This window comes from Ictidomys tridecemlineatus, chromosome 5, assembly GCF_052094955.1.
Source record: "Ictidomys tridecemlineatus isolate mIctTri1 chromosome 5, mIctTri1.hap1, whole genome shotgun sequence".
Taxonomy (NCBI): domain Eukaryota; kingdom Metazoa; phylum Chordata; class Mammalia; order Rodentia; family Sciuridae; genus Ictidomys; species Ictidomys tridecemlineatus.
The window spans coordinates 185,821,734-186,028,404 of NC_135481.1; the positions used below are offsets into that span (position 1 = coordinate 185,821,734).

Sequence of the window (206,671 nt, forward strand, 5' to 3'; positions counted from 1 at the left end):
CAAAGAAACTACTTTTGGTTTTATTGATTTTTCTCTATAGTTTTCTATTCTCTAATTTATTTCTACTCTAATATTTATTATTTTCTTCCTTCCTATTTTGTGTGCAGTTTACTCTTATTTTTTTAGTTTCTTGAGGTTGATATTTACACTGACTTGAAATCTTTTAGTTTGTTCATATAAGAGTTTAAAGTTGTAAATTTCCCTCTAAACATTCCTTTAGTTGCATCATGTAAGTTTTGTGCACAGTGTTTTTGTGAAAGCATTTCTATATCTTTGAGATTTTTTCTTTGAACCATTGGTCATTTAGGAGCGAATTGTTTAATATTCACATTTTTGTTAATTTCCCCAATTTTCTTCCATGTCAATTACTAATTTTATAACATTGTGGTGAGAGGATATACTTTGTCTGATTTCTAGCACTTTTCATTTATTAAGACTTATTTCATAGCTTATAGTTTATTCTCGAGAATGTTTGGTGTGCACCTGAGAAGAACATGTATTCTGATGGTGTTGAGTGGGATGTTCTGTAGATGTTAGATCATGTTGTTTATGGTATTGTTCAGATTTATATTTTCTTACTGGTCTTTTGCACAGTTTCTCCATCCATTATTGAAAGTGGGTTATTGAAATCTCTAACTGTTATCATTTAATTATTTATTTCATCCTTCAATTCTGTCAGTTTTGGCTTTATGTATTTTGAGGCCCTGTTATTAGGTTCATACCTATTTATAATTGTAATATTTTATCATTATAAAATATCCTTCCTTGTTTCTTAAAAATCGTTGTCTTACAGTCTGATATAAGTATAGCCACTCCAGCTCTCTTCTGGCTACTGTTTTCATAGTATAGCTTTTTAATTTTATGATTATTTCATTTTTATTGATACATAATAATTATGCATATTTATGGGGGTATAGTGTGATGTTTCAATACATGTATACAACATAGAATAATGACCACATCAGGGTAGTTGGTATAACTAGCATCTCAAACATTTTATCATTTTGTTGTTTAGAGAGCACTCAGTATCCTCTTAACTAGCTATATTGAAATATACAATTAATCATTACAACTATGGTTAATCTACTACGCTATAAAACAAGAGTTGTTCCTCCTATATAGCTGCATCCCTATATCAATAACCATCTGCTCGTCAACCACTGTTTGTCCCTTGTCCTTCCCAGCCTCTAGTAACCACTATTGTATTTTCTACTTCCATGAGGTCAACCTTTTTAGGTTCTCCTACAAACGAGAACATGGGGTTTTATCTTTCTGTGCCTACCTTATTTTTCTTGACATAATGTCCTCTAGTTTATTCATGTTGCCATGAAATGAAAGGATTTCATTCCTTTCTAAATCACTAAATAATGTTCCTCTGGGTAAATATAATACAGTTTCTTTCTTTCACTGCCAATAAATAGGTGGGTTGATTCCATATCTTGGCTATTATGAAAAGGGTTGAAAAAAACATAGGAATGCAAACATCCCTTTGATTAAGGTAGATTTTTTTCTACTTTCATCTTATTTTTATTTTTGATTATCAAGTGTGTCTCTCATAGATAACACATAGTCAGATCATGTTTTCAAATCTGTCCTGCCTGTATCTGCCTTTTGTTGGATACTAAATTTGTATTTATTGTGATCAACGATAAAATAGGATTTACATTTGTCATTTGCTATTTGTTTTCTCCATATCTTAGATCTTTTTGTTTCTCTATTTCTCCATTATTCCTTCTTTTTGTATTAAGCGGGCATTTTCAAGTATACAATTTTGATTGATTTGTCATTTCCTTTATTGTGTGTTTTTTTTTTGCAGTGAATTTCTTAGTGGTTGTCCTAGGGATTATAATTAATACCTCAGTTTATAACAATGTAGTTCAGATTAATATCCACTCAAGTTTGATAGTATTCAAAAACTTGGATCTATCTGTATTCCCTTTCTCCTACTCTGTGCTGCTTTATCATACAAACGATATCTTTATATATTATATGCCTATCAACACAGTTTTGCCATTATTGCTTTTTTAAATTTTTTTTTAGTTGTAGATGGACACAATACCTTTTTATTTTATTTACTTATTTTTATGTGGTGCTGAGGATCGAACCCAGTGCTTCACACATACAAGGAGAACGCTCTATCACTGAGCCACAACCCCAGTCCTGCCATTACTGCTTTTTGAAGTTGTTTTTAAAAAAAAAAAAAAATAGGAGAAAAAAGTTACAAGCTTTACCTTCCAGTGTTTCAAATACATCTTCACATTGATTTTGACCTTCATAGTTTCTAATAAGCTGTTACCCTTATTGAGAATTCTTTAAAATGTGATTAATTATTTTTCTCTTAGTGCTCTCAAGCTTTCTTATTGTCTTTGGATTTGGCCACTTAATTATGGTGCTTCTAGTCATGAATATTTGAGTTTATCCTACTTGAAGTTCATTGAGCTTCTTGCGTGTGCAGATTAATGTCTGTCATCAAATTTTGGTAGTTCCTATTCTTTATTCAATATTCTCTCTATCCTTCCTTCTTCACTCCTCTCCTTCTGGGACTTCCATTGTGCATACATCAGTACACTTGATGGTGTCTTACAAGTCCTTAAAGCTCTGTACATTTTCTTAATTATTTTCTCTCTGCTCCTCAGACTGGATAATCTCAAATATCTTAAAATTGGCTTTATTTTTATTTTCCACCTGCTCAAATCTCTTGAAGCGGATTTTCATTCCATATGAACTTTTCATTTCAGTCATTATGCTTTTCAGTTCTAGGATTTCCATTGGTTCTTTATTGATATTTTATATCTGATGAAACACCTTAAACTTTCCTTTAGTTCTTTAGACATGGTTTCATTCTTTTTTTTTGAAAAATATATTTCAAAAGAATTGGTTTTGAGGTTTTGCCTAGGAAGCCCGATGTCTGTGCTTCTTCAGATACTTCCTCAGTTTTGATTGACTGCTCCCTATCCCATCTATGGGTTCTAGTTCCCTGTTTCCTCACATGTCTTATTTTTTTTTTCATAAAATAGTGAGCAATCTAAATAACAATGGATTCTCCCTTCTTCCTAGGCCTATTGTTTTTGTGGTTTGTTGTTATAATTTTTATTGTTTGTGTAGTGACTTTCCCAGACTAATTCTGTATTGGTGCTATTTTTTGTTGTATGTGACCACTGAAGTCTCTATTTGGGTTAGTTTAGTGCCAGCCATTGATTAGATGGAAATTTTCTGAAACCCCTGGATTCCCCAAGTCTTCCAGTCTTTCTTACAGGGCTCCTTATGCACGTTGAGGTGTGTCTTTAGTATTCAACTTAGCGGTTTGCAACTCTGACTGAGGCTTCACCTCATGCTTGCAGGGAGCCTCATGATTAGCCAGAGGTGGGTGTTTAGGATCTTCTCATGTCTCTCCTCATCATGTTCAGCCCCCACTCATGTGTGTGGTCTTCTTTTTAAAAACCCCTTTGCAATTTCTTTCTCCAGCTTTTTAAAGGGCTTTTTATTTATTTTTTTAATTGGATAGTTGCTTGCCCAACTGTTATCTCCCCTCAGGCCACTACAGTGTTAAATAATTCTGCTTATTGTTTTTGACAAATGTCCCCCAAGAGGAAAAACAATGCCTATTCACAATGGCAAACTCTGAGCCACTTCAAATAAAGGTGTGCCTTGCCAGCGGGACTTTCCAGGGGACTGCCAGACAGGTCAAATCGTGACAATTCCCCGAGCATGGAACTTTGAAAGAGCTCCAACTCTGTTCCAACTTCTCCAGTGACTTCTAGGCTGCTGGTTCTCCCTATGTCTATGGATACTGCTAGTTTTCAAGGTTAAGGTGGGCTGAAGAGCAGGGGCTGGGGCTAGGACAAGTTAAAATGCCACACATCTCACTGTTCTTATCAAGAGTCTGCTTTTTTAAAAAAAAAATTTTTTCCCCCAGATTGCTGCAAGCTTTTGGTTAATTTTTCAAGTTTTGAACTAATTAATTCTGGCAATTTTTGCAAGCGTTCTCATTGCTTTTATGAAGGAAGATATTTGCAGGGGAGGGGAGGTTATGCTGCCAGTTATTATTATATTTTTTTTGATGATGTCACTTCCATGTAGACAGACTTCAGCATGTTCTTCTTGGTGACATCTCTCATGGTCTTTGTGCTACTGTAAATATTCTCCAGCCAAATGTCACTGTGAATGGATCTTTAATTGCACAAAGCTGGGTGTCTTGGCTCCTTGTGATGGGAGACCCCACCGCCTGGGGAAGCAGGAAACACCACTTGGGAGGCATTGAGAAGGAAAGATTCCAGGAGCTGGGCTTTCTTTGAGGAGGTTGGAAGAAAGCAGGACTTTTCTCTGAACTGGATGCTCCCTGGTAGTGGAAGCGACTCTGTGGTTGAATGTGTGTGCAGATCTCAAGGATCTATTCAATTGTGGGGGCGATGAAGTGAGATTAAAGTTATAACTGGTAAAGAAATAGCAAGTACCCTCATTAGCTAGGATGGGGAGTGTAGCCGGGTGAGTGATAACTGCCACAGAAATCAGATCCGACTCCCTGGAGACTGTGAAGGGGACCTTACAAGGAAAAATAGCCTTTGCAAACCTGATGAAATGAAGGATCTCAAGATTAGGGAGATTATCTAGGATCATCCAGGTGGGGCCTGAATACCACCATCTCAAGTGTGCTGATAAGAGAGAGAGAGAGAGAGAGAGAGAGAGAGAGAGAAGGACATTTCAGGCACCTGCATACCATCTCTCTGCCTTCTCTCCCAGGAGAAGGTGGGGGTGAAGACAGAGCTGAGCGGGATTTGAAGATGCTGACCTTGAAGACTGGAGAAATGTGATCACAAACCAAGGTATGCAGAGGCTGCAAAGGGCTGGATTTCTCCCTGGAGTCCCTGCAGACACCTTGATTAGCACCTGGTGACCCTGAACTCAGGTGCTGGCCTTCAGAACTGTGAGAGGGTAAGTTTCTATTGCTCTAAGCCACCCATTGTGTGATGACTTGATAGAGCTACCGGTAACTAATATAGGGATATCTAGTCGTTGTTTGGTTTGGCCATTGCCCTTATTTTCATTCCAAGTTTGTGAAGGAGGGGTTGAACTGTACTTCCTGCCCCCTAAATCCTTATGTTGAAGTCTTAGCCCCCAGTACTTATGTGACCTTATCTGGAAATGCACTTGTCTCAGATGTAGTTAGCTGAGATGAGGTCAGTAGAGTTGGAACCCTGATCCAATATGACTGGTCTCCTTTAAAAGCGGGGAGTCTGGACATGGAGACCAGCAGATAGGGAACACGTGGTGACCACTGAAGGTAAAGCTGAGGAGCCAGGTCTGGGGCAGACCCTTGCCTGCCACTCAGAGGAAGCTGGCCCTGCAGAACCTGAGCTCAGACTTCCAGCCTCCAAAGCGGAGGCAGGAAGTTAAATTCCTGTTACATAAGGTGCTCGGTGTGTGGTCATTTGTTACAGCATTAGAGCAGACCAGTGCAGCTCAGATGGGACCATGGCGAGGTCTAGCTTTCGTCTTCCTCAAACACGGTCCAAGGGGGCCTGTCTGATGGGAGCGCGCTCGCCTAGCATGCATGAAGCACTGGGTTCGATTCTCAGAAAAATAAAATAAAGATATTGATGTTCGTGTCCTATGAAATTCTGTGTTCAGCAGGAAAACACCAGGGCTCAGCTGTGAGTGCCAGGCAAACCCCCAACGTCAGGGCTGCTGCTTCTCTTTCTCATAATAAAGTCCTTCCTTACTCATCTGATCTTGAACATCTGATAGATGTACTCCTTTTTAGTAATCGATGGATCTTTATTTAATTTATTTATATGTGGTGCTGAGGATCAAACCCAGTGCCTCACACATGCTAGGCAAGCATTCCACCCCTGAGCTACAACCCCAGCCCTCATTTTAAAGATTCTAACTAATTCTTCTTGGAACATTTACAACCTCAGTCCACTTGGTATTCATTTGGGCATGGGGGACGGCTGACAGGCTATGATCTCAGGTAGAGGGCAGGGGGATAGAAGTGATTACACGGGTCTTCCCAGATCTTTATTGTGGACCTCTTTGGTTACTATGGTCTGAATATATATGCTCTCCCAAGAGTCCTACGTGAAATCCTTACCCCCTGGGGATGTTTGCAGGAGGTGATTAGACACGGGGCAGGAGCCCTTATAAAAGACGCCTAGGAGACCCCTTGCCCTTCCCACCAAGTGAGGGTGCGCTCTGTGAACTAGGAAGTGGGTGCTCAATGGACACCCAATCTGCCAGCGTCTCCATCTTGAACTTCCCCGTTTCCCCAAGTGTAAGAGAGAAATTTCTGTTCTCATCGGCCATCTCCTTTACCATGGGTTGTCATGGCAGCCCAAAGGGACACAGGGAACAGGCTGCCTCAGACTGACCACTGCTAGTTCCCCTCGGGCTGGTTCGTCCATAGAAATCACGCAGAGCCATCACCCAGGGCACCGGGGGCTCGGTCCCTTCCCTGGTCTCCTCTTGGAGGCAGGAGGCGTGCCAGCTCTCGGGGACCCTGCTCCTCCTGTGCCCGCGCCTCAAGTCCGCCCAGAGCCCCACCCGAAACCCGCTCTCGGGGGTCCATTTGGGTAAGTGCAGCGCGGGATCAATTATGGATGAGGCTCTACGGGAGGCGAGTCAGTGGGCTGTTGTCTACTTTGAAAAATTAATGGAGCTGGTTAATACGGAGCGCGGCCCCGTCCTCCACGTGGGGAGGCTCCGCTCTCCGCCGAGGCTTGTCGCCTGGTGCTGGGTGACCTGGGGTCCGACTCCCAGACGGGGCTTTGGGGTCCCTGCCCCTTAGACAGACAAGGATGCAGAGGTCCATCAAGGGTAAACCATGGGCCCAAACAGGAAGGAAAGAATGATCGATTATTATTACAGTTTGATTCTAAAACTTCTTCATCTGGAAAATCAAAAACATTTGCCTACATTGAGAGAGAGCTGTGTGGCTCCTGTTTTCAAACATTTCGGCCTCGGGCATGTTTTCTACCCTTGAATACTTAGTGAGTTTTTTCTTAAGTGAGATGATACCAGTGTCATCTATTGAGATTTCCTATATCAGACATTAAAACTCAGACCCTTGAACATGTTTATTTATGAACTCATTTAAAAGTAACAATGATCCCCTTGCACATCAACACGAACAACTTGGTTGTTTTTGACAGTTTTTTAAAAATTATTTTTTAGTTCTTTTTTTTTTTAAAGTGGACACATATCTTTATTTTATTTTTATGTGGTGCTGACGATCAAATCCAGTGCCCCATGCATGCTAGGCGAGCACCCTACCACTCTACCACTGAGCCACGACCTCATCCATCCATCCATCAAGATTAAGCAATTTACCAAAATTCGAAGGAAAGACTGATCAATTATTACTAAAGTTTGATTTAAAAACTTTTTCATCTGGAAAATTAAGCAATTTGCCCCAACAGGAAGGAAAGACTACCATAAAGTTTATCATTTTAACCATTTTTCCTATATTTTTAAATTGGTGCATTGTAATTGTACCTAATGGTGGGACTAATGGTTGTGACATATTTGTGCATGCACACGATCTAACAGTATAACGTGGCCAATATCATTGCCCAGTGTTTTCTTTTCCCCCCTCTTCCTCCCTCCCCCTGGCCTTTTTATTTCACTCTGCTGGTCTCCCTTTGGTCTTCATGAGATCCACCCCCAAAGATGAGAGAAGGCATATGACCCTTGACCTTCTGAGTTTGGCTTATTTTACTTAACAACGTGTTCTCAACTTCTGTTCATTTTCTTTTATTTCCTTTCTCCTTGGCCATTAAGATTACACATAACCGTGGGATTTGTTCCATCCATTTTCCTGCAAATAACAAGTCCAGCTCCACTGGGTACGAGAGCCACATTTTCTTTATCCACATGTCCTTAAGCCGAAGTCGCTAAGTACTTCCACATTGTTGTACCTCGTTGTCAGCCCTGTGTCCCTTAGAGGACATGTCCCCACCTGTCCCTCCCCCTGGCCTTTGTGACTTCCTCTGTCTCCATGATTTTTCTCTACTCAGAGTATGTCATAGAAGCAGAATAATACATATGGATTTCCAGTTTTCAGCACCATTTGTGGAAGAGGCTGCCTTTTCTCCAGTGAATGTTTTTGGCACCCTTGTCTAGTATGAGATAACTGTTATCTATGTGGGTTTGTCTCTGGGTCCTCTATTCTGTACCATTGGTCTACAAGTCTATTTTGGTGCCAATACCATGCAATTTTTGTTCCTATAGCTTAAGGTCTGGTATTGGGCTGCCTCCTGCTTCACTCTTCTTGCTAAGGATGGCTTTGGCTACTCTGGGTTTCTTATTTTTCCAAATAAATTTCATGACTGCTTTTTCTATTTCTATGAAGAATGTCATTGGGATTTTAATAGGAATTGCTTTGAATTTGTATAATGCTTTTGGTCGTATGGCCATTTTGACAATATTAATTCTGCCTATTCAGGAGCATGGAAGATCTTTCCATCTTCTGAGGTTTTCTTTAATTTCTTTCTTTAGTGTTCTGTTATTTTCATTGTAGAGGTATTTCATATCTTTTGTGAGATTGATTCCCAGTTATTTTATTTTATTTTTTTGAGGCTATTGTGAATGGGATACTTTTCCTAATTCTCTTTCAGTGGATTCATCACTGATGTATAGGAATGCATTTGATTTATGAGTGATGATTTTATATCCTGCTACTTTGCTGAATTCATTTAATTTTGCTACTAATAATAAATACTACTACTAATAAACTGCTATCTCTCACCCTGCACAAAAGTCAACTCAAAGTGGATCAAAGACTTAGGCACTAGAACAGAGACCTTTGTTTTACTTATATTTTTATGTAATAAGTAAAAGGATCTGAGGAGGCAAGCAAAGCGCTTGTCTTGCACATGGGAGGCACTGAGGATCGAGCTCAGCACTTCACATGTGTGAGGCAAGCACTTTGCCACTGAGATACAACCCCAGACCTTAAATAAATTTTTAATAAAGAATAAATATTTTTCCAAACAAAAAAAAATAAAGCGAGAAAAGGGGCATTGCTTTAGCTTTTGTGAAGCTCTAACGTGTGGCTCAGGAGGCAGCGGGGTCCTTGCATCTGCTGCTGGCTTTACTCTGTCCTGGTCTCGCAGGCCACGTGGCCTCTGGAAAACTCCACAGTACCCAGGAGAGAAGGCGAGGGACAGCGGCTCACGGTGACTTAATATCAGGAAAACAGTGGTTGCCATCCTGGGCTCTGGGGGTCGACCCGGGGCAGCCTCACTCGTGGTCTCCCTTCTCCTCCACCCCTCCCAGGTGTCCTGGAGCGAACCCTGACCGCAGTGTGGGCGGTTGCTGCAGGTGGACAGTGCTCTCCCGTGTCTTCTGCTTTATTGGTAGAAGCAGTGTCTGGTTTGTTCGTGTGAGGGAGCTGGGCCTTGGGGACATGAGGAGGTTCCCCTGAGTTGGTGCACTGGAGCCCAAGGGCACAGGGGGGTGCCCAGTGGGCTTCATGACGCAGCCTCCTCAGTTTGGCTTGGAGCTTCTAGGGCTGCTGCCGGCCTGTGTCTTTGCCCCACGGGAGCTCGGGAAAGACCCTTGACCTCTTCTGCCTTTCACCTGGGTGTTCTTCCCGGTACCCCTCTGGGCCCAGCCTGTTCAGGCCACCAGACCAAGAACCAACCAGCAGACGCTGCTTCGGGAGCACTTCTGATGGTCACTTTGTGCCAGAAGACTTTCTTCTCCCCATCTTGGGAGGAAGACCGCTGAAGGCCTGGGCCTCCCCCGTTGGCCCTGGAAGGAGTCGGGGACACCTTCCCGTTATTATAGACCCGTGGGGTTCACGGAAGACAGGCCCCCAAGGCATCGCATCTTCAATGCCTGCCCAGAAGCCCTCCCCCAGATGCTCCACCCAGCCGTGTCCTGAGTCCTGGTGCTCCTCCATGACAGGGACCACGGCCGGGCGCTCATTGTTAAGGGCTCCACTGACCTTGACTGATTTTCAGGGAACCACCTGGATTTCTACAGCGATGGGGAGAACCCTGGCCGGGAGACGAGGCTCAAGGGGTGACACGAAGGGAGCAGTGCTGGCGCCCGCCCTCCGGGGTTTCCATCTCCTCTTGCAGGACAGCGACTTCTTGTTGCTCCCTCACATCTGCTCCATCCACCCCTGTGACGCCGCCCCACCCTGACACGGGCTGCCCTTTGACTTTGCTATTTCTCCGTCAACTTTCAAAAGATGGGACGTGGGGACATGGGGACGTGGGGATGTTGGGGAGAAAGGTGACGGAGGCTGGAGGGAGAGCCGGGGCTCAGGCTGCCTTTTTGGTTGGGAAAGGGTGTGGAGGTGGCTGATCTGGCCCTGGCCTGAGAGTCATTGGGGCTGGCGGGCTGGACCGCCCGTTTCCATGGCGACCGTCGTGACTGGTAACTGAATCAGCATCTCGGAGCACAGCAGCTGGGCGCTGAGGGTTTTCCTTTCTGGCCGAGAGTGAGGGAAGCCAGGCTCCTGGCTGACTGATGCGAGGAGCCCGCTCCTTGCCTCCTTTTGGGATCTTCCCTGGACATGGGGAAGCTAGAGCCACCTCTCTTTCCCCGCTGACCTCTGCCCCCACCTTGGGGGTGGGACAGACTGACTCAGGGTCTCTTTTCCAGCTTTCTCAGGGAAATTCGCTCAGGGACAGCCAGCCGTAAGAGGTAGACCTTGGATCCCAACCTGTCTGGCTCCGAAACCCGTGCCTGTGACCCGGTGGATGTCCTGCCTCCCTCCTGCACCTCAGGGGTCCCAGGGAAGCCTGTCAGCCCTCCCCCGTGACACCACCCGTAGGTCTGATCACTTCTGGGGACAGGTGGCGCCTGGCAGCGACTCACGGTCCACACAGGCCATCTTGGCGGTGTCTCCCTGGATGGTCCTGAGGCGGGTAGGCCTGCCCCCAGCCATGGCCTCAGGCCCACTGCTCCCTCGCCCGCCGTTCCTGCCCCTCAGAGTGGACTGACCACTCCTGCGGGGGCCGGGCCGTGGAGTCACCCCTGCCCGCCTGCTCTTTGACTTCCCTTGTTTTCCACAACGTTCCAGCCCATCTCCACGCTCCGGTTTTCCTGGATGAAGTTTAAAATAGATTTTATCAGGACTCGGAGCCCAGCAGCTGGGACCGAGGGGTCTGCGCAGGCCCTGCCCCCTGGAAGCCAGGAGGGATCCGGCCCTCGGCCATCGTGTCCGGCTCCTTGGGTCCCCTGAAGAAGGACCCTCATCTTGAGCTCTCGGTGGCCTCTGGGGGACCCAGCTGCTGCTCCATCCTGAAGGCACCCAGCCCGCGGCTCCTGGGCCCCACCTCTGGGTGTGCCTCTGTCTCTCTGGCTGTGCCTCAGACCTCTGCAGGTCACTGTGGCCCGAGGCATCACCCTAGGTGACGGTGACGTCATCTGCCTCCCAGGGCTCCTCAGGCACTCAGGGATGGCTGCAGCGGACACCTCTCTTCCCAGCTCTCTGTTTCTCAGGGACACTCTTCCCCTCCTGGATGTCCCCAGGGCCTCTCAGAGTCCTTCAGGACCAAACGCGCTCTCCCCCCTGCCATAGCGGGTCTTGATGTCCCCAGCAGCCTCATGTTAATGGCTTGGTCCCCTGGGGGGGTGCCACTGGGAGACAGTGGAGCAGGTGGGGCCTGGTGGGAGGCCCCTGGGTCCTGAGGGAAGTGACCCTGAAAGGGGTATTGGGCCCTTTTCTTCCCCCGTTTCCTTCTCGGCCAGGAGGTGGGTGGCTTTGCTCAGTGTGGGCCTCTGCCATCCTGAGCCACCCCGCCTCAGGCCCAAAGAGTGGGACCCCCTCAGGGACCGGACCCTGCCAAGCAGCGAGCCGCAGTGACCCTTTCCTCATTGTTGACGACCTTTATTTACTTATTTCCATGAACCCAGAGCCTCACGGGTGTTAGGCAAGCGCCCGGCCACTGAGCGCTGGCCCCAGCCTCCTCCAGGAGCTTCCTGACAGGAGGCTGACCACGCGCTCATCCACGTGCTCATCCACATGCTCATCCACGTGCTCATCCACGCGCTCATCCCAGCCTGTCTCTCCCCAGCCGCGTCTCCTGTCTCGGGGGACAGCCCTGGAGGCAGGAGCGGGCAGCACTCTTGACACAGCCTCTCCCCAAGTCCTGTTACTGCCATCTCCCACAGCGTCTCCGGAACCTTCCTCCTTCCCGTGTCCGCCTGCCCTCTGCCGGATGATCTCTCCCCTCCCCTAGTCAGAAGGCCTTGAATAGAAACCAGCTCTCCGGCTTCCCGGCCTCCATCCTGCCCGCGGGATGGACGCTGCTGGACCCACCCAGGCGCACACTCTGGTCTCTGCCCTGCAGCTCGGCGGTTCCTCCACCCTGGCAGAAAGGGTCCGCCAGACTCCCGAGGCCAAAGGCCACTCAGAGGCTCTCCTGTCTGATGGGATGGGGTCCTTGACCCCTGAGTTCCACACAAGACGTCTGGTCACCATGGGCAACTGGCCGTGAAGGAGCCCAAGCCACAGGGGAGCCTGCAGCCGGGCTTTGATTGACAGGCACAGCTGAGCCCACCCTGTGAGCCAGAGTCGTGAGTGTGGGTGAAGAAGCCCTGGTGTCTCCAAGCCTCCTGCCCCAGCCTTCGAGTCCCTCCCGGTCATCCATGTCCTCCCAGCACAGCCCTGGACACATGGAGACGCAGGGCAGGCCCACCCTGTTGTCCCCTGTCTGAAGTCCTGACTCACAGACAGGGTGGACGTGTGAGGGGGCGGTCACTCCGGGGCTTGGTCGGCAGAGCAGGTACCTAGACAGAAATCCAAATCTGGCCGATGGCCTTCGGGCACCTTCCGCCCGGACACCCCTCCATCCTCTCATCTCAGCGCCTTTGGACTTGTTCCCCTGGGTCTGGAACATTCTTCCTTCCGCGGCTGGCCCCCACGGACTCCCCTTTCAATCTCAACCGTCCCTTCCTACAGGCCCTGGAGTCCAGGTCAGGCCCCTCGTGGGTTTCCGTCACCTGCCAGACTCCAGGTGTGACCCTGGTGACCTTTGAACCTCGAGTCTTGATCTTTCCCGCTGGACTGTCAGGTCCTCGGGGCCAGGGCCCTCAGCTGGTCCCAGCTCCTGGCCTGCTGTCTGCCTGGCACACCAAGCAGAGAGCGTCGAACGAATGGGAGAATGGAGGAAGGTTCTGCTCCGTGACGTTCTCTGGGAAGCTCCTGCTCTTTGGTGTAGATTGCACAGGGCCCCCCTGATTGAACTTCCTGCTGTGAGCAGGGAGCAGGCAGGAAGGAAAGGTGCTGGCCTGTGTGGGTTTCAGGTACGGTGTTATCCAGGAGGGAGAAGCGTCTCCCTGGAGAAGGGGTGTGGCAACTGTGCCTTGGAAGCCCCTCCTCCTGTCCCAGGGAAGGAAAGGGTGGGGCAGGTCAGGCGGGGTGAGCCCCTCCTGAGCGGGCACATGCCCATGCAGAATCAGCCATGGGGGGGGGGGGCGGGCCATCCCTGGCTTGCTGGGGAGCGTGGCTAGGGCTCCCTCTCCCTCTCTGGGCTCTGCTTTTACCCAGATGTGAAGCCAGCACCAGCAAGTGTTCCACAGCCCTGTGGGTCGGTGAGTCAAGACAGCCTGGGGATCAGGCCAAGTGGCTCACAGCGGTCCTACCATCAGAGTCGGCAGGGAAGGCTGCAATGTGTAATTAAAAGAAAATTAACAAATTACATCCTCGGTGCACCCAGCTCCTGATCCCCTTGAAAGGATCTTTAAGCATCTAATTGACATATTTTAAGAGACATATTGGCTAGTCAGACATCAATTGACATCCTTATTAAATATCAATTAACACGTTCCCTAACTTGATATTTAATTAGCCGGCTAGAGCTATTCTTTTAAAAGTCAATTAAATGCTTGGAATATTCTTATGAGCTGACTCCTCTGGCAGCAATTGTGTATGAATTCCCATCGTAAGTCATTTCCAGTGGACTGCAGGGCAAGCCGAATCCGAATATGTATCAGCCCTCTCTATAAGAATCCTAAAATCAATCATTAGATATCTAAGGACGCCTCTTCTCATTGACGATCGCGACTAGGAGGCACGCCTGGCTTTTGGTAGCGGTTTGTGATGTTTCTGTGATTGTAGAAATTCCGAGTCGAACATCCAGGTCGAGTCCTGCTTCATTTTTTAAAAACTGAGGTCAAGTCCACATAATATAAAATTGACCGTTTGACCCTTTTTAAAAATGTGTGGTTCAGTTCAATACATTCCTATCATTGTACAACTGATCTCCTGAACACTTCTTACCTTACAAAACCGAAACTCTGTACCCGTGAAATAGTGATCCCCCAATCTCCATGCCCCACGGTCCCTGGAGACCACCTATCTACCATCTGTCAGTATTGTAGCATGTGTCGGGATTTCCTTCCTTTTCAAGGCTGAATACTATTTCACTGAATGTACCTACCGTAATTCATTTATGCATTCATCTGTGCCAGGGCACCTAGATGGCTTCTACCTCTTGGCTATTGTAAGGCTCCTGTGAAGGTGGATGAACCAATATCTCTGGGAGATCTTTTAATGCTTTTGATCATATACTCCAGAGTGCAATTGCTGGACCATAGAATAATCCTATTTTTAATTTTTTGAGGACATACTTCATTTTTGTCAAAGGAGAAAGAAAAGATTGCCATGCCCTGGGCTGCATTAAAGAGGTATAATGCTCAAAATAAAGGAGGTGAGAGCCCTGCTCCTTACAGTGAGGTCAGACCTCATTAGTCATGTCCCTGCAGTGTCAGAAACCCTTGGGATCACTGGAATAGGTGCCATCATCAGTAGGTAGGACGGCCTGCGGGTCCTGGTCTCTCCGTCAAGGAGGCAGCCCACCTCGGCGTCATTTGCCCAAGGGTGTCCTGTGCACTCGCTGAGAATGACGTGGGTGGCCTGAAGACCATCACAGGGACCAGTGGACACGATGGGGTTCATAGGAGAATGACATTTGCCCTGTCAGGATCCTCAGGAATGAGGGGGCAGTCACTAGAGGCAGGGAGTTCGCTGTCCTTACCTGGGCCCTCGGGAGGGCGGGAGCCAGGGGCTTCGGGTTCCCAGCTGCTCAGGCCCAGGCCTCTGCAGGCCGCTCCTCCTGCCTGGAAGGCGCTCGCGCTCGGCCTTCTCACCCTGGCCCCCTCAGGGAGCCCCTTGGCCGCTCTCTGAAGGTGGGTCCCCCCTGCACTCCCATCAGCCTTTGTTTCAGAGGCCAACTGGATCATGTTCACCATTTGTAGCCATTTAGTTTGTTTTACTTGTGTGATGTGTGTGGTGAGTATCCTTGGAAGACTGCAGGTGCAGGAGGGTAGAGACCGGGTTGCTACGTTGACTGTCCCCAGTGCCCAGCACATAGTAGGTCCTTAATAAATACTCCTTGGATAGATGGATGGATGGATGGATGGATGGAGAGATGGATGATGGATGAATGCATAGATGGACAAATGGGTGGATGAGTGCGTGGATGGTGAGTGCATGGGTGGTGGGTGGAAGGATGGGTGGGTGGATGGGTGGGTGGGGGGATGGGGGATGGAAGGATGGGGGGATGGATGGGTGGGTGGGGGGATGGGGGATGGAAGGATGGGGGGATGGATGGGTGGATGGATGGGTGGATGGATGAATAGATGGGTAGATGGAAAGATAGGCATAATGGATGGGTGGGTGGGTGGGTGGGTTGAAGGATGGATGGATGGATAGAAGCATGGATGGATGGTGGAAGGATGGATGGTTGGAAGAATGGATGGGTGGGTGGAAGGATGGATGGATGGATGGATGGATGGATGGGTGGGTGGGTAGGTGGATGGGTGAAAAGATGGAGAGATGAGTGAAGGACCAATGTGTAGATGGGTGGTGAGTGGATGGATAGAGAGAGGGATGAATGGATGGATGGATAGGTGGATGGAGGGATGGGTGGGTGGGTGGAGGCATGGATGGATGGATGGATGGATGGGTGGGTGGGTAGATGGATTAATGGGTGAAGAGATGGAGAGACGGGTGAAGGACCAATGTGTAGATGGATAGGTGGGTGGGTGAGTGGATGGATAGAGAGATGGATGGATGACCTCAGCCCCCGTTTTTCGGGTGCCAGCTTCTCCCCTTGCTCCCCTGCAGAGCACCCAGCTGTGCTGTTTTGTCTCCAGGTCCCATGGATGAGGATTGTGACTTCTCCCCAGGAAGTCACCGTAGTGAGCTGATTAGGAGCTAATTACAAGAGGAAATTTTTATGTTTCAACCTCAGAATTAACCACATGAACTCTGAGAAGAGGAATACCAAGGAGTAGGTCAATTCATAGGGTTTAATATGCCCCTTCAGCATGTGAACAGATAATAAAGTGGGTATTTTTCATGGCCACTGAAGGGTCCTCTGTGGATGTCACAGGTCTCAGCTTTCTTTGGAGTATGGTCCAGCAGCTCATGGGACAGTTCATGAGCTTTGTTAAAATGTAGGTATCAGGGGCCACCCAGCCCCACTGAATGAGAACCTTAGAAGTGGGGCGCAGGATGGGACATTTCTAAATTCTCTTGTCACAGTTTAGGCATCCGAGAAACCGTCTAATACAGACTTCAACTGATGATGAGACTGAGGTCAGAGGGGGACAGCAACATGCTCAAGGTCACACAGCATGAACACAGGAGAGCTCAGATTAGAAGCTTCTCTTTCTGCTGCTGGATCGTGATGATGGTGCGAGAGAATGGGATTTCGTAAGAGAATCATCCTAGTGCTCCCAACCCTAAGCTTATATTTAACAGTCCCGATTTTCTACAAATAGTGTCCATTAAATAATTAATGTTCCTGAAAATAGTCTGGGCCCCCTTATGCCTTTTTTTATTCCTGGAACATCAAACCCTTTCAAATCATAATTAATTAAGACTCTCTGTGTCCCAGAGAGGTAGCCACACACCCACAGAAACTTGGTAATTGGTTCTGAGTATTGAGGCTCCTGGTCTGCATTCCAGAACTCCCTGATTGAACAAGGAGGGAGTGGGACCAGAGTGAGAGGAACGTGGGTCCCCAGGGCTGCCAGGCACCGGCGTGTGCACCGCTCTCCCCGTCCGTTCTCACGTGCCGGCTGCACAGCTCGAGTGGGTGGGATCACTGCCATTTTACAAATCTGGGCACCAGCATCTCCAGTCCCAGCCACCTCCTCAGCACGGTGGCATGTGGGTGGGTGGAGAATCTGGGTCACAGAGTCATCTCAGTCCCACAAACTGGGGTTGGGTAGTGACTCTTTGGGGGCTGTTGGCTCCTGGCTCAGCCAGACCCTGAGCAGCTTGGTGGGGAGGTGGAGCCCATGTGTCTGGGAGGGGCCAGGAGGGGAGCAGTGTCTGCAGAGCTGGGGTCTGGGGTGGCCAAGTCCAGAGGCCCTCCTCTGGTGACTGGGCCCTGGTGAGTCTACTTGGTGCCTTTATAAGTAACTGGCCGACTCCTCCATTAAGATTTTCATGGGGGAAGATGCAGACCACCCCCAGCTGTTCATTCATTCACTCAGCAAATATTCACTGAGCACCTACTATGTGCCGGCCCTGTCTCAGGCCCTGGGAACAACAGGGACCCTGGGGGTGATGAGACAGGAAATCGGCAAACAAGTTAATCAACTAACGACCTCCCGTGACCCTTGGGTAGGAGGTCACACCGGTGGCTGTGCCCTGGGGTGTGGGGCACTTTAGACAGGTGGTCAGGGAAGGCCTTTGTGAGGGACGGGCGTTAGGGATGGAGAGCTGAAGGACGGGGAGAGCAGAGGAGGGTGCTAAGGCTCAGGGGAGAGATGACGCTCACTGGCCGTGGCACTAACGGGAACAGGAGGTCCTGGGGAGTGGGACGGAGCACGGGGCCCGGGGGTCGGCAGCCGTGGGAGGGAAAAGGATGCTTTAGCTCCAGGTAAAGCGACAGGGTCAGAAGGGAAGACCCAAGGCGGAGCGGGCTGACCCCAGGAACCGAGGGGCGGGGCGCTGGCCCTCCCTCCGTCTAGGGGAGGCCGGGCGGAGGCAGGCTCCCCCTGGGCCATCTCTTAGTGGACGCTGTGGCCTCCGGGAACCACCTGCCGAGTTCTCTGCACCACCTGCAGCTCTGACCAGGGTCTGCTCACCCCTGTGGCCTGGCAGCCCGGGGGACCATCCCTGGGGACCCTCCCTGGGGAGCAGAGAGCCCAGCTCAGGGGACGCCCAGCTCAGGGGACGCCCAGCCCAGCAGGCCTGAGGCCCAACAGCCTCCACTGACAGCGGAGCCCTCCCCGGGCTGCACTGAGGGGCCTCCTGAGAGGCAGGGGCTGGACCCAGTATCTGGAGGAGACCACGGCCTCATGGGGCTGGGGACAGAGGTCCCATCATGGCAGGTCCCCAAACCACACTCAGCCAGAGCTGAGGACAGATGGGCTCCGATGGGGACAGGTGTCAGGGAACCCTAGGACCACAGGTGTGGCCAGCGGGGGTGGGAGGTGCCAGGCGGTGGCAGGGACCCCCAGGTGGGAGGTGGGGCAGGGGTACGTGGGGATGGAGGGAGGACCCCGTCCAGGCTGGGGGCAGGAAGCAGGCCGGGGCTCTGATCCGTTCCTGGATGACCAGCTGCGTGAAGGGACCCCTGCCGTGTCCTCCCCCCGCTGAGCGGGAGCCACCCTGGGAGGGGACGCCCGTGTAAACAAGGTCGCGGCCTCTGAACCTCGGTGGCCGTATCCCACTTCTTTCCCAGGGTCTGTGTCAGAACCGAGGAAGAAATGCGGCTCACTTATTCTGAATTGATGTTGTCACACTTCGCACGGCCTGTGACAAGGACGTCTTCGAGTGACAATATGGTGTGTGGCATGTGAAAACCCGGGCCACTGTCCATACGGAGAGTCGCTGCCTCCGGGCTCCTGGCAGGATTTCCCATTTCCTCCCCCAAACCAAGCCTCTGCTCACTGCTTCATTCTGGGCTTCTGTTTCAGATCAACTCTAAACAGGAGAGAAGGCTCCAGCCGGGTGGGCCTCCCCCCCACCGGTGCCAGGCCGCCTGGCTGGGTGAGCCTGTGCTTCCTGGGTCTAACTGAGGGTCGGGGCTGGAGGCACATGGTGAGCTTTTTAAGGACTCTGGTCAGATGGCAAAGGTACCACGAGGGACACAGCCAATCATCATCCTTTTGACGATGCTCGTTATCTTGTGTTTTATCCTCACGGTCCTCGGGCTTCCTGTCCTAACCAGAACTCTGACGTGGACGGAAAGCAGACGGCGCCAACGACTCCAGGGTCCCGGGCCCGTGTTCTACGGATAGGAGCAGAATTGCAGCCGGGGCCAGGCTCCAAGGCTTCTTTTCACTCTGCCTGGACCACAGCAGGTGCCAGGGTAGGTGAAGCAGGCCGCGATTAACGCTGCGAAGGAGAAGCAGGCGGTGCTGAGTGGATGTGAAACCACCCAGAGAGAGCGGGCTCCGCAGCGGAACTGCTGTGTGATCATAAACAAACTGCTTACCCTTTCTGTGCTTCACTTTCTTCATCTTAAGGTGCTTTCCCCAGACGTTTGTTATGAGGTTTAATTGAAGTGTTATCATGCTTGGAGCCTTTGAGGCACAAGGTGAGGGCTCCTGAATGTTACTTTAAAAAAGCACCCAGGGCTGGGGACTTGGCTCGGGGGTACGGTGCTTGCCTCCCACTGGTGGGACTCAGATTCAGTCCCCAGGATTGAAACCCACCCCCCGAGAATTGAAAAAGCAAAAATCTGGGTGCAGTGTCACACGCCTCTAATCCCAGTGACTCTGGAAGCTGAGGTAGGAGGATTGCAAATTTGAGACCAGCCTCAGCAAGGTAGGGAGACCCTGTCTCCAAAAGGGTCAGTGATTAGGCACCCTGGGCTTCAATCCCCAGTACTGAAAAAAGAAAAAAAAAAAAAAGAAAAAATCAGCATCATTTTATCCCGTCATCATGGTTACTGTCATGATGAGTCACCGGAGGCTTCCCAGAGGAGTGACTATGAAAGACAGTCAGCAGTCGCCAGGCAACAGTGGGAGGGACAAGCATTCCAGGCTGAAGGAACAGCATGTGCAGAAGTCCTGTGGTGAGAAGGATCATGCCACATTTGGGGAACTGATCAAGGCTGGTGGGACTGGAGCAAGAAGTCAAGGGGAACATCATGGGAATTGAGGGCAGAGAGACATGCTGGGGTTCCAGGACCTGGGACCTGGAGCCTTTATTAGGGCTGTGGTCTTTGTCCCGAGAGCAAAAAGTACCCATGAGCATCTGATTGGCAATTTGAAAATCTCCCTCTAGTGGCTTTGGGGAGGAGGAGTAGGGATGGCTCCTGGCTGCCAGGGGGTGGGGGGCGCTGGTAGGGACAGAGAGAAGGTGGACCCACAGGGGCTGGCCTTTGGCGGATGTAAAGGGAGGGGGAGGAGGGAGGCAGGGACGGCGCCTCTTAGATTTGCATTAGGATGGGGCGGATTGTGGGGGGCAGGCTCACTTCGCCCTCTGAGCCTCGGTTTCCCCATTTGCACGCTCAGACTTCCCCGAGCTACCCTCTCCCCCTGGGCTCACCCCTCGGGAGCTGCCTTTTGCTCTGTGGACGGGGTCACCTGTGCCTAAGTCCCGGGTCTCATTTTCCTCATCTGCCAAAAGGGGCCCAGAGCCCTGCCCACGGGCTTCTGTGAGACCCTGGAAGGTGACAGAAGTGGGGAGTTCTCTGCCGGTGGAGGGCCACCCATGGGGTCAGGGCAAACAAGCCAGGTCCACCAGAGGCTGGTGGGAAGAGTCCCACCTCCACACACTCGGGGGTCTCCGGGCAGCGCCCGCTGACCCTCAAAACGACAGAGTGACCACAGGGGTGATCCCGCAGTTCCTGTGGCCGTATTAAAAGTACCAAGAAAAATGAAATTCACGTTCATACCATATTTTATTTAGCCCGGTACATCCCAAATATCATCATCTTTCCACGGGTGATCAGAGAGACATTTGTTCACGAGGTATTTTATGTCCTTGTCGTTTTGGTGCCAAGGGTCATAAGTCTGGTGTGCGTTTTCCCCTGACAAGACCAGCCACGTTCCAGGTGCTCAGAAGCCACAGGCACCTGGCGGCCACCCGAGTAGACAGCACCCCTGGGGATCATTTCCTCTGACCTGCCATTCAACAGGTGGGGAAACTGAGGCCCGGCGGGGGCAGGACAGCTCTGGGACTGTGTAGGCATCCAGGTCCCCGTTTTCCAGGGGGACCCAGCCCAGCCCCCGTGCGGGTCAGGTCTGCCGCAGCCCCTGACCTCCTGGCAGCGGGAGTGCTGGCCACTGCCCCGTCCCTCCCTCCCCCGTCCTGGTATCTGCAGTGGGACCACTGGAAGCGGGGCCAGGCCCAAGGACGGTAACATCCCGGCTCAGGCCTGCCCTGACTGGGACCTCAGCTGCAGAGTTCCCCGTTCATGAGCTCTGAGCAGTGACCCTGATCCCACCCGGCCCCCTGCGGACACTTCCCTGCCCGCCAGCTGCCAGCGGCCCGCGTCTTCAAAGCTGAATCTGAGTTCCTGAGTCTGCTGGGACACGGGTCACCTGGGGCCCAAAGCCGGCTCTCAGTGGGTCCCCGATGTGGCAGAGCTGGCTCGTGAGACTCTGAGAGGCGAGGACTCTGGGAAGACCGAGGGGACTTGGAGGTGAACTGCAGCCCCCGGGCCAGCTTCCTGGGTCTGCAGCCCACCCTGTCACCTGGCCCCTGGAAAGAGGACAGGTGTGTCCTGCACATGGTCAGTGCTCTCCATATTATCTCAATTAATCCTCTAAATGAGCCCCGGGGGAGGCCGCACAGTGACCGTCCATGTTGTAGGTGAGGAAACAGCTCAGCGAGGAGAAAGAACCTGCTCAAAGTCTCAGGAATGGGAGAAGCCGGGTTCAAACCCCCACCTGTGGAGTCGGGCTGGAGGTGGAGGGGCAAGTTTTGTTTTCGTTGACCATTTAGGCCAGGCTCCTCTGCACAGTGAGATCTCTGAGCTCTTGTCCCAGCAAGCCAGCTGCCCTGCAGTCTCCCTTGCAGGTCAAACACAGCACCCTCAAGCCCAGCTCCCTGACCTGCCCTGCCCCATCCTCTCCTTGGAGACAGAGGGCTGGGGGGGTGGGTGTGGGGCAGGGGGCAGTTTAGACTCCTGGGAGTTATTCAGCTCTCTTGCCTCCTCTTTCGTCCCACCCTCAGTGATTCATTCAACAGACGTTTATTGAGGACTTACTACATGCCAGGCACTGTTCTAAGCTCAAATGAAAAGCGGGGGTCATAGAACAACTTTTTCTGCAAACTAATCATGGCATACGCTGTTGTGAGCCACAATATTAATTCAACAAAACGCCCCGTTCTGTAGCTCCACATTCTCTGAGCGCTTACTAGAGGCCACGCCCTGGGCTCGGAGATTGTTGCTGGGATTTTGGCACCAATCCTTTCCCCAGAGGGGAGGTGGGTGACAAGGGCAGCCCCTTCACCCTTTGCCTGTCCCATCCCCAGGGAGCAGCTAGAATGATCTGTCCATATACGTGATGGTGACGCAGAACTGTGTCATTTAAAAAGTGACATTATTTCAATCCTGTCTCTCTATAACTACCCCCGGCCCAGGAAGTAACCTATGCATGTCCTTCCGTGTCATTATTGAAAGATCCGTGTCATGTCCCCACCGCTTTAGGAAAATACAAAAAGAGAGACGTGAGACCATCTCACCCTACTGACGGGCAACTGTCGAGACCGTCTCTGGGCACACTTCTGGGTTTGCCAGGTCTTGGACCTATAGTCCCTTGGGTGCATCTTTGTAAACGGGCTGGGGCCCTCCAGCCCTCAGACCCTCTCCTTTAGCCACGCCCTGCGGGTCCCCTTGGCCCCTCCCCTCCTCCGCAGAAGCCCAGGAGCAGGAAGGAGCCTGGTGGGGAGGGTGGGCTGGGTGAGGTGTGTTCCCACTTCTCCTGCAGGACACAGAATTCCTGCTTCAATACCAGCCTCCCTCTGGCTCCTCCCACTTGGCAGGCCCTGGGGGAGCACCCACGGGAGGGTGCGGCTCTGCTCATCCGAGGCAGGGCTAAGTGGGACTCCGTGGTCAGCAGGCCCAGGGGTGCTCCGCTTCTCTCCTGGGGAGAGATCGTAGGTGGTTCAGACGACATCCTGGGATAAGTGCCTTTGTACCCCAAGCTTTTATTGGTCTAGGTAAATTCCTGGAGGTCTGAAGTTGCTGGGCCAAGGGTGAGAGCATTTAAGATTCTCACAGATGCTGCTGCCACACTCAGAAGTATTCTGAGCCTGGCACCGTGGTTCACGCCTGTAATTCCAGAGTCTGGGGAGGATGGCAAGTTCAAGGCCAGCCTGGGCAAAAAATAAAAAGGACTGGGGATGTGGTTCAGCGGTAGAGCAAGCTGGGTTCCATCCCCAGTGCCACAAAAATAAATAAATGAAAACTTAAAAGCATTTTATATCAACAGAGAGTGCTCTAGTGTGATTGCAGCAAGTCACAGTCCCACCCCATGTGGGTGGACACGTGGCGGTGGTCCAGGGGCAGGGAAGTGGGTGAAGAGGAAGGAACAGGGCTGCTTGGGAGGAACGGGATGCGTTCAGCTTGGCAGGAAGAATTCTGGGGCTGGAGTAAGTTGAGTCGGGGCAGCGGAGAGGACAGTGCCTCTCCCACGCCCACGTAGACGGGGTTCCCATTCTTTTTTCTCCTGTGGGCCTCCTTCGTCCCTGGATAAGAGGGGACATCCAGGGCGAGGCCAGCATGCACCTTGTTCCTGACCTGGTAAGACCACTCCCCCTTGCAGAGGAGGGAACTCAGGCTTGGGCAGTGCCCTGATCACCCGAGATTCCACGGCAGGTCTGCAGGGATCTGAATCGGGGTCCCCTCCCCAGGGACCCCTTGGAGTGTGAAGGAGGCCGAGGCAGGCTGATGTGCTCCGGGGAGAGCACAGTGGGAGCCGGAGGTGGGGGATTCCGGAAGGTGTCAAGACTTAATGATGTGATCCTGGCTCTCTGCATTTCAGGCCACCTTAGGGCATCTGTGGAGTGGGTGGGTAGATTTAGATGAGGGGTCACGAAAGAAGTGCCTACCAGGGGCCCAGGAGACATGCAGGGAGACCTGGCTAGTTCATGAATCTGACCTTCCATGAACAAACAGGGCCTGTAGCCCTCGGTGGGGCATGGCAGAGTCTTCCAGATCAAAGATTCCTAACCTTTCTGAGCTGTGGACATCTTCTCTGAGCAAATCTTTTAAACATACACACACAAAATAAAATACCGTATATTATAAAGGATTCCAATTATATGGAATATAGTTATCAAAATCTGAGAGCTCTAGGTCTGATGGAGTAATGGGCCTTTTATTAACATTGTAAATAACAAGAGCTGGGGACAGCTCTCATTAGTATCATCATTTTGAATCGGTGAGGAGGGTCCATGATCTTTCGAGATGGCCTCCGTGATTGATATGAAAATATCTGTGATTTCTTGACAAAGCCAAGGGCCCCGCCAAGGTGACTGTGGTTTGAGGTGACATTCACAAGAGAAGGAAATGCTGAATCTCTGCCAGAAGTTCCCAAAGGGACAAATCTAATGTTTTTCCTTCCTTCAAGTTTTACCAACCTCCCCTGCGAAGACCCCTTGTCTCAGGTGAGCGGGGGACCCCAGGATGTTTCAGAAAAGGAAGGTCCCGTGACCCGTGCACCCTCCATGGCTGAACCCGGGGCAGTGGTAGCTAGTCCCCGACACAGGCCCTGGCCAGAGCATCCGACCTGAGGCCCCAGGAGGGCCTGCCCCTTCCCCCCTGCGGCCTGGTGAGTCACAAACCGTCCTTTCTCAGGAAGACCAAATATAAACAGTGGGGATTATCTCCAGAACAAGATGTTTGTTTACTTTGTAAAACTGCAGACACCGGCAAAGCGCTGTGGCTACAACTGCAATTAATAATAATTTAGGTCAATTTTTCCCCAAGGCGAAGCTGCGATCTTTTCCTTGTTTTGTGTTCGGGTAACATTACATTGATTATTTCCTCTTAGTCATAGATATTTTTTATTGCTTTTCTCCTCCCGGAGTACACAGGCAATCCATGTTGTAAACAACTCCCCCCATTTCAATTTATTCCCCAAAGAGAACCCCTAAGGGATTAGGCTGAACCTGGCCCCTTGCACCTAAGAGGTCAAAAATGCTACTCGTCTATGCATCTGTCTCCTCAGCCAGGATTGAGTATTGTGCTTTATTCATCTTCATACACCCCATGCTTACCCAGTAATGGATTCATAACAGGATTCCATATGGACGTTTGCTGAACTAAGTAAATGAATACGTGAATTTATTTTCAAAGACATATCATAAACGCCTGGGTATATCCACACTTCATTGTTGCAGGTCACTGAGAACTAAGTTGTAGCGATGTGACGAACTTCTTCAATAACCACGAACAGGGACTTGGTTGTTTCTAGTTTCCAAGTTTATTTCCATTTTGCACCAATCAGCTTTGTAAAACACATGTCTTTGCATACCTCTTTGGGTATCTTTTAGACTCAGAGAAAGACGTTGCCAAATGACCCTTTCTATATGGGTTGTGCCAAATTGCAACCTTCGGCCAAATTACCATCTAGCACCACAATTTTTGTGTGTATGCTCTCTCACTAGCATCGAGCATTTATTTGGCAAATGTAAGCACACTCTATGCAACAAAAAAATTAAATTTGTTTAGTATATACCAAAAGTGCTTCTACAATTCCACTAAGACTTCTGATAGGATTCTTGTTCTTTCGAATATTTTAAAAGATAGTATATTTCAAAATAAATCTGGGCTTACAGAAAAAGTTGCTAGAACCATATGAAGAACTTTCATATGTCCACACTCAGATTGTTTATTTGTTATCACATTTCTATGTGCGTGTTCTGTTTCTCCATTCTTCTTCTTCTGATTCTTGGGAGGGCAAGTGGCAGACATAACATCCCATCATCTCTAAACACTGCATGTGCATTTCTCCAAGCCAAGTCCCTTCTCTACGTAAACCCCGGCAACCCTCCTAATGAAGAACTCAACATCAGTGCAAACACCACCAGCCAATCCCCGGGCCCCTTCAATTGTCCCAACAATGGGTCTAGAGTCTTCTCCAAGAATGTGCATTACATTCAGTTCTTAACCGTTTTCGGTTTCTTCCGTTCCCACCTCTTCTCCGTCCTCGACAGTCCTGAAGGGTGTGGGCTGTGCATTCCCCAGCAAGACTCTCCACCCGGGTCCTGGCCATGTTTCCTCCTGTCCTGCTTCCTGGGTGGAGGACCCTGGGAACAATGCTCTTTTCCTTCAGTGCATCATCCAGGAGGTTCAGCAAGGTGACCCAGCCTACCCAAGATGTTAACCCCGATCATCTGGTCGTGTGGTGTCTGCCAGGTCTCCCTGCCTTAGACTCACTGGTCCCCTTTTGTAATCCATTGACATGTTACAGGCAGGTTTTTGGAGATGATATGATGTCCTCTTATTCTTATTAAGGCTCCTCCAGGGGTGGCTCCTGCTGGAGAAACCCCCTTTGTGATGGTCTCCAAATGGCAAATTTCTACTCCCATTATCCCTTCCACATTTAGTAGTTAATATTTTATTCAAGGAAAAGCTTTTCCTTTATGTGTGTGTGTGTGTGTTTGCATGTACACCTCTATCAGCAGGAGTTGGTGGATGCCTACTTTAGAATCCCTTTCTACCGGTTTCTGTTTTGATGCTGGGGTTTTCCCAGATTTGGCAGGTGGGTACCTCTCCAAGAACACAGAGCTCCTGTGTCCTCTGACATGACCCCATCCCTCCTCGATCATGTCCTTCTTTTCTGGCACAATGATATATTGTAGGTTCATCTTCTCATCCTGGATTTTCTGCCTTGACGTAGAAATTAGTCATTGCTTCCATGAACTTGGCTCATCTTTATGGACCATGATATTGAAAACCAATATGCTCATCGCACCTGGGGTGTTATTGCTTCTAGGTATTGTGCGTATGTGCATGTGCGTGCATGTGTATACAGCTGTCCTCACCCATTCATCTATAAATTATTTCTATATCTAAATCTATATCTTTCTATATATTATGGAACCATGAGTTTATACCAATGCCTCCGATGCCAGTCCAGCATCTCAGAGTTTGTATATATGTGCGCACGCGTGCACACACACACACACACACATATTTTCATATAAGTGTATGAACTCTCTCTACATATATTTGTACATATCTTCTTAGGCAGCAGAAATCTGAGCTCTCATTACCGCCAGTATATTAACTTACTTGCTCCATTGATTTGCTAATTTGCTCTACCCAGCCCATCCCCCAAGCTGGCCTGTGGCCTTATCACCCACTCAGCCTCCTCTTGCCACTGGAGGGCAACTTTTGCGCCAGTGACTGTGCCATACCCCCATGCAGCCCTCGAACTCTCCTCACCACCCAGTTCCCTCCATCATCAGGCCCACAGGCCCTGTACTATTGATCATTTATTTCTAGAATTTTCCATTTAATATTTTTGGATTACAGTTGGAAGCATACGTAATGAATTCTTTACTCGATTGTGAGGATGAGAATCTCTTTGTGTTATTTCTTCTCATCCAGTAGGTTGTTCACTTATTTGGCCTATTTTTCTAAGGAGTTCAGTCATTTTCTTATCTATAGGAAAGGGCCCTTTGTACAGGAGAGGCCTTGGATCTTGGTCACATGCCACAGTTGGCCTTTTGATTGTGCCTACAATGTTCATTCCATTTAAAAAGTTGACCGGTACCTGGGGGTGTAGCTCAGTGGCAGAGCTCCTGCTTAGCATATGAGAGGCCTGGATTTGATATCCAGCCCTCCAAAAAATTACACAATAAAATAAAACTTTTTTTTTTTTAGGGTTTCACATTCCCCAATTTTTATTAAAAATCCTTCCCTAGCATTTAATCATTGAAAATATGTAAGCCATTAAGCTCTCTAGAATGTATTGTCGTATTAAATGGAAATTTGAGATTTCTTCCCTCCCCCAAATGGCTAGACAGTTATCCCAATATATTTTTTTTGTATAATCCATAATGCTCTAATTCAAACTGTTACCTTTATTATAAATTAAGCTTTGATACATATTTGGATCTAATTTGGATCCTCCATTCCATTTCACTCCTTGTCGGACTCCTTGGGCAATATTCTGAGGTGTTGATTAGTCTGGTTTTATAACATATCTGGATACCTGGTGGAGAAAATTCCCCTACACTTTTATTTTTAAAGCATTTTTACAGGTCTATACATTTATTTTTTCTTGGCAGAATTTAGAATTATTTCACTGAGATCCGCCCCCTACCTCCAAATAGTTTTGAGGCTTTAATTTGGGATCGCATGAAATTTTAGATTATTTTAAGGAAAATTTATATTTTTATATTAGATGTACACAGAAGATATCACTATTCATGCAAGATTTTTTTTGTTGTTATATTTTACATCCTTAAGTGGTATTTTATATTTCTCCGGACTGTAGGCTCTGCACATTTCCTGTTTAGCTTGTTCCTAAGTATTTATTTGTTTTGGTTGCTATTGGAAATTCTGAGTCTTTTCCCATTATATTTCCTAATGAGCTATTTATTAATTGTCCATGTAGAAGTGTCCTGGGAGGAGGTGCATGCTGGTGGTTAAACCTATGAGCTTTGGGATAGGACGACCTGTCATTCACAAGCTGTTTGACAATGGCTAGGTAGGTGACTTCACTTCTCTGAGCCCTAGTCTCCTCATTTTTCATATAAAGATAAAAATAGTACCTCTTTCATGGAAATGTCCCAACTACATGGTAAACCCTTAACAAATATTAACTATAGTTTAAAATTCATTAGTAGGACGGGAACCAGAAAGTCATAGTAATTTGGATCCTGAAATAAATTTGTGGTCACAGACTTTTGGAGAGAGAATATATCAGCTCACAGTTATTCAGGCGACAACTGTTTAAGTCTACGAATTTTCCTCTGAATACAGCTTTAGCTATTTAAGCTGATTTCTTCTTTGAGCCCAGGAGTCAGGAAGGAGAACGTGTTTCAATTTCTATTTTTTGGTTTGCCTTTATCATTAATTTAGGTTTTTATTGTATCAAGGTCAGAGTTTGTGAACAATGAAACGTCCTTGTTCGTGATGTACAGAGTTTAATATACCCGACACATATCCAATCAATCAATTACACTATTTAAATTATTTTTGAACTTCATTATTACACTGTTGAAAACAGAGAAGGGAGGTTAAGTTTCTACTCTTGACTTTTTACTGATTTCACATTGTGTTTCTTTGGAGATTTTGCTTCATGTATTTTGAAGCTACATTATCTAGAACATAAAGTGTCATGACAATTATTGTGTTTTATGTCCTTTATCGTGATGGTTGATACTTTGTTTCACTTACAAATTTTTGGTTTCAAGTCAACCTTGCTCACTGTTAATATTGTGGATCTGGATCTTTTAGTTTGAATACAGATTTTATTTTCAATCCCTTTTCAGTCCTTTTCCTTCCCTCCCTCTCCCTCTTGCCCCAATACCATCGACAAGTGATTTTCTAAAAAGACATGTTTAAATCTTTCTTGATTTGTCGGCTCAAGAAACAAAACAGCGTCTGACAGAACACAGCAGCGACTAAGAGAAGTCACAGAATCTGTGGGTTCATACTTCTTCTCTATCCTGATTTTGTTATGATCCAAGATTTTCATCCTTGTCCACCGTACGTATTTTACTGTTTCTTTTTTACATAATGTAGATTTTCTTTTAGGAATTATAATTTCGAGTCAAACTTGAGCTTCACAGTTATCGAGGATTATTTTTACATTGAGAAGGATTTAAGACTCACTTTTGAAATAGTCTCTCGGTTCCCTCTTTGTTTTGAACTATCTTTTGGTTATCTGAGTTTCACAATAAATTAAAAACAAAACAAAACAAAACACTTTTAAAAAAGAACCGACGGATTCCACAGTCCTGAATGCATGTGAAGGCAGATTTCATTGGTGCCAAGGGAAGTCACCCCTTGATTCCCGCGAGCCTGGCGGATATTCCTCAGGTCTTTGACAGCACATGTCAATGTGGAAAATGAACACGGGCAGCGAAACGCTCTGTCTGTGGCTGGTGACTCGGGTTCCTGGGCAGGAGCTTTTCTAATTCCTTCTCAAGTCCATTAAGCTGAACCTCTTTGTCAAATTATATCTGAGTTTCATCTTTCTCTGATAGTTTTTGAATGCCATTTACTCTTGAACTGTTCATATTTGGCTTTTTCCTCTATTTTATGCTGTGTTATTTTGTATGATGAATTATTTTTAAGATATTCCTTCATTTGAATCAAATGTATGAAATATGATATGTCAAGAGCTTTGTAATGTTTTGAACAACTAATAATAATAATAATAATAATAATAATAAAAGATATTCCTCTCCTTTGGGGTTGTGGCTCCTCTCAGTATCTCATGGTCTGTCACCCATAACAATTACCTGTAAATTGTCTCTACTCTGACTCTTCCCTTTCTGTTTTCCCATACCCTGTTTTTGGCGCTCCCAGTTTGTCTGCCACAGGCTCTGCAGAACCTCACTGGTTCCCATCTGTTGGATGGGCTCATGGTGCTAATTCTCCAGTCCATAAATTCTTACGTTGGCTCTGGCTCTCCTGTAATCTCTTGTTGAGCTGCCATCTCTTCTTTAGTTTTTTTGAGATAATCATGCATTTATGGTCTGTTTTTTCCTGTTTCCTGAGCCAGAGCTTTTCCAAAAATGGACTCTTTTTTTTTTTCCCCCCTTTCTTTCTTTTTCATGATGGACTCTGTCTTCAGCATGATCTCTTCCTTCCTTCCCTCCCAGGTTTTGTTTGAAAATTTCTGCAGCCTCGATGTGATTTTGCTGTAGCTGTTTTTATCTCTGCCACGGGGTGATTTTATTGAGTCTATAGTTTGCTCAACACAGAACTCTGGAGTCCCCCATCCCCTTGCCTGTCCCCCCCCCTTCTCTGCGCCCCTACGGCCTTGGGTGGCAAGGCTGCTTTTCTGGGGCTCTGAAGGCGTTGTGTGGGGGGATGCGCTGCAGCCCCAGGCAGTGGCGGTGTGAAACTTATGACCTGCAGCCCTGCGGGGGAGCTGGGGTGCAGCAGGGGTGGTGCGAGGAGGGACACTCAGTTTCGGGTGGTCCCAGCTTCAGAAAGAGACACCTTCTGAGGGTGCGGTTTTGCTGTAAGAACAATGGTTCAGGCCATCAGCAGCCGGGTCTGCTCCTCAGGAAATGGGATTTCAGGGGGTGAGGGAGGGGCCAGGGCTTATTCTCACACTCACATCTTACCCCATCCCCCAAAAGGTTCTGTTTTCCAGCCTCCTGCGGCGGCTTTGTTTGCTGTCTGTTTTCTTGGTGTTTAGACCCTTGAAAGAGTTCTGCCTCTGTCTCAGATACAGACAGGTACTGTGGGTCTTCAGGGTTTGGCTTCTTCTTAGAGTGAGGGAGGGTCATCTGGGGCCATTGGCAAAAGCTAGAGACATCTCCAGTTGGCACAGTCGGGAAAGGCTACTCCTGGCCCCCCTGAGCGGAAGCTGGGGTGCTGTTGAACATTCCACACTGCGCAGGACAGGCCCCGGCAACAGAGACTTCTCTGGTCCAAAGTGTTAACAGTGCAGAAGCCCTGATCCAGGTCGCCGTTCCCTACCCTCTCTTTTGCACGGGGCAATCTCCCTGTCTCTGCCCACCAAATGGAGTGAGGTCCATTTGAATTCCATCCTGAGGTCCTTCTGAATTTCATTCACGCCACATGTTACCATCATAGAAATGATCCATAACCAATTAGCAGAGCCCCCTTTCAATTTGATCCAAACTTTCCTTTTTTTCAGGAAGATACTTTGCAAACTTTGACCCATGTAGTTGGGCCCTGCCTAAGTCTGTTTTTGCTGCTATAACAAAACACCTGAGACTGCAGAGTTTATAAAGAACAAATATTTATTTCTTACAACTCTGGAGACTGTGCAGTCGAAGACAAAGGCATGGGCGTTTAATATCTGGTGAGGGACTTCTTGCTGCATCCTCAGGTGGAAAGGACAAGAGGATATAAGGGAGGAGCTCAGTGAAGGGCTGGAGGGCACAAGGAACCAGTGGCCAGTTCCTCAGGTCCTGTTATCGGGGTCCTTCCCATTCTAAGGGGGAGCCCTCTGACTTAATTAGCAACAAAGGCTCTGTCTCCTAACACTGTCACCCGAATGGTTAATTCCAGCACGTGAACTTTGGAGGCACACATTCCAAGCGTAGGGAGCTCATCCCTAGTTTTAAGTCTGTTCTCCTAATTCTTGGTTATTTTAAACTTATTTTTATTTATTATTGTCATTCTATTCAGTGTGGGGAGAAGGACATTAGGGAAGCTTGTATCTGCCTTGCCATCCGCCATTGGAGGTTTCAGATCATTTTAAAGAAAATTGCACCTAATAATTCAGTCATTTCAATTTCTCATTTCAGAAGTGGCTGTCATTCCTATCTGGGGCACATTTGCCAATCAGCCTTTCCTGTGCATTATCTCATTTAATTCGCTGGCAGTGGTGAATAGGTATTATTAGGCCCATCTCGTGGTGACTTTCACTCACCTGTGGCGGCTGAGCTGGTGCAGTTTAGATCTGTTCAACTCTCTATTTTGTGTCTTTTCGACTGTACGGCTCTCCTTTCCAGCCAATGAAATAATAACCTCCTTCTATCCTGGAGAGTGTATTTGTCAGAGAAATTAGATTCTGCAAGACGTGGCTCATCGTATCTACTCTACCTAAGGGCATATTTAATTGGACTTAATTGCAACAACTACCCAGGGTTTTAAATTGTTATTATTATTTTTTTTCTATCTCACTGTTAAGTAACTGCAAAATCTCAACATCATTATTAAAAGCAGGTGTTAATAGAAGTGCAGTTACAAATGAATTGGTTTTCTGCTCTGTTTATTAGAAATGAAAGAAATCTAACCATGCTATTGATTTCTCACAGTTTGGTTTTTCAGCTTTTACCTGTTTTCGGTTCTTCTGTGGGATGGACCTCTTCATTCTAGTTGCGCAGAGGACAGAACGCTGTGATCCTCAGCTTGGCTGCGTGACCCATAGCAAGTCACTTAACTTCCCCGGGCTTCACCTCTCTGCTTGGAATGGAAAGAATAGAGTCATAGACTCTTCCTGCCTTCAAGTTTGCAAGTTCAAATTGACCCCAGGCCATAGCTGTAGCCTCCAGAGCTTCTATACTGTTGGATGACCCGGTGCAAGTTTCTCAATTTGCAAGTAACCTTGTTACATAAACACGGTGGTTTTCAAACTGTCTTCCAAGGAACTCTAGGAACTGTCAAGGAGGAAACAGAAAGACCAAGCATGTGCTTGACACAGCAGACCTCTGGGGAAGGGTTGTCTTTGCAAAACATGTTCCATTGGTAACAAACAAGAAAAAAAAATTGTTCTGAGATATTCCTTCCCATTCAGCCTCCCCTGGGTGAACCTTCTTAGAAATGAAAACTTACTCCTTTAAGAATCATTTTGGTTCGATATTGAGTGGAAGTCCACAGGGTTAGATGTCCTGCCTTATTTAATTTTACTGGTGCAAAGGATCATCATTATGAATATAAGCGTGATTGAGGGATACGATACCAGGTGTTACAGATGCATATATAGATTCTGTATATCCTTAAAGAGTTCTAATATGATTCTGAAGCTACCTGTGCATAAGGGTAGGGTGTGGAGTACTAACCATGCTTATCTGAGACAACTACAAGTTCTAAATAATGCTATTCAAAGATGGAGAGAGAGAGAGAGAGAGAGAGAGAGAGAGAGAGATGAAAACTTTGCAATAAAGAGGAGAAAATGAACACAGCTGCATGGAGAGATGAAGAATATGTTTTTGAAAATGGGACCCATAAGACAGATGAAATTTTTGGACAAATTTACATTCTACTTTTGGTAGAATGAGAAGAGACATTTTAAAAAGATGAAGAAAGAGATCCCAGCGCAACCACCTCTGGTAAGGTGGGCGTCAGGACGCTCCCTGGCTCTGAGCCCTGAGCCCATCACCGGGTGGACTTCCCAGAGGGATTCCTGCACGTGAGCTTGAGGATGTTCAGTGCAGCGCTGATATTATTAGGAATGAAACAGGAAGCAGCCTAAATGCCTATCAGCAGGGGATTGGACAAGTAAATTTGAAAATTTCTTACACTAGAACACTCTACTTAAGCAAATGAACTAGATCTACTTGGAAGAGGTAAACAGATCTTAAAAGCTCATGTTGAGTTAAGCTATGTTGCAAAAAGACACATGGACTAGGCATCATCTTATGCAAATATCAAGAGCCTTACCCAGCAACGCTGCGTTATTTGTGATCATCCAAAATGCAGTAAAAGTTTTAGACCATGGGTGAGGCCCGTCACCCCTCAAACATGGCAGTGACAGTGGTCACCCGTGGGGATTGGGATGAGCATGGCTCCAGTTATAGCCCCTATGTTTAGTCTCTTTAAAAGAATTTTGTTCCTCTATGGGGAGGAAGAGAGTAAGAAATGAGGACACACTGAAGCCCATGTGGCCAAAATGTAACATTTGCTGGATCCTGATGTTAGAGTTGTCAGAATTGTTTTGCAATGTTAATCTCTGATTTTTTCCAGGTGGCTATAATATTTCTGGACCTAAAATATAAATTATTGAGGGGATGGAAATGTTCTTCACCTTGATGGTGGTGATACAGGAATATGAACTTCAGCCACCTTCAACCAACTGGATACTTGAAATGGATGCCATTTATCAGATGTAAATGGTAGCAAAGTTGCTTCTAAAAGAGAGAACTCAGCGAGATGCTGGTCAGCATCAGTGTTAGCATCTCCTCCACCTGGTTCTGGATGAAGGGAGGGGAGAGCTGCCACAGACCATGGGTCAGGCTTGGGGATCTGGGCTGCCCAGACCCTTAGGGCGAAAGAGTCCCCCTTTGCTCTGGGGGGAGAGCAGACCTAGCCCTCCTCTCGGGCAGTACAGAGTCTTGATTTCAGAGCCTGGGGATGGGGAAGGGCTGACTGACTCTGCAGAGTTCATCGTGTTCCCTGGCACCTCAGTGTTCTCTCCATTTAATTTTTCAAAAGCACCAACAAATCAGAAAAGACGTCTGCCCTGAAACTGCTATTTGGATGAACGTGACATTTGTAGGCCAGGGACAAAAGCTGGAGGAACCCATGTCTTTACAGTGCACAGCCCTGGCTCACCGTCCCCCCACCCCACCCGTTCCCAAATGATGTGCTCACTCCTAGGAGGGGAGCGGTTGCCTGGGTGGAAAAATACAGCTCCCCAGCCAGCCTCTCGCCCAGCCCAGGCGAGGGAGGAGGAGGGAGGGAGGGAGGACGACAGGCATCCAGGTCAACCTATCACGTGCCTGCTCTGTGCCAGCCCACCGTCTCCCCCCATCCCCAAAACACAAATTGTCACCCCCAATTTAGAGATGAGGAAATGGGCTCAGAAAGGGAATGTGTTACTTTGCCAAGGACACAAAGCTGAGAAGTAGCAAAGTTGGATTTGATCCGATCTGTTTGTTATCAAATTTGTGATTTTTTAGGCAAAGAGAAGGAGCTCAGTGAATGTTTCCTTATTCTTAGCTTTCTGTCCCTTTATTTTTTATTTATTTATTTATTTATTTTTTCCTTCCTGAAGCCCAGAGAGACCAGGGGATGTGTTAAAATGTATCGAGCTGTTTGGGGGCAGAGCCAGGACTAGCCAGGGTACTCAGTGGGCGGTGATGCTGGAGAAGGTGGGAGAATCCAGGATGCGCAGCAGGTGTCCTGGGTGTCTGAACAGGGACGAGGGGAACCTCATGGGAGAAGGAGCTGTCTCTGGGATGGGGAGGGAGGCTGCTGCACCTGAGATGGCTTTGCAACAACCCCTGAGAGAACTTGGTGTCTGGCTCTAGACTCGCAGAGAGCAGCAGACTAGAAAGATGGGGATCCCTCGAAAAGTGAGTCTAGTTGGGATTGAAGTTTCTTCTCAGAGTTTAGGATGAGCCCTTAGTGCGCGGAGGAGCGAGGACATCAGACAGGGGGCAAGTGGAGAGCGTGTGTGTGTGTGTGTGTGTGTGTGTGTGTGTGTGTGTTGTGTGTGTGTGTGTGTGTGTGTGTGTGTCTTAGAGAAAGATCTGGAAGGCTACAAAACCATCCGAAAATATTGGTTACTTCAAGGTGGGGCTGGAAGGTAAGAGAGACTATCACCTTTCTATTTTAAAACACTTTGAACAGGTAAAAAATGTATAAGTGACTAAATGCCCATGTTAAATAATACTTGACCTTGCTGATGGCCAGTGGAATGGAAATTAAGTCACAACGAGACACTATTTCTTGCATGTCCGACTGGAAAAGATTTCTATTTATAACGTCTCCTATTGTAAGGGTGTCGGGAAAGATGCACTCTTTCATGAATCTTTTTAGAAGGTAACTCGAAGACTGGATCTCGCAATTTCAAATAGCATTCTGGGCAGAAACGAGTGTGGACAACAGAGGTTAGTTAGTCTTTGTGTATTTTGTTTTCACTAAAGAAATATTTCTAACACTTTCAAGATCACTGATGAACAAAGCCAAGATGAGACTTTATTTTGCATTAGGATTGCCTTCACTTTTTCTGCCCTCTTATGTTTTGCCTAAAATGGCTGATTTCTCCACTGCCTTATCAAGAGCTAGACTTGACCAAGTATATCAGCATTATAATATAAACACACAGAGCCTGGGGCTTCAAGTTCCTGTCAAGGTGACCTCATAGCCTATGTCGATGGCTCTCATCCCAACTTCTTCTCTGGAAAAAAAAAAAAACCAGAAATGGGAGGAAACATGAATATAAAGAATCAAGAACTGTTAGAAATCCCTGGGGAGTTTGAGGTGGAGGGTGTGAGTGTGTGTGTGTGTGTGTGTGTGTGTGTGTGTGTGTGTGTTCACACGCATGCGCATACTCATGCATGCTGGAGGGTAAGGAATGGGGTGACCAAAGGCCATGGTGGGGAGGTAGGTTACAGCAGTGACTCTCAGTCCTGCTGCATATTAAAATCTCTGGAAGCTTTTAAAAATATTCACACCAGATAAAATAATGTGTGGGAGAATGTCCTTGTTCCCAGGACATTCATGTTCAAGTACTAGATGTCTGCAACTTACTTTCAAATGCTTCAGCAAAACAAACACCCCCAAACAGACAGAGATAGAGAGACAGACAGACAGACAGACAGACAACTTTACAAAGAAAACAAGCAACTTATGGTGCGTAAGAGTGACAACTATAGAAGTGTTTATTGCACTATTTTTTGGTCTGTTTTGCATGTTTTTTTCTTCTTTCTTCTTTTTTTTCCCCCCAAAACACAATGTGGAGAAACTTGATACTCACCTCCCGGCCTCAACCCATGTATTGTGATTCTCTTGGTCTGCGGTGGAGCGGCCTTCTAAAAGTGCTGCATGTGTAATTTTAATGCAGAATCAGGATTAAACCCCACTGTGTCGGTGGGAGGTTAAAAGTTCTGCTCTAACTGCTCCTCCTGAAATGACTTGATTCCATCTTTGATTTCCACTTCAACATAGAAATTCTAAGAGCGAGCCCAGGTCTCCAGTGTTGGTAGAGTACACACAAGAGAGCTCGGGACTCTGCTGGGCGAAGATTTGATGAACCAGAAATACCAATGACAGGTTGGTTACCGGGCAGAGGAGAGGAGCGGGGACCTTGTTCTGTGGAGTGTGAGCTTCTCAGCCCAGAAGCTCCTCCCTCTACTTAACTGATGCACAGATGGGAACCTGGCCCTTGGAATTTCACACACGCATGTCCCCAGACAAAGCCGCTGATATCTTTCTGGGAACATGAACTCACAGGCTAAACTAAGTACCTCACCTGCAAAGAAGGACAAGACGCTTAACATATCCAACCTGAGGCAGAGATATGAAGAGGTGGAGCCATAATTTAAAAGAAGCATTGTAAAAATAAGGAAATAAGGAAGAAATTTTAAGCATTGACAAGAACTAAGTGGAAATATTAACTGTAAAAGCATAATAGTTGAGGTAAAGAACACAAGGAGCGGACGAGCCAAAGAACAAATGAATGAAAGGGAGGACCAGGCTGAGGGATTCTGCCAAGAGGCAGCAGGAAAGGACGGAGAGGGAGAAAAATGTCTGTTTTTAAAATACTCTGAAATATGGAGGATAGACATAGAAGTACCAATATTCAGAAAATAAGACCCCAGGACAAGAGGAAAATGGAGAAGATGAAATATTTGAAGAAACAGTGAAGACTCAATTTTCTTTTTTTTAAAGGATTCATAATTTTTTTATACATTTATATTATTTGTTGATTTTTAGGTGGTGCTGAGGATCAAACCCAGGGCCTCGCACGTGCTAGGCGAGTGCTCTACCGCTGAGCCACTACCCCAGCCCCAGAAGACTCAAATTTCTTAAAAGAGTCTGACTTGTAAAGGCTTACAGAACACCAAACAAGAATAAGGAAAACCCCAAAACTACGTTAAAGTAAAACAAAAACATCGAAGGCAAATTCTAAATATTTTTGGAGATGAAGCAGATGGCCATGAAAGAAGAATCATTAATGTCAAGAAGATGCTACAAGTAATATGGAGAACAAGGGGTACTAGATATAAAAATTGTCAAGTCCAAGAAATAATTAAGGGTCAGTAAACTTGCACCTGGGTTCTTAAATTAGTGGCAACCAACACAAGAACAAATATGTAACTTTTAAACCAGCAAAAGAAAATTCTCTCTATCCAAAGGAAAGAGGGAAAGGGGAGAGAAAAATAAAACAGCAAGAAGTCCCTCAAGTGTATATTGTGAGATCCATTCCAATAGAACAAGAATCGCAATCAAAGCAAACGAGATAGACTCAATCATTAAGACACTACCCATTCAAGTTTTAAAAGAGTCAATATGATTTTTTAAAAATGAGACTTAAACAATACAGAAAAGCAAAGAACGTTGGAAAAACCAAAGACTAGATTCCATACAAACATCAGTGTAATGGTGCCTGTGATCCCAGCTGAGACAGGAGGATTGCAAGTTTGAGGCCAGCCTGGGCAAATTAGTGAGACCCTGCCTCAAGATAAAAAATAAAAGGAGATGAGGGTGTAGCTCAGTGCTGGAGCCCTTGCCCAGTGCGCAAGAGGCCCTGGATTCAATCCCCAGTATCTAAAAGACAGCGGGGAACAGAGATCCCTAGGCTGGCAATTTTGACATTCAACAAAATACCAGTTAATGTAAAAATAGCATCATGAATGCAGCAAAAAGTCGTATAGGAATGAAAGGAAGACTACAGCAAGAAAATATAGTCATCACAAACTTATATGCACCTAAAATATGCTAAAAATGTGGGAAGCAACAATAGGCAGATGCACAGAAAGCCCTTGGTAAGTGGAAGCTCCTTTGGGCGGCTGCTTCTGGGTCTTTCTCTAGTTTTCTTTTCACACCTGTTTTGCAGCTCTTTGTCTTTTGCTGATTTCTGGGAGCCTTCCTCTTCTCTATCTTCCAAGCCTGTTGCTGACTTTTAAGCATTTCTCCTACCATATTTTTAACTTTAAGAGCACGTTTTTGGTCGCAGAATATTGCTTTTCCTGAAATAGAATCCTGTTCCTATTTCGTGTTTGCAATAATACTTCATCCCTTTGAGGAAACTAATACTTTTTTTAAAAAGACATTCTCCTCTCCCGGAGTCCTGGAGCCTTAACACCCGAGTCTGGTTCTCATTACTGCTGTAAAATACAAATGTAACACAAATGTGTTAGCTTCCAGTTCTGGAGGTTGGAAGTTGGATGTGGTACCCAGAGCTGTGGTCGTGGTGTGGAGGGACCCTCTCCTTCTGCAGTCTCTCCCTTGCCTTTCCAGTCTGTAGAGACCATCTGCAGTCCCTGCCTCAGGGCCCTTTCCCTCCACCTTCAAAGCCAGAACCTCACATCTCTGACTCTGCTACAGTCGCCACCTCTCCCCGAGTCTGAGTCCCTGGCAAAGGAAAGTTCTTGTCATCTAAGTAGGTACATATTAGCTGAAGATCACCCGGATAATCCTGGGTAATCTCACTTCAAAATCAGCTCATTAGCGACTTCAATTGCTTTTCCAACTCTAAACCTGCAAAAGTGCGGTGGTACTTGGGATTAAGACCTGGACATTTGGGGCGGGGGAGCGGTGGGGAGGTGGGTTCTGCCTACTATTTTCTTTTCTGATTTTCATGTGAGGTTTCCCTCCCATGCGTGTCCGCGTTACTCATCCACACACCTGTGAGAAGGCAGAACTTTAAAAAGGGTGTTGGAAGCCCTGAACAGTGCGGAGCTAATCCACAGGCTCCAGGGGGGACTGTGACTGACTTTTTCCTTGGGCGACCCCATGTCAGTACTTTGGGGTCCTTCCTGTTGTGCTGGAACATTCTTCAGAGAAGACTCTTCAGTCTCTAGCCTAGAGGCAAAAGGTCTGACCCTAGCCGTGTGGGCTGAGCAGGGGAGGGGCTTAGGGAGTTCAGGATCCAGGGTGCGCCTCTTGATTCTCCTGCGTCCCTCACCTCTGCCTGCTGTCCCTTGTTCCGCCTGCTGCCTGGGTGGGAAGACCTGGGGAGGAAGGGATGAGGCAGGGTTGCCTAAACAGATTTCCAACAAATCCCTGAGTGTTCAGTGGAATCCCCGCGGAGGTTTCCAGAAACACTGGATAACAATTGGAGCGTTATTTGGGGAATCTTCAGTGTGAATTCAGTGGGTTCTTGGATTGATCCTCTTCGGGGTTAGAAATCAGCTTCCTTTGTTCTCAGCTGTCACTGTGTGCTTACCAGCTTCCAAATTTTTATTGTGACTTCTTTCTCCTGTTGGTCTGTGATTGTGCCTTCTGTATGGTTCATTTCTTTGCTGTTGCTTTAATGGGGCTTCTAAAGGGCACTTCCCCCCCAGATTCATTGAGGCCGCTGTGCAAAACAGAGCTGAGAAAGGGCCCTGTTCCGCCCTTTCTGATTCGCAATTTTCTATTTTTGGGGTGCACCAACCATATCAGAGACACTAAGCTAAGGGAAAAGTTTGGAACCATAGACTGTTTTGAAGGCCACTAGGGTCCCCCCCCCTCCCCCGCAATTAGGTTGGAGGAGGTTGTTCTGAAGCTGTGGAAAATAGTTCCAGAATGATCTCTCCCAGCTGGGATTCTTGCTCAGCCTCAGGACAACTGTGTGCACACGTGTACACCCAGGCATGCACACACACGTTCCTCCTCCTTTGAAGTGACCCCCAGCAGCACAGGGGTCTAGATGAGCCACCCAGGACATAGGCACCTCCGTCTGTTCTCCAACTGAGGACGCATTCCAAAATTTTGACCAATTTAAACAAAACAAACTTTAGGGCATCGTTGAAATAGATGTTTGCTTATACATTTTATTGGATTAAGTTTATTACACATAAATAACATATCTTAAAAACCTAATTTATGGCTGTTTTCCCACTCCTATTTCAACGCATGATTTCATTCACCCCCTAGTTGCATCTTGGACGTCAGTGTCTTCCTTTCCATTCTCGGCCTCAAGGTACATTTTGTGTTTGAATCTATACTTTGGCCATCACAGACATTTTGATTCCAAGCCACGGGACCCACGCTGTCAGGACAGGGTTTGGGTGTTGGATTTGTCCTGGCAGAGCGTGTACGTGATATTTAGACAACCATTTCCTGTATCGATCTTAAAGGGAGCTTTAAAAGGCTTGTTTACAAAGACATCTGACACTTGCTATGGTGGGGCGATACCTTCAGCAATAATTACCAAATCTGTGTCAAATTTCTTTGCCTTCTTTGTTTACTGGCTCTGTCAGGTGACATCTCTAATCATCACAAACCAGCATTGATTGAGGTCATTTCAGCCTGAGGTTTCTTCTCCAAACAAGAGTTTTGCCCGAAATAAAGAAATCCAGGGTGCATTCTCATAGTGGGAGAGATTTTTATTAAGGACTCAAATTCAGGGCAGTTTTTTTTTATTTCCCCCAAAATTAAGATTTTAGAAATATATTCGATCTGGGGTAAGTTCCACAAAAGCTGATTTTATTGCTCATTGTCTGTCCCTTTTTGTCATGATTTTTCTATGTGTTTTTGATACTGGGGACTGAACCCAGGGGCGCTTTACCCCAGTCCTTTGTATTTTTTGAGACAGGGTCTTACTAAGTTGCTGAGGCTATCTGTGAACTTCCAATCCTCCTGCCTCAGCCTCCCCAGTGGCGGGGATCACAGGCCTGCACTGCCAAGCCCGGCTCATCACGGTCTTCTCATGTCCGGGTCCAGCACTTCTCTCTGGCAGCCGGTGGGCTCTGCAAACATCACTCACCTGCTGCTGCCTCTTGGTTTTCTACCTCAGGCCTTGACATCTGCGTGGATCTTCAGTTCATACGTGTGTCTGGCGTCTCAACACCTCAGGTGGACCAACTGACGTGGAATACAGGAGAGTGGATTGACACCCCCAGCCTCTTCCGGCCTCACTTGACCCCACCTCAGCTACCTGCTCAGCTGTTCATCTTGCTGCTCAGGCCAAGACCCCTGAGAGCCATTCCAGATTCTAGAGTCTTCTCTTTCCCTCATCAATTCCCACCCCTGATTCATTCCATGTTCCTTTAACCCTTCTTTCAAAATTTGCCATTCATTTGATCCTCTGCCACTCTCCGCTGGTCCAGCTAGGAATCTCTTCCTCTCTCCCCCTCCCCCTCCCCCTCTCCCCCTCTGTCTCTCTCTGTTGGTAAAAGCTGCATGCACAGCTTATCTCCCTGTGTTCCCTCTGGACTCCACACAGCCTGTTCTTTAAACAACAGCCAGGGGGATCCTTTTAAGACCTAAATCCTCAGCTCAAATCTGTCCAGTGGATTCTCTTTGCATGTAGAATAAAATCCAAAGCCCTCAGGTGGCCCACAGCAGGGCCTCTCAGGCCAATGTGACCACCAGGAGATTTGTTGAATGCTGCTTCCGAATGTTCACAGAGGGGCCTGTGACTTTTGCAGGAGCACCAGGTGACACGGGTGCTGCTGGCCCACAGAGTGCACTTAGAACAGTGATGACCTTTGAGGCCGGTCAGTCTGACCCGTGCCTCTCTGATTTCACTCCTACCACACTGTCCCTCCTCCTCAACTCACACTGGCCACTTGGCTTGCTCCTTCCTTGAAAATGCCAAGCTTACTTTCTTGGGAAAGCATTAGTCCCTCTTTCTGGAACATTCTCCCCGCAGATACCCCCAGGACGCTCCATCACTGGATTTAGGTATCTTCTTCTGAGCTCCAAGTCCCCAACACACACGCCAGGTTCTCTGTGGCCCTCGTTCCGGGCTCTTCCCCACAGCACTTGCCATCCGAGACAGCGTCTTGGTGCAATGTCTATGTTTATTACTTACATGGTCCTTACCTGTCCCTTGTCTTCGCGCCCTCCAGAGCGTGTGGCTCCAAGGCAGAAAGCGGGCTGGGTTCGCACTTGATGCTCAGCACCCCGTGCCGAGCCTGGGTTGCAGACACAGTGGTTGCACGCCTTCCCTGGAAACCCCGTCCTCCATATGGGGGATGGCGTGTTGGGGTCTCCACACCAGCCTCCCCTCTCGTCTTGTCATCCTTTTGTCACTGTGTCCCTGACACCTCAACACTGACGATTTGATGGGCTCTTTTCTCACTTCGGTACTTTGTTACTTCTGGCTGTTTCATTTTTTCATGTCTAAAGTCATGAATTTCTCACAGGAAGAACAAATCTCAACTGGGCTTCTGTTCATCTCATGATACTGCATTATCATTTCTCACTTCAGAGGTTCCTCACTAATTTTTTTTTTAATTTGGGCCTTAATTTAACTTTTAGTAAACTTTTTTTTTTGCCTCAGAAGATTTTTTTTTTTTTTTTGATGTGACAGTGTTGAACTTGGGTCCACATGGAGCCCCAAGGCAAAGGGTCAGAGAATTATTGGTCCGGGGCATTTAAGGAACCCTGTCCCATCATTAGTGGCTGCGCTAACCAAACAGAAACTTCGGCGATGACGTGTAACAAAGACTAGATTTCACAGAATGGCAGAGTCGGAATGTGTCCTCCAGATTGGAAACGTAATCCACAGATTCATATGTTGATGCTATTCGAAGCTGGAGCCTTTGGGAGGAAACTAGGATTAGACAAGGTCTGAGGGTGAGGGCTCTAGGAGGATTAGTGGTTTATAAGGAGAGGAACAGAGGCCTGAGCTATATGTCCCTGTCTTGAATATGCTCACCTGACCTTCCCATGTATGTCACACGTGAAGACCTTGCCAGCTGCCAGTACCACGCTCTTAGATTTCTCAGACTCCAGAACTGCAAGGAATAAATCTCTGAACTTTATAAATTACTGGTTCTGTGGTATTGTGATATAGTAACAGCAAACAGTAATTTAGAAAAGACCCTAAACAAACATCAATAGCAACAAGCTCTGAAGGGGCAAGAAAAAAAATCTGATTTCCAGAATTGCCACATCAATATTTTTAAAGGTTCACTTTTTAAATGATAATGACAAAAACACAAGGCATACAAAGAGACTGGAAAATAGGGCCCATAAATAGAAAAAACAAAACAAAACAAAAAAGTAATCCGTAGAAACTTCTCTGAAAAAGCCCAGATGGTGGACTTATTAGACAAAGACTTTAATGTATACTCAGAAAACCAAGGGAGTCATATCTGAGGAACTAAAAATATGAGAATACTGCCTCACCAAACACAGAATACCAATAAGGAGAATTTATAAAACAGAACCACAGGAAATTCTGGAGTTGAAGGAATAATTCCTGAAACAAGATATTCACTCAGAGAAGCTCACCAGAAAGTTCCAACAAGCAGAAGAAGGAAGAATCAGTAATATTGATGATAGACCAAAGGAGACAGTCTGGGGAACAGAAAGAAAAAAAAATGAAGAAAAATGAACAGAGACCTAAGAGTCACTATCAAGAATATGAAGATATGTATAACGGGAGTCCTAGCAGTTGGTTGGAGGGAGAAGGGAGGAGAGAATATAGAGTAAAATGGTGGCCCAAACTTCCCAAACTTGATGCAAAGCGTTCATCTACACATCCAAGAAGCTCAACTTATTGCAAGCAGGATAAACTTGAAAAGATCCACACCCAGACACATCCTAGCCACACTGTTGAAAGGCAAAGTCAGAAAGAGAGGAATGACTCATCACATAAAAGGGATCTGCAAGGGGCCGAATAGCTGACTTTTCACCAGAAATCAGGAAGAGCAGAAGGCAGTGGGGAGGCCCATTCAGAGCCCTGAAAAACAGGCTGTCAGCCAAGAATTCTATACCCAGCAAAACTGTCTTTAAAATGAAGGAGACATGAAGACATTTCCAGACAAACAAAACCTGAGACAATTTGTTCCTAGAAGGTTTGCTCGACACCAAGAAGTATTAAAAGACGTTCACTTCTGCAGGCTGAAGTGATAGGACACTAGATAGAAACTCAAATTCACATAAAGAAATACAAAGTACCAATATATATAACCACATAGGTAAATAGGAAGGGCAAGATACATTAATTTTTCCTTATGACTCTTTTTTCCCCTAATTTGTTTTAAAATACAACAGCATGAAGCAAAATTGTAAATCTATGTTGATGGTCATACAGTGTGTAAAGATATAATTGTCTGACAAAAAATAGTACAGAGATGGGGGTGAATGTAGGAGAAAAGCTTTTGCATACAACTGAAGTGGAAATGGAATTAATCCATTCTAAGATGACTGTAAACTAAGAAGCTAACTATAATCCTCAGGGCAACCACTAAGAAAATAACTAATACATATCTAATCTAATAACAAGGAAATATTAGAAAATATACGTTTATCACAAAAGAAGTAAAAAATAAGGAACAGGAGATTATGAAGCTGTGTGTGGTAGCCCACACCTCTAATCCCAGCAACCTGGGACACTGAGACAGGAGGATTGCAAGTTCAAAGCCAATCTCCGCTGGGGGTGAAGCTCAGTGGTAGAGCATCTCTGGATTCAATCTGCAGCATCACAAATTTTTTTTTAAAAGATATGATACATATGAAAAACAAACGGAGGAATGGCAGATATAAATTCTACCCTTTTAGTAATTACATGGGATTCTAGAGTCTAAACAAAAAACGTCTCTGCTTCAATAGTCATCATCAAGAAAGTGAAAGACAATGGGGCTGGGGATGTGGCTCAGGCGGTAGCGCGCTCGCCTGGCATGCGTGCGGCCTGGATTCGATCCTCAGCACCACATACCAACAAAGATGTTGTGTCTGCCGAGAACTAAAAAATAAACATTAAAAACTCTCTCTCTCTCTCTCTGTCTCTCTCTCTCTCTCTCCTCACTCTCTAAAAAAAAAAAAAAAAAAGTGAAAGACAAGGCATAAAATGAGGAGAAAAGCTTGCAAATCCTACATCTGAAGAGGAACTTATATTTAGAGTATATAAAGATCACCTAGGGTTCAACCATTATAAGGCAAATCACCCAATTTAAAAATTTTTTCAAAAGATTTGATTAGACATTTCTCTAAAGGAGATCAATGAATGGCAATGAGAACCTAAAAAAGACCCTCAACATCATTAGCCGTTGGGGAAATGCAAATCAAAACAATAATGAGGTGGTATTTCAGATTTATTAGGATGATTATTTATAAAATTAATAGACAATAATAAGAGTTGGTGAGGATTTGGGAAAACTGGGACAATTACACACTTCTGGTAGGATTTTAAAATGGTGTAGCTCCTTTGAAAAACAGTCTGACAGTTCCTAACACAGTTGCCATAGGATTCAGCAATTCCATTCCTAGGCACGTACCTGTCCATGTACCTGTCCCCGCCCCCCACAAAACCTTGTACATGAATGTTTACAGCAACATTTATAGTAGTCAAAAATGATACCCAAGTATCTATTAGCTGATGGATGGATAAACAATGATGCCTACTACAACATGGAAGAAACTTGAAAACATTATACTAAATGAGAGAATCCAGACACAAATCATGTGTTGCATGATTCCGTTTGTGTGCAAGATCTGGAAAGGTCCCTTTATTAGGGTTCTCTTGAGAAACAGACCCATTGGATATTTTTTTAATATTTATTTTTTAGTTGTAGTTGGACACAATACCTTTATTTTATTTATTTATTTCTATGTGATGCTGAGGATCAAACCCAGGGCCTTGCACGTGCTAGGCGAGCACTCTCTGATGAGCCACAACCCCAGGCCCCCCACTGGATATTGATATGGATGTGGATAAAGAGGGGAATAGACTTATAGATACAGAGAGAGGCCAGCCCTTCACCCCACCTGCCCCTTTTTATGCCCTTTGGGGTCTCTAATCTTTACCCTCCACACACTAGTTAGGATCTCGTGTTAACAGCTTTCTGTCGCTGTAACAAATACTTGAGGAAACTTAGAAGAGGAAAGAGTATTCAGGCTCAGAGTTCAGAGTTTCAGTGAGTTGGCTGCATTGCTTTGGGCTGGAGGTGAGGCAGAACATCACGGATGGTGTGGCAGAGCCAAGGTGCTTAGCCCTTGGCATCCAGGAAGCCTGGGGTGGGGGGAGGACAGGATAGAGTCCCTAAGGGCACATCTCCAGTGACCTGCTTCCTCCAACCACGCCCTGCCTGCTGCAGTTCCCACCCCACCCCCCCAGCAGTCCACTCAGCTACAGTGGATTAACCCAGTGATGGGGTCAGAGCCTCATGAGCCAATCATTCCCCCCAATCCCACTTCTGAACACGGTTGCATTGGTGACCACGTCTACGAGTCCTGGGGGACACTTCATATCCAAACCTTAACAGATCCCACAACAAGCATCAGCAGCCCTAATTCCTCCCAGTTGAGAGGAATTAGAGAGAGAGTATGTATAAAGCCATTGAGCTCAGAACCTGGCCAGTCTAGGACAGAGGACGTCCAGGGAACGTGACGGGCAGACAGCGGCTGAGATGGAGAAGCTGAGAAGCCAAGGTCTGTGAGCAGCTGTGACCTGAGAACCTTGTCCCTCTCCACTCCGACGGCACCTGCCCAGCTCATTAAAGACCATAGAAAAGTCTGATATTACACCTCTGCTCCAAGGCCTTCATTGATTCCCCGTTGCATTCTGAACAAGAGCCTGTGTCTTAGTCTAGCATTTAGGTCATTCTAGAGTACAGTCCCAACTTACCTGTCCAGTCTTCTAAGCAGTATTCCACGGCTCTTCTGTCCCTTCTCTGATGTTAGTGTCCTCTAGATTGGACCCTCCAGTAAACCTGGACTACCTCTTCATGTATCCAACGTGCCACTCAGCAGGGCACAGCTGATGGCATGGTCTGGGGATGCTGGGAGACCTGGCCAGGAAGTCCAGCTCTGCCACTGACTAGCTGGTGACTTTGGGAAAGTCACTTCAACTTCCCGAGTCTTGGTTTCCTTATGTGTCACAATGAGGAATGAGCCCATCTGTCTCACATTTCATGTGATTTTCTTGCTTCACAAAATGGTTTTCCTTTGAATTTTTTTTTTTCTGCTTCAATCATTTGAAGGTGTATAGACAGAGGCAAGTGGTGGGAACAGGAGGTGAAGGGACTCATTCTATAAAATGGGCCCACTGTGCTGACCCCCACGTGCTTCCTTTTCCAGAAAAGCAATCGACCTACAGCCCTGCCTGGCTTGAGTGGACAGGGTATGTCCCATTCCTCAGCAAACTGTTATCTGCAGGAGAAATGCTGGCCCCAAATAATGTTGATAAAAGGCGCCCAAAATGTCCTTCAGGGGGAGACTTTTGTGATTCTTTTCTCAGACCAGATCCTGAAACTCGGGGAGATAAGGATAGTTCCTCCTAACCATAAAATCTGTAAGAATTTATGATTAAGAATCCAGTTAGAACTGTTGAGCATGGGCCAAGGTGACCTAGAGTTGTCATGGCAATGGGGACTTGAAAATCTGATGTCATCCTGCTGTCGGTCAAAAGTTAAGACATGGACCTGGGTGGGACTCTGGAAACTTCTCTGGGACTCTCAATAAAACTGGAGTGTAGGAGAGGACCGTTGTCCTTCTCCTCTCTGAAAGACCCACTCTCTACCTGGAGAACATCCCCTTTTGCCTTTCCTCTCCCCTCAATAAACTCAAGCCTGTTACTCTGAGTGACGTTTCGGAAATCTTCCTGACGGGATCACAAGAATCGGGGGCTGAAGGAGGGGGTCTTCGGGCTGCCTCAGTTTCCCAGACAGCTCCGGCCCCGCGTAACAGCCATGAGATTTGGACAGAGCGTGGGATGAGCTTTGGAGAGCTCATTTCTGCTTGGCCCAGCATTCCCTTCTTGGGGGAAGGGATTCCTTTCCTGTTTCCCACTTTTCATTCTGCAGGCTGTCAATCATGGAGGTCTTCTTTCCTGGACACACAGGTGGTGACACAGGTGGGAACTTTCAAAGAGGGGTTAAAGGAAGAAGGGTAGCCTCTTTCAGATGGAAGAGCCTGGAAGAGGTGTGGCAGAGAGTTGGTGGTGTCCATGTGACACGGAAAGACAGTGTGTAAGAAGGAAGCCTGGACGTGGAGCCCTTTGATTTCCGATGATTTCTGCAACCAGCTGCAGCCCCACCCACAGGAAGCAAGCCCACCCATTGGTTTCCCTTTTTGCCAGAGATGGATTCAGGTAGGTTTCTGACCCTCACGTGAAGTCACCAGATTACCCCAGGGGTGGGAGTTCGGGGAACCCCAGGTAAGATTATTTTTCTCTCTTATTCTTTCCCACCTCATACCAGATTTGTCGTTCATTTTCTGTGTGTGGTTCTTACCATCCCTGCCAGGTCCCGGGATCTGTGGCACAGGGAAGTAATCATCCTCCTCCGTCCCCTGCCAAGCTGGTTTGGGGCTCAGTCCGTGTTCAAGGACGTGTTGATTGACTCACAGGGCTCAGGCAACGACCACAGGGCCTGGAGAGCCTGTGCCTGAGCCAGGCTCCCCGGGAGCCAAGGTACTTAGGAAATGTCAGCATGCTTGCTGGGACTTCCACCAGCTTCTAGAGGGCTGAATTTGAACGTCTCTGAAATACAGTGGCTAAATACGCCTTCATTTCCACTCATAAAACACCGAATCAAAGTTTCTGAAAGTAGAGCCCGAGAATCTGCATGTTTTAAAAATATCCAGCTGATACCAATGTGGCCAAATTGGGAGAATCTCCAGGCCCGAGTCTCTTCTTCGGATGCCCTGAGTTAATGGTTTTCCTTTTCCAGGCGCCTGAGCCGAGCCGTGTGGGGAAAGTTAGGACCAAAACAAGCCAGTGAGCTTCGTTTCTTATGATAATGGTCACAAAGGTCTCATAATTACAGGACAACACAAGTGTCCCCTAATTAGTGTCTGCTGTTCTGTTCCCGGGGGTCAATTGTTCTGCAACAATGGCCCTGCTGAGCCCTGGACCACCAGCATCCCCGCTCAGCTCACCCCCTCCACATTCCAATCTCATGAGAAAAGTGCCCCAAGTTCTCAGAGCTTTAACCCTCTCCTGCCTGGGCCCCAAGACCAGCGCTCAGATAGTGGGTTGGGCAGCACAGGATCCGAGGCCAGGCATCCAGGGCAAGTGGGAAAAGGAATTATGGAGTGAATGAATATTTGGGGCAGCTTGCACTTTGCGCTTAAGACTGTATTTCTTGCTCAGACCTAACCAAGCATAATTTATGGGGTGGAAGCTCAGCCATCCTCCTGGGGATTCTGATTGTACTAGGATTGGAGAGGCACTGACCGATCCTTACCTCTTTCAGGCCCAAGAGCTGGCTAAAAGGGCAAGGGACTTTTCCCTGACAGTATCTGTCACTCAGCCTATCACAATAACTTTCTGCCTTCTCAGTGGGATTATGAGTGACCCAGCTCTGGAGGCAGCATGGTGTGATGACCATGCATTTGGCCCTAAAACCTGTATCAGATCCTGGCTGCCCGTCACTAGTGATGTGATCCTAGGATCTTTTCGTATCTGGGCTGCAGATTCCCCGTCTATGAAACGTGAGGATAAGAATACCCATCCATACTATTTGACAATTCAGATTTTTCCATTTTTTTTCTCTTATAATATTCTTAGCTCTGAGAGTTTAGAATTCAGTTTTGACTGATGACTCATGCCTAGGAGGGACATGAAAATCACCTTGGGGGCTTTGGCATAATAGAGACCTAAAGCCATTGAGCTGGCGTCCAGGAGGGCACAACTGAGGAACGCGGTATTTGCAGAAAGATCTCCAAGTCTTCCTCCTGTGCACTGTTTATTCAAACCCGTTTGAGAGAGGCCTGGGAGAACTGGAACATGTTTTTTAAAATGTGTGATTTTGTAGAAGCACCAATTTAAATTGTACCCACAGATACGTTGGAGGGAGGGAGTTAGCAGGAAGTGAGCCTAGATAAGAACCCAGGACATGGACATATATGTCTGTCTCCTTTCCAAGGTTTGGAAGTGTTACCGCTTTTGAGGAGTCCTTGCTTCCCCAATGTTGAAGAATAACACCAGAGAAGCACGCCGAGGCAAGGTCAGAGTGGAAAATTAGAAGTTTATTAAAGGACAGCAGAAAAGACTTCTCCCGGAGGAAGAAGGGGACCCTCTTCTTCCAGAGATGGAATCCGTGGAAGCGCGGTTGTCTCCCCTTTTTATAGTTTTCGGTAATGGAATGTAGGTGGGAAGGCCCAAAGGGTTGGGACACAGGTGGGCCAAAGAAGTAATCTGGGCATCTTCAAGTTTGCTGTTCATTAACATTTCTTTGGGATGGACTTTGGCCTTGGGCTGTTTCCTGGGCTTCATTAACATTCCAGGAGAGTTGCTCAGCTTTTCCGGAAATTCATTCTCAACATGGCCTCCATTTTAGATTTCACTCGATATTAGATCCCATTTACCTAACTACACTGACTACCTAATTTTAAATCTGGCTTCAAAGTGTATTATCTTATTTAATCCTAAATTTTTTTTTAAGAGAGAGAGAGAGAGAGAATTTTAATATTTATTATTTTTTAGTTATTGGCGGACACAACATCTTTGTTGGTATGTGGTGCTGAGGATCGAAACCGGGCCGCATGCATGCCAGGCGAGCGCGCTACCACTTGAGCCACATCCCCAGCCCCTTAATCCTAAATTTGTATTGCTGGTCTGGGCCCCTCTGCTGACCATAGCTGCAGGATCTTTCTCTGCTTGGACAGGGACAGACAGCCAGTTGGGCCAGTGTCACTAGTCCCAGTTGAACTCTCGATCTCTTCCTACAACTGCTCCATCCAAAACCTTAATTCCAACCTCCTTAATGGCAATTCAGGGCCTTAAAGTTTCCTGGGTAGTTTGAAGATATCCTTAACTGTTCTCTTTCTGGCACTGCACCCCCTATATCCTATTCATGAGCAAACACCATTGACTCTACTCTTGCAAGATGCCCAGAATCCAAAAATTTCTTACCATACTATGGCTGCCATTCTGTCTGAAGTCACTGCGATCTCTCTCCTGAATAATTGCCATGGTATCTAAACGATGCCTCTACTTCCACCAGTGACCTATGATTGTAGTCAAATGTCAGCATCCCAAGAGTCCTTCCTGGATGCTCCACTTTGATGCCACCCTCTTACTCATTCCATTTCCACTTTTTTTCTTTTCAGCACGTGCTATTAGGTCTTATAATTTTTCCTCTTACTTATCTATCTATCTATCTATCTATCTATCTATCTATCTATCTATCTATCTATCTATGTCATTTGTCTTATCCTGGAGTGGAGAATCATGTAAGGCATGGTTTTTGTCTGTTTTAACAGTGCAGACTCCCCATGTTTAAAAAATAGTGCCAATTTATGACAGTTTTATATATATATATCATACATATGTGTGTGTGCACGCGCATATATGTATATATACACACACATGTGCATATATATGTATATATGAATAGTTTTTAAATGGTATATACATCTACATACACATACATATACAAATAATACACACATCTTCACGACATCTCAGTATCATTTTCTTCATTTTACAGATAGGAAAATAGGACTAAGACACCCCCCCACCACACACACACACACACACACACACACACACACACACATCAACCCAGGCCTGAAACACTCCAGAGGTCATTTTCCTGCATGTGGAGGAGGGGCTGTTTGCAATCTACCACAATGTCCTGCTCTAGGTCACTTGCATTCCAAATCTAGACTGCTCTACTCGTTGGTCAATGTGGGGGCTCAACTTTATGGTATTTTAAGAGATGGGGATCTAGGGGCTGGGGGTGTAGCTCACTGGTAGAGCATTGACTTAGCACGCTAGGAAAAAAGATCAGGAAATGGTCTTTAGGAAGAAACAGTGAATCTTGATGGAAGGAAATAAAATAGGACTTTTAATAAGTGTAGGCCTATCTTGGATAGGAAGATTTAGCGTAGTAAGCATGCCCATTCTTCTTAGTCTTTAATTCAATGTAATTCTTTTAAAACACTCCACCAGAATCAATGGAACTTAACAAAATTATCATAAATCCTAAACAATGGAATGGATATGAAAGAAAATAATGGAACTTCCTGAAAAACAACCACGAGTATTTGCCCAACCAATTTACCAAAATACATTGTAAAGTATTGTAAGGGTCTGGCTGGCCGAAGCATCGGAGAAAGAGACCACCAAGAGACTGACTTATGCAAATACAGAAGGGGATTTATTGAGGATCCAATTCAGCGCTCTGAGGCTCCAGGCTCACTCAAGAAGAGAGAGCAGCCCAGAGCCCAGAGCAGAGGTTAAGCAGTGCTTAAGTACACTTTTTGGGGAGGGCAGGGGCTTTGTATACATCAGAACAAATCAGCATGAGGCGGGGGAAAATTGAACAACAACTCTCATACATGATTAGCACATTCATTGGTGGGAACAGGTCGGGCGGGGTGACTGGTCACTCCTAAGCGGGGTACACATTCAAACTGATTGGTTGGGCCCTGTATGCTTAGGTGACAAACTGCACAGGGCCCTAGGCTAAATGGCCAGTAGGGCATTGTCTTAACTATCTCAGGAATTTCAGGTTCTGGGTGTAGCAGAGGAACTTAACAATACCTGGTCTTTCACTTTTTAATTCAGGCTTTGCAGCTTAGAAACTTTACCCTTTCAGTATGAAACCAAGTGGAGGGGGCCCAATGGGCAAAAGTGGCCTCAGAATGTAAACACAAACCCCAAGTTACAACACCATGTGGTATTTCATATTCGAGGAGGAAATGATAATTTATTCATTAAATTGTATCTGAATTGGCTGGCCATTTGGATCAAAGATGAGGCTAGAAAATGTCCAGTCTTTCTCCAAAATACACTCCAGATAGATCAAGATGAAAAGAAAAAGGAAAAAAAAAAAAGGTGATCCATCTAATATAGAAGAAAACAAAATAATATTTTAGAAATCTTTAAAAAAGTGAAAGGAAAAGATGGACCAATTTTGTTGTACAAAAAGAGAAAAGTTCTATGGAGAAAAGAAACCATAAAGTTAAAAGATGCTTACTATCACGGAAGAAAAAAATTTAAATACATATGAAAGGTTAAATGTCATTATTATTATTATTATTATTATTTGGTTCCAAGGATTGAACCCAAGGATACTTAACCACAGAGCCACACCCCCAGTCCTTTTTATTTTTATTATTTTTTTTTTAAAGAGAGAGAGAGAGAATCTTTTTTTTTTTTTTTTTTTTTTTTGGTAGATAGACACAACACAATGCCTTTATTTTTTTTATGTGGTCCCGCCGGTGCTAGGCAAGCGCTCTACAGCTGAGCCACAATCCCAGCCCTTTTTTTTTTTTTTTTTTTGAGACAGAGTTTCACTAAATTGTTTAAGGGCTCCCTAAGTTGCTGAGGCTGGTTTTGAACTTGCAATCCTCCTGCCTCAGTCTCCCAAGCCAGTGGATGACAAGCATGTAGCAGTGTACCCAGATTCACTAATATTAATTTTGGGGTAGCGATAAAGACCAGGCCAAGTGAATACTTTGGTGGAGAGGAAGACTTAGCCTTGTCCCCTCCCCGAGTCCCCAGCTACCCTCCTCCCTGACCCCCACACCCACTAGGCCAGGCTGGCTTCCTCAGTACCAGGAACTAAACCCCCCACCATTCCTCCTGCAGATGGCCCACCCCGACCCCCCCATCCCCTCCTCTGCACCAGTCAGGAGAAGCCATGGTAGGGCCCTTCCCCCTGAGGACAAACCAGGAATCCTGAGGCCACGCTGGGCTTCCGAGCAGGAAGCAGGAGCTAGGACTGGTGGGGGAGGTGGGGGGGGCAGGTCAGAGGATGGAAGGCAGATCCTAAGGTTAAGAGCAGAAGGAGAGGTGAGGAGGGGAGAAGGAGGAGGGGTCACAGGCAGCTAGAATGCAGGGCCAGGGCAGAGGCGCAGCAGCCGAGGGGTGTCTCCCTCCTGGTCCCAGAGTCGCTGCCTCCCTCTTGTCCGCGTTTTCAGCAAGTAACGTGATGTGCTGCGTGAAAGTGCACCTTGACTTATCTGGTGCGTTCCATCCCTGGGCACTGGGAATGCTGGGAACACTGTCCACACATGCAGGTTTGCAAGTTTTAAGGCATCGTGAGAAAGCTTTGGTTTAAAATGGGAAACCACAAATAACAGCTTTCCCTGCCAACTCTAATCCACTGCTTTTCAGCAAGGTCAGAGAAACCCAGGGTGTGGGTTTCCTACATTTACTGAGCTTGCCTTGGACCAGGCACCATGCCAGGTGCCTGGGTACCGGGCTGACAATGGCATGCATTCATTTAGCTAATATGAGGCCCGCACCCCGGGGGCAGAGAGCTTCCAAAATGAAATTACCTTCAAACCAACACAGCCTATATAGAAGCTGCTGAAATCTGTTGCCTTTTTGGCGTTTGATTTTTGGTTCTGTGCCAGAAAAGGGTGTGTGTGGTGGTGGTGGTGGTGGTGGGTGTCTTATCATAAATGCAGCTATTTAATCTGCTGTCCTTTTGTAAGAATCCCAATGCTTTTTTTTTTTTTTTTTTTTTTTATGGAAAAGATGCTTTTTGTCTGGGCCCAGCTTCAGGACAAAGGGAAATGTAACAAATAGAGCAGAGTTGATAGTGTTTATAAATATGTTAACAGATCTATACTTTGTAACAGAGTTGCTGAGCAATAATGGAAGAATCCCTGACACAGCAGCAGGGCCAGCCAGACCAAGCCCCGCCCCTAGGGCCTGGGCAATAAAAGCCCCTCCCCTGGGCTGTCATGGAAAGAATGGCCCAGCCTGGTGGCCACGTGCCATTCTCCGTGCTTGGGAACAAAATTGTGATGTGCCTTGCTGCACTGGTTTTCTGGAAGCGCACAGAAATCCCTTTGGTATTCTGGAGCATCATTTAAGTCCCTGGGATGAAATGAGCCATCCCAAGACCAGGAACCCAGGTCCTGGTTCTAGGTCTGCCTTCGTCCTGTGTGACCTCACCCAGGGCTCCCTGTCTTTGAACCTGTTTGCTCACCTGGAAAAGCAGACTAATGAACTCCACTTCCCAACTCTCCATGAGGATCGAGTGCAGCCATCAGTGGGGGACACTGTCACTCATGCCTTTGGCACTCTCCCCAGCTCCTACCCCCACAAACACAAGTTGTCTCCATGTTCAGGTTAGGAACTCAGGCAAAGCCAAGAGCTGAATTCAGAGGCAACTGGTGGCTGTGCATGTCCTGGCATTGCCACAGGTGTGTGCCTTGAGACCCCATCTTTCTCCTTCCTGTCACCTCCTATGTTGGTGCACCAAGAATCTGTGCTGACCCTTAAATGGTGCAGTCATTTTGAGAAGCTGTCTTCCAGCCTGGGACTACATTTCCCAGGCTGCCTTGCATTTAATTCGCCATATGACTAGTTTTCAGCAGGGATGCATCACACTCCTGGGCTAGGTTTATGTGAAGCAGCTCAGGCTTCTCAACTCTCCTGGCCTTTACCTGCCAGTTGGATGCAGAGGACTACAAGGCCCAGAAGGACATTAGAGCCTGATAGAAGAGGCTTGGATCCCCGAATCATCACATGGAGGAAAGCTGTCAATCAACAAGGCACAACCTAGATTGGTCTCTTCAGTGAACAGGAAAAGACTTCTATTTTGAAGGTAAGTCACTGTAACGTGAGGTTTATTTGTTATAGCAGCTAATGTTACCCTAACAGATATACACTGTCCATGTACTCAAAGACCTACCTTCCCTGGCACAAGTGCCCATGCGTCCATCCTTACTAAGCTCTCACAGATGATGCCCACATAGATCTGGGGAAACTGGATCAATGATTTATCAATTTAGTCATTGACTGAACGAATATTTAGAGCTCATCTACTATGTGCAAAGAGCCGGGCTAGGCACCCCCAACGCACCACATATTCCACCATATCTTTCCTGGAGGAGGTGATGGTCCGGTTGTGTCCTCAATCTAGCTGCTGGGCTGAGACATGAGGCTCTCACTCTGCCACCTGGGGATCCAGCCCACCCTGGCTTCCTGTCCTGGACCTCCTCTTCTCCAAAGACCAGCCCCTGCTCACTGTGGAGTACACACCCTAGAGATTGTCACCCTAAGGACTACCCCTCCCCCATCTTTAATGACCTTCAAGTCCAACTTGAAGGCCCCCATCATGCATCTTCAGCTTCTTACCTGGGGACCTGGGTCTCTATGGAGACTTCCCAAACCAGAACTTCCTCTCTTTAACCATCTGCCCCCCACACCCCACCTCCCTGCCCTCCCTTCTCTCTCAACCTAGAACACCCTGAAGTCTGTGGGTTTCTGTTGCTCCTTTGCAGAGGCCCCACCCTTTGGTGCAGAAGAGGACCTGGTGAATGGCAGGTGTGTGTGCAGACATCCCTGGAAACTCCTAATGGGCCTACTTACTTATCCTGATTCTTGCCTGGCCTCTCTTTGAACTTGGCAACACACACACACACACACACACACACACACACACACACACACTGCCATAAGCTCGGACTGAGTACACTACTGTACCAGGGAATAGACATATGGGTTACTGATGCCTTTGGAAGTGTACCTTGCTTTCTATTTAACTAGAAAGATTCAGGGCTTGGCCACCAGACCACAGGCTGGATTTCAGTTCTACTCACTGCTTTGGTGCAGTAAACAACCTATACAACCATGCATGGTTGGCTTGGCTTTGAGTTCCTAAGCCTAGTTTATGGGATCCTTCTCTGACTTGCCTCCCCAGCTACATGCAAGGCCATCTCTACTTCCTTCTCTATCCCCTCCTTTAATAGACAGCGTTATGGGGAGCCCTGCATATAGCAGGCCACTTCATTCCATCCTGCCTTTGCTCTTGCGGGGTCACTAGATGAAGCCCTCTTCTCCACTCAGCCATCTCCTGGTCATTCCTGTGACTCTGTTACCAGTGTCCTGACCTTGGAAGTCCTTCTGGGTGCCTGCCTTCTTGCCTGCTATAGTCCCCTGGATACCCCCATGGACACTCCCTGCCCTCCATGATAGCATCTGTCTAAACATTGGTCTGAACACAGCCCTTCTCAGCAGGACCCCTCTGCCACGTTGGTAGCCTGCCTCAGATCTGGACCCACAAACAGGACAGGAGGAAATGGGGCAAAAGAGGAAACCACTCAATCTCCGATTGCCTGGTGGGATACAGAGTCCCTCCTGAGAAACATGCTCCCTCACGATGCACGGGGTCACAGGCACTTTCTGATACGTAGGCGGTGCCCAGTGCTGTGCTGGGCACAGTGAGCAAGACAGACACTGTTTCTGGCCATTGGAGCTCCCTGTCTTAGCTTCCACATCCATCATGGTTCAGAAAGAGGAAAAGGGAAATGACGATTCTGGTGGGAGAAGTGACGCAGGAGAGGGCTACGGGAGCCTAAATGGACCTAACCTGGCAGGTGTTGGGGTGGAGGCCCATGAGTCTGGGGGCTGAAGGGAGGCCACGGCTGCAGTCAAGGCCCGAGGGCAGTGCCCCACTCACCTGAGGCCTGGAGAACTAGGCACAGAGATCAGGCTGGTGGACCCCTGGCCTGTGCTCAGGGGACGAGCTCCCACAACTTGGGCAAGTCCCTTCAACTTGGGAGAAAGAGGCCCAAGGCTTAATGAAACTGAGGATGGAGGAACCTGCCCTTAGCACAAACCCTTTACCCTTGGGTACAGAAAACACTATAGAGCCCGGGGTAGCCAAGACCTCTTTCCAGATCAGGGCTTGGTCTTGATTGCTAATTTTTTTTAATTTTTTATTTTTTTTGTATCAGGGATTGAACCGATGTATAATCTCTGAGCCACACCTCCAGCCGTTTTCATTTTTTAATTTTTTGAGACAGGGTCTTGCTAAGTTGCTTAGGGCCTCGCTAAGTTGTGGAGGCTGGCTTTGAACCTGTGATCCTCCTGCATCAGCCTCCTGAGCTGCTGGGATTTCAGGTGTGCGCCACCGTGCCTGGCTTGATTGCTAAAATTTGAAGAATTCATCTGCTCACCCAGGGCCGCTAGAGTTGCCATTTTAATAACAGAGTTTAGGAGATTCGATTAAGATTGGGAGCCTCATCTCTCTTCCAGGGAGGCCTCACAGTCGGTGTTTTTCTTTGCAAGAGAGTGAGTGGGGCCCCGTTCAGGGGTTTTTGTACAGCAAGTAGCAGAGAGAGAAGAAAAAAAACAACTTTGGTTCAAAGATGCCAATAATAGGGGGCTCCTTTTCCCAGTCTCCCCGTGGAAGGTTGTCCACAGGACAGGAATAATCGGGCCAGCAACTGGCCTGCTCAGGCAGAGGGACGTGTGCGCCTTTGTTACAATGGGGTGAATAGGATGTCCCTGTACCCAGACCTGGCCTCCCAGTGAACAAAGGGCCCCTTTGTCACCCTGGGCAAAGAGTGCTGCCGAGGTTGCCACAGCAACTCAGGGACACAGACTTAACGTGCAAGTGACATTTCAGATGGGAAATGGGCATTCAAAAATTCACGTTTCTTTATGTAGAGTGGTTTCCTTCTCCGGATGTTTTAAGGGACCCGCGTAGCAAACGAAAGAAAAAATAAATAAGCCAACAATGCACCCATAGCCACGCCAGCCAACGGCCTTGCATTTTAACTCGCTGGTCCCTCTTCTCTGCATGAGAAAGTCGGGGGGACAGCCTTGGAGGAGGGGACATTGCAGGCCGTGGGTGAGTAGCAGTAATTTAGGATAAATTACTCTTATCCTAAAGGTAATTGGATATCATGAAATAGAAAAAAAAATCATCTGGAATTTCACCCTCTGGACACAGGATACTTTTCCCGAGGCTCTGTCTGTGTCGGCCAGTAATGCTGCTGCCTGTGGCCCCCCGCACAAAGGGCCCGGGGCTGGGGGGGGGGGCACCAAAGGCATCGGGTTCTCGCTGTCCAGGGTGGAGGGTGTCCTGGCTCCCCTCTCTGCTTCACTCTACAGGGCCTTGGGCTAAGGCATGGGCAGTTGCCCCTGAGAGGCAGTGACCATCCTGCACAGAGGCAGGGAGGTGAGCAGGCCTGAGGGAGGAGGGGAGGGTGGGACCTGGGATCTGCGGCCAGCCCAGCCTCGGTGCTTTGCTGCTTCTTGCTATTTGAAATGCGGGAGGAAGGGAGGGAAGGAAGGGAAGGAGGGAAGACAGGGTGGACGGGCTATCTCCGCATTCTTTTAAAGGGGAAAGCATGGTCATCGGCAAGGTGCATGTCAAAGTGGCAGGAACACATACAGTTACACAATCGCCACCGTCCCACACGATGTTGTCCCTTCACCACAGCTTAATAAACAGTGTTGAAAGAATGTTGCAGCGAACACTTGTCTGCCCGCCACCCGGACTCCAGCCTTGGGATATGTCCCCTGCGGATATGGCACCTACGTCCCCACCTAGCCCCGTTCTCTATCCAGCCACGGGAGGGTACATTTCAAATTTCAGACACCTTTTTCTTCCCCTGGAGATATATCAGTGTGGTTGTCAGAGTTCTTCCATTTTCCTTTGGATGAGAAATCTACATCCAGCAAAATTTTAACTGTGCCTTTGCTGAATCTTGACAAATGGAACCACCTGTTCTGACCCAAACCTTCCTCAAGACGTAAAATGTTAAGATCACCCCCAGAAAGTTCCTCCTGGTGCTCCTTTCCAATCGGTCCCACCCCCGATCATGCACCTTGACAAATTCACTTTTCTGTTTTCTCCCTCAATTTGTTCTTCAGTCACCAGCGTCTCTACCGTCGTCCCAGGCACCGGGCTTGTGAACCCACAAGAGAAGGTGTGTAAGTTCCCTGGGGCCACATGGTCTGGTTTGAATCTTACTAAATACAGTAGAGTTTTTAAATTCATAAAATAAGCCAAGTGTAGTGGCATACTTAGGACCAGCATTTTCTTGGGAGAGTCACCTAAGTTCTCTAAGCTGCTCTTTCCTGCCTATGGACTGGGGACAGTGACATTAGCACCAAACTCACAGGTCTGTGGTTGGGTGCTGTGCAACAATACATGCCGAACTCCTAGTAAACAGTAAGTGCTCCATAAATGTTTGTCCCAAGGGAGGCCACAGCTGAATGGCTGCTGTCAACACTCCCTTGTCTTCCTCTGAGTCATTAACTGCTGCCTCTTGACCATTAAAAGCCCACTCCTCTGAATGTTTTTGGATTGGGACATACAGGCAGTTACAGAATGGTTTGCCGAGGTCCAGAGGTGACTTGGAATGAACGGAGAGTTGTACACCTTTCATTTTTGTGTTCTGGTCCCGGTGTCCCCACTAAGGTGTGCCTGTTTGCAAAACCTCCAGCCCTTGGAGGTTGATCATTATGCGTGGGGCCAGCCAAGAAGTAGCAGCCAGCTGTACCTTTATTCTCCTTTGCCTAAGCCTGGGCATCATTGAGGTCCCTGCAGGTGACAGAGAACATGGGGCCAGGGGGGTGTCTGAGAACAAAGTGGACTGTCTTTATCCTTAGAAGGGGAAATGTCGCAGACAGCCTCAGGGGAGGAGAAGGAGACTTAGATCACTGAATTCTGAGTCTAGGCTGCCTGCCCCTGCTCAGAGCTGAGCCAGCCAGTGACCAGCCGCAGGGCAGGGCCAAGCGCCCCCATCTGCTTCCCCTGCCTAACTCCTACTCATCCCACAGCACTACCATCCCCAGGAAGCCCTCCTCTGCGTTTCCATTCTGCCCTGTACTCACCTTTGTCATGTTTATCGGTTTATTGTGTTTATTTTAGTTGACTATTTACCCACCTGCCTGCTACTCAGCTGTGAGCACAAATTGTGTCTCTGTCACAGCTGAATGTCACGTTCCTAACATATGCTCCAAAACATTTTTCATATCTTAATTGAACAAATATTGGCCAAACACTTTCTAAGTCCAGGTAAGTGATACACATTATCTTTTTTTTTTTTTTTTAAAGCATTCATTTCTAAAATGCTTTTAGAGTAGGAAACATGGAGAGAATATAAAAAAATGAAAATATAGAATAAAATATGGCCTAATGACATAGAGAAATTTTGAATATGATTGGTTAAGGAAATAAAAATAACCAGAGATAATAAATACAGTAGAGTTTTTAAATTCATAAAATAAGCCAAGTATAGTGGCATACTCTTGTAACCCAAGCTATTTGGGAGGCTAAATCAAAAGAATTGGGAGTTCAAAGCCACCTGGGCAACTATGAGACTCTGCCTCAAAAAAAAAATAAGTTTAAGAGGTTGTGGATGTAGCTCAGTGGTAGAGTGCTTGCCTAGCATGAGCAAAGCCCTGTGTTCCATCCCCAGTAATCCACCCTCCCACCCCAAAAATTACAAGGTAATATTAAAAAACCTTTACACCAATACATTTGAAAAGTTAAGGGAAATTTAAAAATTTGATACAAGTATAATTTCCCAAAATTACTTAATAAAAATCTAAGACATATTGATTAAATCATAATTTAAGAAGTTAAATTAGTTACCAAAATTCTTCAACTCGTGAGACAAAATCAGTATAATATACTTTTTTGGTATGGCTTTTTAAAATTTTGTTTATTTTTTATTTTGGTATTTTACAGAGCTGGGGATCAGATTTAGAGCCTTGCACATGGTAATTAAGGGCTCTATCACTGAGCCACATTCTTAGCCTTTAAAACCAGTGTAATCTTGATATAGGATTCAGTTTGTCAATAGCAGCACAAAAAAATGTTAGATCAATTTCAGACATTATTATAGATGCCCATGAAATGTAGAAGTGTATTTAAAAATAAATTATGATCAAATAGAAGTCTCAGGAGTTATCTCAGAAACTCATGAATTCAAGGATGGCTCAATGTACTATTAGTGTACTGCGTAATATTAATAGGTTAAAAGTTAAAACCCAGATTATTTAAAAAAATTTTTTTTGTGTGTGATCAATGGACTTTATTTATATGTGGTGCTGAGATTTGAACCCAGTGCCTCATACATGCTAGGCAAGCACTCTACCACTGAGCCACAACCCAGGAAACAGAAAACAATGCCAATATCACCAGTACTATTTAACATTGATTCTAGGGATGCTGAACAATGTAATAAGACAAGATAAATATTAATAATGATGCATTTTAGGCTTGAAGTTTGCGAAGAGAGTAAATCTGAAATGTTTTCACTACAAAAAAAAGTGATAATAATGAGATATGCTAATTAGTTTAGCTCAATGTAATCATTTCACAATTTATACATATATCAAAATATCACATTGTACACTGTAAGTATATACTTTTTTTGGATCAATTTTATCTTAATGAAGCTGGGAATGGAGGAAGAAAAGACAAAGAAGTGACAAGATGGTTAGAGGGAAGAGTGCAATTTCTGTCTGTCTCTCTTTCTGGCAGTAACATGATCATCGCTACAGAAAATAAAAGAGGATCTACCAAAAAAAAAAAAAGTATTAGGACAAATACTAGACCTTGGTAAGTTTTCTGGATACAAGATAAACATCTAACACTTTAATACTATTCTTATACATTAAAATATGTTTTTCATTAAAGATTTTAATTCTCCCAACTTAATTTAATAATTTAATATAATTCCAATCAAAACACTAGCAAGGCTTTCTTTTTGTCTTAAGTGAACCTGAAATTTATATGAAAGATCAGAGATGCAGTGAGGTCAAGTGGCTATGAATAGAGATCTTGCAGCCAAACTGATAGTTGCAAATCCCATTACTCCATGTATTAACTTTACTCCTGCCTCCACGGTGTACTAACTATAAGTAAGTTACTTGGCTGCTCTGTGCCTTGGTTTCTCCATTTGGAAAATAGGTATAATAGTAGTGTCTATTTCATTAATCCCATTGTCAAGATTGAAAGAGGGGGGCTGGGGATGTGGCTCAAGTGGTAGCGAGCTCGCCTGGTATGCATGCGGTCCGGGTTCGATCCTTAGCACCACATACCAACAAAGATGTTGTGTCCACCGAGAACTAAAAAAGAAATATTAAAAAAAAATTCTCTCTCTCTCTCTCTCTCTCTCTCTCTCTCTCACTCTCTCTCTAAAAAGAAGAAGAAAAAAAAAGATTGAAAGAGGGAGTAGATGACCAGTGCTTAGCAGAGTACCTCACACACATCTGGCATTCAATAATGCTTAGTTGTTATTAGTGCTTCTTTTTGTTTCCCTGTAGATAGCAACACATTGTAATTCCTATTTCTTTTTAGAGTATAGTTCATTCATATTTAACTTTGAAAATTTCTCTCCCTGTATAAATAGCACTTAGGAATACACAGGTAGGCAGCATCACCCAGCTTTGCAGAAACAGAAACAGGCTCAAAGAAGTACGGCGACTTGGTTGAGGTTAAATAGGGAGTTAAGCAGAGCTCGGGACTTGAATCCAGAGTTACTTAGTGTTCTCCTGTTCAGGGCGTGAACATATCATCTCATGACAAAGTCACTGCCCCATACATTGGCTAATTTGACCTGTCCAGCAGACACTGTGAGTGGAAGTTACTGGCTAACTTGGTGACCAGCTGGGTTAATGCTTGCTGCTGCTGGCATGCTCAGGGAGCCCAGTGGCTGATGCTGCTCACCCCCTGTGCCTCTGCACTCTGGCAGACATCCTTCCCCAGGTGTGGGTCGAGCTGGTGGGTGGGACTCCCCAGGGAGCGGTCCAGGAGAGAGTCCCAGGCTTGGCTAGCATCCTGGCTCTGCTCTTAACTCTGGGTGTCGAACATTTCTCACCGGCCCCTTTCTTCCCATCTGTAAAGTGGTCACCGGAGCCTTATTTTCTGACCCAGAGGGTCTTTTTGAAGACCAACCTCCCCAACCTGCAACAGAGGTATCTACAAAAAACAAAACAAAAGCCCCAAACAAAATGAAACAAAAACAAAAAAGCACTATGATTAACGATGCGAGATTATTCCTTCTGAGATCAGGTAAGGGACAAAGATGGCCCTTATTACTCTTTCCACATTACACTGTGATACTAGTCAGTGAAACAAGGCAAGAAAAAGAAGTGAAATGTATAAGGATGAAATGAGGTAGAAAATGGTATATATATATATATATATATATATATAAAGTCAGAAAATCTACAGATAAATTGTTAGAATTAATAAGTTTAGTGATATTGCTCGGTACAAGGGCATTCTGTAAAAATCTATTTCTACTAAATTCCAGATCTATATTGATGAGTAACTCCAAAAATTCGTGGCTTAAAATAACAGGAAGCACTTATTATCTCTCATGGTTTCTGTACATTTTGGATTGAAGAAGGGCTAAGTTGTACATTTCAGATTTTTTTCATGTGGTTGCAGCGAAGCAATGGCCAGAATTGGAACAGCAGGGGACAGCTAAGAGATCAACTAGGCAACTTCCCCTCTTCATTTAGTTTGAAGATCTCTGCTTATGGTTTGTCTATGTGGGTTAATTTGGAATGCTTTAAAGCTTGGCAGCCTAAGACCTCCTATATAGTGGCCTAGATCTCTGAAGACAAAGATCATAAGACAGGGAGGTCAGCAGAGGCTATATCAGCTTCTACGCCTGGACTCTGAAGTCACACACCATCACTTCTGCCACACTTGGTAAAAACCATTTACTAAAACCAATACTTTTCAAGGGCAAGGTTAGATGCCACCCCTTGCGAGTGGTGTCAAGGATCTGTGGGCTTGTACAACCATGACATTGCACTGGCCACAAACAAAACATAAAATAAAGAAATTATTTATAATAGCACCCAAACCATAAAATATCTAGGTCTAAATCTAACAAAAGATGTGCAAGATCTCTACATACAAAACCCACAAAACATAGCTGAGAGAACTTTTTTAAGAAAAAAATTCCTTTAATAAATGGTGCAACATACCATGTTCATGAATAAGAAACATTCATATAAAAAATGTCAGTTTTATCCAAATTGATTTCTAGATTCAATGTGATATCAATCAAAATCCTGGTAATATTGTGTGTGTGTAAAAAATAAGCTGGTTTTAACATTTCTATAAAGGTGCGAAGGTTAATAACCAACAGTCTGAAAGAACAAAGTGGGCGGACTTAATTCTGTGGGACATTAAGACATTACAAAGATGCAGTAATCTAGACAGTGTGATGTTGGCACAAAGAAAAATAGGCTAATTGAACAAGATAGAGAGTTCTGGAGTAGTCTCATGCATATGTGGACTATTTGATTTATGACAAAGCACTGCAGAGAAGAGAGAGTGTGTGGGTTCAACAAGTAGTCCTGGATCAGTCTGGTAACCAGATGGAATAAAAAGAGAGGGGCTAGTGGGAAATTCCTTTTGATAAGGTGTGGCACCGTATTTCTAGAAACAATGACTGCTGAAATTAATTTAAAAATTCTTTCCTTTCTGAGCTGTAATTTCCCTCTGTTGTTCCCAAACCTTTAGTGAAAAGCTGTTTCCCACACCTATCTTGTGTTCCTGGGTTTTTATGGTCACAAATAGTGAAGTCCAAGCAGCAGTTGGGAAATAAGTTTCAAGCTGGCTCTTGGGTGGTCAAGAGGCTCAAGCAGCATTCGTTCTACCACCACAGGAGAATCCACTTCTGCCTCCTGCTCCTCCTGGCCTTTCCCAGGCAGAGATCATGGGAGGGTAGGGATCATGGGAGGGCAGAGGTGGGAGATACTGAGAGGGCAGTGTGTGGAGTGGGAGGCGAGGGAGTAGACCCCAGGCGTAGACAATTCTCCAGTGAAAAAGGGAGATGCAACAGTTTCGCAGATCTAAAGTGTTGTGAGAAATTATCACTTTTTATCACTTTTCTTTCTTTCTTTCTTTCTTTTTTTTTAGAGGGAGGGACCCGTTTCACAGTCACCTCTGTTGCATTTCCTTCCCTTTCTCACCCCAGGAGAACGTGAGTGGGGTAGACTCCAGACCCTGACTCAGAGCTTGGAACTCTAGGCCATTCCTCTAGCCCTTCTCCTCCCTATTATCAAAGGGCGCAGGGTTCCTGCGCTTTCTCCAAGTGTTTTCAGTTCTGGATCCTTTGGGGTCAGTGAAGCCCACCGGGCCGGTGCTCCGTTACTGATGCCGAAAGTCCGTGCCTCAGTCTCCCCACACGTAAAATTAAAGTTTAAGGCCACTGATTTCCCCCGGGGGGGGGGGTGCCCTCGCGGTAACTCAGGTCAGCGGGACCAGGAGGGAGGACTTCCTAAGATCAGCCTCCCGCGCTGGGCCGCGTCCCCAGATAGAGCGGCCCTCATCTCTGAGTTCCCGTCACTGCCTTCCTCCCCTGTCCCCTACGCCGCCTCGGGGTTGGCGCCGCTCCAGATATTTAGGGCGGAGATTGTCCCGCTTCTGGAGAGGGGTGTCGTGCGGGCTTCTCCTTCCCTACACCCTTGGTGGCAAAAGGCGGGACGGGAAAGGGCCGTTTGGACAGGCGCACAACCCTACAGACCCTCAGGGGCCGAGGGCCCGGCCGGGAACCAGCGGAAGCCCATCCCGGAGGAGGGACCTCGCGGCCTGGGCCCGGGCCCCCTGCCCCCGGCGGCGCCCGAGGCCGGAACAATAGCGCGTGCGGGCGGGGCGGGGCGGGGGCGGGGCGCTCCGCCGGGCGCCGCCCCCGGCCCGCCCCCGCGCTCGCACACCCGCTCGCACCCGTCTCCCACCGCCGCCCGCCCAGGCACTGCCCGCGGGAGCCGCCGCCGCCGCCGCCGCGCCCGCCATGGACGTCCGCCTGTACCCCTCCGCGCCCGCGGTGGGCGCGCGGCCCGGGGCCGAGCCGGCCGGCCTGGCGCACCTGGACTACTACCACTGCGGCAAGGTAGGCGGGGGTGGGGTGCGCGGCCAGGCGGGCGCGGCCTGCCCGCGCCTTCGGACCCGGCCCGGGCCCGAGCGCCCCGGGCCCGAGCGGTGGCGGGAGTCACCTGGTGATTCGCGACGTGGGCACTTTGGGGTGCACACGGGGGGACACATACACTTCGACCCCGCAGAGGGGCACGTGCCGCTCACATCGATACCCTCGCGGTCACACACACGCCCTGAGTGGTGCGGATCACCGCCGAAGTCACCCCGACAGCCGTCCGCACGACGACACAGGGTCTCTCACTCATCACCCGACAGCAGTACATTAATTCACAAGCAGACACACAGTGACCCACTGTCACAGACAGCCACGAACGGCTCGCACTGGCATACCGTCCCGCACAAGTCACCCTGACAAGTCATTTATACACAACAACACTCAGTCACTCGCCCACGTACATTGTCATGCCGCCACATAAGGTCACCCATCCACGCACACTACATGCCACACACACCCCGTTACGTGCCCCCATCCGCTGTCACACCCAGTCACAACTAGGGACAGTCACACAAAGAAGTCGCTTCGACAGTCAACAAGCTCATACTAAGACTCACACAAGCGCACACTTGTCACACACAGCCACCCCCGGACGGTGAACCTCAGACACAGATCACACTGACGTCCACACAGTCACACGCGGTCACACCTAGGAACAGCCACAGGCTCCGCACTGCCCTTAACTCCCACCCCACACCTTGGTCATCTACACTCTCACGCCGGGGTTTAACTTCACCGCGCCACCGCGCGTTAATTGGGCCATTTACTAATTGGCCATCGCTGCCTGGCGGGGCCTCAGATTCCGAGTTGCAATGGCCAATCAAGGCCTATACCCTCTCGGGGACCGAGAGCAGGGTCCCTGCAGGCGGGCGCTGCAGTAGGGGGCAACCCTCTCCCAGTTTTTCAAAATCGCCGCCCCCACCCCCAGCCAGATATTTTCTGCGCGGCGCCAGAGCGCGCCCCTGCGCTAAGGAAGCTCGCTTGTCCCGAACCACCAGCCCCAGAAAGAAGCTTCGGATCCCCGCTTCCCCTCTGAGCTCAGCCCGGATGGTTAGGGGCAGCTGCGCGGTCCACATCCTCCTCCCTTGCGGTGGAGGGAACTTTCAAACTTAGTTGGGAAGCCAGACCATCGTGCGTCCGCGGGTCGGTGCATTGGTCCAGGGCCGCCTGGAGCCGAGCGAGGCTTTTCGTCATTCGGAGCCCGGATTGAACAGCGCGCGTGGGTTCTCCCGTGCCCCGGCGCAGACGCGCGGGCTCGGCGGCTCTGCCTGGTGAGTGCGCGTGGAGTGGCTGGATCTGCCGCTTGGGATCTCTCCCCTTCCCCACAGGCTTTTCGCCCAGCCCCTGGCCATGGGGATGTTGCGGGTAGAGGGCGTCCAGCGTGGATCGCTGGGCCTCCTGGGCTGGGCCTTTCCAAGTGCGTCCTCAGGCCCTAGGGGAACCGCTTCTGGCACAGCCCTCAGTATTCGTCCCGGGCAGCGGGCTGGGGGCTGGCTGGGAAGGATCTGGGACTGCACTGGGACCTGGGACGTCATGGGGCGGTGGTGGGCGGCAAGCGAGCTCTTGGGAAGAGTAGGGATGATTATCTTTTGTCCAGTGACCCGGGAAGTTAGCAAGCAGAGAGGGGGATGGTGTCCTGAAGATAAAGCAGGTTCACGAGCTGCTTTCAGTCTGATGGAGGGAAAACATTAGAAGTAGCAAGTGGAGTTTTCTGGGAGAGGAAGATTGGATGTGGGGGCAGCTGGTCTGTCTTCTGCCCTTGGCTTTGTTATTTTAAAACATAAAGTGGGCAAGGTAGATTCCTTCTTCGCTTTGGGGGGATGAGTGGAGATTAGGGATTTGTATGCTCAAGTCTGGGTGAGTTGGTGGGCGGGGTCTTAGACCATCTGCCTTTGGGGGTGGTGTTTTCTGTAAGCCCTGCCAGACTGGGGTGGCCCCGATTCTGGGCCTTTGGGAGGCGGGACTCTGCCGAGGCCCCTGATTTATCCGGAGGCTCTCTAAACCTCTGACTCAGCACCAGGACCCATGTGAAACTGGCGCAGAGGGTCGGGGATGGGGGTGGAGGTGCGGGTGAGTGGTGACAAGTGGGTGATTCTGATTTCTATCTGGAATCTAGGGCCCCTGGCCCACAGCTAAGGATGTGTCCAGAGTGGAGGGTCCAGCTGGGCCACTCAGGATGTGTGAAAGGAAGGTCTGTGCTTGTGCTTGGACGTGAGATATGCTGCTCAGTTCTCCGGACTAAGGCTGGGGCTGGCGCTTGGCTCAGCAGGGTCTCAGCATTGGTAGCTGACCCCTGCTGGGCTGTGGCCTTAAGTGTGGTAGTTGGGAGGATGGGGTACCACTGTGGCCAGAAGCGCTCCTTTTTTGGCACTGGAAGCTGACAGTGAGGGGTCGGGGAGAGAAATGCCCAGGCTCCACTCTTATGACTGGTCACTATCAGAGCTGGAGGGGAAACTGAGGCCTGAGGTGCAGCAGTAATGGCACTTTGCGCCTACAGGCTGTGCTGCAGAGCCAGGACACAGCCCACACTGTGGCTTGTTCCTCAGGGGACCCAGGCCTTAGGAACACAAGGACAGGCATTTGCCCAAGTGATGCCAGACAATCATGGGGCAGATGACCTGGAAGGGCCCTTGGCGACCGTCCCCTTGGAGACCATCCCCTTGGTGACTGTCCCCTTAGCAATCCTCTACACAGAGATTCCCAGCCTCTTTAAACCAAAGTCATTTAGCAGTGGTTGTTCTTTTGGTGTCTTTTGTTTGAGAAACTGCACAATGACAAAAAGCAGCTGTGGTTTCATTTTTGCGTTGGAATAGACGTGTGCTTATTAATCACGATATTAGCATGCGTTAGAAAAATAGCCTACCGGCTCCAAGGCCGGCACATGACGTTTTTAGTGTCACAGTGCGTGGTGACCATAGGGGCTTGTGGCCTGGTGGCCTCTGGGCAACCACTGATCCCTCCTTCTTTGCTTCCCAGAGGGGTAACTGAGTCACGGAGTGGCTCACAGGTACCTCGGCACGTGGAGAGCACAGCTGAGGCCTGAACGCAGGTTTCTTGACACTCTTCTGGCCTCCTCTGGAGCCTCCCTGTCAGGATTTGGGGGTTGGGAGCCTGTGGCTTCCTTCCTAGAGGAACTGAGAATTCCTTTCATTCAGGGTTTTGGCACGGACTTTACCAGGCTGGGGGCGGCGGGGGGGGGGGGGGGGGTCGCTGGGAACTCCTCACTCAACTCTGTCTGATTTGTGTCAACTGGCCACTGGCATTGGGGGAACCTGGGTTCACATCTCCATTTGTGACTTTGTGACTTAGGCAAATGATTTTTAGCTTTTTTTTTTTTTTTTTAATCTGAATGTGATTTAGTACGATCAAATGCAGATTTCAAGTGCTTGGTTCTGAGTTTAGGTGAATGTAAACACCCACACTCTCACCACTCCAATCTAGAGGTAGAACATGGTCCACCAGCCCAGAAAGCCCCCTTATGACTCTTCTGAATCAGCACTCTCCCATCCCCTCCTCCAGCAGTGGCTTTTTATCTGATTACTATTACAATACTTTATTTAAATGCAGTTTAGGTATGTGACTATATTTAAGTTCTAGAACTTCAAATGCAGCCAAATGCATCTTTGCATCTGCCTTATTTTTCCTTATAATGTCTGAGAATTCATCTGTTGTATCTATAGTTTATTCCATTTTATTGCTAAGTACTATTATATTGTATGAATATCTCACAGTGGATGATGGATATTTGGATTTATTTTTTGGTTGATGCTACTATAAATAAAGCTGGCTGGGCATTGTGGTGCAATGTCTGTAATCCCAGTGGCTTGGGAAGCTGAGGCAGGAGGATCACGAGTTCAAAGCCAGCCTCAGCAACTTGGCAAGGTCTTAAACAACTTCGTGAGACCCTGTCTCTAAATAAAATACAAAAAAAAAGGGCTGCAGATATGGCTCCATGGTTAACTGCCCCTGAATTCAATCACAGGTACCAAATAAATAAATAAATAAATAAATAAAATAAAGCTGCTATGAACATTCTTATACAAGTCTTCTTTGTGATTGGGGCAAGTTATTTAATGTCACTGAACCTACCACTGAGGTTCATGCAGCAGGTGATACAGGCTAGGACAGTTCTCGGCACAGAGTGGTGTCATCTGAGATCTGTTCCGGCAAGAGGCTTAGCATCTGTGTTCTAAGCATCCTTCATTCCTGGTCTAAACCTCCTTCCAGGCCAACCTGGGTACCACTGTCGATGTGCCATGCTCCATGGCCACCAACCTTGTCTTTTCTCTAGGCACCCCCAAGAACTGGTTCTGTGTGGGTTGTGGCATGTTCTGTCATCCATCATTCAACTGACAAATATTTATTGATCACTTCTTTGTAATTAGTTCTGGGCAACTGATGCTACAACAGAGAACAAAAGTGACTCACATTGCTGCCCTCAGAAGCTTAACGTCAGTGTGGGAAGTTGTCAGTGTATGGATGGAGTATACGTATTATAGCTGACGGTGATGCAGCTTTGGAGAACTATGAAGCAGGGAAGAAGGTTGGGGAGTCACGTCCTGGGGCTGGTTTGCAGTTTCAAATAGGAAGATTGGGGAAGGCCTTCTGATCTAGACTGGTGTCCCCAGATGAAGGAACACATTAAGAATCATCCAGCAAGCTTTTAAAAACAGATTCCTGGGCTGGGGATGTGGCTCAAGCGGTAGCGCGCTCGCCTAGCATGCGTGCGACCCGGGTTCGATCCTCAGCAGCACCACATACCAACAAAGATGTTGTGTCCGCCGAGAACTAAGAAAAAATAAATAAAAATGTTAAAATTCTCTCTCTCTCTGTCCCCCTCTCTCACTCTCTCTTTAAAAAAAAAAAAAAAAAAAAAAAAAAAAAAAAAAAAAAAAACAGATTCCTGGGCTCCACCCCTAGAGATTCTGGATCATTTGGCCTGAGGTAGAACCCTGAGGATTTGCATGTCTGGTGAGCCGAGGTGCTGCTTCTGCTGGTCCAAGGGCCACACTTGGTGTGTCCATGGCTTGGTGGGCTGCGTGTGGTTTTCTGTGGGCTCCTGGCAGGCAGAGATTATGCCCAGCATCTGGCATGATGCCTGCCCACGGCTGCCCACGAGGGTGCATGGTCCCACTCTCTTCCCCCACCACGCTGGGTACAGCACTGTCAGGATGGGGATCTGGACAAACCTGCTGGTGAATGATTGGAGTCATGTTTTGTCAAAAACCCACGAAGCAGGGGTTGCTATTTCTGCCTCACCTGAACCAGAAATCTGTAAGGCCTGCTCGGCAGCCTGGGGGAGGTTCTGAGCTTTCTTCTGCAGGGGGCCGGTGCTGCAGGGGGCTGGGTCCTGTGGAAGGAGCCCTGATCTGGGTGGGCTGTGAACTGAGCTGGCTAGAACCAGGGGGCTCTGGAAGGTGCATGCACCTCTGTTGGGAAGCTCTTCTTTAGCTTCCATCTGAACTCTACCCAGCAGGGGCCTGCAGGGGCATGCCTTGTTACATCAGGGCCAGCAGCCCAGGCCAGACACTGCTTAGCCCTGCGCCTGGGTGACCTTGAGCACTTGGGGGGGGGCTCTTCTCTGGATCTCTGTTCCACTCTGTGTAAAGGGGAAGCAAATCAGCGACTGTCAACCTTGCACCACAGGGTGGTGTGACGTAGTGACCGAAAGAATGGGATGTCCTTCGTAACTGGCCTCAGGAGGATGAGGAGGATGCTTTCTGGGGAGTGCATGGGTCAGCTCCTCAGTACCAGAATGAGCTGCCTGAGACAGACTCTCTCTGCCCAAGAGCTCATAGTGGAGGCTGAAAATCACAAGGAGACAGTGCAGGCTGAGGCCTGCCCCTGAGGCTGCATCGCCGCAGGCCACTGACAACGACAGGAGCAGAGGTCACATCTCAAACCAGGAGCAGAGGCTGGGGGGCAGGGAGGGGCAGGCTTGCTGTCTGATGGTGACCTCTCATGGAAACTCACGGGGTCCCAGGGAACTACTCATGCCAGCAGGGACCTGAGGACCTCCCACGGGCCCTGCCTCTTGAAGGTCTCACCACCTCCCCATACTGCTGCCCTGGGGACCAAGCCTCCAGTCACATCCCTGGGATGGAGTGAGGGGGCCCAATGAAGCCATTTCCCAGCCATAGCCAGGAGATGACCGGCGCACACAGGAGACGCTGCACACAGGAGACGCAGGAACCCCTGTCTCTGCCTTTACTTTTGAGCAGGCAAAACCCTTATCTGAGGTTTTATTGCCTCTGGTTTCAGTTACAGTCAATCCTGGTCTGGAAGAATTCAGTAGGAAATTCCAGAAATAAACTATAAGTTAAAAATAACTTTGATCCCAGTGTATTTTTATAGTTATTCTATCTTCTTATTAGCTATTAGGATCAGTGTTCTTAGTGTGCCAGGTTTATAGACTAAACTTTCACATAGGTCTGTTTAGGGAAAAGCACAGTGTACATAGTGTTTGGTACAGTCACGGGGGTCTTGGCATGGATCCCCCTCAGATAAGGGGGGACTTGGATTCCCAGAGCTGGCAGGTGCTCCATGGGCATTTGGTGAACAAATGAATGAGTGACTTTGGGGCTGGCCAGTTGTCCCCTGGGCTTGAGGAACTTAGCTTCTGTGGCTCCTGTAATCTGAAACCTTGTGGTGAGTGCACAAGTCCAGGCAGGACTCTGGGTAATTGGCTGTCCCTAGAGGGACTCCCCTGAGTAGGCCCCACAGGGGGAGCAGCCAGCAGGGTGTAAGAGCTGCAGGGTCTGCCCCCGGGAGGGCTCTCCCCCTGCCCTGGTGTTCCCTGGATCCCAGGCTGCGTGCCCCGGTGTTCCCATGGCGCAGCCTGTTGGACTGCAGCCGGTCTCTAGATCCCAGGGCAGGTGGCTCTGGAACCAGCAGTCCTGGGTGTGAGCGCTGCTGTCACCATCCTCAGCACAGGCAAGGTTTTCAAGTGCTTCAGTGTCCCCACCTGCAGGATGGGCACATGCACACCTGCCCCTGGAGGGCTGGATGTCACACTCCACAGCCTGGGCCTCCGTAGGAAGCGCTCTCCCTTCTGTTCACAAACAGCAGCACAAGTTGGAATGTGAGAGGACCCTGAGGGGCTGCTGGAGGCCTGGTGGTCCCCTCCTGCTGCAGCACCACCCTGCCCTGTGACGGACAGACCTAGCTTTCCTGACCCTGAGCCCTTCCCTCTACAAAGAGGAGAGAAAGTGGGTTTCGCTCGCAAAGAGACTCGGTTCCCATCACAGCTGCGCTTTTCGCTGGCTTGGGCAGGTGACTGTGCATATCGCTGAGCCACGGCGGGTCTCAGTTTTCTTGTGTGTACCAGGGTGAATCCCCTCGGGGACCGGGGACCGCAGGGGCTGGCTCACGGGCTGCTGCGCTGGGAACTGCTCTGTAGCAAAGACTACTGGCCCAGGCGCCTGCCTGCAGTCAGTGACAGGAGGGTGCCCGAGGCAGAGGCCAGGCAGCCTCCTTGCCTCCTTGGGTCAACTTGAAGAGCTGTCACAGGCCAGGGCCAGCCCCTCTCTCTGCCCAGGTGTGCTCCCCTCACTCTCTTCCGTGTGACCCGACCCCGGCCTTCTAACTTCGAGAGCAGCGCTCCATCTCAGAGTGCTGTTGAAGGGAATGCCATGCCACACTGTCCCCAAGGCAAGGGAAACCCCCAGATCTCCCGGAGGCTGGAGAAGGCTACCGGACTGAGTGCCAGCTGCGTGTCCAGGCCAAGGCGGGCACGCCTCTCTATATTCTTGTCTGAAACCATGGTGTCCCCTCAGCGCCACCCCACCTGTTGGCTTGTTAGCCAGGTCGGCTCCCAGCTCTTTCCCGGGCCTCCAGGAGCTGAACTCTGGCGGCAATGGCCAGCCATCTCTGTTTAGCTGCCCTTCGGGTTCGTCTGTCCGACGGGTGTTTGAAAGCAGAGTGTTCCTGGTGCCTGGGATCAAACCCCCCACACCATCCAACTTTCCAGCCGACCAAGACAGTCTCGGAGAGCAGTGTCCATCAGCCAGGGAAACCTGTTCTGTGCGCTGCACCTGCGGCTCCCAGGTGCTTCCCGGGGAGGCCCCGCAGGCTGGGCAGGCTGGGCAGGTGGGGGCAGTGTGTGGTGTGACCTCTGCTCCCATAGCCAGGCCTCCCTCCTGGGAGGGGCTGTGTCCTCTGCATGGGACACCTGCCACCACTGTGTACGCCCTCCTGATGTTTCCCGTAGGGCTCTGACTTGGACATCTTCCCACACGTGGGGCACCGTCACTGTTCCCAACATTTTCAGGTTTACTTATTCCTCTGCCTTTTGAGCCACAGGCCACAGTTCCCCGTAGGCTTTCAACTGGTGAATGAAACTCTCTCCTCTGAGTCACTGAGCTTTCAAGTCAGAGCTCAGTTCCCAGCGCCTTGCACACAGTAGGCACTCAACAACAACCTGTTGAACATCTGAGAAGCCCAGCGGTCCCCAGGTCGTTAACCAGGCCACTAAACCACACTCGGCTTGCTCTTTCTAGCAGGCACCAGAAATCCCAGTGGTACAGTAGCCAGTTGTAAGCATCAGGGTAATGGATCAAAATTTATTATCCTGCGTTATGCCACGTCTTTACGCCAAGATATAAAATCACAATTTACCATGACTCATTAAGTTAATAATTACCTACCATATGTTTTTGCTGCTGCTCCCCAGCCATGCTGAAAAATCTCCCTGTAGGTTTGGGTCCATGTAAATAAGATGACTGTCAACCATGTGGACACAATGACAGGGAGCCTCGGGACTGAGAAGCTGGACAGAAGTGCAGCCCCAAAGCTCGGCCACTCCTTCCCCACCGTCTTCTGGTTCGCCTGCACCACATTTTCGTTGGTTTTCCTCCAGGGCAAAGCCTGGGGCATGTTGGCTGTCCCTCTATTACCCTACCTGCCCCTGGCTTTGACTGTTGATGCACGCTTCTCTCCTGGGACCTGGGGTTCCCTGCTGGGCCTCCTTGCCTTGGTTTTCAACTTCAGACACCATTTGCCATTAAGATGCCTTCACATTACAGCTAATTTAAACGTGCTTATCTTGAAGTTGGGCCTGATTTGTAGGAATGATTTAGAAACTTGTTAGAAATGAATCCGACTTGGCAGTATAACCCAGGGTCAATCTCATGCATAAATTTTATTGTTCCATGGTGCTGTGTTTTGACTTGAACTGAACTTTACAATGTCTTAGGTGGATCTTCGGCCTGGTGTTGCTCGACTATTCTGCAGATATTTTCGGAGGGCCTGTTGGATGTTAACTTATATTATTTCAGGAGCACCCCCCCCCCCCCGCCTTGTTTTCTCATTCTCTCATCCACTTGAGATGAAAGTTAATTTTTACACAAAGCCAGAGAGTGAATTTGCATATGACTTGAGTTTGATTAAAGCGCCTGGGTTCGTCTCCTGGCACTTATAAGCTGTGTAACTTTGGGCCTGTTGCTTAGCCTCTCTGAGCCCCACTTTCTCCACATAACCACACTTGGACCTCAGGTTGTTGGTGAGCATCCAGGAGATCCAGTCAGTCATTCCTCCTGCTGAGTGCTCTTCAGCTCCTCTGGTTCCTCCAAAGAACAGTGAACGCAGGTTCCACCCTGGGATTTTATGTTTGTTTTCAATTACAGAATCTCGGGGGCTTAAAAGGGTTGAGGCTTCTTTTGGCAGGGAGAGTAGCTGCTCCCTTCTTCCTCGCTGCAGGAGCCTTTAAGGATCAAGTACACATTGAGACTCACGGGGCTGGCACAGGTGACCCTTGGCACCGTCTCTGGGAGCATTTGGAGAGGAGCCACGGCCGCCAGCGGGGCCCAGAAACCGCCCCTCTCTGCAGTGTCCATGGCGTGGCCAGGACCAGGGGCTCTTCTCCACGCTGCCCCTTTGGGCTTTGGTTCAAGTGCAGAGGACGAGCCCCCAGAGGGTGGTCCCCGTCCTCCCTGGCTTGGAAGCCCACCCCCCACAGCACAACTCTCCCTCCAGTCCCTGGGCTTTGCTCCAAGGGCCCACAGGGACACGGCAGTTGCCAGTGTGCTGCACCCAGGAGACTCTGAGTGTGGCTTCCTTATCCCATGTTTGTAATTCATGTGCAGCTCCTCCCCATCCACGTGCCTCCTGCTGCCTGGTCGTTTCTGGAGTTGTCTGCTCAGGTACTGAGCGGCCTCCTGTCCCCAGGTTTCCTGTGGAGTCGGGCCGGGCGGTCAACAAGGGAGGGCCTGTCTTCCGTGGAGGAGCCAGGGCTGGCTGACCCTTCACACAGGCGTCAGCCCCTATTCCCAGGGAGTGGCACTCTGGTGTCTCTTTTGGAAGGACGGAGGAGTGTTTCGGGATATTCCATGCACACTGTGCCCAGATTCTGGTTGATGTAAATGTCCTCCCTTCCTCCGTCTCTCTCCCTCTCTGTTCCTCCCTCTCTCTCTCTGTTCCTCCCTCTCTCTCTCCCTCCCCTGCTCCCTCTCCCTCTGGCCAGGAGATGGGCCTCATCACACAGGCCTGGAATCGAGTCCTGGCTTTGCCTCTGAAGAGTTCATCACTCACTTGTTCATTCGCCGCCCACAGAGCGTCCGCTGCCTACTGTGCCCGGTGGTAGGCGCCAGGCGTGGGTCAGGGTCCTGGTCCTGGCCCTGAGGAGCCACGGTCTTTCTAGAGAGCTGGGCAAGTTTTCCAGCTGCTAGCAGCCAGTCTGATGCTCTGTGCCCACATCTGGCTGCTGTTTTGTCTTGCTGTTCTGAAAGGTGGCTGCCTCCTGCAGACCAGCCTGGGACCGTAACTTTCAGTGGAGTTGAGACATTTACTTTCCAGGGACCAAAAGGCATGGGCCAGGATGGGACACGGAGACCTTTCCGAGGCTGGAGTGGACCCCACCTCTTCTCTGTGCAAATTGCCTCAGTTTAGAACCTTCCAGCACCTTCCCCGGACTTGCAGATACCATCAGACTCCCCTCTTGGCCTATAAGTCCCTGTGGGGTCTGACACCCCCAGGCTTCCCCAGCCGTCACTCCCAGGGCTCTGTACCAGGTACCAGGCTTCACACAGGCCGCCTCCCCTCATGGCTTGCATCCCGGGTCCCTGGCCGTCTGCCTGGGACAGGGCCTTGCCATGCTGCCTCCTGCCTGGAGCATCTTGCCTTCATTCTTCACATGACTGGCTCCTGCTCATCCTCTGGTCTCAGCTTTATCCTCACTTTCTCAGACTTTGACCTCTTGATGCCATTACCTTCCCTGTTCTTGATCCTGGGTCTAGTGTATTTTTTCCCCCATGGTACAGCATATCTGTGAAATGGTTTTAAAAACCTCCGGGCTGGTGTTCGTTTTGTTCTTCCTGGGGTAGGCCCAGGTCTGCTGAGGGTCTGCTGTGGAGCGGTGCTCAATAGATCCTTGTTGAAAGAATGAATGAATGTGGCAGATCCTGTTCTCCAGAGAAAACCACCCTAACATATCCCAGGCTGTGTTTCCAAGAAAAACGCACTTGCCCTCTCTGGGCCCCACATACCTTGTTTGGACCTTGTTGCCAGGAGGACGGAACACATCTAGTGAGGGGCACCGTGTTTGGGTCTCGCGAGTTGAACGTGGGTCTTGTAGCGTCACGTCAGGCTCATCTCCAGCGGCGCCCCGGAGGGAGAGCTGGAATCAAGAGCTGGGATGTTGGAGATCCTGGTCCTTGTGATCTTGAATCAGGGCTTGGCTCTGGGGCACAGGGTGGCAGCCCCTGTTTTGAACACCTCCCTCTCTGTGCCGGGTGACCTTGCCTTCAGGAGGGAGGCTTCCCTCCCGTCGCTTGGGCTGGGGCATCGGGCGCACAGGCCTGGCCTTCAGAGATAGTCTCTCTCCAGCCCACGGGAATGCTTCTGGTGACCAAGCAGGACTTTGGGGTGGCCTCTCTCCTGAGTGACTACCCCTTTTTATTAGGCTCTAAATTCTAAATACTGCGTTACCTGCCCCACCGTGTAGGAAATAGGGAGAAGTCACCTGCGATGTGGCGGGCGCCTGTGCAGATTGGAGCCCCCCCTGAATAGGTCACCTCCCTGGGCCCACCTGGTCTTTTTCTTTCCCCTTGCAACAGTGTGTCGTTTACCTGTTCATCATGTTGTCCGGTCACTGCCCTCCCTCCTCCCCTCCCTCCCCCGCTGAGGACTTGGGCTTCAGGAGGGGGCTCTGTCGTGTGCTGTCCCAGCGCCCCCCGTGGCCCTGCCTCCCTGTTGCCATTCCTGACCACAGCCATCTCCTGGGGACACCTCTCAGGTTCTGCTCCAGGGCCACCCCTCCCTCCAGGAGGCCTCTGCTGCTGTCCTTGCCCCATGCAGCCTTCCTGAAGCTGTGAGCTCCCTGGAGCTGGGCAGCACCATGTCCCCAAGTCTGGGAACTTGGATTTCACTCGAGGGCAGTGGGGGCTGTGGACAGGTGTGGCATTTTAGAAGAATCTTTGCTGCTGTTTTGTGGGGGGAACTGGACAAAGGGTAAGAGCCGACCCAGGAGAGCAGATGGGGGTGACTTCTGTGGCCCAGGAGAGCACCAGTGTTGGCATGTGGCTGTGCTGCCCAACATGGTAGCGGCTAGCCACAGGTGACTGTTTATATTTAAAATAAAGTAAGATTTCCTTCTCTGGCCACACGTGTCTCATTTCAAGTGCTCTGTGGCCACATAGGGCTCGCTGGCCTTGGGCAGGGCTGATAGGGAAAATCTCCATCGCGCAGAACGTTCTGGTGGGTGGGAAAGGGGAGGAGCAGGGGAGAGAGGAGGAGGCAGAAGGTGAGGACTTGTGGGTAGGTGGGATGAGGGGTGACGGAGAGGACGGCTGTCAAAGACAAGACCAGGTTGTTGGCTGTGGCCAACACAGAACTCGTGAGTCAGAAGGAGTGGGCATTTTTGTGGCTCCTGATTGGTGCCAGCAAGTCATTTTCTAAGAGAGCCAACCGCATTCTCCAGGAGCGTGAGCTGAGGTGCCCCTTTCCGGGTGCCTCCTGGTGGACCTCATAGTGTTCTGAAAAATCTTGGTGGGGTTTCTGGCTCTGCCACCTCTGCCTTCATTTAGGGCCTGGCATGTGGACCGTGAGGTCTTTGTGATCAGGGAATTATATGTATATTAATGCAGATTCAGTGGACAGAGTTATGTTTGCCATTGGGCCGGGATCTGATATGCTTCTTAAATGCCTTTGGTAATATCTCCAATCGGACGGCAAATAGAAAACAGGAAAGTTAGTAATAAAAAATGAATTAGGGCGATTAGCAAAAGGTGAGCCGTTTCCCTCCTGCGGCGACAGGCAGCGTTGACTTTGAGCTTTGCAGGGTGCCTCCTGTCCAAACACACGTCTGGATTATTGCCGCCTCCGGGGCTGGCCCTGGGGTCCGCTCAGCACATAGGACTTGGTTATTGCATTCAGTTTCGCAAAGGTCACGGGCATCCCCTTGGATGGGGGGTTCACACCCTGGGGGTCTCTGAAGAGGGGTTGCTGCCCTCCCCCTCCCCACCTTGACTCGGGGAAGGCGGGGGGGGGGGGGGGGGGGGCTTCTTCCTCTAGCGGAGACATCTCTGGGCCTGGCTCCCCTCCTCTGCTGCAGGGCCCTGGGGAAGGCATCTGCCCTCAGGGTGCTTTTGGGAACCCCTTCCTGGCTGTCTGGTGGGGCCCTAAATTCCCTTCAAGAAGGAAGAAGGGGCAAAGGCTTTAATTGACAAGTGCAAATGCTGGGACTAGTTTCTCTGTCACCAAAAAGAAACAGAATTCTGGTGGCCAAGCAAAGCATGAGGGGTTAGAGCTCAAGCCATCTGCAGCTTTGGGATTCACCCTGGCCCAGGGCAGAGAGTGGCCCCCGGCTGGTGGTCACCCACTGGCTCAGCTCTGCAGCTGCCGACTGGGGTTGGATGATGTCTTACTCCCTTCAGGCTAATAACAAAACCCCAGAGATCAGGTGGCTTATAACAACAGAAAGGTATAGAGTTCTGGAGGCTGGGAAGTCAAGATCAAGGGCCAGCAGACTAGGCGCTGTCGAGGGCCCGCATTGCTGAAGACAGCTGTCTTCTCACTCCAGCTCCCTGGGGCTGTACGAGGGCCTTGATCCCAGTCACCGTGTTCTGTCCCCATGACCTACTCTGGTCAGTACCCTCAGGATCTCGACACAGGAATCTGGGAGACACAAACATTCAGACCACAGCAGATGACAGCCGCGTTCGTTACATGACTCCCACGACCGATGGAAGGTTTGGGTGGTACTTAGTTCACCAGCAGGCTGGTAACCAGCTTCAGCAGGCCCTCTCCAACGCCCAGGTGCACGGGGATCCTAGGGCATCTTGTCCAATGCAGATTCTGATGCGTAGGTCAGGCCGGGGCAGAGATTCTGCATTTTTAAAAAGGTCTAGGTGATGCTGGGCAGAGGTCCTGACTGAGCATCAGTGCACGTGTGTGTGTGTGTGTGTGTGTGTGTGTGTGTGTGTGTGTGTGTGTGTGTGTGAGAGAGAGAGAGAGAGAGAGAGAGAGAGAGATGCCTGGGTGCAGAGCCCAGCCCAGGATTCCTATGGGAGACTCAGTGGGGTGTGCTCTCAGGACAGGGGCTGGGAGCCAGGTCAGGACTGGAGGGAGTGAGCCCGATGTGGCCTCCGCTGGGGCCCTGTGTCAGCCTGATCCTATGGGAGCCCCAGAGCAGGAAAGACACCCCAGCGTGGGTCCCATCTTGAGGCCAGGGTGGGGGCCTTCCTGTGCCCCCTGCCAGTCGGTCATCGGCTGTGGGCTGCTGGAGAAGGGTAGGAAGGCGTGATGTCCCCTGCGCTTGGTCCCATAAGCCAAGGGCAGTTCCCCAGAGGACAGGCACCTGGAAACATTGGCAAGAACCTGACGGAGGGACGTGGGGGTCTGCACTCTTATATCAGAGCCCAGGGTGGTGGGGGGCGGGGCATATGAGGGACCCTCCCTGAGACCTGCTAAGGGAGCCACGGAGGCAGGACCTCCCAGAGGGTGGGATGGGGACAAAGGGAGGGGGAGGTCATTTACTCCATGTCCTTGGATGGATGTCTCATCCTGTGATTTATTTAATGGGTACCCACCCCTGGGAATGGGCAGCTGCCTCCACTGTGCCAATAGGAGCTGAGACCCCGGAGGGGAGGTGACGGGGCCAAGGGCACAGTGGGACGTGGGACGGGGACCCAGCCTGCTTGTCAGGAGCACCCGTTCTCCTTCCAGACCATGTGGGGAGGAGATGTTGGGGGTGGGCATGCCGCAGGGGAAGAGCACAGACCTGCTCGGACGGACAGACGGAGGCTGGCGAGGAAGGGCGGAGGTCGCCGAGCTCCAGGCTTTAGGGTTGGGATCCCTTAGTGGGGGGGGAGCTGGGAGCCTGGGACCTCCCAGTGCCATGCCCCTCGGCTCGGGGGGTCCCTGCTGCCCCCACTCTGCCATCTTGTCTGCCCTCCCTGCACTCAGAACTCTTTCTTCAGTGTGTGTCTGGGTGTGTGTGCGTGTGCGTGTGCGTGTGCGTGCATGCATGTGCGTGTGCACTTGCTTTGGTTGGTGGAGTCCCCCTGGACCCTTCCACTTGGACAGGTGGGCATCTGCTTTCTCAGCAGGTGCTTTGCAGGACAGAGTCCCTGAGCCATGCTGCTGTCCAGGGACCTGACAGCTGGGTGCCTTGCCGCTGTGACGAGACTCCTTTCCTGCCCCTCCATCCTGTGTGCCTCGTGCTGTGTGCTGGTGCATGGGAGGTGAATGAAGGAAGAGTCCCAGATTGTTCTAAATGAAGACAGACGTGGGCCTGGGTGTGCGAGACCCCGGGGGTGAGGATTCCGTCTGCATGTCTTCAGGGGTCCGCTGTTTCCCGCCTCTAAGGGTGTTTTCTCTCCCAGTCACAGCTGACAATGTCCCACTCCCTCTTCATCTTCCCTGCAAACCTCTCACGCAGGGTGTTATGTAAGCTGCAGTCACAACTTGGCACTTGGCGCACGATGCTGATATCAAACACGAGATGGTAGCTGCCGTGCTGGGTGGAGTGGGGGAGGGTGCTGTTTATTGAATACCTACTACGTGCCAGGCCGTGGGTGTCCTTTGCATACTGTCTTATTCAACCCTCACCATAGCTCTGCAAGTTATGCATTATTGTCACCGACAGGATACCTGAAGCTCGGAGAGGTTGAGAACCTTGCCCAAGGTCACGCAGCCTGTGAGGAGCAGAGCAGATGGTGCACCTGGGTCTGCTTAGCTCTGAGGTCTGCTCTTCGCTCTGCACCCTGTCCTCACACATGCGGGTCTTCAGCTTCTTTTTGGAGCTCCTTTCACATTCGTTCCCCATTTGGACCTGAGAGGTCTTGGTGTGGGATGTGCCATTCCTGCTGCGGAGACAGGCACAGAGCTAGGCACCGAGATGAGCTGGGCCTCCAGGTCGCAAGCTCGGGGGACCTGCCCCTCCCGGCCTCTGCTGTTTTCCAGGATCCCAGAGGCTTTTTGTTGTTTTCAGCTTGAGGCTGCGTAGACCAGGCCCATGTCCTTGGCTGGGGGCACGTGATGGCAAGTGTTCTTCTGTGAGTTCCTACGGTTGTGTGCTGCTGTCTCACAAGCCACCCCAAAATTAGTGGCTTAGAACAGCAACAATTTGACTTTGCTCGTGGTGCTGGGGGTTGGCTGGGAGTTTTTCTGGCTGAGCTGGTTGACTCTGCAGGCACTGTGCCACCTCTGGGGGCTGGTGACCCAGGGTACCCTGACTCACGTGTCTGGCAGGGTTGGCATGGCTCTCCTGTGGTCTCTCGCTCCCCAGCCGGTGTGTGCCCTGGGGACTCCTGGGCTTCCTGGCGAGCAGGAGGGAGCCCTTCACCCACCCCCCCACATAAGCATTTTGGAGCCTCTACTTAGCCATGTGTGCTGCTGTCCTAGAGGTCAAATAAGGTCACAAAGCCAAGCCCAGATTCAAGGCTAGAAGAGATGGATCCCTTTTCTTCCTGAGAGGAGCACTTATATCCCAGTGCATGTGCCTGCAGGGCAGAGATCTGTGGTCCTCTGTGCCCTCGCTCTTTCAGACCACAAATGTTTGATGAACCCCTACCGTGTGCCAGGCACTGTGGCAGGACTCTGGGGGTGAACAGGACAAACCCAGTGCTGGACTTGGTGGCTTCTAGACTAGCCACTGAAGAATTGAAGCACATGATGGGAGCAGGGCTGGCGAGATGCAGGACGGCTGCTCAGGCTGGGAGACGGGGCTGGGAGGATGGCTCTGATTGTTAAGGGGAGACCTGCAGGAAGGCTAGGGGCTGCGAGGTGGTGGGGACTTCAGTCAGAGAGAGCAGCACGTGCAAAGACCTTGTGGCACATTTGAACACCCAATCAAGAGCCAGTTCCCCCAGCCTGGAGCTGAGAAAGGAACTTTTGGATCGCAGATGCCCCCAAGCAGCTGCCGGTGATGCAGGCTCAGCGGGGAGTGGAGAGACCTTCCCTTATTATGGGTGGCTTGGGGAGGCAGCTGCTCATGGGGGGCCCTGGCAATCTCCGTGGAAGATGCACAGGGCATCAATGGCACAGGGGTTGTTGGCTTGGACAAGGACTGGGAGGGGGCAAAGGGGGTCAGATGCACAGGGATGAGGAGGACAGTGATTGAGATATGTGAGGCCCAGGCCCTGGGCTGGGGGCTTGGATTTAGTCCTGTGGGTCAGTGACCACGAGCTGAGAAGGATGAATCAGATCTAGGAGGGAGACCTGGGGATGGTGTCCAGAAGGGGCCCATTCCCGGGGCATCACCTCCCTAGCCAAACCTCGAGCCCCCAGCCCTAAGCCAGCCCACTGTGCCTGGGCGCCTGAGCCTGGGAGATTCCTGCTGTGTCCCCTGGGAGCTGCCTGCTGTGTCCCCTGGGGGATTCCTGCTGTGTCCCCTGGGAGCTGCCTGCTGTGTCCCCTGGGAGCTGCCTGCTGTGTCCCCTGGGCTGCCTTTGATGTCCCTACAGTTTCAGCAGGGTCTCTCCCAGCCTATTGGGACCTTAGCCATGCAGAAGGCCAGGGTCCCCCGGGGGTCAGAATCATGACCCTAAATGGCCCAGAACAGATCAGAAACACAAGAACCGTCAACAAATCTGAGTCTGAATTCCTGCTTCTCACTTAGGTCACCAGGAAACCCTGGGCGGGTTGCTGCCCAGCCCAGGCCTTGGGTTTCTCACCTGGAAATGGGGCGGTCCCTGCTTCCCAGGGCAGGTGAGGAGGAGCCCGGGGCCTGCCTGGTTGCCGGCACAGTGCACGGTACCTCCTGCCCGTGCACAGCTGAGGACAATGTGGGGACCCTGGTGGCTGCAGAGAAGTGCTCCTCCCAGGGCCCAGATGCTGGTGAAGTTGTCTCCCCCAGAACAAACAGGGACCTTGGAAACCTGGATGTGCCCAGGGATGGCAGGAGAAAGGCCTGTCACACGGATGGGCCACTCGGACTCCACCCCCGGGCACCCCGAGGCCCTCCTTCCCACCCGAGGCAGGACACGCAACTTCAGGTTTCATTTTTACTTTATTTTAGGTTTTAGGCTTGTCCTGCTGTGTGTGACAATCCCAGGAGGGTCTGTGACTCAGTGGACAGTGTAGCGTGGTGGAAGTGAGCTTGCTGGACAGGCCCGAGACTTTTGTTCTGATCCTGTCTCTGCCAGTTACTTGCTCTGTGCATCTAGTAAGTTGCTTACCCTCTCTGTGCCTCAGTTTCTCCCTCTGTGAGATGGGGACAGTTCCTGCACCCACTTAATTTGTGGGTGTTCTGGGAGGGGTCTCTTCACATCAGGACGGGGAAGGGTTGAGCAAGAAGAAAGAACAAAACCCAGGCTCCTGAAGCCGGTGTCAGCCCAGAGTCGGCCCCTGCACACTCAGCCAGGCCCACAGTACAGTTCCGCCGTGGACCCTGGCCAGGGAGGGCCTGTTCATGGAGGGGCTGGGGACAGATCCAAGGTGTGTGTGGGGGGCTTTTAACAAAATGGGGCTGGAATGTGGCATTGTGGTAGGTCCCCTGATGAGCCCAGGCGGTGGGGCCCCTTGGTGGGGCCGGCGGCTCATCCCCTGAGACACCTTGCAGATCAGCCTGAGTCTGGCCCTATTTGACTTTGCTTTCTGACCCTGTGATTAGAGGTGTGCACTCACCCATCTCACCTTGCTGGGTTGTTCGAGGATTCAAGGGACGACAGAAAGTGCCAGTGCTTGGCATACCGTAGGTGCTTACTAAATGCCCTGAGTGTCAAGTGGGGCATTTACATGATGCAGCCCAAAGATTCCGCCAGTGCGTCTGCTGAGCGCCTTGTCGGGGTTTAGAGCCAGGTCAGGGGGCCTGTTTACCTGGGCAGGCCAGGCCGGGGGTGCATGGGACTTGGTGGCAGCAGGACATTCCCTGGGACTGAGGGATGGGGACAAGGAGTCCCAGAGCTTGGCTAGGGCTCCCTCCTGGAGAGCCTTAAGGACAGCCTGTGAACAGAGGACTCTGTGAGGACTTTGACCTTGAGGACAGTGGGGGTCATGGAAGGCTTTTACTTGGGAACAGCAGGTGTAGAGTCCCCTTTTCTTTTTCTGCAAGAAAACTCTGCTGCTTGACTTGGGACGAGTAAGAGAGGGTCTGGGGGCCCGGCCGACAGGGTGCCAGCAGTGGGGGAGGGTGGAGGGACCTGGCACCCTGGTGTCCCAGGGTCGGGCAGCTAGGTGGCCCCCGGGAGGCACGGGCCCTGGTCGTTTCCCAGGGTGGGATGCGCTGCCGGGGAAACGCGGCTTCTCAGCTCCTACAGGCGCTGACGGGCGTCACAATATTGTGACGTGAGGCCCCGGAGCCGCCTCGTTACCAGCTTACCTGGCGAGGAGCAGCCGCCGCGGTCGGGCATGACAGAGCTAAAATTGAACTTGGCAATTACTGCTCCGGAGAAGTGCTCCGTGCTGTGGAGGCAGGGTTCCAGGGAGATCAGCCCTGGTAATCACAGGGTTTAAATCAGTCACTTACTATTAAGGTGGCTCTGCCACCGAGGCCTGGGGAGGCAGGGGAGGGCGGGACTCCTGTAGGGGGCTGGCTTGGGGTCCTATTTCACCTGCCCTGGGCTTTTTTTTTTTTTTTTAATTAAGGATGAAGGTTTGAGAGACCCAGCGTTAATGTCGTGCCCATGATCGATTTATGTATTTTATTTATTTATTTGTTGCGATACTTGGGATGGAACCCAGGGGTGCTTTCCCACTGGCCGACAGCCCCAGTCCTTATTTTATTTTGAGACAGGGTCTGGCTAAACTGCTGAGGCTGGCCTTGAACTTGCGATCCTCCTGCCTTGGCCTCCTGAGTCACTGGGATTACGGGCGGGCACCACCCACGGCCGGCTCTGACGGTCATCTTCAAGGGCTGCTCTGGTTACTTACGGAGCTCGCGCCCTGTGTCTCAGCTTTGGTGTTTGCTCCAGACCCGCCCAGCGGGGGGTTCCTCCACACCTGGCCTCCCCTTGGGATGCCCGAGGCACAGCCCTTGGTGACTCGTCCTTGGCCCTGGGGAAGGAATGGTGTGCGGTGGCTGGTGGTCCCTCAGCCTCCATGAAACTGCTTTTATCAAGTCTTGGAGATGGGTCTCCACAACCTCAGAATATCTGTCCTCATTTTGCAGATAAAGACAGGGAGGGGGTCAGGGTGCTGGCCAGAGGGTGGCGGAGGAGGAAGCTTCTTGAGACTTGGTTGTAAGTTGGCTGGGCTGTGTGCAGCGACCCTCGTGAGCACACAGAGAAACTCGAATCAGCTGTTGCTGTGAGGACTTGCACTGTGTAGCCTCCGGATGAGGTCGCCAGGCCCTCCAGGAGAGCAGGGCTGCTGTCATTCCCGACCGTGGGATCTATGGACCACCTACTCTGTGCCAGGCACTGGACCAGACCCTCTCCCCTGGTGACAGCTGCTGTGTGTGATGATCCCAGGAGGGAACTAACTGCTAGTCCCACCTTCAGAGGAGCCAACAGAGGCTCAGAGAGGGTGCAGCTTTGTCCAGACAAGGAAGGGTTAGGGTCCCAGTTCAGACCCAGGCGGTCTGGCCCCAGACCTGGTCCTCGTCCCTGTCCGTCCCTCAGTCTGGGGACAGCCGAACACTGAGAAGACAAGGCAGCCCAGATAAGCTGCCTCCATGACAGAGAGGAGAGAGCTTTAAAGCAGAAATATCTTTTCTGAAAGGCTTCGGCTCCTCGGCAGGAAGCTGAGTCATTTCTCTTTGTTTGGAACCATAACGAGCTCCGAGTCGGAAAGCCAGAACCGCACGCTGCCCGGGTGCTCCCCTCCCCCGGGAGCAGCTGAGCAGAGGGTCTGCAGAGAGGGGAGCCCTCCAGCTGGGCGCCTTGGCCCAAGTGTTCAGTGCAGAGCAGAGAGCCCTGTGTCTGGGACACTGCCAGGTCCCGGGTGGCTTTGCTGGGCCTCAGTTAAGGCACCTGCCCCTGCCCTGCCGGCCTCTGGGCCGGTGCTGTCAGGGTGCCCGAGTCACGGCTGGGAGCTGTTGATCACTGTATCACGGCAGCCTGGGGTGCTGCCTCCCAGCACAGGGGGCAGGACCAAGTCCAGACCCCTCTGTCCCCAGGCTCAGCTCCTGCAGATGAGGCCTTTCCTGTGGATGATCGGCTGGGCGCAGCCTCTGGTGGGGAACCAGGGACTTCCGTCCTGGCCCACAGCGGCCCACCTCTGCCTCTGAAAAGGCCTCCTCCCCTCTGTCCAGACAACCCCGGACTTTGGGTGGCTCCATTTAGGGTTTTTTTTTTTTGACTCTGAGAATAACATGCACCGGGGACTTGGGGTCGCCACACAGCGCTGGTGATTTTCTCTTTCAGTATTCAATAGGTTACACGGAAGTTTCAATACTTTGTTATAAAATAGGCCTTGCATGAGATGATTTCCCTCAACCATCAGTGAATTTCCGTGTTCTGAGCCTGTTTAAGGTAGACCCACGACATTCTGGAGGGTAGGTGTGATAAATGTGGTTTTATTTCACTTTATTTTGGGTACTGGGGATTGAACCCAGGGGCACTTTTCCACTGAACTACATCCCCAGCCTTTTTTGTTTTGTTTTGTTTTTCCTTGAGACAGGGTCTCATCCAGTTGCTTGGGGCCTCACTAAGATGCTGATGCTGGCCTCTAGCTCACGATCCTCCTGCCTCAGCCTCCCAAGTCACTGGGATTAGGGGTGTGTGTCACTGCATTTTCCAGTTTACACATAATATCTTCAAACTTCCAGGCACTTAGTGCTACTGATCCCAGTCATGAGTTGAGGTGCAACTGCACACCCCAAGTTTGCCCCTCCTCACCTCCTAGCTCAAACCACACCTTTTCCATGAAACCCCTTACCAAGTGGATGACCCTGAGGTCCCCAGCTGTGAGTACCATCTCCCTTATGTCATAATTTGTCACCTGCGTGGGTGAGCAGGATGCCTTTGAAGGCAGGGACAGTGTCCTGTTCACGCATTGCTCTGTCAACTGGAAACAGGGCCCCTGTGGAATAGAGAGAAGACAGAGGGTAAGAAATGAATGAATAACTAAATAAAGGATGACTGAGGGGTTGTCACCTTCATGCTTTCTCTGTGACAGTCAGCTATACCTTTAATTTATCAGGATCTCTGGTTTGTGATCAGCAAGTTTAACATTCAGCAAGCTTTCTGTATGGGCTTCTTCCACATCAACAAGTGCCATTTGCTTTCCTGGCTGCATAGTACTCCTCTGGAAAGAGAGCCATGATTTATTTAACTAATCCTGTATCGATGGACTATATTGTCATTTCCACTTTTCTTGCAAATAATGATGCAATAAACATCCTGGTTCATATGAATTTGGATCTAGAAATTTCTTTCTCATCCTAAGCTTTTATAAATATTCATGGGGCATTTCTTCTAGCATTCTTACAACTTTGTGTGGGCTTTCAAATCCCCAGTATTTCTGAAGTTCTTATCCATTTTTGGATCCTGGTGCAAAATCTGCCCCTCTTTTTCCTTCAGAAGAGCTCTGTGTGCTTGGGTTTGGCCTTGGCTTTGTGGGCTGCATGTTCTGTTTGTTGAGCAACTACTGCGTGTCAGGCCTTGTGCTAGGTGCTGGGACCCGGAGGTCACAGTCCCAGCCTCAGGGAGCACAGAGCCGAGTGAGGAAGATGAGCGGTACACCCAGGCACAGCCCACCCAGGTCCCGCAGAACCCGCGGCTGGAGGAGCGCGCGGTGGAGAAGGCGGTGCCGGCGCCACTGGGCTCAGAGGAGCCGGCTCTGGGGAGGAAGAGCTTTGGGCAGTGCCGGGCGGAGGGGAAGGCTGCTGTGGGAAGGGCAGGTGAGGAACAGTGTGAGGAGGAGAAACGGGCGCAGAAGCCCCTTCCAGAAGCTCCTCCAGCTGCCCTCCACCCACCCCTCCTCCTGTGACATGCTGGGGAGCGGCCCCCGTGACATGGGTCTGCTCTTCCCTGGCCCTTTTCTGTCTCCCAGTCCCTTCCAAGGTTCCGTGGCAGAGGGACTCCCCGGAGCTCCCCTTGCCCGGTCCTGGATGCGCTCTCAGCGCTCTGAGGGGTCCCCAGGAGCCTGGTTGTTTTTTTGTTTTGTTTTGTTTTTGCTTCTCAGTTACCTGGTCTGACAGCACTCAGCACAGTACAGGACACTTAGCAGGCACCACTGTCCCCGTTCTACAGACGGGGGAACGAGGCTCAGGGGTGCAGGGGTCCCCGCAGGCAGGGCCAGAGTTTGCACCCAGTACCCTTACGCGGAGTCCCTCCTCTCATGGAGGCTTAATGGAATGGCATTTTTGTGAAAGCTAATGAGACTCCTGGGGGTCCACGGGCCTGGGGCCAGCACTGTCCCCAGCCCTACCTGGTCTTATGGTGAGTGACCTTGCCCTGCACCGGGGACTTCAGGGAGTGGTGAGGAGACAGGAAAGGTGCCCACGTTCTCCTTTTGTTGCTGTTATTTGTTTGTTTTTTGGTACGCGGGATTGAACGAAGGGCTCTTAACCCCTGAGCCGCATCCCCAGCCCTTTTCCTTTTTTATTTTGAGGCAGAGTCTAACCAGGTTGCTCACAGTCTCGCTAAGTTGCTGAGGCCGGCTTCGAACCTGCGATCCTCCTGCCTCAGCCTTCTGAGCCGCTGGGATCCCAGGCGTGGGCCACCGCACCAGGCTACGTTTGTTTTAAATTGCAAATATGATACATGTCTGTGTAAAAGGAAAAAAAAAATGAAACAAGACAAGAAAGAAAAAAAGGAGAACCGACGATACCTCCTTCTCCTGCTTCCTGGGGCAGCCACGGTTACAACTGTGTGCCCTTTACCACGCCCACCCAGACACACACACACACCCAGACACACACACACACCCAGACACACACACACACACACACACACACACACACACACACACCCAGACACACACACACCCAGACACACACACACACCCAGACACACCCAGACACACACACACACACACACCCCCAGACACACACACACACCCAGACACACCCAGACACACACACACACACACACACATACACACGGTCCTTATTTTTGCAAAAGGAAGACCACGTCCTTGACTTTTTGTCCCAACCACTCCGAGCGGGCACCACAGACCCCCCTCGCCCCGTCCTGCTCCAGGATGAGCTTCTGCCGACCAGCCAGAGCCTGCTTTGGACCCTTAGCTGGCCTGGCTTCCCTCCGGAAGGAGCAGTCCCTGGGCGAGCATCGGCGCCCAGGACAGTGTCCTGCAGGACGGCCGCTGGGAGTCTGAATGAGAGGGAGGCCAGGCTCCCAGGCTGACCGGTGCTGCGGGCCCCTTCCCAGCCCTCCCAGGACCACGCCTGCTCCCAGGCAGCGGGCGCGAGTGGGGAAGCCTCTCCAGCCAGGAGATGCAGCCGGCCGTGTCCAGGGCTGCCTCCTGCTCCCTGAGGCCCCGATGCAGGCCCCGCCAGGAGCTTGCCAGGAGCTCCCCACGCGAGGGCCCAGATTTAGAGAGAAGATGGGTTTTGGTACAGGAGGCTAAATAACAGGTTCTTCCACTTCACCTTGTAGGGATGGGATGGGGGGCGGGGGTGCCGGGCCTGCAGCCAATAGAGGACCCAGAGTTGAGGGGAGGCTCGGAAGGCTGCTATTCCTGGATTCCTTCTCTTTCTCTGCTGATTATGCAGCAGAATCGCACCGAGGCTGTGGCGGGCTCGCTCCCGCTGCCTGGGCGTCTGTGGAGCGAGGCTCCGGCTCCTTCTCCCGGCGAGTCGCTGGTGCATTGCAGGTGTTTCTGCGGAAGGTAAGCGGCAGTGCCCGCCGCCTTGCGGGGTGGAGACGGGCCAGGCTGGGTGGGGACAGAAGGGACCGACTGGTGCCCAGCACATTCTGGGAGCAGGAGGCACCGGCCAGTCCAGAACCTGCAGCTGGCCGCTCTCCCCTCGAAGACAAATTCTGGAGGTGGGTGGGATGGACTCCTCGGAGCAGGCTCAGCCTCCTCCTGCCGCGGCGCCCAGGGTGCCCAGGAAGGTTCATTCATTCTTTCCTCCTCCCAGCACACCCCACGGAGGCCTGGCCGGCTGTGCCCGGGGGTCTGCACGACTCAGACCAGAAGCAATGAGAGTAGAGATGGGGACAGCCCAGCCCGAGGATGCAGCCCAGAGGACACCTGGGCTGAGGAGCGGGAGGGGAGAGGAGGAGCGGGACATCACCAGGAACCAAGTCAGGGTGGCTCTGCCGTTGGGATTTGGAGACGGGGGGAATCGATACAGATTCCTACCCCCAGTTTGGTGACCGCCAACTTTTCTTTTGTTGAGTAAGGATGTTGACCAACAACCAGACGGATGGCCACTCGCCCTCCTGGTGCAGACAGCAACAGGTGAGGAAGGACAGAGTCGCAGACCTCAGGGCAGACCGGGGCACACAGGGAGCATGGGAAGTTGGGAATGCAGACACCTAGTGGCACTTTCCAGCTGTCCTTGGGGGACTCTGGCTGAGCGGGGGACGGGACTTGTTCCTGTTGACAGCTCGGTGGCCAGCTGCCCAGGAGGCCTGACCTCTTCTGGTGCTCGGATTGGCCACCGTCGCTGTTGGAGATCCCAGGGACGGAGGCCACCTGCCAGGGCCTGCTTCCCCTCGCTCGGGAGCCCAGAGACACCGGGAAACGGCATCTGCCCTGGGAGGGTCCCCTTTGTATCTGGGTCTGGGAGCCAGCGGGAGGCAGCAGGCCCAGGGCTGCCCGAGGGCGCCCCATGCAGCTGGCCATGGAGGAGGTAGACCTCAGAGCCCGCTGTGTGCCAGGGTCTGGGTCAGGGCCAGCCCTCACATCTCCACTGTGACGTGAGAACACTCCTTCCCAGTCTCGGTCTCCTCATCCATAAAACGGGGGGCCGATAGTTGTCTCCTGGTGTTGTGATGGTGATCGTGTGTATGGACGTGTGTGTGTGCACAGGCACACACACTCTGCCTCACACTTTTTCCAGTATGTAGAAGGACCTCTGTTCATGTCACCTGGTCAGATGTGCCCATGGCCCTCACACTGGCTCAGGCCGGGAGGAGGCTGAGCCCATGGCAGGGGGTTGGTTTACGGGTGTGTGTGGCCCGGGGACCCCCACCTTGTGCCTGGCGTCAGAGGCTCTGAGTTCTGTTTAGGGCCTGGCTGACAGCAGTTTCTTGGGGTCTCCACTGGGAAAAGGAATTCCTCAAAGCACTTAGTACTGACCCAGGAGGATGGTCTAGGGAGGGGAGGGATGGCCTTGGGAGGGACACTGTGGCTGGAGGGCTGCCACCCCTTTCTGCCCCCCACCCAGAGAACAGAAGTTGAACCCAGGTTTAAGTCCCGGCTTTGAACCATGGCTCTGTTCCTTGCTTGCTGTGTGACCTTGAACCAGTTGCCTTACCTCTCTGAGTCTACAGGTGGTTAGGATCACACGGGACCAGATACAGAAAGCACCTTGTTGGTGCTTAGTAAATAAAAGTGCTCTCCCTTCCTGGGGAGCTCATGATTGGAGTTCAGGGAGTCTTCTGCAAACGGGCTGGCACAGAGTAGGCACCCACTGAATACTTCTGGGAAGATGCAGGTGCCCGGGAGCGGGAAGCCTGAGCTGGGGGCTCTTCCGGCCATTGTGTCATTGCTGGGTGGCTGAGGCTAGGTCTTTGCTCTGACTTCCTGGGAAGGTGATCCGGCTGGTCCCTGTGATGGAAACCGGGGTGTGGGGAGCCTCCGGAGGGAGGCAGGCTCCTTCTCCACCTTAGTCCCCTTCCCTCCCCCGGGGCGTCCCTGGTGACTGCCCGCTGTCCTCTCCATAACTGACCAGTGGTCATGGAGTCCTGTCCCTCGAGGCAGCCCAGGCACAGGGCACTCGGGGCTGCCCAGGAGCCCCGTCTCCGTGGGGCTGGAGGCCCTTAGTGCTCACACAGGGGGCCGTGGAGGGAAGACCTGCAGCCACCGTGGGGCGGGCCTCCAGCTTCTCCCAGGCCCGGGTCTGTTTTCCGGGGAGAGCCCGGAGGCCACTGCGGTTGGTGTCGGTGGAGATGAGCCCTGGGAAGGGAACCCTGGGCCTGGGTCCTCTGTCTCTAGGTTTGCAGCGGAGAGTGCGGCAGCTCACTCACCCTGACCCTGAAGAATGGCTGAGGCCCTGGAGCCTGTCCCCACCCCCAGAGGGCTCCTCTTACAGGAGGCAGGGACTCTAAATGGCCTTGTCTGATCCCCACTCCTCACTCCCAAGGCTTCGGCCACACCTCCAGAGGCAGGCTTGACCCTTCTCTGCCTTCTCCCTCATCAGAGCTACCTGCGGCGGCTGTGTCTTCACCTGTCCTCCTGTCCCCCGGGAGGCTGCGGGAGCCTCTTCCCAGGCCTCCCTGCCTCCACCTCTCCCCCTAGAGTCTGCTCTCACCGCAGCGAGGGGATCAGCGAGAGGATCAGCGTGAGCTTCTGAGCTCAGTCCTCCCTAGATGTCCTCCTAACCCGCAGGGGTGGGGGGCTCTGCTGCGACCTGCAGCTGCTCCCTGGGGCGGGGCACCAGGCTGATCTCACTTTGGCAGGTCTGACCAACTGCTGGGCCTCTCTTGGTCCAGAATGTGCTTCCTTTACCTTCCTCCCTCTGTTGGTTCCTGCAGGTGTGGGGGAGCTTTGTGGCTTCCCAGAAGCCTGCTCTGATGGCCCCCTCCGTCCATGTCATCGTCCTTCCCATCTGTGGTGACATTTTGGAGGATGTCACCCATGGGCAGTGCCCCTTTATTCTCATGCCTACTAGAAAGCCAGAGAGCACAGTGTGTCCACTGGGGAAAACTAATGCAGGCAGCAAATGCAAATTAAGTCCCTTTAGACTTAGGGTGAGAATCCTTGGTCTGTGGTTTGATTTGGCTGTGTGACCTTGAATAAGCCACCTAACCTCTCTGAGCTTGGAGGGTCATGACATCTGACAAGAAGACACCCTATAATCAATTTCCTCTTCCCCGTGGTGGACAACAAGTGTCCCCCAGTTGGAACACTGGAGTGACCCCTCTCCCACTTACTCCAAGCAAAGCAAACACAAAGGGGGGCCGGGCCCAGCAGCCTCCAGTGCCCTGCAAGGAGGAACACTCCACAGAACCCCAAAGGGGAGCGAAAATAGCAGGCGTCAGGGCCACCTGAGATGCGGAAGCCACGGAAGAAGCCGCAGGCCGAGCGGATGTCAGCCGCCTCAGGTCCCCGCTGAGGTTCCTCAGATGTGCCGCGCCCAGCAGCCCCTCGCGTCCCGCTGGCTCCTCCAACCACAGCATCAGATAAGCGGGTGGAAAAAGCGCCGGCTTCCTCCCTCTGGGGAGGGGTAATCGCGGTGCCATCTGCGGGCTGCAGCGTCCCCAGCTGCCTCCCTGGTCCCCCTGCCCCCTCACTGCTCTGCCTACCCGACCCGCGGTAGGGACTTCGCACAGGCCATCGGGTCTCCTGGGCTCACTGCAGGCTGTTCCTGGGATCCCTTCCTGAGGCCACCCCTGCCACCTGTTCAGCCTGCAGGTCCTCCCATGCCCCACCCGTCCACTCTCCTCTCCCCACAGTGCTTGCACCTCCGACTCACTCGCTCAGAGCGCCGCCTGTTCTGGCGATGTGAGTGTAAGCCTGGAGATCTGGTTCACTGCCCTCTGCCAGGTGCCCAGAACAGCGGGGTGCAAACAGGTGCTCCACAAACCTTCTCTCAGCACCGGGATGCGAGAGGCTGTGAATAGGAGCTGGTCGGCCCTCACAAGGGGTTTCAGCTGGACTTGAGGGGTCCTCTCAGGCCTGCAAGACTCAGGCATGGACACACATTGTCACTGGGGATTCTGGCACCAGGGTTCATCTGCCCCGTCTAGAAGCTCCTACTGACCCTTGAAGTAGCAGTTTTCTGGGGCTAGAGAAGGTCTAGAAGCCTCTCTAGCCCCTCCTTGTAGGAGGGACCTTGCAGCAGCTCAGCTAATCTTTGGAAACACGTTATTCTGGGCTTGAATTCCAGCTGTGGCCTCCACCCCTCCCTGTTTCAGCCTCCTCACCTATAAAATGGACTAGATTATTCTGACCACGCTTGAGTGATTCTGAGGCCTGTGTGTCAAGGATGTAGCGTGTTTGGGTCCTGGTAGGCAGTCAGTAAGTGGCTGTTTGTTAAACTCATTCCTTGAGTGTATTAGTCAGGTTAGGCTGGGTATGCTCCAGTAACAAACAGCCCCCCCCCCAAATAGCACTTGTTTGTCACAAGGAAGGTTTGCTTTTGCTCTTCTACATGTCCTGTGTCAATCAGCAGAGAAGTGGGAGGTTGGGCTGTGCTCTGTGGAGTCACTCAGAGCCGTAGATTGGTCAGATCTTCACCTTCTTCTGGAACTTACTGGTCTTACAGAGGCAGCCTGAAGATCTCACGGTTGCTTTTCTGTGCGTCCACCTAGAAAAGGCCACATGGCTTCTGCTCAGAGCCCATTGGCCCAATGACTAGGAAGCCCAGAGCAGGTGTCCCATGTGCTAGGGAGGAGAACGAGACATTGGGGAGCAGCAGCAGAAACCCTACCGCAGCAAGCCCACCTGCCCTCTCTGGGAAGAGAGGGGAATGTGGGGAAACTGAGACACAGTAAACCAACAGCCTCAAGCCGCCTGCAGCGGGCTGCATGGTGGCCCTGGACGTATCCAGCTCCTAATGGCTGGAAACCGTGAGCGTCCTGTGCAGACGAGGCTTTCCAGATGCGGTGAGGTCAAGGTCCGCAGGTGGGGAGACCATCTGGGCTATCTGGGTGCAATCACAAGGATCCTGACCCGAGGGACGAGGAGGCCTCAGAGCCGGGGCGAGGTGGCCTCAGGGTGGCCGGTGGAGGAAGGGGCCATGGATCAAGGGGTAAAGGCAGCCACAGGAAGCTGGGAGAGAAGGACGCAGCTTCCCCTGGAGCCTCTGGAGCCACTTTGATTGGAGCCCAGGGACCACTTTTGAACTTCTGCCCCCTAGAACGGTGAGGGAACGGTTGGTGTTATTTAAGCCACCGAGTTTGTGGTGACCTGCTGCAGCCGTAAATCAGAAAGCACAGAAGCCACCTCCGTCCGCCCAACGGCAGGCTCCGTCCTCCTTGGTCTTCTTTTTTACATCCCCCTGTCACTCCCTCTAGGCAGAGTCCCCCCTGAGCTCGGTCCCCACCCGCCCACTGATCCCAGCCACTTCCTGGGCCTCTGGTTGCTTGGGACAGGGCCAGCCCCGGGGGTGCCCATCCAGGGCCCTCCCCTGCCTTCTGTAATGGGGGGCTTTGCTCTGGGTAAAGGGCCTGGCACCCTCAGGAGAGACCCAGTGGGAGAGGGCGAGGGATGGGGCTGGCTCATCAGCAGGGCCTCAGGACCAAGGACAGTGCCCCTGAGGACCCACGGAAGCCGGGGAGGATTTGGGCAGGGAAACCACCTGTGGAGGACTTAACTCTGGGTTCTCCTGGCTTGTGATCAGGTAGGAAAACCGGGTCTCTGTCCTCCCACCTTCTGGGAGTCAGCCCTGTGCTAGACACCCCCTGGCTCTGCTTTCTCGTCATGTTGCTCATGAACCCATTTTATAGACGGGAAAACAGAGACTAAGAGGGAGTCTCATGGCCTCCTTCCTCCATGTGGCTGCCTGAACCGTCTTTCAAAATATAAACCAGAGCACACAACGCCCCTGCGAAGTCCCTCCGAGGGCTTTCCCCTGGGATAAAATCCAAGGGCCTTAGCATGATCTAGGGACCCTGCCTCTCATCCTTGACCCTGAGCCTCTGCCTACTGAGCTCCAGCCTGTTCCTCTCCCATGTGGCCTCAGGGTCTTTGCATTTGCTGCTCCCCACCTGGTGCCTGAAGTGCCCCTGCCCCTCTCACTGCCCGAGGCACCTGACTTCCCTTTGGTGCTCACCTCTAGAGAGCATTCGTCACAGATCGCAGCCACTCTGTGTGTTCAGCGCCTGCCTGCTGCAGTGGACCCTGAGCCCTGCGGGGACAAGAACCACATCTGCCTGGACCCTCTGTGTCCCAGCCCTGCGGGTGGGGCCAGGCACATACTGGGCACCCAGTAAACACTTGCAGAAGAAGGAAGGATGGGTGCAGGGGACGGGCAGAGCCCAGGATTGCCGAGGATGCCTGGGTGCTCCTGGACCTGCCTCGGGAGACCGACGTCCTGCCTGTGGGGAGGGCGGTCCTGCAGGCACCTGGATGGCGCCATGCTGGTTACACCCGCTCCTGACCCACTTGCAGTGCCCCCATGGTCCCTGTCATGCGGAGCACCCTGCCTGGCGTCTCGGCCTCCCCAGGAATCCCTGAGGGGGTGGGGAAAGATGTCAGACGTGTGTTCGCCTCCTAGGGTCAGCCACTTGGAGCTGTGACACCCTGGGCAGTTTCCTTTACCTCTGAGCCTGTTTCTTCATCTGTAGAGGCATCTGGAGGGGTGGTCTCCCAGGGAGGGACTGGCACGTTTATACCATCTCAACTCAAAACTCTCTTCTCTGACCTAGCTTGCATGAGACCCAGCAGTACACAGGTGCACATGTGCGTGCACACGCATCACACACGAGAAAAATAAAAGAACAACATTCCTGAATCCAAAATCTAGAGAGCTCCACAACGGAAAGCTGTTTTGTAAACACACTGTTAACTCATTTGGCCCAAAGCCTGACCTGACCTGCTGCATGGCTCTTTGTGTCCCCATGTGAATGTTCCTGTGACCCTTCCCTTGTAGGATGAATGTATTTGATTGCCCCAGACCCCACTGAAGCTACCAGGTCACCTGCAGAGTCTCTGCATCATTGCTTTTTAAAAATCCACAAGTTTCTGAATTCCGCAACAGCATGGCTTCTGGCTGAGGCCAGCTGCACCTGAAGTCCCTCCTGGAGCCCTGGCCGCCCAGGGCCTGCCGCCTCTTGCTCCCTCCTGGTGGATTTCTCTGCAGCACACGTCCTCTCAGTCAACTGGGGTTAAGTTGGGTTCTGCTGGCCCAGGGACAGAGGTTAAGACCTGGGGCGAGGGGAGCCTGGGTCCCTAAACGTTTCTGCTCTGAGTTTACAAGAGGAGAGACTTTTTCTTATGAATCATCAGAAAAAGAAATCAGAAGGAAGTGTGCCACCAAGGAGAGGAAATTAGGGTTTGTGACCTGTGTGAGTCACCCCCCTTTCTGACTCCTGGGTGATCCCTTGCTCTTAGCAATGTTCATTCATCTCGGAGACTCTCGGTGCCAGATTCTGCAAAACACCCTGGGGCTGCTGTGGTTCTACTCTGGCTCCAAACCTGCTTTCCACCTCAAAAATTCCTGATTTTGAGTTGCTGCCCTGCTGTTTTGTTCCTCATGGCTTCGCCCAGGGCGTCTTTCCTGCCCACCCTCTGCCTGGAATCCTGTTTCCTGGTTCTGCTCCCTGATCCTAACAGCCGCCCCTGCCTGGCTCTGGTCTCATCCAAACCGTTCTCCACCCGCCGTCCAGAAGCCACCGTCCACACTCCAGCTCAGGTTCCAGGCCTCCACCTCCCGTGTGGCCCTGTTGGCCTCGTGTCTTGCCCCTCCCCACCTCCCCACTCAACACACGGGCCCTGTCTTCCCACTCCCAGGCCTTCAATGCTATTCCCCTGCCTGTCCCTTCCGCCTGGGCCCTGTCCCCTCACTCAGCTAATTCTGCTCATCCTGCAGGGGGGCAGCCTAGAAGACACCTCCCCTGGGAAGTCGTTTATACATGGCCCTTTTCACAGTCCCAGCATGTACTTGTCACTCACCCAGGTTCCAATTCCTGCTCCTGTCCCCTGCAAGGCCACAGGCTTCAGGAGGTAAAGACCACGTCTCACGTCCTGGGTTCTATCCCCAGCACCAAGAGCAGAATGCTCTTTTCAACAAGACTGGGTGGACTTGAGACACAAAGGCAGTGTGGTGAGGCAGGGACCTCTCTGCAGCAGGCAGTGGCATGGATCCTGTCTCCCCTGCTCCTGGCTGGCTCTTTGCCCAGCAGTGGCCGCCATCTTGCTTTCCTGGAAGCTGGAAGCTGGCATCCATATTGGAAGTGGGGTGAAGCATCCTAGTTTCATAATGGGCTGATTGCGTGTGCATTTCTCCATTTGCCATTGAATCAAGTGTACACCCCCCCCCCACATGCATTCATTTCTCGGGATATTGCTTCTCGTGTGACTTTTCTGTTTGAATCTTGTGTCTTCTTGTCTGTGGGCATCTTGCTTTCTGTTTAATTTGACAGAGCCATTTCTACATCGTATATATTAGCTGTCTTATAGTCGGTGCTGATATTTTCTTAGTCTGATGTCCTTTTCATTTTGGTTTTATTATGTTTCCTTCCACAGAAGATATTAATGCATATATATTTGAATCTGTCAATCTCCCTTCCTCTGCGATTGCTTCAAGGGCTGAGGAAGTTATCCTGCCTCCACAGATCTGATAAACATTCTCTTCTGTTTTCTGATTGTTTCCCTCTAACTTGATTTTTTTACACTTAACTCTTTAATCCGGTTGGAGTGTGATTGGGTGGGTGTCTTGTCACCGGTATCTAGGGCAATGGTCCTAGATAGGATAACCCTGTTGTCCTCAGTCTGTTTAGTAAATAATTGGTCTTTGTCTCTCTCTTTCTTCAAGGAGAGAGAAAATAGAGCCGTTGTTATGTGGCTGGCCTGGCCACTTTTCAGCTGGGTGACCTGTGAGCACGTGAAATGGGGTGCTACCTGCTCCTTCCCAGGGTTGTTGTCAAGACGGAATGAAATGCCACATGTGAAGTTTGTTGTGCCATTTGTGTCCATGGCTAGTGGGGACTGATGGTAGCTCCATCCCCTCGTTGGGTCTGATCTTGTTTCGGTCATTCGGAGTTCCCGTTTTATGTCACCGCATCATGGATCTCATTGTTGCTTCAGAGAACGTTTTGCCTTCTGGCCAAACCAGGCACCTCTTCCATTTCACTCTTGGAATGTGGCTTTAAATTGTCACCTAGGGGGTTTTTAGGGCCTGTTGGTTCCTCCTTCCCCTTCCTCACTGTCCCTCTCCTTGGGGACTTGGAGATGCTCCTCTTCCCAGCTGCCTGGCCTTGGCGCCCTCCGCCCCTCTGCTGAACAGCTGGGTGGCACCTGCTGTCACTGGCCTATCTCCTCCTCGTGCTGGTTCACCCTGTCTTCATGCCAGCGCCTGTACCCCTCTGGACTCCGAGTTTCCCTGGGAACTTGTCCTGTGTTTCCAGGTCCCCCTCAGAGCCTGACTCCTGGCTGGGGACGTCATGGTGTCCAGATCCAGGACCGGGGAGAATGGGGATGCTCTCCTCGTCCTTGAGCTTTGGCAGTAACCGGGCCCCACCTGCTTCTCCTGGAGGCATAGGCTTAGGGGACCCAACCGGGCGATGGTTGTAACTCCTGACCTGTGGTTGTCAATAACCGTGGGCCATCTACTAGTCCTGGCTTCTGTTTCCCCAGTGGAAAGTCCCTGAAGCCTGGCCAGCCTTGACCCTGCGTGATTTACCTTAAACTGGTGGCTCTGTAATGAAGGTGAATTACAATAACTCATTGGCACGTGCTGTGCCTCCGAATGCAATCTGCTGTTTTCTGGGGGAGAAAAGACCCGTTAGAACAGAGACCACCCCCACACTGGGTCTCCAAGACAGAACCCAGACCTTGGGCATAAAGGCTCAGAGGTCAAAACCAGAGATAGGTGGCTCTGAGCCTGGGAGGGTACCTGGGGTGACAGGGCAGGGGGACTGGCCTTTTTGGCACACAGCCACAGAGAAGCTGAGCGCAGAGTCTGAACTTGAACCCAGGGTTGCTTCCAGGGTGGCGTGGTGCCAGTGTTCCCCCCGCTGCTGCTCCAAAGGCTGATTTTAACGTGGCACTGAGAAATGTATCAGCAGTGTTTACAAATGCCGTTTCCTGTGTTATCTGATACTCACAGAAGGAAGTGAGCCGGGCACTTTGTCTGCGTTAGGTTTTGGGGTTAGAGGCAGAAGTGCCAAGTTCGGGTGACCTAGAAAAACCTTTCTAGGTCAAATGACAATTTCAAAAGATTTTTTTCCCCCCTTTTCTTCTCTTTTTAAACCGCCCCATGATCCAACACTGTCGTTGACATATTTCCCTTCCAACAATGCAGGCCCTTTGTGCGTGACTGAGGTCTTGTTTGTAGTGCTGGGGAGAAAATATCCACCAGGTCACCTGCTGTTCATTGTCTCGCTGCCCCCGCTGCCCCGTGCCACAGTCCCACTCGACTTAATCTCAGGAGGCTTTTAGTTAATTGTCTTTGGCAAGAATCAGTTTTGGGACTTGTTCCCAACTGCTTGGAAGATAGATCATTGTTAGGCATAAATATCAGCAGCTCTGGGCAATCCAGGGCTCTAGACCACTGACCGCAGCCTCTGGGGAAGCGGCCGGGAGTTGGACAGCTCCTCACGTGGGAAGGAACCAGGCAGGACCACAGAAAGGGCTTAGCCCTGTCCTGGGGCAGGAGCTCTGCAGTTGGACTTCCTGGGTTCTGCATCCCAATTCTGCCACTTACCAGCTGTGTGGCCTTGGGTGAGCTGCTGACCCTCCCTGTTCGACCTCCGTTTCCCCATCTGTGAAATGGGAGCCTTGGCAATGACGACTTCCCCCACAGGGCTGCACGGCTTACCTGAATGCATCTTCTCAGTCAGTGCAGAGTGCCTGGCATGCAGCAAGGTCTGTGCCCATCCAGGTTGCACAAGTTCATTACCCTGAATAATCCATCATAGCTGAGTGGGTGCCGTGGCACGGCGCCAGCTCTTCCTCGGGCCTCAACACTTGTTCTGCCAGCTGGTGCCTGCTGGTGCCCACAGCTGAGGCTCTCCCCAGGTATTGCCTGTGGTGGTCCCCAATAAGCTTCTGCCTCTAGATTTTGCCCTCACAGTCTGTGTCTGGGGAACCTGCCCTAAAACAACAGGTAACCATCTGTTGCTGAGAGGATTCTGATTTCCATTTTAAAACACATGTTTATTTCATATGCTGTGTTTCCAGAGCTTTTAGAAGAGTGGCCTTGGGGTTCCCACCCTCCCCCCATCTCTGCACATTCTGCCTGCCTTGGTGATCTCCGTGGGCTCCTCCCATTCTCCAGGTGGGAAGCGGGAGGCCCGGCTCCTGGGTGAAGCACAACATGGAAACTCTGCAGTCAGTCCCTCTGGGTGCAAATGAGGAAACAGGTTCAGGACCCTCCTTTCATCCTTGGGACCTCAGGACAGGCTGGTCCTTGGAGACGTACTCGGGGCAATCTGTTATGGCATTTTGGTTCTGTCAATGTCCTAGTGAGTGTCCCCAGGATGGGGGCAGCCAGTCTGTCCTGGCACGGCCATCACCAATGGCTTCCCAGAGGGGGACAGCATGAGATTGAGTGGGCATTAGCTGCGTGGAAAAGGAGTTTCAGATCTGGCCTCGCGGGGGCTGCCCTGGCTGTGATGTGGCGCAGGTGGGACGCTCGAGCCGTCCAGGAAGGGCAGGAGTGGGAACGTGCGTGGGAGGGAGGGAGGGAGCCCCCAGCCAGCCGGCGGCGGGGCAGATTCTCAAATGCCTTGAAGGCCACAGCGAGGACTTTGGACTCCTCCCTGGTGGGAGAGATGGGGCTTGGCAGAGTGGCCTGGGCAGACCCACATGGAGGCCTTGTGCGTCCTGGCCCCTCTGCCCCTCACGGGCCCAGCTGCTGCTCAGTGAATAATTGTGGGTTCAGTAGGTGGACGAGTAGGGCAGGGAGATGGTGCTGGAGCGTGGGGTGCTGGCTGTCGCGTGGGGCGTGAGTGGGAGCAGGTCTGTGGGACCCACCATCCTTCCTCCCCAGCTCCAGCAAGGCTGTTGCTGCCCAGGGGAGCCGCTGAGAGCACCCATGTTGGGATCAAAAGCCAAGTGGAAGGCCACAGAGTCACGAACCCAATCTGACTGGTCCTGGCCCTGCCCGGTGGCGGCTTCTTCAGGGCAGAAGCCCTGCCAGCCTCGCAGCCCCTCTCCGCCAGCACGGCCTGCAGCCCCCTTGGATCCATTCCCCTCGCAGCGGCCAAATGAAAATGTTTGTTGAAAACAACATGTGCATAATTAAAGCTTAATGAGCGCTTGTCTGTTTGGAATGTGCAATTAGATTTATAATCGGGGATGGGAGCTAGCTCCAAATGGCTTTAAATGGAGCTGAGAGAGAGGATAATTTTCGCCATAAATCTGCCGTAATGCAGTCGATGTGTGTTACCAGTGGCAGCACCAGGAAAGGAGCACAGGCCTGCCAGGCCACCAGGCTGTGACCACTGGGAAGCCCTGCCCAGGGGCCCTATTGGTGGCTACAGCTGGCCAGTGCCCTGTGGTGGGACTCCCTGGTGGCCTTGGGAGTGGATCTGCTCTGGGTTGGAGCCGGAGCTCCACCTGCAGGCTCAGAGCTCTGGTTGAACCACCTGGTGCTGAGTCCCACTGCCCTGGCCCCAGGTGACTTCCAGGTACACTCATGCTGGACTGGGAGGTGGCCCCTATTTTGTTCCCTGCTCTACCCCATCACTGAGAGTGCAGAGGATGTCAGTCAACATTCACTGAATGAATGAATGAATTCCTCTTTACCAGACGGCAGCCTTCAGCAAGTCCTTCTCCTTCCTTGGGCCTCATTTTCCCCGCAGGCACGCAGAGGACTGGACTTGGCTGTTGCTGATGTTGGCTCTTCTGTGTCTGTGGTTGGATCTGGAATGGACAGTGGCTGGAGCCACATCTAGACCATCACCGTCCAATAGAAATAGAATGCAAACCACATGTGCTTATCCATTTCCTCAGCCTGCAGCCAAAGAACCGTAAAAAGAAACACAAGAAATAGCCTTAGTAACACCTTTTGGTTAACACAGGGCACCTGCAGGGCCACTTCAACAGTGAGCGGAAGAGCAACGTTGGCGTGTTTAGCGCCTTTCTGTTGCTCTGAGTCGGAGCTCCTCTGGGCCATGCACATTTACGCACGTCTTAGTGTGGACGGGCCCTGTTTCAAGAGCTCAGTGGCCACGTGACTGGTGCCCACCATTCTGGACAGCACAGGTCTAGAAGGGGCAAAGCCAGAGCCAGGCAAGGATGCTGACTCTCTTCTGTGGAGTGGGCGTGGTGACCACTGCCTTCCAGAGAGGCCAGGAGCCTGGTGCATTTGTCCCCGTTAGTTGTGGTGATCGTGTCTATTTTTGCATTACTTCTTTTTTTTTTTTTTTTTTTTAGAGAGAGAGAATTTTTAATATTTATTTTTTAGTTCTCGGCGGACACAACATCTTTGTTGGTATGTGGTGCTGAGGATCGAACCCGGGCCGCACGCATGCCAGGCGAGCGCGCTACCGCTTGAGCCACATCCCCAGCCCTTTGCATTACTTCTTGATGTCTTTTATTGACTAGAAACAAGTGACATCAACTCCTGTCAGCAGTGGGGTCCAGGGTCCTGCAGCGGCCCACAGCACTGGGCTTGCTCACAAGGCACATTCCTAGCCCCTCTGGCAGGCCCTGTGGGTGGATAAGGCTCCAGGCCCAAGGATGGGGAGGTCACGGCTCTGAGTCCTACAGCCTGTATGTAGCCAGGGTGGGAATCCAGTGTGGGCTTTTGGGGGCCAGCATCCTGGACCTCAGACAGCCTGGGCACGGCTTGTCTGTGTGGTCCTGGGCAGATTCCTTAACCTCTCTGAGCCTCAGCCATAGTGCTAGGTGCTAGATTTCCAAGTGGACAGACTTATGCCAGCATTATGCTCAGCACAACAAGAACATTTATCAGGAGAAAAGACCTTATCGGAGAGAAAATTGTATTTGATATTTTGGAAACAAAGCACGAAAGCCTTCGGCATGGGATACAAGAAACCCTCAGTTGGACGGTCGTTCTTACAGATCTTCACTGAATTTCAAACCTTCTCATAGCGTGGGCAGAGGGCCCGGGTCCCTTTCCTAGGCTTAGGACCTCAGGGACTTATGGGAGGCCCCTCAGTTTCTTCATCCACAGAAGAGAGAGTTCTAGCAACTTGACAGGCTTGTTGTGAGGATTAAATAATAAAATCAGAAATTGTTCCCATAGGCTGTCATACCCATTTTCCTGATGAGGAAAGTGAGACGCTGTCACTTAGTTAAAAAAAAAAATAATTCCAGAGGATGAAAGCAACAAGCCCAGGATTTGAACCTGGCAGCCTGGCCCCGGGCTGAGCTTGTGACCCGGGTGCACTCGCACTTGGCCGGTGGTGGTGGTGGGCCTGGAGCTGGGCACGTGGGGCTGGTCTGTTGGAGCCTGAGGCGTCCCAGGCCTGTGCCTTACTCTGGTCCTCTTCATCCCGCAGCCTCTCGCCCCGCCCGCCCGCCCCCAGCGGCTCCCTGGTCCTGATGCGTATCTCACGTGAGACTTTCACGTGAAATCGCACTCTCAGCGGGGCCCACGCTGCAGCTGCCACATTCACTGCCTCTGTCTTTTGAGTCGCGCTTTATCTGTGCAGAGGGAGTGTTCTCACGGCCCACCAGGGGCCGGCAGGAGCAGGGCCCGCTGCTTTGATTGTTTCCTCTTTAGATCTCTGTGAGGTGCATCTCTCTGTGTCTATGACCCGCTGGGCTGAGGGCTGTGCATCGTTGGTCTTTGATCTAGGTCTCTGTGCAGAGGGGAGGAGCAGCAGCTTCTTCAGAACAACTGTTGCTTTGGTACCTGGGGCCAAGGCCAAGTTCAGAAGGACTGACTGGCTTTCGGCAGCTCCCCACCACCCTGAGTCTCGCCTTGCTCATCTCTACTGTGGGGCTGGTCGTGGTAGCCTTGGGGTTCCAACGAGATGACAGGGCACAGCTCCGGGATCAGGGCTGGTATACAGTAGGTGCTCACTGGCCCATCTCACAGCAGCCTTTGAGGTCATGGTCCCTGCTCTTTGCTGTCCACTCTCTGTACGTCCTAGGTCATGGAGCCTCCAAGTCACCGTCTGCTGTGCTAGCCCATCCTGGCTGCTTTCACGACTGTCAGATGAGGCCACGTTTAGGGTCGGAATCAAGAAGCTGGATTCGTTGCTGTAGGTCACACAGCGTGTCTTTCTAAATCAAGCACGAGCTGGTCTTTGCAGGGTCTTGGAAGCCTGAGCCCTGAGATAGGACATCCAGAAGCCGGAGGCTCTGGGGCTGGCTGTCCCCAGCTGAGCACCTGTGGCTATTGGAGTGGGATTATTGAAGGTCTCTTGATTTTCAGAGGTTGCGTGATTGAAAGCTGTTCCTGCTGGCCCAAATGGACCTTAACCTGGTTTGGGGATCATTTGTTTGTCGCTTAGGACAGTGGACAAAAAATGGCCCATCTTCTCCTGCAGATTTAGAAAACAGGCAGAAAGCTGGGGACTGTCGGCGTCGCTGCAGGACTGGGCGCTCCGTGAAGGCAGGGCTATGTCCCAAACTCTGTGGTGCACCTGGCATCTAGCGAAACACCTGGCCCAGCACCCAATAGATACCACTCGACGAACCGCTGTTGTCCACTCTGTGGCCTCCTAATCCCTTTGCTTCTCTCTCTTTTCAGTGCCTTGTGGTTATTTACTCAAAGTTTTGGATTCCCGGGCAGGCAGATTCACTTATTATAAATGCCCGGTGTTTGGGAACCTGCTCCTTGGCACATATGGATCCTTGTACATGATCCAACAAAGGCACCGGCTGGTCTCACTGTGCCTCAGCACGTTCAAGTTAGATCTTAGGCCCAGGCCAGAAGGAGGACGAGTCGGAGGAGGTCAAGAGGGGCTGACCTCCAACCGGAGGGAGACGTTGCACCTTTCAAACGAAGGAAAAGGATGTCAGGCGGGTGTGAGGCTAATCGCTGGGGAAGGCTGAGGGGTGGAGGGGGACGGCCGGTGGCCTGGGTTTCTCAGTGACGTGGGAGACAAGGTTGCCTGTCAGATGGAGGGGATGGGGGCTGTAAGGGGACATGAGTTTAGCAAATAATAAATAAAATAGATAACACTCAGCACTTGTCACAATAGTTAACTCTGTGAGACGTTGTTACAGACATTAACTCACGTCAGATGCCTGAAAACAGAGACTGAGAACCCGGGAGTTAGGAAGAGCGCCTGCCATCGTCACTGTCTCATAGGTGAGGAAACTGAGGCAAGAAGGTCACACAGCCAGGACGTGGTGGAACCAAAGCTCAGACTCGGGAGTCCATGTCTGATGTGGTCGGTCACACCACGCAGAAGTGGATTAAGTCCAAAGCCGATCTTAGATGGACCCAAGAATGTGGATTTATAAAAGCAAGACTGTGAGGCAGAATGCTTTGCCAGAAAAAAAAAAAAAAGAACCTCAGAAGAGTTGGATTTCAGTGAGTAGAGAAATGGGGGAGAGTGTTCTGGGCTGGTGAAGGACAGTGGGCCAGGGAAAGGGCCACGCTGAGGACTCTGGGAGCTGAGGCTCAGGACTGGTTGCCCTGGAGGGTCCTGGAGACAAGGCTAAGTGACTGCATAGTCCCAGGTGGGGTTAGGATCTGAGGAGTGAGGCGACTTCCCAAAGACCACGGGCCATAGTCGGGGTGAGGGCGGGGTGGTGGGGGAGCTGAGCAGAAAGCTTTTGCAGGTGATTGGATCTGGGGATGTAGGAGGAAAGGAGTCCAGTGTGGGTGTCCTGACGTGTGACCCGGTGGAGGTCTCACCTTCTGTTAGGACGAGGGAGTGCAAGAGAAGAAGCAAGTCCGTGCACGGGTCAGGAATTCAGGGTGGGATGTGTTATATTTGAGGTGCTCAGAAGCCAAATGGGGGAATGTCTTTGGGGAAATTGCATATTGAAATTTGGAAATAACTTACCTAAAGATGAAGATTTAAGGGTTGATGACATGTGGCAACCCTGAAAAGCCATGACCTTTTCCAGGGAAAGTGTAAATAGAGTAAGAGAAAATACCAGACCCACTTATCTGCCCACGATCCCACTCATTCATCCATCCCGCTCTATCTACCCAGTCACCTGCCCATCAGGGCATCTCCCCACGCATCCAAATGCCCAGCCCAACCATTCATGTGTTGATCTCATCCACCATCCCAGTTGTCTTCCTGTACACATCACTTCACACTCATTCAGCCTTACTGTCATCCATCCATTCATCTGTTCTTTCCTCTCATCCCAACCATCTAATCCAGCCCTCCATCTACTCATCCATCCATCCATCCATCCATTCCTTCATCCCATTCATAAATGATCTCATTAATATTTAGTAGTTGATGTTGATTACATGTTGAAAACATAATAGTGTAAATGAATAGAACACATCATTAAAAATAATTTCACTTGTTTATATTTCCTTTTTAAACTATAAATACTAGAAGACTTCAAATTTCACATAGCTTACATTTATGACTTGCCTTACATTCTGTTGGACAGTGCTGATTTATACCATCCATCATCCATCCATCCGTCATCTATCTATCCATCATCCATCCACCCACCCATCATTCATCCACGTATTTATCAACCTGTCTACCCTCTCATTTATCCCGTCATCTATTCCCATCATCCCTTTCATCCCACCACTTAACTATGTGTCCATCCCATAGATACTCAGTTTAAATCCATCTTGAATCAGTGGCTCTGTGCGTGAGAAGAACAGGGAAACGGAGGCCTGGAGCCACTAAGGAATAGAGGGAGCTGGGATCTGACTCTAAGATGAGGGCTCCTCACTCTTCACTTAGGCCATGTATTTGTTAAGTTTCCTTTAAGATAAAAACAAAACAAAACAACAACAACAAATTCTTGGGGGCAGGGAGAACATGGTGCTTAAGTTGGAGGGTGACTGTTGGAATAGGGGCCCGGAGCCCCTCTTGCTGAGGGGAGCCACACAATGTGGCGGAGACAGATGTTTTAGAAGTCTCTGTGAGCCGTGTCCTTGGTGGCCGTCATGAAAGGGTTATCCCCACACATTCGATATTTGCAAAAATGTGGGTTCTTTCAGATTCCAAAACTCATTTCCATGACAAAACTCTTGGGAAGAGAAGATGAAGGCCTGGCTTTTGCAGAACAATCTTCCAGCTGTAATGAGGACTGAAGATGGCAATGGGAAAGGGAATTATAATTAGAATATGAAATGGGGAAAATTAATCTATTCCAGTCAGTGGTAAGAGGATGTTCTCCTGACGTTTTGTGGCAATTCTTATGCTGTTGTTTCTTCCTACAGTTTTTTCTTCACGTTTTAAAATACGTGTGGTGTGGAAGACTTTTGGCTGAGGGATTGATAAACTGTGAATAGGCGCAGGGTTTCAGTCCCTTGTGCCCTTGCTTTGCCCATCTCTTGTGTGCACGTGAGGTGTGCGTTTGTGTCCACGCCGGTGTGAGTTACCTCGTGCAGTTCGGATGCCTGGTGCACCTCCGGGTGCCTGCCAACCCACCCTTCCTGCGTGTGCACAGCGTCTCTGGTGCACAACCTGTTCTGCTCTGGCATTGGTTTGTGCTGGTTGGTGCCGCCTGTGGACGAGGGACATGTGTGCCTGAGTGCTCTCTGGAACACAGGACTGTGCTTGACATGGGTCCACAAGAACACAGGTTTGTGGTGCGTGTGCCCACGCTTGTGCACACTGCGGAGGTCGCAGTGTTCACCTCAGCATCCACTGGGTGGTGGGTGTAGACCTGCTTTCCATCTGTGCCTGTGTGTAGGGGGGCCGCCCTGTTGTGTCTGCAGGAAGAGGCCACTCTGTGACCTCCTGCTTGGTTACAAGATCTTTCCCAGAAAGAGTCCCTTGCGGGGAGGGCTAAGGGCATAATCCTCAGGCCACGGTGCCCTGGAGGCCAAGCCAGAGGGAGCACGGACCCTGTGAGTGGGGTCCCCTCCTTCCTCCCTTCCCCACTCCAGGGGCTCTGCCACAGTGGAGCACAGACAGCAGAGGACAGACAACAGGCCACCTCTTACCTCAGGGCCTCTGTTCACAGCGTGCTCCAGGGCACTGGGCAAGGATCCCGTGGGCCTGGCCTGGGACCTCCACCAACCAAGTCCTTACAGAAAGCCAGAAGCGAGCTTGGCTCTGGCCCGTGGCAACTCCTTCTTAGATGACAGCTGGATAAACAAGTGAGTGGATTAGCCCTTGGGTCATGCCCTGGAGACCTCTGGGAATCCACTGGCCTCGTCCCTTGCCTGTTCCACCTGCTGGTTCCTGCAACCCCCCATCAGGGTCTTCTTGAGAGACCACAGCCCAGACGGCTCACTGTGGGCAGTTCCTCCCTCTCCTGAGCTTCCTGCATTGTCAAGCACCTGCTGTGTGCCAGGCCCTGAGCTAATGGTTGACTACATGGAAGGATCTAGAAAGGCCTCTGTCTCTGCTGTGAAGGGGCTCACAGCCTCCTGGGGAGGTAGAGTAAGGACAAAGCAAAACATGAAATGTTGCTTGAGTCTCCCCGCAACTGTGTGACTTTTGGCAAGGCGACCCTCCTCCAGGGAAAAGAACTTTCTCCCCTGGGCTGTCGCACAGGTTAGATGAGCTCTTCCATGTGAAGCCCGACTCTCATCGCCAGGTGTGTTCACGCACTCGCCGGCTACGTGTCCTCGGCCCTCTGTGCATGTCGGGAGTATTTACAAGTGGTGACTGTCACAGGTTTGGAGGACACCTTTCTCCTCTGTTCCTGTGTCACTTCATGTTATGCTTCTAGCTAGACCTTACCATTTGGTTGCTGCTGCTATATGAAATGTTTCCAGTGCTGAGTTAAACTTCGTCCTCCTCCATTTCCAGTTATTCTGTTAGGATAGAGTTATACATTATCTATCTTTTTTTAAAAAAAATATATATATATATTTTAGTTTTAGGTGGACACAACATCTTCATTTTATTTTTATGGGATGTTGAGGATCGAACCCAACGCCCCACACATGCCAGGCGAGCGCGATACCGCTTGAGCCACATCCCCAGCCCATACATTAAGTATCTTTTTTGAAAAGATTTTGCTTTTATCAAAGTGCTCAGTGGCCATGGTGATGAATCAAGTGTTACCCAGTAGTTTTTGTTGAAAGTTTTTCTACCCTGCCAAATTCCTAGTGCCTCTCCTGATGCCAGCCTCTATCCGTCATTGATGTTCAGAGATGACCAGGACTCAGCTCCAACCCCCATGTTGCTTCTACTCTGGGGCATGTGACAGATGTGGGACAGACTGGGCTGTGAGAGGGACAGTGGAGGTGGTGACTCCTAGAGGAGGCAGCCTGAGAGCAGTGCCTTGAAGTCTGAGCTCTGAGAGCAAGGTGGTGGGCGGAGCCCTGCACCTGGGGTCAGTGCCCAGACTCTGGGAATGACCCAGTCTTTCCTTTGGATAATCCAGCAGTCACCAAGGAACATTGCCCATCTGTGCTGCTGAGAGACAGCCAGTCCCACTGCCTAGTTGGAAGCCTGGCCTGTCAGAAACCATCTGAACATCCGAATTGACTCCTTTACTCATTCATTGAGCATCTACTGCAGGCCAGGCACTCTTCTCAGAGCTTGGGAGGCATCAGTGTGCAGATAGACTAAGATTCCTGACTCTCGGGAGTCTCTAATTTAAAAGGGGGATCCAACTTTAAGTAATGAACATGGTAGTTAGTCTTTTTTTTTTTTTTTTTGCCTCTGTGACTAAAAGAACTGACAAGAACAATTTTAGAGGAGGAAAAGTTTATTTGGGGCTCAGAGGTTTCAGTCTGTGGATAGTCGGCTGTCTTTGCTCTGGGCGAAAGATGTGAGGCAGAACATCATGGAGGAAGGACGTGGAGAAGGAAAGCCGCTCAGGACAGGGTAATCAGGAAGCAGAGCTCTGCTCACCAGGGACAAAATACAACCCCCAAAGGCATGTCCCCAGTGACCCATCTCCTCCAGCCACCCCCCACCTGCTGCAGTTACCACCCACTTAGTCCATATCATGGATAAAGCCCTTGGTTGGGGCCACACGTGTCACAACCCAATCATTGCACCGCCCTCGAGCTCTCTGGCTTTGCCTCATCCATGAGCTTTGGGGGGACACCCCATAGCCAAGCCCCATCACCTGGTAAATAGTCACAGAGAATGCTAGAAGGCCAGGGGCTGTGGAAGAAGGAGCAAGGTCAGGCAGGGCAAGGCCAAGCATGGGGAGTGGGGGCAGCAGGTGGGCGCTCAGAGCCTGGTGGCAGCGGAGGCCGAGCTGGCATCGAGGCCTCTGAGGGAAGGCGGCCACGGACAGCTCCTTTCACGGCCTCCACGAGGGCCACTTGGTGGTGTCTGTCACAGGCACCGTGGCTCATGCTGTTGGACTCAGAGATTGCACAAGCGGATCCTGCAGATAAACTCACACTCCCGCACACTGACCAGGGCACAGGAATACTCACGGCCACCGCGCCGGACTAGCAAAGGCTAGGACATGCAGCTGCCCTGTGCTCTGCCCGCCAGGGGTGCGCTGCCTCCCAACTACGGCACTCCAGGTCCCGGCGGGAAGGATTCTGTCCCGACATAAAGCACTTTCCGGGATGCACTGCTACACACAAAGTCAGGGACGGAGCAGTATGCCTGCAGACTGCAGAGGGTCTCCCAGGGGACCCTCTGGGGAGGGCAGCAGGTGATGGGGTGGAGGAAGAAGGAGGCGTTTCACTGTGTTGCCGTTTGTACTTTTGGAATTTCTGACCGTGTGAATATATCCTAATAAATTGTTCAATTTTTAAAAAATGGCCAGCTGTCCCCAGTGCTATGATTGCTGACTGCAAATGGCTCACAGTGGGTCCTCTGGATATTGTCCCTGGCCCAGTGGGGGCCACCTTGCTCAGAAGGTTATACTTCCCCATGTTCCCCAAGGGCAGCCCACAGCCAGTGACCAATTTGCAGAGACCACAAAAGGCCACCCCTAACTCTGCAGTGCAGTCCACAGCCCGGAGCTGCCCAGGGGTCAGGCTGAAGTGAGTCTCCAGCCCCTTCTGACCTCACTTAGCTCCACCATGCCCTGTCCCCTTCCCTCCCTGCCTCACAGGTGAGGTCTTTGAACCCTTGCCTCAGGCTCTGCTTCTGGGGAAGACACCCCCTGGAGGTGGGGAAGCACTTGGAATTCAGTAAAGGGCAATATGTGTCTGGTGCTCTGAATCGCCACACCCTGTGAGGAGGGGACTGCCACCCTGTGTGCATAGGACCTTAGAGGTTCAGAAGCCAGCTCAAGGTCAGGGTGAAGAGAGCGGGTTCTCCCCCGGCACCTGCTCTCTATTGCAGCTTCCTTGACTTGGGATTGTTGTTCCTCTGCATGGTTTCAGCCCTCGCTGCCTGCAGCCTCTAGTGGCCTTAGGGGGAGGGGGCAGAGTCACTTTGGATGGGATGACTTGGGGGCCTGTCTGGAGCAGGCTGTCATGACCCAAAAGCTCTGGAGATCTTGGCCTCGACCTGGAACCCAGGATTCCAGATCTAGCCTGCCCAGAGAGAGACTCCTGTGGATTCTAGGGCTGGGAGGCTGGAGCCTGGCAGGCAGGCCCTGTGCCTGTGGACAAGGTCTGGAGGGCGGAGAGCTTTTCCTGCCTTGATTCTCCTGGTGATTACTGGCTAACTGGCCTTCAGGGGCCGCAGAACAGGGGATGCTCCTTCCGCCCCAGAGAGCCCTGCTGAATCGAGGCCTCGGGCGTCCTGGGCCCCAGGGTTTGCAGCTGCAGGCTCCACAGCCCCTCCACTGGTCACAGTCCCCCGACCTCCTCTGGCTGCTTCTCCTGGTGCCACCTGAGAACATTTTAATCAGAGCTGCTTCTCTCTCTCTGTTCTAGTTTGATGGTGACAGTGCCTACGTGGGGATGAGTGACGGAAACCCAGAGCTCCTGTCAACCAGCCAGGTGGGTGCGCGTCCCCCTTGAGTGGGGGTCTCAACCTTGGGCTGGCTGGAGCCCAGCTGCTCCTGGGGTACAGAGGCTGGAGGGTACAGAGCTGGGGGGCCTGGCTCTCTACCGTCCCCTCTCGGAATCTTTACAGATACCAGTTGAGTCCTTACAAGGGACAAACTGGGACCGTAGTGTTTGCTGTAAATCAACTTCCTGGTGACCGTTGACTTGAAATGGACATCATCAAGAACTTGCTAGAAATCAAGTGCACTTCCCACATTCTGCATGCGCGTGGCAAATGTCCCCTCAGTGAGTGGCGTTTCTGGTGCTGCCTGCCTGGGGCTCGGCTCCCGGGGGCCTTGCTGTGTATGGACGTGCCCGAGCCCAGGCACAGGGTGGCAAGGCTGACTCACCCCCTGTGAGTTGTCTAAGGCCACTGGAGAGGCTTGTGACGTGGCCCAAAGGGAGGAGAGCAGAGGCTTCCTGTGGGGCCCTCCCTGATGGTGAACGGGGCCGAGCACGGCTGTCCCAACCCATGCCCAGTCCTCCAGGGGTCTCACATGCCTGCTGGAGTCAGAGTTTCCACTGAGAGCTGAAAACTAACATTTCTCCTCCCTGGGAGCATCCTCACTGCCAAGTGGGACTCTGGGGACTGTCCTCACTAAAGGCCAGGATGCTGGGGACTGTGACTCCAGGGAGAGTCCTCACCACAGGCTGTGGTATCACAGAGGATGTCCCCTAAGGCAGTGGTGGCTTCAGGGTGGCACTCGCTCAGGGTGCTGGAGTTTCCTGGCTGCTGACAGACTTGGGGAGCTGGAGGACAGCCTGGATCCAGAGAGTCTCCCTAACTTGAGACTTTATGATGAAGACATCAAGATCCTCTGAGATTAACTAAATCCATCCAGTGGCACGAGGCAACCTTTTGTGAGCAACTTTGGCAAATGCATTCTCGATATCTTACACTGAATCAGTTTTGCTATACACACTCCTTGAAATGTAGTGACTTAAAACCACAAATATTTATGTAGCTTCTGGTTCCATGGGTTGGCAGTTTGGCTGGGTTCAGCTGGGTGGCTATTCTGTTTTGCCTAGAATCTTTTAAGCCCCAAGGACTGGTTGGTCTGGGGTCTGCTTCTGCTCCATGGGGCCTCTCATCCTCCAGCAGGCTAGCCTGAGGCACTCACAAAACAAGGGAAGGGTTCCCAGAGCAACCAGGGCAGAGTTGTAAGACCTCTTGAGGCCTAGACTTGAAGTGGCGCCTCTGTACCACCAGCTCTTTCTATTGACCAGAGCCAGACACAGTCTTATCTGGATTCAAGGAATGGTGAAGTAGACTCCACCTGTTGATGGGAGGGGTGCAAAGCATTGTGGTCTTTATATAAAATTGCTCATCTAGGAAACATAGGGGATTGGTTCATGCTGATTTTGCTAAAGAATATCTCCGACTCTTCCCAGACCTACAGTGCCCTGTGGCTCAGGGGTACTCTACCAGCCTCTACTCTATAATGGCAGGAGTTCTGTATATTTCCTTCCAGTATTTTCTCTGAAGCGTCTACTTGAACTCACACAAACACAGACACCCTTTCCCTGTGCACCGTCTCACTGACTGCAGGAATTATACTGTCCCAGTTACTGAAGGTGACAAACGTGTGGGCAAAATACAGCTCTCGTAGCCAATAGCAGGTCCAGAGACTGAACCCGCTAAATGTCATAAAATGTATTTTATTTTATAGATATTGTTTTATAGATATTGTTAATTAGTAGATCCACCCATCCAGCAAATGTATGTCAGGCATCTGTGATGGACGAGGCTCTGGATGTGAGTAGGAAGCCTTTTCTGGAAAACATTTCCTTCTAGAAAGTCCTATTTGATCATTTTACATTAAAGACTTGCTTTTTAATGTAAAACTTTTCCTGAAATAACATCTTCTTTACTTGGAAAATTCAGCCTGGACTGAGGCTCCCCTGGGTGTGTATTAGCCAACAGTCCCCCTTTTAAAAAATTTTCAAGCCAGCCCTTGTGGGCTTGAACTTGCTTTTGCAAACGCACACTCCATTGTTTGGTTTCTGCAAGTCTCCACAGAATTCCTGCATAGCTGCCTTCACTTTCATAAATCATCACTTCCCCCACCCCTGGACCTTGCATTTCTTTTGTGCCATCTTTCCCAGGTGACCGGAGAACGAGAGGGTTGGTCCTTCACTAAGGCCGCAGCCCCACCAACAGCCTTCAGGGCTGGAGGGCTTGTTAGAGACCAGCTCTCCTCCTGCTGAGAGCAGCCATATCCGGGAGTTGCAGGAATTGTTATTTCCTGTTCCTTTGGCTCAGGAAGAAGGAGATTTCCTGGGAAGAGATGAAGAGGAGAGGAAGGAGGCTTGGGCCTCTGCAGACCTGGATTCAGATTCTAGCTCTGTCATGCCCCAGCATGGAGTAGATATTGCATGCAAATGCTTTCACCTTCCTGTTAAGAAGAGAGTCAGCCTGCCTCTTGGGGTGCTAGGAGAAGGAAACGAGGTGCAGGCAGGGGTTCTGTGGGTGACTCAGTAGATTCTTTAGCAGGCCAGGGCACCCATGTCCAGCTACTGTGAGGGCTGACTGCCAACTACTTGTAGCTGCCTCTTTTCTGGAATAGAGGCCTCTGCCCATGGGATCCATGAACCAGAGGAGGCACAGCTAGTGGCCTGGAAGCCCACCCCATTTCCTCAGAGGGGGACCAACTTTGCAGCTCCCCATGGAGCCCAGCTGAGACAGTGTCCGTGCTCGGCCCCGTCCTGGCCTGTCCTGCTCCCTTCTCTCCCCTCACCTGAGAGCCCTTCTGCCCTGTCACCTTTGCAGGAATCCCCACCCCAGACTCAAGTTCTAGGGCCTCCGAGTGTGCAAGGCACCACTGTTCAGAAAACCTAGTTGTGACTCATTCTTATTGTTTTTATTACCATAAATAATTCTTTGGTCACACCAGATGAGTTTCTGCTCACCTCTGTGTGTCTGCAGACACTTGTTTCCTCCGGTGGGAACCCCCGAGCCCTTTTCACCCAGTAAATGCCTATTTGTTCCTTTCGGGGGCACTGCAAATGTCAGCTCCTCATGTATCTTCCTGCCACGGGTAATTTTCCACTCATGGCTCTAAAAACCGTTTCTGCTAAAGATCTCATGACTTTTCCTAAGGATTATTGAAAGAACGTGTGTGTGTGTGTGTGTGTGTGTCTGTCTGTGTGTGTGTGACAGAGTTGGGGAGATTGGGATTGAATGACGTGATCAGATTTACAGTTTTAGAAGTTCCCCATGGCAGGAGTGGACACGAGAGACAGCTGGGAGGGTGTGCTCGTTGGCCCACTGGAAGACTGTGTTGTCCTAGATTGTGGCAGAGCCAGAGGAGATGGAGAGAAGTGCATGATCTGAGGTGTGTTTTGGAAACAAAGTCAGCAGGTCTTGATGATGATGGACGTGGAGGAAAAGAGAAATGGGGGAGTGGTGCTGCCCCCCCAGGCTTCTCGCATGAGCCCATTTTCCAGCATTTTCTGAGCTGGGGAAGAGCTGGAGAGGTGTATGAGGTCAGATTTGGACAAGTGGCCTTTGAGATTCTCATTTAAGTGGAAAAATCCAAATGGGTGGACGGTGGTCCAAGTCTGGAGCTCAGGGGAGATGTAAATTGGAAGCCCTCCGACCAGGCATCAAAGTGAGAAGAGCAGAGGATCAGTGACCATTAAAAGCTGATCTCCAATATCTGAAGGCAAACAGAAGAAGGGGAGTCTGACATAGCTTGAGAAGGAGAGGTTTGGAAAGTGGTAGAACACGAAGTTTCAAAGCCAAGGGCAGAGTAATTCAAGAAAGATGAAACTGAGTAAAAAATGACAGGGGATCCAATTCTTATCAAAAGATAAATTTTAAGTAGATCAAAGATTCAAATGTATTCAAAGAAAACGTAAAGGCACCAGCAAAACAACCTTTAATATACTTTACAGCTTTTGAGCAGGGAAGACGTTTCTATGACTATAAACCTTAGAAGAAAAAGCTTAAAAATTGGACCATAAACTAATATAAAATAGCTTTTGTATGGCCCAAGCAGCATGAGTAAAATAAAAATGGAAAATTGGACAAGAATATTTTCAACTCACAACATAGTTGGAGGACTAACTTCCTTAACATATAAAGAGCTACTAGAAATCAATACAAGACCCTGGTAGAAAAATGGGAAGAAGACATTCACTAGTTTACAGTGAAGGTGATGTTGATGGAACTTACATACATGAATAGGTATGAAGAATAGTGCATAAGAGAAACAAATTAAAATGGCCATTTTTCACCTATAAAAAGCGAAAGGTTTGTTAACACACTCTGTCAGAGTTCTTGTGGGAAAACTGATTCTCCACACTGCTATATGGAGAATGAACTAACGTAACACCTAAGGAGGGCAAATTGGCAACGTCTATCAAAGTTACAAATGCACTGACCTTTAGCCCAGCAATTCTCTTTTGAGAAACATGTCCCACTAATATAAGTGCGTCCATAAAAAAAAAATGACATATTCAAGATCATTCATTTTGTTATTTTGATACAAGATTGGAAACAACTCAAATGGCCAACAATATGGATCTAGTTAAATAAAATATGTGCGTCTATCAAGTAGTACACCATACAGCCCAATGAAAGAACGAGGACGCTGAAGTGAAGTAGAAGTTCTTGAGAGCATTACTTATGGAAAAAAACAAGGTATAAAACAGTAGGTTCAGTGTGTTACTATTTATTAAAAAAAGGCATATTTCTAGGTGCTTATATTTGATTAATGTAACTCTGGAAAGATATGGAAACTAGTACAAGTGATTTTGTGCACTGTGTGTGTGTGGCATTTGTACTTGTGCACGCGCGCATGTATGTATGTGTTATAGAGGGCAGCAGAGACTTTTCACTGTTCCTTTTAATATTTAGGGGTATGTGAGTCATCTTCCATCTTTGTAACAAATACCTGAGATAATAGACTTAAAGGGAAGAAAGGTTTATTTTGGCTCATAGTTCTAGAAATTTCAGTTCATGGCTGCTTGGCCCTGTTGCTTTGGGTCTATAGAAGCACGGCAGTTCAGGGTGGAGCATATGGCAGAGGAGGCCTGGTCACCTCATGGTGCTGGAAAGCAAAGATAGACAGGAAGGGTCCCAATATCCCCTTCAGGGGTTGGCCTAACGACCTAACTTCCTTCCACTAGGCTCCACCCCCTCGAGGTTCGGCCACCTCCCAATTTACCGCAGGCTGTTGACCAAGTATTTAGCACATGGGTCTTTGAGGGACATTCAAGATCCAAACTCTAGCAAACTATAGGGGCTTTAAACCTTTTATAATTTCAAAAAGTTAAATGAAGCCTAAACAAGAAGGGGAGGCCCATCGAGTCACGTGCCTCTGGGGGATTGGTGGAGATAAAAGTTGAAACAGGTCCAATAGTTCTAGGAAAAAGAAAGCCATTGTGGACCTCAGTAAGAAGTGGGGTTGATGGGAGGGGACGTGCTGCGGGTCCCATGGGTGGCCCTAGGAGGGAGCTGGCGGTGAGGATGTGTCAACACTGAGTAGGGACAACACCTGTGAGAAGTCTAGCCGGGCAGGGCCAGGCCAAGGGCCAGAGCTCAATGAGATGAGGACTTCAGAGAGGGTCTTTTCAAAAGATGAAAGTCTTCAGAGTGTCCAGACATCAGTGGAAGGTGTCCAGGGGAGTGTGGAGTTCACGACTCAGAGAGGGAACATGAATCCAGGCTTTAAGTTTTCAGATGGTGTTGGGGGGTGGGGGGATCCTGCCCAGAGGGGGAGGCCAGGCCTTAGCTGGGAGCCATGACATCGAGGCACAGAGGAGAAAGAAGTGTGGCTTTGTAAATGGGTTGGCTGGGCACCCGGAGCCTGGAGGCTTCTGTCCTCATGGAGGGCTGGTGGGCAGGGATCTGGAGGGTCAGAGCCGGGAGGGGTGGTCTGAAGAGGGGCAGAGGGTCTGGGGTATTTGTCCTGGGACGTGGGAGAATGCACTACTGTGGGATGGACACAGAGACGGGTAAACCAGGATAAGGAGTTGACTAGGCAGGTAGGTGGACAGACAGGCAGAAGGACACTTGATTCCCACCCACCCCCAAGGAGAGACATGAAGGACCAGAAATCTAAGCTGGGTGCTGAGAGAAGATGAGAGAGCCGGGGTTCAGAGAGGGCAGGGCACAGGGGCCAACCGGGCAGTGGAGACGCCTAGTCAGAGGGGAAAGGGGGCCCATGGTCTTGAAGGTGAGCGGCCAGGTGCTTTGACAGGCTCCTGGGTGCATTCTGGGAGCAGAGAGCTGAGGCAGCTGGGAAGACAAGAGCCCAGAACCCAGCATCCACGGGGTGGCTGAGCTGAAGGGACCTGGGAGGCTGCTGGGTGGGGTGGATGGGAAGCTGGAGCCGGGAGCTGAAGCCTGGGAGCCTGGAGGTGCAGCATGAGGGGCTGGTGCTGCCAGAGCCGGTGAGCAAGGAGCTGGGGATCCGTAGGGACCTGGATGGTGGTCTGGATGGGGCAGTGGAGAGGGAGGGATGGAAGGTGGATGGAGGTGAGTGGAAGGGGTGTTCTAAGACCCATGGGAAATAGGGGATTTTATTCTCCCTACAGCAAGAGCAAAAGTGACCCAGGAACTATTTGCAAGACAGAAACTGCACAGTAGGGCATGGAGGTTGTGGGGGAGGTGCTTACAACTTGAGGTGCTCACAGAGGAGTCCTGGGGTCTCCAGAGCTAGGTGAGTACCACCAAATATGAGCGCAGCCAGGTGCAAGCATCACCCAGTAGGAGCAGCCCCTCCAGCACCTTGCTCAGTACGCCTCATGGCAAAGGCTTCCTGTGCCTCACACACTCCTGCATTCACTAGGCTGCAAGAACTTTGACTCAGCAGATTCTTGCTCCTGGTTCCCAGCACCCCTGAGGTCAGCTCAGCAGATCCCTTTGTAAGTCCCCAAGGATGCTTGGTCTTCCTTGCCATTCAGATCAGGTATGGATCTAGGGTGGGTGGATAGCACAGTCAGGAGGCCAGAGATGGGGCTGGCCAGCCTGTGAAGGAGGGAGCTGGGACCTGCAGTCTCTGGACACTGAAGTCCTTATGATCGTGAACTGCTGGCCTCCCTCCAGGAGGGGGCAGTGTGGGATGCCTAGAACATAGGGGGAGGAGGGATGAGCCAGAAGCTGAGTCTGAAGTTGTGTCCCACCCTTTTCTTGGGTCAGTTGGTGTCTTGCTGAACCTCAGTTTCCCTACACTAACAATCAGGAAGGATTGTTGGGTTTTCTCTAAACAACCTCAACGATGACATTGATTATATTTTTTAGTTCCCATGCACTTCCTGGGGCGCAGGCACCAGGTCCAAATGTTTTGCCTGGCTAGTCTCATTTCTGTCTCACCGACTCTCAGGTGGGAACTGTTGCTGTCCCCATTTTGCAGATGAGGAAACTGTAAATTGGAGAGGCAGGTGGTTGAAGCTTCTCAAAACAAAACCTCTCTCCAATAAATGCATGGGAGGCAGGAGACCCTCCTGCCGTTTCCATTCCTGGAATCCAAGACTCTAGGCTTTAGTAACTCTGGCCTCTGAGTCTGTGTACATTGTAAAGGGCAAAGATGACATGGCTTTTATTGCTTTAATTAAAACCTGAGTGAAGAGCTTGCGATTCATATGAAAATGAAATTGTTTCGCCTGCTGTGGTGCGGAGAAGGCAAGAGCAGCGATTACTGCTAAGATTACAAACAATCAAAGAGAAAAGGCCTTTTGCAAGCATTTCCTATTAAAGCCACAAACATCACACTTTAAAAATAATTATGGTTGTGTTATCGGAACATGATTCATGAATTCTGCATAAATATGAGGGGCCCTAAAGGAACCTGCTTCAAGACCACAGATTTTGTTCAAATCTGATGAAATTTAATATCATTTCACAGCTGGAGAATAAAATGCAAAGTGGGGGAAAACCCTACCCCGTCCGTGTACATGGAGAGTCGGGGACATGTCACACTGCACTAATGAGCCCTCCCCACCTGCCTAAAAGCACGCTCAGAAAAAACACGCACAAGTCTCTCTTGTTTTCATTGTGAGAAAACCGCTGAGGAATTGGTACTTCCAATCTTAAAATCTTAGTTTTGCATCCCAGGGGCTAAAAGCGTATTTTATTGTCGAACCCTGGATTCCTGCCTGCGAGAAGTCACGGAGGCATGAGGGCAGACTTGGGGGAGGACCTTGGTCTGCATTTATTGTGCCTCCTGCGTAATAAAGATGTTTCTCATACAATGCCCTGCGTGTTTACAGCCTATAGTTTTGTTTCCTTCCAACTATTATAAGAGAAATTGAATCCCAGGAAACATTCACTCTCTCTGGAAGGGATGGAAACAATGAGGATAGTGCGGGAAGTGTACGTGCTGGGGGAGGGGCCAGCCCTGGGTTGGAAACACAATTTCAAGGATTTTTTGTAAAAACAGCATCCAGCATCCCTCCCCCTCTCCTGGCCACCTTGAACTCAGCATCCTCTGTGCGGCCTGGCTCTTGGCTGGGGAGAGTCAGAGGGCCTTGAATTCACACATCTGTCCATCAGTATTTGTGAGCTCACAACCATAACTAAGGAGAAATGAGTTGACACGAGGAACTTTCTAGAATGGCACTGGCTCTTGGCTTCTGGAGGGTCAGGAGGCTGAGTCTTGCCCTTCTGCAGCCCTTCCCATTGTGTGCCCTTGATCAGGTCATTTGTTCTCTCTGTGTCTGTCGATGGGCTCCTACAGGTGTCTCTGAGGGACCTTCCAGATTATGGCTGGTGGCCCAGGGCTGGCCTCCTCCACCCCTGCCCAAGTGCCTGTATGACCTTGACCAGATTGTTTAACCTCTCAAAAGGCCAGAGACTGACCTTCCTCACATGACTGAGTCCCACCAGTAAAGAAGAAGCCCGGAGGTGGGGACAATGACTGAGTGACCTTCCAGTCAACCAGAGTCACAAGAAAATGCTGTTGGTTGGCTGGGTACGGGGAATGACCTGAGAAAATAGAAAACCTCGTCTCGACCCTTCGTGGCTGGGAGAGCTTGGGCAAGTTAACCCCCCTTTCCTGAGACTTCCATTTCACTTTAGAAATCCCTCACAGTGATTCAGGTTAGAGTAAATAAGATGCATTTATACCCCCCAAAGTGATTATTTGGGTGCTTGGTCCATGGCAAATGGCAGTTAGCCTGAGGTGCTGTTAATACCCTTGCTACAGATGGGAAAACCCAGGTCACACGCCCAGGGCTTGGTGGGCCCAGGAGTCAGATGTCACATGCAATCAGCAATCTTAGCCAATGAAAATCAGATCGTTAAGGGTTGAGATTGAAAAGGGGCTATCTTGCTTTAAAATGTGCCAATAAAAAGCCCATGAAATCACACAAAACTAGTGACAGATGCCTCTGGATCATTTCTAGCCTGTTGGAGACCGGCAAGCCTCCTCACCCAGCAACGGCCACCTTCTGACCAGCCTGGTTTGCCCAGGCTCTTGACTCAACGGCTCATAACACTAACAGGCCTTCTGGGGTCCACACGGACAGTCTCCATGTCTCACCCACTCTCGCCCAAGGCCCTGATGGGGGAGAACGGCCTGTGAGGCAGTGCCCTGCCAGGCCTGGCATCCTCCTCCTGGCTCTGCAGGGCTCTGGTGAGTCGATGGTGGTTCTGGGCTCCAGTGCTCCTGCTTCTGCCCCGTTCTGCCTGTGTGACCTTGGCCAGATGGCTAAGCCCCTCTTGGCCTTGCTTCCCACCTCTGGAAAGTGGGAGTGGTAACATCACCTTATAGGCCAGTGCACACACCCAGAAGTAGGGGCGAGGGGCCTGGCTGGGCCTGTGTGGTGAGGACCGGAGCATGATAAAGCGATTGTGTTAGTCTTTGAAGTTTAGGGAAGAAAGGCGAAGTAGCAAAGGAGCTAGGGGAACGTTCACTCCATTTTCTGTGAATATTTGTGCCTGTAACTAGAGTGGGATGGAGAGGGGAGGTGAGGCTGGTGTTTTGGGCAAACAGAAGTCCAGCCCTCAGCACCGTGGGCCTCAACAGATGTGTACTTTTCCCAGGTGGCAGAGTCTGTGCCACACAAATGCCCAGGGGCACCAACTCCATGTCGAGGGCAGCTCCCAGGTCAGGGGAAGGGGTGTAGGTCCTCGAGAAGAGGAAGGGCAGGGAGGGCCGAGTGAGCCATGGTTGGCGTTGGAGAGCAAATGGATGGGAAGGATTGGAGAGAATCTTGCTGTGCATCATGAGATGGAACCTTCCTCTTCAAAGTACCACAGGAAAACCTGCGGTCAAGGTCCCTCGTAATTGCTCAAGGGCTTTTAGTAAAAGGTGAAAGGTTTATTCAATCTGAAGAGAAACCAGAAGGGCGTTTAGATGAGGCTCCGTGTTGCAATGGCCCCGTGGGTGGATGGGTTGTGGCTGGTGGTTTAACTGTGTGATGTCTTGCTGCTGACTTGAAGAAATAATGATTGGAGATAGCGAGAAGGACTACAGCAGGGGGAGGGGGAGGGAAACATTTTTAAAATTTTCCAACCAGATGGAGAAAATAAAAAAGACAAAAAAAAAAAAAAATCAAGTTAACAAGGATCTGGAGGAACTGGCTCCTGATACAGGGCTGCATAGATCGGTACAACTATTTTAGAAAACCAGTGCTCGGTATCAAAAGCTGAATATTTATGTCTCCAACCAGCAATTCTACTCCACACACACACTTTCATGTGTTCACCAAGACGTCAAAGAATGTTCCTCGCAGCTTTTTTTTTCCCCCCCACTAAAGAACAAAACGGGAAATGGTCCAAATGGCCACCAGTAGTGGACTGGATAAATGTTGCAGAATAGCCCTACCTGGCAGGATAGTCTCCAGCCACAACAGTGAACAACTTGGAACTACCTGCCATAATTCAGGTCCATCTGCCAAACGTTTCCTTTAGCAAAAGGAGCCGGACCGTAAAGGGCATTTTATATGATGCTCCTTACACACCACACACAAACAGGCACAGCTGGTCGGTAGTGATAGAAGTGTGAACTGCAGTTTCACTGGGAGGAGATGGGTAGTGACAAAGAGGCTTTGAGGGTCCTCGGGGGTCCTGGAAGGTTTTTCTCTCTTCTTTTGAGCGGGTTACACAAATCTGTTTGCTTTGCGAACATGTATTGAGCTGTACTCTTAGGACATGCATGTTTCTGTTGGTTTCTTCTGTTTCAATAAAGAGAGAAAAAGAATTCAAGCTGTCATGTTTGCACAGATGCCTCCATTTTTAGAGCCAGGCCATGGTGGGGAGGGAGAGGAGCCTAGCCAGGTCCCATTTGTATCTCGTGTTAATCAGATCACCAGGGAAGTGTGTTCTCCCTGGGAGTGTGGATGCAGCAGCCTTTTAGGGCTGGAAGCTATTCATTTAACTTCCTGGGAGGGGAAGGACTGTTTTGGCTCCATAATGGGTGAAGAGCGGTGAGAGTGCAGGTGGCAGTGGCGGTGGCTTGCACCAGGGGATCAGGTGCAGGGGCTTCCCCAGGTCTGCTCCGTGCTGCAGGCTCCAGCCTTCACTCCCATTCCCCTGTGGGCAGTTTTAGGAAATGGTTGGAACATAAGCATCTCCAAGCCCGTGCCTGCGTGCATGCTCGCGTGCGTGCCTATGTGTGCATGTGCATGTGGCTTGGGTGCTGCTGTGCTCTGGTGCCAGAAAGTCTTATTAATAGTAAACTTGAAGATGCCTGTGAAAGTTTCTCCCAGCACGCGCGCACACACACACACACACACACACACACACACACACACACACACACAGACTATTGCAGACACATTCTTGCACAAACACAAGTATAAGAGCCCCTTGTGCTCACGTGGGCATGCCTAGTGACGTGCACCTCTCCACACACTAAGCCTGTCAGTGTGACTCTGGGAAGAAATGGAGATAATTGTCACACCTGGTTCCTGGACTTTTATGGCAATACCCACATGTGTGTGCATGCATACGAATGGAATATTTTCTCTGCACTTGCTTAGTGATGTTCGTGGAGTTTTCGCAGTTGGTTAGGAAGCCCCTGAGGGTCTCGTGGGAGTAGGGAGCGGGGGGCTGAGTGGGGGAGTGAACGGCTCCTATGAACCACAGACACACAGACAGATGCTGAGACACAGTCACAAACAGGTTTGTACAGGCACTTGTGCACGTTTACAACACATGCACTGTGTGTGGACAGGTACAGGGATGCACACCCCAGCCCATGCAGACACGGCCAGACCTGGTGCTCAGGAGGGTGGACGTGGCTGCAGTTTGGGGGCTCTGGACGGGAAGTCAGAACACAAGTTCTGTGTGAAGCTCCAGGTAAATCTAACTTATTATGTGACCTTTGGGAAGTCTCCCCTCCTCTCAGGGGTCAAGGACTCCCAGCTGGGATGTGGCAGAACTGGGATTTGGACCATGGTCTGTCTGGGTTGAAGTCTGGGCTGTTCATGCCCCAGGCCTTGCTGCCCACATGAGGCTCCTCTGTTTCTTCCTCCACTAACTGGGTTTAATAATGCATCTGCATCGTAGGCTGACACATTCATGCATAAATGTGCATAGAACACGTGGTAAGTGTGGTAAGTGCTACACAGCGTTGCTGCTGTTGTCTTTGGAACAAAGCTGTAGAAAAGCAGGACAGACCAATGTGAGGCTGGGGCTGAACCCTCTTCTCACTGGGAACTTTCCAAGTCCTAGCACAAGCCTGGCTGAGGGTGTGTGCCCAATAACCTTGTGGGAGGGGATGAGCTCTGAGTCACAGCTCCCTGGTGGGATGATGTTTGGGTCATATTAGTGGGAGCACCAGGTCCAGGCTGCAGAAGGAGCAGGCCTTGCTCCATGCTGCTCAGAGCAGACCTGGCATGCTGGGCCCAATCCTTGGTGCCACCACCTGGCAAGGCAAGAGTGTATTGTGGAGGTCCGGTTGATATGCAAGTGTCACTTGGGGGAACAGTGGCCTGAGCAGAGGGGCCAGCACACTCAGGGGCAGGTGGTGTCTGGGGGGCTGTTGGGGGCTCCCTGTGGCTGGTGTCAGGTGAGGTTGCAGGATCTGGCCCAGGAGACCTTGATGAGCTGAGACCCTGCTCCGAAAGGAAGAATCTGAGCAGGGCAGTGTCCCCAGAGCATCCCAGACCAAGGGACTTCCCTGCCGAGCTGTTTCAGGGCCCTCATGAGAGCCACTCTCTGAGAACCTCAGTGTGGCCTCCAGGGATGGCTGGCGTGGCCCGTTTTTAGGCAATGCCCCTTCTGTAGATTTCAAAGGTAGAGATGGAAAAAGAGAAAAAGCTGTAAATAGACATAATTTTCCCAGAAGCTATTTTGGCACAAAAACCACTGAGAGCCTACTCATCAATTTGGAAATGCTCTTAAAAGCAGCACCGCCTGGTGTCTGCCGGTGCACCTGCCAACCGGTGGCATGGGCTGGAGTCCAATGTGGGTCTGAAAGTCCATTGGCCCAACTTCCTCTTTCTACAGGTAGTATACAGAGGCCCAGCAAGGATCAGTGTCTCGGCCAAGGCTGCACAGCCTGTCAGGGGCAGAGCTGGGGCTCAAGCCTTCATGGGAAGACAATTTCCAAGATAAGGACAGGGAGCCAGGAAACCTTCCTGGACTGAGCTAGAATGATGTGCTGAGCGGCAGCTCTCAGGGAAGGCTTTTGCTGACTTCCTGGAGCTTGCAGGGAGGGAGGTGCGGAGCTGGGCGCAGCACCTTGGTCAGTGAACTCATCCATACCTGTCTTCATTGGAAAACATATTTACTGAGCACCTACTGTGTGCTGAGCAATGGCGTAGGTGCTGAGATGGAACCAGGAAGAAACCAGTCCTTGTTCAGCCTCGTATTTTTGCGTTCAGCCACTGTTTGTTAAGGGCCTACTACGGGCAAGGTCACTGTCATTGACCAAATGCTGAAACTTAGTTTCTAGCAAAAGTAATATTTTTTTTTAATTTTTCATTTATTTCTTGGTTTGTTTGTTTTCGTAGCACTGGGGATTGAACATAGGGACACTCTACCTCTGAGCTGCACTCACAGTCCTCTTTCAACTTCTTAAACTTTTGAGACAGATTCTTGCCAAATTCGAACTTGCAATCCTCCTGCCTCAGCCTCCCCAGATGCTGGGATTAGAGCTTGCACCAACGTGCCCAACTTCAATGATTGTTTTCAAATGGTCAAGTCTCTTGTATGTTAGGAAGTCAGAGTGCGGTGGGGAAACCAACAGAGCAGGCTAGAGGGACCAGGTGTGACAGCTTACCTGCAAGGGACAGTTGCAAATACAGGTGATGGGAAAACCCTGCTGAGAAGGGAATATGTGAGCAAAGACTTGAAGGGGTGAGGGAGGAAGTCGGGGGACGACCATTCCCATAGACAGAACAGCCGGAGCAAGGCCTTGGGGGGGGGGGGGACACTGTGCCTGGCATGTTTGAGGAATGTGGCTGGAATAGGGGGAGGGAGAGATTGTGAGGGCTGGATGGTCCAGAGCAGCTCCCAGCCACGTGGGGAGTGGACAGGGCAGCCCAGCCAGGGTCAAGAGTTAGTGTGTATGAGGCAGGACAGCCACCTTCCTTCATAAGGCCCTAGCCCTGAGGCGTGGGTAGGAGGGGCGCCTCTGGCTGCAGGTGACCTGACTGACCTCAGTGACGTCTTGGAGCACGTTAGCCAGGGCAGATCTTATTCCCAAGCTGCCGCAGGGAATCACTGTGGTACCAGGATGGCTCACGGCCAGTCCCAAGTTCAAAGCCCATATCTGGAAAAGTGATGGCTGAGTATCTTGGTAATACCAGCACGGGGAAGCCATGTTCTCAGCATGATAGGACAGCTGGAAATCATACAATGCTAACACTTAATTTTAACTGAAATGTAAAACCCTTAGTATGGAAAAAAAAAAAAAACAATCATAAGATCAAGTAACAAACTGGGGAAACACTTGTAGGACATGCTATACAAAACAGGCTTTCAAATACATAGAATAAGACAATAGAACAGTGGCAAAAGGGATGCCCGCTTCAGAACACAGAATATGTATTGTCCATAAAAACAGGAGCCCGTGTACAGCTTCGTTAAAAACTAGAGGGCCGACACTGGTGACTCAAGCCAGAGCTGCTTCCCTCAGATGGGCTAAATGCTCAAAACTTCTGCTCTAGGAATAGACCCTCCGGAGCCCTTGGCAGTGTGCAAAGATGTAAGAGCGAGGATATTCATTGCAGGGTTTGCAAAGTGAAAAACTGGACAAGACAAGCAGAACGTCCACCACTGCAGATCAGCTGAATAAATAAGCTAAATAATTAAATTGTAGTTGTGTTACTTGGTTCCTCTCTGCACCCAGCACTAGGCTATGTCCTGGAGATATAAAAATTTTATCTTCCTGTTGGGTGGAGAAGGTAAGCATTAAAAATATAATCTTACAGGGTCAGATGTGGTGGTGCACACTGGTAATCCCAGCTCCCTGGGAGGCTGAGGCAGGAGCATTGCATGTTCTAGGCCAGCCTCAGCAAGTTGGTGAAGCCCTGCCTTGAAATAAAAGAGGCCTGGAGATGTAGCTCAGTGGTGGAGTGCCCCTGAGTCCAATCCCCGAGACCACGCACACGCAAATTGCATGTGTATACACATATACACCTATTTCACAAATACTTCCAGCTGTGCTAAGGGCCATGACTGAGAAGTACCCGCCTGGGTAAGCACAACAGTGGGCATGGACCTGCTTCGTTTGGGCGTTCAGGGACAGTCTCTGGCTGAGACTGAAGATGAGAAGTTGCCCGGGAAACCAAGCACCCTGGGCAGAGGGAACAGCCTCCGCAAAGACCCTGAGTTTGCAATGATGCCCTTGGAGCCTCAGAGGAACTGGGGCCCCAGAGGGACAGGAGTCTGAATAGCACCATGGGGAGTTGAACCGGCAGGAGGACATTGCACTAGGTGGGGACTGTTGCAGTGGGGGAGGGGGCTGAACTCAGCTCCTCCAGGGCAGCTGGGCAATTATGGCCAAAGGCAGGAAAAGGGAGTCAGGGTGGGAAGTTGCCTAGAGGTACTTGGTCAGGTGTCAGCGAGGGGCTGCTGGCCCAGGCTTATCAGGCCAAAGGCGGCACTCTGAGGATGGGTGCAGAGAAGAGGACTCCAGGAGCCTGGCTGAGTGTGTCAGGGAGGGAGTCCTTGTCACTGGCTCTAGTGGGCCAAGGGGAGCGTGGCTGCAGACGATGCCTGCTTCTTCACACTACAAATATTTTTTTATTTTCTGCCACGCGCTGGGCAGGGCACCTCTCTAGGCCCTGCAGGCTCAGCGTGGAACAATGTCCCGCCCTCCTGGACCCTTCATCTGGTCTGGGAGGTAGGTACGGATCAGGCAAACCAACCACGGGAGTGAGCAGTGCCCCAGGGGGGACAGAGGGGTGTGATGGGAAAAAGGGGTTGTTCCTGTGGTGGGCCAGGAAGCCCCTCCTGGAGTTGACGCTGCAGCTGCCGCCTGCAAGATGAGGAGGGGTCAGCGGAGTCCTGGGACTTGTGCCTGGTCAGGAGTGGGAAGGTGACGGTCCATGGCAGTGAAGGGGTGTCAGCGAGGCTGGGGGGCGGCAGGGTGCTTCACACAGGGTCTTGAGGGTTGCACGCTGTGTCCTGAGGGCCACGGGGACGTCCTTGGGGGGGAAGTGTCATTTGTGCCTGTGGGCAGGTCACAGTTCGGACATTCGCCAGTTGGCAGGTAGGGCCGGCAGGACTTCGGCTGATTGGGGCTGGAGTTGAGGGTGAGAGCGGAATGAATCTCCTTCTAGGATTCCGCTTGAGCCACCAGGTGGAGAAACAGTGGTGGAGAACAGGGTTTGGGACATTTTAACTTTCCTCCTTCAGTTGGGACAGGTCAGAAAGTCATGGCCTGGAGGCCAAGTCCGCCTCCCGCCCCACCCCCTTCCTCTTTGACAGATAAAGCTTCATTGCACACAGGTGTGCTCTCAGCGCCAACACCCCAGACGGTCACTTTCATGTGTCAGTGGCAAAGCTGAGTCGCCGAGACAGAGCCAGAACTGTTTATTGTCTGGGTCTTTGCAGAAAAAGGTTGCTGAGCCCTCCTCTAGGAGGGTTGCCCAAGGAAAGTGTCCAAGAGGCAGCTGGATATGGGGTTTTCAAATGTTGTTTAACAAACTAATACAGCGACTCCGCCATGAGCTGGGAAAGGCGCTCCCCCCACTGCAGGATGGGGGGGCCTGGGTCTCGCCATCCCGTCACACCCCGACGCCACAGCCCCTGGTCACCTCCAGACTTCTTCTGGGACTGCTCCTTCCTGATGAACAAGGACCCCCAAAAGCCCACTCACCAGGCCTTCATCTTTCTAGAACCTTCTCCCCCCCCAAGATGAATGCCCCAGAAAGCTGCCAGAGCCCTGGAGTGAGTCTGATAATGTGGGGATTTCGGAGTTCATTCCCAGATAAGGTTTTGGTAAACAAAGCTCATATCGAACGTGACTGCTGTCATTGGCTCACTACGAAGCTTCTGTCCTGATAAGGGCCAACCACAGAGCAACCGCAGCTGGCAGCGTGGCCGGCAGACCCCCGAGGAGGGCTTCCCCTGCTGGCTTGGAGGTTCTGCCTGTGCAGAAGGGCGTAGAAAGATCACGGCCCCTCCCCCACCCTCTCCAGAGCCCAAGTTTGATTTTATCCATGGCTTTTCCCACTCCCGCTGGGTTTACCCATGGTACGGGCTCTTACTATTTTATTATTTTTTAAAGAAGCATTTTTAGTCCAGGCAAAGGCCAAGCCAATCAGGAAGTGTCACCGTGCTGATTGCCAGGAGGGTAGCAATCCTCCCGATCCGCTGCACTGCGCGACTGGAATCAGAAAGATTCTATTAAACGTCTCTGGGACGGGTGACACAGGGGTGTTATCCAAGATGATTAATGTGACTCGGTCATTATGGGCTCCGACAAGTCTGACAGAATTGCATTTCGTTCCTAGAAGAATTCATAAAACCCCTGCCCACGTGATAAGTTGGGAGCCCTGCTCCAGTTGACGGGGTTTGGGGTTTGGGGTAGGATACCGTCGTCCTTGTTTTGAAGACAGACTTGGGGAACACTGAACTGCACCGCTGTCCTTCAGTGGAGATGTTCTTCAAAGGGCGTGGGTTTTTCTTGTTAAAATGGGGGTGTAGCTCGGTGGTCGAGTGCTGGCCTGGCATGTGTGGTGACCTGGGTTCAGTCCCCAGCACTGGGAAAAAAGGTGATAGAGTGAAAGAGCACACTAAATTAGACACTACCCTGGGACAGGAGGTGAGGTAGTACCGCCCCGGGCTGACCAGGGTTCGCGTGTGTGGTCTCTGGATGGACATGGACATGGTAGGGCAAGGTCTGGTTCAGGCCGTCAGTACGGCTCAGTTTGTAAATGTCAACTGTGGGGCTTTAAAGTCATTTTGCCCTTTGGAACCTTGGTCTCCCCCTCTGTAAATGGAAATGCTACTTTAAACACGGTCTGCTTCCTTCTCGAAGCCTTTGTATCCTTCCTTGTCTCCCTTGGGTGTTGGGAGGTTCACGTGGAGGGGGTTGGGGGGTTCACGTGGAGGGGGTTGGGGGGTTCATGAGGACTTCCCTTCACGGGTGCTCATGTCTGTGTTTCTGCCTGATTCTCCCAGATGGCAGGTGGGGTCTCCTAGGTGAGGAAGCTGGGGTGTGGGCCGTGTGGGTTCATGGCTGAAAGTCCTCAGCAAATCTTACTCCGGCGCCAGGGTCCTTCCTGGACTCGTGCCCCCTGATTATCTACCCCAAGAATCTTCCACTGTGTTGGGGGAGTGAGTGGGAGACTGAGGGCATTTGGAACCCAGGAGTCCCGGGTCAGCATCAGGTACTATTGCTGTGACTGGGTTCGTTCAGCAGGTGGCCCCACGGGGGGCAAGGAAACAAGGGCTAACCCCCCCCCCCACACACACCCCATCCTGCAGCTTTTTGAGCATTTTCAGTTACGAGAATCACAACTTCAGTCTCAGGGCCGAGCCCCTACCTTTCCCCGTAGCTCATGGCCCCCGGAACCTACAGTGGGGAGGGGGGTGGTCTGGGCCCATGTCCTCTGCGGCTGCCTGAGACTCGGATCAGGACAGGGTAAGGTGGAGGTAAAGGACAGCCTGACGGAGCTGGCTGTTCTTCCATCTGGGCCCCCTGCCACAGAGCCTTCGTGAGCTGGGAATCACCCTGCAGCTCACCTCTGTGGCCCGAGCGGCAGCTGGTTCGCCTGTCGTCACACCACCTGCTGAGGGCTCCTTGTCCTATCAGACCACGGTGAGACCCCTTTGGTTGCCTTCGGCAGCCGCTGTCTTTAGGCTTCTCTGGACCTCCCAGAACCCATATTGCCTTGCCGAACCACGTAGTGCAGATTGCTCCTCCAGTCCCTCTGTAATCTCTCTCTTGTTCTCTCCCTCCCTCCCTCTCCCTCTATTTCTTTCCCCCTCTCTCTGTCTCTGTTTCCTTTCCCTGCCAGTCCAGGACACTAAGTGTAGTGTCCCTTTCATCTCCCCAAATCTTTCAGTGACAGGCAAATACTAGTAAGTGTCCTTCTAAACTTCTCAACTCTGGGGATACAAGTGGGGTTTTCTCAGAACTTTCTCATCTCTTCTCCAGGGAGAAGGGTGCTGTGTCCCCCTTCATGCTGGACTCTTGAGTCCCCGAAGCTTTGGAAAATAGTGATATCTCCTTTTGCCCCCTCAGCGAATCTTTGCCTTTCTCTATACCTCGCTGGGGTGGGAGTGGAGATGGTAGTCAAAACGGAAGCCGGAGACTCTTGAGTAAGCATGAAGTGGGCTAACCTAGGGAACCGTCAGATAATGAAGGGGACGCTTCACCAAGCAGATGTGCTCAGTCAATATGTAAATACTTAACAACATAGCTTTGAAATACATAAAGCAAAATAGACAGAAATACAAGAAGTTGGTAAATCACAGTGGAAAATTTTAACCCACTTCTCTCAGAAACCAATGGTTAAGCAGAAAAAGAAGAGTCAGAGTTCTTCAGAAGAACTGAACAATAGCAATAATAAATTGGAAATCACAATCATTTTCAAAATCAGTCTTATACTGTGTCACAGAAGAATTCTCAATGGCTTTTAAAAAATCAATATTTTTGTCATTCCTTTTTGGTATCTTCTTTTTTCTTGTTGGTGGCTAGCTATTTTGCCAACTTTTTTTTTTAAAAAAGCTCTACTTTATATTTCTTAACTAAAATGCATTTTCTATTTTATGATTCTTCTACTGACTGTTGGCTTATTTTTTTATTCTATTTCTACCTTCTTGCGTTGACTCCCAAGTTCATTTATTTTGTCTTTCTTGTCTACTAATAAACTTATTTAGGTAAAAGGTATAAATTTTCCATTGTTCACCTCCTGGGTTTGTCAGCTCTTATTCTCATAAAATTTCAGCTGTGGTTTCCTCATTAGACCAGAAGTCACTTAGACGGTGGCTCTTAGTGTCCTGGTGTTTGGGAGGGGCTCCTGGCCACCCAGCCTTTGCTCTGGTCCATCTTTGTTTCCTTCGTTTGTTTTTGTTAATAACTAGGTCAGTGCCTTTAGATCTTGGGGTGTGATCTGCATCATTTCTACCTTTTGGAAAGCTAGAGATTATCTTTGCAGTTAATACTTGACCGTGTTGGTAGTGTTCGTGAATACTTGGGACAGATGTGTATTCTTTAAATATTAGGATGAGTCAAGGTCAATTATTCCATTCAAATCTGCTATCCTTATTTCTATCTGATGGACTTGTCGATTTTTGAAGAGACATGTTAACGTATCTCACTTTGCTTATGATTTTGTACTTCTGATATTTTTTTACATTCTGAATTTCTCTGGTTTAGCAATCTGCATAAAAGTTTATGTCTGTCATTTCTTCACAGTAGTTTACATAATTTATCAACTTAAGTATTCCTCCTTGTCTCTTTAGTGCCTTTTCCCCTAAATTATATTTAATTTGTTATTAATTTTGCTACTCTGCTGTTTATTAACATGTTTATCTTTAACCTCCCATGACATTTTATTCCCAGCATGTCTATTGTAAATGTTATATACTGGATTCTTTTATTTGTTTGTTTATTTTTACTACCAGGGATTGAATACAGGGGTACTTAACCACTGAGCCACCCCAAGCCCTTTTTTATATTTTATTTAGAAACAGGGTCTCAATGGGTTGCTTCAGAACCTTGCTAAGTTGCTGAGGCTGCTTTTGTAATCATGATCTTCCTGCCTCAGCCTCCTGAGCCCTGGGATTACATACAGGCATATGCTACTGTGCCCAGCTTGGAGTCATTTATTTTAATCAAGATATAAATCTTTATTTTTAATATGCAATTGAAATCATATGTATTGCAACTCCTAATATGTTTAGGAGTTGTTCATTAACATGCTTAAGAATTCTTTATTAACATGTTTCATAGCTCATTCCTGTTTTTTCATGTTTTTTGTAAGTCTGATCAAAGTCTTTTTTCCTTTCATTTTATTTTATCTTTTGTTTCTTTAATGGTTTGTAATTTCTGCATCCCCTTAAAATTATGACAAATGCTTCACAAATGAATTTAGCAACGTTTCAAGGCATAAAGTGGACATGGAAAAATCAGTTGTGTTTCTACAAATCAACATTGAACAGTGCCAGAAAGGAAAACGATCCTGTTTATAGGAGTACCTAAAAGAAGGAAATGTGAAGGGATAAATTTACCCAAGGAGACAAAACCCTGGAAATTATAAAACATGACTGAAAGAAACTCAAGAAGACCTAAGTAGTCGTTGGAAGGCCACCTTGAGCTTGTGGATTGGAAGACTTAATGTTGTTCAGATGGCACTACTGCTCGAGAGATCTATAGCTGCAGCGCAGTCCCTGCCAAATTTCCACTCACCTGTATTGCAGAAATGGAAAAGCTGATCCACAAGTTCATATGGAATTGCAAGAGGCCCTAAATAGCAGCAATAATCTTAAAGAAAAAGTCAAAGGACTCACATTTCCCGATTTTTATAAAGCTTTGGCACTTAATTACTGTATGTACTGGCATACGGACATATGGACAATTGGAGCTGAGAGTCCAGAAATAAACCCATATATCTAAGGCTGGTTGGCTTTTGACAAAGGTGCCAAGACCAATCGTAGGGAAAGAAGAGTCTCTCCACCGAATGGCACTAAGACAACTGAAGAGCCCATGCTTTTAAAGGAAAGAGAAATTAGACTACCTCATGCCATATCCAAGAGTTCATTGAAAATGGACCCACGGAGGCTGGGATTGTGGCTCAGTGGCAGAGCACTTGCCTTGGACATGTGAGGCACTGGGTTCCCTCCTCAGCACCACATTAAAATATATAAACAAAATAAAGATATTGTGTCCATGTATAAATAAAAAAATATTTTAAAAAACGGACCCACAGCATAAATATGAAATTCTTCAATGAAGACTTAGGGGAAACTTTTCATTATCCTGGATTTGTCAATACCTTCTTGGATATGTTGTTAGAAGCATGAGCAATAAAAAGTAGATGAGTTGGACTTCATCAAAATTAAAATGTTTTGTGCATCCAAGGATGTTAACAAGAAAAGGAGAATGGGAGAAGATAATTGCAAAGCCTAGTACCTAGAAGACATAAAGAACTGCCACAGTCAGGAACAGAAAGACCACCCCATTGAAAGCATGGACAGAAACTGGAGGAGACATTTCTTCAAAGAGGATATGCAAATGGCCAAGGATCACATGAAAAGATGCACAATGTCATTAGGACTTCAGAAAATACAAGTGAAAACTACAACACGATACCACTTCACACTAGAATGGGTGTGATTTTTAAAAACTGAAAATAAATGCTGGCCATGAGGATATGGAGACGTCGGAACACTCAGGCTTTGCCAGGGGGACTGTAACACTGGGCAGCACTGTGGAAAGCAGCTTGGCGGGTTCTCAAAAAGTTAAACATCGACTTATCATGACAGCAATTCCAGCCACAGGTATATACCCCAAAGAATTGAAAACAGGGACTCAGACAAATACATGGCAACGATGTTCATAGCAGCCCCATTCATGAGAGCCAAAAGATGGAAACAGCCCTAATGGTCCCCAGAGGATGAATAAACAAATTATGGTATCTCCATATAGGGGACTACTTCGTGACCATAAAAAGGAATGGAGTATTATACATGCTAAAAATCTCAGAAATATTATGCCAATTGAACCTTATGTACATTACACTGAGGAGAATGTCAATCAACCTTGAAAATATGCTAAGTGAAAGAAGCCAGATACAAAAGGGCCTGTATTCAATGATTCCGTCTGTCAGGCACAGTGGCACCTGCCTATAATCCTAGTGACTCAGGAGGCCAAGACAGGATGACTATAAGCTGGAGGCCAGCCTAACAACTTAGCCAGTTGTTGCTAAGTTGCCCTGGACAACTTAGTGAGACCCTGTCTCAAAATAAAATAAAAAAAAAATTAAAAGAGGCCAGGGAAGTAGCTCAATAGTAAAGCAACCCTGGATTCAATCCCCAGTGCTTAAAAAAAAAATCTATTTACATGAAAATAAATAATCTAATTACATGAAAATAATCCAGAATAAGTAAATTCAAAGGGGGCAGTGAAGGCCAGTGGTCACCAGAGGTTGAGGGAACACAGGGAATACGGGGAAACGGCTCAGTGGGTATAGGGTCTTCTTTTGGGATAATGAAAATATTTGGAAACTAGATGGAGGTGTGGTGTTGCACAACAATGAATGTAATAATTGCCACCAAATTGTTCTCTTTAAAATAGTCAATGTTATGTGAAAACCTCAATGCATTATTTTAAAATATTATAGCAAATATAAATATTAAATATTTTTATTATATGATAGCAAATATGCTTATATCTCCTTCTAAGTAAATAATGAAGCTGTATCTGCTCAGAAAGACACATTTTCTAGCTGAAACTCTGCCATTCTTAGTTTGGGGTCAGTATGAACATGACAGCACGGCACCTCTTCTCTTTTAGGAATCCTTGTTCTGCAGTTACTTCATGTGTGACCATTTTGGAGTCACTACACCACGGAGGTTTTGCACCTTGCTGCTCTTTCTAGAATCCCTCTCTCAGATTCACTCTTCCTTCTCTAGGTTCTAGCTATGAGTATTTTCCCAGTAAGGATTATTTAAAGGAATGTTTTTGTTTTTCCTTTTTGTGATTGGATTCTTCACTAATCTGACATGGTACATTGCCGTGGTAAGGGTTGAGTTCACGGTGATTGTTTGCCAGATCATGAGCTCCTGGCTCTGCTGGCTGCTGACCCGCCGGACCTTCTCCAGCTCCCCTCCTCCTGAGGGGAGGCTCACCCTCAAGCCCAGAGGCCTTGCCTCTGCCCCTTTGCTCTGCTGCCTTGGAAAGTTACTGCCTTCAGTGCTTTCTGTGGCCTCCTCCCAGGAGTTCCAGGAGAGGGGCTTGGCCCTGCTCTGACCCAAGACCGGTCCCTCAGCCTCTTCCATTCCTGGAACTGCTGTGTGAAAAACACGACAGATGCTCCGTCCTTGTGGACACACCCGAGCTCTGGAGCTGGACAACTCAGCATCCTTCTGTAGAGCACACGAGGCCCCGTTGAATGGCCAAGCTCTGAAAATAGGAATCCTGGAGATGACTGGGAAGATGCTGGATTCTGAGTCACAAGTCCTGGGTCTCAAGTCTCACTAGCTATGTGACACCTCCTCTCTCTGAGCTCCATCTTCCGTGTCTGCAATGCGGAGATGATTGGCACTTATTTGTAGAACTCATAAAAAAATGGGAAGAGCATGCAAGTACTGGATGCAGTGGCTGGCACACAGTAGGTACTCAGGGTGAGTCAGTAGCAGGACAGGTTGGTGGGTGTTCAGGGGCTTAGGATTTGATTGCACTTGGAGGAGGCATGTGTGTGTTTGCATGCTTATTTTTAAGTGTGCTAATTGCCTCTTTAAATGAATTGTCATAATTGTGTTATTTCAATATTTTGATACAACATATGCTTATTTTTTCAAAAAGCTTCTGGTTGCTTGGGCCAGTTCCAGTGGATGGAGGTTTCAGATTTTGACTGAAAAGAATGGACTTGGGCAGTCACTTGGCATTCCTTGGGCACCTGCCACAAGCCAGCACCTGTTCTGGATGCTGAGGGACAGGGAGGGAGGTGGCAGTCAACAGATATGAACAGATTGTAAGTCCCTCTGCTACCCATTGTTCGGATCTGCTGACTGCCACTCACCCAGCCCGGGCCGTTCCATCTCATTTACTGCATGTGACCGAGCATTTGCCAGGTGCCAAGCAGTGTGCTAGGCTCTGGTGACGGGGCAGACCGTCCCCCACCCTCACAAAAACCTGGGATCTAGGGGGAGGGAGGCAGCAAAAGGTCAAGGAGTCAAAGCTACTTGCAGGAGGTAATGAGTGCCATGGGAAGTGCACACAGGGGAGTGGAGGGGGAGTCGGGGAGGGGAGGTCTAGGGAGAGGAGTGAGCATAGGCAGGGGACTTGGGAAGGCTTCCAGGAGGAGGTGACTCTGGACAGGAAGGCTAGCAGGGAGACTCTTCTCTCTGGGGCAACATGACACCACAGCTGATCCTCACCTGCAGCCAGTTGCTGAAGATAGACATCAACCTTTGGTGCACAGACCCGGGGCACCTGCTCAGGGATATTCACAGAGAGGGTGCTGAGCCAGTGAGCTGCTCTGTACTCCCTGTGTACCTGGGATAGCCACTTGACATCTCCTGACCTCCAGGCGAGGACGTCAGGACAGTGGCGATGACTAACAGGAGATGGCTCACTGTGGGGAGGCCCCGTCCTGCACACTTACTGTTTGTTAACTCTTTGCAACAACCCTGTAGGTACTACTGTCCTTACCCTCTTTTTCACAGATGAGGAAACCCAGGCAAAGGGAGGGTGAGTTATGTGCCCCGGACCACACAGGTAGTAAGTGCCAGAGCAGGGATTCAGACGGCTCTAACCACCACCCAGCCCTGCCTCCTGTGTAATAGAGACCACAGTCCCCCTGCCCCAGGCGGTCCTGAAGGTCAGCCCTTGGCCTTGCCTTCTCATCAATGAATTGCCTTTGAGCTCATTTTGGTGCCAGACTTGACGCCGGGTTCTGGCCTCAGCATGGGCTACAGCAAGCAGAAGTCACATTTCATGACAAACAGGTTCATCAGAAGCCAGTGAACTTCCAGGGAGAAATCCTGGGAAATCTTGGGGTGCCGTGTGGGGTCTGACCTACTCTAGAGTATCAGGGAAGACAGTTCAACCAACCTCTTTTATTTTTTTAATTCTGTTTTTACTTTCCATTGTTTTAATTGGTGCATTATGGCTGGTGGGATTTGTGATGGCACACTGTACATGCCACAATACCACTCGCCCAATATTCCCCTTGGCACTTTGCCCTCCTTCCCCTCCTCCCACCCGCTGGTCCCTTTTCTCTATGCTACTGATCTCCCTTTGCTTTTCATGCTATAACTGCCCGCCTTCCTTTTCCTTTTTCCTCTCTAGCTTCCACATATGAGAGGAAACATATGACCCTTGACCTTCTGAGTTTAGCTTATTTTGCTTAACATAATGGTCTCAAGTCCCATCCATGTTCCAGCAAATGACATAATTTCATTTTTCTTTATGGCTGAATAAAACTCCATTGAGTATATAGACCACATTTTCTTTATCCATTCATCTATCGGTGGACACCCAGCCTGGTTCCATAGTTTGGCTGTTGTGAATTATGCTGCTATAAACATGGGTATTTGAATATTGCTATAGCATGCAGATTTTAATTCTTTAGTGCAAAATTGAGGAGCAGAATAGCTGGGTCGTATGGTGGTTCCATGCCTAGTGTTCTGCGGAGCTTCCATACTGATTTCCATGGTGGTTATACCAACAGACAATCCCACCAACAGTGTAAAAGTGATCCTTTCTCCACATCCTCTCCAGCATTTATTATTATTTGTATTGTTGATGACTGCCATTCTGACTGGTATGAGATGAGACTTCAGTGTAGTTTTGATTTGCATTTCCCTAATTGCTAATGATATTGAACATTTTTTCATATATTTGTTGACCATTTGTGTGTCTTCTTTGGAGAAGTATCTGTTTAATTCATTAGCCCATTTTTTCAGGCTGGGTTATTTGGTTATTTGGTGTTGGTTTTTGAGTTCTTATATATTCTTGATACTACACCTCTGTCAGAAGAGTAGCTAGCAAAGATTTTTCTCCCACTCTGAAGGTTCTCTCATCACACTCCCACTTGTTTCCTTTGCATACAGAACCTTTTCAATCTGACGCCATCCGTTTGTTAACTCTTGGCATTATTTCCTGAGCTTCGGAGGCCCTACTGAGAAAGTTGGTGCCAGTGCCTATATGCTGGAGTGTTGACCCTATGTTTTCTTCTAGGAGTTGTATAGTTTCTGGCCCAATTCCAAGGTTTTTGATCCACTTTGAGTTGATTTGCATGCAAGGCTTAAGATAGGGATCCAGTTTCATTCTTGAACATATGGATAAACAGTTCTCCCAGTACCATTTGTTAAAGAGGCTGCTTTTTCTCCAGTGTATGAAGATGTGTGGGTTGGTCTCTGTCCTCTATTCTGTACCATTGGTCTGTGTGTCTGTTTTTATGCCCGTACCATGCACTTTTCATTGCTGTAGCTCACTAGTAATAATTTGAAGTCATAGTGTGATGCCTCCAGCATTGTTTCTTTGGCTTAGAATTACTTTGGCTATTCTGGGTCTTTTATCCTTCCAAATGAATTTTAGGACTGTTTTTCCTAGTTCTGTGAAGAATGTCATAGGTGTTTTGATGGGAACTGCATTGAATCTGTATGTGGCTTTGGATAATATGGCCATTTTAACAATACTAATTCTGCCTATCCATGAACATGGGAGGTCTTTCCATCTTCTTGTATCTTCAATCTTTTTTCTTTAATTTTCTGTGATTTTCATTGTAGAAGTCTTTCATCTCTTTGATTAGATTTATGACTAGTTTTTTTTTTTTTTTTTAGGCTATTATAAATGGGGTTGCTTTCCTGATTTCTTTCTTACATTGAAACCAACCTCTTGGTGAGGGATGAGCAGCAATGAGTCAGATGAAGGGAGAGTGTGGGGCAGACAGAGAACAGTACTGCAGAGGGGACACATATGTAAGGGCCTGGAGCCAGGAATGGTCACTGTGATTATAGAGGTGATGGGTCAGCCATGGAGGACATACAGAGTTATATTTGGAGCTAGAAATTTGATCCTGAATGCAGGGAGAGCCATCAGCATTTCAAGAATGGGAGTAACATTGTGAGATGTTCATCTTTTTAAAGACCACTCTGACTGCAGGAAGGGAATAGAGGGACAAAAAAGAGCCACAGGAGACCAGTAAGAGAGGCCCTTGTCATTGTCAGGGTAGAAGATGGCAGGACAGGAGTGTGCATGTGGCTGGGATGAGATAGTCACAGCGGAGATGGAGGAAAACGACAGATTTTTAAAGACATTTCGGAGGAGTTACGTTGGATTTGAGAGGTGACAGTGTGAGTCCCAAATTTGTGGTTTTATTAACAGTTGGAGAAGAGTGTCATTTTGGGGGACGGAAGGACACAGATGCAGGTAGGAGAAGGGGCACCCTGGCCATCAGAGGGAATGTGGAGTGGTGTTGAGATGCCCACCCGTGGAGCTCCAATGACTGACCGAGGCTGGAGGTGTACACATGGCTGCTGAATGGGAATTGGAGCTGAGACCCGTTGAGGTCCACCTGGGGAGAGAGTGTAGGGCAGAAAGAGAGGAGAGCTCAGGCCTGAGCCCATAAAATGCCAACAGGGAAACCTAGAAGAAGGTGGTGAAGCAAGAAGGCAGGCAGGTGGCCTCTTGCCCCCGCGCAGTCTGCCCAGCTGCGCTGTGGGATAATCCCACGATAACCCTGCAGAGGGGGCCAGTGAGCAAGAGCCTGGTGGGTTCTGGGTCCCGGGGTGGGTACCAGTGTGGCAAGGGCCTTGCCCTCTCAGAGCTGGTTCCTGTGGCTCTGAAGGGCAATCTAGGGCTCTTCCCCATGGGGTTGTGAGGGTTCCCGAGGAGAAAGCCCTGGACACTGATCAGGAGTGTCGGCGTCCTGTGCTCTCTGCTCTTCACGTGGCTCTGCCCAAAACCACCCATCCCCGCTCATGACGTCATCGCGCATGACGTCATCCACCAAACAGGGAGGACTCACCTACCGCGAACCAGGCATGGCGTCCGACTCCAGTAACCTCACCAGGGGAGCACACATACTTGATGCATCTAACCACACAAGACGTTAGAAATGTTATTTCTTATGTGCTGTTGTAGTTTTTCTTTCTCTAAATATATATTTTTTGACTGAGGTTCACCCTCACCTTCACCAGTACCTTTGGTGTCCTTCCATGGTTCCAGAATATTCTCATGCCTCTTCAGCTATTCCTCTGGCTCATTTTCTCATTCTCTTCCCTCCAGAATGTTGATGACTGGACCCACTCTTACCTGTCATGTCTGCATGTGATCTCTGTGACATGCGTGTCTTCTTTGTCCCTCCATGCTAATTCTGGATGGTTCCGGGATCTGTCTTCCAACTCAGACATCCCTTTTTTGCTAGATCTAAGAATAGAAAAACATATTTAAAAAAAAAAAATGGAAAAGAGAGAATAAATCCCCAGACCAACTAGGACACCCAAACCCACCAGGGGCATCACGAGACAGGACAATGGAGGCCAATTTTACTTGTGAACCAGATGCAACAGTCCTAAACAAATTGTCAGCCAACAAAATCTAAAGTGCAGAGAAAGAATACTGCTTCCTGACCTAAGAGGAACGAAGGAGAAAAAGTCATTTGCCAGCCAAGTTAACTGAATTTAAAAAGGAGGGTCACTTGGGCCTTTCAGTGGAGGCAGAGGGAAAGAATTTGATAAAATTAAAAAGCAATGCACAATTTAAAAAAAAAAAAAACTCAGCTAGACTGGGCACGGTGGCACATGTCCATGATCCCAGTGACCCAGGAGGCCAGGCAAGAGGATGGCGAGTCAGAGGCCAGCCTCAGCAACTTAGCAAGACCTCGTCTCAAAGTTAAAAAACAGAAGTGCAAGCTCATCGTACTTTTCAGTAAAATATGGCGACCATAATGACAAGGGAGAAGCAAGCATGTCCACGCTCAGCCTTTCTGTTCACCAGTGTCCTGGGTGTCCCTGATCAGCTCAGCAAGGCCAGAAAAATACACAAATAAGGACTGGAAAGAAGGTGGCCAGCATGGCCCCTAGTCTCCACCTTTGTTCTTCTGGAGGAACATTTGTCCCATTTGCCAAGATAGGGACACGAGAGAGAGGCCGGGGTTCGGCTGGCTGCTGGGAACTTGTAAGAGAAAAGCATCCAGCTGCCTGGAGAGCCCACCGGGCAGGACTTGGGTGCTTCAGCTCCATTCCCAGCTCTTCTGCTGACTTGGATGGTCCATTTTCCTTCTTAGCCTGGGGTCCCAGTCTGTAAAATGGGTGACTGTGGGAAGGTGGATCTTGGGTGGGCTGTGGTGGCTGGTTCTGAGGGGCAAACAGAGGGAAGCAGGTGACAGGAGCCAGTCCTGTTCTCCAGGAGAGCAGGCTTTTGTGTGTGGAGCCTCTGGTGGGAGGGAGCATCTGCTTGGGAATGGAGCAGGAGTCTTTCCAAGTCAGGGGGCCACCTAGACCCTCTGCCTTGCAGAAGAATCATCCCTTCTCTTTGCCAAGGGATTGTTATTATGGTGGTGTTGAGTGTGTTCTGCAGTTTTAAGACACTGACCCCCCACCAATGTGCCCTTTTGATGTTTTAGACCTATAACAGCCAGAGTGAGAGCAACGAAGACTATGAGATCCCTCCAATAACACCTCCCAACCTCCCTGAGCCATCTCTCCTGCACCTGGGGGACCACGAAGCCAGCTACCACTCGCTGTGCCACGGGCTTACACCCAACGGTCTTCTCCCTGCCTACTCCTACCAGGCCATGGACCTCCCGGCTATCATGGTGTCCAACATGCTGGCCCAGGACGGCCATCTGCTCTCAGGCCAGCTGCCCACGGTGAGTCCTACCTCCTGCCATGCTTCCTTCACTCATGGCAGGGACACCGGTCGACAGAAGCAGAATATCCAGCTGTGATGAGAGTCCTGCTCCCTGGCAGGGCATGGTGCAGTTGGTTGTCTATGGGAGTCTGCAGAAGCCGGGGCGGCACCGAGGGAAACTTACCCATCACTCGGCTCACTTCTGGGCTCTGTTTATAACACCTTGGGATTTGTTTTATTATTCGTTAATAATGTAATCTCATTTAACAATTTTTAACAGCCTTTATTGAAGTACAATTCACATATCATATCATCTACCCATTTAAAGAGTACAAGTCAGTAGCTCTTCCTGTGTAAATGGTCATAGAACTATCTAGACAATCACCCTCCAAAAGAAAGCTGTACCCCCAGTCCTTGAGAACCACTGATTACTTTCTATTTCAATAGATTTGCCCAGTTTGGACATTTTATATAAGTGGAATCAGGTTTTGGTGTTTGTTTGTTTTTTTTTAATTGTATCTTGCTTAAGCAGCCAGGAAAGAGGGTGATTACCAAAGTAAAGTTCATGTACGCAAAGTCTTAGCAGGAAGGGGTCTTCCAGGCTGGGGGAACAGCACGCACCAAAGAGGATGACTAGGTGCGTGTGCTGTGCTGGAGCAGCCTGTGGCTCCTTCTCTTCATCAGGGTGGAGAGCAAGGCCTGAAGTCGAGGAGGGAAAGAGGAGGTGAAGGACTGAGCAGAGCCTGGGTCTCCATGGCCTGGATTCTGGGGTTGTGCCCTCTTAGCATGAATGCTGACTTCACCATCCAGGTGGATAGAATATCACTAGGTCTTTTTTTTTTTTTTTTTTGGTCCAATGGAAAAGTCTCTATAAGGGAATTCTAGGACTTTTCCTGAACAACTTATTTGAGTCTGTTTTTGCTTTTTCCCCCCATTTCACAGCTAACAGTATGTATATATATATATATATATATATAAGTCAGAACTCTTGAATATTCATTTTTAAGCAACAGGAACCAAATTCATACTAACTGAAGAAAAAAAAAAAGCCTGAAATACCCAAGGGTGGACAAAGGGTTTCAGGCATGGCTCAATCCGGGAACTCCAGCTGTGTCCTTAGGGCCCCGTTGCATGCCTGCGTCCACACAGCAGGCCTGATGGCTTCCAGCACACTCCTCATATCTCGGGAAGGGCCCTGTGTCCCAGGGACCACCATGACAGCTATGCTGACCTGCCACTGTGTCCTAGAGGCTTTTGTCAGCTTGGGTCACGCACACCCCGGGGGCAGGAGGAGGGGCTGCTTGCTTGACTTTCCCCTCAGAGCCCCGCGGCGCCGGGTGGGGTGGGTTCACCTCTGTAGTGGCTGCTCAGAAGCCACAGCCCAGTTTGTGGCTCAGTGTGGCAGACACCTAGGACCTCCAGACACCGCTCGTTGGCTGACCATCCGAACTCTCTTCCATTTCTTAATTGTTGACTCTTTTATTGCCAACAAATTCCTCTGCTTGAAAACCCCGGTGGACTCTGGGTTTAAGCCACTCACGGTTTGGTTTGGTTTTGTTCGTGGCGCCAGGTGAGAGGTAAAAGGAGAAGGGGGGAGCCCCCTCAAGACCCACGTGTTCTGGGTCCGCTCTCCCTAAAGAGCTCAGTGAAAACTGATGCTCTGCTTCTCAGGGGACACTTTCCTTTGGGGACTTTCCATAATGCAGGTCCTCGGCTGCTGCTTCTAAGAGACCTTCCCATTCAGACTCCAGGGTCCACGACCTTAATTCCACCTCAGCCGCAGGTGGACACCTCAGCTGCTGTCCAGCTGACGTACCCACAAGACCCTCACTCCTCCAGACCACCTCTGTTCAGGATTTTTGGTCACATGAACAAGGACAGGACCAGGTGGACACCTTGGTCAGGAGAGCTTCGGTGCAGGGGTGGGGACGGCTGCAGTCCTAGGCCACAGGTTGCCGGCTCACGTGCTGGTGGCTCAGGGAGACGGCGTGGGGTGTGGTTAGTGCGTGGACAGAAGATCAATCCTGGCTGCACCTCTGGGCCTCCGTTCCCTTGTCTTGGAACGATCACAGCCCTGCCCCCAGGTCCTACTGAAGCCCATCCGAGATAATGTACTTTGCAAAGTCTTAGTAAATGTCTGGCGGGGAGTGAACAGTCAGGGAATATTTGCTATTGTTATTATTAGTAATAAAAACAAGCTCCCGCTGTAGTGGAGTGGCCCCAGCTCTCTTTAATCTCCTTTACCCAAAGGAACAGGTTGCAGAAACTCCCAGGTGCACTTGTAGGACCCCAGGTAATAGAAGCTCGGATAATTACAAAGCATGTCATCTATTTATCAAAGATAACCCCTCGTGGCTCCTTCGAGAAATGCTTGTGTTGGGCTCCATCCAAACAGGCACTTGGTAGTCATTTCCAGATTTCTCCATAACGAGTTCATGTTTCGGATGCTTCCTCCATTCAGATGGCCTTAATTCTTCCATTAGCCTGACTTTGCAAGGGTTCGCTGGATTTTATACTCGCTCGTTATGTAATAACGATAATAAAGATAATAAATATAAGCCGACCCTATTACCGGGAGACGCCTGCGCCAACTGGGAAGCCAGATAAGAACATGGGGCTGAACGCTGGGTCTGTCTGGCCAAGAGGCAAGAGGCCCCTCATGACAGACTGTTAAACTCGTGGGAACTGCAGGGTGAAGGGGGTGTCCCTGGGTGTCACGCCTGCTGCCCGGGTGATGTGGGATTTGTGTTAGCACCTGCTGGGTGTCAAGAGCCAGTGCAGGCCTGCTCCACTGAGTGGGGGGAGCCGGGAGGGCTCAGCCCAGGGACCGAGGCTCCGAGGAGGCAGGGGAGTGTGTTTTCTGTAGCTGCTCAAATGACTGCAAATCCACAGGCTCCCAGATCAGGACCCTGGGCTGCAGTTCAGTACCAGGAGGGCCACACTTCCCCCAGAGGCTCTGGGGGAGAATCTGTCCTCGCCTCTTGTAACTCCTGGCTTGCAGCCAGGTCTCTCGGGTCCCGGCCTCCACCCCACCCTGCCTTCTTTTCTGTCAGTGGATGCCCTTCTGCCCCTCTTCTAAGAACACTTGTGATGACCTTTAGGGCTAGGCCAAGATCATCTTTCCATCTCAAGATCCTTGACTTAGTCACCTTTGCAAAGACCCCTTTTTTCCAATACCGTGACATTTCTGGGTTCCCAGGATCAGGGCCTGATATCTTAGTGGAAGTGGAACTTTTTTTTAACCTAATACAGGCTCCTTTATTGAGCACCTCCTAGGTTGGTACCAGCCATTGCTCCATATTGAGCACCTACAAGGTACTAGCCAGTGCTCTGGGCTCAGGAGCTGTTATAAGACGTCAGAGGAACTCTGTGTAGATGGAGCGAAGGCTACCCTATGGTTTGAGTATGGATGGTGGCCCCAGGCAGTACCCAGCTTGGTCCCCAAGATGGCATATTAGGAGGTGCTATGGGCTTTGAAGAGAAGGAACCTAGTGGGAGGTCCTTACATTCTTGGGGGTGTGCCCTCCAAAGGGATTGTGGGACCCTGGTCTCTTCCTCTCTTTCTCTGTTTCCTGGCTCAAGATGTAACCACTGCTCTTGTGTCCCCTCCCACTTCAAGGGGCTTCCCTTGCCAGAGGCCTAACCAATGTGGCCCCTCCATCTTGGCTTTGAGCCTCTAGAACTGTGAACTAAAATAAATCTCTCTTTTCTTCGTAAGTCACCTGTGTCTGGTATTTTGTTATAGTGATGCAAAGCTGACTAATACACCCTGTTTCTAAAAAATGAAGCAATGTTGTACTAGGGTCAGGGTACGGCGCTCTGGGTGCCAGCTCAGATGTGGGGTTATCGCTTCCTAACTGGAGGCTCTGCCTTTTGCAGGGAGGAAACACGATCAAAGGAGTACAAGTCTTCTAATGAGTTCAAGGGTACAAAGTCTAATCCGTGCCTCTACCACCTCATCTGTACAATGGGAACACTCAGTACCACGAGTACTAGTAGGCCCTGGGAGTGCTTAGCATAGTCAAGGGTCAGCAGGTACCCCTTAGAAACTGTCACTATCACCCCATACAGGAGGTGACGCCTGACACAGAATGGGTTCTGTGAGTACTTTATGAGTGATTTAATGCCATCGGGTTCTTAAACAGTAAAACCTGAATTCCAGCCCAGCTGGGTCCCCTCCTGGCCACTTTATAATTGCACCCGGTGTCTGAGGGATGGTGCAGTCCTGCTGCAGGTGGCTCAGAGGACGCCCTGATGCTAAGGTGTGCCAGGTAATATGACACAAGTGCCATGTGCCAGAGATGTTGTTCCTGCACAGAGGGACGAGGCCAGTCATCTCATAAATGCCAGGACCCCCTTTGGCTCAGACCGCAGAGGCCACCCATTCCTTCCGGTCCCCTGCCCCGCTGGCTCGGCCTCACTGGCCCATGTGACGTCGGCCCTTCTCCCTTAAAGATATGGCTGCCAGCAGGACTCATGCGCAGTACTGGAATCGGGCCCCTCTACAAAATTAAATATGCTCAAGGCTTCTCCCTGGACTTGGGCGTCTTAACTGATTAAACATTCATTTCCAAGACAAAAAGAGTCAATTTAGTATGAAAGATATATTTTGCCGGTTTAATTTAAAGCGCGGCACCTCCATCTGACCCCTATTTTCATAACTCAATAATTTCATCCTGTGTTGATTGTCTCATTTTGAGAGAGATATTGTATGTATAAATCAGTTTCTAAAATACCCAAAGAAACTCCAAGAGTGGAATTTATTAAGCGGCTTCTGTTACGTCTGAAATCATTTATTTGGGAGTCGTCCTTGGGAAACGTCGCCGCTGACGGGCCTGGTGTCCCCGGGGAGGGTTATCCTGAGAAGGGATGGAGCCTGATGCTCTCAGTTCCCGGGGAACCCGGACCTTCCCCAAAGCCAGAGAAGCTCCTGGAAGGGGCTTGGGCGCGTAGAGGCCCGAGCCAAGGGGCAATGGGTTCCTGAAAAGCTCCGGTCCCCCTTGCAGTGGATCCTGGTGGCCCAGGAACCTGGCTTTCCCAGGCTGACCTCTCTGCATCACTGGGGCTTTGTGGTCCAGGCGCAGGCCCCAGGGAACACAGAGGTGGAGACAGGGGTCATTCAAACATTCTGCCCCCTGCTTTCTCGGGGAACTTAGGCGATGGCTTCTCTCTCAACCTCAGTTTTCCCATCTGTGAAATGGAGATGGGGACCCCAGCTCCAGGGAAATCGCCAGCAGGAAAATGGGCACATGGCTTTGTCAGCTGAGCCACACTGGACAAGCGTATGGGTCTGAGGTTCAGTAGACTTCCCCACCCGCCGCCGTCGCCACCCAGGCCACTGACCAGAGGCTCACATCCTGTGAACTTGGATCAAAGTCCCTTGTGCTGAGTTTTAGATCCTGGTGCTGAATTCAGATCCCTGTCTCAAAGCATCCTGCCAGAACTCGTCCTTCTCCCAGCGCACCCAGGGCTGGGGCCAGGCCCAGGGACCCCCACCCTAAGTCCTGGGCTAGTGCTCTGGGGTGGGCTGTTGGGGGACAGTACCTTAGTGACCACTTGCAGCTGGCTGGAAAGATGGTTTCCATGAGCTAGTCCACAGCTCGGGGGCAGGGCCTGTGTATTGACTCTGGGGGGTCCTTCAGAGACCTCCTGACCCCTCCCGCCTGCTCTTCCTGCTCGGAGCTCTTCCCCTCTTCCCCTCCAATCTCCCTTCCTGCCAACCTTGCCCTGCTTGTTCCCTCCTCCCCCAAGGAGGCTTGATCTGTCCCTGTTGGATTCACATGAATTGAAACACAGGGACCAAAGGCCCCCCCCAACCTTTGTTCCTCTGGACTTTGAAGTCACAGGAGGGCAGTAGAGATCCCCTAGTCCAGTGGATTCTTTTTATAATTCTCAATGCAGAAGTGTCTTTGTTTTATGATTGCATCAGTCAGCTTTGCTGTGTAACAAACCACCCCACACTTGGTGGCTTAGCGCAATGAATTCTTATTAGTTCTCTGTGAGCCAGCAGGGTAGTTCTTTTGATCTCCATGGCTCAGGTGATTTCTGGGGTCAGCTTGCAGCTTACCTGGGACTATAGGGTCCAAGATTCTTGTGGACATCTCAGTACTTGGCCCAATGTCAGCTGGGACTCATGGAGTGACTTGGCCACGGGTTTCTCATCACACGGGGACCTGGGCTTGTTCAGGCGGTGATGGTGGCAGCTTGGTGAGCCCCAGCGTGCGGGCACTTTTCAACCTCTGTCGGCATCACATTTGCTGTGGTCCCATGCGCCAAAGCCAGAGTCCATGTGACCATGAACCCACACCATGTGACCAGAGTCCATGGTGTCGAAATAGACCCTGCCCCTTGAAGGGAGAGATGGCAGTCACACTGTGGAATGGGTGGATGCAAGGAGGCGGGACTGTGTGGCCCCTTTTGTCATCTGCTGTGATGACGTTCTGTTTGTCTGTGAGCTTTTGTTGTGACATTTAGTATCATCCAGTACTGAGAAGCATAGGCTCTGTGCTCAGGCCGACCCAAGTTCAAACCCAGCTGCCCCCGACTCGTTACCTCCCCACCCTGTGCCCAGAGCCAGGGAGCCTGCCTCCCTCAGCCTCAGTTTCCTCATCTGCACGACAGAGGTAAGATTCCTTGCTCATAGGGACTTAGGAAGTTTCAGTGACAGCTGTAGGTGACGTGGGGCACAGAAGGCTTTCGAGAAGTGCAAGCCGCTGTGTTTGTTCACGCGTTCATTTTATTGACAGGGTTTGTGGCTTCAGCCTCGTCTCTCTGTTTGTCCACCCTGACTTGCTGGGCATGAGCTTTGCCCACGCAGGTGGGTCCGAGAAGCGGGCATTGGGAAGACAGACCAAAGGCCCTGGTGGGTGGAGATGGGGCAGCTGGGGGCCGGCAGGGGAGAGCATATCACTTACACTGGGACCTGGGTCAGGACTTGGAGCTTAATAGCAACAGAAAAGTGACAGTTCCACAACTTGCCAAAGAGCAGGGCCCCGAGGCAACTCCTCTTGGCCTTGTGACCAGGGGACGGATCTATCAGAGTAAAAAACAGGGGTGCCATGTTTTGTCTAATTTCCCTCTGGGTGTGGGAGTCGGGGTACAGATCTCCGCAATGGGCCTCCGACGGTCCTCAGTGGGGTAACTAGAGGCTCAAGGTTCCTTTGTAAGCATCAGTGTACGGATAAAAACCCCTCCCCCTGTTTTTCAGAGGCAGTAAGCAAAAGAAATATGTCTTTTTACATTTTATAAAACTCAGAAAAATGGCTTTAAACAGCTTTGGCTCCCCTGCTATAATTATTTATTTTCAAACACTCCTGCAGGGGCTGCTTCGTTTTCTTATCCTGCACTCCTTTTTCTTATAAATGAACCATCACTTCAATAAATCATTATGAAAACAGAGACTAACACCAGCTCTGAAAGGTTGAAAGATTTATGTAACACATTTATGTTCCCCATTTTCTCATTCTGGTACTCGGCTGCAAAAGCTAAGCTAATAAAAGCTGCTATTAATATTTCTTGTTGCCTAGCAACCCCAGAGCGGGAGTAATAGCATGGGCTAGAAAAATAGATGACCGATAAGGAAAAATTCAATTCTTTTATTATCTCAGGGGAAATGGCCTTTTACTGGAACATTATGATGTACGAGTGTGAAGTTGAACACAAAAGATTTTTGCGCGTGTGTTTGTTTTTCTATTTTTAATGAACATTATTTTACCTCCACTAACTCTTTTAGGCCACTTTTATTTTCTTCCACACAGACACACACCCCTCCCACCCCATCCCTCATGCTTAATTTAGCAGCTATGGTAGTTAAGAATCTGTCAGCGTTTTTTAGTTTAAAAATGATTTCTGCAAAGGTTTACAACTGGGTCATAAAAATTCACTCCCTGTTAAAACTCAAGCCAGTGATAAGACTCCACGCGGGCTGGCTCTCCACGCTCCGGATCACATTGGTTGGGAGATAAGATTCATGGTTTTCTCCAGAAGGAAGGTCAGAAAAGAACAAAACATGTTCTCTTCTGTGTGGAAGTTTTCTCTGGAACCTGGGGGCGTTGTCTCTTTTGAGAACCATTTGCTCTGAAGTTCCAGATGTTTCCAATGTGGGCCTGGACGTTTATGGAGCACATACATGTTTATTTATTACGCAAAAATGGAGCCCTTGCCTCCTCCTGGTGGCCTTGTGACAAGGCATCATTATGATTCCCATTTTTCAGAAGCAGAAACTGAGGCTTAGAAGGGCTACGAGGTCGGCCTGAGGCAGCTCTGTGTGCCGTGACGTGGCCACCTTGGTTCTCAACTTCCGCACACTGACAAAGGATGACTCTCCGTTGCAGGTGGCTGTCCTGGGCATTGGCAGGTGTCTAGCCACATCCCTGGCCTCCACTCATTATTCCTGGCTTCTAGTCCTTCTTCCCTAGTCAAAATCAAAATTTAAAAATCTTTGTAGCCAGGCCATGGTGACACACACCTGTAATCTCAGCAGCTCAGGAAAACTGAGGCAGGAGAATCGCGAGTTCAAAGCCAGCCTCAGCAACAGCGAGGTGCTAAGCGACTCAGTGAGACCAAAAGTTCAATCTCTGGTATCCCCACCCAGAAAAAAAAAAAAAAATCTCTCTAGACACTGCCAAATGTCTACCGGGGACAGAATCAACCCTGGTCGGGCACCACTGCATGCTCTCCCCTCTGCTTAAAAGGTTCTTCCCCCTCATCCTGAGGAACTCATATTCCTGCATTAGAACCCAGTTCAGAAGTCTTCTCCCTGGGGTTTTCTGGACCCTCCTGGATGAAACGAGGAAGAGACATGTGCAGTTCTTGCCTCAACCATCAAAGTTAAGGTAGTGCCCAAAAACTTAGTAAATAATATTTTAATGCAATAGTTTTGTTTGGTTGGTTTTTGTTTGGGGGACCAGGGACTAAACCCGGGGCGCTTAACCTTTGAGCCATATCCCCAGCCCTTCTGATTTTTTATTTCAAGACAGAGTCTTACTAAATTGCTTAGGGCCTTGCTAAGTTGCAGAGACTGGCCTCCAACTTGCAATCCTCCTGCTTCAGCCTCCTGACTCGCTGGGATTACAGGCGAGTGCCACCAAACCTGGCTTAATGCAGCAGTTCATTTTAAGAACCCAATTAACACACACAAAAGAAAAAAAACATGATAAACAATGTATCAAAAATTTACATAAATGTGGGAACAGTCTAAATTCATGATTGTCTGTGGCTGCCCATTTATGTGCTCATCTTCTCCGTCAGCCTGGGACAGCCTGAAGGCCAGGCCTGGGCTTTGCACCGTTCTCTGGCACCAGCACCTAGCCAGGAGCCCAGCTTCGATATCTGTTTGGTTCTGAATGATCAGAAGGAGAGATTAACTTGACCCTGGTTAGAAACAGGGCCGAGCCAGAACCTGCAGCCAGGTCTTGACTGCAGCCCGGTGCTCTTGGCCCTGTAGGGGGTGTGCAGAATGCTTGTGAGTGACGCCTGGGCCAGGGGAGGTTGGAGGAGGCCCTCGGTGGTGCTCCGTCTGGGAGGGAAGGGGAGCAGCCAGTGGACTTTCCCTGGAGCCAAGGGCTTCACATCTTCTATGGTAGGCAGGGGCTGGCACGGTGACCTGCCAGCGTGGAGCGTCCTCCATGGCAGAACCGCGACAGCCAGCCCTGGTGCACTGCCCCTGCACACGCGTGTGGCCAGACGTCTTGTCTTGGCCTCTGGACAGCATGGGCCGCACTTCGTTTGACCCTCTAGGGAACTTTTCTTAATGAATGGATGCATTTCCTGTAACTGTGGTCTGCTGACACTTAGCTAACACCTACTGTGTGCCTGGCCTCCACTTAAGTAAGTGCTCTATATTTGTCTCCACTGTAATCCTCCACCCTGGGAAGGAGCCTGGGCTCCGAATCTCACCTACGAGGGCTTCTGATGAGTGAGGGAGTGAGCGAATGAGCAAGGGCGAGACAATGAGCCAGGACTGAGCCCCACGGGCCGTGTCTAGCCCCAGCCGAGCCAGTCACTGTTCATAAGTGACCACGGCCTGAAGCTGAGCGGCTCAGAGCTCACAGTGGAAGTTCTTCGGGGCTCAGAGGTGAGTGAAGGCAGAGAGGGCTTCCTGGAGGTGGTGGCCTTGGGGCTGAGCCCTGGGGACCAGAGGACAGTGGCCAAAACCAGAAATAAGTCATCCCCACCCCTGTACGGACCTTCCTGTTCAGAGCCATCTGCCTCTTCTGCTAGAATTCATGAAACAGTTTGTCATGTTTTATGGCCCCTTAGCTGCCCTCGGAACCGCCCTCTCCGCCCGCTGCCAGGCTGCTAATCGGTGCCCTGACCTCCCGCCTCCGGGAGTGCAGGGGCCAGGTGTTTAACGTCACTCCAGGCAGGGGGCCAAGCCTGGGCAGCGGAGCTCCTGGCTGCTCCCAGTCACGAGGGAGGGAGGGAGGGAGGGAGGGCTGGGGAGACGCAGCCCATTCGTCAGCCGGGCTCCCGCGACTCCTCTAATGGCCCTTTCCTCCCAGCGCATATTCAGAACCATGTTGGGGAAAATGAGCTTTTAATGTACCGTCGGCTTTCCAGAGCAGCCGTCTCTGGCTCCGCGGAATGTCGGGAGCCCATAAAGCGGGAGATTCATTGGAGTCATTTCCCCGGGCTCCGGCTAGATAATCAAAAGTCCCTCTCGGGCGGCTTCTCTGTCTTGTGGCTTTGTCCATTTAGAACCCGGCGGAGTCTTCATAAAGGACAGAAAGACAAATAAAACTCATCTAAATATTCACGCTCCGGGAGGGTGCGAGGCTGGTCCAGGAAAAGCTCCCTGTGAGGTGTCCCCAGGCCGTGAGCTGCTCTGGTGGCAGCCTGGTGCCCACGCGTAGCACTGAGCTGAGAGCCTGGAGTCCTGCTGTCCCTGCTCTGCCTGGTGGGTGACCTTGGGCACTTCCTCTGAGCGTCCAGTAAGATGGAGCCAATATCGGCTGCCGCAGGAGGTGACCGTGAGAATCCAGTGGGCCAGTTCCTGGTGCCTAGCTTCCCTGGTGGGGTACAGCAGGTGTCTGCAGAGGGTTTGTTGATTGACTGTATGAATGAAATGAAGATTGAGTGCTGTGTAAACACCTCTCAAATTTAGAGTGCTGAGTTCATGGTTGCTGGAGAATAAGTCAGATGGGGCCCCGTGGCCTGATCTAACAGTGTAGTCCACTGTGTCTCATCCCGACTTTGGGGGGAGATTGAATCATCCTCATTTTTCAGATATATACCCGGGATTCAGACGGACAGGGGGTGCCCGTGCATGGTGGCCCATGTGTATACGCTCAGCTATTTGGAAGGCTGAGTCGGGTGGATTGCCAAGTTCAGGGACAGGCTGAACAACAGTGAAAAAATAAAATAAGAAATAAAACAGGCTGGGACTGGAGCCCAGAGGTAGAGGAAAAGGAAAGGAAGTGGGTGAGCAGCGTGTGTTCTGGGGGAGCTCTCTCCCAGTTTGGGAGGCGTTCTTAGCACCTCCTCTCCTCACCCCAGAAACTGATACCCAGGCCAGCAGGCGGGAAGCCTGGGTCCTCTTCCTGTCCCTGGCACTAGGAGGGATTGCCTGAGGCAGGTCACTTTTCTCCCAGCCTCTCTTTTTTTTCTTCTGCAGAATGGACAGAACCCAAGTTACCCCGGGGGCCTTGTGGCCAGGGTGGAGGGAGAGTGCATCTCTAAGTCAGTGAGTGAATGGGCCAGAGAGAGGCTGTTGTCCTTCAGGTTGAAGATCAGAGTCACGGGTCTGTGTGACCTCAGCCAAGCTCCTTAACCTCTCTGTGCCACAGTTTCTTCCCGGGTTGTCATGAGGAGTGAATGAGATATTCTAGATGTATCCAGTCTGTGCTGAAGGGCTTCTGCCTGGTCCCACTGGGAGCGCTGGAGTGTGAACCAGACCACCGTGTGGCTGACATGGGCATCACCACAGGAGGGTGAGTCAGTGTTTGGTTGCAGACAAGGAGGGGGAAGAGCTAGTGCATAACTTCTGGGCAACTAGACTCCCATGGCCAGGGGCAGTTTCCCCAAGGAGAGGGCAGCGTGGGCCCTGGGCAGGCAGCAGGGCCAGGGTGTGTCTGGGTGGGGCTCCAGCAGCCCTCACCACCCACTGGCTCTGAAAGGTGCTGTTCCGCCCGGTGGCTCCAGCATCCCCGGAGCTTGTTGGAGATGCAGGACCTCAGGCCCCTCGGACACCCAGGGCCTTAGACTCTGGGCTGGGCCAGCGCCCCTCCCCACCAGGTGGGGGGTCCAGGGGCCTCTGTAGCAGCAGGAGGCAAGTTCCCCTGGCTCCTCCTGAGGGCCGTGTGTGGGGCTCAGGTGGGGCGTCTCAGCAAAGCCCACCTTCAGGGTCATGGGAGGACAGAGCAGGAGCAGATGGACAGAAGGACTCGAGCTGGACATCTGTAGCACTGGCAGCAGCTGGACCAGGAGAATCAGGACTTGGTCAGAAGCACAGAGTGACAACAAATGGCAGGGCCTTCAGCTAAGATCCTTGAACCAAAGGGGCAGCCCGAAATGGTTACCAGCCCCTCCCATGGCACCCCTCCTCTCCCTTGGGAACCCCAGGGCTCAGGACCCTACGTCTGAGCACACAAGACTCCCGTCAGCCCTGCCTGTTGTCTGCCTGTGAGCTTGACTGTTCTTACTCACTGCTCCTGTGTCCCGGCGTGGAATCACCTCCAGCAGGCAGATGGCCCGTGTCCTTTGGCATGCGCCTACTGGGGTGACCCTGGTCACATTAAACTGGAGCTGTCTTCCCATAACTACCTGCAGAGGGGTCCCCAAATGCAGGAGGGAGCAGCCCCCCCCTGCACACAATGGGAGACCTGCTCCCCAGATGGGCGTCGACGGCACGAGTGAGCAGTGACCAGCCAGCTACACTGGGTCAGAATTGTCCTCTGGGGACGGGAGCTTGGCCTCTGCTACAGCCCCTTAACCTCAACACTCCCCTGCGTCTCTGTGCCCTGCCCTGCCCAGAGGGGCTGCCACACTGCCTTGATTCACCTCCCAGGCTTTGGACTTGGACAGACCTGGGTGTAGACCGGCGTTCTGTAGCCACCTGCCGCGTGGAACAGGTGCTCGGGTGGAACTTTAATTTGCTTGGGTGGAAAATGAGTGTGTTAACAATCCATACCTCATGGGGTCGTTTGGAAAATTAAATGCTTATAAAGTGCTCAGCTCAGTGGTCATAAAAATGCTGCCGCTTGTCTCCAAGCGCTCTCTGTGTGAGCCTCTTTTCTCTCTCTCTCTCTGCTAACCCACACGGAAGACTCCATGCTTTCTGGCTCTCCCAAAACACCCCCCTGCCCAAGTGTTGGTAAGCTAAGTTGTGGGGTGTCCCCCTCCGTCCGCACACTCCCGTGTCTCCAAGCCTCTTTGTGGTTGTCATGGCAACCATCTCCCGTCACTGCCCGTGGCCTGGGCCTGGTGGGGCTCCTGTAGGTGCTGTTGCCCGTGGTGATCCCACAGCCTGGGGGTCTCTGGACCTAGGACCCAGACTTCCCCCTGGAAAGCTGAGGACCCCCATTTACAGGATCCCCTGACTCAGAAGTTGGTTTAGGGACTATTTTAGTCAGGTTTTTCCGCTGCTGTGACTAAAGGAATCCGACCAGCACAACTGTAGGGGAGGGAGAGTTTATTGAGGCTCACGGTTTCAGATCTCCTAATCCAGAGAAGGCTGGCTCCTTCCCTCGGGGCTGGGGGTGAGGCTGAACCCCCTGGTGGGAGAGTGAGGCAGAGGGAAGCAGCTCCCAGTGATCCTGGTGATCATGAAGCAGAGAGAGGGCTCCGGAAACCAAAGCCATGCCCCCAGCCACGCCCCCGTTAGCCACTTCTCCAGCCACACCCCACCTGCCTCTAGTGACAGGTTGATCCGTCCAGGGATCAGTTCACTGCTGGGTCTCGACTCTCGCCATCCAGTCATTTCTCCCCTGAACCTTCTCGCATCGTCTCACACATGAGTTTTGGGGGACACCTCGCATCCAAACCGTAACAGGGACCCTCGGGTCTGACTGAGCATCCTTGGGGTCCCCCCAACCCTCAGCAAACTGTCAATATATTTCTACCAAATAAGTGCAGCTTTCTCCCAGAGGAGTCTGGTAGTTCAAGTCCACCAGGAAGCAGCCTGCGGATAGGATCGGGCACAGGAAGAGATCTGTGGGGGGAGAGGGAGGAGCTGGAGGTGGGGGCAACTAACTGTAGGCTTCAGTGCAGGGCTGGCCCTGGGGGGGGACCAAGGACAGAGGGGCTTCTTGCCGGTCTGTTAGTCGCTGTTTGCCCCCACGTCCTTGCCGCACTTTCTTTCTTGTTTGTTCTGTTTAGACATAATGACGGTAGCACTTACCACACTTTTAAAATTACTTTGGCTTTTATAGTACGTTTTAACATCTGGCAACACAGTTTGCCCAAAGTTCTTTTTTTTTTTTTCCCCCGGTGACGTGCATCCATTTCTTCTTCCACATGTATTCTTAAGTCGCTTTTATGAGACTATTGGAATTTCATCAACAAATTAAGATGGGGACAGTTTATATCGTTATATTGTATTATTCAGAAAACAATGTGAATTTCCACTTGTATAAAGAATGTTCGGCTCTCCTTCTAGTTTTATATATTATAGATATTTGCACATGTGTGTGGATCCAACATATTTCTTGTTCTTTTTTTTTTTCCTTTTTTTTTTAAATTAAAAAAATTTTTTTTTGGTCGTGCTGGGGAAGGGGCCAGGGCCTGGCTCATGCTGGCAGTTGCCATTGAGCTACAGCCCCCCCACACTGCTCTTCACACTTTCTTCTTTACAGTTTCATATGCTTGCCTTGCCGTCACGATTAGAGCTTTATGCTCGCCAACTTGTTCGCTGGTAAGTGGGAGGTCGTTGCGGTAGGGGGAGCAAAATGCAGACATCTGTCATTCACTTCTACTGTGCCCCAAAGAACGTCACAGAAGCAGCCACTCTGAATTGTCATAGTCTCTCTTGTAGAATCATTATTATTATTATTCCTTCAGTAATGAGGGTAGAACCCCAGGGGCGCCTAGCTACTGCGCCACATCCCCAGCCCTTTTTATTTTTTATTTAGAGACAGGGTCTCACTAAGTCGCTTAGGGCCTCACCAAGTTGCTTTGAACTTGCAATCCTCCTGCCTCAGCCTCCGGAGCCACTGGGATTACAGGCGTGCACCGCTGCGTCCAGCTCTTGCCTTAATTTTTGTCTGACTGCCTCGAATTAGAATTTCTTTGCATTTGAGGTTTGGGGATTTCTGAATGTCTTTCACATCCACCAAGAAACTGCTTTCCAGTTTCTTGCCTTACATCGAGTTGAACTGTCACTTGGAGTGATGGATAGCAGGGACAAGTGACCTTTGTCTTTTGTCTTCTCCCCAGTTTATCAGCACTGCCATTCACAGTTGGCATGAAGTCATTTTCTTTAGCATATACTTTTTAAATATTTATTTTTTAGTTGTAGTTGGATCGATACCTTTATTTATTTATTTACTTTTTATATGGTGCTGGGGATCGAACCCAGGGCCTCGCATGTGCTAGGCCAGTGCTCTCCTGCTGAGCCACAACCCCAGCCCTTCTTTAGCATATTTCTAAAAAATTCTTCATTTTCCCTTACTCATAATTTCTGTGGAGTTTTATCAGGTCCTACTAACTTTGCACTGAAACACTCAAATGGTTTTCCTTCCTTGGTACAGGGAGGGGATGAATTTATCCATAGTTTCCCCAGTACTAGTGACCGTGTGTGTGGATACTGGCGTATGTGAACATACAAACACGGATGTTTTAATGAAGGTGGATTTAATTTACAGTTTTACTTAGGGTTTTTCTTTAATAAAATGCATTTTTCATAATAACACAGGTCTGCAGCTTTCTGGTTTAGTCAGCTTTTTTTCACAGCTGTGACTAAAAGACCCAACCAGAACAACTGTAGAGGAGGAAAAGTGTATTCAGGGGCTCATGGCTTCAGAGGTCTCAGTCCACAGACAGCAGACTCCATTCCTCAGGACTCAAGGTGAGGCAGGACATCATGGCGGAAGAGTGTGGCAGAGGGAAGCAGCTCACATGGTGATCAGAAAGCAGAGAGAAACTCTACTCACCAAATACAAAATATATACCCCTTAGCCATGCCCCCAGTGAACCACCTCCTCCAGCCACACTCCTCCTGCCAGTCCCCACCCAGTTAATCCCATCAGGGATCGATTCATTGATTAGGTTAAGGCTATGGCCCAATCATTTCTCCTCCAAACCTCTTGTATTGCCTCTCATGTGAGCTTTTGGGGGGTACTGCATCTAAACCACGACATTTTCCACATCCTTCTGTATTAAGGTCACACCATCTTCTTAAATACACAGCTTATTACACCAGTATCTAGACAATTGTTGCCATTGATTGTATATGTTATTCTCTTACCATTTTTGTAAGCTTGATCCCTGTAATTACACCCCTTCCCACCCTGCAGCTGTATGCATCTGGTTCTTTCTTTCCTCAGCCTCATCTCTCCTGGAGGCCTACCCGTGTTATTGGCTTATCTATTTTTGTTTATGCGTTTTCTTGAGAGCCCTCTCAAGAGTTATGTTTCAATTCTATGACTTTTCTTTCTCTTAATTTATTCATTTTCCCTTTTGTGTTTATTAATCTCTTCCTCTTTCTTTCTGTAGAAGTTTAAATTTTTCATTTTCGATTCTTTAACTCATTTACTTTTATTGTTTATTGTTTAATAATAAAAAGTTTATTGCTGTACTTTTTTTCCCCAAGTATGGCTTTGTATCTTATAAATTTTGAAATGAAATGTTCTCACATCTTTTTCTTCTTTCTTCCCAAAGCATAGCTCTGTGGATTTTATATATATTTCATTATATTTTGTATTTTGCACAAGCAAATACAAAGGAAAAATAAATTCATTAAAATTGCACTATGCACAAATAACTACTGTCAACCTACCATTGGCTGAGTTTCTTTTCAGTCATATCTTTCTTGCATTTAGGCACATGAAGGGGAACATGATACGGTGCCTTCTTCTGTTTCTAGTCTGTTCTGTCGAGCTGTTCTATGGCTGGTTTCCTGTGACAGCATGTAACGGGTCTCTGTCCATAACCGTAGGTGATTTTCTTCTTCTTGCTATTGTATGGGTGTTGCATTCTGAACTTAACCTTCTGTTGACGGACATTTGGCCAAATGCTGATTCTTCTCTCCTCTCCCTTGGCATGGGGTCTCGGGAGAGGGAGTGAGAAGTGTGTTGGGACAGGGGATCACGTGTCCCTCAGCTGGAGAGGAGCCTCAGCCTGACCCACAGGGAGCCCTGGAGCATGAATGGCACCAGCCCCTGGCTTCTCAGGGCAAAGGGGTTGACCTCCTGGGGTCCAGTGTTGGTTGGTCCCTGGCCATAGGTTGGGGGCTGAGTAGCCCCCTGGGGTCAGTGGCATCTGTTGACCAGTGTTCTGGGGAAGGGGACAGCTGGGAGACTTTCCCAGCCAGCATTCCCAGGGGCTGGGGGGTGGGGAGACCTGGGCAGGGCCCCAAGAGCTTCTACTACATCAGAGGTTCTGAACTAGGACAGTTTCGTCCTCCAGGGGACATTTGGTGACTGCTGGAGGTATTTTCTTGAATGTCGTAACTGGAGTTGGTAAAAGCCGGGCGAGCCCCTCACAACCGAGAATCATCCCAAAATATCAGAGCCCCGTGGAGAGACCCTCTGCCACAGCAACACAGCAAAGTCTTCAAATCAAGACCCGGTGGGTTCGCCTTTCCAGGTCCTGTGTCTCTGCGCCATTTCCTTCAGGGCTCTGGAAATCCTTGAAGTAGTCGTCTGGCCGTCCTCCTCCCACGTCCTCCTCTTGCCCCTTCTGGGTGGAAATGGCCTTCCGTGTGGTCGGCTGTGGCTCCTGGGGCTGACTCTGTGCAGTCGTGAGCCCCTGTCTCACTCGCCTGGTCATCAGCCCGTCACGCGGTCACTCTTCATCCTTGCTCAGCTCTTCCCTGGCTTCCACAATGTGCCCTCTCCTGGCTTCTCTCCTCCCTCCGCCTCGGGCTTCTCCCTTACCCGCCCTCAGGATCCTTCATGTCACCGCCCGATCCAGGCTGGTGGCATTAAGTGCCCCACAGGCACCGATAACCTCCAAGCTTTAATCTCCAGCATGAAGGTCTCTACAGATAGGTAACTTCACCTCTTCAAAACCCAGGGCCTGGGCCGGCCATGGTAGCGCAGCCTAGAATTCCAGCAACGGGAGACCAAGGCAGAAGGATGGCAAGTTCAAGGCCAGCCTCGGCAATTTAGCAAGACCCTGTCTCAAAATAAAAAAAAATAAAAGTGCTGGGGATGTGGCTCGGGGGTAGATCCCCTACCTCTGGGTTCAGTCTCCATTATCATAAATAAATAAATAAATAAATAAATAAATAAATAAATAAATAAATAAATAACCAACCAACCAACCAACCAACCCAGGGCCAGGTATGTCCTCCACTGCCTGCTCCTGGTCTCCATGTGTGACCGCTCCCTTCTCTCAGATTCATCTGGGTCACGCTGGGGTCCTCCTCGACTCCTGTGAGTCTCAATGAGGCTCTGGCTCGGGGCCGTTCAGTGCCTTCACGCCTGTCTCAGAAGGAGGCCCACCTCCTCTGCACAGCCTGCCCCTCACCTGCCCTGCTTAGGCCTGGCCTCCTCCCTGGGCTAGGATATGCCTGACCCCAGGCCATTTGCACTTCTTTCCCTCTACCTGGAATGCTCTTCTCGGGTGTCTGAATAGCATGTTCCCATACTTCTTTTGAGTCTTAGACAGGGAGGCCGATGTCACCTTCTCCATGTGGCCTTTTCTGGCCCCAGTTTCTAAAATTGCATCCACCTCCTCTGGACCTTCTCACTCATCTTCCCTGCTTTCTTTTCCTCTGTGTCACTATGACATGTTCCTCTGTGTGCCCTGAGAGCGGGCCCGGTCTGCTTTATTCCCTGCTGCATCCCCAGCACCTAGTCAGTGCCTGACGCATAGTAGGTGCTCAATAACTGTGTTTAATAAATTTGAATGGGGGGCTGGCTGGGAGGCTTGCGCATTTTGAAGCACGTTGGCAGGTATTTTAGATTAGGGTGACATGGTAGTGACGGGGACCGTTGTGGTATGTTCTGGGCAGGGGGCGTCCTTATGCATTACTGAATTTTCAAACAGCCACCTGAGCCAGGCCCTGGCTTAAGGTGACGTGACTCAAGGTCGTGGACTACTCGATGAGTGGGGGAGTGCTCCAGCCAGGTCTGTCTGTCCAGTGTCGCTGCTCCACTCCCCCCACACTGCCCAGCAAGGGGGCTCGTCACTCACCCTTGACCAACAGCACCCAGACACCGCGTTGCCCAGCCGTGTCACCACTGGATTGTGTAGATTGCAGAAGTTTTTACAATTAATGTCATGGCTGGAAAATGTCCCTCTTTCCCACATCCACATTTCTGGATCCTCACAAGGAATGAGTGACAGCCCCACTCGGCCCCAAGACAGCACCTCCGTCCTCAGTGGAGGAGTAGTTGGATCCAGTGAGGAGAAGAGGGACCACGGGGCCAGGAGCCCGGCCCCAGCCCAGCTGTACCCAGGGCCACTGCTCATCCTTCAGAGCCTCAGTTTCCCCATCTGGAGAAGTGGGAGTCACCATAGTGACTGTCACCTGGCGAGGGTGGAAGGAGCTGTCCTGGGGACCTCAGAGCTTCCCGTGGGTTGGGAGGCCGAAAGCTCAGGGGGAGGATGGGACACGTGGCTGCGGAGGGGACAAGAACCGGCCTTGAACAGCACCACCTGGTCAGGCACCATTTGGCTGTTGCCCACAGAGGCTGGGGATCAAGGAATGCCTGGCTGGCTCTGCCTTCTGGACATGGTCTCAGAGGCCAGATGTCCCCCATCCCCCTTTGCCAATTAATTTGTGGCAGAGTTGGCAGTGGGAACCTCCCCAGAACTACAAGTCCTATCTGAGCCTGGGATCCACTGTGTGGCCTCAGAGCTCGTCCTTGCCCTCTCTGTGCTCTGGCAGAGCACCTCCAGCCTGACCACCCACTGCTGATGGAAGAAGGGGCGTGGGAGCCTCTGCCTCCTCCGCCTCCTGGCACTTCAGTCCCGGCTTCACCAGGGACTTCAAGCAGCAGTACTTTCCTAGAGAGTTCATAAAAACATGTAAACACGGACGAGGAGACAAAATATTGAGCGGGGAGGCAGTAAAACACACCAGTGTTTGTTGTGTTAATTGAATATTCATGAGCTGACTGTTTAAATTACAGTTCACAACTGTTGTGGGGCCTGATGAATAATTGAAACGAGGGTGGCCAAAGAGATTTCAACACTGCATTAGCAAACTGCTCGGGATCAGCCTCAGAGAATTTATAATTAGCTCAGAATATCCTGTAATAAGTTCTTTGGAAAGATGGTTTTAATTAGCCCACGTGCTGATTCTGAGTGTAGAGCATCCGGCATTGAGGAGGAGGGGGCGGGTCGCCCTCGCCTGTTTCTCTCTCACATGGGGGTCCCACCACCTGCCAGGAGCCTCTGAGCATGCTCAGCCAGCCTCAGCCCACCCTGCAGACCCTGCCCACTCCCAGCTCCCCTGGGGCCTAGGCAGGGGCAGACCTGGCGGCCTGACCTGTCCCCTGCTCTCGCCCATCCCCAGGGCGAGCTTTCTAAATGCAGGGCTGATTCTATCTCTGCCCCTTCAGTGAGGGAACCCAGAGAGATGAGTGGCCAGTCCAGCTCCTGTGGGTCCCCAAGGCCACCAGGGCCAGCTGACTTGGGCCAGCATCTAGGTGCAAATTCAAGCAAGAACACAGTGTGGGGCCGCTGGTGACCAGCAGGACTGGGGTGTGCTGTCCCTCTAGTGCTTGGAGAGGAACGACATCTGGGTCTGGGGAAGCTGCCAGTCTGGGGCTCAGAGCTCCTGGGCTCACTGGCTCACCCCTGGACATTTACGGAGTACCTGCTGTATGCGGGGCCTGGGAGTCCAGAGCAGGGAGATGGTTCAGAGCAAAGTGGCCGCCATCCGCACATCCAATACGACCATGTGTACACCTGTGTGAACATGCCATTACAGTTGTAACAGGTGCCACCAGAGGAATCAACAGGGACCTTGATTCAGTGGGAGAACCAGGGAAGGCGCCTTGGAGGCAGGGACAGTTAAGCAGAAAAGCAGTCAGGGTGAGGGAGGGAGGTGGACTGGCCCCAGGGGAGGGCTGGGCCAGGAGCTGCCACATTCCCACAGGGAGGAGCCGAGAATGGGGTCCGCAGAGCCCCCATAGCAGCTGGGCTGGTATTGGGAACAGGCTGAAGTTCACGGGCATCTCGTCACTGCAAGGGGACGTCACCCTGACTCTGATGGAAGACCGTGGGGCTGCCCAGCGTTCCACTAGGATTCCTCTGTGCACTTGTTCATCCAGCCTGTCCAGGAGGCCTCCTGTGCACCAGGCCCTCTGCACGCCCTGTGCAGGGAGCAGAGAAGGTGGCCACCCCTGCTCCCAGAGCTTACTTATTCCAGTGGGACAGACAGATAGACAGCTGAAGAAATACAGTGTGCCCTGTCCTCACTCAGACGGCAACGAAGGCTCCCTGCCATACCCACGACACAGCCCTCCAGCCCCGGGTCGTGGGCAGGAGCATTAGGCCCCCTTCCAAATGGGAACTGAAGACCATGTTCAGGAAGATGGAGGATTCCTATCGGATGGGACATTTTCAGTTATTGGCACCCTTGACCAAGGACAGCGGTCCATCTCCTCTGCTCTGCCCGGCCCTGCCCATCAAGTCTGCCCCAGGTGCCTCCTGACTCCGCCTCTAGCCCCTCACCCTGAGCAAAGGAGACAGTGGGGCCATCCTCCACCCACATAGTACCCTGGCTCCCCGAGGCCCGCAGGACAGAGCCCTCACCCCTTGGTGATCTGTCTTTGGCTCCCCCAGCTTTGTAGCCACGGTGGCCTCAGTGAACGACAGGGTCCTAAAAGTGCCCTGGCCCTGGCAGTGTGGTCCCTGACACCAAACCTGCCCTTGAGGTCTGCTGCGGTCTCTCCGGTTCCAAGGAGATCCGTCATTGTTTGTGTCCAGCAGTTCCCTCCTAAAGATACAGAAAGATTAGCCGCAGAGATTAGTCACAACAAGACTGATAATTCTGTGCTGACTCCCAGCTCCGCGATAACGAGACCCAGACCCTTTGAGGCAGTCTGTGGCTGTGGGTGAGAGGATGTGGCGAGGCCGGCCCAGCCCACGATGACCCCTCTGCCCTCAGCAGTGGCCAGAGCTCAGACACAGGGGTCAGCCAGACCTGGATTCAGACCCCAGCCCTGCTCCGTATGAGCTTAGACAGACTGCTGGATGTAGCCTCTCTGAGACTCTGCTGAGAAGTGGAAATAGCGGCATCCGTCTCACAGGGTTGTTAAAAGGGTGGCTTGGGACAGAGGTGAGAACGTGGTCCCTGCTATTGTCAATCAGTTCTGCAGTTAGGGTCATTGCCAGGATGGGGACAACACCCTCCACACTAGCAATCTCCCTCCACATCCGATTAAAAGCCGTCCTCCGCCACCTGCCTACGGTCTTCCCCTCACAGTCCCAGGATGGGGTCTCCCACCCTCCCGCTCACTTGGGCCTCTGCCCCCTTGGAGCTCCACAGCTGCTCTGGTTAGGGGAGCTGGTGGCCCACATGGCCAGATCCCCTGGGTACGGGCCTCCTTATCATACTTGATCTGGGCTGTATTGGACCAGCTGGCCACTCCTCGCTGCCCTGAAACGCCCTCCCCACATGCGCACCAGTAACTAATGTGTTCTCTCTCCCCCTCCCTCCCGTCCTCCCTCCCTCCCTCCCTCCCCTGCTTCTTCACTTTTGGCTGGGTACTATGGGAAGCCCAGGCCAGTTTCCACTGCACAGTCCCGTCTTCTGGGCACTAGACCAGTTCTCCAGGGTCAGCCTGTCCCCACCTGGAGACTCCTACTTGGATATCGTGCCTGAGCCCAGTCTGCTCACAGCAGACCACCCCTCCCCACCTTTCAGACAAGCGTCTTCTCCCATACGACCAGCCCGTGAGTACCAGCAGCGGTCTGCTGTCATCCTTGGCCCGGCTCCCTGGCCAGTCCCCAATCCTGCCTCCCTCCCCTGGCATCCGCCATGCCCCCATCATCTAACTGAGCCTCCCCTGCCCTCAGCACCAAGCTGGTCTTCCTGTCTACATGTCTGTGACCTTCAGGATGAAGGCCAGGGCCTTTGCCCGGCACTCGAGGCCCACCCAGCCTGGACCCTGCCTGGACCCCAGCCCTGCTCACCCCTCCACGCTGTCGTCCACTCCAGCCAGTCACTGGCCTTGCTGATCCCTTGGCCCACCCTTGACCCTCCATCTTACATCCTCAGGGCAGTGGATTGCTGTGGCTGTGGAGCTGCCTCCACTGGCAGGGCCGCCTGTCAGTCACAGTGAATCCCCATGCTCAGCCCAGTACCTGGCACATAGCAGATGACTATAGAGGTGTCTACTCTAATGGGACAGTCCCCTTCCTGAAAACCCTGCTGACTCCTAAAAATAACAGAATTTACAAGAAAACGAGATCTGGGGTGAAGCACTCTGCCAACACCAGCAGAGCACGCACAGACAGCCTTGACCGTCCTTCAGCGTGTGCCAGCACCGGTGACGTCAACTGCTTACCAAGAAACTCGGGCTGTTGAGGACCTCCCTCCTGCCCTGGGTTATTGAATCCAGGCAAAAGGCACAGGGTCTGGGAGAAGCCTGTGGTCACCGGAACATGTAGCCTCGTTGGACGCTGGTCAGGAGGAGGAGGCCGCTGTGTGGCAACAGGGGTGGCCCGATCCCTCCACTGCCTGCTGAGTCTCACTGTTTTGGCGCCTGCTGGTCCACAGCTGTTTCTCGGTAGCAGGAAAAACATTTCAGTGCTGGGAGAATCGCGTGCGGGAGCAGGACTCCCAAGAGCAGCCACCTCACCCATCCCCAGGCAGGACGGAGAACAGGGAGCCCGAGGTCTGCTCAGCTGTGGAGTTCCACAGGGAACCCAGCCAGCCATCGGTGCCTGTCACTCACCGGCCTGTGTGCTGTGTGCAGTGTGGTGGTCCCTTCTGTATGGGACCTGTGGCTGTCGGTGTGGACCCCACGACTTGGACTGTTCACAGGCCCCCGTTTCTATCCCGAAGTAGCTGAGAATGAGCCAGGAACACGAGGGAGTCGGGCAGAAATCTCCTTGGAGAAATGCCTGAGCACCATGAAGAGACTTGCTGCTGTTGTCCAGGAAAAAGAAACGGGCTGCCAACCTCGGAAGGAAGGGTGGGCTGGGGGCCACGAGGAGGCTGCACGTGCTCTGTGTGGAGGCCGAGGCATGGACAGGAGAGGGGCGGGCAGGAGTCTGTGGACGTTCACAGCAGGCATTCACTGAGCGGCTAGGTGTCGAGTGCTGTCCCAGCTGGGGCAGCGATTCTGTGAACACAACTAAGACCTGTGTCCAGGTGGCACTTACTAAGTGTGGCAACAGGGGTGGCCTCCGCCCCAGGGGAGCAAGACAGTGGACGACACACTAGAGCAAGTCCCGCAGCATGTGAGCAGGGAGCGGGATGCTGGCCCCCTGTGTGTTGAGCTTGGGGTGCAGCTAAGGCCTCCCGGGAGAGGTGAGGCTTCAGCACCTCTTGTAGAGAGGGTGTGCGGGACGAGTATTCTCTGGATGGGGAGAAGATTCCACATAGTGGCCATCACTGACTTAGCAGCTTCCTCCAGCCTCGGCTTGATTGACATTGGAGGTGGGTCACTGTAGGCCATGGGGGGCTGTCCTCTCATTGTAGGTGGTTCTCTGCTTCCCTGGCCCCTACTCACCAGGTGCCCCAACTATAGTCTATGCCAGTCATGTTCCTAATTTTAACAACCAAAAATATCTCCAAATATGTCAAATGTCTCCTGGGGGCAAAAAGGCACCAAACTATAGAAAGGCCCACCTGGGCATCCAAGGAACAGCAGGAGACGAATGTGCTGGGTGGGTGAGGGCAGAGTATCAGGGGGAGGAGAAAGAGAGATACCAGGTAGGGAGCAGGGAGTGTTGGAGGGGTTTGTGCTCAGTAAGGACTTTGGCTTCCACTTGGAATGAAGCAGGGAGCCAACAGAGGAGGCAGGGCCTGTATCCCAGAGACAGGAGGTGTAAGGACCACGGCCCCATTCTCTCCTGAACAGAAACCTCACACCTTCACCTGGGCAGGCCCAGGTCCAGCAGCTCAGCAGGCTGTGTCTACAAATCTGCCTTCAAAGACGAAACCATCTTTGTAGGGAACAAATTGCCTTCCATTCACATTCTTCTCTGCTGGAGACACCATATTCATAACAGGATGATCAGTCTAACCAGGCACGGGGCTGTTGCTTTAAAGGATAAATTAGTCTGACTCTTAACTCAATAATTAAAACTGTGATGGCGCTCGGCCTGCAGGGATAATGTACTATTATTATAGTCGTTTGTTTCAATTAAATGCTTACTGATTTTACAATAGCAGCTGGGCACCTGTGTGCTATAGCTATTACTCTGAACAAGACATCTAAATTTCAGGAGGAATTTGTCAGCATGCAAAGGATCTCCCGCCAAGCGTGAAAGTTTATTAGAAATACTCACCAATGAGGCTTGCCAGTGAAGCGGGCTCTCCATTGGCTGCCTTTTCTTCTCTTTTGTCTTAGAATTTTTTGTTCTAAAAGGAGATAATTTTCGAAATATTTGGCTCTTAAAATCTGAGGATATTTCCAACAGCAGAGTGTCCATGGGAAAGTTGGCGTGGGGGAGGGCTTTGGTGGTGACTTCTATATCACTGATTCCCAGGTGAACAATGCCTCTCTCACCCCAAGACTTCCACATTCCAATCCCCGGGAACCACGAGTATGGGACCTTGTATAGCAGAAGGGACTTTGCCAACGTGATTAAGTCAAAGATCTTAAAATGGGGAGATTTGCTCTGGGTTATCTGGATGGATCCAACCGTGTGATTACGAGTCCTTATCAGAGGGAGACGGGAATGGAGGCAGAGAGAAAAGACCCGTGTCCTCTACTGGATCTCTGCCTTGAGTTGCTCATCAGAACTGCTTCTGGGGTCACTTGACTGTCTGGTCCTCTGGATGTCCACCCCTGCTCGTGCTATCCATCCACTCACTCAGCCAGCATTCTCCGAGGAAGAGGCTCCAGGCAGCAGTGAAGGCTCAGGCTTAGAGGACCGTGGCTAACTTCCAGGCCTCTGGCACCAGTCCAGGCCTCAGACATGAGGGCTGGACCCTGGATCTGTGACCTCTTCTTCTCCCTCCTAGATTGGCCTGGGGGAGCTGTGGCCGTGACTTCTCACATCCTCGATCCAAGGGTGGTAGGGTGAATAATACCACAAAAGTGCCCACAGCTAAATCTACAGAACCTGGGAACAGGTTAAGCCCATAAATGCCCTGGGGGCTCCCCACACTTAGTGCCTCTCCACCTGTGCTCACACCCTCTCCGTCTTGCGCCTACTCCTGTGCCTCACCTCAGGGACTTACCACTGGTTCAACCTAAGAGTCTCACTTGACTCTGGGACACTGTTCCTCCCCCACATCCCTCTCAGTCACCTGCCAACCTTCCTCAGTACCTCTCAGGCACTTGGTAGACCGGTCACTGCCATGGACCCCACCACACTGTCCCCCTCCTGAACCATCCGTGTGCAGCCAGGATGGTCTTTCCAAAGGGAAGTCCTGAGCACACCCCTCCCCCGCTTAAATCCCTTCGGCGGCTCTCCACTGGCCTGGGAGAAGCATTCCAACCTGGCACTCAGATCCCTCACTGTCCAACCCTCCTCACCCCTGAGGCCAGACCAGGCCTATCTCAGCTGCAGGGCTTGGCCCAGGCTCCCCTCCTCCTGGACATCACCCCTTCTCCACCAGCTCTCCCCAGGCCAGCTGCAAGGCCCAGTTCAGAGTCTGCCCCTCTTCCCAACCTCCTGGCTGGGGATGGGTGTGCACGGATCATCCTGAAGGAAAGACTGAGTTGCGGTCACCCCTGTGTACTCTGACCCACTGTCTGCACTTGCCACCTAGGCTTGCTGAAGGCTGGAGAGAGGCATGGACAGTGCATAGGGCAGGCTGGCTGTGACCTCTGTAGGACCAGCCCAGTGCAGGAGGTGCAGAGAGATGGGGCTGCCCAGGGGCTGTTGCCGGTCAGGCTCCTAGAAGCAGACTCCAAAGAGGAGTTCATTTACGAGTTCAGTGGGGAGCACTCTCAGAAGCATCACCCCCAGGAGTACAGAAAGCAGAGTTGGTGAGAGGAAGATCATGAACCGGAAGGTATTGCTGCAGAAGTCTCAGCCAATCCCAAGTGAACTCTGAAGCTAGATGTTCCTGTTGGAGATGTCCCAAATTGAGTCAAGGGGACTGGGCCTTTGAAGTCCCACTTCACCGGATGCAAAGCCACCCCTTGGGAAGGGCTGTGGCCTTGAGGGGGGCAGCTCCATCAGCCAAAGGCAGTTCCTGGAGAGGGACAGAGTTGTAGGCCTCAGGATCAGCAGACCCAGCCTCCAGGGAACAGAGTGCAGTGGTCCTGCAGGGGCCAGGGCTGTGCTCATTTCAGAGACAGTCTGCAAGGTCAGAGCAAGAGGCCTGGTGGCGGCCAGGGCAGGGCTCAGTGGTGGGAGAGCACCTGAGCAGGTGGAGGGCTGGCGACCTCAGGCTCAGGACACAGGCCTGGGAACCACACAGACCTTCACGTGGTCCCAGCTCTACCACCTGCAACTGAATGACGCCCACTCTGAGCCTCAGCTTCCTCATCTGCAAAACGTTCACGATAAACACTCTCCTCCCATGTCTTGGTACAAGTTCAATGTGAAAGCCAGTTGGCACTCAGCAAGTGGTAACTGCCGAATGAAGGCTCCTAGGCTTTTACTGTTATCTTTATCAACATCGATTAACACTGTGCTTGGCAATCTAGGGCCATGGGTCAAAAGCCCTCCAGATCTTTTTGTAAATAAAGTTTTATTGGCACAGGTATTGGTTTGCATAGTATCTGAGGCTGCTTTCTTGCTATAATCGCAGAGTTGGGTAGTGACAACAGATACCATTTGGCCTACAAAACTTAAAATATTTAATATCCAACCCTTTACAGAAGTTTGCCAACTCTTGGAGCAGCCCTGGGCCAGGCCTTGGGAGTCCTCTCCTGCCTCCCATCTCCTCTCCTATTTCAGAACCTTCTCTTCTTTCTAGCCTCTTTTTGTCCCAGGTGAGATACCATACAAACTCACACCTTGAGCGAGTTCATAGAGGATGAAGGGAGACTTCTGCTGAGTACCTACTATGCGCCTAGCACTGCAAAAAATTCTTTCCCTTTGATCCTCCTGCGGCCCGCTCCAGGGCAGGTTCATTATTGCCCTGGGCTTCGCTCAGAGCTGTTGAGTCTGCGTGGTGCAGGAGGATCTCAGGTGGGAAGACAGGCAGAATTTGGGCTGTCCCGCTTCCCGACTCTGTGATCCTGGGAAAGCCACTTGATCTTTCTGAGTTTCAGTGCCTTTATTATCAGCTGGTGTAAGTTGGTGTCCCACGAAGAGGGACAGCTAGGGGTGGGGAGGAAAGCCAGGGCAGGGAAGGTTTCTCTGGTGTGATGTATCCGGGAAGCCTCTGGGGCTGGTGACACAGAGGGAAGGCCCCATTTGGAGAGAAGCCCTGTGTCCCCAGGGAGCTCTGGGAAGAGGCTGGAGAGGTCAGGAGCGACGTGGCGCAGGTCCTGGTGTGGCGTTTTAAAGGCGAGGCCATTGCTAAGCAGGCCCGTGGGAGTGCTGGGAGGTCTGCACAAGGGCACAGCTTGTACTCCAGGAGGCTGGCTCTAGCTAGCGGCCAGCATGGCCCCTGGAGTTGAGGAAGCCACCTGGGACTCGGTGCCCTAAAAAGTGGTCGAGTGCCCCTGAGTTCAATCCTCAGTACCCACCCCCCAGAAAAATAAATAAATGTGGTCCTGACGCAGGGGTTTGGGTGCAAGTGGTTTGCTGGGGGTTGAACCCAGGAAACCCCTTGAGGGAGGGAGAGAGGGAGACTGGAGAGAGCCACTTGGGGGTGGGCTCCCGGCGGTAACTCCTGGGGCCCTGGAGAGACCTGTGGCAGCCAACCCAGAACTGTCTGGTCCAGGAGAGAGGGGCGGAGGATTTCTCCACAAACTCCTGTCCCTCCCAGGTTGAGGTCACTGCTGGTGACCTTCTGCTGCTCAGTATCACCAGGAGGAGCTTAGGAAGTGAAAACTGGGACACAGGGACCACTGAGAGACTGGTTCTTGAAGGCTCCCTCTGGAGAAGCAGCTGTGGGACACCGGCGTACAGGGGTGAGCCGAGATGTGGCCTCAGCCGGAGCCCCAGAGCCCAGCTGCACCACACACCAAGGGCCGCCTTTCCAGCCCTGAGCCAGTTTGTCGCGGGAAACAGACTGGGCGAGCAGCAGCCAGCAGCACCCGGAGAGGAGAACGCCAAACTTTATTTTCCGCCTCTGGGAAATAAAAAAAAACTCCAGATTCTGAGCCCTGGTCCACAGTTTCTTGCAATATTTAGAGATTATTTGACAACATCTTAGACCCATCCTATCACTAGGGCTTTTTCCTCTTTTTAAAAAATTCCTAATCTGTGCGGCTGAAGGCCAGTGCAGGGTCTCTGACATACAGCATGCTCCCGGAAACGGGTAAGAAGAAAGGGAGGGAGTAGTCAGACTCCTGGGGCAGCTATTTATAATCCTAAAGGTAGGGACCCAGGTCAACGAGGTTCCAGGAGAAAGGCTGAGAGAGGGGTGTGGAACTGAGCCCTTCCCCGGGCCTTGGTTTCTCACCATAACGTTTTTATCCTTTCATCTCACAGCCAGGTCACAAGTCCAGCCATGACGTGCTCTGCTGCAGGCCTGGGGTTGGTGGGGTGTCCTAGCTCCTGAGGGGACAGCAGCTCCCATTTGGCCAATGACACTTCTCTGGAGAAAGGGACAGGTTCCAATGTTCCCAGCACATGAGGGATGGATCCAGCCTCGTGGTACAGGGAGTGGGAGGGGGGTTGGGCACCGGCAGTGTCCACGCAGATGGGTCTAAGGTAGCCTTGAATAGCAGGCCCCCGACTCCGGGAAATTAGAACCCAGTTTGTTAAAATGCCCTGGTACATCTGGGACTCAGAGTGGCAGTACCCCTGACTTAGTGGTCACATACTGTCTTACGTAGGGCTCTGTCTTCCTAGTTGACCCCAGAGACCCTGAGGGCTTCTGGTCCCCAGAATCATGTCTGTCATAACGCACAGGCTCCTCAAGGTCTGGCAAGAGTTGTGGAAGACACAGTTTCCATGATGGCGGGAGCTAGGCACCTGCGTGGAGAATTCAGCCTCCTTCCTGGGTGGCCTGCGGTGCTGCTTTTATTTGAGATCCAGCAGGCATTTGCTCTTGCCATGTGAAGGTCCTCATCCAGGAATTAGGATTATAAAGAAATGTCACTGGACAATGGTACAAAACCCGGAGCTGTAAAGAGAGTGCCTGCTGCGGCTCCCCCAAAGGAGGAGAAAAAACAACTCGTTCTTAACAAACTTCGATGCCATCGGTGTCCACACGATGAGGAAAATTCAAAATGAGGAAGGACTGCTTTCAGATCCAATGTGTGATTATTGGATTTTAAAATGCAGTGAAAATTGTGAGCGACAATACTGAGAACCAGCTAAGCCAAGATGATCAGCCCAAGATTTGTCTCCCAAAACTCCAAGAAAGAAGTTTTAAGAGTTCAAAAGTACTACGGAAAAGATTAAGTTCTGGAAACTTGGTATGTTTTCAATGGGAGGTGAGAAAAAAGGCAACAGTTAAATAAATGGTAACAGAAAATGTCAGTTACCTGAAGAAAGTAGAAAGCGTTCGGCTCACAGGAACCTGTGAGTGTCAAATATTGCCTCCATGTAAAAATACCTTTGTGCAATTTTTTATTTCAAAGGAACTTTGAGGTTTAGAAAGCCATTATTGTTGTTATTTTTGGTTTTATAGACAAGTTTTTATTCTAAGAAGGTCAGGAAGCCCATGAAGGATTTCAAGGAGTATGTGTGGGGGGGGTAGTCTGACCTTATGTACATATTTTAGAGGGTGACGATGACCTGCAGGGAGAGTTGTGGGGAAGCTCCACAGTTTTCTGTGGGGCCATCCAGGGCGCATCCAGGCTGGGCAGGGGGTGTCAGGGAAAGGAAGAAACCGAGGCAGGTGCCCCAGTTTGTGGCTTTGGCAGCTGCAGGAATGAACATGCCCTTTGCAGTTTGGGTGAAAACAGTGGGCTGGAGGGGGCGAGGAAAAGATTTTGGGAGAATGAAGGGTTCCCTTTCAGCATGTTCGTCTGATGTGCTTGTGGGGCATCAGGTGACGATGTCAATTAGGCCATTGAGTGTGCAGCCTGGAGCCCGGGCAGGCGATGCACGCACGGATCAGTCTTGCCTTATTTGAGACATTTCATGGTGCATAATGTGGGCGTGTAAGTGATGTGGCAGGCAGCGCGTCCCCACCCCGACTCCCCAGAGCCCTCGTGTTTGAGTTCTGCGCTTCGCTTTGAAGAGCTGCCCCCACCCCCATCTGTGATTAGTTTTTTTTTGCTTTTGAAGAAATAAATATTCTAGATGCGAGTTCACCTCCCGTTCTGTCTCTCTTTCTTTCTCAGAAGGAAATTGCCTCTACTCTGGAGTAGGTGTTTTTATGCTTCTACTGAATTTTTATATACCCTTAAGCACTTTATAGAAATGTTGTGTGTTTCAAACTTACACATAAACGTACTGGACTGTGTGTGTCCTTCTGGAACATTTCACGAATTGCTATTTCCAAGTGCATCTGCTTGGTGGATGTGGCTCCAGGTCACTAGCTCCCTTTGAATGGAATTCCATTTTGTGAGTACCAGGTTTTCACTATTTCCCATTTGGCATTTAGATTATTTCCGGTTTTTCTAGAATTAAAAAAAAAATTGCTGCCATGATCATCTTTGTTGTAATGTGTAATTTTCAAAATATAATATCATGATTCTCAGACAAATATAAAATGAAAACGTCAACATTTTATTCAACTCATTATTAATGAAGAAGTCTGTACAACATTACAATTTGTTTTCAGAGAGGAAGCTAAAGAATAGACATGTACATAAATAATCAGGAATGTTGCAAGAAATTTTCTAGTCAATGCCAAACTGGTTAATATCTATTCAGCAATAGAATAGAGTGGGGTCAATTATATCTCTACCAGAAAAAATTTATTTGCATTTTTAAAAAAATATTTTTTTGTTGTAGATGGACATCATAAATTCATTTACTTATTTTATTTATTTTTTAATGTGTTGCTGGGGATTGAACCCAGTGCCTCACACCTGTTAGGCAAGTGCTCCACCACTGAGCCACAACCCCAGCCCTTTATTTACATTTTTGTGGACAAGAATCAGTTACGCTCTACCTCACGTTCATTTGGATGACTTCCAGCAAAGAGAGAGAAAGCCAACAAGTGTTGGTGAGGATGTGGAAAAGTTACAACTCCTGCACACTATTGGTGGTGTTTGTTACCTTTCTGCCACTGAGACAGAAAAACAACTAAAAGGAAGAGTGAGTTACTTTGGCTCGAAGTTTCAGAGGTCTCAGTCTACAGTCTATTGGCCCCATCACTGTGGGCTTATGGTGAGGAACGGAGTGATCGCGGGTGTCATGAGACACAGCTGTCACCACATGGTAGCCAGAAAAGCAGAGAGAGGAGAGAGAGAAAAAGAGAGAGAGAGAGTAAAGGGGAGTAGGACAAAATATACCCTCCAAAGGCAAGGCCCCCAGTGACCCATCTCTTCTAACCAGGACACCTATCCCTGCAAAAGAGTTTCCACCACCTCCCAGGAGTGCCACCAGCTGAGGACCAAGCCTTCAGTCCATCAGTCTTTGAGGGACGTCCATGTCCAAACTCTACTAGTGGGAATGTAAAACAGGACAGCCACTAGGGAAAACAGTGTAGCGATGTCTCAAAAATTAAAACTAGAAATACTGTATGATCTATCAGTTCCACTCCTGAGAATATGCACACAGTGGCGTATAATTCAACTTTTAAAAAGGAAAAGAAATTCTGACTTATGTTTCAACGTGGGTGAATCTTAAGGACATCATGCCAAGTGAAATACAGGAGTCACAAAAAAAATATATGATATGATTCCTTTTAGACGAGGCCCTTAGGGTGGTCAATTTATAGAGACACAAAGCAGAACAGTGACTTGGAGGGACAGGACCAGGGAGGAATGGGGAGTTATTATTGAACAGGTACAGACTTTCGGTTTTGCAAGAGGAAAAGAATTCTGTGGTGGTGATGGTTGAATGCATTTGATGCCACTGAACTGTACTTAAAAATGGTTAAGATGGAAAATTTTGTGATCCACATTTCACCAGAATTGAAATGTGTTTAAATAATACAAAATCAATTGCATTAATATCGTTTTTCTACAGCTGACAAAATTGTAAAATAGCCTAGTCAAAGACAGCACTCTGACAGAATCTGATGACCCCAGAAGTCCCCTAGACAATGCCCTGCAGTGCTTTGAAAGGACACTCATCTGCCCATTTCAAAGCCTTTCCCAACGTTTACTCCAGTGTATTTCTCTTCTTGTGCATGTAGGAAAGTTCTTTATACCTTGGAGGGGAATTGCCAGGTTGCAGATGTGTATGCCTTTGATATTCTGGATGCTGTCAAATTGTTTGCTGAAGTGAGAACTCTGCTACTTTACACTCGAAACAGCAGCAGAAGCAGAAACCCAAATGGCCCAGTAAACTTATAAAAAGGTGTTCAGCCTCGCTCGTAATCAGAACAGTGCAAATTGGAATAACTTTAAGAGCATTTCACCCTTAACAGTTTTGCAGAAATTCAAAAATCTGCCATTATCAAGAGTTGGCAGGATATTAAATTAGAGTCAGGAGTACCTCACTGAAGAATTCTAAAGCATTCGGCTTGGAAGAAAATACAGCAAATCCTACCACAGAGCCCTACTGCCAACCCTCCCTTGAGGAAGTAATGCCAGTCTCTTATGCAAGATTTAAGGAAGGAAAAGTGCGTTGCATGTTAGGGAGGAAAGAAGATTTCAAAACCTCTACCTTTTAAAACAGTTCACTTTAAAGTCTGACTTTCAGGTCTTTTTATGGTTGATAATAAAATATGTATGACACAATATTTTAAGAACTATGTTAGAAATCAACATCTACCTAGATGCTGTTTACCAAAGGCACTCTTCAAATCATGCAGGACAAAAATAAAAGAGTGGGGGGGGAAAGGTGATAATGACAACAGATAAAGTGGGATTTAAGACAAAGATGAATTGAGACAAAGATTTTTTTTTTAATAAACAAGGGGAAGGCTTAACGAAGGCACAATGTTCTCATATATTAAAGGGATGAATAATTTTATATCAATATATAAGAACAAAACCTATTTAAATTCGGTGGAGATACTAACACAATGGAAATGGTAGGCTTTTCCTCGTTTTTCTTGAGATTTCACAGCTAGAGTAGTCAAAACTGCACTGAGCAGGCATATGGAGAAATTCGTATGTGACTGAGGGAACATTATTTCAGATGTGCATGAAAATTTTACAGAAATTGACCATCTTCTAAGCGGTAATGGAAGCTATTTTCAAAAAAAAAATAAAATAAAATTTCTGAAATTTACATTTTCTGACCACAATAACCAAAGGAGACATTAAATGAAAAACATTCTTCCAAATAAACTTGGAACAAAAAGAAAAGAAAAAGAAAACCAACTCTTCAGTTGTAGAATATTTTTTAAATATTGATATGATGCAGCTAAATTTTTCCTCCTGTGAAAAATCATGGCCTGAGAGCGGGCCTTCTTGCCTCAGTGCTGTTGACATTTGGGGGTACAGAGTTCTGTGTTCAGGGGCAAGTTAGAGAGGAGCAGCATCCGTGGCCACCACCACCAGATGCCAGGAACAACCTCAGTTATGAGAACCAAAAGTGTCTGCAGACATTGTCCAGCCTCCCCTGTGGTACCCTGGTTCCTGTTTGAAACCCTGCCCCAGATGCCTCTGTACCACAAAAACAACGAGCAAAGAAATAAACTGCTTCATTTGAAAAAGCTAGATAAAAAGCAAATAGCAAAAGACACCTGAGATCCAAACAGAGTCCAACTGATAATGATCAAGAAGTTGTCAAATTGATTTTTTTAAATATTAAGAACTGGTTCTTTTGATTGACAGTTAAGATATACAAACTTTTGAGAAAGAAAGATTTTAAAAACAGTATACCTTGACAGTAGTATACTATAGAATTATAATTGTAATATTGTAATATTGAGGGATCTAACAACAAAACCATAAAGTGGACTAAAAATATAATAGTCTAGTGTTAAAATCTGAATGAAATGGATAATTATGTATTGGAGGTGTGTGTGTGTGTGTGTGTGTGTGTGTGTGTGTGTGTGTGTCCACATACACACATGACCAAAACTGACTCAAGAAAAAATGGAAACTAGAATAGACCTATTATCCATGGAAAATATTGCAAAAACACACAAACAAAAACACTGGGCCTCCCATGGCTTTTAATATTGTTAATATTTTAAAAATTTTTTTAGTTGTAGTTGGACACAATCCCTTTATTTTATTTGGTGCTAAGGATTGCACCCAGCACCCAACACATGCTAGGCAAGTGCTCTACTGCTGAGCCACAACCCAGCCCCCCTCAGATGGTTTTATATCTAAACAACACTTAACATTTCTCTACGGCAAATATAATATCTATGCTGTATATTGTTCCAAGGTATAAAGAAAAAGGAAAATATTGTCTCAGCTGTCTTTTTAAAGCTGACCAAAATACAAACACCAACATATGATACAGATAATCCTAACAAATAAAAACTAAGAGATACGTAAAAGACATTCTCTCAGAAATAAAGACATTCCAGATTCACAGACTATATAGGCAAGGGCAGCAATAGCAATATCAGACAACACTGAATTCAAGGAAAAAATGAGACTAAAAATTAGATACATTATAATCATAAAAAAATTTGATGCATAAGGAAGATGCAATTAGCCATCTTCTTACAATAAGACCCAACTTCTACCAAAACAAAAACTTTAAATATTAAAGGGAGATTTTTTTTAAAGAGAGAGAGAGAGAATTTTAATATTTATTTTTTAGTTTTCGGCGGACACAACATCTTTATTTGTATGTGGTGCTGAGGATCGAACCCGGGCCGCACGCATGCCAGACGAGTGCGCTACCACTTGAGCCACATCCCCAGCCCCTAAAGGGAGATTCTGATGGATGCAGAAAACTCAGGGGCAAACTAGGCAAGCCTGTGTCAGATTAGAGCCAAAAAGTAAGAAAGGAGTCTAAATAATAATAATCACTGCTGACCAAATAGGCAATGTTATTCTGCTATGTTCATCTGCCAACATAGCCCACGCTCAGCTTACAAGAACTATGGGACATGTGTGAAATTTCACTGTATTTGGATCCCAAGTAAAACCTTAACCAATTCTCAAAAGTGCAAATAATTCACTTAATTAGTAGCAAAATGAAATAAACCACTTAGACATCTCAGAACTCTTCTTTTACAACTGTTGAGTCAAAGAAAAAAAATCATAAAATAAATACCTGTACATAAAATAAAGAACAACAACACAATCCTTACATGATGAAGTCTGTGAGAGATGTTAAAACCACGCTCCAAGGAAAATTCACAGCATTAAACATATTACTAAAAATAAAGAATGGGAATAGATGATTTTAAATTAACAGACTGTTAAAAAGCAGATGGGGGGATTAATAAAGATAAAATGAATATTAACATTCATCAGAGACAGAGAAGCAGAGGGATGAATTTGAGATCTGGTTATTTTGAGGAGGGGAACGATATACCTGAACCTGAAAGCCTGTTTAGTTTGCCTAATACAGAAAATGCAGATATTTAACATTAGAAACTAGAAAGAGGAAACAATCGCAGATGCAGAGGAAATAAACAGAATTATGAGTGTGCGAATGGCCAGCTTCACGGAAGCGCAGGTGTGTATACGATGCATGGGGGAGAGGACGCGCCGATCTGTGTTTAGTATTGAGAAATTCTCGTATGTACCATCGGTGGCTTCTTGAATTCTGAAAACAACCAGTTGGAAAATGTCACGAGAAATGAAGCTAATAGGAAAATGAGCTAAAGGAAGAAAAGTGCTAAACATTATCACGAGGTTTATTAATTCAAAGAATTGAACAAATGCTTCTGTAACCCAGGGCTTATGACATGCCAGACATATTTGATCCTTAACCACCTGAGAAGGTAAGTTTGATTTTATCTACATTGTACGGTTGAAAACAACTGAGGCACAGAGAGGTTAAGTTAGTCGGTCAAAGTCACTTAACTGTTGGTCAGGGCTAGGGCCAGGCTGATACAATGGCATCCAACATTGGCACTCCTTGCTCTTATGTTGCACAGTGAATTGATGCAGAGATGCATTCCAGGAGGGAAGATCGATACCGTAAAATGATCATTCACAGCTGGGCGGAACTCTCTGGCAAGGGCTCGAGTGCTGTCTGTCCAGGGTGAATGTCAACAAAATGGCCAGCCGCCAGGGAGCCCTCGTTCCCGCACACGTGCTCCAAATCATGCAGAGGTCCAAGCAGAACGGAACTCCCCCTCCGCACAGAGCCGGGACCCCCACCATCTCATCTGAATGCCCTCCGAGTCCTGCAGGGCAGATGTGAGGGTGTCGCAGGCCAGCTCCTTCTAACACAGATGCCCTGTCCTTCTTAGATCCAGGAGATGGTGCACTCGGAGGTCGCTGCCTATGACTCCAGCCGGCCAGGACCTCTGCTGGGTCGCCCCGCGATGCTGGCCAGCCACATGAGCGCCCTCAGCCAGTCCCAGCTCATCTCCCAGATGGGCATCCGGAGCAGCATCACCCACAGCTCCCCGTCACCCCCAGGGAGCAAGTCGGCGACCCCCTCTCCCTCCAGCTCCACGCAGGAGGAGGAGTCTGAAGCACATTTCAAGGTAGGCGGGGTGGACAGCAATGCTGTCAGATGCTCTCCCATCTGTGGGGACTTCACTCTGGAAAAGACTGGGAGGGGGGCCGTGCCCTTTGCTGGAGACCAAGGAGGAAGAGATCAGCAGATGGGTCAGGTGGGCAGGAGCAGTTAGCCATTGGGGAGCACCCAGGGGACCTCGGGACACCAGGCTTCAGGTGCTAGATCTCCCAGGCACTGTTGGCAAGCTCAGCCTCAATCCCAGCCCTCACTCACGCAGCAGAGACCCCCTCTAACCATGTTGAAGGATGGCGGGAGGAGATGTCGTGGAAACAGGGCCAAGTCTCATTCCCGATGGCCAGCGCGTCTTTTCCGTGGCATCGATGACATCAGCAAGAGCCTCAGGGCCTGGGCTCACGCCACTTTGGCCTTTGAGGGAACTTTTTGTTAAATATTGCTCCCAAAAACCTTTAGATATTTGGAGAAATATTAATCGTATATTTTTATGGGGTGCACAGTCGTGTGAATATGTGACACGGAATGATTGAATCAAGCTAATTAACCTAGCCCTCATTTTAAAAACTTATTCTGACAAAAATGTGCAGTCCAACAGAGGTCCTCTGGGCCTAGGGCATTCCACACTGACTGGGGATGGGGCACGAAATCCGTGGTCCCATGGTGGGGGTGCACCCTCTCCCAGCACCCCTCAAGTCCACAGGTGGTGGGCCTCTTCAAAATATCAGGGATGGGAGCCGCCACCTGCCCACACCCTGGTCCTTTGCAGGGACCCCAAGCCTCCTCCTGGTTAGAGAGCTTCTTTTTTTGCTGGGCACAGAGGCCCAGAAAGGTCAGAGGCAGGAGTTTGTATCCAATCTCTCCCATGAGCCAGCGACAGAATGAAGAGTGGCCCGTGACCCTGCCTCCATGGCCCTGTGCCTTGCTTCCTCATAAGGACCTCTCCACGTAGTGCTGAAGGACGGAGGCTTGGCGTGGTGGGTGGCTGCAGAGGGGACTCCAGGACAGAAGCGGTCTTCTGTTTCTTCCCCCCTTGACCTTCAGACATGGAGGTCCAAGTCTCATCCTCTGGCCTCCGGTTTCCTTACCTGCTCATGGTGTCACTGTCATCTTCTTGACACACTGAGTCACAGACTTTGCAGCAAGAGCCAGGACCGTGGACCCAAGGCCCCTGTCCTGGTATGGCCTGAGGGTCCTTACTGATCCACTTAGGTCTGTGGCGAGCATCTCAACCCTCTCCCCATTCTGGAAACCCTAAGTGGGATTGTGATCCTACAGCCTCTCTGGATGGTCCCCAGCTCCAGGCTGGCCTGATGATGTCACATTAGCTTCATCCCTTCCCACCACCTCCCGGGGGGCAGGGGAGAGCCACCGGCCCAGAGTTGCACAGCAGCTACAGGTTGGGGAGACTGACCTTTTAGGATCAAGGGAATCTTTGGAGAGTGTTTGTGATCACACCCGGGAGGGGGCTGCAGAGGGAGAGCAGTTAAGAAAAAACACATCTGAAACTTGGAGATGGCCCCAAAGACAGCACAGCCTTACAGGGTCAGACCCAAACATGGTCTAACAGGCCACTCAGGAACCCCTGCTTCTCCAACAGAATGTGTCTTGACTCCTGTTCCTTGCTGATGAGGGAATTTTGCAAAGAAAGACATTAATTGGGGGAGGGGGAGGGACAGAAAAGCAGGTGCAGTGGGCAATCCCAGCAGCTCGGGAGGCTGAGGCAGGAGGATCGCAAGTTCAAAGCCAGCCTCAGCAACTTAGCGAGGCGCTAAGGAACTTAGCAAGACCCTGTCTTAAAATAAAAAATAAAAAGAACACAAATGATTTCTGATCAACAGAAGAGATTAAAAATCCATCAGACAGAATTAAAAGTCTACAGGGCACTAGCCAGTTTCCCATGCGATTTAGTCACCTGGATCAGCAGTCAATTTTGCAGGGACCACAGAGGCGTCTAGATTTCTCGGAATCGACTTTCCACTTGTCCTGGTTCTCTTTGATGAGTTAAACCAATACCCAGCCTCCTACCCAGGCTGTGTGTCTCTTTCTGTCTGTCGCTCCCCGGGTGTGAGCCAGGCTGGACAGGCCCCTGGTGGGATGCTGAGCAGGGTCCAGCCCCTGGAGCTGGGTGGGGCGGCCGCGGGCAGGAGGTTCAGCTGGTGTGAACCTGACTCCTGTCACCTGGGCAGATCTCAGGAGAGAAGAGACCTTCTGCAGACCCAGGGAAAAAGGCCAAGAACCCAAAGAAAAAGAAGAAGAAGGACCCCAATGAGCCCCAGAAGCCCGTGTCGGCCTACGCACTCTTCTTCAGAGACACTCAGGCTGCCATCAAGGGGCAGAACCCCAGTGCCACCTTCGGAGACGTGTCCAAAATCGTGGCCTCCATGTGGGACAGTTTGGGAGAGGAGCAGAAGCAGGTGAGCCACCATCCCTTTCTGGGCCACACTCAGGGCAGACTTTGAAGGTGTGAGGCCAGAACCAGCCTTTGGGACCAGAGGCTCCTGCAGAAGGCAGTTGGACTCAGCTTGCCCATCCGTAAGCCAGGAAGCGTGGTCCCTTCCAGCCCTACTATTTTGCAGTTGTATTCACCAATGGTTTAACCATTCTGTACTCTACTTCCTGTCCATGAAATGGTCAGAGTTGACCATCCAACTCAAGTCTGAAGTCCAGGCCAGAGCTTCCTGTACCCCTAGCCATGTACCTATGGCCCCCTCTAAAGGCCTCTGGAGAACAGGGCACAGAGCTAGCTTATAAGCAGAGCAGTTACCAGCTGTGCAACCTCAGAGTGACTACCTAACCTCTCTGAGCTGTAAAACAAGGAAGCTGGCTCCCATTCTCTGAGCATGTCTGGGCTGAGCTCTCTACTGGGCCCCTTGACCATGACCTCACTGCATCCTTGCAACACCCCATGGAGTGGCCATCGTTTGCCTATTATGATATGAGGAGATGGAGACACCAGAGGCTGACCTGTCCTGAGTCAGGTTGGAGCCAGGACTCACACCCAGGTCTGTAGAACCAGGAGGCTCCGTTGGGTTGTTGGCCTAAGAGCAATTAATCCAATAATCAGATAATGTAAAATGACAATGGTGACTGTGTCACATGCCAGGAGGGTACCTGAGAACAAAAAGGGAGGGAACAGACTTAGTCCTGGGGCAGGGACTACGTTGCCAGGTGAGACCTGAAGGGTGGGCTCCCTTGGCCAGGGGAGCTTTCCGGCAGGGGGAGCAGTGCTGACAAAGCCTGGTCCGGCAAGTGCCTGGCCCTGGGAGTCCAGGGTGGCTAAATGCAGAGACGAGCTGGGAGCTGGGAGGTGGGCGGGGCCAGGGAAGGGATCAGGTCCTTGTCTGGCTTCATGAAGGCGGGTGGAGTGGACATGGCAGGCCCCTGTCAACTAGGTGGGAGATGACAATGGCTGGGACCAGACAGATGGGGCAGTGGATGCAGAGCTTTGTGGGGACTCGTTTTGGAGATTCTGTTCTGCTTTCTGGGTGGGTGGAGACGCCATACGCTGAGACGCGGACATGGGGACAGGAGCAGCAGCCTGGGCCGGAGAGAGAGAGACCGTCGATGTATTTATTTGAAATGCTTTCTCTATCAGACTCTAAAATTTAAAACACCTTGGGGCTATAGGCCAGGGCAGTGGCAGAAGTTTATTTGGGAGGTGAAACAGGGAGAGGAAGGCAGTGACAAAGGGCTGTCATCGAGGATCCCGCCGTGGCTCCTGGAGCACAGTCCTGCCCCAGAACTCTGGCCAGTGTAGAACCTGCAGGGCGAACTGGCTAGCGGCAAGGCTGCGGGGCGCCAGCCTGTCAATCCCTGGGTGGGAGCAGCTCCAGGGGACAGGACTCTCCAGCTCTCTAGCCACCACCTCCACACAAGTGGCCCATGAGGCTCCTGCTGCTCGAGAGCCCTGGGGCCAGGGGATGCTTGGTGGCGCTGGGCGTCACCTGGGCTTTTCTGCAGTGCCGAGGACCAGAGGCATGGCAGGCCCTGCCCACTTCTGCCATAGGGACCACCGTTTCCATTTGGCACGCTCTGGCCTGCGTCTCCCTTCCTATGGCGCCGCTCTGTGTGGGGGAGTGGGCCCTCTCCCTTTTGAGCAGTCTTAGGGGGGTAGGGATCTCAGGTCCCCTGTCTCTGAAGGCTCCGCCCACTACTCCGACCCATCCAGTGCAGCCCAGGGGCAAGCCAAGGTTGTTGAGAGTCTGACCTCCCACACTGTCCCGTTTATTTGTATTTATTTGTTTATTTGTTTCAGTGATGGGGATTGACTCCAGGTCCTTGCACATGCTAGGCCAGTGCTCTATCAGCTGAGCATTACCACTGGCCAAGCCTCAACACTACATGTGAACCTAGGTCCAAAATTCCTAATAACAACATGAGCAAAGATAAATCCAGACTAAGACACTGAACAAGCAGGGTTCATGCCAGCATGCAGCATTAAGAAATGGGCATCAGGCTGGGTCAGAAGAGAGGGCTTCCAGAAGCTTCGTCTTTCTGAAGCCAATGGTACCACTGTCCAGAGAGGTGAAGCATGTTTCCCTGTCCTCCACACTCTCTGTGCAGCCCAGAGAGGGGCCAGCGAGTGACTGACCCATCTTCTGATCACATTGCCCTCATCCACACATGGCCCTAGAATCCATGCCTTCTCAACCTGGGCTCTGCATGGTGACCCCTCTGTGACATTCTCCCGGTTGTTGCCCATGTCTTGGATTTTCCAGGCCTACAAGAGGAAGACTGAAGCAGCCAAGAAGGAGTATCTGAAAGCTCTGGCAGCCTACAGGGCTAGCCTCGTCTCCAAGGTAACAGGATGCCTAGGTAACTGACAAGAGGGATGACCCAGAACTGGGGCCCATGGGAACGGCTGGCTCCAGGGGCTTGGAAAGGCTGGGTGAGACCTCTAGGTCACACCTGTAGTGCACCACAGTGCACCCGGCCCACGCCTCATGTGCATTGTGTTCTGCTGAGTTCTTCCAGCCAGAGCCCAGCAGAGGGAGGGGCCCATGCAGGGGCATAGAGGCTGGGGAGGGGCATAGCCAGAGGATGCTTGCCACAACCCTGTCTTTGCTGCAAGACCCAGGACCATGGAACTCCCCCAGGGGCGGGGGGCCATGCAGGGATAAACGTGTGGGCAGGAGCTGATGGTGCATGCGTGTAATCCCAGGGGCTCCGGAGGCTGAGGCAAGAGGATTGCCAAGTTCAAGGCCAGCCTCAGCAACTTAGCAAGGCCCTAAAAAACAACTTAGTGAGACTTGTCTCTAAATAAAAACTAAAAAGGGCTGGAGATGTACTTGTTGAACTCCACCTGGCTCAATCCCCAGCATCCAAGCAAAAGTCGGGGAGGTGGCAGGTGGCCTGGTCAGAGCTGTGGCTGGCTAGTCCACAGCTCACGGCTCTCCCCAAAGGCCAACCAGGACACCCTGGTCTCACAGCCCAAGTCCTGGCTTGTCATCACCTCTTCTCCAAAGTAACTGGTTTTCTTCTCCTTCCAGAGCCCCCCGGACCAAGGCGAGACCAAGAGCACTCAGGCAAACCCCCCCGCCAAGCTGCTGCCCCCCAAGCAGCCCATGTACTCCATGCCGGGCCTGGCCTCCTTCCTCACGCCCTCTGACCTGCAGGCCTTCCGGAGCGGGGCCTCTCCCGCCAGCCTCGCCCGGACACTGGGCTCCAAGTCCCTGCTGCCCGGGCTCAGCGCGTCCTCACCGCCACCGCCTTCCTTCCCGCTCAGCCCCCCCCTGCACCAGCAGCTGCCCCTGCCACCCCATGCACAGGGTGCCCTCCTCAGCCCACCTGTCAGCATGTCCCCGGCCCCCCAGCCTCCCGTCCTGCCCACACCCATGGCGCTCCAGGTGCAGCTGGCCATGAGCCCCTCGCCTCCAGGGCCACAGGTAAGCAGGGCTGAGTATGGCCCCGTCTTCTGTGACCCTTCAGAAGAGGGGAGGTGGTTGCAGAATTCCAGTACTGGCCTCGGTTTTCCCATATCTGAAATGGGTCTCCTGTGCCGTGCCCGCAAGGCAGGGGATGCAGTGAACATTGCCAGTTAGATCCCTCGGCTCTCCCAGGGCCCCTCTCACCCTCCGTCCACTTGAGCTTCCTGCCAGATCAGCCCAGCCCCTGGCTCCACTGCAAGCCCTCGAGGCCTGAGCCCCACTGAGTGCCCCAGAGACTGTTCCAAGGCTCACACTCCGCCCGGTCCCTGCATTGACAGATCGGGAAGCTGAGGCTCAGGATAGGAAAGTCACCCCCTGGTTCAGCTAAGACAGAGGTACTTTTCCAAAGGTGCTCCACGGGAGCAGAGTGGACCTCCTGTGACCCCCAGGAGGTGCCTCTGCAGAGGGGACGCCCTCAGACACAGGGTGACTGCACCACCCCGGCCTCCTGAGTCAGGCCTCCCCTGGGCCTCTCTCCACTCACCATCCCTCCTTCCCCCCGTAGGACTTCCCGCACATCTCTGAGTTCCCCAGCGGCTCGGGACCCCGCTCACCTGGGCCATCCAGCTCCACGAGCAGCGGGGACTGGGACAGCAGCTACCCCAGCGGGGAGTGTGGCGTTGGCACCTGCAGGTCAGTCCCCGGTCAGCCTCCATGGGTCCTGCCTTTGTCCACCCACCCAGGGAAAATGGGAATAGGGACAGCCAGGGGCAGAGGAGTGGCTCAGGAAAACGTGGAGCTGAGTCATCAGCCCTGCCCAGGGGACACTTGGAGCCTGCAGGTAGTGCAGAGCAAAGCAGGGGCCCAGCACACTCAGCCAGCCTGACACCCCGGCCCACTGGGCACACCGAGGCCACCTTTATGCCTTCTGTCCTGTTTTTTCCAAAAATTCTTCCATATGACATTCCCAGGTAGGCCCCGTGCCTTAGGCCAGGCTCCCCAGAAGCAGAGCCTAAGGTGGTCCTTGGAGACACCTGGAGGGCTTATGGGAGAAGTGGGTGAGAAAGGCAAGTCGGGGCAGGGGAAGCGGTCGGTAAGGACACGCCCTCAGCTGGACACTCCATACTGCCTGATCCCAGGGGACCCTGAAGCAGGATTGGTGGCACAATGCAGGTCCCACCAAGAGCCCCTGTCAGTCAGCCCTCAGCTTCGGGCTGCCCACAGGCCCCAGGGGGGCCCCCTGTGGAAGGCAGGTCTTATTTGCCATGGGCCATTCCCTAGAGAAGGGGACGTCGGGGTGTGCAGGAGCTGGATGTGGTCCCCTGGGAGAAAGGGCCAACTGTCCAATCCATGAAGCCCCCACCTTAGAAACCCCCCAGCCCTGCAGCAGCATCCTCTCCCCAGAACCACGCGGCTCTCTCTGGTCCACCTCGCTAACTGCCCCTCCTCCAGAAAGCCCCCTTGGAGCCAGGCCACACCAACTCTAAGGTAGAGGAACTTGGTTTCAGCCAGCAAGAGGGAAAGCCGGGACAGGACGGGGAGCTCCAGCCCCCACCCTGCCAGCCGGTCCCCGTGCCCTTAGCAAAAGCGAATCCGCAGGTCTTGGGGGGACTGGGCCCAGGCAGATGCCCTGCAGAGCCCCACGCTGTGAAAGGTGGGTCACCAGTGCTTAGTGGAGGGGTGGCCGGCTCTGCCACCAGGCAGCAACCCCCCCAGCCCTGCATCACTCTTGCCACACAGGATACTGCCGGGCACTAGTGACCCCACACTCGCCAGGACGGCTTCTGCATGGGTGGCAGACCCGCTGCACAGGGACGCCCTTCCCCTAGACCCCCTCTCCTCAGCCCCTTCCCCTCACCGCAGTTCCCTTCCCCAGTGTCAGGGTGCCAGGGGCAGGAGGTCCTTCAGGGATGTGACCCTGTCCGAGCCTCCCCCGGGCCCACCCTGTGCCCAGCACAGATGTTGGTCCCTGTTCTAAATCCATAAAAACCACCTGCCGCCTGTACTTCTGTTTGGAAGCATACAAATGAAACATGGTGGTCACAGACTGCCATGAGAGCCCGGGGGACGTTGGGCTGGGCTTCCTTGAAGGGCAGACGCACGCTGCCCTCTTCCTGGAGCTGAGGATGGCACCCCCCGGGGAGGATCCAGGAGGGCCCTTTGGTTCAGCTGGGTGGACCGCCAGGAGGACCCTGGCCATCCCCGATTTGACCTCAGAGGGGCAGCTGGTCAGGGCGAAGGGCCAGAGCCCAGGGCCCTGGGGTCCCCTGGCCCGTGTCACAGCGCCAGGGGGCCATCCAGCAGCTCTGACGGCCCCTCTCTCTCCACAGCCTGCTCCCCAGAGACAAATCGCTCTACCTCACCTAATCCCGCCTCCCTCCCCTCCCCGAGGCTGGCTGGAAGGGCATGTCAGAGCCAGGAGGGCTGCCCACAGCAGAGAGGCCGTGGCAGGAGGCAGGGTGACCGGCCAGCATAGCAGTGACACACCCCTGCCCTGGGCTGAGTCTCTTCCTCGACCTCCCGCCAGACTCTGCAGAGGCAGCCCGCTGCCCGGCGCCCGCCGGAAGAACCTGCAGGAACCTTCTGCCCGCTGACCTGCTTGCTCCAGGGTCACCGCGGACCCCGCTCCTCGCCCTGCACACAGTCCCCTCTGTCTGGACGTCTGACCCCAGCCCAAGCTCACTGGGCCGCCCTGCCGGGGTCACTGACCAACAGAAACTCGCCCCAAGATGCGCGGCCAGGGGCCGGCCCAGCCACAGACGCGCAGGTTTTCCAGTGTGAACTAAAGATCCCGAGCCCCACGAATTGTGGGCTCCGTGTAAGTAGTCAACTAAGTGTTTTAGAACTGTGCTGAAGACATCTGTAAGATTATTTTGTGGGGGAAGAGAAGTAGTTTCCTTTAAGGTACAAAGCGTTTTATATGACCCTTAGCGCATCGTTTTTCAGTTTTCTCTTGAGGGAGACGTGCACACAGCAGCTGTCACAGGGTCTCTCCATGCGCACCTGAGAACCGGACAATGTCTAGCCCCACCGGGAAGCATTCCCCTTTATTTTTTTGTAAACCATATGTCCACCTATTTAAAATTGCCAGCAACAATTTTATTTCTTTTTGTCTAGCTATTTATGAAGAAAACTTGAGAACAAAGTTGCAGTTTATCCTAACGTGTGCGTGGTTTGGGGTTTGGTTTTGGTTTTGGTTCTTGGCGTCGTTTGCAGCTGTATCCTGGCCCGGCAAATGTCTGTCTTGGTGCCCGGTCCTTCTCTCAAACTCTCTTTATAATAAAACTTCTGAAAAGTTGCAGATAAGTCTGTGTCTTCTTGCACTTTGTTAAGCCAGGCTGGGCCTCCTGTGAGGTGGCATTCGGTGGTGGCTTGGCCAGGAATGAGCCCTATGAGGAGAGACTCTGGTAAAAGTTCTATCTGCTCCTTAGCAGCTCATTGGGCCGGGCGTGAGGACACACGTCTGCAATCCCAGCGACTCAGGAGACTGAGGCAGGAGGATCGCAAGTTCCAGGCCAGCCTCAGCAGCTTGGTGAGACCCTGTCACAAAATTAAAAAGGGCTGGGATGTGGTAAAACACCCTGGATCCAGTCCCTAGTTACCAAGAAAGAAAAAAAAAAGAAAAGAAAAAAGAGAAAAGCAAGCTCTGTATGTGGATGATAGGAGGAAGACACAAAACTTAGCCCAGTCCATGACACATAATAAATGCTCGATAAACATGTGTTGGCTGTGTGGGGGATACCACACCCAAAATGTGGCTACATGGGAAGCTAAACAGGCCTTACCATGTAAAACTTGCCCCTCCAGAAATTGAAAAGTGTCCATCAAATTCCTGCTGCCCCCAAAGAGTAACCCACATGTAAGTACATTCTTAGGAAACACTCGTATAATCAGATTTTTTTAAAATAAGAATTCAGTATGGGGCTGGAGTTGTAGCTCAGGGTTGAGCGTTTTCCTCGCATCTATAAAACCCTAGGTTTGATTCTTTTCCACCAAAGAAAGGAAAAGAAAAGAAAAAGTCTTCAAATAGAACTGATTGTGTGGGGTGCAAGCCGACATAATGCCTAGGGAGAAGATTAGTGGACCCACGGCGTGGGGCTCTGGTGTGCAGTCCACTCTGGGGAGGGCACTCATGAGCAGGTGATGGAGGTGAGTGGTGTCTGCAGGCAGCACCAAGGCCAAGGACCCCTTAAACCAGGTTTCCCAGCAGACATTGGGAGGCGGCAGTCCTTAAAACCAAAAGGAATAGTGATGTGACCAGGTTAAGTCTACCTGGGAAGAGCCTGTGCCTGGTTGGGGGGGTGCAGATTGGGAGGCTGAGGCTGTCACCCCCTGTGACACGGCTCTCAAGGTGGGAGCTGGTGCTCCCTGCTCTGGCTCAGGTCCACAACCTAGACATTGGGCTCTTAGAGCCTCTTCCTGTCCATCACGGTGGCCTCCTCCTTCCAGATGATGCCCCGGAGGGACAGTCTCACCGTGCGCAGTGTCCTCACTGAAAGGCGTATGGTAATCCACTCTGGAAAAGGTAAAAAGCAAACCCCAAACAAACCACAACAACACGCTGCCTGTCGCATCAGCAGCGGCTCCGCAACATGGAGCGTAAATATTTCATGTGGTTCCAATTTCCTCCCCGGCATGGAGCTTGTCGGAAACACAGCGACGGCTTGGGTGGTTTAATATTCCGCTCTCGCTTTCACAACGGAGAGAACAGCGTTGTGGAGATCCACGCAGACAGCCCGAAATAAGGAATGACAGGTCATTGGTTTCTTCCTGGGAGAGCCCCTCCTGCCATGCCATCACCCACTGCGCCAGCTGCTCAGGGTCACCTGGAAGCAACCACTGCCCAAGCTGCCTCTTGACTGTCCAGGCTGCTCCGAAACCCCCACACAGAGTCTCAGCAGCTGCCCGATGATATCAGGGGGCTCTGGCGTGGGTGTGATGTGCGGCCCCAGAGAAGGGGAACAGAGTCAGTGGGTCAGGTGCAAAAGGCTGAGTGACAGGCCATGGAGTGGACACCAACTGTCCTCTTCCATTGGGTGACCATAACAGAACACCAGAGGCGGGGCAGCTTATAAACAATGGGAGTCTTTCTCACAGCTGTGGAGCTGGGAGATCCAAGATCAAGGGCTGGGGATGTGGCTCAAGTGGTAGCGCGCTCGCCTGGCATGCGTGCGTCCCGGGTTCGATCCTCAGCACCGCATACCAACAAAGATGTTGTGTCCACGGAGAACTGAAAAGTAAATATTAAAATTCTCTCTCTCTCTCTTAAAAAAAAAAAAAAAGAGAGATCCAAGATCAAGGTGCTGGCCATTCCTGAGTCCAGAGGGAGCCTCCTTCCTGGTTCACGGATCTCTAGGATCTCTACCTTCTTGCCGTGTCCTCCCATAGCAGAGGGTCTCTTTAAAGGATCTGAAACCCTATAATCAAGGCTCCACCTTCAAGGTCTGAGCATCTTCCAAATCACTTGGGATTTAGGATTCCAACACATGAATTGGGGGGACATATGTTTGGTCTCCAGACATGGTCATGCCCCACCCAGGTCTCCTGTAGTGGCCAGATCCCATTCCCCACCGTGGCAGTGGTGGCTGCTCTGCTCTCAGACACAGCTGCCACCCTGCCCTGTCATTCCCCTGTTTGGGAGGTTAGGTCCCATCCCCCAGAGCTGCCCACTGCTGGTGACCAACATGGAAAAGCCCCATCTGCGTTCCAGATCTCCCCGGGAGATCAGGCGTGGGCAAATCTCCAGCCCATAGGCCTCGCTCACTCCTGCCTGCCCTGACCACTCCACACCCCTCAGGAAGCCCCCACTCAATGAACCACTTGGCCAGAATCCCCCCTCAGGTTCTGCCCGTCTCTAGGGAAACGCACCTCAGCTGACAGCCACCTCAGTGACATCCCATTGATTTCACGGGCTGTGGCCCAACTGCAAATGCAAGACTTTCAGCCATATCTTTCTATTGCATCCGGCAGTGACGGCCTCCGCCATGGAGCCAGAGAGGCAGCCCTAGTGTCTTTGCCCTGGACGCACCCACCCTGTCTCTGTGCCTGAATCTGCCAAGCCTGCACCCCACAGCCTTGCCATGGGCTCGGGAGTCCTGCAGCTGCAGTTCCCTCCATCCACCAGGCCCAGTCTATGGCCTGGACCTTGAGCAGTGGCCTGACATCGTGAAAACCTTCAACTGCTGCCTGCAGCCCCCTCCACTGTCCACAGAGCTGGTCCAGGAACCAGCACCACCCTTCCCCCCTAGGTCCTTCTCCAACTCCTCCACCCACTCCTCCCCCGCGACATGCGGAAGTCCTAGCAGGGAGCACACCTGGGGTAAAAAGGCACAGGTAGATGTTCAGTGGATTTGCAGACAGAGCCCAAGATGCAAAAATTCAACTTGTTCATTCAGCAAGAACACGAAACCGAAGGGTTACTGTCCTCCAGGCCCTGGCTGAGCCCTGGGGAGGCCAGGCGGAGTCAGGCAGAGTCTGCCCCTGGGAGCTGAAGGTCATTGAGGAGGTTGGGAAAGAAAACAGTAATATTTAATTAATTATAAACTATAACTTTATTTTCTAAACCATAAACATATAAACTTAAAAATACCACGAGACCTTGCCAAAAGGGAGCCAAGAGATGCAGAAGAGGGGCACCCGATCTAGCCGGGGTCTCAAAGGCTTCCCGGGGCAGGTGACACCTGGGCTGTGCCCCATCGGTGGTTAGAGTTGGGTTAATGTTACCGTCGTGGTTGGGGTCAGTATGGAGGTCAGGGTTGGGGTCAGGGTTGGGGTTGACACTTGACTCCAGCACGCCAGGCTTCCCCATTCCCAGGACCCCCAGAGCATTTGGCACTCTGACTGCAGCTCCTGAAGAATGTTGGAGGATTCTCCTGGAAGAATCTGAAAGACAAACAACCCCCACAGTGGCTGCGTGAGGACCTCTGTAATCTGCAGCAGGACTGGTTGTCTCCAGGTTGAAGGTGAGGCTCATGCATGATGCTTATCCAAACACCACCCTGACATCCCTCTCCCACACCCAGCCTGCCCCCCCCTCGCCCAGCACAGGTGGAGTGAAATGGCGCATGTGCGGACAGCATGAGAGTGGCGGGGGTTTGTACAGTGCCCACGAGTGTGGGATGGGGTGCATACATGTGGCATGCCTGTGTTTGTGAGTAGCATGTGTGCATACGTGTGTGGTGGGTACCTCTCCATGTGCATGGTGTTCATGGCTGTGCACGGTGTGTTCAGGGGGTGCAAGGTACATGTCTGTATGTACGTGTGTGTTGATGCACAGGTGTGGTTGGTGTGCATGTGTGATAACACAGATACCACCCAAGGCATGTACAGATGAATGCACACACCACACAAACACACTTACATCAAACCCACACAAGGGCACATTACACACACTCACACCACACACAAGTACACATGTGTATGTAGCTCACAGTGGCATGTGTTCCACGCATACACCTTGCACTGGCTCACGTGCGTCATACACATGCGTCATACACATGCGTCATACACATGCACACTGTGTTCACACCTGCACTACGTGCACACATCCCACATGCACACATGCCCTACACACCCACCCACAGGACACATAAGTGCATCTTGCACAAACATGCCCATCATGTGCACACACACATGCTCACACACGAGCCACACAGCGTACGTACTGGTGTACAGCACACGCACACACACGTGTCAACAAGGGGATTCTCAGGCCTTAAGAGTTTGAAAGAACTCATTTGAGAAAACGCTGTCATGCTAGCATAGAGCTGGGATTTTTTTAAAAAATCACTCTACACGCCAGGTATTACTCGGCTCTGCTTCTCAAATTGTCCCAAACCAGGAGCCCACCGGAGGCTGGGGGGCTGGTGCAGTGGGCGGGGCGGGAGGATGCTGCCCTCACAGGGGGATGGACGTGGCCATCATGTCTCTTCTTCAGGGAGAGTAGGCACCGTGAGTCAATGAACCTGGGTCCTTAGATGGTTTCCCCACAACCTCTTTACCACCATGTCCTCTCCACACCGAAGCCCTTTCCAGTGCCGTGCCCTGGACAGGAGGGGCCAGGCCACGTGGCAGCACCAGTTCCTCCACGTCGTGGAAGTTGGCGCCTGGCTCACCCTGGTACTGGTGCTCCTGGTCGGTCCATTTCCAAAGCCCCAGGAAACTCAGAACCAGGGTTCTGCTCCCTAGTGGCTCTGCCACCCCTCAGGCCTCGGAGTCCCTGCTGGGTCCCCAATGGCCAGTCAGCCAGTGGCGAGTGAGCAAAGGATCCTGTGGAAGTTCTGGGGAGCAAGGCCTGGAGGTTCACGGGTCCCTGCTTCCCACTTTCTGGTGGCCGTTGAGAGTCTGCAGGGTGAGGAGATGGAATTTCCCAGAGAAAATGCACCTGGGGGAAATGCAAGTTGGTGGCACTCACCAGGGCAAAGCTTCCTGCCACACATGGCCAGAGAGGTGGGGTACCTGCCGGAGGCTACATCATTTGCACGGCGCTGAGAATTAAGGAGACACCTGTTGGAACCCGATCGCCTCCCTCCCAAGTTTCTTACACACACAGGAAACGAGACCCTGAGGCCGAGCTCTCCGGGCACCAGAGCTCTGGACTCACAGGAGCCCGGATCTGCCCTCTACCCACAGCCCCGAAGTCCTCATCCCCCAGGCTCCCGCATCTCAGGAAGGTCAGGAAACACCAGGCTGGACAGTGGGAGGAGGCAGGGAGATGGCGAGGAGCAGATCTGATGCCTTGGTGAGATGCTGGGAAACTTGGAGGCCTGGGGATGCTTGGTGCAGGGCCAGAGTGTCCTACACACAATGGCCGCTCCTCAGGCATCGACGCAATGACTTTGGCTCCATGTACCTTAGGGACATGCAGCATTTGGGAAAGAATTTTGTCCCACCTGCTTATCAGTGTTTTAGGTATTAAGATTTGTTTTTTGGGGTTTTTTTGGGTATTTTTGGTACTGGGGATTGAACTCAGGGACACTGAGCCACATCCCCAGCCCTTTTTTTTTTTTTTTTTTTTTGTATTTTATTTAGAGCCAGAACCTCACTGAGTTGCTTAGGGCCTCCCTAAGTTGCTCAGGCTAGCTTTGAACTCCCAATCCTCCTGCCTCAGCCTCCTGAGCCAAAGTATCAATGTTTATACAGAACATGGTGAATTGTTGGGCATATTTATTTCTGCAAAATGATTTCTACCCCGTAAAGTGGACCTGGGGAACGATCACTGCCTTTAAGTGAAGGAAATCAAGGGTGGTGGGCTGTGGGCACAGTTCTAGACAGGATGGCTTAGTTTTCACTGTGAATTCCAGCAGGGCAGGACCAGAGAGGCTTTAAACACAATGGAGGTTGCACAGTGTCTGGGAAGAAGCCCAGACTGTGGCACAGACTGTGGGTTCACTTCCTGGCTGTGACACCTGGGAAACCGTCTGCTTGAAGATTGGTTCTCTTCATGTGAAAACCTGTATTGGTCATAACCACAGTTCAACCTAACAATTAAACGAGTGGGGGAACGGGACGAGGTAAATGGAACGATTTAATCAGTGCTGTTTGCTTGTCTTTCTCTAGGCCTTGCTCTTCCCATCTGAAGAATGGGGATACTATTACATACCACACACAATGCGCATTAGGATGGCCAAGGGATGGTATGTGCAGAGGGTCAACAACCCAATGCTTGTTGACTATTATGTCATCGTTTTTTTTAAGATCCTGGGCTGAGCATCAGAGACTGCTGTAACCCTGAGTCTCTCTGGCCTGCTTCACTCTGCACACGGGAGTGGAGGTGCCTCTGCCCTCTCCTGTGGTCTGGCTCTAGAAAGCCCCCCACCCACCACCCACCTGTCTCTAATCCCTGGCTTTCCGGGGCTTGCTCTTCTGCCATGAGAGCCATGGAGGAAGGCTGCCCCCCAGAGGACGGCATCCAATATGGACAGGAGTTCGTTGGCATTCACTCAACAGGTGTTTGATAATAGCTGTACTTAATGCCGGGACAGAGGGAGAAAGAAGAGAGCAGGCCGGTCCCCACCCCCTTGGACCTGCTCTTAGCAGGAGACACAAACATTAACCAAGAAAATACACTTAAGACTTCAAGTCGTAGCAATGTCAAGGGCCACACGAGGACTGTGAGCAGAACGGGTGGCCGTGTCAGCGATCGGGGAAGGTGGGCGGGTCTCCTCTCTGGGCATCCCAGCTGCCACCTGCCAGCCTCCCTCATTGTTACTGAGCAAAGTCCTCTGCCTTCTGTGGTGAGGGGCCTTCTCTTCTCGGGGTCCATCTCTTCCTCTCTCTTGCTGTGCTTCTTCGTTGTGGTGGATGGCGTCTTCCAGTGCTGAGAAAGGGCGCGCAGGGCATCAGTGCCGGACTCTGCAAATGCCTCCTCCCTCCCTTGTGCCAGTGGCCGCTTGACTGGGTCATGCCTTGACCCTCACAGACGGCTCCCCTGTGCTCCAGGCTCCAGCGTGGCCACCAAGTGTCGAAGGTCATATCTTTCCTATCTCCTGGCACGTTGCTTTCTTCCCCTTCTTCTGGGTTTCCTGTCTATCCTCTCTGCCTGCAAGCCTTACAGGGACACGCAGCCTCTTCCCCTCCGATGGCTGGGGGAGTGCGACACCGTGTCTCCCGCCCAGCTGCTGCAGATTACTCCTAGGCCATAGTTGAGAACTTAAAAACCAAGGGTCTGGCTCCTGTGTGCTCTTGTTCATGAAGAAGATAGTCCTCATCCCTAAGAGCAAGCGTTGGAGGAACCTAGGGCCTCAGTTCCTCCCTCTGGGCTCCTGTCTCACCCTGGGGAGAAGGGGGCATGGGAGGTGCCCAGGGCCCTGCATCTTCCTGCCTCGGGCTGGCTCTAGGCCCCAGACTCCCAGCTCAGCCCTGCTGACACCTGGCCCAGTCCATCTTTCATGAAGACAGTGCATTATTCATCTACTCGAGCTGTGGTCAGGAAATGCCACAGACCTCTGGGCTTCAACTAAAGGAATTTCCTTTCTTTCCTTTCAGTTCCAGAGGCTGCAAGTTCAAGATCATGGTGCCGGCAGGGTCGGTTCCTTCTAAGGTCTCTCTCCTCGGCTTGCCGAGGACACCCTCTCACTGTGTCCTCACTTGGTCATCCATCTGGGCACATACCCCTGGTGGCTGTGTGTCCAAATTTCCTCTCACAAGGAAACCATGCAGCTTGGACTCAGCCTATTCTAACAGCCTCATTTAACAGGATGGATAGGCTCTGTATGGGTGCAAAGAGTCACCGGGTCCCTCTTCTGGGAGGATCCTGTGAAATAGAATGTGCCACACCTCCAGCCCGCCACTGCTCATCCCAGGGAATCCGTGCATCTGGTCAGGGGCTGTGCATGCTTTCCAGAGCAATAACGGCATCCCCCTGGTAGGTCAAGTGTGGGCAGTGCAAGGAGGGCCACCTGCCCACACCCCTACCCCTGTGTCACCTTTCCCAGGTGCCTTCCCGTACCTCCAAGCTTCCCCTCAGGTATTTTCCTTAGCTCCTTTGACTCCAGTCCACAAAATGTCATTAGTATAAGTGGAACCAGGAAACTATTATCAGCCCAAGTAGAGTTGCAAATTCAAATGTCATCGGGGCCTGGCAGGTGACAGGAACAAAGTGTGCTCAAAACCACCCTCCTCACCACAAACAGACAAAAGCCCACACGGGCCAGCTAGATGCCGCCTCTGAGCATCTCCATTGTGATCCCCCACAAGTGTCTGGTGAGGGGTGGGCTTTGAAGACAGACACTCAGACCTGGTTTTGAACCTTAGCTTCTTATCTGTGTGATGCAGTCCTGTCTCAACTCCTAGAACTATAGCGAGGCAGATATGAAATGAAGTGTGTGAAATACAGGGTGCAGGGTCCGGCATGCAGGCAAACACTTAAATGAATAGTAGCTATTATTGTTGTGAGAAATCAGGAAGTAGTGACAATGATTTTGAAGAAGTCGTCTCTTCTAGTGCAAATTTATGACAGCGCTCATGTGTGAAGCGGTGGCACCTCTTGGTGGTCAGAGGTGAGAACTGCAGGGCAGTGCGGCTGGCCTAACAGGTTAGTAGCCCAATGAACCTTCAAGGTCAAACTATGGGTTTGTATCCAGATCTGACACAAGCAAGCAACACCTCCATACTCAGCCTCCATATTCACCCTTACCAATGATTATGGCCCCATTAAGTGGCACTGACAATTTAACATGACAGGATTATACCACATGACACGCAGTGAGCCCTTAATAAGTGCTGGCTACGATCCTAACCTGACCTTAGCAGGCCTCCAGCGTGTTCCTAGGATCAGAATTTCCCTGGTCCCTCACTACCAATGTCCCTTCCTCTGCTGAGCAGGTGAATCAGGTGGGCGTCCAGTTATTATTAATTTATTGGGAGATAGCAGAGAGGGGTCACTCTGGATTGGAGCCCCTGACCTAAAATATAGGCACCTGGAGCTTCCATGGAGCAAGATATTCCTTTGGATTTCCCTATCCATGCTTCTTTTTTAAATTAAAAATGCCTGGAATCCAAATAACACAGGAGGCCAGTCTGGGCAATGTAGCCAAACTCTGTCTCAAAAAAAAAAAAGAAAGTTCCCTACAAGGATGCCTGTATTAGTCACAAAGACCAAGAAAGGGTGAATTCATCATCTATTCCCCTCCCCCCCAGAGAGGAAGGCCTGGAGTCACTGGGGATGGGGGACACTCTTGTCATTACCTCCAGTTGGCTCCTGGGCTGGGCACTATAGACCAATCATCTCACCTATCCATCTGGCCATCCCTGTGTAATAGGTAGATGATTATCTGAATTTCACAGGTGAGAACACTGAGGCTCCCCAAGGTGAGTGATTTGCCCAGGGCTAGATAGTGGGGGAGCCTGGGTGGGAAGCAAGCAGTCCAAGGCTAACTCTTCTCTGTGGTTGGTATTTGTCCAACAAAGAGGCACCCCTTCCACTCCCAAATCCAGGTGGCTGCAGCTATTTCTCTGATTGACTAAGATCTATCCCAGTAGCCCCCTCAGACCGATCAGAAACGAACAAAAATTAATCATTCCACCAACACCAGTGCATCCTAATAAATGCAGCCAGTTGTGTGTGTGACTGGTCATGACTAGCTGGTGGACAAGCCTTTGCTTTGGAATAGCTGGGGCCTGACCAAAGAATTCTTGCTTTTAAAATGACCTTTTTTTTATTTAAAAAAATTAAACCTCTTTAAAACAAAACAACTGAGGTCTAAATTACATATTCAAACATGCCCAGTTCTGAGAAGCACAGATGGATTCGTATTGACAAATGCAGTGTCACCACCATCCCAGGCACCATCCATAGCCCAACGCCCCAGAAATTCCCTCCCACCTCTTCGCGCTGATCCCCAGGCCCACGGCCCCAGGGAAACCACTGTTCTGGTTTCCTATCACTTTCAGCTTGATTTTGCTTTTCCTAGAATTTCATATAAACAGATGCATTAGTAGGTCCCGTGTAGACATATGCTTTTTTTTCCCACCTAATATAATGGCTTTTAAATTCATCCATTTCCCGTAACTTGTTCCTTGCTATTCCTGAGTAGGATGCCATTGTCATGGGAAGAGCACGGTTTGTGTTCCATTTTCCTGTTGATGGTCATGTGGGTGTTATTAGTTTTGGGCAATGATGTCTAAAGCTTCTGTGAACATCCCTGTTCATCTTCTTGGACATAGGTTTTCAGTTATTTTGATGTGGGACTGAAAAGCCTGAATTGCCACGTAGGTATACTTTTACCTGCCAAACCGTCTCCCAGAGCAGAAGATGCAATCTGGCCAATTCATTTTAACCACACATGTGATAAGCCGGGACTACCAACTAACCTCCTTACCAGACAAATGACCGTGTGACTAACTAGCTGGTTCTGGGGGCTGGAAAGGCTTCCAGAGACAGGAAGGGCAATGATCAGAAGCAAGACACGAGATCAGGGAGGCTGCTCGGGCTCCCCTGGCGAGCTTCTGAAGCCAGAAGCCTTCTGAAGGGTCGAGGTCCCCAGTCCCATGATGGAAAGGAAAATCCTGAGTTGTCTTGAATTTAATTACAAAGGCTATAGAGTGGGGAGGGAAAGCTAATCAAAAACCCACGGACTCTGCTGCACGGACCTGAATGTATGTGAAACCATGACCTAAGTCCATGGAGAACCAGGCGGCCGCGCCCTGTTTGCTCTGATGCAACCGCTGAGCCTGCAGCACGAAGCCACTCCTCGTGGCCTGCCCCAGCCCAGAGCTTGCCCTGCTTCACACCATCTGCCCTCTTAGCTTTCGTCAATGAAGTTTTGATGTAGACACCTTTTCCTCCCCATGTTTTATAGAAATGCTCTCGGCTCCAGGTCTGGAGTCTTTTCCTTCTGCTGCCCTTCTCCTTCCCCCAGAGCTCTGACCGCCATCACCCACACCTGGAGGGAATGTCCTGCCTTGGTTCAGCAGTCCCCCAGGGCTGACCTTGACTGTTCAGGCTCTGTGATGACATACTGACTTAGAAATTACTGGAGGAAGCCAGGCATTGTGGCACACAATGGCAATCTAGCACCTTAGGAGGCTGAAGCAGGAGGATCGCAACTTTGAGGCCAGCCTCAGCAATTTAGTGAGGCCCTATGCAACTTACTGAGACACTGTCTCAAAATAAAAAGTGCTGGGGATGTGACTCAGTTGTCAAGTGTCCCTGGGTTGAATTCCTAGTACCAAAAATATTTTTTTAAATTAAAAGTTAAATTATCGGAAGAAGAGTTGCCTTTTCTAATTGCACCCTGGCCCTGCCTGGCTAGCTGTGGCCATCAGTGCCCTGTCCACAACCTACAGCCCTTTAAGGGCCGCCTGGGTTTTGATGCCATTGCTCCAGCTGAAATGGCACAGCTGGCTCAGCCAGGATGGGATGTACCCTCCCAGCTGTGTGGAGGGTGACCCCCTCCCCAGCACAGCGGTTCTGCCGCCGGACTCTGGGTTCCTGGTCCTGCCCTCCGAGACCCCTGAGTTCTGCCCCAACATGGCCTCTACACTGTTTCACTGCTGTCCCTTCCCTTCCCCCAGGGCTGCCTCCAGATTTTGGACATGATTTGTGTTTTTGAAAAGGAGCCTGTCCGCTGGGGATGTGGCTCAAGGGGTAGCGCACTCGCCTGGCATGCATGCGGCCTGGGTTTGATCTTCAGCACCAAATACCAACAAAGATGTTGTGTCCGCCGAGAACTAAAAAATAAATATTAAAATTTAAAAAAAGAAAAGAAAAGGAGCCTGTCTCTCTGGGGTTGTGGCTTGTGCACGGATAGTGTTTTCTGGTCAAGTAACGACAAGGAGTAAAGTCAATCTGTAAATATCGGTCAGTGATTGGCGGAGCTATCAAAGTATAGGTGTATCAGTCAGCTGTGCCGCGTGACAAGCTGCACCCAAACTTTGTGAATTAATACAACTATTTATATTGCTCACAGTTCTTGAGGGACTCTGTATTCCTACATTTTTTTTATTAAGAAAATGCTTAAAGCAAGCTAATTTTATAAAGAGTTTATGTAGCTTGAAGTTTTGGAGGCTAAAGATCAGGCAGCCTCATTGATTTGGCCTCTGGTCAGGTGGCTCTTTGGCAAAAGCACATGGAGGAGTGAGTGTGAGGTGAGAGGTCACGTCCTTACCCAGGAAGCCAGAGAGCTCTTCTGGGGTCGGGTGTACTCACAACATCTGATTTTATAAGAGGTCAGGGTCCCACGAGGGTGATCTTGTTGCCTTCCAAGGGCGGCTCCCACAACGACCTATGGGCCTCCCCGGGCCTTCCTCCTGAAGGTCCCCAAACTTGACCACGGCCACCGGGGACCAGGCCTCCGACACATGAGCCCCTGGAGGACCGAACACGTCAAAACCTCCTTCCTTCCAAAGCGTCTTGTGCACCGGTGTCCAGCACATGAGTCCCCTGCAGCGCCCCTAGTGGCCGTCTTCGCTCCGCTGGTTGATTACCAGTGATTG

General features: G+C 50.6%; 1 protein-coding gene across 6 annotated transcripts; it reads left to right on the top strand.

The window, feature by feature from the left end:
* Positions 1-67,769: 67,769 nt before the first annotated feature.
* On the top strand, positions 67,770-194,041 carry Tox2 (TOX high mobility group box family member 2). 6 transcript variants are annotated; one of them, XM_078051833.1, is made up of 9 exons: positions 67,772-67,946; positions 115,936-116,001; positions 146,701-146,946; positions 184,639-184,878; positions 187,055-187,282; positions 189,587-189,667; positions 190,358-190,753; positions 191,301-191,428; positions 193,263-194,041. In XM_078051833.1, the coding sequence occupies exons 1-9, from the start codon at positions 67,848-67,850 to the stop codon at positions 193,327-193,329; spliced, it is 1,551 nt and encodes a 516-aa protein (XP_077907959.1). In that variant the 5' UTR covers positions 67,772-67,847; the 3' UTR covers positions 193,330-194,041. The 6 variants fall into 6 exon arrangements, with proteins under 6 accessions (XP_077907961.1, XP_077907959.1, XP_077907960.1 ...); XM_078051834.1 differs by having other exon boundaries at positions 67,773-67,946; positions 193,066-194,041; XM_005327121.4 differs by lacking the exon at positions 67,772-67,946 and adding an exon at positions 68,907-69,256.
* Positions 194,042-206,671: the final 12,630 nt, after the last annotated feature.

Excerpts from the sequence above, each read along its gene's own strand:
- Tox2 (XM_078051831.1), top strand. The coding sequence starts at position 92,928 with ATGGGGGGCGGGGGTGCCGGGCCTGCAGCCAATAGAGGACCCAGAGTT. Across the intron at positions 184,879-187,054 it reads AGTCTGAAGCACATTTCAAG|ATCTCAGGAGAGAAGAGACC; the intron begins GTAGGCGGGGTG and ends TCACCTGGGCAG. Across the intron at positions 187,283-189,586 it reads TGGGAGAGGAGCAGAAGCAG|GCCTACAAGAGGAAGACTGA; the intron begins GTGAGCCACCAT and ends TGGATTTTCCAG.